General features: G+C 38.4%; 2 protein-coding genes and 1 long non-coding RNA gene across 4 annotated transcripts; 2 read left to right on the top strand and 1 right to left on the bottom strand.

The window, feature by feature from the left end:
* The first annotated feature begins 2,436 nt into the window (after nt 1-2,436).
* Nucleotides 2,437-12,826, top strand: LOC117672338 (uncharacterized). Its single transcript, XR_004593178.3, has 2 exons — nt 2,437-3,000; nt 12,198-12,826. It is a non-coding gene; the product is annotated as an uncharacterized LOC117672338 (long non-coding RNA).
* An 80,111-nt stretch (nt 12,827-92,937) lies between these two features.
* On the top strand, nt 92,938-178,663 carry EXOC2 (exocyst complex component 2). Of its 2 annotated transcripts, none has more exons than XM_034429066.3 (28): nt 92,938-93,069; nt 94,313-94,474; nt 96,907-97,083; nt 98,208-98,334; nt 112,241-112,354; nt 113,526-113,650; nt 116,146-116,226; nt 120,315-120,460; nt 120,547-120,628; nt 121,300-121,402; nt 129,234-129,352; nt 140,394-140,519; nt 140,997-141,121; nt 143,041-143,109; nt 144,185-144,342; nt 150,218-150,339; nt 151,257-151,318; nt 152,030-152,110; nt 152,792-152,851; nt 154,722-154,783; nt 155,410-155,476; nt 157,437-157,553; nt 160,213-160,354; nt 170,176-170,231; nt 170,813-170,935; nt 173,009-173,070; nt 175,240-175,299; nt 177,876-178,663. In XM_034429066.3, exons 2-28 carry the CDS (start codon nt 94,357-94,359, stop codon nt 177,967-177,969), a joined length of 2,778 nt encoding a protein of 925 aa, XP_034284957.1. In that variant the 5' UTR covers nt 92,938-93,069; nt 94,313-94,356; the 3' UTR covers nt 177,970-178,663. The 2 variants fall into 2 exon arrangements, with proteins under 2 accessions (XP_034284957.1, XP_034284958.1); XM_034429067.3 differs by having other exon boundaries at nt 93,068-93,180.
* A 17,661-nt stretch (nt 178,664-196,324) lies between these two features.
* On the bottom strand, nt 196,325-218,221 carry IRF4 (interferon regulatory factor 4). The gene is made up of 8 exons (XM_087890287.1): nt 217,978-218,221; nt 215,241-215,427; nt 212,784-212,872; nt 211,354-211,495; nt 209,661-209,771; nt 206,839-207,192; nt 202,644-202,756; nt 196,325-199,405 (listed from the first exon to the last, which is right to left on the bottom strand). Exons 1-8 carry the CDS (start codon nt 218,203-218,205, stop codon nt 199,262-199,264), a joined length of 1,368 nt encoding a protein of 455 aa, XP_087746413.1. The 5' UTR covers nt 218,206-218,221; the 3' UTR covers nt 196,325-199,261.
* Nucleotides 218,222-248,782: the final 30,561 nt, after the last annotated feature.

Genomic DNA, 248,782 nt, shown 5'->3' on the forward strand with positions numbered 1-248,782 from the left:
CTTAGTTGGGTAACCTTTAGCATGAATTACGGCCTTACAACGTCTTTCCATGAAGTGAACCAGGTCTTTTAGCTCTGCAGCTGTTATAATGTGAAACCAAGATTGAATGATTGCTTCTATTAACTGGGTTATATTGCTGGGTCACTTCTGACTAACAAGTTTCTTTAGTCGGCTCCATAGATTTTCAATTGGGTTAAGATCTGGGCTATTCCCAGGCCATTCCAGCAGTGGAATATGATTATTTTGAAATTCCAAAAAAAAGTGGTGTTATTAGCCATCAAACCTCAAAAATACACTTTTCCCAAAAGTTTTCCACAATTTTGGCTACTACTGTAGACACCTGGAGAGTCATCCTCAGAATAAGGCTTGACGGGCTCCACTTCCCAGAAGAGGGGGAAGCACCTGTAATAATCAACTTAGTGCATCATGAAGAGTAATGCAAGTAGCTAATTTTGGACTCTGAACCTGATTGTTAATGTAAGAATCTTAATGAGTGGCATCTTTAGATCAGTGTTTCTCAACCTTGGCAAGTTTAAGATGCAGGGAATTCTCCATCTTTAGATTGCTTTAGATGATGACTAGACATTACTAGCAAACATCAAATAATTTTGAGAGAGGAGCAGTTTGTATTACACATTTTAAACACAACTGAGAATATATCTTGTTCATTATGCCACACAAGTTTTGTTTTAGGCTCCTGTCCCGGTAGCACCATCGATTATGAATATACCTAAATTCATGATAAAGCACAACACAAGAATTATACTGCCTGAACTTTTAAGATCAGATAAAGAGTATGGAGGAACTTTAAAAGTGTCGTGCTCTTGTGCAATTTAAGAAAATCCCTGATGTAAGCATTTCCCAGCATTTTGGCCCATGAATGATGGTTGCCTCTGTTTAATATGCAATTATGTACATGCTATGTTGAAAAGTCTTCTGGGGATGGCTTTTCTCTTTTAAAATTAAAACCAGACTTCAGAAGATTGGCAGTGTTAGACTTTTACCTAACATGGTTTGTTTATATGTCAGTAGGGATTTCTGGTAGTGTTTCATTAAAGAATGATACTTAAAAAAAAAAAAAAAAGACTGTCCTGATATTCAGAAGCATGTTCCATAATGTACCTCTCCTACAGGTTTCACAACCTGAGGCCTCACCCTTGTCCAAATTGATTCACTCTTGTAGAACTAATAGGTGAGACTTGTTATAAAATATGCTAGATAAGATTACACAGCGCTTTAGCGATGGTGTTACTCTGCTTAATTGAAATGTTGCAAGAAATATTGTAAATGCTTGTGTGGTTTTCTGTTTCACTAGTCTGAACTTTGGAAAGTGATGCCATGGAAGGTATGTATGTACATCGGTGTTCCTGGAAGGCATACATCTGTACATCAGATGAGCATTGGCTCAGGCAAACAAACACATCCGTATGGATGGAAAAATCTTTTCCTTGCAATTAAGCTCAAGGGAAATTATAAATGTGAAAACTTCACTTTTCATGATCGTACTACAGGGAGGAAGAGCAGTGTTGCTCTTATTTTGATTTAAGTGTATCGTAAGACACGAAGAAGAAGGAGGGTTGATGTCATCTCTTTGCAGAATTTTGATTGTCTAGTACAGGTAGTCCTCAACCTACGACCACAGTTGAGCCCAAAATTTATGCTGCTAAATGAGAAATTTGTTAAGTGAGTTGTGCCCCATTTTATGACTTTTCTTGCCACAGTTATTAAGTGAATCACTGCAGTTGTTAAATTAGTAACATGGTTGTTAAGTGAATCTGGCTTCTCCATTAACTTTGCTTCTCAAAAGGTCACGAAAGGGGATCACATGACCCCGGGACATTGCAACCGTCATAAAGGTGAGTCAATTGTCAAGCATCTGAATGTAAATCATATAACCATGGGGATGCTGTGATGCAGGGGTGGGTTCTAAATTTTTTTACTACCGGTTCTGTGGGTGTGGCTTATTTTGTGGGTGTGGCTTGATGGTCATGTGACAATTGTTTAGGATTTAGCAGAGGTACTGGTCTACCAGGCTTTTAACTGCTTGCAGAGCTGTACTGATCTACCCATTTATTTTTTCAGGCACTGATCTACTCATGTATTTTTGCAGGCACTGATCTACCCATTTATTTTTGCAGGCACTGATCTACTCATGTATTTTTGCAGGCACTGGTCTACTCATTTGTTTTCTTTTAACACTGATCAGCTGTAGGGCAGCCCTTTGAAGCCCCACAGCAAGAGTTTAAACAGGTTTTTTCCCCTCTAGCCATCAGCTGGGACTCAGGAAGCAGCAATAGATTGGGGGTGGGACCAAATAAAAGGTAAGAATAACGTGGGGGGTGGGGGGTGGCGGAGGGGCAGAACCGGTTCGGTTCTCATATCGTCACCGCTACCGGCTCGACGGAACCGGACGGAACCAGGAGGAACCCACCACTGCTGTGATGGTCATAAGTATGAAAAATGGTCATAAGTCACTTTTTCAGTCCTGTTGTAACTTCAAATGCTCACTAAGCAAACTGTTGTAAGTCAACGATTACTTGTACTTGGAATGTCAGATTCAAAGTTCTTTCTCCTCATATTGGGACACTTTCAGCTTCTTGTTTAAAACTGTTATGAGGAATATTTTTAAATTCACATACAGTCCTTGATTTATTCATTTAGTGACTGTTCAGAGTTACAACAGCACTGAAAAAAGTGACTTATGAACGATCCTCACACTTAAAACCATCGCACAGTCCCCTCAGTCACAAGATCAAAATTTGGGTGCTTGGCCACCAGCGTGTATTTATGACTTTTGTAATGTCCCGGGATTGTGTCATCACCCTTTGTGACTTTCTCAGCTAGCTTCTGACAAGCAAAGTCAAAACCAAAGGGAAAACCAGATTCACTTAGTGACTGTTGATTCATTTACAGTCGCAGTGATTCTCTTAACAGCTATGGCAATGGGATGGATCTCAGTTAACAACCCTCTTGCTTAGTAACAAAACGTCTGGTCCAGTGGTGAGTTTCGAAATTTTTTACTACCGGTTCTGTGGGTATGGCTTGGTGGGCGTGGCAGGGGAAGGATACTGTAAAATCTCCATTCCTTCCCCACTCCAGGGGAAGGATACTGCAAAATCCCCATTTCCTCCTGATCAGCTGGGACTTGGGAGGCAGAGAATAGATGGGGGTGGGGCCAGTCAGAATTTTTACTACCAGTCTCTGAACTACTCAAAATTTCCACTACCAGTTCTCCAGAACTGGTTAGAACCTGCTGAAACCCACCTCTGGTCTGGTCCCAAGTGGAGAACTACACGTTCGCTATAAAAATAAAACTAAATGTCTATCATAAAGCTGATCAAAACAAAACAAAAAGATTACAAGTATCTTTTATAATGTAACAATAGGCACTTGCGCTCACTTCAGAGAGAGAAGGTTCTAACAGAACCTTAACACTGTAGTATTTAGGGTTAGGGTTAGGGTTAGGGTTAGGATTAGGTAGTGGCAATGTCAAATTTCCTTACAATAGCTTTAATAAGGCCTTATCTCCAAAGTCAGCAGTTGATGGGTCTTCTTACATCTGAAGAGCAAAAAGGCAGATGACCTCTAGATGGTTATCCAGAGTTTCTCTTCTTATGATTGTCCCGAGTCTGGTTCTAGTAGATTTACCTTCCACACACACATACAATACCAATGTTACTTGGCTGGTGATATTAATATGGACTAAATGGTTGATATAAGCTTAGTTGTGATTATCAGAACAATTAATTCTTACAAGTATAGGTTTTTTAAATGTTTTCCTAATATTAGTACTTAGAAACTTATTAATTTCATTGGTGATAAACTGTAGAATGGTTTTGACAACTGGCACTAGAGTTCATTGCAGAAGCAGAGAACAAGAAGTGGTGAAACACCCTTCTCTATTTACTAAGTTCTCTGTATCAAAGTGGCAAGAATACCTATCCATGTACTTTCATATGTTTGAAAAGTAAGCATGTGAACTGTAAAGTGGAGAAAAATATTTACCTTTTTTTGAAAAGTTACACATTTAACTATATTTAAAACTCATTTTAAAAGAATGTTAACTTGTAAACTGTTCTAAACATGTGTATAAATATCTCATACTCAATTAGTAAAATTATTTACAAAGTATTTGTGAACATATGCCCAGAGTATATTAAAGTATATTAGTATATTAAAGTGAAATTTTTTTTAAAAAAAGGCCAGGACAACATTAAGCCCCTCAAAATGTATAAAGAAGTCCATTCTGCTTCAGTTAATAAATTGTGGTAGTTTTAGACCATAAAAAGGCAAAGAGAAATATGCAGCCAGATCTTCCTGTATAAGGAATTTTGATTGTGTTAGAGCTACAATTGAAAAATCCATATACTGTATTTCATAGAAGTTAACTTTCCTGTAGGATAGAAGCTGGATTAGAAGCCTGCCAAGAGAACATTCATTTCAGGACAGCTTTCGTCAACCTGGTGCCCACTAAAAATGGATGAAATTTCCAAGAAGCTCTATATCCAATTTCAATAGTAATCAGAAATGAGCCCAATACATCAAGCTACATATGACGGGGAAAATAAACAAAATATGCCCAACCCAAAAAGAGCTAGTAGACACTGCAGATATTTCTAATACATGTTTCAGTCCATAACTTATCCAGTAGACCAGTGTTTCTCAACCTCAACAACTTTAAGATGTGTGTGTGGACCAACTCTCCAAATTCCCTAGAAAGCATGGTGGCTGGGGAATTCTGGAAACTGAAGTCCACATATCTTAAAGTTGTTGAGGTTGAGAGGCACTGCAATAGTCCGTCTGCAATCCACAGCTGATGGTACAGGAGAGAAGTGACTGTTAAGGCTTTCAGACTAAGCACAGAAGCAGCAACTAATCTGGGAAGATCAATGCAGAGCTCCCCATGCTAAGAACAGGATAATGATGGGGATAATGCAGCTTTGGATCTATCTGTGTTGATATTGATAGTAGCTCAGACAACGTACATATACACACACCAAGGATTATGAGTATGATCTGGCCAACTCACCACAAAAGCTGAACTCTAGAAAAACAGTATGCCAGTCACATAAATCTACACTAGACGCCCCCCCCCCCAAAAAAAATATGTCTGGGTGTAAAAATGCTGAGCAAATATGTGTCCTATAAAATATTTTCCCTTGGAAAACAATCAGCTGTCATGATTACTGTCAATATTTGTGAAATATTTTAGCCAGATCACTTTATTGTTTGCTAAGAGCATGCATAATAAACCAATAATTCTACATCGTAAAATCCAGTGATCTGTGACTATGTCCGCATTTACATTACTTTTTCATATTTCTGTTGTTTTTATTAAGAGATACTGCCAGTTTAAATGCCAGTGAGATAAGAAGCAATATTTGTTATTGCTATATCAAGACTATTGGGAAGGGGGGAGGATGTCACAGCCTATACATTGGACTTCAGAAGGGGAGGGGGACTAAGCAGGAACTCTCCCCACAAGTCATGTGGTACTCAGTCCACTTCAACAAAACAGACACAGACTTCAGAGGATAATTAGAACTGCAGAAAAAACAATTACTACCAACCTGCCTTCCATTGAGGACCTGTATACTGCATGAGTCAAAAAGAGGGCTGTGAAAATATTTACAGACCCCTCACATCCTGGACATAAATTGTTTCAACTCCTGCCCTCAAAACGATGCTATAGAGCACTGCACACCAAAACAACTAGACCCAAGAAGTTTTTCCCCAAACGCCATCACTCTGCTAAACAAATAATTCCCTCAACGCTTTCAAACTATTCACTAAGTCTGCATTACTATTACTATTAATCTTCTCATCGTTCCTATCACCCATCTCCTCCCACTTATGACTGTATGACTGTAACTTGTTGCTGTATCCTTACAAGTTATATTGATTGTTTCCTAGTATGATTCGATTTATTTATTTATTTATTTATTTATTTATTTATTTATTTATTTATTTATTTATTTATCAGATTTTTATACCGCCCTTCTCCCAAAGGGACTCAGGGCGGTGTACAGCCAAGATAAAAATCAGTAATATAAAAGTTAAAAACAATTTAAAATTATTAGATAGTTTGGCCAATCATCTAAAACACAATAACCCATTAAAATAATATTTTAGGCCAGCCCTGCTTGATGGAATAATAGCGTTTTAAGGGTGCGGCGGAAGGTACAGAGGTCGGAAATCCGACGAATCTCCGGGGGCAGCTCGTTCCAGAGGGCAGGTGCTCCCACAGAGAAGGCTCTCCCCCTGGGGGTCACCAGTCGACACTGTCTAACCGACGGCACCCTGAGGAGACCCTCTCTGTGGGAGCGTACTGGTCGGTGGGAGGCTATCGGAGGCAGAAGGCAGTCTCGTATATATCCAGTCCTATGCCATGGAGCGCTTTAAAGGTGGCGACCAACACCTTGAATCACACCCGGAAGACCACTAGGAGCCAGTGCTTATTTGTACCCTATGATTATCATTAAGTGTTGTACCTTATGATTTTTGACAAATGTATCTTTTCTTTACTGTATGTAAAGTATGTACTTCTACACTGAGCATATGCACCAAAGACAAATTCCTTGTGTGTCCAATCCCACTTGGCCAATAAAGAATTCTGTTCTGTTCTGTTCTGTTCTGTTCTGTTCTGTTCTATTCTATTCTATTCTATTCTATTCTATTCTATTCTATTCTATTCTATTCTATTCTATTCTATTCTATTCTATTCCTATCCTATCCTATCCTATCCTATCCTATCCTATCCTATCCTATCCTATTCAATGTTCCACTGTCTGGCTGTGCTGCCAAACTGTACCTGCTCTATCCCTGTTAGAACTGTCAACTAAGCAATCTCCCACCTCCTGTAAGCCCACCATCCCCTGACAATGGAGGAAGGAATAGCCAAGGACAATGGAGTGGTAGTTGCAGCAACTGCCCTCAGCTTTGGCAGCTGTTGCTAAATAAGCAGAGGGGTCATGCTGTGTCTGGTGGAGTGTGTTGAAGTCCTGATTAAGGAAAATCTCTCTCCTAATGTTTTGCGCAGGACGTGTTTTGGAAGCTAGGGCTAACTCTACCTGGGCTGCAGTGGTGGGTTCCTCCCGGTTCGGCCCGGTTCTCCCGAGCCGGTAGCGGTGACGATATGACATCACCGAACCAGTTCTGCCCCCTGCCACCCCCACCCCCTGTGCCCCACCCACCCACCCCCCGCATTATTCTTACCTTTTATTTGGCCCTACCCCCAATCTATTGCTGCCTCCTGAGTTCCAGCTGATGGCTAGAGGGAAAAAAACTGTTTAAACTCTTGCGCGGGGCTTCAAAGGGCCACCCTACAGCTGATCAGTGTTAAAAGAAAACAAATGAGTAGACCAGTGCCTGCAAAAATACATGAGTAGATCAGTGCCTGCAAAAATAAATAGGTAGATCAGTGCCTGCAAAAATACATGAGTAGATCAGTGCCTGCAAAAATAAATGGGCAGACCAGTGCCTGCAAAAAATAAATGGGTAGATCGGTACAGCTCTGCAAGCAGTTAAAAGCCTGGTAGACCAGTACCTGTGCTAAATCCTAAATAATTGTCACATGACCATCAAGCCACGCCCACAAAATAAGCCACGACCATGGAACCGGTAGTAAAAAATTTAGAACCCACCCCTGCTGGGCTGCATTCTGGATTGGCAACAAAAAGATCTAGAAATCTCTCGTCCAGAAGTTGGCAGCCCAGATCTATAGCTGGCCCTTATAAAAATTCCCCAAACTCTAACTATAAAACAGTGGGAGCAAAGAGAGAATTTTGTAGATGTGAGATAATGTGGCTTCTATATGTGTAGCTGGGGCTATATCAGTGGAACCGGGAACAACCAGGTTGCTCCCGGTTTGGTCCGGTTCTATAAGCGCGTGTGCATGTGCGGAAGCACATGCGCGCGCTCCCACTGTGAACCGGTAGTAAAAGTAAGTAGAATGAACCCCTGGGCTATATGTGAAGGTAAAGAAAATAAATACAGAAGCTGTCTAGGATTTCCTTAGAGTTTCCCCCAAATGGTGGGATGGAAAATGCCTTGCTTACTTTTAGTTCTCTAACGATAAGCCCTCACCTTGCTGCATTTATCTAATCCTCAGACCACAGTGGTGGCCTCCTAATTTCATGCTTATTTGATCTGATATTAAAATGTTTCCTGTCTTCTTCTTGCTATGTGTCACAATGTCTGGAGCTTCAGTGATGATGTTGTTGTTGCAGTCAGGATGTTCCCAGCTGCTCTTGGCCTCTGCTGTACAAAGTGGTCCTTTCCCCCTCCTCTCCAGTTACTGAATGCTCTCCTCCATTACCATGTTATTTTGTGCTATTGGACTAACATGATGCTTGGTTTCTGCAAGAGGCCTGGATGATGCTTTCTGGAGCACGAGTCAGATCTTTTATCTCCTTGTGTTTACCCATCTCACTGCCATGCTAGAGCTCTGCATTCAGTGCTTCTGTGACAGGATACTACAAAGAGGGAAATAGAACTGTTGGGGGAGGAAGACTAAGTCTTTGAACTGAGGGTCAGTTCCTAAAGAGAGCCTCATTCTGACTTCTGTATGTTGGTAATTACCATTATAAAGTTTCCACGGCCAACCACTACCTTCTTATCATTACCATCCAAGACCATCCAAGACCAAGTGGCTGTGGTTTCCGACATCCCGATATAGTCAGTTGGTGCCATCACTGACTATTGGGGGCGAGTCGTTGGCCCCCATGGAGTGGGTTCGCAACTTGGGTGTCCTCCTGGACTCACAGCTGTCTTTAGAAGGGCATTTGACGGTTGTAGCCGGGAGGGCATTTTATCAGGTTCGCCTGATTAGCCAGTTGCGTCCCTTTCTGGATCGGGACTCGTTAAATACGGTTACTCATGCCCTCGTCACTTCCCGCCTGGACTACTGCAATGCTCTCTACATGGGGCTCCCCTTGAGGAGCACCCGCAGGCTCCAGCTGGTCCAGAATGCGGCCGCGCGGGTGGTTATGGGAGTGATGTGGCACTCCCATGTGACCCCCCCTCCTGCGCAAGCTGCACTGGCTCCTGGTGGTCTTCCGGGTGCGCTTCAAGGTTTTGGTTACCACCTTTAGAGCGCTCCATGGCCTAGGACCGGGGTATCTACGAGACCGCCTTCTGCCACCAGTAGCCTCTCACTAACCAGTATGCTCCCATAGAGAGGGGCTTCTTAGGGTGCCGTCGATCAAACAGTGTCGACTGGCGGCCCCCAGGGGAAGAGCCTTCTCTGTGGGAGCACCTGCCATCTGGAACAAGCTCCGCCTGGAGATACGGAGGATTACAGACCTGCGCGCTTTCCACCATGCCCTCAAAACATTCCTATTCCAACAGGCCGGCCTGGCCTAACCCCCTTTTTTAAACTGTTTTTAAATTTTTTTAATTTTAAATTTGTCTTATAAATTTGGGGTGTTTTAAATTTTGTTTTCTGGGCCAAATTATTTAATTATATTTTAATTGGTTTTTTAACATTTGTATTATATGTATTTTATCTTTTGGCTGTTCACCGCCCTGAATCCTTCGGGAGTAGGGCGGTATACAAATTTAATTTATTATTATTATTATTATTATTATTATTATTATTATTATTACTGTTTGTATTAACTTTGGGTTGGGGGAAAGGTGCCTCCTTCATTGCAGTGCCTTCTCTTCACTTTCCTTTTTCAATACCCAAACAAGATTGCTAGGAAGGTGCCGTGAAGACCACTCTCCACTGCTGCCCCCATTGCATACAACAGAAAAAATGGTGGACCCTGATTTTCATACAAATCTATCCGTCTCCCAGAATAATGCTAGACCCATATTTAGAATTAGCTCAGGGGACAGCCTGCTGTCACAGAGCACCTCTGCATAGGCAGCCTGTTAACCTGGGCAACTTGAAGAGTAATTCAGAGTATTTATTTTGTTTCCAATATGATTGATAAACTATCAGAATACGAATAATGCCTTCTGGTGAAGAGTACTAGACCTCTGATTTCCCAGGCTGTTATCAACCCTTCACAAGGCAAAAGAGAGTGATTGGAAGTCATTTTTCCCACACGGTGGATGGGAATAGGAACACTGCTGATTGGAAGGGGAAGGTGTCACCAATCACTACAATTAACTTGTTCTCCATTGTTAAACCCGTGGGAGCACCATTCACCAATGTCATTTCTGAAGTGATAGGAAGATCAGGTGCTGGGACAGAACAAATATTGCTGATAAGATAGAATAGAATAGAATAGAATAGAATAGAATAGAATAGAATAGAATAGAATAGAATAGAATAGAATAGAATAGAATAGAATAGAATAGCAGAGTTGGAAGGGACCTTGGAGGTCTTTTAGTTCCTGCTTGGGCAGGAAACCCTATCCCACTTCAGACAAATGGTTATCCAATCTCTTCTTAAAAATTTCCTGTGTTGGAGCATTTACAACTTCTGGGAGCATTTAAAATTTCTGTAATGATGTACTATTGATGCACCAAATGGGCTAGAGGATAACCCTGGCTGTCTAGATGAGCCCTTAAACTGAATATAAATGGAAACTTGCAATGTATTATTTTGGCCAGAGAACCAATTGATAGAAATGGCAATCATAGGGACCTTTTTCACATATAACTTTTCCCAATGGCCTTCCAAGCTGATCAAACCAGCTCTGTTATTGTCAGCATGCTTTTACTATAGCAACCAAAATATAAATGTTGGCGCATTAAGATGTGGGGCCAATCATTTCTTAATGATTAAGAGTAAAGCGTATAAAATATGTAATATAAGCTTTTCTACTCTCACAAAGTCAGATTTCCTGGTCATTAATTAAAACTACATACAGTGAGGGTTGATAAAAAAAGAAACACCTTTTGCATAATGCCTAGTTAAATTATGGCATTCGCTTCCCTCAGCTATGGAAATGGCTACCAATTTAGAAAGTTTTAAGGGAGGACCAAACAAATTCATAGCGGTAGCACTGTCCATCAGTCTTGATGGCTGTATACCCTCTGCAGATACCGTATGTTGCATCTTAAGTTGAAATGCTAGGGAGCAATAATGGAAAAGCATTATCATTTACTAGTCCATGAATGAGATCTTTGTGAATGGATTGAACTGGCTACCCTACCTCATCGTAAGTTGAATTAGAGGACCCACTGACTGATAGACTGAGATCCTACATTGGTCTGAGACAGTGGTGGGTTGCCCCTGGTTCAGACCGGTTTGCAAGAACCGGTAGTAAAACCAGCGGGAGGCTCCGCCCACTGACCTGGATGTCATCATAGGTGATCTGTGCATGCAGTAAAGGTAAGTAGAACCCACCCCTGGTCTGAGAGGAAGGGAGGGAATGGCTTTAATAAAATTTTAAGGACTGACTGTTCTCTCCACTTTCCCCAGAAAGCACCTTGCCTTAAAACACCCCCAGGTTCATTTGCAAGTCTTGCTTTATCACTGTTAATTTGTAATTGCAGGTGTGCCAGAGGCCTTTCACCTATAGATAAAACCATGCAATTTCTCATGCAAACTATGATTACAATACTGTATCGCTTTCATTCTCCAAACACATTCAGTGTGTACCTAGTCTATGCACTGATATTTTATAACTAGCTATACCAAAAAAAAAGGGGGAGGGGCATGGAAGATAGGATAGGAAATACAATGTTACACATTGGCAAAAAGCTGAATCAGTTTCATTTCACTAAATGTCAAACATGATAGGCAATTTATATAATAAAAGCTGATTTAGTAAGGTAAAGGTGATAAAGTAAAGGTGAATAAATGATGGAGAGAAGAATATGACAAATGTGTTAAATATTGTAAATGAAAAATTAGAAATACAGGGACGATAAAGAACATGATAATAAAGGATGGGAAAACTGGGGAATGTATAAAGTAGAAAGTAAGAGGAACGAAACTGATATGTAAAAAGAAACACATATTATGTGTTCGTGTTTTGTATGTTGTGTTGTGTTGTTGTAAAATCAATAAAAAAATTATATTAAAAAGCTGATTCATAATTGACTAATAATCGTATTTGAACAGGGAGTGAATTTTCCCGAGTTTGGGCATAAAGTTTAGTTTCTCTGTACGCAGCCTGGTCTCAAATGCCAGCTCCTCAGTATTATTCACATAAAATAAAATGAATCTACATTCAAATGTTGGTCATTTCAAGTGTGTTGTACATCAAAGAACATCATATTCATATTATCTTTTCCAGGGAATTCAAATGGTTTGAAATAATGAGCATCTACTCCATACTACCACTGATGATGCCACCTACTTTGGTAATGAACAGTGTGCAAGACAACAACTAAGCTTATAGAGTACCAAGGACCACACAGTTCATCCCTGAGTTACGAGTATTCTCTTCTCTCAGCATCTACATTTAATACATACAAACCACATTTCTGCTTCTTATGGATGTTCCATGTAGCCACCTCCCTATTAGGATATAATGGATATGTAAACAGCCACCTACAATTCAAAAGCTGAGGCATTTAAATGAATGTTAAGGCAACACTTGGTGTCACAGTTCTCTCATACAGTTTTTATGAGTGATGTTTCCCTGCCTCCTTTTACAAGCAAGATGCCTATACATAATACAAATTCATTAAAAGTAGGATCTTATGCTACTGCTGTCCTCTTGTGGCTTAAAAGAAGAGTCTTTAAAGAAAAGAAAAACTATAGATTATTTTCAGACAACAAGCAAAATAAATCAAAATCAATTCACTCCTATAACCACTCCATTTTAACTGCAAAGTAGGCCTTTCCATGGCAAATCAAATCAAATCTCTCTTGTAAATTCCCTTGGGTTAATAAAAGAGGATACCTGCCTTATATTTAAACTATATCAATATGTTCTTTTGTGATTAATTGATCTTCCCGGAATATGTTCTTTTGTGATTAACTGATTTTGCCTTATAAATATCAGTGTATGGTGCCTGGAATTGCCTTGATATAAAATCCCATAGCAATTCAGCAAATGTGAAATCAGAATTTGTAAAAACAAATGGATCTTTTGTGAAGGTAAAAGCTCCAAGATTTCTTTTCTCTTGCAGTAGCTTTCTTTACATAACTTTCAGAACTGTGTAAATCTATGTAGAAGGGTAGAGAGCATGACTACACAATCCTGGCTTAAGTCCCAGGTCTGGGGGTGATGTTTATGGTTTGCTTAAGGACCCTGATTTGTTTTGTTGATTTTATTTTTTATCAGATTATTTTAGTCTGGGCTGTCTGTCTGAGTCTATGCTTTTAGCTGCCCAGAGTCCAGTGAGTGGCCAATAAATTTAAATAAACACTGAATAATATTTTATGCATTTTCTAATGTTCTTTGAAAATTTGAACCTTCTCTACATTTTAAACCCGTCAGCTTTCAGCTGTACATAAGAATTAGATTGGTGCAGAGCAACTCTTAGCAAAGAACATGACTTCTGAATTATGCATGTGAGTGGCATCACAAGGAATTAAAGCTAATGACAGAAAGATTAAGAAACAAATAGGACTTCATGAAATTACTAGCACCAGTTGGTGGTGTTCAACTGAAGATGAGGTAGGGCCGTTTAGAGTTGGCTGCTGTCCCTGCTTTCAGTATTAATTGTGGGGAAGGGGGAATTTATCATCTGATAGGAGTTTAGTAAAGCTTCAACTCTTAATATTTCTTGGATTGTTTAATGACACTGAATTCATTTTAGAGAATAATAGCCTTCCACTTTCCCATTTCAACAGACAATATTTCCCTAACTTTGGTGGTGGGGGTGGGTGCCTTCATGTCAGTTTTGATTCCTGGTGATTGCCTGGACAAGTTCTTGCAGTTTTCCTGGCAAGATTTAAGAAGTGGTTTGCCATTCCTACTTCCTAGAGTTGAGAGAAAGGGACCAGCCCAAGGACACCTAGCTGGTTTGGTGCCCAAGGCAGGACTAGAACTCACAATCACCCAGTTTCTAATCTAATGCCTTAATGCCAAACATTCCTAATAATATTTTTAGGCAAATGAAAAACAACTGAAGAGGAAAGAGGCTTTACTTTTTTCCTATGGCTGTTCTTCTACATCCCTGCACCACCACTGATCCCCCCAGCCCTTCCTATACACTCTGCTTTTCCACGTTAAGAAAATATACCTGTGATGGTGAACCTATGAACACACGTGCCAGAGGTGGCACGCAGCACCTCTCTGAGGGCACACAAGCCGTCGCCCCAGTTCAGCTCCACTGCGCATGCTCACCTGCCTCCCGCCAGCCAGCTAGTCTTCGGATCTCTGCCGTGCGTGTGCAGGGGGCGGGGTGTGTGCAGGGGGTATGCAGGGACGCATGAGGGGTGTGTGCGTGTATGCGTGGAGGGCGGGGGGCATGCAGGGGGCCAGACAGCCTTGCATTTTGGAGGTTTGGGGGCATGCGCATTTGCACAAGCGCATTTGTGCACACGTGCATGCTTTGGGCAGTCGGTCCGGAAAAGGTTAGCCATCAATGGAATATACCATGTAATCCTGTAGTTTAAAGCTAGAAGTCAGCACTTTCACCAGCAACACATGGCTACAGGAACAGATGTTGAATTCTTGCCCCTTTTTAGCAGCTGCTAGCAGAACCTCTGGCAGTCACCTACCCCCAGTATGCCTAAAAACAGTAGTGGATTAGTGGGCTTTTTTCATAGCTTAATATATACTGTACATTATAAAATTGTTGAAGGACAAATAATCATGTTGTTAGGGCTGATTCAAAAGCTGGTGGAAAATGAAATGAAAAGCCAATGTAGGAAAAAGCATCAAAATTTCAAAAGCATAATAGCCCAGACACTGAGATCTTCTTTTCTGGATGGTGTAGATTGGTTGGTCTTGACAGTTCCGGAGAAATTCTAATAACAAGAAGCTTTTCCAGAGTAGGAAGAGGTTGTTCAGGGCAAACACATTTATTCCTCAAAGAAAAAAAGCCCTGAATTTAAGGCAGGTCTGCCTCCCTGGGGATAAGCGTGGGGTGGGGGGGAGGGAGTGTTAAAAATTTAAGATGGCAAAAGTATACCCACTCAGTTTACACACACACACACACACACACACACACATTTACACATGCAAAGTGACAACTCATCTGCAGATGAGCTGAATCAAGAACAGGGAAGGTTTTCCTTCTCACAAGAAGTAGAATCCTTCAGAATATATCAGACTAGCAGGACGGGAGATGGTCAGATCAAGGGCCAATGTGAGCAGGTTCATTCTTTACATTCTTGACAAGCCATCTTCCTCCTCATCTCCAAGTTAGATTAAACACCTGTCCAATCTTCATTAAAAAAAAATTTAAATTTAAAAATCCACCTTTGTACTGTGTCTACCTTGACTGTTAGCGTTTAAGTACATATATTACGATGATCTGCTATGGGAGACAAAACAATTTATAAGAATTGTTCTAAAACAAAATTCTCTTAGAAATGGAGAATTATATTGGAAATAATGAAGTGGATCATCACACCTACGGAGTAATACAAAACTATCAACACATAAGCTGGGGGGGGGCCCAAATGAGAAGAGCAACAAAGATGATTAGGGGACTGGAGGCTAAAACATATAAAGAACGATTGATGGAACTGAGTATGTCTAGTCTGTTGAAAAGAAGGACTAGGGTTGACATGATAGCAGTGTTCCAATATTTCAGGGGCTGCCACAAAGAAGTGGGAGTCAAGCTATTCTCCAAAGTACCTAAAGGTAGGACAAGAAGCAATGGGTGGAAACTAATCAAGGAGAGAAGCAACTTAGAACTAAGGAGAAATTTCCTGACAGTTAGAACAATTAATCAGTGGAACATCTTGCCTCCAGAAGTTGTAAATGCTCCAACACTGCAAGTTTTTAAGAAGAGATTGGATAACCATTTGTCTGAAGTAAAGTGGTGTAGGGTTTCCTACCTAAGGAGGGGGTTGGACTAGAAAACCTCCAAGGTCCCTTCCAACTCTGTTATTCTATTCTATTCTATTCTATTCTATTCTATTCTATTCTATTCTATTCTATTCTATTCTATTCTATTCTACTCTATCAATAAAGATTTTAAATAGCCTCTATGGGGCTATGGAGGGTATAATCAATAAAGTACACCCCAGGAGTGGGCAGAGCTTCTATTTTTTTCCCCCATATTTCATTTGGATTTCTTTGACATCATCAATAATCATCTATCAAAGCAATGAATGCACCATATATCTATCTTTGCATCAGTACTCTCTATTCTATCTTATTGTCTTGTGCACATATAAAAATAATATCATGTTACATTTTCCAACATAAAACCTAAAAAGTCCTGTCATCTATTCTAGATTTTTCAACATTCCAAATATATCCGTACTGCCAGAATTGAGGGGATTCTGAACAAGAGGTTTTCTTCCAGATATACATAGATGCACGTAAAACTGGGTATTCCACATTACCCACCCATCCACCCCAACATCTTAAAGTTCCCAAGGCTGAGAAACATTGCTTGAAATTGCATTTGAGTATAGCAAGAAAAGGGATATCATTTTCTATTGTTATTTTCGTTGGTGTATTTGGTGCAATATTTCCTGCTTTCCTCTATTCCTAAAACCAGCATGGAACTTTCCTTCCTTTGTCCTGTGATTAAAGCCATTCTAAAAAGCAGTTATCAGTTTCCAGTTGCTGAAAGTTTTAGTTTCCACCTCTTCCTTCAGCCTTTCTGTGATCAAAAACAGTTACCTTCCTTATACTACAGCACCAACACATAGCTTTTGTAAGCTATATCACAAATGGGAAACGCATATGTTCAGTTTCCAGACACAAACAGTTGTCAGCCATTTTGAAAGTGAGAAAAAGATGCTCGTGCTATGAATGAACCTCCTGATTCTGAGCCTATGATGTAGTTGTAACATGACCAGGTTAATACAATGAACTCCAATATGATGCTGGGATTTTTAAATATTATTTTTTTTAATAGTTGGCTCTGTCCAGTCTCTAGCTCTGCTGGAATTGTGGCATTCCCTTTATCTACTCATCTCCGAAATTTGGCATTTGTGTGCTATTGACATTCAAGACTAAATCAGCTACCATATGTTTTTATTGATCATATTTGCTTGTATGACATCAGTGTACATAAAATACAGACAGCTTCTTGAACAATAACAAAAGAGACAGGTCTTTTGTCCCATGGGTTGTATACTATATTGTGGAAGAGAAAACAAATCCCTGCCCGTCTTAACTTTAAGACCTTAAGCAGATGACTTGCAAAAGGATTATTTATTTATAAATTTATATATTGCTTTGGTCCGCTGACTCTAAGCAGTATATAAAACATTCTTCTTCATTCTTCTTTAGGAACTTAGAACCCACCCCTCTCCTAGAAGAATGATATATTCTAGGAAATATTAAAAAGGCAGAATATTATACCTCCCTGGATGAGAAATGCTCTTGGAAAGCAGCCCCCACCTTTGTTAATAGCCCCAGAAAGACTGGTGCCAACCTATCTACAAGGCAAAAGACTGGGCCATCTTATCTACAAAAGACCTTCAGCTCCAGGGTGATAGGATTAGCCCTCAATCAAGATCCAAACCAGGACAAAGCCATTAAGTCATAATAGGAATTGCCCAAAGCCCCTTCATTACATCACCCAGCAAGATTCAATCAAGCCTGGGACTCAAGACAACCTACAAAGTTACCCCTGCATGGCCCCATGGGAGTCTGACAACCAATCAGAATACATTTCTTACACAGGAAGAGGAAGCTCCAAGGCGGGGCCCAAGGGAGGGTATAAATCTCTCCCTCTCTCTCTCATCCATGTGCTCAATTGCCCAAGACCTCAAACCATGTGGTCCTGTCCACCATTAAACAATTAAACTGTCTCCATGTTTCCAGTGTCTTTCTCTCCACTTGGAACTGAACCCAGATGGACATTTCTTCCAACACTTTGTTAAACCAAAAATATCAGGGCATAAGAAAAGAAAAATGCTATATAGCCACCTTTTGTGATAGTTGACATAATCATGGTGATTCCATCTTGTAGTGTATCACAAGTCAATTTTATTAGTAAAATGCAGGTAATTATTTGTGAATTCCACATCTATTGTGACTCTTTCTTTGCCTCTATGAAAGTTGCATTATCCACTATTTTATCTACTGTCATACCCTTCCCACTTATAATAAACTGTTCAAGAATGGGACATTGGCTAAATTAGGAAAGAATCTTTTACTGGTTTTACTTACTCACGTATCCTAAATCCGTAAATCCTAAAAAACACCAAAGCTTTGTATTCATGACTACTTGAATGTTCTCTGAGCTTGTGTAATGTACCTAGTATAGCAATGATAAATCACAATATGTCATGCTCATTTGTTCAGTTTAAGAAACTCACATTTGCTGAGTCATGTTTAAGGCCACAATCTGCCAATCACAGCAATGTGCATTGAGATGCATTTCACAGATGCAGCTCACCTTTTCTATGATTCCTGACAAAGCATATTGGTCAGTATGTAATAGTGGATTAACTTTAACTTTAAAATTGGCTCAGATTCCGATAATACCATTCTTCTTCTTCTTTTTTTTTTTTTTTTGAAAATTTTTTATTAAACACATATTAAAACATTGGACACAGTGTAACCGTCCTGGCATTATCTTTGCCATACAAACTAAAATAAACAATAAGTATCATATACACCTTACTACTTATATACATTTGGTCTATTCAGTATTTACATATATAAAGACATCATTTTTCTATCTATATTACTTATACATTTGTCTTATCCTCTTTCATTCTATTTTAATTACATACATAACCTTAATTCTCCATTCTATGGATTCTAGTCAGTTCATATTTTTCATCCCTCCTTTCCGTTCCAATCACTGATAAAATTTGTTCCATATCTTATAGTATTCTGACTCACCTTTATTTTTCAATTCCAACGTTAATCTGTATTAATCTGTTAATCTATTTCCGCGCATGTCAAAAAATTTTTGATCACTTCATCTTCTAGGTGTCAGCACTGAATTTATTTGAGATGACACCGAAACCTGGCACTAGGGGGATTTCGTTATTTTTCCAATTTTGGGCAAAGATCATTCTTGCTGCTGTTATAATATGTATTATTAAGTAAATTACCCCTTTACTATATTTCCCATTTATAATTCCCAACCGATAATACCATTCTTCTTAATTACAGTACCCACAAGTGTAAACCATAGCACCCAACACATTTTTTAAAGAATTCCTTCAGTTACTTTCTTTCTTTCTTTCTTTCTTTCTTTCTTTCTTTCTTTCTTTCTTTCTTTCTTTCTTTCTTTCTTTTTGGTAGGTGACTAGGAACTGGTCATGTTTTATGAAACTTGGGTGTGGATTTTACTACGAAACCATTTTACATAATGTGCTTGAATATACTGTATATATGCCATCTTTTAACACAGTGACTATATCTTTTCACCTTACTCTTGATGGTCCTTATGATTAGAAGTATAGCACACAGGCTATTAAAGCAACATCAATGCAGCATCAGCTTCCCCAGCCAACTACAATCACCTGTTTATACAATATATAAATCCAACATTATTTGTTACTCTATATTACTGTTAAATGTCACTAAGAGGAGAATTTTGCTCCAGTGTAATTTTTAAATTGTATTTATGATTATTTTTGTTTAGTATTTCTAAACTAATTAATAGATTATTAATCGGTAGATGATGTTAACCAAAAATTCATAATTTGTACTTTAATATTGTGCTTTCGTGAGGAGCAAACTGAACTGACGAAGTCTGGCTTTAAGATTTAAAAAAAGTTAAACATTTAGGTATCAGTATGACAAATATGAATAATTGTATGTCATTTCAAAATAATTATGTTAAGATATGGAATAAAATGATAAAGGATAGGCTAAGGTGGAAGAAACTACAATTGTTACTGTTGGAGAGAATTTCTGTGATAAAGATGAATGGTCTGATTGGAATGATGGTTTGACAATCAATGTAAACAATAACAAAAAGATGTATATAAGTTGTTTGTACATTGCATGTTGTATGTTTGTTTCTAAAGCCACAAGTGTATTTATAATTGTTGTGAAGAATATCAGAAACAAAAGGAGGGTTGTGGGGGGAGGGAGAGGGAGAGGGAGAGGAGTTGATTAGCTAGATTGCTAGAATGCTAAAGAAAAGACTATTTTATTCCAAAATATATTAATATGTTGTTCACTGATAATGTAATAGGAACTCATGGTGCACTTTCTTTACAGTATACATTGGTTTCTTTTATGTATGATAAAACCATGAAAAACATGTTGCTATTTAATGCTAACACTTTTTTAAATTTACACTGAATTTTAATTAAAAATAACTTTTTATTAAATTGTGTTTTAGTAATAATAATGTAATAAGCACATGCACATTTTTTAACAACAGAAGAGGAAACACTGACCCACCACAATCTCTTTTAACTTCAACATTTGACCTCTGTTTAAGACCTCTTGCTTAGTGAGGCATTATTGAAAGCATGTGAATTCTCTCTTGCTGCTAAATAAGGCATTTTCCTGTCAAATTCCTGCTATACGACTGATAACACGAGATGGATAAAAGATACAATACAAACATTACTAATATTCCCACAGCACAAATCTTTGATTAGAGTTATAGGCTTGGCTACTAACAGTAGCAAACAGTATTTTTTTTTTCCTGCTGAAACTGTTGATCTAAGTGTACAAACTTTACTGCGTATATGTGACTGAAACAAGTCTTTGATTCACCACAGTCTTGCATTATAATTAATCCTATACTAGAATAGGTCTGCAGTTGTTTTCATTGTGAGGCTATAAGGGAAACCAGAATGTAAATAGATGTAAGGAGGAAAAAAAATATTTAAGGTGCTATGTTGTACCCATTTGCCTCACCAAACTTCACAAAAGCTATTTTTGAGAGGAAGGAAATATTGGTAGGTTAGATGCATCTTGGCTTGTTTTGAAGTTGTGTGAAAGTTGAGAATCCGCCCAGGAACCCTGTTTTTCTGTTTGTGTATCTGTGCACTGAAATGTTTGTTTTGAAAGACTAACCTGTGACGAAAATTATAAGAATCTTTTCCACATGGTAGTCAATTGTATCACCCAAATGTAAGTAGCCTTTCTACATCATAACCCAACACATCCACACAACCAGTGGTGGGTTTCAAATTTTTTTACTACCGGTCCTGTGGATGTGGCTTGATGGGTGTGGCATGGCTTGGTGGGAGTGGCTTGGTGGGCATGGCGGGGAAGGATACTGGATTAGGGAGGATTCCCTCCCTAATCCAGGGGAAGGTTACTGCAAAATCCCCATTTCCTCCTGATCAGCTTGGACTTGGGAGGCAGAGAATAGATGAGGGCGGGGCCAGTCAGAATGTTTACTACTGGTTCTCCGAACTACCCAATATTTCCGCTACCGGTTCTCCACAACTGGTCAGAACCTGCTGAAACCCACCTCTGCACACAACCTAACATAACAGACCTTTACCTTCCTCTTCTGCAACTGGCTGATGCTTCTCTCTCCAATTGTCTATGAATAGTACTAAACCAAGTATCAGAAGCCTATCTTTATTATTATTATTATTGTGGTTGTTCTTTCTTCCTTGCTGTTTCTTTTTACAACACAAAGTTGTTAAGGAAGATGAACAGCAAAGCTGTCCCGTGATGCATCTGTGAGAGATCGAAAGGGACAATGGGGCCTTGTCATCTGGCAAAAAGGAACAAAAGCCTAAATTTGGAGTGTAATGTTCCTGCTAATGAGAAACAGTCTGTCCTAAACCCCAGAGGTAACTCTGTTAAACCCTACTGAATGAGAACCAAACAGGATCCAATCTGGGTCAGTCACTGGAACCAGAGGTTTTGTCTTCTGACCTTTCGGACTTGTGCTGGAGCCCATCTTCAGAGAACTTCTCTCTAGCAATCTAGCCATCAAGTGACATTCCCTGAAGATGAGCTCCAACACAAGTCCAAAAGCTCGGAAGGCAAAACCTCTGGTCCAGTGGTGAAATTCAAATTTGTTTTACTACTGGTTCTGTGAGCGTGGCTTGGTAGGCGTGACATGGCATGGCTTGGTGGGCATGACTTGGTGGGTGTGGCAGGGGGAAGGATACTGCAAAATCTCCATTCCCACTTCACTCCAGGGGAAGGATACTGCAAAATTCCCATTCCCTCCCCACTTCTGGGGGAAAGATATTGCAAAATCTCCATTCCCACCCCACTCTGGGGCCAGCCAGAGGTGGTATTTGCCGGTTCTCCGAACTACTCAAAATTTCTGCTACCGGTTCTTCAGAACCTAACAGAACCTGCTGAATTTCACCCCTGCTCTTGTTCCTGTGACCAACCCAGATTGGATATTGCAACATTATCCTGGACACATATATTTGTGAGAGATAAACAGTTAACTCATAGCAATAGACTTAGATTTATATACCACTTCATAGAGGTTTACAGCCCTCTCTAAGCAGTTTACAGAGTCACTATATTGCCCCCCACAATCTGGGTCCTCATTTTACTAACTTTGGAAGGATGGAAGGCTGAGTCAACCTTGAGCCACTCAGAATTGAACTCCCGGAGTGAGCAGTGAGTTAGCCCTGCAGTACTGCATTCTAACCACTGTGCCACCATGGCTCATCTTCCTAAGCTCCAAAGAAAGCTACCCAACTTATAGTAGAGCCATAAGGAAGAGATGCTCCCCCTACACTTATTATTGAGAAGAAATAATTCACTATAGCTTCAGATTTTGTCTTCCACATACGGTTTCAATCATAAGAGCAAGGATTTAGACTGAACATTAGAAAAGATAACAATTGTCAAAAGATAACAATAGAGCAGCTTGTTTTGAAAGTTTAAAGCAAAGTATTAATGCAAGATTCTGAGAAGTGTGCTGGTCTAGATATAAGTATTGTATCAGGATATGTGCTTATGGCTATGTATTATTTTTTTTTCTTTTGTAGAAGGAGAAGGAAATGGAAGAAGGATGCTTCGATTTCTGAACATTGTAAATGTTACAGAAGCATGTTGACCCTTCTAGATGTGAAGTTACCATGGAAACATTTCACAAACTCTTGCTTCCCACTCATCAAGTGAGAGGAAAGTAAGAAAATATATCAAAGAGCAGAAAGTGAAGTTTTTGCAATAAGAATTGTGTTTTGTTTGGTGCCTCTCTCTCTCTCCCACCCCCTTCCACATGGTATGTCCTAAGAATGGCTTCCTAGTGGGCCATTTCCTGTTCTCATTAAGTTCTTTCTCATGAGAATCGTACTTAGCCTATATTCCCTTCGTACTTCCCAACAGATGGTGGCATTCAACAACACTTTGATGACCAGTGAAAGCTGGACTCCAAAAATCAGTTCAAGTGCTGGAATGTTGAAAAGGTCCAGTCACAAAGAACAGATGATGTTCATTTAAAATAACAATAATGAAAACTATCAATAATGATAAAAAAGAGTTAATTCCATCTGTTTGCTATAGGACTTCCCTCCTCCCGGAAAACCCAGTAAATCTGTATGATTTTTTAAAAGACCATTAATATACAGGTAGTCCTCGATTTATAATTTGAGCCCAAAATTTCTGTTGCTAAGCGAGACATTTGTTAAGTGAATTTTGCCCCATTTTAAGACCTTTCTCAGTTGTTAAGTGAATCACTGCAGTTGTTAAGTAATATACTACCTGTATATTAATATACATTAATATACAGGTAGTCCTCGATTTATAATTTGAGCCCAAAATTTCTGTTGCTAAGCGAGACATTTGTTAAGTGAATTTTGCCCCATTTTAAGACCTTTCTCAGTTGTTAAGTGAATCACTGCAGTTGTTAAGTTACTACCATGGTTGTTAAGTGAATCTGGATTCCCCATTGCTTGTCAGAAAGTCGCAAGAGGTGATCACATGAGTTCAGGACACTGCAATCATCATAAATATGAACCAGTTGCCAAACATCCAAATTCTGATCACTTTACCATGGAGATACAGCAATGGTCACAAGTGTGAAAAATGGTCAAGTCACTTTTTTCAATGCCATTGTAACTTTGAATGATCACTAAACAAAATGTTGTAAGTCGAGGACTACCTGTATATATCAATGAAAAGCTATACATTGAAGAGGTCAAACTTTTTCTGGATGTAGAACATTTCAGTGATGGAGTTATAGGAAAAGCAGATGAATGTTTATTTCCAATCTTCAGTAACAGCGTACCAGGGGTAGGTTCCACTTACTTTCGCTACCGGTTCGCAATGGGAGCGCTCACAACGGAAGCTTCTGCGCATGCACAGATCGTCCATGATGACATCCGGGCGGGTGAGCGGAGCCTCCTGCCACCATTACTACTGGTTTGCAAGATCCAGACCAAACTGGTAGCAACCCACCACTGCAGAGTACCTTGGTAAAGCCAATTGTCCTCAACATTGCACAATGTAAAAGGATTGAGTGATGTTGGATAACTTTATTTCAAGACGATGGCATCGAATTTCTATTAAATGCCACAGTGGAAAATCACATTCAGGTACAAATAGTACATCTAAGTCTTTTCAGCGATTAACAAGAACAGTCTTCTGGTGATTTTTGTCAAGATTCAGCATGTTTTCGGCAACTTTATCCCATGTTTAATCTGAATTTCCAGAACTATGCTTTCATCAACAAACTCATACATTCTTATGACATATTTCTTGCAATACTTCAGTTCTTTTACAGACATTATATGTTCTGAAATATCTGCCCACATTTTTTTTTGCAATTTGACTTGGGATTTCATGTGTATGTTGAAAAGAAATTCAAATATTTTCTCTTGTTTTAAGTTATTTTTTTATAATTATCAGGATCAAAACTAGCAAAGAGGCATAGCTGTTATGTCTTGCTGGGATTCCAATTAAAGTCACTTTTTTTTGTATCTGCTGTTTGGATGAGGACCAACATTCTTGTAAGTGCCATTATTGGATCCTTTCCCTCCAAGACAAATACAAACCTCTGAGGAACTAATATGCTTTCTTCTAGATCTCCTCAAGAGACAGACAAATAGCAGTTCTTTGCCCATCTAAAATATCCATGGCAGATAGCCACTAAATAAATTTCTGTGGATATAAATACTGTGCATGTATATTTGATCCTTACAAACGAGCTATGAATAAAGCTTTCTCACACGTTTATTTAAATATGGTAGGCTGACAATGAGTTCGAATTAAGTGGTTTCAAGATTTGACCTGGCCCATGGGCTGCTAATTTGCCGTCTTTATGCAACAACCCATCGTGACGCTTTGCAATTGCACGCTAAAACAGGTTGATTTGAAAAATATTTCTTCTACAAAATACCTCCACTTTTTCAGTTAACACAAGTTGGAAATTAGAAATTCGACTAATTCTATATTCAAAGTGTAAGGGGCATAAGTTATTTGAAAGCATCTTCTTCGAGAAGCTCTGGCTTTCATTCTTTATTTACCCAATTAAATATTTCTCTAAATTCAAAGTTCATGCACATGTCTGTGCCAACATAATATATATATGTCAAGCCCATTAAGCAAATAAAGTCTTAAAATATATCTTAAAATACTTTTCCCCCCCAAAAAAGTCTTTCATCAGTTGATGAAATAAACATGTATGGGACTTTTGTATATATTCTCACTCTAAACTTAAATGGCTCTTGTATGATGGATTTACACAAAGACGGATCATAGCTCAAGGAAGTGTATCTGTATTTACACAGGTACTTACAAACTTCCTTTGCTTTGGTAGGAGTGTCTCCATATCTTAAAGCTATAGTTTGAAGTTCTGTAAATTTTAATTTCCGCTATTTAACACTTCAACTGCTGAGATGGATGGATGGATGAAGAGGCTGTACGATGATCAAGGGCATCTTTCCTTCTCTGGACACAATCAGACTTACCTGTTTGTCTGAAATAGAAGAGAATTTCACAGGAACAACAAAATTAAAACTGTAGCTATATGGAAAAAATGAAAGAGGTAACAGGTAGCTCAAATCCAATCTTGTGTACTCATGACAACAGCTAAGCTGTTTAAAAATGGCAGTCCCTCTCCTATTCCTGGGCTTGCTTCTCACAGAAACAGCTCCCTTTCTGCTCCATGAAGGAAAACAAGAGAAGAGAAGAAATGGGTGGTCAGGGGGAAAAAATGAAATATCTCTTCTACTTTATGGTATGTAGCAGACCCCAATTTACATTTTCTGGAGATGGTATTCCTCCCTTATCCTTAAGTTACATTCTGGTAATTCTACCCTAGCAGGATCTGTTGGCAGATGTCCCATCCATTATGTCATGATTTTCTTGGCATAAGATCACTGCATGTGATTTGGGTGGCTATATACACTTCTTTATAAATAATAAATAAATAAAGTACAAAACCCCCACTTTTGCCTCCAAAGGCATTACTATAGAAAAGCTGCTGATTCAGAAATACAAATTTTCAGATCTTTTGACGCCAGGAATAGTATTTGTATCACTTCTGTGGAATCCACTTCTTCTGATCTTGTTCTTTCTTCCTTCATATTGTTTATATTAAAAAAAAAGGCAATATATTCAGGAACACACAATCATGTATTAATCAGAATTGCTCTTTCCTATTAAAATGTAAAAAAAACATAGAAAGAAATAAAAGTAATATAGAAAAATATAAAATAAATATTTTAGTGTAGCAATAAGATGACTTTGTATAAATATACAAAAGTATGAAGGCTATTGCTTAACGCATTGTAAGCCGCCCTGAGTCCCCGGAGAAGGGCGGCATATAAATCAATTTTTTTAAAAAAATCAAATTAAAAAAAAAAGTGTTCTAGTCATAGTCTAATGAGATTCTGGGACTGAAAATACTCTTACTGGTTTTATTGTTTTATTGTTACTATTAGACAGGGGTGGGCTGCTGGGGGTTTGCAGGGGTTTGGGAGAAAATCTAGCTAAGATTTTGTGTGGTTTGGAGAACCCCCAAATCCCACTCCTGGCTGGCTCGCCCACCCTGCCCTGCCCCTCCCAGGAGTCCCCATGCGGCCCGTTTTGGATGTAGGTAAGTGCAGGGCACGCGCCGAGGCTCGAGGAGGATGAAATAGGGCCTACTGGAAGTTCAGGAAGGCCAGAAATGGGTCCGTTTCCAGCCTCCAGAGGGCTTCTGGAGCCTGGGGAGGCTGTTTTCACCCTCCCGGAGGCTTGAAGAAAGCCTCCGGAGCCCAGGGAGGGCAACCCCCCCCCCAGCGTGGTGCAGGAGGCCACCATGGCCATGCCCACCCAGCAACCGTGCAGAGAACCCCTTGCTAAAATTTTTGAAGCCCACCCCTGCTATTGGGCTCATCAAACAACCATTCAATTAAAGAAATGTTTTTTCCTGCAGAAAAGGAACTCCACTGCACATCACAAGGGAAAAAAGAAAAAATGCTCTCCCTCACACCCGCCCTAATTCTTTTCTTTGCTTTTCACTGCTGAAGAACTTCAAACCCTCTAGGCACATGGAGACCAAATCTGGTCTATGTCAATGTCATATATTTATTTATTTATTGTTCTGTTAAGGTCAAATTTCTGTGAATTAAAAAAAAAGATGCAAGAAAAACTGCATTTCTTTTCCTGTGCTACATTTCCTAATATTTGTTTTTACATGCATGTTGCGTCTGATTTTCCATAATTAATCGTGTCATCCACAGTGTTCTGTTTTAATGTAACTATTCTTAGTATGATTCCCCCCCACCCAATTTTGTACAAAATTGCTTATATTTTCAAATCTAGGCAATTTTGTACAAAATTTTGCAGTCAAAAATGACAGATGCTAGCAAGCTTTATGTATGATGTTTGTATGACAAAACATACCACTATATTAGCGAATAACTCTTTTAGCTCTAAAAGAAGCCTCTGGCAAATATGTTAATTCTTAAGCAGTGAATTATTGTTCTTAAATTGCATGCCATTAGAAATCCTTAATTCCAACTTCCTAATTCCTCAAATAACATGAAGCTGCCTCGTAGTCAAACAAATACTTAGACTTGTTCATGGTATAATTTTGTCACCATTTACATGCTAGCTGAGCTGAGACTGTCTTTTTTTCCAAATAATTGTATTAAAGATTATCATTACAATAGTAAGACCTGAGACAGACTTATACAGATGAATTGAGAAGGAACATATATCTGTTAGCTAAATCATAACAAAAATCCCTCTGAAGTAGGAACAATGACTGCAAGTTTATAGGACAATATTGATTTAAACAATTTCTACCTGTTGCTGATTTTTTTCTGGGGGTTGAATACTAAACAGTGTTGGGTGTGATTAGTACTTGGACAGGGGACGATCCATTATTCCAGGGTCTTAAATTAAACCAGGAAGTCAGAAACATTTTGGAAACCCTTCTGTAATGTTGCCAAGAAACATACCTTATGGTATTCCTGTAGCAGAGACATCAAGCTAAAAAATAAAGTTACCTTTATTGTGATATTTAAACAATCAGGAAACAAAAATAACCTTTTCAAGATTCCATTGGTAAATTCTGGTTGACGAATGGCATCTAACAATACCTCCTGTAGCCACTTTAGGAAATCACTCCATTATACCCTGGACTGTTCTGCCACCATCATTTCCTTCTATCCAAAGAATAAGACAATCAGATTCCTGAGAATCCCCTAGAATGTGGATTGCCAGGAATATGGTTTAAATCAGGTATGTCCAACCTTGGCAACTTTAAGACCTGTAGACTTCAACTCCCAGAATTCCTCAACCAGCTATGCTGGCTGAGGAATTCTGGGAGTTTAAGTCCACAAGTCTTAAAGTTGCCAAGGTTGGACACCCCTGACTTAAATAGAGAAGAAGATATATGGAGTGTTTCCCTGCACAATCTGCTCCCAATGATTCCCTGAACAACTCTCTGACTGATTGTCAGAATATGTCTTAAAAGAGATAGAAGACACAATAGGCTATTTGATCCATTTCAATTAAGTGGGTAGACAAGGAAGCTTCTCAAACTAGCATCTGTGCACATAGAAGTAGACATAAATGTAGGTGCACATTTCTCAATTTGCATGTTTTCTGGGTGTTGCAGGCCATTCCAATTCACTGTCCGTCCATAACGCAGCTCTCAGTGGCAAAAAAGAAGAAGAAAAAAAGAATTGATTCCTGCATTATTGTTAGAAACACAATGTATAAGGACACAAGATGTCATTTTAATCAGTGGTGGATTTCAAAGTTCTGTGGGTATGGCTTGGTGGGCGTGGCAGGGGAAGGATACTGTAAAATCTCCATTCCCACCACACTCCAGAGGAAGGTTACTGTAAAATCCCCATTTCCTCCTGATCAGCTGGGACTTGGGAGGCAGAGAATAGATGGGGGAGGACCAGTCAGAATTTTTACTACCGGTTCTCTGAACTACTCAAAATTTCCACTACTGGTTCTCCAGAACTGGTCAGAACCTGCTGAAACCCACCTCTGCTTTTAATTGACAAAAATGTCCTACAAAGATGTAGGACAAACCTACATCTTACAGCAACACACACTTAGACTTTGTAGATTTGGTTATACTATACCAATGATACAGGCTTCAACATGCATTTGACCGAACATATGTTTACATGTCTATGGAGATTCTCAGTCATCCAGGTCATGGATGTCTCAAAAGTGCTTTTTCAAGAGGCAACTGGGCTTTCTGGTTTTTCTTTGAAGATATTTCGCTTCTCATCCAAGAAGTTTCTTCAGCTCTGAACATATTTTTACCTTGGATTTCTGTTGCTGCATCATTTTAGTTAGGTTGATATTGATACATCACAATTTGAGAAAAAAAGCCCCTCATTTTTTATATGTAACAGGGATGGTATCAATTTGACTGCCTGATGTCTACTCTATGATTTTAACCCTTTTACAGTCTCCTTAGTTTTCAACTCAGATTTGACCCAAACTTGACTAAATCCTTTTCTGGTCTTACCCCCAACCTCCTTTCTTATCCCCTGAAACAGCTACCCTTGGCCCAGAGGTGGTATTCAGCAGGTTCTGACCAGTTCTGGAGAACTGGTAGCAGAAATTCTGAGTAGTTCGGAAAACCGGTAAATACCACCTCTGACTGGCCCCGCCCCCATCTATTCTCTGCCTCCCAAGTCCCAGCTGATCGGGGGTGGGGGATGAGATTTTTGCAGTATCCTTCCCCTGGAGTGGGGTGGGAATGGAGGTTTTACAGTATCCTTCCCCTGCCATGCTCACCAAGCCATGCCACACCCACCAAGCCACACTGACAGAACCAGTAGTACAAAAATTTGAATCCCACCACTGCCTTGGCCCAATACTCTTCAGAGGTATTAGCAACAACTCCTTGAGCTCCAGAGTTATGCTGTCTGAGTTGTGATAAGAGCTAGGATCTAATTCATCAGCATAATATAGCTTAGAAAAAGAAGGCTGCCTAAAGCATGATGTTATAAAACCTTACAAATCTTGTAAAATTGGATTCATACAATTATTGAATATCTGTATTTATATATCATATACAAAGCCAGGGACCAAACTAGAAATGAGGACATTCTAAGTTCTAGTCTTGTCTTAATGATGAAAGCCGGCTGGGTGACTTTGGGCCAATCACTCTTCATGTTAGGCTCAGGAGACAAACAGGAGTCCATCAACTCCTGTTGCAACCAATTGATCAGGCACTTAGTTGACCCAAAACCTGACCCACACTTGCGAAAGAAACATTAGGAAGGTACTCCTACTGAGGACAAAGTGAGATTTCATTAATAAAACTTTTTTAAAATGTGCATATTACTCACAGTAGCAGAAACTCACATGGATTTGTGAAAACCAGCACATGTAATATTCCCAAGAGACTTTAGTAATTTAAGCCATTTATCTATCTTGTCATCAGATTGTACTTTCTTGCTGCTATAGATCCTTGTAGAATGTATTCCTTTCTCTCTCTCTCTCTCTCTCTTTTTTTAAATCTGCAGGGTTCAAAAAAAAAAGCTTTATCTGAAATAACTGTTTATATCATATGGTAGTTTATCATTCTAAACACCTGTGTGGAAACTAGTGGTGATAATACTGTATTCTGAATATATCTCACTTTTTGCCATTAGCAAGGTGTGAGCAAGTGAAGGGGTCCCTATCTCCTCGCTCGTATTTGACAAAGATAAGGAATTTATAAGATGGGGTGTGTTCTACTTAGGCCTAGTATGTAAATCCAACCTGAAAAGATAAGCACTTGGAAACTGTAAATTAAATATCAAAACAATGTTACAAAACATTCAGTCATAGGTTTTATCAGGCTGCAGAGTCATTTCGTGTTCAGCTTCTTTTTCTGAAAACAAAATGTGCTATGGACATCGTGTGTTACGTGACCAGGGGGGAAAAAGCAATTTGCTTTTACTAGACTTCAAATCTAAAAAGTTTGGAGGCTGTTACTTTAGCACAGAACCTAAATTAAGCAACCAACAATGCTATTCCAACATATTTTTCTGCAGAAAGTAGCAATAAGTTTCGTGGAAATTATTCCCAATCTCTAATGAAAGGGTTGGGCTAGTTTTCATTTTATTAATTTACCATGTGGTTCAAAACCATTAGAAATAATCACCTCCGCCTGCTAGAATAAGGACAGGACTCAAAATTCCTCATGGCATTAATGATTGTCCACAGGGTGGCTACTGTAGATTTCTGCAGATTTTGAGAAAGGGAAGAGAAAACTTCAATTTCTAGCCAATCAATGGTCTGTATGAGAAATGGAGATAAATGCTCTAAATACCATGAGCAGTAAAGGGACAGTATAGTAAATGTATCAGTGTTCCAGCAAAGGACTCTGACCAAATACAGGAACTGTAATGGATGCTATTGAATCCTCCCTCCGTCAACACAGAGGGTAGACAATAAATCACACTAGTCAAAGTGCTTTCCTGGGTGTGGCAAAAATAATGCTATGAAGGTATTTAGATTTCTTAAAAGAACTGTAAAGCAAGTTCTATAGAGGGGAACTTGGAGTCTAGAATTATGTTGTATATCCAGACCTAGTATTAGTATTATCTGGAAGCTTCAACTGAAGAACAGTGGGTGGACAATTATGTACGTCCCTACGATGGTGCACATTGCAACTCTGTTCTGTAAGCAACATTGGCTACCACTTTGATTCCAGGTGCCATTCAAGGTGGTGGTAGTGCTCTTTAGAGCCATGCATAGCATGGGACCAGGTTAATTGAGGGACCCCTTTTCCTGGTTACATCTACCTGTCCTATCAGGTCAAGCAGGAGGGGTGCTGCTTCAGGTCCCACCTACTAAGATCTGATGGGACCCAGACAGCATATCCTTTCCACTGTCCACTCTCTGAAACATTATTCTCCCTGAGGTGGGATTGGCCGCATCTATGACTGCCTTTTGGAAAGTCCTCAAAACTTGCATATTTCTGTTAGGGCCAAACAATATTAAAAATAGGGCAGAGGAGCCCCCAATAGAAAGGTTTGGCTCAGCAGTTCTTTTTCTGAAAGAAATGAATTTATCTGTCTCACCCAGCATTTCAGGCAGCAGGCTGAGCTGCAACAAATTCACATTTTAGTTCTACCAAAGGAAACCATTCAGGATAAAGTGAAGACCTGACAATAAGAGTCTAATAAATTTTGATGGAATGGCTTCTGAATGTGATAAATCAGGACTAGAGCAGAACTGAGCAGAAAGCTCAGCATTTTAGCACTAAGGAGTTTAATAGCAGCAGGAGAAGACTGGGGTAAGCATTTGCCACAACATTTCCCATAAAGTTTTGTGCATACATCACTGTGTGTCAAGATGCAGATATTTAGGTGAGTGGACAGGTAGTGTCATTTTTCAGAAGAAAGACCTTAATTATTAAGCACCACCCAGGCACATACACACACACACGCAAATACACACACACATGCAAACACCATTTATGAACTGAAGCTGGGATAACCAAAGTTTTGAATGGAAAGACTGGGAGTCCTATTACCTTTCAATGTTTTAAAACTTCACACCATGATGAACTCTAGTCACACTATGAAGTCTTTTCCAAGGTGGGTGGAATTGCTGAGGATAGGTGAATTGTATTTACTTTATGATTCTTATAAAATATCCAAATGTCATCAGTCCTTATTTTTAGACACATAAATCCATCTTTCCCAAACTACTTGAAGCCCATTTATGTAGAGTTCAACTCCCAGAAATCTACAGATATGGCAACTGGATTATTTTTGTAACTCTACCATACTTGGTTCTAAAGAAATCCAAACCATCTCAAGATAGCGATAAACATTTAGTGCTTGTCCAGTAAATGTTTTGCATGTTTGCAGCTAGATAGGTGGCTCTAATATTTTGGGAGTTGAGGAGGGCTATGTAAATTGGGCAGTTATTTTAGGAAAGGCTCCCTTTTTCATCGGCATTTCTTGGAATCCTCTTGTTACCCTGCAGGATTACATGGGCATTCCAGGAAGCAGTGGTTTCAGAAAAGTAACTTGTATCACTAAATGTCAATTGATGGAAAGAAAACAATTCTATTCCATTTAACTTGGCAGGTAAGGCCAGTTTCACTGTGGCCCAGAATAAACGAAGAAACATATTGATTCATAGATCCGTGTAACAGAGTTTGGAAGGGATCTTCTTGGAAGTCTTCTAATCCAACCCCCAGTCAAGCAGGAAACTCCAGACCTCATATTAATAGTATTAGGTACAGTATATTGACACGAAGCATAGGTTGTTGGGTCAGATGGATTATTTAAGCAATATTAGTAATGGCCCTGGCAAAGAGCACTTTCAAAATGTTATATAATTCTAAAGACCATATCTGTCAGTCAATTGCCAGCTGTAAGAAGGCAGGAAAGCATCATAGCCTTAGAAGATTTTAACTTCCAGGTAAAAGGTAGCTGTTGAATAATTAGGTTATCATGGCACAACACTTAAACAGATAGGAATGGCTTGCTGGAATAAAAAGGTTGGGAGAGGCTTGATACAAAGGTTTCACTGTTGCCTCTGGACATTAGAACTGGATTTTGATATTTACGCATTTGAAGCACAAGGTAAATGTCCTCCCTGCCTCTTATTTTTACTAGGGCTGACCTTTCAACAAAACAGGAAATCCCCTTGTGAGTGAATTCCCATAACCAGTCCCTTTGCTGTTTAGTCTACATCAGATCAAGTGGTGGCTTGCTCAGCTGTTTGATTGGCAACTGAAGTCCTATCAAAACAAATCTACAGAGGGTCTGACTAGAAAAGCCCATCCTCCCCCACTGACGATTTCAGCTTTATTTGGACTGAAACCTGATGATAGCACTGCTAGACAGGAAGCCCTCTTCCCTAACATATCCTTAACAGGATGACACAGTTTCTCACAGAATGAACAGCAGTGGAGAAACTCAAGCCATTGCTTGTCCTGGGATATTTAAAAAAAAATAATGCTAAAGTTGGGGGAGGGGTGAAATTATTTTCTTTCAGGTCATCCTTAATGGTTAGGTAAATAAGAATTATAAAATTTAAACAGCACATGACGTTGGGAAAAGAATAGAAGATCGCTGGATGGTAAGTGCCAGGTAGGGCTGATTTACATTGATTTTCATGGAGGTACCTAGTGAGGGGTGCGGTGGCTCAGTGGCTAAGACACTGAGTTTGTCAATCAGAAGCTTGGCAGTTCAGCAGTTCGAATCCCCAGCACCGCGTAACGGAGTTAGATCCCATTACTTGTCCAGCTTCTGCCAACCTAGCAGTTCAAAAGTGTTATGTATTGATACTTTTGAGCGGGAGTTTCAAACCTGCCTACGTTTCTGATTGGCTGACAGTCCCTCCAGGATTGTATATAAGGAGGGCTGCAGCCTCTGAGTTTTCGCTGAAGTCTCACTGTAAATTAAAGAGCTGTTGTCACTTGCTCGGTTGTGCCTCTCGTTATTCCCGAACCACTTCATTGGCGACGAGGATGGGATTGAGGTCACAACAAGCGAACCAGTGAGACCACGAGCTTCAGCTAGGCGACGAGGCGAACCACAGGAGGCATACCGAACATGTCTGCCTACGTTCCGCCCAAGCCTTTTGATCCGACCCGCGAAAAATGGGTCTCGTACCTGACGAGGTTCGAATGCTCGCTCGAAGCCAGCGACATGCAAGGGCTCTCCGCTAATCGGAAGAGGGCCCTCTTCCTAAGCCACTGCGGACCAGACGTGTTCGAGATGGCAGAGTCACTGTGCGAGCCAACGCCGGTCCAGACCGTTTCCTGGGACACCCTGATGGCCACGCTCCGGGCTCACTACGCTCCCGTGCCCTCCAACTTCGTGCAACGATACCAACTCAGACAGCGCGTACAGCGAGAGGGAGAACCGGTCAGCGCATACATGGCCAGCCTGAGAAAAGCCGCAACCCATTGCGACTATAGAGACTTGGACGATGCGTTGCCTGAGCAACTCATCTGTGGTGTCCGGGACATTAGGCTGCAACGGCGCCTACTCGCCAAGCCTGATTTAACGCTTGTTGGAGCCCTAGACGAGGCCAGGGCTCATGAAGCCTCCACTAAAGCCGCAGAAACGCTGCAGCGTCCGCTGACCAGCAAAGACAACCCCAAGTCTGCCCCGGTGCACAGAGAAGACGCCGGATCCAGCTCGGAGTCCGAGTCGGATGAAGACGTCTTCCGAACGGAGCACCAGAGAAAGGACACAGGCAGCCCCCGGCGAAGCTGTCCCAGCTGCGGAGGGCACCATGACAGACTGTCCTGCAAATATAGGGAGGCTATTTGCAGGCGTTGTGAGAAAAAAGGGCACTTGGCGCGAGTCTGTAGAGCCATTCTGCCCAGAAAACACCAACCACGTGAGCGCCGCAGCCAACCAGAATCAACGCGCCAGAAACAACCAACGAGAGAAGGCGGCGCGAAAAAACGGCGCGAATTTGAACCTCGAGATGGCCGCAGCATTCACATAGACCAGGCCAGCGCGGAAATCGAGGACAAAGTCAGCACGGTGGTTGAAATCAACGGCAAGCCATGCTCAATGGAGATCGACACCGGATCGGATCTCTCCATAATGTCTTGGGCGACCCTAAAGACCCTCCTGCCGTCGTTCCGGAAGGACCAGCTCTCCAAACAGAGACTGCGCATCCTAGACTACCAGGGGAACCGAGTCCCCCTCGAAGGCGTGGGCACGTTCCGAGTCACCTACGGAGACTACGAAAGAGACCTGCCACTGACCATCGTCACGAAGCAGCTTCCCAGTCTTCTCGGCATGGGGTGGTTCCGAGCCCTCGGCATGGGCTTCACCGGCGTCCACCAGATGCTCAAGTCATCGTTAAAAGACAGTCTCCTGACCGAGTTCCAGGACGTTTTCGGGGACACGTTGGGCAAGTATGTGGGGACCCCTATCTCTCTTAATTTAGACCCCAACGTAGCCCAAATAAGACTCAAGGCCAGACGGGTGCCTTTTGCATTGAAACCAAAGATCGATGCGGAACTGGACAAACTGATTAAACAAGGGGTGTTGGTTCCCGTTGACCATGCAAAGTGGGAAACCCCTATAGTGACCCCAGTAAAGTCTGACGGCTCAATTAGAATCTGCGCCGACTACAAGTGCACGATCAACAAGGCTTTGCAGCCGAGCGCCTATCCGGTGCCGATCGTGCATCATCTACTACACTCCCTGGGGCCCGGAAAATTTTTTGCCAAATTAGACCTGGCTCAGGCCTATCAACAATTACCAGTTGATGATGCCACGGCAGAGGCACAAATGATTGTTACTCATAGGGGTGCATTCAAATGCACCAGGCTCCAGTTTGGAGTGAGCGTCGCACCCGGCCTGTTTCAGAGCACCATGGAGCGCCTTCTGCAAGGGCTTCCCGGAGTGGTGCCCTATTTTGATGACATTCTAGTCAGCGCCCAGGACGAACGTCAGTTAGGGGACAGAGTAAGGAACGTCCTTTCTAGATTTAGGGAAGCGGGACTAAGGTTAAAAAAAAATAAATGTATGATCGCTGTCCCCTCCGTTGAATTTTTGGGGTACAGGGTGGACGGCACAGGCATCCACCCTACCGAAAGCAAGGTGAGAGCAATTAAGAGCGCACCTGCCCCCAAGACCAAAGCTGAGCTCCAAGCCTTCCTTGGACTGCTCAATTTTTACTCAATGTTCCTGAAAGACAAAGCTACCGTCGCAGATCCCTTACACAAACTATTGGGAAAGAATGTACCATGGGTCTGGGGGAAACCACAAGCAGCCGCTTTTGAGGCAGTTAAGAGACTTCTATCAGAAGACAGTTTCCTAATCCAATACAATGCAGCGCTACCGCTTGTATTGGTTTGTGACGCCTCCCCCGTAGGAGTTGGTGCCGTCCTGGGCCATAGACTTCCGAACGGCCTAGAGGCGCCCATTGCGTTTTACTCTCGCACCCTGTCAAGCACAGAGCGAAACTATAGCCAATTGGACAGAGAGGCTCTGGCTGCAATTGCGGGGGTTAAAAAGTTCCACGAATATCTCTTTGGCCGGCAATTCGAACTTGTGACTGATCACCGGCCCTTGCTAGGACTTTTGGCAGGCGACAGGCCCACCCCCGCTGCTCTGTCCCCACGTTTGACTAGATGGGCTATTTTTCTCTCGGCCTATTCATATCAACTTGTGCATCGCCCTGGATGGACCCTGGGTCACGCGGATGCCCTCAGCCGCTGTCCCCTACCTGACTTACTGACCAATCCAACACCTGAGGCCTCCATCCTTCTACTGGACACATTAACTTTGGGACCTATTTCCTCTGCCGAAGTGGCTAAAGCCTCGGCCAGGGACCCGATCATTCGTACTGTGATGGGGTGGGTGCTAAAAGGGTGGCCGGTCAAGGTGGACGGGGGGGACTATCAAGGTTTTGTAAACAAACGAAACGAACTGTTTACGCAAGGGGGTTGTTTGTTGTGGGGTGATCGGGTGGTAGTGCCAACAAAACTACGAACAAGGGTTTTAGAATTGCTGCACGAAGGGCATCCGGGCATTGTCCGAATGAAAAGTTTAGCCCGCAGTTACGTTTGGTGGCCCAACATGGACCAAGTTATCTCTGAGTGGGTGGGGAAGTGCAGACCTTGCCAGGAGTCTCGCCCCGATCCCCCGGTAGCGCCCATCCGAGAGTGGGAGAAACCAAAAGGGCCATGGGGGAGGATCCATATTGATTTTGCTGGCCCCTTCCACGGGCAAACGTTTTTAATTGTAGTAGATGCCTTTTCGAAATGGCTCGAAATCATTCTAATGTCCTCTACCACAGCCGAGGCTGTTATTAAGGCCCTTCGCAAGCTGTTCGCCACACATGGCCTACCGGATACCCTAGTATCTGACAACGGCCCTCAGTTCACAGCAACCCTGTTCGAGGGATACTTGGCCGGACTGGGCATCCGCCATGCCCTATCGGCCCCGTTCCACCCGGCTTCTAACGGATTGGCCGAACGTTTTGTAAGGACGGCCAAAGAGGCCCTATCCAGACTAGATAATGGGGACTGGCAGGCCAGGATAGATCAATTCTTAGCTGTCCAGCATGCCACACCATGCACAGCCACAGGGAGAAGCCCAGCAGAGCTCCTCATGGGCAGGAAGCTCCGATGCGTGTTAGATAGGCTTCACCCCAACTATTCGCACGAGAATTTCAAGGGAGAGACCTCCGGACTAAGACAGTTTCAGGTTGGGTCCCCGGTGTTCGCTCGCAACTATGTCAGCGGACCTCTATGGGTTGCAGGAACCATAGTGGGCATAACGGGCCCGAAATCTTATACGGTAGATGTTGGGGTAGACAGACTCTGGAAGCGCCACATAGACCAGCTGAGAAAAAGGGTAGTCGGCGAAGCAAACATAAATTTAGAAATATCCGAGCCTAACTATAACAACTTTCCCAAAACAGCTAACTCAAGCCCGGGTTCGCGAGAATACTTAGCTGACAAGCCCTGGTTCCAGCGCCGCCCCAGCGAGTCGCCACTCCCAACCGGGGATAACCACGCCCCGGACAAAATCCAGGAGGTTCCATTGGCGGAGCCGGGAGAGACAGAAAGTCCCTCCGACCAGCTCGACGCCCCACCAAACACTGAACTGCGCAGGTCAACTAGGACGAGAACTCGCCCTGGGCACCTGCGAGATTTTGTGTGTACTTATGTAAATTTTTGAATGACAGTGCCTTCTGGGAAGGGAGGGGTGTTATGTATTGATACTTTTGAGCGGGAGTTTCAAACCTGCCTACGTTTCTGATTGGCTGACAGTCCCTCCAGGATTGTATATAAGGAGGGCTGCAGCCTCTGAGTTTTCGCTGAAGTCTCACTGTAAATTAAAGAGCTGTTGTCACTTGCTCGGTTGTGCCTCTCGTTATTCCCGAACCACTTCAAAAAGCACATAAAAAATGCAAGTAGAAAAATAGGGACCACTTTGGTGGGAAGGTAACAGCGATCCGTGCGCCTTTGGCATTTAGTCATGCCAGCCACATTACCACAGAAATGTCTTTGGACAGCACTGGCTCCTTAGCTTAGAAACGGAGATGAGCACTGCCCCCTAGAGTCGGGAACAACTAGCATGCATGTGTGGGAGAACCTTTACCTTTACCTTACCTAGTGAGTTTGAACTGAATATGAAAGAAGTTTCAGTAGGGAGTGCTTGGAGAAGACAGTGATTCCATGATTTTTCCCTTCTAGTTTCTTGTGCTTCAGATTCCCAACCATCTGTTCTGGAGATTCTCCATGACATCATGCAATAATGGCTTAAGGTGCTATAAATGGGAAAGGAAATCAATGAAAATCATTTATTCTATATTTACTGATGCTTCTTCTGGGTTGAAGGTTTTCCTGAAACATAGAGAAATCCTTTCTATCTAACACAAAGTGTTTCTAAGGCATTTTATATTTGGACTGAATATGCCTTCCATTTGGAAGGTATTCTTGAGTGATGGCTCAGATTGCGATGGACTGGAAGAAGTCAATTCTGCTGCATCCCCCAAGCTATTAAGTGGCTGAATAATGAAATTATTACAGTTCATGGCAAATATTCATTTGGAAAAGTCTGTCAGTAGGGAAGTCCAATGAGGAAAAAGGCAGACTAAAATAGTGTATCTCAGACAGACAAAATGCTTTATCCCATGTCTGTAATATAGATATGTAATCATTCCTTTAAATATTTAGTGAATTATTTCTCATAGTACACTAGCCTGCTCCAGGATATAATTTAAAAATAATTTCTCTCAATATACCTGGAAGCTGCCTGGGAAAAATTAATGATGTGTCAACTTGACTGTATTCTTTAATTGGGAATCTGGGATTACTTATTCACAAGGGAAGTCTTAATATTGTCTGAGAGACTTGAGGATCAACCGGAAGTCGTTCAGAAATTATATAAAACTGGAATATTGCTTTCATGGCATTCAATTAAAGCATACACACTCCACTCTTCTTCATTAAATTATGCCAATAGATGTAGAATCAAAGGAATATCTCCAGCTTCTTTCTTTCCTCCCTCTGGCCCCTGCACCCAAGGCCCAATGGGTGAGCAGTGATTGGCTGTTTTGGAACAGAAACCAAAACCAGAAATCTCTTAATGGTGGTGAGGGAAGGATGAGGGAGCAACCTGAGTGGTTGGGAGCTTGCCAGTGGTCAGCATGTGAGTACCCTTGGAGAGAGGGGGCCTTTGGGGACACACTGGGATGGGGGGGTGCAGTTCTTCTCATGGTCAGTGGCTCCCTTTGTTCTCCTTCCCCCTAGCAAAGTGTCAGGCAGTTCCACAGGTCAGCCAAGGAGGAGGAGGAGGAGGAGGAGGAGGAGGAGGAGGAGGAGGAGGAGGAGGAGATGTTTCACAGGGGTTCTACTGATGGTTGTGAAGGGAAGGAAACAGCACCAGCCCAGGGGTGAAATCCAGCAGGTTCTGACAGGTTCTGGAGAACCGGTAGCAGAAATTTTGAGTAGTTCAGAGAACCGGCAAATACCACCTCTGGCTGGCCCCAGAGTGGGGTGGGAATGGAGATTTTGCAATATCCTTCCCCCAGGAGTAGGGAGGGAATGGGGATTTTGCAGTATCCTTCTCCTGCCATGCCCACCAAGCCATGCCACGCCCACCAAACCACGCCCACAGAATCAGTAGTGAAAAAATTTGGATTTCATCACTGTACTAGCCTATATTGTACATGGAAAGAAGGATGAACCAATAAGTCATAGGCTGTTTAGTACTCCATAAAGTTCACCAAAAGTATTGGAGACTAAAGCTAACTGACCACTTCTAGCAGATCTAGTATGGCATTTATGGTGAGGTAAAAGAAGTATTTGATCCTCTGCTGATTTTGTACCTTTGCCCACTGACAAAGAAATGATCAGTCTGTAATTTTAATGGTAGGTCCTAAATCAACTTTATGCAGGTAGTCCTCAAGAGCCTTGGTAGTACAGGGGTTTAAGGCACCCTGTTATTAAGCTTATTAAGACCAGCTGCCTGCAATTACTGCAGGGTTCGAATCTCGCCAAGGCTCAAGGTTGACTCAGCCTTCCATCCTTTCTAAGGTAGGTGAAATGAGGACCCAGTTTGTGGGGGCAATAAGCTGACTTTGTATAAATATACAAAAGGATGAAGGCTATTGCTGAGCACATTGTAAGCCGCCCTGAGTCTTCGGAGAAGGGCGGCATATAAATCAAATTAAAAAAAAAAAAAATTTACGGGCATTTTTTCAGTGATCATTCAAAATTATGATGGTGCTAAAACAATGGACTTCCAACTCATGTCCAAAGTTATTGGGCTGCTTGTTGACCTGCTTGCTGCACCACCAGCCCTGTAGGGCAGCCAAAAAGGCACGGATGTAAGGAGATAGCAATAGCAATAGACTTATATATCGCTTCACAGTGCTTTCCAGCCCTTTCTAAGCGGTTTACAGAGTCAGCATATTGCCCACAACAAGCTGGGTCCACATTTTACCGACCTCAGAAGGATGGAAGACTGAGTCAACTCTGAGCCTGGTGAGATTCGAACTGCCAAATTGTAGGCAGCCGGCAGAAGTAGCCTGCAGTACTGCATTCTAACCACTGCGCCACCACAGCTCTAGATAGATGGGTGAGGGAGTTAGAGACAGTCCTTTACCTCATTGAGTCTAGGGTTGGGAGGGACCAAGTCCAGAATGGTTTGGCTTGAGATAGTATTCAGTTAACAATCACAACAGAGAAAGTTTGGATTTCAATCGTAATTTGTTGCAATCATGTGACAGCTCACTTAATGACCATGATTTATGACAGAAATTCGAATTCCCAATTGTAAATTTAGGTAGGTATGAGGAGAAAATATTTGAATGTAGAATATACAAATGCAGTTGAGTGTACAGACTGGCTTAGAGAAGCGTTTAGAATTGTATATTTTAAAATAATTAAACATTATGGCTGATACAAACAATGGACTGATTCCATATTTTGTCATCCCTTGAACAGACCCACTGAAATTAATGTTAGTCGGGAATAATTTAAATCTCTTTGACTTCAACTGCTGTAGTCTAAATATGACTGAACCTGGAACCAATCCTATAATACAAAATTATCAATATAAGACAAGAGTCACCAGTTCAACATGCATATCTAGCTTTTCAGCCCGTTTTCAGAATGTGACAAGATTGTCTTGATCTGATAGTTCGCTAAAATAAATACAATTGGATGATATCATGCCAGATATTTCAATTTCCTCAACCAATCTACACTATGAAAAATTAAATCCCACAGGCCTCAAGTTGGCATCTCATGTTTGAATATACAGTACGATTGGCCTATAAGCACATGTTAACTTCTCTGCCTTTGTAATGTAATATAGTTATCAATGCTGCACTGACTCAGCACTGACTCAACAATTTGCACTCCTAAACTTAAATATTTGCTTATTGGCAATCTCACAATTGGGTTAAAGATATATGACTGAAAATCAATTATTCTTCTTGTTAGACCCAGTTAGGAAAAATGTGATTAACAGAGACTAGAGGGTAAGAAATTCCACTGGGCTTTCTATAATACATTATCCAATCAGTTCCTTTTTAAAGGGGAAAAAAATTACCTTGTTCTCAGTTAATAAGGAGCTTGGCTTTCTTTAAATATCATGAGGGCATCCCTATACTTTTATATATTCTGTTGTAAAGCTATGAGCAATCCAAGTAGAGGAAACATAATTTAATTCTGTACAAAGTGCTGAAATAGGATTGTGTTTATTATTCTTTATTTTCTCTATTTCAACAAGAGCTAAAGGTAAAGCACTTTATAATTCCATTTATTTGTTTATCATATTGGGAATTACATGATAAAATGGGAACAAGTTGCTAGTTCAACAGAATTACTACAGTAGTAATTCTAAGCACAGCAGGTATAAGTGACTGAATCAGGATGTTGCAGTTGAAAAGCTTTCTCTTTCATTAATCCTTTTCTATTCCCTGCTTCAATTTCCCATCCATTGCAATATTCAGAGGTAATAATTTTGATACTTACATGGTTGTTATAACGATTATATTTAAATAATGCAGTGGAGCATCTTGAACTCCTGAATTTGCTAATTATTATGTTGTCAGAATTCATGTCGCACGGCATGAACATAGTTACAGAAAGTTATTCAGTTGTTGGTGGATTTAAAGCATCCACTTATCATAACACTCATACATATTCCATGATGCAGTGAGTTCTGCATATAATATATTTATCAATCTAATGTCACTGGGGGAGTTTTTAGAAGGGATTGAACGTCTTCTGGATGTGACTGTATTGTCTCTGCCACTGCCATGTTTGAAAGCGTTCTGGAACAAAGTGCCCTTCAAGTAAGTCAGGCAGTCCTCAATTTACGACTGCAATTGAGCCCAACATTCCTGTTGCTAGGCACAATATTTGTTAAGTGAATTTTGCCCGGTTCTACTATCTTTCTTGCCACAGTTTGTTAAGTGAATCGCTGCAGTTCTTAAATTAGGAATACAGTTGTTAAGTGAAGCTGGCTTCCCCATTGACTTTGCTTGTCAGAAGGCCGCAAAAGAAGATCACATGATCCTGGGATACTGCAACCGTCATAAATATGAGTCAGTTGCCAACTGTCTGAATTTTGATCATGTTGCCATGGGGATGTTACAACGGTCGTGAGTGTGAAAAATGGTGATAAGCCACTTTTTTCAGTGACATAACTTTGAACAGTCACTAAATGAACTGTTATAAGTTGAAGACTACCTATATTTTGGATGCTCCAGTTCCTTCGCATCGCTATTTGTCACATCTCCAGCCCAAGTGCCCATTAGTTGTTTGACTGAGCACTAGAATGATGCCTCCACCTTATCCGTGATGACCCATGGTGGTGCGGTGGTTAGAATGCAGTATTGCAGGCTGCTTCTGCTGACTGCCGGTTGCCTGCAATTGCCAATTCAAATCTCACCAGGTTGACTCAGCCTTCCATCCTTCCGAGGTGGGTAAAATGAGGGCCCAGATTGTTGGGGTCAATATGCTGACTCTGTAAACCGCTTAGAGAGGGCTGTAAAGCACTATAAAGTGGTATATAAGTCTAAATGTTATTGCTATGCTATTGCTATCCAACCAACCACCCCCATTGCTGTTGAAGATACAGTAATCATTTCATTCATGCTGGACTCATCAAAAAAAATCCCACGTGCTGCTTCACTACCCAAGAGTGAGGCTGTCCCATTGCTATTTTCATCTACATATTTTACACAAAGCATTAATGCGGGTATGCTTTGCCGATCACATAGGACCTCTTGCAAAAAGGTCAGTGAGAATGCAAGCATGACAAAGAAATGTGTGGTGTCTCAGCTTGTTCCTTTTTCTTCAATGCATCCATTTTTTTCAAAGTAAGGTATCTAATTAGCTGAACTTGGGTGGGGTGGGAGGGCAGGAGAATTTGATGAGCACAGACAATTAGCAATAGCAATAGCACTTATATATTGCATCACCGTGTTTTATAGCCCTCCCTAAGCAGTTTACAGAGTTAGCCTATTGCCCACAACAATCTGTCTCCTCGTTTTAGCGACCTCGGAAGGATGGAAGGCTGAGTCAACCTTGAGCCGGTGAGAATCGAACTGCTGGCAGTCGGCAGAATTAGCCTGCAATGCTGCATTCTAACCATTGCGTCACTCACAGCTCTATTGGTTACCATTTTGGTTAGTAAAATACCTTTAATACACTTTGCCCGAGATAATATGACTTGTCACTGTCTCTCTTGACATTTCCAAAGCCTTCAGAGAGCAAAGCATGATGAAGCCAATTCTGCCCTTTTGCAGTCAGCTGGGTTAATCAATTCACGTGGAAAACCTGATGTTAACAGATTGTAGAGTTTGCTGCCTGAAATTGCCTTCCTGCAGAGGAATGCCAGGCTGTTTTACCTTTATTAGTTGAACAGATGAGGGAATTTTGGCAGACCTGAACAATATGTTCTGCAGCAGATGTGCATTACAGTGTCCCAGTGCGGTTGTTAAAAATTATGTGTCCAAACGACAGAAGGGGTTGTTTAACATTCTCTCCCTGAGCTGCTTTTCCACTACAGGAGAAAATAAATAAGCAATTGATCTGGTTTCTAATGTATTCCAAATGTGGCAAAACCTGAAATACATTTTCCAAATGTACTAATTCAACTCTAGGAGAACACGACCTTTTTTTGGTTTTTTTTTAAATCCATGACTTATCCAAGTTCTATGTAGGTACTTAGGTTATGTCAGAAAATTTACATTCCAATTCCACCATTAATTTGGGTTACATATATTTTTTTTTATTTATTTATTTATTTATTTATTTATTTATTTATTTATTTATTTATTTATTTATTTAATTTGTATATCGCCCTTCTCCCAGAAGGGACTCAGGGCGGTGAACAGCCAAAATTAAAAAACATACAAATACAAAAGTTAAGATAATTAAAAAGAATTAAATCATTAGCTTCCCAATTTAAAACCCCCAATCCATAAAATTTAAAATCCCAATTAAAAACCATTTAGGCTAGGCCGGCTTGGTGGAATAGAAACGTCTTCAGGGCTTTACGGAAGGTCCGGAGGTCCGGGATCAATCGTATTCCAGGAGACAGCTCGTTCCACAGGGCGGGTGCCCCCACAGAGAAGGCTCTCCCCCTGGGGGCCGCCAGCCGATATTGCCGATATAAAAAATTTTATAAAAACTTTTGATTTCTAAGTGTCGGCATCTGGATTCCATAGAAGAAGCTGGTTCACACTTGTTAATAACTCTCCTTCTATGATTTATTAAAACAAAATCATTGATGACAATGTATGGATTCACTACATTATTCTTGACCATTAACCATCTTCAATATTCAGCAAAACGAGTAAGCAATTGATTTAAAGGCAGTTCTCGACTTACGACCCACAACTGAGCCCAAAATTTTTGTTGCTAAGTGAGACATTTGTTAAGTGAGTTTTGCTCCATTTTATGAACTTTCTTGCTACAATTATTAAGTGAATCACTGCAGTTGTTAAATTAGCAACATGGTTGTTAAGTGAATTTGGCTTCTCCTTTGACTTTGCTTGTCAGAAAGTCACAAAAGGGGATCACATGACCCCAGGACACTGCAACCATGATAAATATGACTCAGCATCTGAATTTTGATCATGTGACCATGGGAGTGCTGCAAAAGTCGTGAGTGTGAAAAACGGTCATAAGTCACTTTTTTCAATGTCGTCGTAACTTCGAACGGTCACTCAGTGAACTGTTGTAAGATGAGGACTACCTGTATAGATTGAGAGTGATTGAAATTTATGCTGACATTATAAATATGGATTGACATAAGCACTACCACAAATGTGTTGTTGATGCTTATTTTATCCGTTTATTTTAGATCAGTTTTCACAAAAGCTGTGAAATAAAATGGATTACATAGTCTCACATGGAATGAGCCTGCAGGAAATAGGCTGATCAGGCCTTGCTGTTCACAATTCTTCTAAGCATTCACAATTGCTTCTAAGAAAAGAAGATTTAATGTAATTTAGTCTTAGCTTAAACTAAACAATTCTCTCTCTCTCTCTCTCTCTCTCTCTCTCTCTCTCTCTCTCTCTCTCTCTCTCACACACACACACACACACACACACACACACACACACACACACCATGTCTCCATAACTTTCTACTATCAGGAGAAAAGACTGCCATACCTACTGCAGAGACGATAAAATTTTAAAATGTGTAAGTGTATCAAAGGTTAGAATAGAATAGAATAACAGAGTTGGAAGGGACCTTGGAGGTCTTCTAGTCCAACCCCCTGCTTAGGCAGGAAACCCTACACCCGTGATGGCAAACCTATAGCACGCGTTCCACAGGTGGCACACGTAGCCATATCTGTGGCCACACGAGCATTGCCCTAGCTTAGCTTCAGCGCACATGCACATGCTGGCCAGCAGATTTTTGGGCCTTCTGGGCCCACTGGAAGTCGGGAAACGGGATGTTTCCCGCCTCGGGAGGGCCTCCAGGGAGTGGAGAAGGCTGTTTTCAGCCTCCCTAGGCTCCTAGAAAGCCTTTGGAACCTGGGGAGGCCGAAAAACAGGCCTACCAGGCCCACCGGGCCAAAAGCGGGGGAGTGCGGGGGGGGCAGGGCACATTGAATTATGGATGTGGGCACGCACATGCACGACCCCACCACGTTCCCCCTGCTTTTGGCACCCGACGGCAAAAAGGTTAGCCATCACTGCCCTATACCATTTCAGACAAATGGTTATCCAATCTCTTCTTTAAAACTTCCAGTGTTGGAGCATTTACAACTTCTGGAGGCAAGTCGTTCCGAGGTTCTTCTCCTTGGTATTAAAAAAACAAATTTTCCAAAGGATTTTGCCCAATACACATTATATCCTGAAACTGAATTGCTGAAGCGTGACCACAACGGAAATCAGGGGTGAAATCCATCAGGTTCTGACAGGTTCTGGAGAACCGGTAGCAGAAATTTTGAGCAGTTCAGAGAACCGGCAAATACCACCTCTGGCTGGCCCGAGATGGGGTGGGAATGGAGATTTTGCAGTATCCTTCCCCAGGAGTGTGGAGGGAATGGGGATTTTGCAGTATCCTTCCCCTGCTACGCCCACCAAGCCATGCCCACCATGCCACGCCCACCAAGCCACGCCCACACAACTGGTAGTAAAAAAATTTGGATTTCACCACTGATGTACTCCCTTTCCCCATCCATAACAGTATAATCAAAGCATTCTATTTCTAGAAATTAAAGACAAGCAACCTATTTTTGGCAGAGAACTGGCAAATACCACTCTGGCTGGCCCCAGAGTGGGGAGGGAATGGGGATTTTGCAGTATCCTTCCCCTGGAGTGGGTGGGAATGGTGATTTTGCAGTATCCTTCCCCTTCCACGCCCACCAAGCCACACCACGCCCACCAAGCCATGCCCACAGAACTGGTAGTAAAAAAATTTGGATTTCACCACAAATGAATTGGACACCTAGCTTCCAAGCAAGGGTTTTCACAGAGAAATGGAACTTATGGAGACCACTTGTTGATGTATGCTTTGTGGCAAATCAAATGTGTTGCTACCATTTGTGCGGTGTCTCTGACATCCTGGGTATTCTAAAGGAACGAAGCAAGGCTTGGATGTCAATCTAATTACAATCAACTTATACAAGTATATTGTACCTACCATTGATTAACATGTAGCTGGATTCTGCCTGGAAGTTTACTTTGCTGAGAAATTCTAAAGTGTTGCTTAATTGCTTCCCATCCAAATTGCTGTCTGGCAATGTAAAGCAGTTTGTCTGTTCAACAAAACAACTTAAAAAGAAAAAAAAATACACCATTTCCCAATCAGTAGGATCAGTTTCTTAAATTTTGAGCTCCAAAGTAATAATAATTTTAACTGGGACATTTTTTTTGACATCTTTAAAAGAGTCTTATATTCTTTTTTCTCCCTCCTTCAAAATGGTCTGTGTAAGAAATTACTAGGAAATGAAGAGTCGATGAGAGTTTTTTATATATATATAAAATTAGGCGTATGCAGAACTAGTAATAAAAATATAACTTTGGAGCTGAGTGAAATTAGATTGATGAGCAATTCTAGGAGTAAGCTATCCTAGGATACAACTGCTCCACATCCTATCAAGCATTCTGAACCAATTCACCTCATTGTGGAAATAATTTCTTTAAACATAAGGAGTGACATATTAAAAATCAGCTGGAAAATGCATTTAATTACTTGATTATTTGGATTCTCAGGGAGTTTTGTCCTGAAATGTTACAACATTTCTTCTCCAAACAATTTCCATGCCAGAATTCGAAGCATATTTATTCACCCAAACAAACAAAAATGTGTTAGAAAAATAGCAATAGAAACGAGTCTTACAAACCAATTACAACCTCTAGAATATGCTTTCCTCCAGTGAAATGGATCCCTTGCTTTCTAGATTTTCCATCATCTCTTGCTGTTATACACCATTGCATCCAATATTTTTTCCATCACATGCCTAAGAATGAATTTTCATTGAATAAAGCCAATCTTTTTGGATCCTCTGTGGCTAAATATACTCCACCTTCTCCAAAATCTTTACCCCAAAAGAAAGTTTGAAGATAGAGCGGAAGATATCCAAACTGGTTGGATTGAGGGGTAGTTCTTCAGGAGGGGGTACACCACTGTCTCCGTCAGGTAGTAACTCCCTCTCCATCTCTTTCCTAGACATACCTTCTTCAGCTGCTCAAAGGTTCCAAGTGGAGCATGGGTCCAATTCATAGCATCCACTCTTCAGTCACTTGTTCCAAAGAAGTCCGTTTAACCTTCCAAGATATGGCCTGGATCATCTCACCAGACCCTGCCTACTTAGCTTCTAACTCCAAGCAAACACAGGCAATTTTAGCTGTGAAGAATCTCGCAAAGGCCTCTTCCACAACCTTTTCCAAAGGGTGTAACCCTAAACAAGACCACTAGTCCAGCCTCTTCAGACACAGACACAATAATTTTAGAAGAATTAGCCTCTGTTTATTATATCTGCTGCTTTTATTTGGTTTGTTGTAATTGACCGGCTTTTAAATTTGTTTAAAGCCGATGTCTGATTTTATTAAAGTTGCCTTGATTTTGAATTGTTGTGATTAATACTCTATGCTACCCTAGGAAGACTGAAGTTTTAAAAAACAACATTGAAAGAAGGAGGGCTCCCTAACCAGGAAGTTGTGGTTGGGGACAACCTTATGAAGTTTTTAAAACTGGTAACAAAAAACTGGTGGAGATGTGATAGACAATTATATGCAATTTCCGACCTGATTAGAGAGAAGCCGGTATTCTTAGCAAAACACTGGATCAATGTCTGCCTTAGTATGGAAGTGTTCCATTTTCATGCTGGCTCTTATGAAACCATATATGAACATTTTGCAGATTTATCATAAATTAAAATCATTCCTTCCAGATCGGGAATGGCCATATTTCTGAACCATGTGAAAGCCACAATATAATGAGTAACATTTGTATGACAGCAGCATTTTATGAATTTATCTTGTTGCTAATGTAAATCAAGTACATTTGGTCAAATCCTTTATATACTGTATATATTAAAATTGAAATTACTTTTTAATGATGTTTCAGAATATTGCTTTGGAAATAAATCATTCTGAAAGGATCATTGAAGGTTAGTATAAGAATCCAACAGACAAAGTAAGATGTTCTGGGTAGAGACAGACAGATAGACAGATAGACAGATAGATCTTTATCTTTATCTTTATTTAAATTTATATACCGCCCTTCTCCCTGAGGACTCAGGGCGGTGTACAGCCAGAATTAAAAAACATGAAATACAAATATTAAAAACAATTAAAATATATATAAATTTGGCCCAAAATTAAAAATACAAACCAATTAAAACATTTAAAAAGATGATAGATAGATAGAAAGATAGAAAGATAGAAAGATAGATAGATAGATAGATAGATAGATAGATAGATAGATAGATAGACAGACAGAAGATATGTCTACCCAGAATAGCTTACTTTGTCTGTTGGATTTTTATACTAACCTTCAATGATGCTTTCAGAATGATGTATTTCCAAAGCAATATACTGAAACATCATTAAAAAATAATTTCAATTTTCAAATACAGCATAAGTGTTATTTCAACCAGTCCTGTGTGACTGAAACAATCTTTACCTAGTGATGAAAATTTGAGAGTGCTGACATCAGCTTATCTATTGTGTGTGGGAGGGCGATGTTATCCCCTCATATTCATTCCCTTTGCTTAATATGGAAGCAGGCTACAGGATGGATCAGAGGTTCATTTCTAGCCTGCTCAGGTTGATATGGCACAAGACATTATTTCAGGTTTTAGTACACCTTTTATAATGAAGTTCTTCACCATTGTACCTCATTCAGTCAAGAGGTTGACTGACTGAGCACATGCAAAGATTTACTCTACACTCCTTGGCTTTTAACACAGGGACAATAATCAGGTCCAAGTTCATGGGTATTCATGGGGATGGGGGAGCAAAGAGGGTAAGATAAATAGCTTTATTACATGTGTGACTTCATTATGATTTGCATCAGATACTTATATTCCAGCTTTCTTAGAATCCTCCAACAATATATATAGTGCTGGTGACTACTTGGGGAGATAAGGACAAGGAGAATTATTTTGTAATGGTGCTCCCAATTAGTGTAGTGAGATAAGTTTCATAATTGGGGCAGCTATCAAGAATGTTGAGGGACAATTTTTCTGGTAGAGAAGCATTGTCATTCTTCTGAAGGACCTATCTTGCATTCTCTGAATCAGGAGTGAAATGCTCCCAGTTCAGACTGGATTGCCTGATCCGGTAGCAATGGCGATGGGTGGTTCGGAGAACCGGTAGCAAAAATCCCTGCACCACCACCACCCCATGTCCAGCTGAGCCATGCGATCATCAGAGGCTTTTTTTTACTTTTAAAAGCATTTTTTCTACAACCTCTTCAGCAGAAGAGGTTGTTAAAAAAATGCTTTTAAAAGGTTCTGACGATCCCAGCTGAGTTGCCAGATCGTCAGAGGCCTTTTTTTTCTTTTAAAAGCATTTTTTTCTACAACCTCTTCGGCCGAAGAGGTTGTTTAAAAAATACTTTTAAAAAGTAAAAAAAAAGCCTCTGACGATCCCAGCTGAGTTGCCAGATTGTCAGAGGCTTTTTTTTTTTAATTTTTAAAAGCAGCCAGTGAACCGGTAGTAAACAGGTTCAGATTTCACCACTGCTCTGAAAATATTCTTCTCAGAGGGCTTCAAGAATAAAATGATTTTTAAAAGCTCAGTTACTGAAATATGCCGAGCAGTCTTACCTTTCTCAAACATTATACTGCTTCCTCCATCCTTTTCTTGGCTGCTCCTTCATAAAAGCTCAGAAGAACATGTGAAGTACTGCAGTTTGTTTAAGTCTTATGATTAGAGATTTTTGTTGAAATGCTCACAAATGCAAATGGTTCTTGGTGTGAAGGTCATTTAATAAAGCCATTTTCTTTTCACCACTGTGGAAAATTAACTGGTTTTCATTATTAAATGGATGGAATATTTTTTGCAAGATAAAAAGGACTTTAAATTCAATGTCTCAACAGTAAGTAAACTGAATAGTAACTACTGTATAGTAATTTGGCTTTCTTCTGAAAGAAGCATCATGAAAGGAGACCACATTCTGCCCTGTATGGCCCCATATGGCATGGACATTTGCAAGTAAGACCACTACATTAAGGATAGGAAACTTATGGTGCACAGACTGTGGTGAAGGGTTCATAGTTCAACAATGAACTATGGGCATCATAGTTCAGCAATGTCTGAAGATTACATATTCACCATTCCTAGTAGTCTTAGCTTCAGTATGGATCTCTAAAATTGTCTGGTTTGGGTTCCAGCATCTATAAAAGACTTTGTGCATAAAGATGTTTGAGTAGACTGTAAAATCCCTCTTCTCTAATCAGATCTGACTAGATCAGGGGGTCTAATTATCTGACTAGATCAGGGGTGTCAAACTCAAGTCCCGTGGGCCAAATCCGGCCTGTGGAGTTCTTAGGTCTGGCCCGCACGGTCGCCCTGGAAACAGTGAAGGACCAGACTGCGGTGCCTCTGCCAGCAAAAACGGAGCTCAGGAGGCTGCAACAGCCTCCTGCAACCCTCTGCCAGTGAAAACGGAGCTCAGTAGGGCCGCACGCAGTCCTTCTGAGCTCCATTTTCATTGGCAGACGGTTGCAGGAGCCATCGCAGCCTCCGAAGCTCTATTTTCGCTTGCAGAGTACTCTGGCCACCTCAGGTATCCACAACACAAGTGACATCAAGCTGGCCACACCCACCCTGGCCACGCCCACCTGGCTCCCAAAGTCAAACACAACCCTGATGCAGCCCTCAATGAAATCAAGTTTGCCACCCCTGGACTAGATACTGTAAATCTATATTCGTAATTTCATCACTAAAGTCAATACAGCCCTATTAGATAATCCCTTTCAGACATGTAATAATGCATGAAAAAGGCTTATGTCCAAGATTTGACAAGCACTACTGTATAGTGGAGCTCTTATAGCCTAGAAAATATGCATTGGGTTTTGGAGAGGTGAGTGTAAAAAATGATGTTATACACATTTAGGCAAACTAATACAGTGAATAAAAACGCCAACTATTGTTTGTTTTGAGTTTCACACTTTCATTTTACGCAATACATCTTAAGTACATTTTAACTTTTTCATGGATATATCTTAAGTACACTTTAAAGACAAGAGTGAAGAATTGGAAAGTAGCTTTAAAAGAATCCTTGTCTTGCCCTATCTCATCTTCTGGCTTTATAATATACAAAATAGATGAATACTTGATTATGGGGAGTTAATAATCATAAGGTGCAGCTGCCAAACAGGGTGGATTTGACCAGAAATAACATCTGGCAAATTTGGCTAAGCTTTCTGGCTACCTCATCTCACAGCTGTTTATTTCCTGAGGTCATTTCATATTCTTCTAGTGTTTCAGTACTATTTTAGGATAGCATCTTGAGAGCACCATTGTCATTTCACCCACCACATAGTTCTGTGCTGTGCTGATAACTTTTAAACTGCTGGCCTTAAGGAAGAATCCAAAATTTTTACAATACAATAATAATATTTACAGTATGAAATCAGTTAGCCGCCAAAGATGGCAACATTTCGAGAGCAAAATTCCTCTTCATGTGACAATATGATACAAACAGCAAAGGAGGTGAATCAGATGGGCGGAAGGAAGGATTACCTCAGAACCGTAATTTGAAATATAAGAGCATACTGCAGACATTCAAATCAGTACCTAATGCTATGATGTAGTACCAGGAAAAGCCCTTGAACTGATTGCATTGATTTGCTAGAGTGAAGAAACAAATGGCTGAGGCCCATGTTTATTTAAACACATAAACAAGCAAGGTATTAACTGATTCACAAGGAGGAACTCTTTTTTTTTTTTACATGCAACTCATATCTAATTCTATCAAAACTAGTCAGACTCTTACTGGCAATTTCCCATAAAGAAACACCCAATTGAAATGAATGAATCATTAGTGTTCTTAGAAATCAGCCCATTTATATTCTAAAAAATTCAGTCCATTGTAAATGTAGAAATCATTTTTCTTTCAATTACATGTAAATTAAAATATTTATACAATTTACAATTGGTGGTGGTTTATCAAATTCATATTCTTCACAGACACAACTTGATCCTCAAAGAGTGCGATAAAATTGTGGTACATTTGAAAAGAGAATATTTCCTCAATTTTTTTCATGAGATTTCCTCTCAAGAATATATCTGTAGATTCAACAATTTTGGACAATTTTCATCCAGCCTCCAATCTTCCTTTTTTAGGGAAGATTATTGAGAAGATGTTCAGCCTTGGACCTGGAGAATACCTGAAGATTTGCAGTTTGACTTTTTGGCTTTTTGGCTCAGGCACGGTATAGTCAGCCTTTCTCAAATATGGATACAGCCGTTGGTCATACTTGTTGATGTCCTCTGTAAGAGGCAGGACAGATATGGTATAACCATCCTAGTTTTTCTTAATATTTCAGTGCCTTTTGATACACCAAACCTGGTATCCTTCTGGGGAAGCTACAAGGTCTGAGGGAAAGGGGCAAAGTGTTATGGTGGTTCTCCTTTCTCCATGGTTGATTCTATTCAGTGTTAACAGATCAGGAAAGTTCCAGCTTGAAGCCCCTAATATGGGAGGTACCTCAAGGCTTGATACTTTCACCTCAAGTTTAACCATCTGCATGAAAGTGCAGGGTGTGGTCATCTGTTAACATGAGCTGAGGTATCATCAATATGTCAATGATACTTAATTGAACAGTTTTAGAGTGTGTCAGCCCTACAAGATAGACGAGACAAGAAACAAATACTGTATAGTCCTAAAACTACTTTCCTTAGAACTAATGGAATATTGCACAACTAAATGTGCTTCCTCTCCTCCCTCAGTCATTTATCCTCATGTGAAGTGTGGATCGGATTTGCCTTATAAGTATTCATAGAGCTCTCTTTTGGTATGGGCGTAAAATAAATTTGTCTAGTTGTTGAGTTGTTGCCTTGGTAACGGATCTTCCCTCTCTCCCTCAAGCCATCCTCTTTGTTCCCTGCAAGAAGGAACAGGTTCACATTTAACCCTGACAAGACTGAGGGACCTAAACATCATCTACACAGTTCTTCTAATCCTAGTGAGGGTCCATTTTTGATTCTGAATATGTTTGCAGTTCCCTATTCAAAGCTGGGATGCAACCTGAGGCCTTCCGGACTCACAACTCCTGAGTCAATGAGAAGATGGCAGCTTTAGTCAGAAGAGCCTTCACATTTTTATTTTTATTTTTAGTATCCCAACTACACACTTTTCAGCACTAGGAGTCCTTCCTCACAGTTCCATACACATTGGTCGTCTCAACTGCAGTCGGTCTAGTATCTAGTGCAGTACACAGGACTGCCCTTGAAGACTATTCAGAAGCTACAGCTGGCTCACAAGGCAGCAATGTAAGCAGTTATGAGTGGACCTTGATATATTAATACTTCTGCTACATGAATGTCAAACATTACCGATGAACTTCCAGATGCAGTTCAAAATGCTGGTTACCACCTGTAAAACCCTTTATGGCCATTTAGAATATATCTGATAGTTTCTGCCCATCCTGTACAGTTGGATACAGCCAGCACACATTGTGTACCATCCATTGAGAGTCCTCTAATAGGACCTAAGAGATGTGCCTTCCCTGCAAGGATTGCTGGGACCTAACAATCCTTGAACTGCTCCAACTTTGCAAGCTTATTTAGACAATTTGTAAACACTTGACTTTTTCTACAGGTGCTGGGATTGGTCAATAATGTCCATTTGACTGGTATTGTGTGTTTCGGCTGTGCTATATGTTTTCCATGTTACATAATGTCCATTTCCTGTTTATCTTGATTGCTTTAGAAAGACATTGCATCGGTTTCGATTCTATGTTGTGCAGGGCCAGTTTGGATTTGAGGAGGATAGCCTTATAAATCGAACGAATAAATAAATATCCCAAGCAGACAATTCTCCCACTTGATTAAGCCTCACAACTCCCCCTTATGAAATAGACGCTCGGAACTGATGACTGAAACCATGCTAAAGATGGAATTATTTAAGCCAGCCAGCAAAACACGACTGCAAGTACCTAAAAAGTAGTTTGAGGAATAGCTTGGTTTGAAACGGTTGATTGTTCTTTTGTGACCTCTAGTGGCCATTTCTAGTAATGTTTCCTCAAAACGAGATTTTAAAAACTCCTTAAATTTTCAACTTATTAGTACCTTTTCCTCAGTTGAAAAAAAAATGTATAGGTCATCATTTTTGGCAAGTCCCTGCACTGTTCATGTCTTCAATTCCATAGGCTTCTGCATTTTGCAGTATGGGATTTGAACTATCCACAAAAGGTACTGATGGTAAATCTTTCTTCAACTGTCTTGGTCTATTGTCTTAAATAGGGATTACGCCACATTACACATTAATTATATTGCTAAATTAAGCTGATATACCTTCAATTAAGTCAGCAGTTCTACAAATCCTAGACTTATTCATCTCCTTGCAATGCAACTGATTATTGAGATAACATTTAATTAATTTTACATCCTGACACTACATATTTATTATGAAAAGTAACATACATAACATTTCATATAATGGTATTAGTCACACATCTGTGTGATTTCATTGATTTATGTCTCTCTAAGTCGGTCCTTTGCTGAAAATATATGTTGGCTGAAATGCATATAGTCTCTTGCGCAGTTGCAGGATTTGGGGGTCGGAGAACCAAGTGAAACTTGAATGTTATTGGCATATATACATGTGCACACTTGATTTTGGGTAGGCTATGTAATTCCTATATCTACATTGGTGATCAAGGCCCATTTAGGTCTTCATACATTTTAAAAGTCTCTGCTTCAGTACTGAGACTTCCTTATTCTTCAGCAAAGAACTGTGGACAAACAAATGAACTCAAATACCCTCCATCTGTTGTTGCATGCAGGAGGGTTGAGTAACTTTTGTATGGCATCCACAAATAGCTGGACCAAGCTTGTAATCTTTAGAAGAGCTAAAAGTAAATGGAAAAAGAAACAGAAGCACCAAGGCAGTAAGGAGGGGTCATGTTCCTGATTGTTACCATCTGGGGTAAGGTTCCACATAAAACAGGAGTGGGAATTGTGTGTATAAACACAAGTTAATTGGTGAGCAATGCGGAGGAACCTGATCCTGCATTAATGAGGGAGCTGCTGTCAGGCCACCAAGAGACAACTGCTTGGAAGCAGAAGGAAGGGCTAGTCACGCATCTTGTGCAAGTGCCATCACCAGCAAACTGGCCAGGTGTTGCTATACCAAAGCCCTCCCTCCGATGGCTTCTCAGCTTTCCTTGAAAGGAACAACAAATTAACACTGAGCGAAATATCTGACAATTGGCAAGTTGCTAAGGACCTCCATGGGCAATCTCAAAAACACTTGAAAAAATAAAGAACTGTTTCGAATGAAGCGTTGCACATGATCTGGCTGGCATTGAGGTGAATGAAGAATAAATACAAACACTTGATGGGATTTGTTTACCGAGCCAAGAGCATTTCTAGTAAAGAAACTGCTGTATGATTTTTTTTAATGCTAGCTAACTTCCTTGATGCTGTTGCCCTTTGATAAATGGAGAGCTGCATGGGAGAGAAAATAATCCACATCTTTCCACTCCTCCTCCTCCTCCTCCTCCTCCTCCTCCTCCTCCTCCTCCAAAATGAATCTTATCACTAGGATTTTGACAGATGTGGCTTTTTAGCCACCTAACATCAAGAGTGCCTCCATAAAAGTAAAAATTACAGAACATCAAAAAGAATGGAAATACTGACATTCCGGTAGAGTAATTACAAATTAAAGCAAGATCTCTTTGCAAATTGTTACGGGAGATATTGGTCAAGTACAAAAGGTCTCCAGTGACAAAGAAGAGATCCAACATTTTTAGAATTGTGGTAATTTTAAAAGCCCCTTTTTCATCCTGAAAATAGCATATCAGTGAGACAACCCCAGTTTCTCCTCGAATGTACAGTTCATTAACATTCCTGTTAGATGGATGATCAAAGGATTTGAATCGCTTTGATTTTACATTCTTCTTTCAACATACTCCAAGCCTTTCCAAAAGCCAATGTGTTGTTATTTGTCAACAGACCTTCCTGACCATTTCCCACTAAATACTGAGAGTGAAAAAGCAGAATTTCTGCTTTAAAAAAATTAAAAGGCTTTTGGTAACACAGTTCATGGGAGTGGGTGAATGCTCAATGTGACCTAGCAAAATAATAAGCTAGTTACATTCTTCCTCCCAACTTCCCCCAGTCCCAAAAGAGGTCTGAGCCCGAAATCTTCTAGTTGCTATTTGGTAGACATATTTAATTAAATTGTAAGTACATATTATAGGACTGTGTTGTTCAGGATCATGATCTTTTGGCTCCCTATCCATAGCATTTAAGTACTATTCCTGAACTGGGTGATCAGTTTGCACATTGCAATAGATACTCAGAGCTCTGTGAATTAAATCAAAAGTGACAGATTTAGATACTCCGATGTCATAAAGATAGTTAAACCTGCTGGAATGAGGTTGCTTCTTTGTAAGAAAGAGAGGCATGTGTTCTAAACTTGAAGGCAGCCCATTTTTGCTTCAAGAAGGTCTCTGGGAATGACGCACTGCTTCCAGATGTGTTCTATCCTTCTCAGGAATAGCACTGCTAGAAAATTGGCCTTATACTGACTGGTGAACTGGTGAATGCTAAGGGGAAAAAAGGAGATTGCTCTCTGCAATAGCATAGGTGTGGTTCTGAGCTCTTGGAGAAAATATGAAAGATAAGGTGAGTAATCATCTTAATCCTTTTTAATCCATTTAATTGTGATAATACCTGCAGGCACAATAGATTAAACCAAATTATATTTTGTTCCTTGCTCTAAATTATCATGGCTACCTCTAAGGTTTTACAGTGTGGCCCCCAATCTGTCACTCCAAAGAAGAGCCGAGGTGGCGCAGTGGTTAGAGTAACCTGCAGTACTGCAGGTTACTTCAGCTGACTGCTAGCTGCACTTCAGCAGTTCAACTCTCACCAGGCTCAAGGTTGACTCAGCCTTCCATCCTTCCGAGGTGGGTAAAATGAGGACCCAGATTGCTGTGGGCAATATGCTAGCTCTGTAAACCGCTTAGAGAGGGCTGTAAAAGCACTATGAAGCGGTATATGTCTAAGTGCTATTGCTATCTGTGGTACCTCAGCAGACCTCTTTGCTGAGTGTGGTTGGTTCAAGGCATTGTCGAAATTTGAATCTGGGAAATGATGGAATAACTTGTGAGCTCTTTTTTCAGAAAACTGGACAAGGATGTGTGTTTCTCTACAAGGAACCATTTGCCATCTAATTGAGATTTCCAAGCGCAGAAGAGAAAAGATATTTTCCAATGAAAAGAGCAATTAAGTTTCAAGGAAGCAGTAATCAATCACTAAATTTAAAAAAAAAGACACTCTATGAAAGTATTTGGCAACTTTGTATTCAAATTTAAATTTAATTAAATATCAAGCACAATGATATAGAGCCTTAGACTGCAGTCTTTCACCTATATGTACGAGAATGAAGAAACATACTAATAGCCATGGAAATATTTGCATGTACAAAAGTAATAGCTACTAAGGGAAATTTAAAAGGAAACTTTAATAAAATGACTTATTCCCAAATTATTCTCAGTATTCAGGGTTAATCATGTGTATAGAATCCCAATATCAATGGAAGCTAATTTATTTATTCAATTCAACTGAATTGTTGCCCAGAATCAATTGGAATCAGGCAGTGTCTAAATTTAAATCAAGTAATCACTCTGCACTAATATGAGGATTTTGTTTGTTCGGCAGTGAAAAGTGAATTATAGATTTTCTTCATAGGTTTCCTTCATTTTATTAATACAATCAGAGGTATCCCTGGGGCCTAATATTTTCATCTGCAATTTAATTTAATTTAATTTAATTAATCATATTTCTATGCCGCCCAACTCCCTAGGGACTCTGGGCGGCTTACAACAGAAATAATACAAACAGTGAACATAATTTTTAAAAAAAAAAACATTATAAAAACATTTTAAAAACATTAAAAACACATGCACAGCATCTATGGCCAGATCTCGCAAGATTGAACAGCGAGATCAACGGCCCCAGGCCTGCCGGAAAAGCCAGGTCTTCACCGCTTTCCGGAAGGCCAATAGGGTGGGGGTGGTCCAGACCTCAGGAGGTAACTGGTTCCAGAGAACTGGGGCAGCCACAGAGAAGACCCTCCCCTGCGGGCCCGCCAGCCGGCATTGTTTAGCTGACGGGACCCGGAGGAGACCAACTCTGTGGGATCTTACTGGTCGCTGGAAGCTATGTGGTAGAAGGCGGTCTCGAAGATAGCCTGACCCTGAGCCATGTAGGGCTTTAAAGGTAATAACCAACACCTTGAATTGTGCCCAGAGACCAATAGGGAGCCAGTGCAGCTTGCAGAGAATTGGTGTAATGTGGGTGTATCTAGGTGCACCCATGATAGCTCGCACAGCTGCATTCTGGACCAACTGTAGTCTCCAAACACTCTTCAAGGGTAGCCCCATGTACAGCGCGTTGCAATAATCTAACCGTGAGGTGACAAAGGCATAGTGACTATGAGGAGAGCCTCCTGATCCAAGTAGGGTCGCAATTGGTGCACCAGGCGAACCTGTGCAAAAGTCCCCCTAGCCACAGCTGCTAGATGTTGCTCTAATCTTAGCTGTGAGTCTAGGAGGACACCCAAATTGTGAACCCGTTCTGAGGGGGACAATTTCTCCCCCCCCCAGAACCAGGGATGGACAATCGACATAGTTTTTAGGAGGCAATACCCACAGCCACTCGGTCTTGTCTGGGTTAAGTCTGAGCCTGTTGACTCCCATCCAGACCCTCACAGCCTCCAGGCACCGGCACATCACATCCACCGCTTCACTGAACTGACGTGGGGTGGAGATATACAGCTGGGTATCATCAGCATATTGCTGATACCCCACCCCATATCATTGGATGATCTCACCCAGAGGTTTCATGTAGATGTTAAATAGGAGGGGAGAGAGGACCGAGCCCTGAGGCACCCCACAAACGAGGGGCCTAGGGGTCGACCTCTGTCCTCCTGCCAACACCGACTGTGACCGACCAGAGAGATAGGAGGAGAACCACCATAACACGGTGCCTCCCACTCCCAACTCCCTTAGTCGTCCTAGAAGAATACCATGGTTAATGGTATCGAAAGCTGCTGAGAGGTCAAGTAGCACCAAGATAGAGGAATGACCCCCATCTCGGGCTCGCCAGAGATCATCCATCAGCATGACCAAAGCAGTTTCTGTGCTGTAGCCAGGCCTGAAGCCAGACTGAAAAGGGTCTAGATAATCCGTTTCATCCAATGACTGCAGGAGCTGAAGTGCCACCACTTTCTCTACAACCTTTCCCACAAAGGGTAGGTTGGAGACTGGACGAAAGTTCTTTAATTCTGCTGGATCCAGGGAAGGCTTCTTGAGGAGGGGCCTTACAACCGCTTCCTTTAATGGTTGCGGGAAGGACCCTTCCCTCAAGGACACGTTAACTAAAGCCTGGAGCCAGCCTGGTGTCACCTCCCTGCTGGCCAAAACCAGCCAGGAGGGGCACGGGTCCAACAAACAAGTGGAGGAACTCATCGCTCCTACAGCCTTGTCCACTTCCTCAGGAGTCAGAGGCTCAAATTCATCCCACACAATAGGACTAAGACCTGCCCCCATCATCTCGGTCGGAATTGCCCAGTCAGAGTGCAGGTCCATCCGAATGAAATGGAATGGTTCAATAAATGGTAGATTCTTCTCTACGGTAAATAAAAGCAGAATGGCAATCTGCCAGGAGGCTATAGTAATGAATTTTAATAGTGTGCAGACGGTTGCATTAAATGATCTCCAAAATCCCATCCAAGCTCTTCATTCTATGAGTCCTGGCACCTTGGCAGCATACTTCAATCAGTGCCATGCCCCTGGGCTCTCTCATGACAATTGCCCTTATTTGGCTGCTGTCCTGGTTAACTTCCAGCCAAGCTTTGGCTCAGGGATATCATTAAAAAAAAAAATTAGAAGCTGTAAATCTAGACTTTCAAGGTAAAGTAAGGGGTAGCGTGAACTCCTATTTATCTTGGCTACTTACTTCTCCCTGTCTGTTGAAGTTCAGGCGCTACAATTTCACACTCCTGCTTTTTTGTTTGTTTGTTTTTGTTTTTAAAGGGCCAATGGGGTAACTTTTGAGAAACCCACCTTCCAAGCAACTAGTTGAATTATTTTCTTTTTTAAATTGCTGAACTAATCTATAAGAAAGAAACTGAGGACCAGCACAAGGCTGGCTGTTTCTGCACTCCTTAACTGGTTTAGGTCAGAGGTGGGTTTCAGCAGGTTCCGACCAATTCTGGAGAACCGGTAGTGGAAATTTTGAGTAGTTTGGAGAACCGGTAAATACCATCTCTGACTGGCCCCGCCCCCATCTATTCTCTACCTCCTGAGTCCCAGCTGATTGGGAAGAAATGAGGATTTTGCAGTAACCTTCCCCTGGAGTGGGTTGGGAATGGAGATTTTACAGTATCCTTCCCCTGCCAAGTCCGCCAAGCCAAGCCAAGCCAAGCCACGCCCACCAAGCCAAGCCACGCCCACCAAGCCACGCCTACAGAACCGGTAGTAAAAAATTTGGAATCCCACCACTGGTTTAGGTGGAGGGAATTGCTCCCGAGGAGTTCTCAATGTTACAAGGACATAAGGAGAAGACATTTGAGTGGCAGCTTACTTGTTGGAGACAAATTGTCATGGCACGGGACGAAGTCAGCTCCTCTGACGGGATATCAACTCTTGGGCCTAATCTCTTGGGCCCACACAATGTTTACCTCAGTTATGATAAGGCAAATCACGGTGGTCTGCTCAGATGTGAGGCACAGGCTGCCCGAAGAAGGACAGTAACATTAGCATGAAGTCTGTAGCATGGAGGTATCAGTTTTGTCAACGTCTCCTGCTGTGATTAAACAGAGGGCTATTTTTCCTACATTAATGAAGCTGAAAGATATTTGTTTTGATTCCGTCACTCTCACCTCATTAGGCAAGAGGGGAGCTAACTTATACACAGGGTCAGATTCGCCTGAGGTTCTGCTGACTCTTCCTAAATTAACATGTTAATTCGCTGTAATAAAATTCATGATTTACAAAAAAGATATCCAACACCTTGATCCATTCCATCCCATAATGCTATGGCTTCAGGCTCTGCTCTGTTTACAAAGCAGCTGGGCAGAGGACTTAAAGACCTCCACAAGTCGTGTATGATTCCCTTATGGAATACATACCATTTTTAGAAATGGGTTGAAGAGAATCACTGGAAAATTCGTATCTGACCTCTGGCTTCACAGCTATTTCTGCGAAAATGGATTGAAACTGCACAGCTTGTCACCTGCAAATTAAGCAGTTTGGTAGAGTTGGAAGCCAATTTGTAAAGGAAACAGATCTGTCTATCTTTGTTTCAGTTTACTTGCTTCACTTTCTAGTTGTTTGTCAGATTAGCAAAGTCATATGTTTCGTCCATTTATTTCTATAAATTGTTACACTTTAAGGAACTATTAACTACAATTGCCATAATCCCATATAACAGGCCAGATTGGCTTGGGTTGCAGGGGATTTTAGTCCACAAACATCAGGAAGGGTACAATTTTTCCATCCCTATTTTAGGAGAAAAAGATATATTTTATGCTAAACTCCATCCCAGAACTATCAATTCCCAAAGGCCCCTACAAGGGCCCCAAATGTTTCACCCCTTCTTCATTCTACCACACAACTCCAAACTGTAATGTTATGAGTTAGCAACATAGCCCATTAGCCAAATATTAATGAAACAGGATAAAAGAAAGTCCAATAACCTCAAACTGGGGAATATTGAAAATAGTGATTTAAGCCCATACACTATTTTTCAGAAAATTGAGATATAACAAATATATGGCAAGTTTGTATTCAGGTTGCTAGCTAAATAAATAAAATATTTTATATATGCCATATATTTATTATATCTCAATTCTTATTTTCTTCACAACATGGGATACTATATAAAATATAGCGATCATTGTTACATTTCATATATGCTCATGTTATACACATCAAGATGCTGTGGTCCAGGGGCTTAAAAGTAAAGATTTGTACTCCGGTGGTTCCAGTAATACCACCATGTGATGGAGTGAGCACCTGTCACTTCCCTCAGCTCCTGCCCACCCAGCAGTTTGAAAGCATGCAAATGCAAGTAGATTAATAGGTACCACTTCAGTGACAAGGTAACAGCGCTCCATGTTTCATTACACATTCTGCACTGCGGCATGATGTCACATGACTGTAGAAATTTCTTCAGACAGTGCTGGTTCAATGGCTTAGGAACAGAGATGTGCACTGATCCCTAAAGTCAGCTACAACAAGCAGAGTAAAACCAGCAGGAACTCTGTGCCTTTAATGTTATACATAGCAATAGCAATAGCACTTAGACTTATATACTGCTTTACAGTGCTTTACAGCCCTCTCTAAGCAGTTTACAGAGTCAGCATATTGACCCCAATAATTTGGGTCCTCATTTTACCCACTTCAGAAGGAAGGAAGGCTGAGTCAACCTTGATACATACTGATACATATACATATATACGCACTTTTTCTATTGATGTATGTAGCATTGCATTAATGCATTGGCAGATAAAAGGCAATAAACATGAATGAACAAGGATTTTTTGTTAATTTACTACAATATGGCTTCCTCCTGTTCTTTAAATCGTAGGCACTTCTTTAAAAAAGGAAAATATATTTGCAATGGACTTGATTAGATCCATGTAGGAGAACAGAAGGGCGTGGAAGGATTGGCATAAGGGTAAACAACTGGCAAATGGTTCATAATTCAGAATCTGCCCAGTGACTTTTATGTTTTCACTCCAAGCCTTTCAGAAATTAGAAACTGCTTGCCAGATGCTGTAGTTCTTTAATTTTTTTTAATGTAATTTAACTGTTAAAAAGTTCAGGGTTATAATATTTTCCTGATGAAAATGTCTGCGTTTAGTTATATGTTTATTGACTATTATAAAGATGTTAGATTTACTGCTAAATGATATTGACAATTTTGGAATATAAAAGAGGTTGGTTCCTCCTCCTTTTTTAAAGGGGATAAAAAAAAGGGGGGAACATCTGGTAGGAGCCTTATGTGTGGCATTGGCTCACACAATGCCACAGAAAGCACTTTGGCAACATTTCCCTTGAGTGTGTGCTTGTGAAGAAAGGATACAGCTTGTGTAGCCTGTGCGTGATTAAGTACAAGACCATCTTGCTATCGGAGTAATGTTTAAAGACAAGTCACCAATAAATCCTCTGTGAGGTGGTTAGTGAAGCTAGGCTACCTTAGCTATGAAACAGCTGTTTCTGAAGCAATAACCCAGCTGTTTGGCCCATGGAAGAGATCTTGCAAGCGTTATTAATCATGGCATTAAAACCAGAAAGCCAGAGCACTGGAGGAAAGCCTGTGTCAGAGGTTTGAAAGGGCAACAACTCCATCGCCAGAAGGAGTGTGATATTCATCATGAAGGATATTTTGCACTTGTCAGCAGGATTGGGTTTGCAAGTCTTGATTGAAAGGTCTCTTCTGTTTCACATCTTTATTGGAGAAGGCCTGAATCTCCTCTCTTCTCTCCAGGGGATTGAGGAAACTCTTTCATTCTCATAAGATCTTGAAAAACCCTGCCTGTTTATGGCAAGTATCTTCTGGATCTTATGTGACCAAAATTGTTTTCTATCTCCTGGCCTCTTCCCTCATCAACATGAATTCAAATGAGCAGTGGGATAATTGAAGAATTCCATATGTGTGGTACAAATATGGATCTCTCCTGGCTTAAATTGTTGTCCTTATGCAAGTGAAAGACTGGAGGTCTGCTTGTCTCTTCTTTCCATTCAGCATTGTGATTATAGTGTTGGGCTAGTAGTAGGGAAACGCACAGATGCAATTGCTTTTTCTTTGCCTAGCCTTCCTTATTCTGAGGACCATCTATAAGTGCCCTTGAGCTGCTTTAAGAAAAGACAAGAGTTCCAATGTTTGCTTGAAAGTCACTGGCTTAAGCTATGTTATGGTTGATCAACCTTTAGTTCTGTAGGCTACCTTCGATGCAAAAGAATAGATTTGGGGTGCCATATGTGTGTGAAGGGGGGATATGTGTGTGTGTGTTCACACAAGTTTTCTCTTCCAAGGCTGAAAAGGACAACAATTTCTTTATTCCAACCAGTTGAGAGTATGCCTCCCAATCTCACCAAACTGCTAGCAAGAAGGCTCAGATGAATGTGATGGACCTGGGAGGCATCAACTTCTGGCTGGAGGAATTTAAAGCTTCTCTGTTCCAGAAATTTCTGACTGAAATAGTTCTTCCCTACTGTGAACTTGGCTATAGAATACAATTGAGACTACTGGGGAAGAGTTATTAAGCCGCTTTCCTACTGTGAACTTGGCTATAGAATACAACTGAGACTACTAGGGAAGAGTTATTAAGCCGCTTCCACCCCAACTCCACATGGACCAAGATTATTGACCACTGATCTTGAAGAAACATTTGTTTGTTTGTTTGTTTGTTTGTTGTTTATAAGCAGTATCTAACTGGCTTAAGTTGAACTTTAAAAAGCTAAGCAGGATTCAACCTGGTTAGCATATTAATAAGAGACAAACCTCCAGGATATTCCAGAGATTTAGGCTAGGTTGATAATAAAAAAAAATCATCCCAGAAGAAGTCAGTGGCAAACCACTTTTGTACTGTTGCCAAGAGAATTATGTGCCTATATCCTTGTAGTCTTTAGAAGTTCAATTTAAGACTGTTTTTCTCTCTCCCTTTTTTCAATAAGGCATTGGCAACATCCCACCGTAGAAGCAATCTTATCCCAGTTAGAATTCTTGCTTCTCATTTATCTGAACAAACAAAATTCATTTATCTTAAATCAGACTTATCTGGTCCCTATTCCCAAATGTATCAACTTTCAAAGATCTACAGCTTTCCCATCCTGCTATGTGAGGTCAAGCAGTTGTTTGTGTGAGACAGTGTGTCACCAGCATCTAATAAAAAATTCTTTAGCTTGATATGCATTAAAACTGTGCTGTTTGTACTGAGTTCCAGCTCCTTGCACAGAAAACACATCTGAATCCTTCTGTTACAAGACTTTGCCTCTAAAATAAAATGGATGGAACACTGTGTATATGTGCAACAGGAATGGACAAGTTGTGAATCTGAATGGACTTCTCTGAAGGAGTTTGAGTAACCTGACAAAAGTTTATAATTCCCAATTTTGCAACACTCCCACTTTCCAAATTATTCTTCTGAAGTGAAGAAAAGTGTGTGGGATAATAAGGACTAGGAGATGTTAAGTCTGGCGTGGAAGGACAATGAGCTCAGTTCCTATTTGTTTCTCCAAACAAATTCCTGGGGTCAGATGTATTGTGTTCTAAATGTATCTGAAATGTATGCATGTTGTATAAGGTTCTGATTAGTGGATCTCAGAATTCTAGGAAAAGCAAAGTCAATCCTGAAATTCTCAACCTGTGTATCCTTGATGTAGAATTTATCACAAGAGTCTTTTGACTTGTGGCTACAGTAGGTGCCAAAATGACTTCAGGCTAATGTTAACCACAGTGGTATAAGATATCTTGACTGTCCTCAACAATCTTCTCTCAAATTTATCAAACTCCCATTCAAGTTAATAGCCATAATATGTAGCAATGTAGCAATGAATTCCACAAGTTAATTATGATCTATGTTTCATTTTGCCTGTTTTAAGTCACTTTTTAATCAAATTCAGAGGATTGCCCTGCTTTCATGTGTTTTGAGAGGGGGGGAGGGGGGAAACAGTTTCTCCGTGACAATTTCACAATTTAATCATGTCTCCCCATAGTTGTCTTTTTCCAAATTAGAGAACTAATCATTCCAGCTTTTGCAACCGTAAAGGCAAGAGTGGGCTGCTGGGGGTTCGCAAGGGTTTGGGAGAACATCTAGCTAAGATTCTGTGCAGTTCGGAGAACCCCCAAACCCCACTCCTGGCTGGCCCCACCTACCCTACCCCACCCCTCCCAGGAATCCCTACGCAGCCTGTTTTGAATGCAGGTAAGTGCAGGACGCACGTGGAGACTCGGGGAGGGTGAAAAACAGGCCTACCGGAAGTTCGGGAAGGGCCTCCAGAGCCTGGGGAGGGCAAAAATGCCCCCCACCATGGTGTAAGAGGCCGACTATGCCACACCCACCATGGCCATGCCCACCACTCAGCAACCAGAGAAGCCCTTTGCTAAAATTTTTGAAGCCCACCCCTGCGTAAAGGATTTAGTATCGTGTGTAAATTTGGCCAGCTAACAGCTTACAACTTACACTGAAGACAGAAGCACTCATGAACTGCTAAAAACACTGCCCAATAGAGAGCCTTGGGGAATATCTATTTCTTACTTTCCTTGAGAAAATGGCCATTTTTCTTGCTCTTTGCTTTTTGTTTTAACCAGTTAGCAATCCATAGAAGAATCTTCTTATCCCATAGCCACTAAGTTTACTCAAGTGACTTTTATGAATTTTGTCAGTGTCTTTTTAAAAGTTCAGATAGAAACGTTAGTAGTTTCCAATGTTTTCCTAATACCTACTACCTGTTTGCAGTATAAATATACTATCCAAGAGCTATATTTTAACCATTGCTGAAAATTGCAGATCTATTGTGAAGCAAAGAAAAGAGTATTGAACAGAAAACAAATGAACCACACAGATGAACAATAAGGAGAAGCAACTGAGTTCAGGAAGCAAATCAGAACAAACAACTGAAGCAACCGAGAAGAGGAAGAGAAGAAAACCCACTATGATACTTCAGAAAGCAAAGAAAAGTCAGTAAGGAAATGGAACAAATAGTATTTGACTAGTTATTTGACTGGTGCCATATCATGTAATCAATTAGTAATATGAGTTTGCAATTGTTTATTCACTGAGTGATTGCATTGATTTTAACATAAAAGATAAATAAATGACATTTAGACAAGAGTTGCCCCCCCCTACATCTTTGGACTAGCCTAAAGCTGGTTAAGTTGTCTTCTTTTTAATTTCAGTTTTTTTTTTAACTGAGGACACGCTGATAACATTCTTGACACTATCATGGCTTTTAATAAAGTTTGAATCTTCATTTGCTAACATGTGATGTGATATATACTGGATAGATAGATAGATAGATAGATAGATAGATAGATAGATAGATACAAATATAGATATTGATTGATCGAATCCGAGTAAGGGTATGGCTAGCTGATGAGAGCTAAATAGCTTGAAATAGATCTATACTAGTCTCCCTTTATTTCTTTATCAGCAAATATAAATTTGGTATAAAATGGTTTGTCGTGAATGTGAAGGTGAAAGGGAAGCAGTATGCTTCCTCCCACATATTGGGGTAGACCAGGTGCTTCGATAGAAAAAAAAACTTGAGAGATAGGGAGAGAGAGAGAGAGAGAGAGAGAGAGAGAGAGAGAGAGAGAGAGAGGAGAGAGAGAGAGAGAGATGTATATATATATTGAGATATGTGTATGTGTCTGTGTGTGTGTGTGTGTGTGTGTGTGTGTGTGTGTGTCTGTATATGTTATAATGCTCTATTGTGGTCAATCATTTTCATAAATTTTTTCATACTTCCAAGTCTTACACTATTTTGAGTTCACACATGTGAAATAACAAGTAGAGCTTGCCAAAAAATATATTCATCAAATGGGGTACATGCAGTAGCTTAACCTGCACAGTTTTCCTAAATCCCTTGCATAGAATAAATGGCAGCACATGGCCAGAATATGCATATTATATAAACTCATCTCTCCACAATTCTATTAGAAAAAAACTGGTGCATCTGATCTGCTTGTCCAAGAAGGTATAATTTACAAATCAAATGGTAATTATTCATCTTTCATGGAAGAGTTGCGCTAATAAGGCAGTGGTGAAATGTAAAATTTGTTACTACCGGTTCTATGGGCGCGGCTTGGGGGGGTGGGTAATATGACTGAGTGGGCGTGGCCATTTTTTTTTTTTTTACTTTTAAAACCATTTTTTCTACAACCTCTTCGGCTGAAGAGGTTGTAAAAAAAATGCTTTTAAAGCCTCTGACGATTCCAGCTGACTTGCCTGATCAGCAGACGCTTTTTTCCCTTTTAAAAACATTTTTTCTATTATCTCTTCAGCCGAAGAGGTTGCAGAAAAAATGCTTTTAAAAGCCTCTGATGAGCCCAGCTGAGCCGCGCAATCATCAGAGGCATTTTTTTTACTTTTAAAAGCATTTTTTCGGCTAAAGAGGTTGTAGAAAAAATGCTTTTAAAAATTAAAAAAAAGCCTCTGATGATTGCGCGGCTCAGCTGGGCAATGGAGAGGGGGCAGGGATTTTTGCTACCAGTTCTCTGAACCACCCGCCTCCATCGCTACCAGATCGGGTGATCCGGTCCGAACCGGGAGCATTTCACCCCTGTAATAAGGCTTGTTGCCGACTTGAATTTACATCATTGATTGATCTAAATTAGAATGAAGCCTTATGAATTCAGGGGGCTTCACTTATAAAAGAAATTCTTGCTATTTGAATGGGAGAGCAGATCATGTTTTCTAGTAGCTCAGTTCACTGTCACACACACTGATGAAGGAGATCTAGAGTGGAGAACCTGTTCCAACTGGGCAGATCCTGTGCACAGGGTTTAAACCCTGTTTTATGCACTCTCCTTTGAGGGATATAATGCAGTATGATGAGACTGGAATACAACAAGAGAATGTGGAATATAAGCCAGAATACAGCCTAGGTATGTTTAAATTTGATAGTCAACATATACATATAGTTCCTTGATTAAACTCATCAAGAACTCATACCACAATGTTGTGTTGAATAAAATTCTCATGGCAGAAGAAAAAGCAATATTCATGGACCAGGCACCTGGAAATATAGACATCTCTAGTCTTGAAAGTTGCCACTACATCTTTCAAAATAATCTTCTGCTTTGTTATGATACTCAAATAGCCAACCGCTAATAGAATATTCATGCAAATAAAGGCTGATTTGTTGTATGTAAGTAGCACATCCAGACAGCTGGTTTAATGTACTTCCCTTCTGTAGTCCATGGGGCTATGTACAGTAAACCAGCACTGAGAAACTACCCCTATAATCTCTCTTTACTCTGCTTTGTTAGTGAGGTAAGCAAGTTCTGCTTTCCTGATTGTTTAATGCAGGCCAAGCTAAGGTGCAGTGATTGATGGATGCATTTCCTCTCTCACCTGCCAAACTTGGGTGGTGGTGGTGGAAGAGATGAAAGGAAGTGAGGTTTGACAGATGGCTAGGTTCGTGGGTTTTAGGCACCTGTCAGCATCGAATCCACATTTGGATAGGAAATTTCTGCCTCTCCTGCTTTACCAAGAAGTCCCCACTCAACTAGTGAATCAGATGCGGAAGCCCTCACCCCACCCTACCCCATGGAAGATCCTTTGGCGCTCTACTATCTTATGCTCCCTTGTCCTTTCTCTGTCATTCTTTCCTGCTCATTCTTTCTTTCTCCTTCTCTCTTTCATTTTTTCTCACTCACAGATCTGTCTTTTGAGCTAGTGCTTTGAGCTAACCCTAACCCTAGCCCATCTGTCTCTCTCACTATCTTACTTGCCTGCTCTGTCTCGCTGGTCTCTCTCCATCACGGTGTCTTCATGGTCATATGATCAAAATTCAGGCACAAAGACACATGGTTGCAGTGTCCCAGGTTGTAAAATCAGGCATGACTACTCAATGAATGTATCACTTAGCACTAGAGATTCTGATCCCAATTGTGATTCTAAGTCAAGGACTAATTGCATCTAAGGTTTTTCTTTGAAATACTGATTTCTCATTTATGTTGCCCAAAGAATAACTGTCAGGGTTCCAACCAAAGAAAACTCAGAGGTCTGAGTTTCCCCAAAGTTTCATTTTATTAGAGATGTCATATTGGCACATCTGGGAAAACCCGAATCTGAAAGCTTTCAGGTTTTCCCCACCCACTGGGCAGGGACTTGGAAAGTCCAAGTCCCTGCCCAGCACCTGCATGTCCATCACATGGTCCAATCACCACACTGTCCCAACTGGAGATGCCTCCCAGTTCCAGTCCCCCAGGTGCAGGGCAAGATGTCCTTGACTCTCTGAGAAAGGAATGTTGTTATGACTATATATTACCCTGGCTCCATACAATCCCCACTCCCAGTTTCCCACAGTAGTAAATGTGGCAGGCCTGAAGATCCAATGAAAAAGATGGCTTCCAGGCCTGACAATAACTTTGGGAAGAACGCATCTCTCAGAGGCTCATTATCGATAAACATCCTCTTATAAGTATTACTATCTTGTTCGTTTTGGGCCCTGACGTCATGGAAGTCTAATCCTAATCTTAGTTAGGATTTTCTTTCCAAGACAGGGTTTTTCCAGTCATATCACTGAGGGAGTAAATTTGAGAAGAATGGATTTCTAAGAGGATCCATCAACATCTTCTATAATTATGATGGTGTGGTTTGTTTTGAGACCTGATTTCAAGGAAGCCTCACCCTAACTCTAATCCTAGCTGGGTTTTCCTTCCAGATACTGGTTTCCCATTCATAATTCCCAGGATATCAATTTGAAAAGAAATGACTTCTCAGTGGCTCACTATCCATAAACATCCTCTACAAATCTTTCTGTGGTGTTCATTTTGGCCCTGACTTCAAAGAAGCCTAACTCTAACCCTAGCCCTAACCCTAGCTAGGATTTTTCTTCTAGATAAAGGTTTCCTGTTCACATTGCCCAGGATATTAATTTGGAAAGAAGTGACCTCTCAGAGGCTCAGTGTCCATAAAAACCATCCATGAATCTTTCTGCGTTGTTCGTTTTTGGCCCTGACTTCAAGGCAGCTTAACCCTAGCCTTTGATGGAGTTTTCTCTCCAAATGTGATTTTTCCATGTACAGGACCTAAATTTGGGCAGAATGAAAATTAAGAAGCCAACTATCGATAAACACTCGTACCATGAAGTTGATTTTTTGGCCCTGACCCTGAAAAAGCCTAACCCTAGGTAGAGTTTTTCCTCAAAATAGGATTTTCCCATGCATTTTCTCTAAACTTTAAACTTCCAAAGTATTTGTTAGGGTGACTCAAGGTACTCTAGAGTAAACAGCACATCTTGGGCTGTGTAATTATCTGCAAGTGTTAAAACAAAAGCAAAAACAAAGATCCAGGGGTGGGCTTCAGATCCTTTAGCAACGGGTTTGGTACCCTGGTGCTGGGTGGGCGTGGCCATGGTGGGCATGGCCTAGTTGGCCGCCTGCACCATGGTGGGAGGGGGCAGTTTTGTCTTCCCCAGGTTCCAGAGGCCCTCCAGAAACTGGAAACAGACCCATTTCTGGACTTCCGGAACCTCCAGTAGGCCTGTTTTTTGTCCTCCCAGACCGTCCACGCCCTTACCTGGAATGATGAATGGGCCGCATGGAGACTCCTGGGAGTGGCGGGGTGGGAGGGGTGGGGTGGGTGTGGCCAGCCAGGGCTACCATTTGGGGTTCGTTGAACCCCAGCGATCCTTGGCTAGAGGATCCTCTGCCGAACCCTCAGGAGCCCATCCCTGCAAAGATCCCTTGTTACAGTTTTAATGAGGGAAATGTGATGATATGCAAATTGATGTTAAGATTATATTAAGCACTAAATCACCCTTTTTAGGTGTAAATTGTCATTTGATAAGAACTGGAGAATAGCCATACCCCAAAAAATGTCATTGCATAGATGTAAAAAATACAAACAATAATCACAAGACACATCCGGAATTTGATGCATTTGATGTATTTTTGTTGTGCCCTTTTTTTAGTTGTTCCTGCACAGTTTCTGCCATACCTAAACTATATTCTAATACTAGAAATTTTTTAAATCCAACATTTCAAGAGATAATTAAAGATGATACCTTGCACCAGTTTGGGGGGGGGGAGTATGCATTTTTGAAAGATGTCAATTTTACTCCTGCAAAAAAATAAAATAAATAAAAATAAAATAAAATAAAAGCAATTTTTAAAAGACACTATCTAAGTTTTTGAATCAAAATAAGATAATGTCAATACAATTGCACCATTGATCTCCATATTTATTCAGAAGTAAGGATTGCTATGTGAAAGTTAACAGCAAGCCAGGACAACTTTCAATTCTTGGCCTAATTTCCTGTTCTTTTGGTCTAATGTCAAAAGCCTTCTACAAACTGTTTCTCTGTAAAAGCACACACTCTTTTTTCTTCTATAGTTTAAAGCAACCTAAGAAGATATTCCCATATATGTTACTCTTTTGCAGAGTCTGTCAGTTTACAAAGCATTATAAAAATATGGTAAGAATTAAGCTAGTGGTATTCAAAGTATTGTTTTCAAAACAAAGGGCAAAGATAATACACATCATGTTGCTCCATACATCATTTTCAAATCAGTAAAATTGCATGTTTTTCTCTTTTACCTTTTTTTGTATTGCTTTGTAAGCTTTCCCCCCCTGTTCTTAAAATCTCCAGAGGGCTGTGCTACAATAATGTAACATAAACAAAGGTTACTTTTGACATTTGGAGATTCTGTTTGTCTTTTATACTGTTTGTATCCGATAATACTTCAAATACACTATTGCAATTATTTGGCTACATAGGACCCCTGCATGGAAAGGTCCTTTCAAAGACTTTATACATGGCTACAAATAGTGAACCTTGATCCTATATGTAATTTAACAAATATGAAAAAAAAAAATTAAAGTGCATTTGCTATTCTGATTTTCTATGCCCTTCTTGAAATGCCACTTGGCATAACTGAGGGCCAATATGAAATTTTCAGTATACCCCAGTAGTGGGTTTACCCCAGTTCGCACAGGTTCTATAGAACTGGTAGTAAAACCGGTGGGAGGCTCCGCCCACCAACCCCAACATCACTAAAACGCTTCTGCGCATGGGTAGAAGAGCACGCGAGTGAAACCCCACTTTGAACCGGTAGTAAAGGTAAATAGAACCCACCCTGGTATACCCTAACAACACAGATCAAATTTAGATTGGATTAGGCATTATTTTTCAAGTTGATGAAGTAAACATCAAATACAGAGATAATAAGATGCAGTCATCAAATATTCTGGATGCCTGAAGCCCTACTCCTGAGGCAACAAAGCCCAATGGTCATATAAATACATATGCATATGTCTATATATGGTATCAAAAAAACTAATTTTTGTGCATTGAAACTTCCTGCCCCTTACCCAGTAGTACAACATATGCAGCCATCTTTGCATAATTGATATTTTTCACCATTTCAATGGTTCCTCAGATTAATTAATTTGTCATTTTAGGTAATAGTCAATGCCTTTCTAAAAAATCTGGACATACATGTGCAAATATTCTCTGTTCTATAATGGATGTGTAATACTAAGGAGATCTCCTTGAGTTTGCAGTCCTAAACCTAGAAGCCCTTCTACTGAACTTACTTATTTCTACTGAGAGTACAAAAAATGGAGACCTACTTACAGTAAATAAATAACAGAATAACAGAGTTGGAAGGGACCTTGGAGGTCTTCTAGTCCAACCCCCTGTTCAGGCAGGAAACTCTATTCCATTTCAGACAAATGGTTGTCCAATCTTTTCTTAAAATCTTCCAATGTTGGAGCATTCACAACTTCTGGAGGCAAGTTGTTCCACTGATTAATTGTCCTAACTATCAGGAAATTTCTCCTTAGTTCTGGGTTGCTTCTCTCCTCAATTAGTTTTCATCCATTGCTTCTTGTCCTGCCCTCAGGTACTTTGGAGAATAGGATGACACCCCCGTCCTCTTCTTTGTGGCAACCCCTGAGATATTGGAAGACTGCTATCATGTCACACCAGTCCTTCTTTTCATTAAACTAGACATACCCAATTCCAGCAACCATTCTTCATATGTTTTAGCCTCCAGTTCCCTAATCATCTTTGTTGCTTTTCTCTGCAGTCTTTCTAGAGCCTCAACATCTTTTTTACATTGTGGAGATGAAAACTGCATGCAGTATTCCAAGTGTGGTCTTACCAAGGCATTATAAAGTGGTATTAACCGGGGGTGAAATCCAGCAGGTTCTGGAGAACCAGTAACGGACATTTTGAGCAGTTCGGAGAACCGGTAGCGGAAATTTTGAGTAGTTCAGAGAACCGGCAAATACCACCTCTGGTTGGTTCCAGAGTGGGGTGGGAATGGAGATTTTGCATATCCTTCCCCCAGGAGTGGGGAGGGAATGGAGATTTTGCAGTATCCTTCCCCTGCCACGCCTACCAAGCCACGCCCACCGAACCGGTAGTAAAAAAGTTTGGATTTCACCACTGGTATTAACACTTTGTATGGTCTTGAATCTATCCCTGTAATAATGCAGCCTAGGACTGCGCATAAATAACCTAAGAATGACCTAAATGTTAAAAAATTGGATCATTTATTTCCTTATCTTTTTCTGCATATTATTATGCTTGCAGGGGAGGGCAAAGAACTCAGTGAAATACATTTGGAGATTATATGAATCAACTGGAAAAAAAATCCATTCAGACCTCTCATGGCTGGAATTTTGCACTAAGAACATACAATTTAATGTTGGCATGGAGGAATAAATACAGGAAAATATGCAGTACTCTGCACTCCACAAAAATAGCGCTGTCCCTTGTGAGTTTCTATGTTGTGTGTAGAATAGCCTAAAATGACTTTCCCCCCCCGAAAGACTGAAGTACGTGACACCAAGGAGGTCTCCAATCAATCCTGAAACGTTATATTGTCCTTTCTTGTTCACAACCTTGTCCAATTATTGCTGTTTCAGGTGGCCAAAAATATGTTCCTGGTCTTTAACTTTGGAAAGTTTAGGAAGCTTAAAGCTGTACAACCTACAATGCAGTTTGAACTCTTCTGTGTTATTCTATCAGCAGAAAGGCACAGTCTTTGAGGCTTGGCCTTTTCAGAAAGTAAATTCCAGCTTGTAATACCCAGGCTGTATGTTTCAGGAAATCAGCATTAACCTATTAGTATGCCGTTTTCCTTGGAGACGGGCCATCTTCACACTGAGCCTCTATTCCTTGCTGCAAGCTTTCCTGTCACTGTTCCGTGTCCTCGACCCAGCCTGAGGCAGCCTTTGACGGCTCTTGAGCCACTTCCTGCATTCTGTTCAAGCACTAATTGAAAATTTGGGTGGCCTTGCTTATTTATTTTCATGGAATGTAGTAGGTTATATTTTCATGGCACTTTCTCAGCAGTGCAACGTTTCAATTTCAAAATCACTGCAGCATGAGGGAAAGCATACACTGATGGGCCTATACTCTCACACACACACATCTTCTCTCTCATACACACAAAAAGAGACAGCGTATCTCTGATTAGGTTTTGCAAATCTTTTTTCATCAGTTGAGGTGGTTTTTAGAGGCCAAGTTGTTTCAATGGACATTAGTGTGAACATTAATCTGAATTTTAGTTTTAAAAAAGCAGATGCCTAGAACATAGTTAAGATTGGATCCAGATGATCGATTTTTACGTTTTTGGAGCACATAAAGTTTTTGGTCAATATATTTTTTCCATCTTGGTGAAAACAAACAAACAAACAAATGTAAGTGAAAAAAATATTAGTGGTAGATTAGGAATAGTCAAAAACCTTTGTTAAATTCCATGATTTTATAATTTTTACTGAACAAAATACTTTTATTATTATCGTTTTTCATCAATTCAATGCCAACAATAATTTTAGAAGTGGACTATGCACCCTACTCATTTTCTAAAAATTGATATCACTAAATGTTTGTGTTACTCCATGTGAGGTAACTGAATTTGAAATCGGGATTTCCAGAATAATGCAAAAATGTTTTTCTTTTGTAGAAATCACATTACTTCCTTTCATTTTAACTAATTCTGCCATTTTATATTGAAATGTGTGGTAATTCTGTATTATCGAGAGTTAAATCCAATGAAGCATCATTATTAGTTAATTATGTTTTGTGTTCCATTATTTCTTAAAAGCAACTCTTCTTTCTTTTGACCATAATAATTTACAATTAAAGCAGCTTCACTGTCCCTTTAGTATTGGACATTGTGGGTTAAAAACAAAACAAGTCTCGAAAGATACCCTGAATCTTCAAATGTATCAGCACATTTTGGAGAGTGCCAGTGTTTCCAGAAGCACCACAGCTTTAAAGAACAGAATACATTTAAGGTGGAAAAACCATCCATTCCAAACTGTTTCAGAAAAGGTGAAGTTGGTCAGCAGCAGCAGAATAGTAATTGTTGATGGAAGCAAAATGAAATGAAATCCCTTAGAAGAGGGCTGGAAACTTTGCAGCAGATTCTAGTGATGCAATGATTGTTTTAATTATAATATATCATGTTTTATGTGTGATCTGTAGACCAAAGGCAGATTTTATACTGTTCAGTGTATGGACACCAATTTAACAAGTCATCAGCCAATTAGGCGTTAGGTTTCCACAGCCTTCAAAGAATACCACAGTACATTTCTATAATTGGATCCACAGAATACTTGAGGCTGTAGTTTATTTAACTTTTTTTTTTTGAATGAGTTGCAATTAGTTTTATTTACACAATACATTAAGCCACAAATCCTAGTTTATATCCAGAATGGTTATGAAGCCCAAGCTTCAAAATTACATTTTGTTTACTCCTAAGCATGTACCCATGAACTATCATGTGGCTGTGCACATGAAAGCAATATTAACTTACATCTGTTTATTACTTGGAAGCTCTCCAGAGTAAGTAAAGGCCCTGATAATAAATTAATTGTAAAGAACAGTAAAAAAAAGAAAAGAAAAGAATCCGTTAAGAGACATGTTTTCTTCAAACAACCCTGAAATTAGAACATGCAAAATAATTATCAACAGGATTTTCAAGCCAGGTTTCTAGCTGCTTAGCACAGATATTATACCCATTAATTTATTCTTTCTTCTAGATACATTTCAGTTACATTCACATTACCTTGGTTTGTTTGATTTATATGCACAGAGCCAATTATGATTTATTCAGTGTCATAAAATGGGGCAAAATTCACTTAACAATTGTCTCACTTAGCAACAGAAATTTTAGGCTTAATTGTGGTTGTAAGTCAAGGACTACCTACTGTATATACAGTATTATTATTACCTTTACATAGTAAAGCATAGTATATGGTGCTCTATTGCTTTAAGTCAGGGGTGTCAAACGCGGCCGGTGGGCCAGATGCATGACGCGCTGGCCACACCCACCTACCCGGTTTAGTGATGGAGAAAAAAGTCGTGATACGTCATGTGATAACAACATGACGCTGCAAGTTTGACACCCCTGCTTTAAGTTATGCAGTAAAAAATTCTCCAAATAAAAGTTGACTTGTTCTAATGCAGTAATTGTAATACTATAAACCCCACAGCTCTAAGGCAGAGGATAGAAACAGTAAACAGTAAAAACAAAATTTACTTGGCAACTTTCTCCTTTGAAAGTTAAGCTAAACAGATTTAAAAGTTAAAACTAAAAAAAAAAAAAGGAATTGGGAATATCATTGAGGCACTCCACTCACAGAACCCTGTAAAAATTGCAGTCCGGAAGAGAATCCTAGATATATTAATTTTTCAGGAGACTGTCTAGGTTCTTAATCTCATTTGTGTGTGCCAAACTAGCCACTGTGGGAATACGATAGAAGCCATTTTTGCATGTGTAGGTCTAACTCCTCTGGGTCTGAATTAGACCACTGTGTTCTAAACAGAACTTTCAATGGGGAATCAGCTGCCCCCAGAGATAAGGAGAATCCAAGACCTCGGTGCCTTCCGCCGTGCCCTTAAAACCTTCTTTTTCCAGCAAGCCGGGCTGGCCTAACACTTTTTAAAATGTTTTTAATTGTTTTGTTTATCGTTTTTAATTAATGGGGCCAAATTTATATATGTCTTTTTAATTGTATTTTAATATTTGTACTTGATGTTTTTACTTGGCTGTTCACCACCCTGAGTCCTCAGGGAGAAGGGCAGTATGCAAATTCAAAATAAAATAAAAATAAAATAAATAAATAAATAAATAAATGGTTGTTTTTTTCTGAAAAGAGTTGATAAAATTTCTAGAAGACCCAAAGGTCCAAAAAGCACACTGATTTTCAATGCAATGTGTAAAGTGAGGTAACATTTCCATTAGGGTTAGAAATATATGTTATTTTCAACTCTACAGTATATAACAAGCATTTTTTCCAAAGTAGTTTAAATTGACCCAGAAGAATTGCAGGATACAGACAAACAACATTCTTACCTAATCTCTACAATACAGTATTTAGTATTGGTATTTTTAGCGGTACAGAATAATATGAATAATTTTGAGAGATTTGTTTGGCTTCCAAAAACAATGCCTCTAGGTCAGGAGTGCAGGTTTTCCACATAAGCCTTTCAAGAGGGAAAAGAGAACTGCTCCACAGCTGACAGATAAAACAGTTGACTAGTGGATGCTCTTTTCTGGTGTTGTAGATAAATTGACTGTGCGTTCTTATTGATTTGTGGGTTTCTTTTTTTCTCTCTCTTCTAATGATGTGCCAAAAATAGGTTGCTTCTCTTTAATTTCTAGAAATAGAACGCTTTGATTATACTGTTATGGATGGGGAAAGGGAGTACATCAGTGGTGAAATCCAAATTTTTTTACTACTGGTTCTGTGGGCGTGGCTTGGTGGGTGTGGCTTGGTGGGCGTGGCTTGGTGGGCGTGGCAGGGGAAGGATACTGCAAAATCCCCATTCCCACCCCACTCTGGGGCCAGCCAGAGATGGTATTTGCCGGTTCTCCGAACTACTCAAAATTTCTGCTACCGGTTCTCCAGAACCTGTCAGAACCTGCTGGATTTAACCCCTGGAGTACATGATGTTTCAGTAATCTTTCATTTCTGTGTTTCTTCAAATTCTAGGCTAGGGATCTGGCCAGTAGATTGCAAATGGCTCTGGATCTAATGTCAGCAGATGCGGCAGGGAGGAAGGTGGCAGGGATTGTGTTTATTACACAATCCTCAAATGTCACAAAATCTACCCACTTTGGGCTCTGGTTCACCCACCAGCAACTGTAGCTTAATTCCCTTTTCCTGTGGTTTAATGGTCTGTCATTGGAAAAATGTTCCCCTAACCTGCTGTAATCCTTTAAAATGTTTTCTCAAGTGGTTTTGATGGTTAGAATGTATTTAATGAACAATCATTAATTATCCATGATACTATCCACCACACACACTAATAGTGCAATTCTATAAATATTTATCTGGAAGGTAGTCTGACTCCATAGAATGGGGCACTTAATATATTTACAATTATGCTCTAAAACCGCTATGCCACATATGCTAATTCAATCCAAGGCCTAGGATCAAGCCAAATGTTATTCAATATAAATAAGTAATTCAATATGGAAGGGAAAAAATCCTAATTTAAAACAATTTCACATGCATGCTGGTGGGGTTTGAGTTGATGGAGTTTGATGAAAGAGATCTTGGCATCTGTGGAGTACATATCAACCAGGGTAAAACATCTGATAACCCTGAGATCTAGTGACGCTAAAGTACCTAGGGATGTCCTACTTCCTCCACAGGGCTGCTCGGTGAGGACAGTGGAAAGTTCCCAGGATTGTATCATTGACTCTGGAAGATGAAGAAGTAGTTTCTCAGAAATACAGTATGTCCAGCTGGGTTTCAGATGTGGCATGAGCCAAGATTCCCTGGAGTGGAGGTATGGCAAATGTCATTTGGAATTGTCTTATGATTTTCAGGAGTATTGCACCACAGATCACCAGATTGGCTTGCCCCTGGCAGCTAATGAACCTGGATGGGTTTCAGAGAGAGTTGAGAACCATTTCTGCTGGTCGGCTGCACGGTTCATCTGAAGGCTTGGTTGCCACTTGGTGGCTGAGGTGTTGGATCTGATCACGCCCTCGCAATCTCTCCCTTTTATAGGATCCCATCACTCCAGTGGTGGGTTGCCCTCGGTTTGGACCGATTCATAAGAACCGCTAGTAAAACTGACGGGAGGCCCCGCCCACTACCCCAGATGTCATCATCAGTGATCTGCGCATGCACAGAAGCAAGGTGCATGAGTGAAGCAATTGTGCGCGCACGATCCCATTGCAAACTGGTAGTAAAGGTAAATAGAACCCATCCCTGCATCACTCCCTGGTTCATGGAGGAGTTGAAGAAGAAGATGATATGTGAAAAGAGAGCTCTAGGGTGTTGCTGGAATTCAACAAGGGACGAATGCGACTAAACACAGGTTAAGAGTCACTATTAAGGTCTACTTTGTCTCCCAAAAGACTGATGAAATTTTAAGATGGCTCCATTACTGTGATTAATATTCACTCTTGTGCCTTGTGGTTTTACATTTTAATGATGATCATTTTATATATTTTTCAATAACAATAAATAAAAAGTATAAAAACAATAATAATTATAAATAATTATATTTTAAGAATTGTTGTATGCCACCCAGAGTCACTTTATGTGAGATGGGTGGCCATATGTACTAAACAAACAAACAAATGAATAAATAAATAACTTTATTTAGATGTATCACAACCAGTAGTGGGTTTCAATTTCACTACTGGTTTGCTCTTGGGCACGCACAGACAATGCTTCTGCGCATGCGCAGAGACGTCCAGGCAGGTGGGTGGAGCCTCCCGCCAGTGCCACTGGTTCACCCGACTCGGGGCGAACCGGTAGCAACCCACCACTGCACAAAACCATAACTGGAATATTATATACAATCTTAGTCACTGCACTGAAAAACCAATATTGAATGACTGGAAAAGAAAAAGGAAAGGGAAGGACTATTTATTAGGGAACTTAAACAGTTCCTGTACCAAGATAATATTATGTTTTGGAAAAAGTTACATATAAGGGCAGGAGCTTCAACATGTGGCAGCATCTGGCTTGATCTTATCTGGACTAAGGAGGTTAGGACCGTTTAGTACTCAGATGGGGGATTCCCAGGGAATACTAGGGCTAAAAACTAGAGGAAGAAATTTTTAAAAATCCAAAAAGTGGTAATGGTTTCCACACTGTTGGCATACAAAACTTCAAGGACACTTCATGAAATCACTAGCAATTGAGCTTGATTTGAAGGAAACTATATACATTTTTATTTTCCCTTAAAATATAAAAACTAATAGAATAAAACATCTCTTGCCAACAAAAGGTTGCTGAATCTGGAATTGGAGATGCTTTAGTATGAATTCCTATACAAATGTTTCCTCAAAAGACAAATCTTGAAAAAATAGACCTGATTGGTTGCAAATCAATTATCATGCAAAAGTCATGATAGTCAAGAAAAGAAAATGGAAAATGCTGCTAGAACCTTTTTGGATGGAAAGATGAGTTTCTGGATCATAATCACGTGTGGCAATGTAATAAAATAGACTTCCTGTGACAGACCATTCCTTTCATCACAGCATAACCACAAATTGGTTTACCCATCTGGGTTTAAGCAGGAGAATATAAAAAGTGTTGATTGGTTTTATTCCTCATTTTAGCTTAAGTTTGTTTAAAGCTTTTTGCATTTTGTACAGCATTTAAATCATTCACTGTTAGACATCTTTAGCATTCCCTTGAGTTGAAAGGCGGGATATAAATCACCTAAATAACAATAATAAGCTTAATTTGTCTTTCTGGTTTCTGTCATGTTCCATTAATGAGAACAATGATATGGACATAATTTTTAACAGAATTGGTTCCACAGTCATTGGAAATAAACAGGGTAGGTTTTAAAAAGCCCCTTTGCACTGAACAAATAATATTGTTGAGATCCTATTAAAAACAATGATTTTGTTGTGACATCATCACCTTAGTCTAATCTGTGAATGGATCTTGTGGGGGCTTCTAGGAAAAAGTTGGAGATAGCATATTTATTCATTCTTTACTAAAACACACAGCCAAGATATTTTATTGTATGAAATCCACCCGTTAGACTTGGTACTTTTTAAACAACTCCATGGATTTAATTGTTTTTTGTTCTGATTAGTTTATTTTGAAGTATCCAATTCTAATCATCCTGATTTTTGCAGTTCTGTGAAAAATTATTTATATTTTTACCAAGATATATCCTTAATATTGTATTTAATATATTTCCCTTTATATGTAATATGATGGCTCCCTTACCAAAAAGTAATTAAAACTTATTTTAATCACAATAAAAATAATTGGGTTAAAATAGTTTAAAAAGTAAATAAAATATTGTGACAAATTGTCTTATATAGCTTAAGGCTATTTTGCTTTCATTTTTCTTTATCTTTTCTTCTTTCTTTTCTTTTTTCTTTATCTTTTCATCAAAACATTCTAAGTAAACAAACACAGGTCTGTAAGCAAAACAAGTCATGTTATATTTATACAGTATATTGAAGTGTAATTACTTGCTGTCCAATGCATATCTATGTTCCATAGGTATGTTACTTCTACATACATGCAGAGAATTCAAGTGCACAAATCATTATATGAACCCGCAAACGTCTATAAAACTATACATTCAATTTATTACTGCTTAAGTACTAATCAATACTGATGAAAAAAGTAGTAAGAGTAAAAGGCTATATGCTATAGTATGCATATTCACAACAAAGAGGATGTCTGCTAAGTGGAATAAATCTTACATTTTAAAAAATCATTCATACATTATGGCAAAGGCTTAGCAGGCTTTTTAATAACAACCACAGCTAGACAAATAACTGGGAAAGGACTCAATTCTACACAAGCTACCCCATGGCTCAAGTACCATCTATGAATTTAATATGAGGACCTGGTTTGTGGGGGCAATAAGCTGACTTTGTATAAAAAAGAACACCACTTAGGGGGCCCCCGAAAGCCCTACTAAGCAGGTATATACAAAAGTATGAAGGCTATTGCTTAATGCATTGTAAGCCGCCCTGAGTCTCCGGAAAAAGGTGGCATATAAATCGAACCAATAAATAAATAAATAAATAAATAAATAAATAAATAAATAAATAAATAAATAAATAAGTGTAGGAAAGATCTTCATGGACATCTTGATGCAAGGATATGACTTGTTTGGAGGCCCTGTTTGTATACGTAAAGGAAGCACAAGTAGTATTTTTCACTCATATAAAATACACAGATAATAGGACCAAGAGACATTGCTGTGGAGGCACCTCAGTGTACAATGATTTTTGACTGAATGCCTCTACAGGTAGTCCTTGACTTACAACCATTTATTTAGCAGCTGTATGAAGTTACAATAACACTGAAAAAAGTGACTGATGACCAGTCGTTGCACCTACAACAGTTGTAGCATTGATCCAAATCTGGGCGCTTGGCAACTGGAATGTATTTATGACGGTTGCAGTGCCTTGGGTTCATGTGACCAGCATCTGTGATGTCCCCAGCCAGCTTCTGACAAGCAAAGTCAATGGGGAGTCACTTAACAACCACAGGATTCACTCAACAACTGCAGTGATTGAGGGACCATGGCATCCATGGCAAAGAAAGGTTGTAAAATCAAGTGTAATTCACTTAACAACTGCCTGGCTTGGCAACAGAAATTATACTCCCAATTGTGATCATAAATCGAGTACTTATTGATTTCGTCACAAATCCGGAGTCTGAAAATGTTTCCTTTTTGTTAAATATATGCAAACACACATGCATACTGCTTGTATGGGATTATTCCAACATGCATCATAGGGTCAGAAAAGGTTAACTTAGTTCACCTTTCTGAATTTCACTGGCTATGAATCTCATCACTTCTTCACTGTCATCACTCTGATCTCACCACCTCCATTTCTCACACCTCAAGTCTCAAGGGCAGTTTGAAGCAAGTTTCTATTTGTCTTCACAACTCCTGCTCTTGAATCATCAAGGAAATAATGAACCAGCCAGTCCTCTATCCAATCTACATTTATTTATAGGTTCTGTACATTTCATTGATGATTTCCAAAAATTGAACAGTTGTTATTGGGGCAGGTAGAGTGGATGCAAAGAGAGCAAGGCATTCTTCTGCTGTACTTTAAACTCCTAGGAAATCCTGGTACAGATAGTCCTCGATTTATAACCACAACTAAGGCCAAAATTTCTATAGTTAAGTGAAACATTTGTTAAGTGAATTTTACCCTATATGACCATCCTTGCTACAGTTGTTAAATGACTCACTGAAGTTGTTTCGTTAATAACATGGTTATTAAGTGAAATTGATTTCCCCCATTGACTTTGTTTGTCAGAAGGTCACAAAAGGTGATCACACAACCCTGGGACACTGCAACCCTCATAAATATGAACCAGTTGCCAAGTACCTGAATTTTGATCGCGTGACCGTGGGAATGCTGCCATGGTCATAAGTGTGAAAAACAGCCATAAGTCACTTTTTTCAATGCCATTGTAACTTCAAACAGTCACTAAATGAACAGTTGTAAGTTGAGGACTACCTGTATCTTGGCAAGATATTATAATAGTTGAACCTTTGTAAGGGAATGAGTTTCAGCAAAGTGAAATTCTTCAGATATGGCTGGAGATGCACCATGCCTGAATTAAAATAAATGGACTCAGTTAAGAAAGAGAGACAACAACATGAGATCAATATGTGCAGGTTAAATTTAGGAGCAGTAGAAAGCCCACACATGAGGCTGGAACCCAGTGACTGTGAGGTTTTTTTTAATGTATTGGCAAGTATTGTTTTAAAGTGTTACGGACTGAGGATTGGATGTTATTTTTTATTGTTTTCATGTTATGACTGTTGCTGTGAACCGCCCAGAGTTAAAGCACATAAAGCACATAACATGGGTTAAGAGATACACATCTCTTAAATAAATAAGCATAAATAAGGAGGTCTGTCTTTAAAGTATTTATTTCATAGTTAACACCAGCATAATTCTGGTTTGTACTCAAAGGATTCTGCCCGAACTAATCACTGTTCAGGGTGGGGTGGGAATGGGGGTTTACAGGTAATCCTGATCAAATTTTCCAACGGCTTGTCTGTGTTCTCAGCAAGGACCAGAGGACCCCCAGTTTCTTCTGCAAGCCACACAGAACTCCAGCCAGCTGCAAAGATTGGAGGGGGAAGGCGACAAGCAGCTTTCTTAAATACACACACACTTTCCCACCCCCCATCATCCCAATAACTCAGCTGAGTGACAGCAGCTCCATGTTGCGTGCGACTGAGTTCAGCTGGCGCTGTGTGGTCTGGGTGTGTGGTCTCCAGCTTGGCCGAGAGGCTGCTAACAGGGTGGATGAGAGAGACCAACATTGTTTACTTTAATTTATTTCGGATGCCGGAACTGTGCCCAGGGTTTCTCCTGAGCTTGATTCCACAGTTAGTGGCAGCAATCCCTCACAGCTGCAGCAGAGTCAAAAAATATGCCCTGAACTTCTCGATCAAGTGCTTTTATAGCATCTGCTTCAAGTCCAGACTGCTAATCCCCTGTGACTCAAAAATCTTAATGGCGCTGCTGAGTGCTGCGATTATTTTGGTTTTCCTATGTCAAAATAGGCTCTCTCTATATCCTGGATGCTGAACTTGGGGGCAGGGGATTATTTAAAAGGGAAATTAAGACATTCGCTTTATGGGAATTATACAAATTGGTTACAGCGTTTAAGATTTTAAATATCTGCTTCGGAGCCAAAGACATTTCAATTTAGATGCTATCACTCTTTGGTTCACATAATGGAACAAGGGCCATATTAGAGCACAGTATTAAATTGGGTGACCTCAAATTCTTATTCTTTTTAAACAATTTTTCCAGTTTTTGAGGTCATGTATTCAACTTCCATAAATTGGTTCGTGAGATCTTGATTGTCTCATTGAGCTCAAATGTTAGAATAAAAATGCAGTAATATACAATTTTATTATATTTTTATAATGTACCTGGGGAATATATTATATTATTTTTTTTATAATAGACTTGAGTTCTGATTAGAAATTAGAAGGATTACAGTTAAAAAAAGGTACTGAAATCAACACGTCAGTCATTTGCAACTATTACCTTGACACAAATGTAGCTTAAAAGAAGAGAAATTAATTCCAGTTATTTCTTTTCTTGTACTATAATTACCTATTTTATTTTTTCATTTCAAGTAGCTTAGAGCTATATATATTCTTAATGAACGTATCTTTTCTTTTATGTACACTGAGAGCATATGCACCAAGACAAATTTCTTGTGTCCAATCACACTTGGCCAATAAAAAAAAATTATATTCTATTCTATTCTATTCTATAGAGGGTTTAAGTGAAATTTAAGATTCATCACCAATTCTGGTTCAAAATGACAACTTCCCTTACTTTTTAAACAAACATGCAACCCTCATAAAATAACTTGGAAATTCATCACTGTTTAGCTTATTCATTCCAAGCTTCTGCTGGACAACTTGTAGAAATAAATTTATTATGCAACAACAAGATTTATAATATACATAACAGCAGGGAAAGCTGTCATGAATCTGGCTCTACAATTCTTTAGAGGGATTAAAATTAATTTTTTCAGATAACTAGAATTGCAGACTACCTTGATTTATAACCATTTGTTTAATGCCCAAAGTTACTACAGCACTAAAAATATGACTTACAACCAGTAAGCATTCCCACAGTCACATGATCAAAAATTGGATGCTTGGCAACTCATATGTATTTGTGATGGCTACAGTTTCCTGGAATCATATGACCATCATTTTCAACCTTCCCAGCCAGCTACTGACAAACAAAATCAATGGGAGAGACTGGATTTATTTAATAACCATAGTTTCACTTTAACAACTGCAGGATTAGAATGTTCTCCCTTTTAGGGAATTTAATGCATGTATTTTTAAATTCATTTTCTTTTGAAATTCACAGAAAACTATATCATGTTCTTTGATGGTTTGCATCTGAATTTTGGTAGCATGTTCTTGGAGGCCTGGGAACTCTCAATAGAAAATTGCCTGTAGTTATTGCATTTCCAGTGCCTGGAATACAAAGATTTAGATTACTATGTCCCGTTTTTGTTCCCCTAACAGGAGGCTATTAATACCTATTAAAGCTGGGCATTAATTATCAATTAGATGAGTTAAGGAAATTCCTTAATGTATTTTATATTAATTAATTTCACACAATAGCATCTTCTCTTACCCCATTTTCTTCATCTCAATAAAATATTTTTAATCTAGCTTTTTGAAATTCAATTACTAAGCAAACCTATGTAGGAAAGAAAGCTGCAACCTGGGTGGCACAGCTAGGAATTTCTGCTGGAAATATCCAAGTTCCTGTTACAAGTCTCTGCTTCCTGCATGGTTAAGGACAGGGTACATTGATGACAGAAGCAGCAAAAAGAAACTTTGTGAACAGGGGAGAGGACAAGAGAATCAAAATGAGTAGACATAATCAACAGGTATAGGAAATTCACTGCAGCCGAACAGCTTTTGGCAGCTTTTGACACCACAAATAATTATAGAAATAAAATCAAAATCCATATGAATACTTTTGCAGACAAAGGTTGTTCAAATGTTTCATATTTATTTTTTAAAAAATATCAATCCTGTTAGCTTATCAGTTTCAAAGAGTGGTCAAAAACCGTAATGCTTTAAGTCTGCTTCATGCTCATCATTCCAGTGAGGATTTTTTTCAAGTGTCCTACAATAAGCATGAAAACAGTTGATTAGAAATAGACTTTAAGAAGCTCAACATTTTTATTACATGTATCCATATCATAATGGAAAGACATACAGTCTGCCAATTTTTAAAATCCTCTAAAGTGTACTGCTATTAGCTCTAATATTATTGTGTAGTTCCATTTAATTCCACTGGTTATCTGTCCTAAATACCTTGCCAGCACAGATTAGAGGAGCATGAAAAAAGAATGGAGTGAATAACACACGCACTACATACTTATGTATTTCCTTGTTGTTATTTATTTTTTAATCTACCAGATTTGTAGTACTATAATTTCATTCCAAATATTCCAATAATCTTCAATTGGGCACCTGTTTTGATGTAATTAATGTCTCCAGTGTATTGTGTTGCTGTATTTTATTATTCTCAGTAACATTTCTTGCTTTATAGATGTCAGAAATATATAGAGAATTTCTTGTAATATAGTTCCATTCTTTTCTTATACATTTTCTTATACATTTTAAACACAAATTTTGTTGAAGCATTTTTCAATCAGCAGATGCTTGAAAAATGTACCACTTTCCTACCCAAAATATCAATTCAATGTCAAATATCTGAATAATTTAATTTTAGTTGAATTCTATTTTACTATGTTGATTATTTCCTTTATTATTCTGCACAGCTATTTTCATAATGCCACTATTTTTCAGAAGCATTAAAATGTTTGCCAAGCAGTCCAAATGGGGATGGCTTGCGTGAGATTTTTGAACTTTTCTTGAACTTTTCTTCTAAATCGGAAAAAGCAGCCAAAGGAATGAACAGCACTTCACCATCACTACCATTAAGTAACAATCTAAAAGGTCATCTATTGCTAAATATTGTTTACAGGCCACTCTTCTGGTAATTCAGTACTAACTGCTTTCATCAGCGTGCAAAATGATGACAAACAAATTATCCTCCAGAGATCCAAATTCCAATTTATCCTAAGTCATGGAAGTATACTGGGTGACCGTGACTTTGAACAAGTCATCCTCTGTCAGCCAAATGTACCTCATAGCATTGTATTGGACATACAGCACAGCTACAAAGAGAAATATTATGTATGTAGCCTCAAACACTTTTGACTAGGACATAAATTTAAGCACTACGTTTAAAAAAAACACCATGTGCCAAAATGAATGTGTACTCCCCCCCCCCGGCATTTTTTCCAGACTGTTTTTCGGAAGCATAGATCAACGGTTACAGGAACTGGGCATGGCTAGTCTCGTGAAGAGAAGGACCAGGGGAGACATGATAGCAGTGTTCCAATATTTGAGGGGCTGCCACAGAGAGGAGGGGGTCAAGCTATTTTCCAAAGCACCCGAAGACCAAGCAAGGAATAATGGATGGAAACCATTCAAGGAGAGATTCAACCTAGAAATAAGAAGAAATTTTCTGACAGTGAGAACAATCAACCAATGGAACAGCTTGCCTTCAGAAGTTGTGGGAGCTTCATCATCGGACTCTTTCAAGAAGAGACTGGACTGCCATCAGTTACGGTCTCCTGCTTGGGCGGGGGTTGGACTAGATGACCTACAAGGTCACTTCTGTTAAAACTGTAATCCCGGACCTGCGCACTTTCCGCCGTGCCATCAAAACATTTCTTTTCCAGCAGGCCGGCCTGGCCTAACCTCTCTTTTAAACTGTTTTTTAAAATTTTTAAAATTTTTAAATTTTAAATTTGTCTTATGAATTTGGGGTGTTTTAAATTTCGTTTTCTGGGACAATTATTTAATTGTATTTTAATGGTTTTTTTTAACATTTGTATTATATGTATTTTATTTGGCTGTTCACTGCCCTGAGTCCTTCGGGAGTAGGGCGGTATACAAATTCAATAAATCATCATCATCATCATCATCATCATAATCATGTGTGGTTTTTTTTAAAAAAACAACAACCTGGAAAATTTCTACAGAGATTCTCAGTCATCCAGGTCATGGTTGTCCCAAAGGTGTTTTTTTTTCAAGAGGCAACTGGACTTTCTGGTTTTTCTTTGAAGACGTTTCGCTTCTCATCCAAGAAGCTTCTTCAGCTCTGATTGGATGGTAGGAGATGGAAGGATTTATAGCTGTCTGCAAGGAGTATAAATCCTTCCATTCCCCACCATCCAGTCAGAGCTCAAGAAGCTTCTTGGATGAGAAGCGAAACATCTTCAAAGAAAAACCAGAAAGTCCAGTTGCCTCTTGAAAAAAAAGCATCTTTGGGACTCATCCAAGAAGCTTCTTCAGCTCTGAGCTGAAGAAGCTTCTTGGATAAGAAGTTTCTGAATTGAAGAAATTGGGTGGAAACTAATGAGAGAGAAGCAATTTAGAACTAAGGAGAAATTTCCTGACAGTTAGAACAATTAATCAGTGGAACAACTTGCCTCCAGAAGTTGTGAATGCTCCTATATTGGAAGTTTTTAAGAAAAGATTAGATAACCATTTGTCTGAAGTGATGTAGGGTTTCCTGCCTAAGCAGGGGGTTGGACTAGAAGATCTCTAAGGTCCCTTCCAACTCTGTTATTCTATTCTATACTGAAGAAGCTTCTTGGATGAGAAGGGTAAGGTCTTCAAAGAAAAACAAGAAAATCCAGTTGCCTCTTGAGACAACCATGACCTCAATGACTTGAGAATTTCTTTACGCCTTTGGCTGTGCAGAACTGAAGAAGCTTCTTGGATGAGAAGTGAAACGTCTTCAAAGAAAAACAAGGAAGTCCAGTTGCCACTTGAAAAAGCACCTTTGGGACACGGAAAATTCTTTTTTATTTTATGTTTTTGAATGGTAATAAAGAAAAAAAATAGCACCCATGTTGGCCCTCTGGATTATGATTAACGAACTGACAGCTTTCTGAAATAAAATACTACGATATCACCCGCCCCGCCTCAAAAAAGCAATTCCTGCCTTTTCTCCCCCCCTGCCCCCGCCCTCTTCCTTTCGCTCTACCGCCCACTCGGTCCCCAGCTAGAGAAATGAGAACGTCCGCTCACCTTCCCGCCCCCCTTTTGCCAAGCCACTGGCTGGAAGTCGCTGAGTGACAGCTCGGCTTCAGCCAACCACAGCACTTTCCCTTGAGTCTCATCACGTGCGCATTCGTGCGGAGGCTTCGCCGTCTTTGGCTACTTCCTGTCACGTGCCCTTCCTGCTCCGCTCGGGGGATTGGGCCAATCTGAAGTCTCCGCCCCTTCCGAACGCTGGGGGCGGGGTGGAGCCAGGCTGCCTCCTTCGCTAACCGGTAGGTCGGCTTAGGTGGGAATGCGGAGCGGGGGGGGGGGGGGGAGGCGGGTGGCGTGAAGGGAGAGGCTGTGATGGTGTTGTGTGGCGTTGCCGTTGTCTTTTTTTAATGGTGAGCCTTTTGTCAGCGAGGCGAGAGTGGCCGTCGACTGAGCCTTATTTTGCCTTAAACGACTCTGAGAGTGCCTTATTTTGCTTTAAAAGGAGGCAGGGGACGCTTTTGTATGTACCGTAGTAAACGAATAGCTGGCTCGGCGCCTCCAAAGTCAATTGCCAGCTCTTGGACCCAGAGTCATCTTAGCAGCAGGAATCGCCTTCATAAATCCTGTTTTAAATCTCACGGAATCAAGTTAAACCTGTCAACAAGCACTCGGGCAGCATCCCTGCTCTCCACCCTTTGATTTGATGATCTTGAGGTTGGAGAGGGTTTGACATAAAACAATCTTCTCTGAAAGCAGCTGAACGGGCTTTAAATATTATACCTGATCTCTATCCATTTATTATTTTATTTCTGGTACCAGGCAATTTTGCAGATAATCTTTATGGTTTAAGGTCAGAAGATCATTTGGTCCTAGTTTTATGTTTAAATGAAGTTACCAGCAGTCTGAATAGTCTATATAGGAGTGCTGGAGAATTTGTGAATTTTTGGATTTTGTTTGGACTACAACTCCGGTCATCCTCAAATAGTAATTTGGTCTCATGGGAGTTGGAAGCCAACATCTGGAAGTCACAGGTTATTGTTCTGAAAGCACAATTTCTCCAGTTGGAAGTGAACAGACCATAGAATAACGGTTTTTTTTAAAAAAATCTAAATTCATATAATGATGGTGGCTAAAAAAAATGTCCCCTTGATATTATAGGAATCAGTGCATCCATATCAAGTTAACTTTCATGAAAAAAACCCAATTCATAGAGAACTGGTACCATCTTTATCATCAAATACAATCTGGAATAAAAATATTATGTTTTGGCTTTTGTTAAAAATTGCATTTATGTTTATAATATCATCAAAATTTTATTAATCTTATAATACCTGTGGGTTTTCTGGTTTAGTGATTGAACTGAATGTACCATAATATTTTAATTTCCTTTTACTATCTGATCCATCAAGGGTTATCGGATTGTACCAAGGTAGAAATGCAACAAATAATTGCAATTTAACAAACTATATCAATTGAGTGTTTTATGTTTATTATAAAGATGGTTTATAAATAGCTTATGTATTGTATGTTTTTGCTAAATAGTGTGTGGAGTATTTTCATCTTTTGATCAAAGAAGAAAGACAACTATGTCTCATACACGTAAACCCCCTCTTGTGACGGGTGTTTCTCCTAATGAAGGCATTGCATGGACTAAGGTCACAATTCGAGGAGAAAACCTGGGAACGGGACCAACAGATCTGATAGGTAAGTTTTTTCTTTTGTGGAAATTCATTTTGTGTACCAGGAGGGCACAACTGCTCATCTTGTCTTTGGATTATCACAGTGTGCCCATATGGAGATGGCTTTGAAAACCACTACAAAGTTATGACTGATCCAGAATACAATAAGAGTCAGTAGTTATGGGCATGTCTCAATATCACATACTGGTACCCTGTTTCCCCCAAAATAAGACATCCCCTGATAATAAGCCCAATTGGGCTTTTGAATGCATGGCAATAAGGCCAACCACTTATTTCAGGGTTCAAAAAAATATAAGACAGAGTCTTATTTTCGGGGAAACACGATATTACACTTCTTCATGAAATACTCCAGTGAGCTTCAAGGTGCAATACAAGGTGCTGGTAGTCATCTATAAAGCTGTATATAACAACTGTGGATGAAGGCCTGGATATTTGCAGAACCAGTCTTCTCTGATTATTTCTGTTCATCATGTAAGATTGGATATTGTCAACGTAATCTGGATCCCATCAATAAAAATATATTATCTTTAGCTACCTTTGGAGCACCATCCCTTCCTCAGATCTATGTCCCTGGCCTTAAGAAAGCATAAAAACACAGTTCTTTCCACAGGCATCAGCCTAGTGTGATGGATGTTGCATATGTCATTTTTTCCTGGCAGAGCAGTTTTTATTGTTGTGATATTATTATTTTTAACTTTCTGTAAACCACTTAGAGTTGCCAGGTAAGACGGCAGCTTGAAGTTGAAATAATAAGTAAAAGTAGTAGAATTCATTCCACACTGCTTCATCAGCGAGCATCAATTACCATTTTTAATAATTATGTGTTAAGAATTTAATTAATTTAATTTAATTTAATTAATCATATTTCTATGCCGCCCCTTTGAAGAAGTGTTGCCATTGATGGCAACTAAGCTAATCATAATAGATAAATAAGCAGCCATAGTCTTTGGTTTATGACATTAATGGTAGCAAAATTGCCCTTGCCTAGTAATGTGCTCTTAAAGTTTGATGTCACATGCTTGCACGGCTTTGCAGTGGTAGTTCTGATAGTCTATCTATATATATGCACAATTCCTTTTAAACAAAAGGAAAAAAGGTTTAAAAATCCTCAAAATATAGAAAACACAACTGAGTAAGTAACTTGAGAATGCTGATTTTGAGTTTCAAGTATTCCAAACATACAGAAGTCAGCACACTTTTTCTTCCTTAGGTAACAAAGGGATCTCAAAACCTGTTCTTTGTTTCATTCCCCCCCTCTTCTTTTTCACCAAACAGCTGGAAAGGTAGATGGAAGTGGAAATTCATGCTTACTGCTACATACTGCCCAATGCAGAGAAAGTTTAAGAAAACATTTTCTCTTTTTTTCAAATTTCCCAGATCAAACAGGGCAGCAGTTAAGCTTCCTATTGCTGCCTGATTTGCTTCAACAAACAGAATGGAGCCCAGCAGAGAAAGAAAGCAAAGGATTCACTTTAAAAGTGTTGCCCATGAAGGGATTCTTCCTCACCCTTTCTCCAATCTTCTTCTTCCAGCCATTTACACAAAGATGGAATCTGTTCTTTCAAATTTATTTACATGTTGTATATCCAACATCAGATATCTGATAGCATCCCGGCTTGGAATCTGTTAATCCAAAAACAAAATCTCTGAATTCTAATGAGTAAGGTTAAGAAGGGAGTTAACATAAAAAATCCAGCAGATACTTTTAAACTCTGGAACCTTTTATATATAGGCAAGTTAGGGAGGGAAAGTTCTTGGGTGCTCTCCATGTGAAGGGAGGGAATGGTTTTTAATTTTTTTGTGAAGGAGAAACAGCCCGATCTGTTGATTGTTTTGGAATTAGACTTTGCACAGATCAAGGCACCTGCCATTACAGGTAGTCCTCTACTTACAACTATTCATTTAGTGACCGTTCAAAGTTACAATGATACTGGAAAAAATGACTTATTACCTTTTTTCTCAACCATTACAGCATCCTGGTCATGTGATCAAAATTCAGGTGCTTCGCAACTGGAATGTATAATAGGTGCACTGTCCCAGGGTCATGTGATCATCATTTGTAACCTCGGTTGGCTTCCAACAAGCAGAGTCAATGCAGATTTGCCAGATTTGCTTAACAACTACATGTTTTACTTAGCAATTGCAGTGATTCGCTTCACAGTTATGGCAAAAAGGCACTTTTGACTTTTTAAGTGTTTATATTGTGTCTTTAATTTCATTTTCAGGCGGTGGATAAAGCTGAGCATATCTAGTTTTTATATGTAAAACATCCCTTAAGATTCATTTAAATTATATGTTAAAAGTGTATCTGTAAACATAATATGAGTCTCATTTGTAAATAAAAAGCATTTCAGATATATTGGAGATAATGACATTTTTAAAATTTTCATAAACAAAATTTGCTTTTCTGTTTTCTCTGAATCTTCATTAACCAAGGCTTGACAATCTGTGGACGCAATTGCCTTCTCACTGCTGAATGGATGTCTGCCAGCAAAATTGTGTGTCGAGTAGGTCAAGCTAAGAATGACAAAGGGGACATTATTGTAACTACAAAGTCAGGAGGGAAAGGGACTTCTACCGTTTCTTTTAAACTTCTGAAGCCTGAAAAAATAGGTGTGTATATACATATATATCTCCATACCTGTATATAATTTTTCTAACACTTAATATGTTAAGCTTTTAAAAATTAACTATTGATGAGATCTGGATGTGTGGTTAATTCAATAAACTTTGAATAGAATAGAATAGAATTATTTATTGGCCAAGTGCGATTGGACATGCAAGGAATTTGTCTTCGGTGCATAGGCTCTCAGTGTACATAAAAGCTGTAGGTGATAAATCATAGTCATAAAAATATATTTATCATAAGTCATAAGATACAACACTTAGCGATAGTCATAGGATATTAAATAAGCAATTTAGCCTTTGCAGGTTTCTTGTTTGAAGTTCCCTGAATGAATATATTGGAATTAAACCCAAGATTGTGTAAAGTATTACTTTACCACATAGTTTGAACCCTTCTCTGAGAAAAAGGCTTATATTCAATATAAAGTTTTTCTTAGTTATTGATCATGATTTAATTAAGATATTTTTGAGAGGCCAGGAGATTGGCGCCTGCCTGTTCTCAGGCTAATATCATAATCCCCAGATTTATGAACAATCAGTTTTGGTAAATTCAGATGAGTGTTCCAAATAATAATGCTATGATGACACAACTTACTTGTATGTTTGTTCCTATATCCTATTTGTTATCTTATCTTGCACTATTTGTTTCAATTTGTGATATTGAACAGTGGAAAAGGGAGAAAACAGGCAGCTTTTTTAGTTGTGAGTTAACTTTTTTCTTTTTACATTTGCATTATAGTGGCAAAAAAAAAACCCAAATTAAATATCTGTGGAAATTCTCAGTCATCCAGGTCATGGTGGTCCCAAAAGTGTTTTTCCAAAAGACAACTGGACTTGGCAAAAGTCCAGTTGCCTTTTGAAAAAGCACCTTTGGAGCAAAAATAAAAAAGTACAATGCATGTGAAAGAACTATTTTTTTAAAATAAAATCCATTAACAACTGTTTGTAAGATTGCATCCAGATTAGGTTCTTCCTGTTTTTCCCAAGCTATTATATATATAGACATATATTTTAGATTCAAGTCATTTTTTAAAAATTCATTTCAGCAATTCAGAACCTCATGAGACTGGGCAGAGTTTATTGTTATAACAGTGTGTGTTTGTTTTATCTAGGTATCCTAGATCAGTCTGCTGTCTGGGTGGATGAAATCAACTACTATGACATGCGCACAGACAGAAACAAAGGGGTGCCCCCTTTGTCTTTACGGCCTGCTAATCCTCTTGGTATTGAGATAAACAAGTGAGTCCTCAACACTTATGCATATTCCTAGGAATTTTACCTGCATGAATTCCATAGGTTTTAGAAACTGGGATTTGAGGAAAGTAATATAGTTAGGGAAATTGGTTTAATCATGAAAAACATTTCAGTTTCCCACTTGGTAAAAGATGAAGATGGCAAACTATTTGGAAATACATATTCAAGTAAATTTATTTGACATCTAGTTGCAAGTCTAATTCAGTGGAGAGTGAATGATCTTAGGCTGTAATTTATTGGCAGCATGTCCCAGGCCATAACCAGATTTTGGTTTTATATCCTGGTTTATAAAGTGTAGACCATCTTTTAATTTTTGCGTTTTTCAAGTTTGGAGGTGATTAAAATATATGATTATAGACACCACGATACCAGCATTGATTCTGAGTATATTGAGTTAGAATTGAAGAAAAGCATTGCATTTTTAAAGCTTAATTCCAGGTCACTTTATTGATTTAAGATTATAACATTTGAATTTGGCTTCAGTATCAGATCTTGGTTTGTTTTGCACAATCTGGAGAATGGACCCAAAATAAGTTACTAAAATACCATAAAAATTGGAATATGGGTAGGAGTTTCACCTTAGTACAACAGCTCTGTAAGTGACAACCTTGCCTAACAGCTAATACTCCAATTTTTGCCTTATATTTTTAATAATTTTTATTGTATAGCAGAATATATTAGATAATTTATATTTTAGCTTTACATTTTAATCAGTATGCATTTCTAGCAATGAGACATATTTCTAGCCATTATGTATTTTAGTTTCATTGAAATCTTAATGGTTTTCCTAACCATAAACGCTACTGTTCTTGGTAGTGGTCATGTTAAATTCCTATAAACATTACGACAAAGTTTCAATAGTGACATTTTGATAAATTAGTACTGATTTGTTTTTTTGTTAAGACCTGCTTTCATAGTATAGATAGGAATAATAAACCACTGAGGCTTGTGAGCTAGCCAAAGTATAACAAGTCTTGTCATATTACAAGGTAATACTCAGAGAATACACTATTAAAATATTCTTAAAAGAGAACTAAATTATGATATAAATGCTGCATATTTTCTGGCACTATTGTTCCTTATAAAATAAAATGAAATCCTATCTCCAATAATATTGACTTAGTAGCATTTTTACTGTCCGTTGGAATAAATATTAAGCATATATGTAAATTCCAACTATAGCAACTTTCACTATTTCCAGTATGTGGCTCACCTGTGTTTTTATAAGTTCCTTTAATTATGATTGATGCTTTAGAATTGCTTTCCCATTAAAAAAGATTATTGTTAAACCTTTGATACTTTAACACTTTCCTACTAATCTCAGTGGATTATAGATTATTTAGGATTCAACTAAAAATTTTTTTGCATAGCACTGCAACCCAAACATCCTTGGCTATTTTACAGTTTATTCTGGAAAATAATTTTATATCTAGCATAGATAAAGAACATAATTAATTTTAAATGAAGACTATGTTTTCTTACTGTTGTGTTTGTTAGCATAATAATGGGATTGTTACCTTGTCTATGAGGTTACAATTATAATAGGAGGAAATGAAAAGATCTGCATCCACAGTAAAAATTAGTCTGTTTTAATATAAAGTTAGAAGGTATAACCTCATTGGCTTTTAATTTTTGTTTATATTCTGGAATATACAAACTTTTCTGTATTCTGAATGTTTTTCATAAAGGATTATGATCCTCTCTAACCTATTTTGCTGGGGGAGCTCTTTACTTTAGCCCTTCAGTAGCAAAAATTATTTTATGGCCTTAAGAAACCAAAAATATGATGATCTTATTTTTATGAGAGTATTTCATTCTTGGTTGGTTTATGCAGTAAATATTTTTGAAGCAAAAGCTTAATTTGAATATTTGGGCTAAGTTGAATATTTTGTAGCCGAAAATATATATTCAGTGGTCATTTATTTAGTGGAAAACCTTTAAAGATGCGAGAGGGCAGACAAAATAAACAGTTGCTTTTGAATGGTCAATTGCGATTTTTATTTATTTATTTATTTATTTGTATATTTAAAGTACTGAATGAAATCTGAATATATGGAATGGACCTTTACAGTCCATTTGAATGTTGCTTGCCAGGCTCTGTTGCTTGTCAGGAATTCTTACTGTAACCTACTCAAATAAAAAGATTGTAGATGTAGCTGAGATTTATAATCAGACCCAGGTGATATGTCTGCTGCTCTGTATAGCTTCACATTGCAACTGAAGGATCAAATGCTCGGCCCCTTACATAAACTTCTTTTCCTCATATTGCCATAGATATGTATAACTACATTCATTAATATTTTGGGAAGAGGATTCTGATCTTTAGTTATTTCAATGTATTTATGAAAATTGGTGCATATTTTACAAAAAAAAAGATTATGTGAGTGAAATCTATGAATGTATGTATTTGAAATCTTAACTCATTCAAAGGTAATACATAAATTTTTTTTCAGAGGCATATGAAAAATTATATTAAAGGACAGAATATAAAGATAGGCATTAGCTTCATCTTGTAATCATTCACAGTGGAAAATAAGAACACCCTACAAACAAGTGAAAACAAAAATAAATCTTGAAAGATATATAAAATATGTTTGCACAGTACTTACAGAAAAATAATATCTTGATAGTCTATATCAAGATATTATTGAAATATCTTGATATAGAAGGGAAGGGAAAAGTAAACTTTCTGAATAATTAAATACAGGTATTTAGAGTTGTTTTAACTTGTTTATTAAATACATATGTTGCCTGACTCCCAGCAATTCTGAGAAGTTTATAAAATATTAAAAAATTAAAAGGTAACATAAAAAAGAAGAAAGGTGGCAGAGAGAACAAATCCAGATAGGCAGAGAGGAGGAGGAGGAAAGGAAGAGGAGGAGGCGGCTTCAATCCTGCTCACAAAAGACTAGAGTGAACATCAAAACAGTAGGATATGGGCTATTGGATTCTTAGAAGGAACTTCATTTGAGACCGCAGTTGCTACAGGGAAGGGGAAGGGGAAGGGGAAGGGGAAATACCCAAAATTAAGTTTTAATTCTAAGATAAATAAAAAAATAATTGAAGGCAAGTTTATCTATTCTTCAGCAACCTCCCACAAAGCTTGTTCCTAAGGAAAAAATTGACTTAGATTTTATACTTGGTAAGGTAAGAATCAGTCTTTAAAAAATCTGATCATGATTAAAACTAATATGCTTTAGCTATATCTGCAAAGGTTCTTTACTACAGTAATAAAATTACTATATAGCCTCAGAGCCACAAAAGAAAAGACTATTTCTGCAAGCAGAAGCATCTTCAAAAAGGCCTCTCCTGCTAATCTGCAATCTCAGTTTCATCCCTACCAACAATGCCTCTACCTTGTCCGGATCTTACTTCAGATGTTTTCTCTCATCCAGTCCATTATCAAAATTCAGTAATGTTCAAGAATGCTAACTGCTTCAAGCAGAAGAGAGAAGGAGTAAAGCTAGATCTCATCAGTAAATTGGTGTCATCCCATTTCAAAGTGTCAAAGGATCCCCCTCCCCCTGCCCCTAGCAAATTTGTGCCTGTTAAATGTTTTTTAAAAAAATAATCAAAATATTTTGTAACACCACAGGCAGGCTGGATTTGATTTAAATCGAGTTGATTTAAATCATGATTTAAATCACTAGTAAAAAGGCTTGATTTAAATCAACTTAATTTAAATCATAATTTTTAAAGAGCAACTGTCATCTCTGCTACTCCTTTGACCCACTGTTGACTCACCGATAGTCCCAGTGTTGCAGAATATACAGCCTTATGCTACATAACTAAGCTCCATTTCATGCTGAATAAACTAAATTATTTATGTATCTTAAATAGAAAACTATCTTACGATAAATTTTTATCCCAAAAGTTTTTTATTAAAATAAATTTGATAAAAATCAAAAAAATCCGATTTAAACCAAAAAAATCTGATTTTTTTGATTTTTTTAAAAAAATCATTGATTTTTATCCACCCTGACCACAGGTCAATGACCAAATACTCAAACAATAATTCTGCAACACTACTTTCTGAGCATATTTGATAGGAAAAAATAGGACCTGTCACAACAGTGCCACCAAGGCTAGGTTTGCAGGTCAGCCTACACACTATGGTTTATGGTTATAGTAGCCCCCCCCCCTGCAAGATAGGTGGCAAACAAATTTAACAAATAAATAAATATGAAAGGTCATTGATAAGAGATTCAAAAGAGCTAGCAGGGCTGTACTCCTCTTACCTAGTTTCCAATGTAGATTGTTTACCAAGCCATCAAGAAAATCCTATCCTCAACTAAACCACGATTGAAATGGTTCCATCAAAAACATTTTACTCTAATGCGCCACAGGCTATAATGTTAAAGTTTTCTCATCACCTTGTTGAAGAATGGAATATTTGAGATTGCCCTATAGTTAGAAAAAATGTCTGGGTAAAGAGAAAGTTTTGTCAGTAAAGATTTTAAAATACAAAAACACGTTTCACTTTCAAGGAATGGTTAATTGCTTCCCTTAATTATCAACAGTGCCAAGAAATCAGGCTCTGCCGAGTAACCAAAGCTCCAGACTTTTAAAATATGCATCTCATACACTTAAGAGTAGACCTCAGTTGCCTAATTTTGCCTGCCATTTTGACCTAAGTGGCATACAGCTCTTGCAGACATCCCTGAGTCAGTCCTAACCTGTCCAGTTTAATAAGATAGGAAAGGCAAGCATTGAACAAGCTAGTCATCATGCAAAATCATGTCAAAAAAGTCAAAATCCTCAAAATCTGAAGGTGAGCAATAGCCACATGACTTTAACAAGCAGTTGCTGAGGTTACCTAAGCTATGGAACTCCAAAGAAAGCAAAACTGATGCAGGTTATCTGCAAAAAACCAACGAATGTTTCTCACATTGCACCAATTGTTCTGGCTCCATTGCTGCAATTTATGAATGGAGATGATGTACAGAATAAATAAGCATAATTGACCTTATTTATACAGATAAAATGGAGTAACCCCTCCTTGCTGCACCGTCATAGAGAAGGATTTTGCATGAGCCTGAAAGAGGGTCCTATTCCATTGTGCCTTTGATTTGTCATGAAATTTCCTCCATGTGTGCTCCAATCGTTTATCTGGATTTTTTATTGGTCTCAGTTCCTTGGTAAACCAAGGAGTCAGGTGACTTGTGCCAGAGGGAAGAGGTGCCTAGAAAGAACATGCTCTGTCTGCATTCCACAGGTCAGCCATGGGCTTCAATAGTTTCCTGACACATGAAGTGGAAAATTCCCCAAGTGCTTTCAGCCATTCCATCAGGACTCTGACTGGATCATTTTAACTAGTCTTCAACTCCTGGAAATACCATAGTAACTGCTACTGTAAAAATTACCAGAGAGTGATTTGTTCACAACAGCGTCATTTGCGGAAAACTTAAGATCACCAGCATCTCGCCAAAAAGTCCAGCATTTGCCCTGCTGCTTGCATAGGGGCGCCTACCGATTGAACATGCCCATAGCTATTATGGCAGCCATAAACATCTGAGCTAATGGGCAACCTCAGCAGAAACATCAAACTCTCTGAAGATAAAACTCTTTCACCCAGAATTAAATCTTCAGTAAAATACATTTCTCTAGGAATGTGTTTAATTTTAAAAAGCAGGACCTTTAATTTGGAGGATTCACCTTTGCAGTCTAAAAGAAAGGCTAGATACCAGCCTACTCTCTTTTTCTGTCACATTGAGATTGTATCCTCTCACTCTGTTTCCTCATGTCAGAGACTACTGTAATATTCATTTCAGGCCAAACACACACAGACATATACTATCTTCCTCCCCCCACCCTCCCCAACACACAAATAAGTCAAGGTTATGAACATATCCAACACATTCTTTCTCCTATTTTCCCCACAACAACCCTATGAGGTGAGTTGAGCTGAGAGAGTGACTGGCCCAAAGTCACCCATCTGGCTTTCATGCCTAAGGTGGAACAAGAACTCACGGTCTCCCACTTTCCAGCCTGGTACCTTAATCACTAGACCCAACTGGATCTCTCCCACAATTTCCCTAACACATTCCATAAAGCCAGCAATTAAAACACCATTGGGTTTTAATTCCTTAAAACCCAGGAGTAAGGAACAATCATAAATATGCTTCATCTGGCTAGAAATAGCTAGTGAATTCTTTGGGATTATGTTACTTTCATAGCAATAACTATGAGAGAAATGTAATTACAGTGGAAGTTTGTATTTTATGGTTAGCTTAGTTTCTCCAAGGCCTAATTTACTGATCATGCACTGCCACCTAATGGAATAGTAGAATCCTTTTTGTAATGACATAAAAGTTTACTATTAGGTAGAGATAAAACTTTTTAAACTTTTTTTTACTTATGCATGCATGCGCACATACACACAGGTTATTCTTGCAAGTTCAGCTGAGTTGGTGCAAATTTCAGTTGATTATTACAGATTTAGAATTAAAATACAGTCACAAATATTTGCTTATATAAAACCAAATATCATTATTGTTTAATAATATTGATTTCAATAGAAGAAGTTCCAATGAAATTAAAAGCATAGGGATTTTCCCGGTTTATAAACAGTGCAAATATTTATTAACTATTTAAGATACCCAGTCACTTTTCTGTAATTTCCTGCTGACTGCAGTTTTATTTGGATGTGTTGAAGTGATGTGTCGTATCAGTGTTTTACTTAAGCTTGGTCCAGATTTGCTATTAGCTACTCTTTAGGCTATTTCCAGAGAACATCCTTGTCTTCTGTCCTAGAACTGGAGAAAGTCCCTGTTAACACCTATGGGTTTGTCCTGTTTAGTCTGCCCTAGCATCCTTTCTGTTGGTCTCCTGCATGCTTGACTAACAGAATACAGCTGGTACAACTTTTGCTCCATGGAGTCTGGCTGATACCAGACAGGGGGAATGTGTATGGTAACTTGGTTTGTTTATGGTGGTTGCCATTCAGACTTTATTTACTTAAAATGGCTCTTCTTGACCTATGAAATCCTCTAGAATCTAGTTCATGGTAGTTTTTGCTAACAGTATCTAGTAGAACTGCTTAATTTGAATTTTAAATAAAGTTTACAGAATCATGTACACAAGAATCACTACCTTTACTTGATTAATAATTACTTAAAAGCTATATTTATGAACTTTATATTTATATTTCATTTTAAATGAAAGCATATAAAGGTATCAAAAACTACTTTATAAGTAATTTCCAAAGGAAGCTCATACCAGTATCCAATATCTTTTAAAATGTTTTCTTATGTTGAATATTTTCTTATAAAATGTCAAATAATGTTACCGTAACATATTATTTGTATAGGATCTGGTTTAGACTGCTTTGGCTGGTATTGTAGATGGATAAACCTTCTGGACCTGATATGAAATTGGTTTAACTAGTGCTATCCAACATAGGCTTAACTTGGGTTATGTCTGAATTTGCTCATTTTTTAAAGGCACTGAGCTAGAAACTGAGACAACAGAGTTCATATCCTACTTTGGGCACAAAACCAGCTGGGTGACTTTGGCCAGTCATACTCTGTCTCAGCCCTAGAAAGCAGGTAATGGCAAATCATTCCAAAATCTTGCCAAGAAAATTGTCCCTTTATTATGAATTAGACAGCCTGTGCCCCATTGGGTCATTTCAGAAATATTTCCTTACCTAAGCAGAGAAACAGAATAACCAAAGTTAGGCAAAAAAAAAAAAAAAAAAAAGCAATGGGAGCAAGAGAGGCTTCTAACTTCCTGCTGATTTCGCCACGGAGTTTCCTTGTGGGAATCTGGCAGGGAGCAGAAAACTTCCTTTTCCTTCTCACAGGTAAGTGGCTCCTGCTGGGTGGGGGAGGGAGAGAGAGAGATGGCTGAGAAATAGTAATGGAATGTTGAAAATGAAGCAAGGCATCAATTTCCCAAATTTCGTTCTCTCAGGAATCATGGGTCACGAATTTTGAATGCATTCTGTAAATAAGCCCATTTGAGGTAACTTGATTCAAAAATTGTTGCCCTGTGGATACACCATTTCACTCAGTTAACGATCATGACAGCAAGAGTTATGGTAGTATATAGATGAAGTAGTAGTAATCACATAGAGCAGGATGTGACTAAGGACATGTAGGACCCAAGCTGCTCTTTTTTTCTTCAAGAAACAGGTTACAAACTAGTAAACATAGTTGTTACTTGAATATACAGGGGGAGTGAAGGGTCCAAGACCAGAGGATGTGGTGGCACAGTGGTTTAATGATGCTGGAACTGCTGGCCAGAAATGGTCTATACTCTGGTGGTTTGAGCCTGGCTCCACGACACAGAATGAGCTCCCGTTGCTTGTTCCCTGACTCCTGCACACCCAACATTTTAAAAGCATATTGCGAGTAGATAAATGGGTACCATTGGGTGAGAAAAATCTAGGTGTGTTTGTGTTTGCAAGAGAGGGGAAGCCAGCACTGGACCTGGCTGATGCAAGGCAACGTGACATGACGCGAGGTGAACCAGACAGAGGAGCCCAGAAGAGCCAGCAACCCAAGTGCCACTAATTAGCTGGTGTAAAGCTAGTTTTCCCCCCTCGATGCACCAAGGTTAGGTATGCAAGTGGCAAAAAGAATGAACTAGCAATCTATGCTGCCAGGACTACATTCTGTCTAGCATTTGTAGATTTTCTTGACATTGTATGCGGTACGCTAAATAAAAATAAGGATCTAGGACCATCCACAAACCTAGCTGCTTCCAAGTAATCTTATTCTAGCAAAATACACATTTGATTAATATCACCAATTATATAAGTCAATATTGAATTTGTCCCATTGCTTGGATTACCTAGGTCCTAGGCAATATGATTATGGAAGGTGTAGTCATGCATAAATGTTTCTTAACAATATTTATTAAATTAAGAATGTAATATATGACATAATCCTTAAAACTAATTGTTTATATATCCCAGTGTTACCTGAAATATAATATTTTCATTTTTATTATATTTTAGAATGTTTTAAGTTGAGAACTTGTATAATGATAGCAAGTTATATTTAGCTAGTTAATTTGTGAAAATCATTACTTGATGGCAACTGTAAAATCATTGCTTGATGGCAGATGTTTCTGTGGATGAACTGTGAAAAAGCAAAATTGTCACAGATACAATTAATTCTTCTGCAGTGTTTTTTCATTGAAGGCAGTCCAGACAGTCTGATATAAAATGTTGAGAAATCATGTGATGATAAATGTAGTGATTTGTATGAATATGTATGAATATGGGAGCAAGCTCTTTACAAAGTATTTTATGTGTCAATTTACCAAAATTGTAAATGATTTTGATTTTTCATATATTTTCAGTGGAGCCAGCAAAACACACACACACACACACACACACACACACACACACACACAAAATTTAGGATTACATTTTTCTTTCTATGACATTTTTATTTTGCTTTAGAATGACATTTATTAACATAGTTTCCTTTTGGTTACCACCTTATGTTTATCACCCAGTATTTCTTCTTACCACTGAAGTAAGATTACATCTTACTTACCCTAGACTTGCTATTCTCCTGGTATAGTGCTTGAGTCAGTAAGTAGGTATGTGGAAATTGATGTGGCAATGAGATTTAATGAAAACATAAGACACTGCTGAATAGAGTTTATAATCATATTGCCATCCGATCTATATGGAGGCTAAATTTTTGATTATCAAGCTAGTTACTAGATTGTACTTCTGGTTATATTGTGGAACTTCTTTTTATAGTTTTTATTCTCTTCAAGATGATACTTTTTTTATCATTATTAATTTCCAAATGCACAGATATGGTGCATTATGACATTGACTTCAACGTTTGTTAAGTGAGGTTTCATTTTTAAAAATATTGTCCTTGAAACAGTATACAAGTTCACAATACTGGGCTGAGTAATTTTCCTTACTTATACTTTCCTCCTTAAAGGTTTTTTTAAAATATAATTTTAAGATACATCCTTCTTAACTTAAATTATCCTATGAAGTTAAATTTATTTCACATTCTACAGCTCACACTAAAGATACAGTACCATTTGGCACAGAGTCAATATTATTAGCATTATAGTTTGCATATCTAAAAGGTTTACTTTTAATGCCTTTGAGAAAGATTTGATTTCATGTTTTGTATTTTATCTCAGTTTTTTAAAACTTTTAAACCAAACATTATTGCTTTTAAAGTATTTTTGAATAATTTTGTAACTGTTGGAGGCAGCATTAGGTAGAATGCTTAGCATATATATCTTGTTCATGAAAAACAAAATAACCTTTGCATATTTCCTAAACAGTTACTTCTCACATGCATTATTCACTTCACTGTTCTATAATAGTTTTATCAGTAATGTTCTTCATTATTTGTGCCGAGTGAAATGGTGGAATAAAAATGAATATTATCCATCTTCATATTGCGGGTATGTATGTTTCATACTTCTCTATCAGTAGAAGCATTGATCTTGTTTCAATACCTAAAGGTAAAGGTTCCCCTCGCACATATGTGGTAGTCGTTCCCGATTCTAGGGGGTGGTGCTCATCTCCATTTCAAAGCCAAAGAGCCAGCTCTGTTTGAAGACATCTTCGTGGTCATGTGGCTGGCATGACTAAATGCCAAAGGCACACGGAATACTGTTACCTTCCCACCATAGGTAGTCCCTATTTTTCTACTTGCATTTTTTACGTACTTTCGAACTGCTAGGTTGGCAGAAGTTGGGACAGGTAACAGGAGCTCATCCCGTTATGCAGCACTAGGGATTCGAACCGCTGAACTGCCGACCTTTCGATCGACAAGCTCAGCGTCTTAGCCACTCAACCACCATGTCCCTTCAATACCTAGAAAGATGTAAATATTATCTGTTACCTGAAGAACCACATGAGAGGGGTGCAACCTAAATATTAAGCAAATATGTGTAGCATTGTCACTTAATGGAGAAGGATTACCTTTTTTTCTTATGTTATTCTATTTTGCATCTCTTCTTGCTGGAAATTGTGGGTTAAATACAATGTGCCATATACCGTACTCATTCCACTGAGATCAATTTTTTTGCCCATTAAAATGAGCTGTCATGTCCTTGATAAGAGGAAAGGAGTTGGGCATCTTCCATACTTTTTCCTCCCTAGGCTTATTTCTTAGAATAAAAGTAGTCCTCTACTTATCACCACCATCAGCCAAAAATGTCTGTCACAAAGCAAGTTGTTAAATTGAGTTTTGCCCCGTTTTACGACCTTCCTTGCCACAGTTGCTAAGTGCTGTAAATCACTGTAGTTGTCAAGTTCATATAACATCGTTGTTAAGTGAATCTATCTTCCCCATTGACTTTGCTTGTCAGAAGGTTGCAAAAGGTGATTTCATGACCCTGGGACACTGCTGCTTTCATAAGTATGGGTCAGTTGCCAAGCATCTGAATTTTGATCATGTGTCCATGGGGATGCTGCAACAGTCATAAATCTGAAAAATGGTTATAAGTCACTTTTTTCAGTGCCATTGTAACTTTGAATGGTCACTAAACAAACTGCTGTAAATCGAGGATTACCTGTAACTCAAATATTACTTCCAGCTATGTAATGTTTCTTCTTATCTTTCTTGTAAAGAGCTTCTGAGCTATATTCATTTACATTTGTAATATTAACCTCAGTATTATCTGGGGTGTCGCTTACAAGTTTGGTTCACCTGATGGGTAAAACAGTAACAAAGTTACATGTACTGTAATTGGATGTGGGAATGGCCTTGGAAGACAAGAGGAAGAACCTCAGACTGGATAATCATTGTCTAAAAGTTATTTCAGGGAAGGAGAAGATGGGGAGCATTTCAGAAGGGACCCTCCCTAGTTTTCTGAAGAGTAAAAGGACAGGATGGGAGAAATACTTTCAGCTTATATGATTCTGTTAATGTAGCCATACAATAAATACACAGTAGAGTTAGTACACATAGTTGTGTTTCTTGCCTGGACTACCTCAAAGAATAACATTTGTTATGATGCTTCCCTTGCCTCCTGTTAGTATGGATTCTGGATCTAGTATTTCACAGTTTTAATTTAATAAGATTTTCCTTGACCAATTTTCTCCCTAAAATGCCTATGCTTTATTCCCAGTTTGGAGGAATATACAATAGATCAGAAATGCGTGTATTGCATCTTAGGCAGTGGTGGGATTCAAATAATTTAACAATCGGTTCCCTGCTCTAATGACCGGCTAGGTGGGTGTGGCCATGTTGGTTGTGGCCAGGGGGTGTGACAGGCAGCACTCAGCCTCCTGCACCTCCTGGGACCAAAAACAAGCTGGAGAGGCGCCACATACCCACCCCCCATTTTGGGCCTAGTAGGCCTCCCTACACTTACCTGGTTGCCAAAACGGGGCACGTGGGGACTTCTGGAAGGGGAGGGGAGGGGCCAGCCAGCAATTTAACAACCTGTTGAATCCCACCATTGATCTTAGGTCTATATTCCATAACAATGACAAGCAAATGTGACTGACATAATTATCAATGTAGATATTTGAAAGTCAGTGTGAAATAAAGTTGTTGTAAAACAAGTTCTCCCTTCCATTTTTTCCATTGCTATAATGCAGTAGAATGTAAGAGAGAAATTAAATCCATATTTCATAAACAAAGATTAGGAGAGCTATAGTTCAGAAATGTCTCACTTCTTTACTTCATTCCCTTTCACAAGGCCATTATTATTTTTAATGAAAAAAGAATACATACACAGATTTACACACACATACACACAGTAAAACAAAGTGATGTAGTTCCTTTAGAGCACACTGATCTATTCCACATGATCTATCATCACTCACCCTGATAGTATTTAAATGCAAAGCCTAGGAAGGGCAGGTGATTAGAATACTTTCCATTCCTCAACAACACTTTAAGGAACATTTATAAAAACTGGATGGAAAGAGAATTATTCATTTATTATTCAGTAAGCTCTTTTTTTACGCAAATATGTCATATATAATAGTGCAGCCTTTCTAATGATAAATATCCCTCAGTGTTAGAAAGGCACTGTTGTATGAATAGATTGTTGCTGAATTTTCTAAATCTAGAGTTAAAAATAGGTATATAAGTAATAAGTAAAGTAGGAAATCTGTACTATATATATATGTATGTGTATGTATATATATATATGAGCAATTACTTGGGAAGGAGCTGTGAAGCTTTCTGACTGACATGCAGTTTGGATTATAACAGTGCTTTATAAGTGAGACTGCTTTGCAATACACTGAAAATTTTCATTTGGTCCAAAATTCATTTGCTAAATTCTTAAGTGATATTTATTACACAGACTACATATTACCACTTCTTAATGGTTCATTTTAACCATTAAACTATATCTGAACGTCTACCTTCTGCATAAACACACAAAATCATTTCTCTGTAATCACAAAAATTCCTTTTTGGTTTCGGCATCTCTTCCTGCCAGGCAGGAACTTTTTTTATTTATTTTTTGCACTTTAAAATAAACATAAAAATAATTCATTACTATGTTAGTTTATGACACAAATGGCCAATCCAAGGGCCTTAGATAGAGCCAGCCCTTCTGTTCATAGCCCTCAAACCTTTCCAAGTGGGACTTTTTGTTTTTGTTTTTGTTTGCTTGTCTGTCAAATGGGCGCCTTAAATTTACAGAGGTGTATACCATACATTATGTCCCTTTAATGCCCTTTAAAAATTCAATTCCCCCCAAATCAGCTCTGTTTTTCCAATTTTTATGTAAGGTGTACTTAAATCCAGTGATATTTGTGTATATTGATCTGTGTATGAGAGTGCAGCCTTAATGTTCTGATATTTTAATTTTAAGAAATATATATATATATATATATATATATATATATATATATATATATATATATATATATATATGTATATATCTTCAGATCCATCATCTAGTCTTTGTTTCTTATTGACTTGTCTAGAGGAAAGATTCCACAGAAAGAATTGGAGACACTGTTTCCTGGAAAGAGTGCTGATTTTACAAGTGAAAACTTTTCTGCTGCTTGGTATTTAATAGAGAACCATTCAACAGCAAGGTTAGTGTGAATTTTGTGTTAATATTTCTTTTTCGTGTTTAAGGAATGTCAGCAATATGTTTTGGCAAAGAATTGTGGGTGATGTAGCTCTGAAATGATCTGGATGAACTTGGTTGAACTACTTTAAGTGGAAACTACATTCTTCTAATTTAATCTGGGTTCATGTCTCTGCTCATAATTGTTTTTCAGTGTGGATTTATTATAAAACGCAAAATAAAGAATGCAGGTTTTTAGAAATAGACATTTTTACAATAGGCAATGCCTTGATATTAGCACGCTTTTAAATAGCCCTTCAATGTTTTACTGCTTATTTAGGTGAAAAATTGTGTTTCCTATTTCACAATTCCATTGTGACATCCATTGTTCCATAACTTTCCATATTTGAAACAAAAAGCTTTTTTTCTCCTGGAATTCAGTCATCTAGACAGTAGCCATAATTCATAGTCTGAGTTCATTGTTATATATTTACTCATTTAAATTGAATATCCCTTCTCTTGGCATGTTTGCTGAACTAAATACATTTGTCATTATGACATGAATAAACAAAAGTACAAGGATAGAAAAGCGAAAAATTAAAAGGCAAAGATCCAATTATTGTTTTAAACCAGTAACAGCAACAAGGAGATGACAGATTTGTATGAATGACATTTCAGTCTGCTATATCGTTCAGCTGTAGGCAATTTTGTTAATTTGTCTATTTGTCATCTTCATATTTTAGGGAGAGGGATTCTCCATTTCTCTCTCTTACTTTCTCTCTCTCACACACATACGCCACACACAGTCTCGCTCACTCTCTCAGGCAGAAACACATAGAATAAAAAAACATATTAATGACCAATACAATAACTCTTGTTTCATGCTCATTTAGTGGATACTATACAAAGCTTTTGTTGGCATGGAAACCAACAATATTCTGCTTTTTCTACCTTTCCTGAATTATTTCCATGTATTCCTTATCTTCCTGAAGGTGGAATTTTCATGAGTTACCAAACATTGAGATATTCTTTCAATTTGTATAAAAAGAACATACTGGGATTAACTTTCCTCCACTGGATTGGTGGGTTACAGCAAGTCACCCTATATTTTCTCTAAATAGAAAACTGTTGGTCTTGACCTGTCATTTCATCTTTATTGTCTGAATGCCGTCTGTCTTTTTCTCTTTTGGTTTTAGTTTTGATCAGCTTAAAATGGCAGTGATAAACCTGAGGAAACAAGCCAATAAGAAAAACGAGGGCAATCTGCAATATGTCAAAGGAGGTCTCAGCACTTTTTTTGAAGCACAGGATGCCTTGTCAGGTAAGTCTCAGGACTACAAAAGGAATCTATGTACTCTAATGGACTGAAGGAATCATAAGGGTTTAAGTGACCTAAGCCACTAACAGCAGTGAAAATATCTGATATCATCTATACAACCATACATCAATTGGGAGAAAAAAATCTATGATGTTTCATAAAGTACCTGTAATTTACCATTAGTAAGGATGCAGCTGATTATATTTCTGTATCGGTTGATTCTACTGTGGTGATTAAGTCTTCTGCAATATTGAAGTATGAATCAGATGTGTATTTTATGTGATTAAATACATAAGTAATCCCAACTGTTCTACTAAATTTTACCACAGTTATATCACATTTCCTAAGCAAAAGATCTTTAGATTCAACTATCTTAGTATTCAATCTGAAAGATACAAGAACAGCATAGCATTCCACAGTTTTACATCTGGCAGTGCATAGAATTAGGAAGACAAATGTAAGACAATAAAGCAAGAAGTTTGAAAATGAACCAATACTTTATTTATGTTACATATACTGAAATGTGAAAATGATTCCTTCGCTCATTGGGTGAGAACTACATTTCACAAAGGAAAGTTTATTCTTTTCAACATTTCCTTTTTAGATGTAGTATTGTTTTATTAGATATCACTACTGTCAGTTATACATAATTTTGTCTTTCGCTTTTCATTACATTGCATTTCTTTGCTTGCCAAGAGTGCTCTGTAAGTCATATGATCCATGCCTTTTTTCTAATATCTATTTGGAATTTCATAGGAATACATTTCTAATTTTAACCAGTGTATAAAATGGGCAAATAATGAACAATTTAAATCATTGCAGCTAAAATATTAAAATTGAGGAAACTTACATTCAGATTTTTCAAGATAAAATAGAATGTTCATAGTTAAATTTCCATCTTTGCTTGAAATTTTGTTTCTAATTCTTTGCCTTTGATAATGTAAAGATGTTACTGTTACATGATACCAATTTTACAATGTAACTGAAGAATTTGTGAAATTATTGAAGATTTCACAAATGTTCAGTTACATTGTGAAGTTGGCATCATCTAATAGCAATATCTTTAGAAAATGCTTATCAAGTCTTGGATTGCTCTGTCATTAATGCAGCAATTTCTCAGTTTGCAGAAGCTCATTTTCCATTTGAGATTTAAAACAGTGTTTTTGAAGATATTTTACATTATAAATTGCTACAGTAGTTTTAAAATAGGAAATCAGAAATGAGATGTGAAATGCAGTAAAAGAAAACACAACTTTTGTGCATATTTTTGTTTTATATAATAATTTTTTATTCCTAATATTCTTTGGGAATAAGGTTGAAAATGAGACCTGAAAAACAAAGCTCCCATTTCCCTGTAACAGAAATTAATGAAGACTTTAACCTGTCTTTGGTGGGAATGACTTCCATGAATATTCTTGCAGTTCATTGTAATTGAGTACAATAGTGCAAGTGACTAAACCAGAAGTCAGGCAAGACTTCCATTGATTAAACTAGATTGTTACAATGTTATTTCAGTATCTATCTCAAAGACATAGCTACCTATGGAAATTCATGAACAGAATTCCATTCTTCATATTATTTCAAATTTCCCTATCCACTCCTGCCCCTAAATTGTATTACAGAATAGCCAAGGGAAATACTTTTAGTAAGAACCTGAGGAGAAAGGAAGCAAATAATAAAAGTTGGAAATATTTTCATATGGAAGTTACAGTGCAAACGATTCCTTCCAGGTTTTTTTGTTTGTTTGTTTGTACATGTATCCTGAGGTAATGTAGGAAGGCCCACAGAACATCCAAGCCTTCAAGAAGACATGGCACCTTGATGTTTCAAGCGCTTCCAACATTTCCTAATCCCCACCACCAGATGGTTCACAGACCTTAGGAGCTACCTTTGAAAATTTATCATACAATAAAAACAAATAAGTAAATACAGTTAAGAAATGGAAAATTGCTAGAGTTAAGACAATGTTTCCAACTACTGTTCATGTAGACCAGTGGTTGAAAAAAGAATGGAAGGGGAAATTATACAATAGTGAAATAATAGTTGTTTGATTTGTCATATCCCAAGATGTCATATTGGTATTTCTGACTCTTTCAAATTAGGCATATATGATCATGGCTTTGCCTGCATAATCTAGCATAAAAGGCATTTGCTTCTTCAAAGTCAAGTAACCAACAAGAGCTTTTAGCCAGTGTAAAACTAGAGCTACTTTAAGCTCCACACAAGAAAGTGAAATATATAGCAGAACTGCCATGGTAATTAGAAGACTAAATAAGAGAACATACTCATGCCCAGATGATTAACTTTACTGCCAAAAATCATAGCATAAGCTTAGCGGCATAGTGAAGTTTAGAAGTCTGGAGGATCTGGCTCTTATCATAATGCCTGTGTCACTAGATCACAAATTATCTTGTAACAAACATATGCTGTTTAAATCTATGACTATAGCTCGTTCATCCATTAAAATAGTTGAAATTTAACAAGTTGTTTTATTTCAGCTATCCATCAAAAACTAGAAGCGGATGGAACAGAAAAAGTAGAAGGATCCATGACACAAAAACTAGAGAACGTTCTCAACAGTAAGTTTTGTACAACTATATATATACTTCAAGGCTACTTCTTTTATTTTAAAAATAATAAAAATGAAAATTTCCCCAGCATTTGTTTCTAAATTTTAAGACTATATAAAACTTGATGTTTTACTACTTGAATTCTGACGGCAATGCAGAGACTGATGCTTGAAATTTTTAAAAAAGCAAAAAATGTTCTGATGCCCTGTAGTATTCTGTAAGCCTTTAATAACAAAGGGATAACGTGAGTCTATTTGTTTAAATCCTATCATTTAAATTGAGGAAATGGATTTAAATAAATGGTGAGTTGAATCTATGTGACTGGTTTTTAAAGTGAAGTTTCCATAGAAAAGGGTCATGTTTCAAGCAAGATATGATCAAATGCAAATTTATAGTTTACTTTTAGGGCAAATGGAAGTCTAGAAGATGAATTCAAAGTCATCAACCATTTTATTTCTTTAGCCTCATCTATATCTGACTAGTTATTTAATACATTTAATTCAGTTATTCTTGTAGAACTTAAGATTTTCATATAGTGTTGTTGGTTTTTGTTTTGTTTTGTTTTTTGTTTTTTTTTTTAGAATAAGCAACTCTTCCATAAATGAAAATAAGAAATGTATATTTTTAGAATGGCATTTTGCAGATAAATATTTTTGACAGAGTTTAAAACATTTTTTCAAATTAGTATTTTTTAAAAAAGTTTTTGGAGAGTTAATCAAATAACCTCAAAATGACACATCTGAAAAATATAAGAAAATAGCAATAAAGTCTTAGATGTACCAGAAAATACGTTTTCTCTAATTCACTGTTTTTCTTTGCATAGCTTTGAATATATTAGCTTTCTGTTCAGATTGAATAAAAGCAGCATGCCTCACACCCAGAAAGGGAAGTGGCTCATTAATTTTGCCTATATCTTTAATAATTCCATATTGCCTCTAATACTGATGCTTTGGACCCCATTAATGGATTGGCTAAATTCAGGGAAGTAAATGCATGAAAAATGTGGATAAAAATACTCTTCATAGTAGTAATTTGAGTTCCAGTCTAATGAAATGCAGAAATTAGCAGAGTTGTGCTCATGTGCAAGGAAGTTGTTTTGGATCTAATCTTCATTCTTGTTCCTTTTCTTTGTATCCCTCTGTGTCATGTAATACTGTGCAAAAGGACTTGAGGATCCTCTAAGGAGCATGCAAAGTCCTGAAGGGCTGCAGGATGAATGAATGAATTGGCACCAGTCCCTGCCTGCCCTGTCCTTTCAGCAGAGAGCATGCCCCAGATCACTTTTGGCTCTGTGAATAGCCATTAACTTTCAATTGACGCATTTCTTTCAGTTTCTGGCAAGGAAGAAAAGTTATCTGGAAAAGAATTTTATTTTCCGTGGGTCTTGGACTGACTTGATCTTTTTTAGGAAATCAGGTTAACGCTATAGAGAAAATGTATACAATACATGGATAATAGATTCCATCTAAATTAAGCGATTGAATTATTTAAAGTAGCAGCTGTATGTAATGTTGGATTTCACTTTGCCATTTTATTCAAGAGACATAATGCATCTAAAAGAAACAGAATGTGAAGGGAACTGCACTTGTTTAATTTCAAGAGCGTCTCTCTCTCTCTCCCTCCCACCCTCCATCTCTCTCTCCATATACAATATATATACATATACACATAAACTCACACTTTTTTTACAAAAAGAAATTTCAGTGCAAGAAAATGCACATTGTGTGCATATTCAGATTATTTTGTTAACTTTTTGTGGAGAGAAAATCCTAGAGAAGCTATTTTCCTTTGTTCTGTTTGTATCCTGATCTCAGGATTTTTTCCCTTAAAGTGTTATTCACAATTTTAGAATATGAACATAGTCTGTGAAAGGGAGATAGCAAGAGAGAGAGGTCGAAATATTTTTTATCCATAATCCTACTTTTTGTGTCATTATATGTATTATTTGCAGCTTATAAATATAATCACTTCATCTCAGTCATACAAAATGTATGTGTGTTTGTATATTCCGAACTAATTTATCTCAATATTTAGGTGCTTGGGTGGGAAGAGAACATACTTTTTAATAACAACAATAATATGCATTTTAAAATTTTTTATAGAAGAATAAAAGTAATGATTTTGAGAATTCTATAAAGATGAGGTGAAATTGCTAGTATAAAATTAACTGAACTGATATACCAGTCCTTTTGAAAAAAGTATGTATGTGTGTGTGTGTGCGTGTATGTGTGTGTGTGTATTTATATATGTGTGTGTGTGTGTATATATATATGTGTGTGTATGTGTATATATGTGTGTGTATGTGTATATATGTTAATAAAAATTAGAAGAAGCTTTATATTATCTGAAAGCAACAGTAATTTTTACCCAAAGCATTTTGAAAAAGAGACTTCAGTTAAATACACTGGGAATATGGTGCCTTAGGAAAGTGAATTTTTATAGACTATTTTTTCTTTGTGAACCTCATTTTTATTTTCAGTAAATCTGATAGAATATTTTTTTTCCTTATACCTGGTCCTTTTTACTGGAATGGGTACTTTATACTATTATTAGAAGGGTTTTTGCAGATGTTCTTTTTAAAAGCAAGTTCTACGTAGCTTTTAGCCTTTGAAACAGTTGGGGGGAAAATAAAAATTATCCTAATGCTCTTGAAGTTTCCCAAGTATGATCATTCATGGTTTAAAATTTTTAAAATTAAATAACCAAAATATATCAAGTTTGAAACAGTAGACAAATAATGCCATGAAATTACTGTTTTTTGTTAAATATCTTTTTAAAAGCATTTCTTGAGCATTTCAATTATTTTACTATTTCCTAATTGGAGTGTTATTTTCTTTCAACTATTCATGTTTGCTAATCTTTTTAAATCATAAGACATTAAAAATAAAATGATTAGCAATATCATGTTTGAATATCAGGTAATTTTGTCTCCCTCTCCCTACCAAATAAAATGTAGTAGGACCAATTCTCTTGACAAAACAAAGTTTCTTGCATTAGGGTCTTGAAACATCAACAGTGTTTAAACGCTATTTAGATATAACAATTATTTTACAAAGGCTACTTTTAACATGAGCCGGCCACCCACAGTGTTGACGAGAGAAAATGGCATGCAAGCCACCCAGTGAGACTGATGTAATTTTTTCATCTTTGCTTAAATTATAGTCACTAGACCAGATAATGTAGAAAGTTTTACAGGCAGCCATCAAAAGGGATAGAAACATTCACTTTTTTTCTGGTAAATTAAAGATAAGTCACGAGTTGGGGGAAAATTAACATATTTGACACATCTTTATTATGAGAAGGAAAAGCAAGGACTTTGTTTGATAGGGTTTAACTCTGAAACATGCCCATCCAATTTTAAAGACTAAATGCTCTTAAATGTATCAAGTAAATGTTTGAATATTTTATTATTTGAATAGCTTAATGCAGAATTTCTCAGTCCTTGGAATCATTCTCACATTCCTCCTTGAAACCATACAATGTTGCTCAAAATCATGGAATTTGATACAGAATAGTGTCAGAATTTGTGATGTGACTAATGGTTTAAATCGTTATTTTAACGAAACGTCCTAATGGAGTTCTTCAGTGAAAAGAAATAAAAAGTCTCTTTCAGACATATTTTGCTCAAAAGTCACAATATTGGTACTTTTAAGTACTCAGTGAATTCTAAGTTACACTGTTTGTATCAATAAAATTAAATTCATGCTTATTTCATTGTGTTCTGTTACAAAAGGAGAATATTAGTAATGATCAAAAAAAGGAGAATATTAGTAATGATCAAATTGACTACAAGACATAGCTGGAACCATATAATTCAGTTCTGTAACCAAAGGAAACTCTAAAGTTACACAATGAATTTCAAGCATTTGCTGCAGGAATGGAAGTTGTTTTAAATGCACTTTGGTTTCTACCGCGCAAAAAATCTAAGCAACGAGTAGTAAATATTGTTTCAGAATATTTATAAGCCAAAACATTTCTAATATAAACACTTACCACTGTTGATGTATGTTTAATTTGTATTAAAAGCTTGACAAATTTTTGATTAAATTTAGCAAGAGCTGCAGTTTATCTACTTCTTTGTCTCCTTTTCTTAAAAGGGGCGAGTAATACCGCAGATACATTGTTCCAAGAAGTTTTGGGCCGCAAAGACAAGGCTGATTCAACAAGAAATGCCTTAAATGTTTTACAGCGCTTCAAATTTCTTTTCAATCTTCCATTAAATATTGAAAGAAACATTCAAAAGGTACTAACATACAAAATGCAAGTTAAAGTGTTTTGCCCCAAATTTCCAGTACAAATTTCTTAAAACCTGTTTTTTATGTTTTTAAGGGAGATTATGATGTTGTCATTAATGACTATGAAAAAGCAAAGTCACTATTTGGAAAGACTGAAGTTCAAGTCTTCAAAAAATGTGAGTTTGGCATTTTGTTAAACTTGATTTTAATTTTAGTAGGGAAGATTAATAATATAAGAGCAAACTCAGAATTCCTATCTTTGCTGAGTAGTTTTATCTTCTGTTTATATAATTGTAGCAGAAAGTATTTGAAATACTTTCTTAAACTATGTATGGCAATGCTTCTGCCTTGGAAATATTTTGTACTGTGCATAATAAGACTTGAAGCTGGTAATTTTCAGGTTATGTTTCATAAAGTAGATTGATTTTGTGGATGTATTTTTAATGAGTTCAAAAATTGCAGTTTGCAGTTTATAAAATAGTTTAATGCATATTTGCTTGGGATAAAGTTAAAACTGAAATTTCTTAGTCTCAAAACAGACAAAGGGCTCTTGTTATTCTGAAAGTACAGTATGTATTTCCAGATTGATCAATTAATAGTTACATGGACATTGAAATGAATTGAATTATACTATAAATTAAAATTTTCTGATTAAAAGATCAGAGAAATTTAGGAAGACTTGAGAGCTAACAAATTCAAATACAAGACAATGATATAATAGTGATACTGGAGTAATTTTTTATAGTTTGTTCATTTGAATTATAAAGGTTATAAAAATAATTTTATACTTTGGTAATTAATGGCATTTATTCTAGGGTTGATTATGGTGCTGTGTTTTAAATTGTAGATTATGCTGAAGTTGAAACACGAGTTGAAGCATTAAGAAAACTTCTTCTGGATAAATTACTTGAGACACCATCAACATTACATGACCAAAAACGCTACATAAGGTTACCTTTTTTATTTTAAAAAAATATATGTTCTTTATATAGGCATTATATAAATATTTCCTTGGTATTATATGAGAAAACATCCTACTAAAGAACAATTAGATTTATTGTATATTTTGTATCCAGAATACTTTTCTGCAAACCGAAAGGTTCTTTTTATTAATATTGTAAAGAGAACCAACAACAGTACAAGCCTTCCATTTCAAAGAAGCAGTTGAGCTGGCAATTTTAGCTTTTCTTTCTTATTCTCAGACTATAAACTACCTCATACATTGCTTTCAACACTATAAGCAGTTTTTATTTTATTCATTTCAGCAGATTTTGACAGTTTCTAGAGGCTGTACTACATTACACTGTAGAATTTCATTTTCTGTGCATGTAGGATATGGTTCACTGCTCCATTGTCCTATATAAAATAGAAATAACATTTTTATGTTTAAACAGTTTAAAAGAATTTGGAGAAAATCAATTTTTGAAAATGTGCTAAATTTTGAAAGGTTTGAGAACTTGTCTCACTGATATAATGCATTCCTTTAATATGAGCCAGACTGGAGTCATTGTTTGTTCTATGAAAGTATAGAGCATTTGAATGATATTCTCTACTTCAGTCAGTTATTCAGTTCATCTCCTGGTATGGGAAAAGAAAGGGACATTCTGGTTTTTATTCCCTACTCTTCTGGTCTTTATCCTATTATTAAAAAGAACAATGAAGTATGGATTACTGCATTAATCAATGTCTCATTGCCATTTAACCTGTATACTACTTCATGCTGGGCAATCCTAATTCTAAGAAAGCATGTAAAAGCCAATAATAGGTTTGCCAGAGGAGATAATATTTAAAACCATTGCAGCAGAAGTGGGAATTTGTATAAAGTTTGAACTATAAGACCTTCTGAAGCACTTTTGTGTATAACTCATCCCATATATCCTGAAACCTCTTTTTATTTTATATAGCTGACAGCTCAGAATATACACTTTCATGCTGTCCTTCTCAAAATACATACTGTAAGGAATATTGTAGAAGCCAGTGCTGATTTATTTGAAATTCATCGCCTATATACATTACAAAATCTGCAGAACACCAGCTAATCTTTTTTATAGTCAAAATCTTCCTCTAAAGAAAGTTGTTTCTTCACTTTTCAAAGCTATAAGGACTAATATTATAATATAAAGTCCAAATTGAGCATTGTTCTCTTTTAAAAATCTAAATCACAAAAGTGATTTTGTGATTTATTTCACAAAATAATTATTTATTTCACAAAATAATTATTTTGACTTAATAGTCTATTTATGGATCTTTCCTTCAATTATAAACATGTAGGACAGATTCCCTATGCCTGACTTGATTTCAAAAAAGGGGAGCTTTGCTTAGTAGTATACAGGTAGTTCTCGACTTAATAACCACAATTGAACCCAAAATTTCCATGGGTAAGCAAGGCAGTTAAGTGAGCTTTGTCCTGTTTTATGACTTTTTTCGTTATTAAGAAAATCATTACAGTTGTTAAGTGAATCATGCAGTCGTTAAGTGAATCTGGCTTCCCCCATTGACTTTGCTTGTCGGAAGCCAGCTAGGAAGGTTACGAATGATGATACATGACTACGGGATAATGCAACTGTCATAAATACATGCCAGTTGCTAAGTGCCCGAATTTTGATCATGTGACCATAGGGATGCTGCAACAATCCTAAGTGGGAAAACTGCTCATAAGTTGCGCTGTTGAAACTTCTAACAAATAGCTGCAAGTTGAGGACTTGTTTTGAATCTCAGTTTCAGGCATCTCCAGTAGAGGAGTAAAAGAATTACTGTATGTTAGAATAAGTACCGAGTAGATGATCAAAAAGTTTGATCTAGTATAAAGTATATTCTATTGTTGCTCTTTTAGGTAAAGTATCTGAAGAATGAAATCAAATAAAAACAACAAGACTAAAAATAAACAAATGAGTAGATCTATGCAACATTTCCCTGAAAGTTCTCAAACAGGTCAAATATAAATTTGATTTTTGAATAAAAATTTGGCCCTAAGATATTTTTATTTTTATTTTTTTGTATTGGGACAGTGGAAAATAGACAGTTAACATCTTTAGAAAGGAGGTGGAACATCCAGGAAATTGCAAACAATTTAATCTATTGTCTCTTTCAATTGTGGAAAGGATTATTGAAAACAATAAAAGCATTTAGGAGTGCTACTGAGGTGCTGAACTAAAATGCAACCTTCAATGGTAATTCTTGTCTCACTATGCCTTTAGACTAGAGTGTCAACAGGTAAATGAAAGCAAACAATTATTTAATTCTAGGACTCTTAAAAAAGCTCTTGAAAAAAGTGTGTTACTAAGCTCAGTAATCATGAAGTATTTGATTGAAATTGACTGAAACAAAAAGTTCGAATAAAGTTCTTAGTTGAGACAGATCAGACGTTTGGTTCCTCCCAAATTGGAACAAGTGCTTCCTTGGCTAGTTTATAAATTATCTGGAATTAGGATGAATTGTGGGTTTGCTGAGAGTAATTTAGAGTGATGAAGTACAAAGCAGCTGCAAAAAAGATATCGTGAATGAATATACAACATTATAGCAGATGGAGTTCACTCAGAATTCCAAAGCAATCCTTATTGGCACAAATACAGTGTTTTTATCTTCATATTAATTCATATATCTGAAGAAAGAAATTTGATAGCAAGTTTTGAAAACATTTGGTATAGAGAAATTTCAAAGAGAAAAAAATAGTAACTGTTTTTGTATACAATTCTGTATAAATCAAAGCCAAAAACTGCCGACAATTGCAGTTGAAAACTGTATTTGGAATTGTGAGGAGGCTGAAGCAGTTTGCCTCTGAAAAAAAGAGTAATCTTTTTTTTCCATTGCAAAAATGGTAGCTCTGATAAATGCCAAGAGCTGACAAGTAAGACTTGCACATTCCAGAAATTGGTGCCATAGTAGACATGCCTAGACATAAAGTATGCCAGAAATCAAACTGGATTGTGGTTGCTTCCCTACAACCAATTTAATATTGGGGGCATAACAGCTATTTCATTTATTTCCAGAAGTATTTCAGGTTACTTCTAGGCAGATGGTCACATTTTCAAGTTAAGGAAATTTAGCCCTCCATAATATTTCTTTTATAAGACTATCTTGGGGCCCCATGCATATGTGCCCACATGCAGCCTTATAAAATGTTATAAATATTTTGTACCCATCCTTGGGAATAATAATTATATGGGCATCTGAGTCTTTGCAGTCTTTCAGTTTTCCATTTATTTACTCATTTTTAATTTCAAAAATCTAAAAAATCCTTATGAAAGTGTTGGTTCCAAAATTGTGATTGCATATGTGAAGTTGAATTATTAAGAAGAGGACAATGGGGAAGACATGGATTAACAGGGTCAAAGAAATGTTTGGAATATTCTAGAAAGAGCTATGGGCTATTGCTAAAACTAGTCAAAATAGTAAGCCTTTGCCTATGAAGCCAGTAAGCAATGGGATGGACTCGATGACACCTAACTTAAGAGATAGTGGTAGAAAGAAATTTGCTTACTTTTTTTTTTTTTTTTTTTTTTTTTACAATCTTGAATGAACTAGAGAAAAGAATTGACAGAAATTCATGCAACCAGTGAAACAGTTGCATGTTTTATTTCTCTAACATCAGTCATGGTTACTAGTTTACATAATAGAAAAGGGGGAGGGAGTGGTTAGTTCTGATGTCGGAGTACACCTCCAATATAGGCAAGAGATGCCTTCATGATTTATGGGTAATTTCCCAATAGCATTTGCTTAAAGTTTTTGTTTTTGTGTTCTAAAGTTTGTTTACAGCCTCATTTAGATGTTATGCATTGCTTAGAAAAATACTAACTTACTAAGAATGCAAAATCAGCATCAGTCTAAACTGACAATTTGCTTCCCTAAGAGGTACAATTTAACACTGGGAGAGATTATAGTTCAATTACATCAGAATTTGAAGGACCTTTGAATAACGAATAATAAAAAGGCGAGAGGGTAATGGCATAGGTATAATTTATTGCTAATACAATCATGTGGAACTGCAAATGCTTCTTTATTAAGGATCACAGGATCACTTGAAGATTCATATATTGGCCTCTCATTGTCTGTGACTGTATATAAAGCAGTGAGGATGAGACAAACAGTGCCATCTCTTGTAACTCGTAACTAGTTTGAGGAATTTACTTGCTTCAGACCCAATAGTAATTGATGAGCAGCAGCACTCATAGATTCTATCACCACATTTAGTGCTCTCATATATGACTGTGTGCAAAATTGTCTGGATTAAACAGTTCTTAGTGAAAGATCACTTATTTGGCCTTTCTAACATTCAGATTTGGAGATGTATGCTTGTTTTTCCAACAAAGAATACAGTTTGCTCAGGTAACCAACTTAATGAGGGTGCTACGTATAATTTTTTCTCCCATGTCATCTTTCAAAAATGGATAATGAATAAATCTTCTGTTGATAAACACTTTCTAACATCTGAATGAACTGGAGTTGCTCCAAGAGTTTGAAAGTGAGTTGGGGCCCTCTCCATTTTTATAAAATATAGAAATAAAGTGGTGCTAAGGCAGAGCAGACAGTAGCTTCAACTGCTACTCTGTGCTATTTAACAGCATAGGTTATAACTATGCCTCTATTTCTATCTTTAAAGGGTTAAATACATCAGTTTGTATTGACTTTTTAGCTTTCTATTGCAAAGACAAAATCTTGAATATGTGCCAATCTTGAATGAACATGGTCTGGCATTAAATAATGCCAAAGCCTTCAAACCACATAGAATGAGGGGACTTAATGAGGCTTAAATGATTAATATTGCCTTGATATGTTACGAGGATATGTCACATATGCCCCTCTTATGCTAAAACATTACTATGCATTGGTAATATGGGTTGTCATTAGTTTAGGTCCCACTGGCTGCTCTGATGAACATCGTAAACATGGCATGCAATATTAAGAGACCCATAATAAACACAGCAGGTCTGGGTCTGATTAGCGCCTAGGTGGAAGCATAAGCCAGAACTCCATCTGCATCAGCTTCCATTCCATGGAAGAAAGGCAGGATATAAATCTAATAAACAACTGCACTAGGATAAGGATGTGAAAACTACTTTACTATTGGAAAACAGCATACTGGTACACTTGCCAGTTGAACTGTTGAAACAGTTTCCATGTCACAAAGAAAAGATATATCTAATTTAACTTTAAAAAAACAAGTTCATGAAATGATGGGCTTGTTTTCATAGCTATAAAAGGCGCTGCCTGCTTTTTGGGTGCTATTTTTTAAATGTGACCCTGACAAACACTGGATAATGAAGGTCACACAACTCGCATTTCAACTATGTTTCCCTAACTACAGTATGTGCAGCTCTAAATGTGGAAACTTATTTCTGAATGCAAAAATTAGATAAAATACTCAGACATTAAAAATTAATCACACTTTGTGAAGAAACAATTTCAGATTTTTGGCTGTCTTTCTAAAGGAGTATCAGAAGTGAAAGGAGGAAAGAAAAACAAAGTTCCTAATAATTAGGGAGTAATCTCAGTAAAACCTAATCATAAGTCTTGTCCGTTAAAAAAATCTGTTTCCACTTTTTATCCACCCTTACCCCCAATATATCAAAATAATGAACTGGAAATGGCAGATTAAATAGGCTTATGCAAGTTCATATTAAGAAGCCACAATGAGTTTAAAACAGTGCAATTTAGCAAAAGACAGAAGCATATTTGTAGTACAAGATACATAAGAAATTTAAAATGTTTGAATTTTTAAATCCAGGTTATTTGGGTAGCAAATTATGAAAACACCTGCCAAGTATTCTGATCAGTTCCAACTGCCTATATACAAGCAGTTCTTGATTTACAACCATTCGTTTAGTGACCATTCGAAGTTATAACAGCACTTGAAAAAGCGACTTATGACTGTTTTTCACACTTACAACCATTACAGCATCCCCATGATCACGTGATCAAAATTTGGACGCTTGGCAGCTGGCATGTATTTTTGATGATTACAGTGTCCTGGGATCATGTGATCACTTTGTGCGACCTTCTACCTAGCAAAAGCCAAGGAGGAAGCCAGATTCACTCATCCATCATGTTATTAACTTCACAACTGCAGCGATCCACTTAAAGTTCGCAAAATGGGGCAAAACCCATTTAACAACTGTCTTGCTTAGCAATGGAAATTTTGGGCTCAATTGTGCTCATAAGTTGAGGACTACTTGTACCTTATTTTTGATATAGAGGAGCTAAATAGAACAGTTTCCAAAATGACTCATGGACTCCAAATGGGACCGAGCTGTGAATAAATATTCATAGATTTTCACTGTTGTTATGCATCAGCTTATGTATAATTAGAAGATGACACCCCAGATTAATTGCTGGAAGCATATTTAAATAAGAAGTGCTCATATTAGTAATTTCCAAATAATAGTCACTTTAATCTGTTGCAGCAAAAGCTGTAAAGGGCCTTGTAGTCGTTTAAAAGTCAGCAAATTTATTCAGGCTTAAGGTTTTATGGGCTAGAAGCTCAGTTCATTAACGGTTGACCTAAACTACATGTAGATAGATTGCATGGTATTTTGCAATGGTGAAGTTGAGGGCAATTCAGCACAGAAACTGCAAACAACGTTCACACAAAATAATTGTTTATGTTGCATACACATTTTGGAATTGATAGCAACAAATTTAAAATGACTCAATATCTCTGGTAGTTATCATAGTGAAAATTAACTTTTTACTATTAGGCACTATTTTTGGAATGATTACTATTAATTATATAATGTTTATACTTTCTATTATTCACTTATCCTTGTTCCCAACTTCTGTTGTCTCTGACCATATTTTTTACATACATAAATATATTTCCTGTGAATAGCATTTTGGGAATCTGCTATGGGATTCTTTGATTAAGAAACAATTTTCAGCTAGCAAATTTTATGAGAAAACATGCTACCAGATTTTTTATTTTTGGTTATAATAAACTAATACAACACTCTTTCTACAATATAACTTTAGGTATCCCTCAAACTAGTCTTGGATTCTGGTGACTTCATGGAAGTCCATGCAGTTTCATTCAGTGGTTTTCAATTATTCTTTTCAAGTCTTTTCTTTCAACTTTCTAGTCCAGGGATGGCTAACCTTTTCCGGACCGAGTGCCCAAAGCACGCACGTGTGCAAATGTGCGTGTGTGCGCCCAAACCACCCAAATACAATGCACGTGTGGGCCCTGTGCATGCGCACATGCTTCCGCACACACCCCACACCCCATGCATGCGCCCCACCCCGTGCGCATGTGTGCCCCCGCCCCCACACATGCGCACGTGACCCCCTCGCATGAGCCCCACCCCCTGCACATGCACAACAGAGATCTGAAGACCAGCTGGCTGGTGGGAGGCACGCACACATGCGCGGCATAGCTAAACTGGGGAGATGGCCCCATCTCATGTGCCATCAGAGACGGTGCTGCGTGCCACCTTTGCCATGCGTGCCATAGGTTCGTCATCACTGTCCTAGTCTAATCTATAACTTTGGAATTTCCTGTGCTCTCCCAAGTACTGGAAAATTCTGACCCCGAGTACCTTTTTTTATCCCTGCTTATTTAGATTAACCAGGGGCTTCTATTTAATGGGGATTAACATAAAATAGTGTTAATAAATAATAAATGAAATCTTATCCCATACTTAATCTTTAGGGTAGTGTTTCTAAAAACAATTTTATACTGATTTTCCGAGAAGCTCAATTGAATTTAGCAGGAGCTAGGAAACACATAGAGGAAAGGCCTGCCATATGTTGCATTCCAAACCTCCTTTCTTCAAAATTACAATGTTACAGATACCTTTCGGACCTCCATGCAGAGGGAGACCCAGCTTGGCAATGCATTGGTGCCCAACATAAATGGATTCTGCAGCTTATGCACAACTGTAAAGAGAGCTACATTAAAGAACAAAAAGGTAATAATATTTCTGTTTAGGAAAGTATCTGATCTTATGGTGCAACATTTCTCTTCATTCATTCATTCATTCATTCATAACATTTTAATCATGGTTTGCATTTGAACTGAACTTTACAATGTTTTTATGTTTCCTTTCAAACCGGTACGTCTTGCAACCTTAATTATTTTTATAATTAAGATCATTCAAAATAAGGTTTATCACTAGAAGAAAGGAATTGGATCTCTCTGTATGAGAAGCAGCCTGAGACATTTTCCACTGCTGTTTCTCTTACCTTCTCTTCCTTCTGCTGAAAAAGACGAGCAGTGGTAAAGAGATTGTGTGTATCAGTTTCTTCTTTTATGCTCATCCTCAGGCTTCAGTTCCTAAATACTGTTGCTAGAAAGTGAATTTGACTTATTGCAGTGTACGTGAAGTTTATCATCTTGCTAATAGAGTTAATTAATGAAAAAATATCTTCATTGAAATAGGCTTTATCTAAGTGTCTAAAATGAAACTGAACAATTGTGTAATAATGAAAACTGAATCTGTTTTAATTTCGTATCTTGATAAGTCAGCATGTTTTATTTGCATCTCCTGCCCCCCTTCCCCCCCCCCCCCCATATGCAGGAAAGAGGGTTTTTTTTTTTCATTGTTTTCAAGCTAAGGAACAAAACCCACCCCCCATTTGAACCCCTGGTTTCAGTGTTCAGAAATCTATGAAATGCATTTCTTTTGCAAGATTTTTAATAGATTATAAAAAAATTATGGCTCAATTTATTGTTAGTTTTTACTAGATTCTTTTATTTATGGTTATTATGTTTGCTTTTTTTTTCCTAGCCTCCTAAATATTTATCAGAGTGGAATAATGAGGTATTAAATAAGTTGACAACCTGCAGCTTTTGCGACTTACACCAGAACTCTAAAATACAAAGGGAGGGGACAGGATTGAGTACACAGGTACATGAGGGTTTTTTTGTGGGTGAAAACAACAAGTGTGAAAACAACATATCAACAATTATACTAACTAGGAAAGGCTTTACACTACATTAAGCCATCATGTGACTTGATTCCAGCATAATGGATTTATAAAACCATCAACTAGTGTTGTACATAATTTTTTTCTTGGAATGAATCTACATATTATGTTAAGTCTAAAACAAACTGAATTACAATAACCATAAGGTACTCAGTCAGAATTCCCCATGCTGACTAATGTGATAAAACTACTTCCAGTTTGGGAAGAATTATAATATGATATGGCTGCGTGCTCTGTAATTTTTGTTGTTTTCATTTTTCTGCTGGTAATAGAATAAATAAAAAGGTCTTCAGGTTAGCTCCTCCTGATTTGTATATTATTATAAACATGCGGCTAGAAGGGCTGTACAATTTAGATAAATAGTTGGTGAGATTATTTGTCAAGAAAATTTGAGTTAATCCTATTATTAATTATGAAGTAAAATCATAATTCCTTTACAGTGTATTCCATACTTTTGTATCGCATACTTCTTTTTTAAAAGGTAGGCAAATTTTTCAGTCCTTCTAGTTAAAAAAAGCTTTATATGAAATTACTAATAGTTATACCTAAGGACTAGATAATCAGAATACAATATGACCTTTTTTTATTTTATGCGACATTTATATTCACCTTGCAATGTATGGTATATTTTTATTTGATCAGATAGACCAACATGGTCTGGGTTAAAAAAAAGCTTTTAAAATTTGTTATCCTAGCAGCTGGTTCTGTTGTCTTTGTATAGTGTGCATATGGAGGAAGCACTTTTACAGCTGGTATTTTATGTCTAACCCCTATCCCCCACTCCTAATAATAAGAATATAAGAATATTTTTGTAATACCTTATGATAAGAAAAGCTTTGGCATGGTATCAAAAAATAACATGTTAATTATTGAAATGATTGGCAAAGCTGGTAAGTCTTCATCAATTTAGCATAATTTTAAGGATTCTTGAGATGATAATTTCTTTCTTTTGATTTCATTTTAAAAACAATATGAACCTAACCATGACTGCATCAGTATAAATCTGTGCACTATGAATGTTAAATGCATAATAAAGGGAAAGCTAGGGAAACTCCTGTACATCTTAACTAGGAATTTTGTCTTGAATTCTGTGAAGAAATACCTCCCTAAATCCTGTTTAAATTAATCCGGTTCCAACTACTATGTAGATCATGCAAATATTAAGACAAGCATTCAGAAGCAGATGTAGTATAACTTCACATGTTAAATGTGATAAATGATTCCATTTCAAAACTGGTAAAATTTGCTTCTCCACTGGCATCAAATAAACATGAAATCATACACTCACTACAACGTTTGTAAATGCTCTTAGCAGTAATTGCAGTTGGATTCAGAATATTTTCTCATCTCTTACAGATTGGAAAAGGAGGAAAAAATGTGCTGAGCAACTAGATCTTATTTTCTAATCAAACGATATCATTTGATCCTAACACATTTGGAGGGGGCCAGGCTAGGGAAGAATATTGTGGTTCCTATCTTCTACCCCATCTTTGAGAAGCAAAGCCAAAGAATTGGCTTCTTTCACATCAAAAATGTCATTTTCCCAGTGCAATTTAAAGATTCCCAATCAGATCTGAATGAATAAATAGGAAGGCTTGTTTGGCACTATATTATTCACTTAAAGCATTAAGAGAAGCAATTGAGAAGCAACATAAATATTAAGAATAGGCTTTATTTCCTCCTTTCATAAAAAAATCTCATGATTTTTTAAAAATTCCTTTATTACTACAGATTCTTTTAAGCCATTGGATTGATACAAATTTATAATTAACACAGAATGACTTAAATTTAGGTTCATTTAATTCTTGGGTGGAAGGATTTCCAGTGATGTAACTTAATCTGAATCAATACAGTTTGTTCAATATAAAAATGAAATTTATATTTTAAATATATGTTAAAAGTTTTTTTTTAATGGAAATAATCCTTAATAATAGCAGCAAACAGCATAGTAAGACTAAGTAGCCCTTTTAGTGTGCATTTTTAATATCTATCAATGTTCTCCTTTAGGTTTTAAACAATACAGGGTTATAAGGATATTTTAAATGATATATATGTGTGTGTGTGTGTCTATATATATATGTGTGTATATATATATATATATATATATATATATATATATATATATATATATATATATATATATAAATAATGAGACAGGGTAGGGAACAAAACAGCATTTTAAAATGTATTATTGCTTCAGATTAATTTTAACGGAACCTCCTTAATTTCTTGCTTCTGAAAATTGAAAGTCTTCCATTTGAAAGGAATCCTATCCTACTATTGTTGATGTAGACTTTAGGCAACTGCCTGTTTGGTCAACAAGCAACAGTGGGTGGTCAGGCTGCAGCATGGGACAAGGGCCTGCTGTGCTCAAGAAAAAAATGTTCAGAGGTGTTTAAAGGCAGTAAGGAAGTCTGCCACCCTTTAGAGAATCCAGCAGCTACAGATCAGGTTTTCTTCTTTGTATTGTACTCTTTGTGAATGCTCAGGATATGGTGCACAAAGAGTAAATATTGTGATTTATTCCTATCATTTTAATAGATAATTTAATTTTATTTTATTGGAATGGAAAATTATTCTTCATTTATTTAATGGAAAATAAATTTTCCATAAAAATCATAGAGCTCCATTACATAACAATACATTATCTAATTCTGCGATGGTATTTTCTTTTTATCTGATGGGTTTTTCCTCATTTAAATGAAGATATTCAAACCAGACTATCACATAATGGAAACAAAATGTAATAACTACTTTTAATGAATGGCAGATAGTATCTCTTAATATTAAATCTTATTCATCAGCTCTCTTCAACCACTTTCAACTGTCTCATTTCAATACATGATAAGACTGCTTCATTTTAATGAAAAATAAATGCAAGCTAAAAAGTTCTGGAGGGAAATGATTGTGCAATCCTTCTTTTAACGCTAGAAGCACATGGTAAAACTACTTTTAATAAACATATTAGTAAATACAGTCAAACTTCTTTTAGAGATAGTGGCAATGTTAATCACAATTTTTAAATTTGTCCCTATTAAAATCACCTATTAAGTCAATCTGCATGTTACATTCAGAGATGTTATCATGTGTTTATTTTTCCAACTCAGCTATGACTTTGCATAGCTAATAGCTCTACATTGGTTGTAAATTGCAATCTCAATAAATGTCATTGTAAGTAATATAACAAAGTGTTAAAAGAAATTATATCAAGGTTTCTATTCACATTTCTTAAAATCGTCTTGATTAGAGCATTGTTTGTAGACATACATTCTTCTTAATTTTACATCTGTGCTCGATTACATTAAGGTATCGTGAATACATTTTTATATAAACATAGCAAGGTAGGAATATTCCACCCAGAGTGAATATCATACATTTTTGCATATATTATAATTGCCAAGGTTTTCCTTTTGTTTATGTCTAGAACATCTTGTATGGTTCATCCCAATAATCTCTTACAAATTGGGGGGTGGGGGGGAACCAATGTTTCATCTATATTCAGTGCTTTAAAAAATACTCCACTTTTACTTGTTTTGAGAGGGAGTGGGAGAGAGAGGGAGAGAGAGAGAGAGAGCACTGTTTTAGGACCAATTTGTGCAGCAACTCTTTCTTTCCACATTTGCTATATACAAATATATATATATATATAGTCCTGAAGCGCTATCTTCTGGACAACTTGGGGGGGAAAAATCAGCTTTGCTAATGCACTCCAGATGTTCATTAGTCCTGAGGGTATATGTGCTTGTTGTACTTCCCTGCTTCTGTGTTGTACTTTCTTGTAATGCTAGACAACCAATTAAGAAATTAGTTTCATGTTAAACTTTCTTTTCCTGATACCACAGCGAGCTGATGATGTGGTTTCTAGTGGAACAAGGGAGTATTCTTTGCCCTGTTTTTTGTTACTAATGAATAAACAAACCATTGGGGGGTTTTGTTTTGGGTTTTTACTGCCAGCATAACCATTGACTGGATTCATACTCTCCTCCTGTTAGTATGGCATCAGACACATTATTTCAAATGACTCTGAAGAAACAGTCACATTTTGAACTGGGTTTTTTTCCCCCCTAAAATTATTACATCTCTATATTAAACTTATTTATTTTTGAACTCTTAATCATAAGAAATAAACATAAGAAATAGGTTCATGTAATATACAAATAAAGTTTTATGAGGTGCACTAAACAACACATCCATTTTAAAATTAGTAGCGTGCAGACTTGTTCTCTCATCTAAACTACTTAACTTCTTAGAAGGTTAATGGAAAAAAAACCTTTTTGAAAGCTTCTATTGAATTGGGTGCTTTATTTTTAATGAGAATATGCAAAGGGCATGTATGTGTAATGTATGAAATAGTGTGTTTCAATTGGAAAAACCCTTGCCAACTGAATAATTTTGTTTTGTCTTGTTAGCTTTTTTCAACAATTTCAGGAAATTTACAGATTATTTGGCTAAGCTTTTGCATACTGAGCCAAACCATATATATGTAAAGTGAGTGATTCAAAGCATTTAGAATTTCAGTGAGGTTTCTAGAATACCCATGTGAATTCTGGGTTGAAGGGAAAAACTATAATTAGTATGCTTTCCTTTTTTGTTTGTTTGAGTTGGTTTTCCTGTTTAAGAGAGGTTAGGTTAACGCTAATTTAATTAGTTTAAAAATCATTCTGCAAATATTGGTTGGCTGGCCAAACTCTCAATAAATACATCTGCAGGGGTAGATGTATTTTCCAAATTATTTTCCAGATTATTCTCTTTTATTTTTTTCCTTTACATATTTGGGGCTGTTTTCTCTTGACTTTTCCTTTATTCAGTGTTACTATTAACCATAAAATCCAACTGTTCTAAAATGTGTATGTAGTATTACATGCATATTAGTAATATTTGAATAAATTAAAGGGGCACTTTGATTAAATACTTATACTTTGAATATTATAAATACACTCAGTCAACCCCAATGAAAAATGAAATTTTCTCCTCTGAATGACTAGACTAGAGCATATTCAAAAATCTGTTAGTGTTTTAAATTTTCCCTCAAAGCTAAGGCTTCATATGCCTGATAGAGGGACTCATAGAGTTTCTGCACAAGTTTACTTGTTGGCAGAAAATGTACATCCAGCCAAGGAATCTTCTAGATGTGATATGGTACATATGTATTTCATTCATGTCTTTATAAATATATAAAGCAAGGATGGGTTGTTTTTTTTACTTCATTAAATAGAGTATGAAGTCCTGAACCATCTTTTACTTTATCTTGCTACAAATACTAGTTTTCTAGGTTTGGCTGTGATACCAAAGCAGGATAGGAAGAAAATGATATAAAGTGGTACAGAGTAGTATGAGTAGGTGATGAAAAGTGGTGTTTCACTCTATTTAATACGTACAAAAGATGAAAAGACTGTCCTAGACATATGAATAAATGTTCATGCAATTCCATCACTTCCAGTTCCAGATGTTTCTGCATATACATGTATAATGTCTTGTTACAGAACAAAAGGACAGGAACATCTGTGTTGAGGTAAAAGTTTTTTAAATTATTTCTAATACATTTCAAAATATACTGTCCTACAAATTATTAACAAAGGAAATTAAAATATAAATAATTCCGACATTCTTCAGTATCAAGTGTACATGAGCACATGTGTAACTGCATGCCAATCTAAAGCAATTTAAAATATTTGAATAATCCAAAGAGCCCACATTGCTGATATTTAAGGCTTTATGGAACTCAAATCTTTCATGTTCTCTTCAAACCAGACCTATCAAAACTTTAGAGATGGTTCTTCCAACATTTAGTTCTCTTTTGCCAAAACAAATTTACAAAGGAACTTGAAACACTTCATATTGAAGTCTTCAAATTTTCATTACCACTGTACTCAGTTTACCTTTTGATGGACAGGGGAAAATCCAACCTGTTAAAGAAAACAGTATTGTTTCAGTGTATTAAAGCAGAAGCTGCTTTAATTTGATGAGATTGGTAAATAGACTTTCAATTTCCAAATCTTGATTCTCACTTTCTTAGAAATATTAATCCCCATGGTTTCATTGATACTTCTGTATTTATAGCCAAAATTTACATATTCAACAGATACTTTTTTTGATTCATAAAGAACACTCCTAAATTGCAAAGCTGTTCTTTCAAATGGCTACAAATTTATTGGGACCCAGGCTCAAAGACTGGTTTCATGTTGCTCAATGTGTTGAATTTCAGCTGCTTCTCTTTCATATCTTTATTGAATAAGATGTGGTTTGGCTTTGAATAACTATGCTACTAGTTTTGGAAAACCTTTTTTTACAATCTGCACTTATCTTCATTTTTTGTTTTGTTTTGTTTTGTGCTCAATGTAGCATAGAATCTTTAGTAAAGTAATATTCTATTTTGTGTGTACCTAATCTCCCGGATATTTATTTATTTATTTATTTATTTATTTATTTATTTGATTTGATTTGATTTGATTTATATGCCGCCCTTCTCTGGAGACTCAGGGCGGCTTACAATGCATTAAGCAATAGCCTTCATACTTTTGTATATTTATACAAAGTCAGCTTATTGCCCCCACAATCTGGGTCCTCATTTTACCTACCTTAGAAAGGATGGAAGGCTGAGTCAACCTTGAGCCTGGTGAGATTTGAACTTGCAGTAATTGCAGGCAGCTGATGTTAATAACAGTGCTTTAGTCTGCTGCGCCACCAGGGCTCCTTATTATTCTAGGATATATGGAGTTCCCTCCCAGAGTTGGTGGAGCTAAAATTGTTGGACACATTTTGAGAGAATTGTGAATATAACAGACAAAAGGGGTCTTAAGCTTTACAGAGACCTGATGTCAGATTGTATTCTGAGATGCACAGTACACATTTCTGGAATGAAAGATGGTCCTTGGCCAAGTTATAGAGACAGATTACCCTAGCCTCTCCTCTTCTAAAATTTGGAAAGATTTGGTCATGGTACAAAGGATAGAACTCAGCAGAAATCCAAGGGGGACAGTTTTGGTAAAAAGCAGGATTTTCTGTCATCCCAGGAGCCTGCAATTAACACATTGAAATCTCCAAGAAACTGGAAAATGTAGATAATTGAAGCAAAAAAACATTGGCTTCAGGAAGCTTCTGTTTATTTGAAAATAGATAAATGCGTACCGGTAGTCAGGAATTTGTTCAGTTTTTGATGTTACTTTGGTGTGTTGAACTCAATCTAATGTCTTTTATTTCTCTGTACAAGTTATGGGATTGGGTACTTAATGTCCATCTACAGTCAAATCTCAGACTGTATTTATGAAGGTAGAAATTTTATTTAGAAACTTCTTGTAATCTGTAGTAATAATTTAATAATAATAACCTGCTTAGTATCCCTGTTCAGAGATTTGGCAGAGAATGCATCATTTGTAGCACATTGGTGCCACCTTGTGGATTTTTTTACATTTTTCTTTTTTAACAAAATTTTTAGCTGGTGTTTTGACTACAGCCTAGTCCTAGGTAGATATGTGCGGAGAACTAATGTTTTAACTAAGGCAATTTCCTCCATGATTCATTGGAATTTAAGAAGAAGTAGAGGAAATGCCCAGTGAGGCTTGAAAGAGGCTACTCTTTTAGGTAGATCAGATCAGGAAACAGACTCCATGGGAAAAACGATGGATGGATGGATGATTGAACTGAACTGAACTGAACTGAACTGAACTGAACTGAACTGAATTTCAGGACCCTGTCAAGAGTCTCTTCTGAACATTATCTTGCTTTCCAGAATTTAAGAATTTTTTTCCGTTCTCTTTGCTTATATAACAGCTTGCTTATTTCCTTCAAGACTGATTCTCCCTGGTTCTCTACAATCTGCAATTCATCTTTTTCCAAATTGGATGCTTTACATGTTGATCTTTGCAGTTAGAAAATTACCTTTCATATTTTTTTAAAATAAAGGTTGATTTTGTTTGTCAGATACTGCTTTATCTTCCAAAGTGGTAGAAGGAAGCACTCCACTCACTATGTTCTGGCACTGTTGAAATTAGTTTACTTTTTTTTTTTTTTGGTCTTCTAATGGTCAGAAGGGTTGTACAGTTTGAAAGCCTTAACTCTCATACACTTGAGAGTTACAGATAGTAAGTAAGATGGTGCCTAGAAAATAATTGATAGCAGCAGAAACTACCAAGCTACTGCCTCAAAGCAATAGGTAGAGGCACCAAACAGGCTTTGGGGAGAGAAGATTTGAGATTTCCAGCTACCTACTATTTGGGCCTCAGCAATTGATTACAGGTAGTCCTTGACTTGCAACCACAATTCAGCCCAACGTTTCTGTTGCTAAGTGAAACATTTGTTAAGTGAATTTTGCCTCTTTATGACCTTTCATGCCACAGTTGTTAAGTGAATCACTGCACATATTAAATTAGTAACACCGTTGTTAAATGAATCTGGCTTCCCCATTGCCTTTGCTTGCCAGAAGATCACAAAAGGGGGATCACATGACCCCGGGTCATAAATATGAGTCAGTTGCCAAGCGTCTTGAATTATGATCACGTGGCCTTGGGGATGCTACAATGGTCATAAGTGTGAAAAATGATCATAACTCACATTTTTCAGTGCCGTTGTCACTTCAAATAGTCACTAAATGAACTGTTGTAAATTGAGGACTACCTGTACAGCACTCTGTAAAAAATCCAGTCCTCCACAGTTGAATTGATTTTTCTAGTTGGGAGTGGGGAGGAGAAAAGATCAAAATAGCCTCTACTTAAACATGCCCACAACATCCCTTCAAACTCTAAAAAATATTTTCAAAAAAAAAAACCAGGGGGTGGAGGATTTGATATGATCCTATTTTCCATAATGATGTCACATTATTACCACCATACTCTTTTGTGGTCCTTGGGAAAGTCAAAAGCTCTTATTGTGGCCCCCAAAGAGACAAAAATGGCTCATTAAGTAATTCGCTTTAACCTTGCTTTAAACTACATTGATTGATATTTCAAGGAGTTCCTTGGCATCCATATCACTTACTTACATTATGGGGCTTTTTAAAGTACCACGTGCAAGAACACTTGTATTAGATTGGATCACCTAATTCAACTTCCAGTTTCCATTAAACCAGGCAAATGCTCATTAGAAATGGACAAGCAAGACTATGAAGACTTGACCTTCTGACGTAGAGAACAGTAAAGATTAAAGGGTTTAATGTTTGTTTTGTTTATTTTATATCACCATGTGAAATTAAATTATGGAACTTTCATGCACAAGTATGTATGTTATACGGAGATATTATAGGATTACATCTTGAACATTTTAGTTATAATTTTTCCCCAATTCTTCCTGGCTATAAGAAAAGCACTCAAATATCAGCATATTAGAATATATTGGAGTTCCTGATTTGGGATAAGTATGTAGGGATATGTAAAGTCAATCCTGTTCGTTGTAATCAGTGGCAGAGGTACTACTCTTATCTTAATCTGTGGGGTTTTTTTTCATTTGGCAGATAATCTAACTCAAAAACATGTGAACAATAAGGCTCTCACACTATGTGCAGCTCTTCTGACAATTAGAAATTGAAAAATTGAAGCAATTTCAACAGTACCAGAAGCATAGATTATTGAATTATTTCTTGTGCATTTTAGCAACAGACTTTTTTCTTTATTTACCTCAATTCTTGCTGACTATAAGAAATTGAATCAAGTAGCATATTAAGATACATTAGAGTTCCTGAACTGAGATATATTTGTGTGTGTGTGTGTGTGTGTGTATGTATGTATGTATGTATGTATGATTAAACAAAACCAATCCTGTTTGTTGTAATCAGCTGCAAGAATTACCGTGTTTCCCCAAAAATAAGACCCTGTCTTATTTTATTTTTTTGAACCCTGAAATAAGTGTTTGGCCTTATTGCCATGTGCTCAAAAGCCCGATTGGGCTTATTATCAGGAGATGTCTTATTTTGGGGGAAACAGGGTATATACTTTTATCTGCAAGTTTTTTTGTTTAGTGGATAAGAGCAAATTATAAAAGCTAATACTGTGTATTAACTAACACCAGTAATTAATATATTCTCCCATTTAGTCAATCCATTGATACATAGTCCACTGCTTGATCTGGATGGTGAAGTTCGCCCATCTTCACTTGGCCATCTTAGTCGGAGTGCCTCGCTGAAAAGAGGCAGTAGCACTCAGTCCAGTCGTGATGAAAGTAAGTCCAGTCGTGATCACATTACAGTTTTGTGTGTTGGATTTCCTTTCCTTTCCATTCTGCAAACCATGGAAGAATATTTGCCTTGCTGGTATAATGTATTGGGTAAAACTTTGAATTACTAATTAGGAGGTCGCCAGTTAAATGTCTGTTCTCATTATCTCATTATGTAGTCTTAATTTGGCTGTATTTAAGTATATTGACATATATACTTTTTAGATTTTTAAAGAGCAGCTAATTGGATTAATTTATTTTGAATCACAAATGTCAGTCAATTAAACTCTTACTATGAGCGCTTCCATGATACTTAAATTTGCTAAGTGAAGCAGTATGGTACCAAGTCTTATTTAACACTATTTAGCATATTTATTTCTGTAGCACTTATGAATTAACCACTCTTGATGTCAATCACAAATACAATTCCTCTTTAACAATTTTCTAGTAATGAATTTGTATCCTGTATTGTACCTTTTTCAGATTGGCGATTTAAAACTCCTCAGCAAGTAGCATTTGTCGAAAAGTTAACTAAGCTTGTAGTAAGCCAGCTTCCCAACTTCTGGAAACTTTGGATTTCTTATGTGAATGGAAGCTTATTTAGTGAGGTAAGAGTATTTGCATTTGGTATTTAGACAATATGCAGTTTATGGGGAATATAAAATAATGTTTGGCTTATTCAAATACTTGTTTGCTTAAATATCAAGTGTGATTTAATCTCTTGTCATAATTTTTTGCTAACAAACCAGGTGTTTAATTTTTTGAAAACCTAAGGAAGAACCAACTGGTCAGAGAAATTGGGGGGAGGAAATTGCCTTCTTGTGAACCTGTTTGATGCAGTAGCTGAAATTTAGAGTAAGAAGGTGGGGGGGGAGGGTGTCTCAGATTCAAACTTCTATAATCTTCACTAGGTGTCCATAATCCAATCAGCATCTCTTCACCTGTAATTGAATTGGAAATTGCAGGCAGATTGAGATATGAGAAGGAAAGTAGAATATAAATATATTATTGTTCCTTTATAGATTGCTTTTGCAATTCCTTCTGCATCAAGAATGCAGCTTCCAGGGTTTATCATTCTTAAGCTGTTAAGAGATAGTACTAACTACTACTATTGCTTGCCTTCTCACCCTGTGTAATATTGATAAAACAGGACCCTCCCTTATTACCAATCTGCCAGCATTTATACAATCGCCTAAAGAATGACAACTGCTCTCCCCAGCCATTTCTATCAAGTGTTGAGAGTTGAATGATACTTGCACAGCAGCAAATTCAAATTAACTGATTTTTCTACTATGCTTCTGTCGGGCAAATGAAGAAGCTAAATAAGGTGCATGCCTCTTTGGTGGACACCTGGGGTTAAGGAAATTGGAAGATTACTGCTTTTTATCTCCAATTCTTTGATACCCAGGCTTAAATTCAATATTCAAGCTATTAAGATTGTTTTAAAATGTTTCCATGCTTGAAAATAGTGCAAAAATATATAACTGTTGCATTCCATTTTGGCCAGCTGTTTCTCATGTTTGTGTTACTTTAAAAGTAAGAAGCCAGTTGAACACAGACATAATGGTTCTCATAAAAGTTGTGTTCAAAACCCACATAGGATATAATTTAGTCATGAAAGTAATGAGCAATCATGGAAAAAACCAGTAATAAAGAAGCTGAATGACTTAGCCCCACTACTCGTAAAGATGACCTGCATATTTTAAAAAATCAGTTAAGGGTTGCCATGGTTTTACTAGGTTTAGAAAGTTAGTAACTGAAGTGAAGAGACTTGTTTATACATGTGGTGAATGTGCAAGTTGTAACCGTTGGGCTTACCTCAGAAATTTCTACAGGAAGGAGTTAACCTATTCAACAAAATCGAAAAAAGTGGGAAGAGGGGAAATAGTTTGGTGAATGTATTTATAGTGTTCATAGATTCTGTAGATCTAAAAGAAAACAGAGATCATCTAATCTAATCCCATATTTAAAAAAAATAAGCACTTCAATTAACCAGTCCCATTCTCCTTTGATTTCCCCTAATTAATGACCCTGGGGTCTAGGTTTTGTAACACAATCAGGAATTCACCAAAATAGAGAATTGTTGTATATTCAAAATGTATATTCCTTTGCACAGCTAAACATTTCTAAATGGAAGAGGATATGTTTTGGTTCATTCTTAGTAGGCAGACTGCATTTAGTTCTTTGGAAAGCTGAAAGGATGGTTGTACTGTATACTAAATCAATATTTTTAATATACTTTGAATTTATTGAGTATACGTGAATATAGCACGTGAGTATAGCAAACTCATTTTTCGGAGTATATAGTGGGAAAACTGTTTTGATATGAAAAAGGTTAAAATATCAATTAAAATATTTTTATTTCTGCTAATGTTCTCTGTTAATTTAAAGACTCTTTTTAACTTGCTGCGAATTCCTTACAGTAATTAGACTCTTCTGTCTGTACTAAAATTGAATACATAGAATAATTCATGTGTTCCTGATAATACTAATGTGGTAAGATTGGCATCTCTTTTTCTTTTATAAGACTGCTGAAAAATCTGGCCAAATGGAAAGATCAAAGAAGAATGCCAGGCAGAGGCAAAATGATTTCAAGGTAAGGGAGCAGGCATCCATTTATTAGATGGTTTTGGAAATCAGAAGTGAGTTTAAATATTTTTAAACCAGGAGTGAGCCTTGTGCGTTAATATTTTAACTGCATTTGAATGCAGTGGCCCTGTAGGGCTTAATCTCAAAGGATGTGGAAAAGCCTGGGGTGTGTGGGGGAATTGATGAAGCCAGGATCCAGGACCCAGCAGAACAAGTGAAGAAAAACTTCCCTTTGCTGTTTGGATACTTGCAATCCAGATTCCAATCAGGACGTCCCCAAAAGCCTTCTATATTCACTGAGTGATGACAGCAGGTACAGATGTAGTATGCTAAAAGGTGCAGAAACATCAAGAGTATAGAGCATGGCTGTCAAACTCCCGGCCCATGGGCCGGATGCAACGCACACTGGCCACACCCATGCCTGGTTTAGCGAAGGGGGGGAAAGTCCCGATACATCACGTGACGCCACCGTGACAACATGATTTTGACACTCCTGGTTTAGAGTGAAGGCTGTTTGTAGTGCTAATCTACTGAGCAAACCCTGTTGTTCCCAGATACACAGGGAATCTGTATTGAGCTTTATGGCATAGGCTTAAAACCTGCAATACCATACTGGTTAATTGGACATAACACAATGCTGGATGTGTCTTTGTGTAATGTGCTCCTGTGTCCGGCTGTTAGAGCCCTAGTCTTGTTCCCTAGACCTAATTTGTACCTTAACCTCATTGGTTCCTGGAATCCTATTATGTGTGAGCATTTTTTGGTTAACCTTTGCTAATATGAATCCTATCTCTGTTTCACTTCTTGGCTGCTGGCAGTTGTCTGATTATAGAATGAAAACTTAGCAAGACTAATCTCCCAGCCAAAAACTCTTCTGTGGTAACATGACATTTAATCAGATTGACTAATATTAGATTGGCTAATAAAAAAACCTACCTTCCACACATTCAGTTATCTTCTCCCCAGTCCTGACAGAACTTAATGAACTGTTTTTTCAAAGAGAATGTTCCTTTGTATCCATATACAATGGTTTATGTACAACTATCATTGCTCAACAAGATGTCTTTCCTTTTCTGTCCTAGATGATGATTCAGCAAGTGATGCAATCACAGGTGAAACTGATACGTGGTGCTCTGCTTCCATTCAGCCTTGAAGAAAATGAACTAAAAGAATATGGTGGCTGGGACATGAAACCTGAGCTTTCTAGTCAGTGGTTACCGCATGTCATTCAAACTGTTAGGTTAGTTTTATCTTAAATCAATATCAGTTTTGGTTTCTTTCAGCAAGTCTCATCTCTTCTGAACCAGTTTTGAATATTCTGTATGACCCAAATAATTTCGAGTTTATGAAACTACAGATCTGATTGAGACTAAGTACCTACAAAAATAGGATGCTAGAATTGGAAAAAGACTTTTAGGCAATTGTGTCCAAGCTCCTGCTCAATGTTGGAATCAAAATTAAATCTTCTGACAAACCTCCTCTTGAATGCATCCATTGAAGATGATCTTGCTATCTCTCTTGATAATTCATTTCACTATCAAACTGCTCTTACTATTAGATAGGTTTCCTAATGTTCAGTCAAAATATTATTCCTTTTAACCTCAAACCATTACTTCATGTTCTACATTCTGAGATAATTAAAACTGGTCTTTATTTTCTGTGTGCTATCACTTCAGATACTTAACAAGTGCTGTTGTATCTCATCCTTCTCTTGTCAAGGTTAAACATAACTAATCCTGTCAGTCTTCTCTCATGTGATTTAATTTTCTTTTTTTTTTAATTGAAAAGTTTTGTAAGAAATACAAACAGTTTTCTCCCCCCCACCCTTTCCCCCTCCCCAATAATAGAAAATATACATTTTCTTATACATAATAAATCCTACATATACATGTTTCCCTTAAAGAAAGCATTGAAATAAAACATTTTAATTACATTCGGAGTTGCTCTTCTTCTCTTTCTTCCCTCATTCCACAACAAACCTTCTTCTTTTCTTCCTTTCTTTCCCTTCCCTCCCTCCTCTTCTCTTCTACTTTCTCCTACCTCCTCTCCTACCTCATACTACTTCCTTTTCCTTTCCCCCACTTCTCTCTTCTTTTCCTCCTTCTCACCTTCACTCCTACTCCTGTCCCCTTCCCTTCCTCCTCCTATCTTCCATTCCTCTCCCTCCCTCTCCTCTTCCTACCCTCTCCTCCTCTCTCCTTTCTAACTTCTTTGCTGTGAAATGTTCTCCTCCTTTAGTATCTGAGCAACTCCTGTATTCTAATTGTAGATACTTTCTTCTGTTAAAACATTTCTCTATTCACCACTTTTTTCCCACCCCAACCCTTATCCCACCCTCCCCACTCACCCCCGACTTCCCAGAGCAAAAACAGGGTATAGCATCTAACAAACATATGCTAAAATAAACTAACTAATTATAAAGTTCAAAACTCCCACACGTTCTTTAACTCCCCTTGCTCCAATTCATCAATCTCCCTTTTATAAATTCTCACAACCAATTAAGTTAAATTCATTCTTCCTAATTATAAAAAAAACTTTTTCTTGATGTATAATCCAATACTTTAACAGTATTACAAACAGTAAAAATCATGAATAAATTCCATTTCCATACCCTCAAACATCATTCTTTTGAACATTACTCCCTAATGAAATTCTGAATTTAACATTAATCCTCTTTCCTTCAGAAAAATTGGGCATCTTGAAATCTTACACATTTTATCTCATATATCTTTTAAAATAATATAATCTTATGTTAAACATTCTAAAAGTCTCTTAATACCATTAAAACACTTATTTACCAAATATGAATTTCAAAATCTGCAGGAGGATATCTTTCAGATTTTCAATTAACCATTTTAATACCTCTAACTTTTTAAAAAGCAGCCCTTTTACTTATCCAAAATTAATTATCATTTTATAATAGGATTCTGAATTTAACATTAATCCTCTTTGCTTCAAAAAGTTGGGCATCCTGAAAGCTTGCACAATTTATCTCATATATCTTTTAAAATAATATAATCTTATGTTAAACATTTTAAAAATCTCTTAATACCATTAAAACACATATTTGCCAAATGCAAATTTCAAAATCTACAGGAAGATATCTTTCTTAATCTTCTGTTCTTCTCTTCTTTCTATATTTTTTCCAATCCTTTTTTTAAATAAATTCTTTCAACAGCCCCCCCAATTTTATTTTTGAAAATTTTAAAATATTGATTTGAGGTTGATGTTTCTGAAATACTCGCTCTCTTCTTGAGTTCACGTTTTCTAATTTGAAATCCCCATTTCGACTCTTCTTGCTTGTATAATCATTCAGTCCATTCCTTTGTCCATATAGCCAAAATTTGTTGCCATAAAGGTTGTCAGCTTGCAATAAAGAGTCTGTTTGTTGCTTTTCTATCAATTGAATGGAAACGTCCGCCAAAACCATTGTTTCGACTGTGCCAGCCTGCCTTTCAATCCTGACAGCCTCTTGCTTTTCCAAAAACAAACTCCTCTGAGTAATTTCCTGCTGGCCATCCAACAACTGCTTATGTTTTCCCAAGCTGTTTTTTGAAAAAGCTCTTTCAGTTGTATCCAGAAGAGCAGAATTAAAAAAGTCTAGAGATTCTTGAAAAACCTGAACAGTCACAGCTTGAGAATTTGCTGATCTCTCCAACAACTGCTTATGATTTTCCAAGCTGTTTTTTGAAAAAGCTCTTTCAATTGTATCCAAAAGAGCAGAATTAAAGGAGTCTTAGAGTTCTTGAAAAACCTGAACAGTCACAGCTTGAGAATTTGCTGATTCACCAGCCCTGATGTCAGCCATATTTCAGCCACTTTGTATTCATCCAGCTATCAGGACGACAATTCCAACTATTTTCCACACAGTATAAAAGCAAGCTTTTAATTAAAGTCAGTACTAAATTCTTTTCCTCGATACCAAATTCTTTTCCTGGACGCTTCCACTTTAAAACTTTCTCTTAAGGTGTAATCCAGTAGCTGTATTACTGTTGCAAACGTTAACAAGCATTAACAAGCACTTTCCCTAGTAGCTTCCTCCTCCCGCTCTCAAACGCCATTTTCTGCATTTTAAAACGGAGTTAAAGTATTACTTGCAATTTTTTCCTTTTTTCTCCTGATTTGCTCTATCTGCAATCAAAGTAAAGATGTTAAAATCCCCCCAGTTGTTTTCAGCAGATTTTGGTCGCAGCTTCTAGCTCCGCTTTAGCGGAGTCGTCCCTGGTCCGGAGCAGCTTGACAGGCTTCAATAGGGAGCCCACATCCTTCGCACCCCAGGATTTCTCCTAGTGCACTTGGGGGGCTCTACCTCCGCCTGTCGGTTCTTCTCTCTCCCCTTTGCCCGGGGAGAGGGTTTTTTGCCGCCAGACAGCTGTTTTTCGGCTGTTCTGGCGGCATTTACGGTGCCGGGGATCGGGCGCTCATGAAGGAGCGTCAGCAAAGCTCGCGGAGCCAACAGGAAGTCCGTGTGATTTAATTTTCAAACCACTGATCAAATGCATCTGTTACGGTTCCTCTGAATCTTTCATTCATGTAGTGCTGAGAACTAAATGCAGTACTCCAAGTTGGAGCTGACCATTATATAATATATGGAACTATATTGTTTAGGCAGAGCAAGAACAAGTTCTGATAGTGATCTAGTCATAAGGGTTACACTGATGCAACAAAAGATATTCTAGGCTTTGCTTGGATAAGTTGGTTTCTCCAAATAGAGTGCAAGTCACTTCTCAGAGTGACCCTCAAACATTTCCAAAATTTTAACTCCCCTCAAATGTGCTCATTATCATCCTGAAAAGTCAACATCCTTAGGAATCCCTGTTCAGGAATATTAGCTAGGCCAACAAGTTTGCAAATAAGCATTTACCTCCATAATTACATTCAAGTCATGAATGAAATATTTACCTGGTGGTGTAGGGCTTCCTACCTAAGCAGGGGGTTGGATTAGAAGACTTCCAAGGTCCCTTCGAACTCTGTTATTCTATTCTACCTCATAGCAGTTTGGTGAAGTATTGACAATGTCCCTTGAGTTTAGCTTTCAAACCATCTGTGAGTCCATAGTTAACTAATTTGCTAATCAGAATATGTTTTACCACTTAATTCCCACAGTCTACTAAAATCTGTATTAAAATCTGTATTTTAAGAAATTAAAATAGAGACAAATCAGAACTGGCTGCATTGTTTTTATGAATTTATATAGATTAATCACTTGATGATGTGCCCTAGCATCTTCCCGTGATTCCATATCACATTGTCTTATTTTGGCTTCCAGGTTCTCCTTCTTCTCTGTTTTGCAAGTAAATGCCAGTCAGAGTTATAGATGCAGGGAGTAAGGAATCTCATGACTCAAATTCTGTCACATCTGCTGCGATTTTGCATGTTCCAAAGAAGTTGAGTTTTTGTCATAATATCATGATGCTCATTTTATTATTCTAACAAAACTATCAAATTCTGCAGATGCCTTTGGTACCAATCATCCAGTACAGGTAGTCCTTGACTTACAACCACAATTGAGCCCAGAATTTATGTTGCTAAGTGAGAAATTTGTTAAGTGAATTTTACAATTTTCCTTGCCACATTTGTTAAGTGAATCACTGCTGTTGCTAAGTGAATCTGGCTTCCCCCGTTGATTTTGTTGTCAGAAGGTCACAAGAGATCATTATATGACCCCGGGACACTGCAACAGTCATAAATGTGAACCAGTTGTCAAGCATCTGAATGTAAATCACATGACCATGGGGATGCTGCAATGGTCATAAGTGTGAAAAATGGTCATAAATCACTTTTTTCAGTGCGGTTGTAACATCAAACGGTCACTAAATGATGATTATTATTCAGATTATTCACATATTTCCTAAGTACTGCAGGGCTCAATTTATATTTCCTAAGGACAACACTCATCCCAAATCAAATGGTATTCCCCAGCTATGTTTCTATCAAGATCAGTTCTTCATTCAGCTCTTCACAAGGCTCATCCTCAAAAAATAAGCCAAAATTGGAGTTGAGTAGTTCTGCCTTTTCAATGTTATCTATTACCTGATTTCCATATTTGCTTTGTAGCTGATGTGCTATTTCTTTTTCTTTCTTCCTTTTATTTGAACATAAGATTCCTACCATTCAAATTATAGTCTGTATGTATGTACTCCTCCCCCCCCAATTATATGTTCTTTTCATATTTCCATAACATTTTAGTGCATTCTGTTGACTGCTTCTGCTTGCTTTAAATTTCTCATTGGAATTACTATACTTTTAATGCATCTAAAATTCCTTTTTCCATTAGCTTTTATTGCTATGTAATCTTACTTAGTATTAATTTATTTTTGTTAAAATATTCTTTGTTGAGTTCAGACTATACATTGACTACTGTCAACTTTAAATTCCCATACCGTCAAGTATTCCAGCATTTCCTCCCAAAATTCCTCTATTATTCCTCACACTTGAGACAAGGAAGTACTAAAAGACAGAGTTTAAGAATTGCAGCCTGTCAACATCTACTCAAGACTATATGATAAAGGTGGCCAATCCAAAAATATGATAAACATTATGAGAACTTGGGAACTACTCGAAAGACAGTCCATCCTGCTCTCAGCAAAAGTTGGCTTTTAGTCCTGTCATGCAAGCTATGGCAGAAAGCAAAAGTTTGTGCACTCAAAACATTAGGGTTTTCACTACTAAATTACTTGAAACTAAATCATAATATGCACTCATAGGAGGAAAAGGTATGAATATCTCCAGAGTCTGAGGGTGAAATTACTGGCACCATCTTAGCCTGCTGACAAGATAATGATACTATACTCTTTATCTATACATGGGGAGAGCTGTGTCATAAAGAAAGTGGCCATTTTCAGACCTAGATTTCACTTAATGCTACTGCTGTGCTTTTACTTGTATCCTATTTTTTTGAGTTACAATTATATGAAATATCATTGGGACTTTTCCTAGGCGTATGACATTGCTGAAAGAAAGGGCTCCACTGGAGGAAGTACTAAGATAATTTTTTTTTTTCCTATTCACACACATATTACACATCCCGTCTGAGGATATTTTGACATTAGAATCACATACGTAATAAACAAGTGGGTTCATTATAAATTACTTTCTTTTCTTTGGCTTTCCAGACTTAGCTATGAATCTCTTACTGCACTTGAAATACCAAACGATATGCTTCAAATCATCCAGGATCTCATTTTTGACCTCAGAGTCCGTTGTATAATGATTACATTGCAACATACAGCTGAAGGTAGTTATTGGTTTTTTTGAAAATTTCTTATCAGTGATGAGCTCTTATTCTTTTGTTTTGTTTTTTAATTCTCACCTGTGATTTTATTTTCATATACAGATCGTCCTTGCTTACTGATTGCGTTTAGGACCATCCTCTCCATTACGAAGTGTAAAGTGGGTTGTACAATGAAACATTGTGTGACTGCCCAGCTTACAATGTCAGTTCCAGTTGCAGTTCTTAAGTGAATCACTACGGTTGTTAAGTGCAGTGTCATGTGACTGCAGCTTGCAACTTCCTGCCAACTTCCCTGTTGACTTTGCTTGTCGGAAGCCAGCTGTGATAGTTGAAATGGGTGATTCTTGGACACTGCAACTCTTATAATGGCATATCTATTGCCAGGCACATGAATCGGGATCATATTACTGTGGGGACACTGCAGCTGCTCCCAAGTTTGAGGACTGGTTTTAATTCTCATTTGGCACCATTGTAACTGAAAAGTCACTGGATGAATAGTCAGTAAGCAAGAGCTATCTGTACCTCTGAATTTACCTTACTGATAGTTTTGTTCTATAGTTTTTCATTAAAGAGTATGTAGAATATGGAAATCGTTCATTTCAATAATTGTTTTGCCTCTTAAAACATTTTCAAGTATAATGAACAAGGTACATTATTATTATTTCATTTTTATTCTGCCTTTTTATATATAACTCAAAGTGGTGAACATAACTAAGATATTATAACAATTAATGCACAATCTTTCCAATACAGGTTGAGTTTTCTTGTTTTGCTTGCAGTAAACTTAATGTATAAAAGCTGTTGCCATTATTTTTTAATATAACATTGACAACATTCTTAAATGACAAATCATTTCAGTTTGTAGTGTAGTTTTATGCTATGCTGAAGATAACAGTTTTGACATCGTTGCTTTTTTACAGATGTGAAAAAATTGGCTGAGAAGGAAGATTGGATTGTTGATAATGAAAGCTTAACCAGTTTGGTGGGTAAATTACCATTTGTTTTTCAAATATTGGTATTATATGGTGTGATGTTAAATTTGGGTTAGTATGTCTGGAAATTGAATACAAAAAAAAAATCAAGTTCCATCTATTTAAGAAGACCAAACTAATGGTACTAGAAGCTTTAGCCTCAGAGGAACCACATCTGAAAGAACTGGGGGACTTCACAGAGTGAAGAGCTAGAATATCATACTGAAAATCTGGAGTCAAATTAGGGGTGAAATCCAGCAGCTGCTGACAGGTTCTGGAGAACTGGTAGCAGAAATTTTGAGCAGTTCGGAGAACCAGCAGTGGAAATTTTAAGTAGTTCAGAGAACCGGCAAATACCACCTCTGGCTGACCCCAGAATAGGGTGGGAATAGAGATTTTGCAGTATCGTTCCCCTGGAGTGGGGTGGGAATCGAGATTTTGCAGTATCCTTCCCCTGCCACACCCACTAAGCCACACCACACCCGCCACACCATGCCCACAGAACCGGTAGTAAAAAAATTAGGATTTCACCACTGAGTCAAATCCTCATTCACCTTTACAGGCTGTTTTTTTCTCATGGTTAACCATAATTTTAAATCTAAATCACATAATTGTTAAGGGAATAGAAAAGTGTGTGTTCTCATTGAATTTGTAGAATATATTTTAAAATTTTAAGTAATTGATTTTATAAGTAATCTACAGTTTCCTCTTTCTCCTTTTAGCCATCACAGTTTGAACAGTGTGTTATACATTCTATCCAGTCACTTAAAGGAGTTTTGGACTGTAAACCTGGGGAGACTAGCGTAAGTAATGTTTAAGACATCTCTTTTGTTCCATTTAATATAAATAATATAAAGCAGAATTTAAAGGTATACTTTGCAGGTGAAACTTGGTGCAGTCTACTCATATCGTGTCAAATAATTAAACATTTAGTAAACATTTACCTTTTTTGCAAATTAGAATTATAAAGCTGATAACTTGTTCTTCAAAATCAGTATTTGATTCCAAGACTATTTCAAAATGAGAAATCACTAAACAAAATCTAGGTAACTTGCAGAAAATAGATCAAGTCACAGTAGTAATTACAGTATACAATCAAAGCACTAAGATTCACATATGTTCCCTTTTACTACAACTTGAAGAGAAAACTAGTTTTTGGCATCCTTAGTTGACTTATTGTGGAAGAGAATTAACATGCATATATTTACTGATTATCTGCAGTTCTGTGCACTTGGCATTCAATAATCAATGCCTTGTAAAGCATTCATAAAATCAAACTCCTTCTGGATCTGTGTAGCAGAATACACAGATGTCGTAAGAAATTAAATCTAGCTTCTGGTTATTGCTTTTTTTAGTCCCTATTTAGAGAGTGCATTGTGTAGCTACAGTTTGTTAGTTAAGACCGAGACAAATGCACAGGAAATGCTTGGCTTTTTCATGTGAAGCCATTTCACTCAGTTGTTCCAATAATTGTTTTACTTTAGGTTTTTCAGCAGACAAAAATACAGGAAGATGTGTGCCATCTGAGCATTAATATCATGCAGGTAATGTATGGCTTAAGAGAAGGATCTAAATTAACAGGGTCTTCCATCCTTCCGAGGTGGGTAAAATGAGGACCCAGATTGTTGGGGGCAATATGCTGACTCTGTAAACCACTTAGAGAGAGCTGTAAAGCACTGTGAAGCGGTATATAAGTCTAAGTGTTATTTCTATTGCTATTGCTACAGTAATAGGTTTGGTCAGTTACATGTGCTTAAGAAGTTACTCTGTATAAATATCATCTGTTTCTTGTGCCACTGGTACTCAACTTTAGTATTAATAAATTAGTACTGAACAGAATAACTGAGCAGTTATTTTGCGGTAACTCAAAATATCGACCCTCCCCTTTCATTTAAAAGAAGCTCCAAATCAATTTTTTCTCAGCTCTTTTTCAACATGCACTCTGCTGTTTCTGTACTTTTTCCATAGACTGTGGGACCTGAATGAAACTTTTAGTTGTAGATAACAATACAGTTATCTAGAACTGTAGATAACAATACAGTTATCTAGAGCTATAGAGAACAATACAGTTATCTAGAACCGACTACTAAAACAAGGAAAGATAGCTAAGAGCATTTGGGTTTTTTTAAAAAAATGCATGAAGTTGCTAGACAGCTGAGAACAGATCCAAGGTGATGATTTATTTTTTTGTTCGCTGTGTAAACAGCATCTAGCTGATCTTGGCATGCCTAGACAAAAGAAAACAATAGCAAAGTAATTCTGTTTTTTACCAAGCAGAGTACATGGATGAGTCAGCAAAAAAGAACGGAGAGTGATAGCACCTTTCCCAACTAAAAACGTTTTCTTAAAAGGCATAAGATTTAATTAGCTACTGCTCACTGTATCAGATGCAGAGTGGCTAGACTAATGTAGGATTTAAATCAGCATGGGGGGGAAGATGGATGAGAATGGAAGGAGAAATTAGTTTAGTTATGCAGATGCGGGCTACACATAAGGCTGATTACAAGTACCTTATCAATTAATAGTTGTAGTGTTCTTTAAAAAATCATTCGGTTTGTGGAAACCTGAACGTTAGATCTATGCAGTACTTAAAATCCATAGCCAAAAAATTTCCTCATAGCATGTCTCTGCACCTTTCTGCAATTCCAAGGAAAGAAGCAGATGTTTTAAGGAGCTGCAGACAGCTGCTACACGAGGAACCCCTCGTACACCAAAGCATCTCTCTGCCTTCAAATCCAAAATATTGCATATTTCTGTTCAGCGTTTTTTTTTTTTCATTTTTTAAGGCAAAAAAACCAAAGTAGAGAGAAGCAAATTCTGTATTTACAGAAATTGTGAAGGCTAACATTTGTATTTGAGATTTAGAGACATACAAAAGAAATATTGGGGGGGAGGGATAAGAAAGAGGAAGTGATATGACATTTCCTGCTAATTATGAACTGCCATTTTTCTATTTCCCATGCCTGTTTCTGGTTTGAGGGCAGGGTTAGATGAAATCCATTTAAATATAGGTGGGGAATATTATATAATTTGCCTTAGAAAGAAAAAATAAATTAGGGAATACATGTTTCCATCATATATTCCCATTTCTTTTGGGACACATACATACACATTTGTATAGGAAAGCAATGAAAATCATCACATTGTTTCGAGGTGTAGTGACAATAAAATCTCTTGTGGATTGATCTTTAAAGCCATAATTGTTTATTTTATTCAGTTTACCAAGAATAAGAGGTTGAATTAAAAACAAATATAAAAAAATAAAGTTCAGCTAAAATTAAACTGTTTGAATGAAATAGAAAATACTCTGTAGAGATAAAAAGGTTGGAAAATACTACTTAAATTCCTTATCTTGGTTAGCACTACTTGTAATAAATGATGGTATCAGATATATTGATTTTATTTCTTTTGCAGGTATTCATTGATTGCCTGGAGCAACTAAGTACGAAGCCTGACAGTGATATAGATACTACCCAGTAAGCGAAATAATTTGGTGATGAGTTTTTTGACAGTAATTAATTCTAGAATCTGGCAAACTTTTCAGTCACATTTCACCTTGAAATGATTATTAGAAACACTTTATTCATATATCACTAATTTTAGAGATTCTACAAACAATTTGTGTCATTTATTTGACATAGCTAAATAATTTAACAACTTTCACATTGAATCAAACTGACCAAAACATGTTTAGTATAGTATGATGCAAACAGTCTATGTTGTTAGCTTATGGTTCTTGTTTCTAAAAATTTGGAAAATTAATTCTTTAAATAAGGCTTTACAAATCATAAATTGTAATTTCTATTTTTATTATATAACTATATATTTAAATTCGCTGCCCAACTCTAGTGAATTCATGTTCTTTGATACGGGTTCTGTGCAAAAGAAAAATGACCCTACATTAACTTCAGGCTTCTTTTTTAAAAAAATTAAAATCTTTCAGCATGGAAGATAAGAGCTTCCATCTATATTTTTAATTGTTGTTGGTTTTTTTAAAGAATCCATGTCAGTTAAACTCATTTAGGGTTATTAGGAATTTATAAGGCAGGTTTATCCTAATATCAAGATGGGTTAATCACTGACTACTTGCAAAATCCCTTAGTCTTCCAGGTGACATCTCATCTTCAGATTTATTTGGAAGCATCCATGAAGATTTCAGTTTATCTGTAGTAAGTATTATTGCTGTTCATTAAACCCAAAATTAAGAAAAATGATCTCAGCAATATGTTATAATTCATTTAGAAGTATATTCTATTGTATATTGTGCTAATTTTATTTCTTTACAATATGGAAATATTACTAGCAGAGCATGTTTTGGAAACTGTAATATAATAGAAATTTGTGGTTGGCTAGCCAAGAATATAGATGTCTGCTTTAGTTAAAAGCTTGCACAAACACTTAAATTGGCTCATAACTCCAGATCAGTTGATTTATTTGCATACACAGTTGTACACAAAAGTTTAGGCATCTCTGCTTAGGTTGTCTGTTTCATCAATCCCTAAATGAAGAGAAGCTGATACAACTTCTTCGTGGTAGAAAGTTAAATGACATCTTCCTGCACATTTGAATCCATATTGACTATTTATATCCTATCATTTGTTGTATGGAAAAAAATAAATTCGGCAGATGCAGAAATTTGGTCCCGTTTGCAGTTAATTAATTCTGCTATTTTCAAAAGTTGGTAGAAGATGGTAAAAAATAATTGATTCATTAAGATTAGCTAGCAAGATAAAAGATACTTTGCCAGGTGAACAAATACTGCTACCTTCTTTCCCTCTCCGATTGTGGCTGTTCTTCTGTCTACTTTGCTTTTTCTAAGCAACGTATTTGAAAATCACACTTAAAAGTAGGAAAAAGCTGCAAAAAATCAAAACGCCTTCTGCAATGGAAAATCTGGAATACCAAGAAAAATCTCTGCTAAAACTGTCACACAACCAGTCAGATCTGCAAAACAGAAGCCATGAATCACTGGAAACAATCTGCTGAAATGTTTAGCTGACACTAGAGTAATTATCTCTAGGTCCATAGTAAAACATTACATATACAACCATGATCTAACCTTTTCTCTGAAACCATCACAAAATAAATTATCTAAACTATGCCTTCCCCCTCAGAAAAAGCCATTAAGCCTGAAACATTTAGGAATATAGTTCTTTGGACTAATGAAACAAAAAAATTGAACTGTTCAACCATGGCCACAGCCACGCAAAAATTTGAGGGTGGAGGGGAATGTGAAGCATTTGAAGAAAAGACTTCAGTAGAATAGCATTAGAATAGTCCTGTCTTTTGGAGTTTTTCAATGTCCAGGAACACAAGAAATATTTGTGAGGCTGGAAAGAGGAATAGACTGTAAACATCAACTTGTATATGATAATATTCAGTACTCGATGAAGAAACCGAAGTTGAAAGGTTAGCTATTTCAGTCAGACAATAATCCAAAGCATACTTTAAAATTAATCATGAAGTATTTATAGGAAAGAAAGATGATTGTTTTTAAATGGCTTTCAAAATATTGAATGTTGCTGAAAATCTGTGGGAATATATAAAGTATGCAGTGCATACAAAAAGAGTCAAGTATATTTTTGAGCTAGAAGAGGTACGCAAGGAAGTGAGGGGGGGGATTCCAAAATAAAAAAACAACAGCAACCCACTCTTAACTGGAAACAGGAAACATTAGGAAGCTATCACTTCCTTAAAAAGATGTTATAAAGTACTGACTGGAAGATGTCCAGATTGCATTGCTCACTGCTTTCTTTTTTTGATCGGTAAGAAGGTGTGCATTCAAATGTGATGTTTCAAATCTCAAAACACATTTGATAAATGATTCCTGTTAAGTTTCTGTATAAGAAGAATGATGCACCTTAAGTAACTGATGCCTTTTGGAAGAATAGTTTTTTACATAAATTCAGTTATGTTGTATACTCTGTTGTGAATATTTCATGTGACAAAGGTTCTGGTTTTTCTGGACATATAATAAAATTAATAAAGATGTTAAAGGCCCTATTTAAGAACTATTTAAACTTTTAACTGGTTAGCATTTACCTTTTCTTGTACCATTACGGCAAACTCTTTTGTATGTGCATTTTCTTCTTAAAGAACTTCCCTTCATTGGATCCTTTTTTGATTTAGGAACGAAGGCTTTTAATTGTCCTCAGTAATTGCTGCTATTTGGAACGTCACACATTCCTTAATCTAGCTGAACACTTTGAGAAGCATGGTTTCCAAGGAGTGGAAAAAATTATTCAAGTAAGTATTTTCTGACTGCAGATGAGCAGCATGATGGCCTAGAGGTGAAGGCGCTCACCTCCCACTCAGAAGGTTGAGAGTTCAATCCTAGGCAGCAGCAGATGTTTCTCTATCAGGGCGCAAAGAAAAAATATCTGCTGTGAACTCCACGTAGGCGTCAGGAAGGGCATGTGGCCAATAAACGCTCAGTTCGACTCAGTCGCCCCGACTCTACCCTAAAATAAATGGATTAGAGGATTCTGACTACAGATATTCAGATGAAGTAAATTCATAAGATTAGAAAAATTTACAAAAAATGAAGCCATTTTAGAACATTCTCACTTTTAAAATTGTTGTACAGGTTGTCCTCAATTTATGACCAGAGTTGAGACCAAAATTTCTGTTGCTAAGCAAGGCAATTGTTAAGTGAGTCACGCTTGATTTTACAATCTTTTTTGCCATTGTTGTTAAGTGAATCACACAGTTGTTAAGCAAATCTGACATCCTCCATTGATTTTGTTATCAGAAGCTACTGGAAAGGTTGCGGATGGCAGTCACATGACTCTTGAGACACTGAAACCATAGCAAATACATGCTGATTGCCAGGCAAATGAAATTTGAACATGTGATTATGGAGATGCCAGGATTAGTCATAAGTCACTTTTTTTCAGTGCCGCTGTAACTGAACAAATGGTTGTAAGTTGAGGACTACCTGTAATGACTTTTTAAAACTTTAATTATACATTTGTAATTTATGTATTTTCACAGAAAAGCAGGATTTACACATTGTAAAATGAATCAAGAAATAAATTGATCCCAACTGCTGAAACTTATCATCCACCTATTTTCAAAATACATTTGTTAAGAACAGAAAATCAACAATTATGAAGTACAATATATTCACAGTTTGATATCCTCCACACTAATCACATTTAAGTCTGACGTTTAACCTAGCCTGCGTATAAAGTCTGCAGTACACAGAACCTCAAGCAAGACTGTATTATGACATTTTTTGTCTTTGAATAGCAATAGCACTTAGACTTACATACCGCTTCACAGTACTTTACAGCCCTCTCTAAGCGGTTTACAGAGTCAGCATATTGCCCCCAACTATTTGGATGCTCATTTTACCGAGTTCGGAAGGATGGAAAGCTGAGTCAACATTGAGCCAGTTAGACTCGAACTGCAGGCAGCCGGCGGTCAGCAGAAGTAGCCTGTAGTACTGCCTGCATAGCCCTATTTTATCCACTGTATATCAGTGTCAGGGCTGTGAATGCTTCAAAAATGATTTGGAAAAAAAACTCAATCAAACACAGCATCTGTTCACTAGGCAGCCACATTTTTTTTCAGGCTTTCTCACAAATCTGAGAAATGTTTACAGTGGTACCTTGATACAGGATTATTTCAAAACCTGTCATTCTTGACGCATTTTGATATGAGGATGATGTCCCAGTAATCAGCCTTTGTTTAGTATTTGAAGTCCTGCTATAGGAAGAGGGGGATGGTTGTGGGGAATGGACAGGATGTCAGCCATACTGGGAAGGTCGCTACAAAAGGAGGGGGATGGCCACAGAGGGTGAATAGGAAGTCAGGCTTGCTGGGAAAGTCACTGAAATAGGAACAGGGTCAGACAGACATTTCTTCCCAAAATTTGTTTGGGACTCATCCTTTCTAATACCTTTTGCAACTCCCAGAACACCAAGTACCAAGATACCACTGTACTTTCAGAGTTGAATTAATGCTGCTGCTGCTTTAATATTTTGATTCATTGAAAAAAGCTACACCATTTTGTTTAAGAATAGATCAGCTCGTGAACATTTCCTTTACTGGATGCCTCCACCTGTCAAACTGGAATTTAATGTTTCCCATTGTGAAGGAAAGTGAACCTGACTTTGCCAGTGAGGAAGGAATGAGTGAGTGTTAAGGGAGTGACTAAAAAATTAGTTTTGAGAAAGAAGAAAGCAAGAGAAATTTGAATTAATTTTGTTTGGCATTAGATGGGAAAAACAGAAACTTTGAGAAGCTTTCAAGATTCCTTTTATTATATCCTATAATAATCAAATACCATTTCTAGAATGTCTACAATTCCTGTTCTACCTACCTTGCCAACTTTGAAGGAATGACAGCCATAAACGTTTTTCCAGTGTCATATGGTTCAAATCATACTAATAAAATAGACGTAGAGCATTATTTCAAATGCTTTATGTCACTTTAGTCAATCAAATTCAAGCAGTGTAAGGCTATGAAATACCAATTGCTGCACCATGCACCTTGTTTTATGGTCTGCTGGGTAGTCTTGCATTGGAAAACATTATTTTATCTCTTCCCTGTGGAAAGTTTAAAAAATAGTTTTTCTTGGGTATCATTTTGTAGATGGGAATCACAAATCCAAAACAACAGTAACAATAAAGAAACAGACGAAATCTTTGTCGTGTTACTTGCTTTTCCTGTATACTAATATAATATAATTGCCTTTTTCTCATTGAACCAGGTGAGAGTTTGGGAAAATTGTCCAATATTTTGTAACAAGTAACTTTGGTTTATATACAGTCAATATGTTTTATATTGATTACCAAAAAAATGCAATTAACCTAACTAGTACACTTGCAAGTTTAAAAGATGTGACATGTAAATTCTTTGTGGTAATATTATTAATGTCACGGTTATGTCTCTATTTTAGGTTAGTATGGATTCATTAAAAGAATTAGATCAACGGCTATTTGAAATATACATTGAGCTAAAGGCTGATCCCATAGTAGGTTCATTGGAACCTGGAATTTATGCTGGTTACTTTGATTGGAAAGATTGTCTTCCTCCAACAGGTAAGTATTAGTAGAATTTTTGGAATAAATAATATGGGTAAATATGGTTTAACAGTTTCAAATATTCTGCATCCCTGAAATCTCTGTACAGATTTATGTACAGTTTGTATATATGCATTTTTATTACAGTACTCCTTACTTGAGACCTCATAGCTCAATGTCTGGACTGGTTCAGGGTTCATAGCTTAGTGTCTGGACTGACTCATAAGAATCCTGTGCTGATTCATTTTTACATACAAGGATTCACAATACTACTGTTGGCTGAGTGAAATAGACATGTAACTGTTTCTGCACACATAAACTGCTTCAGTCAGTTCTGCAACTCTTAAGTGTAGAAAGTTATTTAAGATAGAAGGAGGCAGAAATGAACTAAGGAACTTGAGATCAATAGATTTCCTGATGATTTAAAGTAAATTAGCAAGAATCTCCCAACTTCCAGCTGTTTAAAAACAGCAAAATTAGATCACATCCCATGTAGATGCTCAACTTCTCCAGGCTATGATAAAAATAATGGGCCAGTCGGCTAATGGAGTGACTTTTCTGTTTTGAGTGGTAGTTCTGAGGGACATTTGCAGACTTAATCTGGATATGAGTAGACATCTTGCATGATCAGGAATCCTAAAAATTGGTAGTCCTTGACTTATGATTATAATAGAGCTGACCCATTACAATCATAACTTGTGATGGTTATAAAGCAAGTCATCATGTAACCCACCTGATTTTACAACCTTTTTTGCAATAATCATTAAGCAAATCACCATGGTCATTAAGCTGCCATTGTTAAATGAACCCTTTTTCTGCTGTGGCACATTTTTACTGAAAACCAAAAGTAAATGCCACCATTCAACAAAAACAATGAAAATCACAGTCATGTGCATGCGACATTACAAATGGCATAAATGCAGATCAGTTGCCAAAATGTACCACATGACCACGGAGTGGGGTGGGAGGGCATGCAACCATTGGAACTTTGGAACTTTTGTAGGGTCCTTGTAACTTCAAACAGTCACTAAGCAATCAGCCGTAAGTGGAGGACTCTGTGGAGCTAGCTTGTATGTTGCATAGTATTTTCTACTAATTTTTAAATAAACATGAGTTTAAATCTTCCTTCAGGTCCCAGGTTCCAACCATGGTTTTGATATCTAGCCTGTACTCTTCCCAAATTTCAGGATTTTTATTTTCACAGTGAATATATTGATATATCTTGTTATAATTTCTAGGCTGTAGTTGCTCACATTGGAGATTTGAATTTGTATACACAAGCTGGCTCAATGTATGAATAATGGAATTCAGGAGAAAATTAGTTCTGTCACATAAGGTGTCCCCATATTATATCTCTTTTCACTTTATGGATCTTTAGTTTTAAAAAGTAGAATACTTTCTTTTAGAAGGCAAACCAGAACTCTGCTTTCCCATGTTACACCTAAAGCAAGACTATTTTAACTTTGATAAAATAAGGCAAAACAGGTTGTGTACAGGTCGGGTATGCAATGTTTGTTTCCGAAGCAAAGCACAACAGGATGATTTGGCTGTGTGTACAGTATTACAGTACATTCCTAATGCAAAGATTATGGCAAGAAGCACTTCAAAATGTGATTATTTGGCTGAGATTAGAGCTTTGCATTGAAATTATTCAAAATGTTCTCCAAAATGTTCAAATCACTGTTAACAGGTAAAAAATTCTTCTGTTTTCCAATTCTCTACTTCATTTATAAGATTATTAGATAAGTATGTTAATTTTTAGCTATAGTTAGCTTATACCAAAAAAAAAAATACAGAAAATATTTTATGTTGCTTTTTTAATATTCAAGCTGATGAATTCATTTGGGTGATAGTTCTTTAAGAGGAATGGAGGAATTTATGAATGACCAGGAACACTCATAATAATGTCCAAGAGACAACACGAATAAAATATTTTGTGTTTACAACAGTAAGATAAAGTTAAAAACTCCTACAGGATGGCCTCAGTTCATCATGGCTACATTAACATGTCCATGTTGATTTTCCTGCAACAATATGGAAATGATTTGCCATTATCTTTTTCTGGGTGTTTTTAACTTCCTAGTCTAGCCTTCGTTTCTGGGATTTCCTGATGGCCTTCCAGCCAAAATGTGATCCTAATCTTTTTTTCAAGATTGGTTAATATCAGCTAAAAACTGCCTCTCAATTCAGATACAAATTTATCCATTGTTCCTGGCATTTAACTCATTGTTTATTTCTCTTGGACTTGCTGCAAATGTACTCATCTAAACTGAAAACTTTTCTTTCCAAAAAAATATAATCTTTGACCACCACTCTTGAATAAGTTTTAATTGACCTTCATAGAAGTATGCATATTTTCCTGCATTTTATATAATCTAGAAAATAGATAGAGGATATTATTATTACTTGATTGCAAACAGTAAATTATTTTACAATTAAAATAAAATGGCAGATTCTCACATTTATTACTTTGTTCCTCATTTAGCAATTGCCTAAGTACCCATTCACAAACACGACAGTAATCAATGGTAATAAGAAACATTTTCTGGAGATCACCGGAAGCGTCATGGCGAGACAGTCGGGGAATTAGCAGGCTCCGATGAGCTCCGCGAAAACCCGGACTGACAAACCGCTGTTGAGCGATCTTTGGACTAGAACCGTCCTGTAGGGACGGGGAAGAAGGAGAGGCACCTCGGAGATCGAGAGGAACATGCAAGTTCCTCGGAGATCAGAGGAATTTCTCTCTAAATCAGCAATGGGGGCGGCAGCCATTGCAGCTGTCACGAGCTCGGGCAACCAGGCCAAACAACGAGCAGGAGCAGTGAAAGGAATGGAGTTTTGATGCTTGGTGAGTGACAGCCAACCCAGATGAAATAACAGCACTAAAAAGCTTTTAAATTTGGAAAAACCCCAGCGAGAAATTGGCAGCTAAAGGGCACGGGGAAAAAAGAGGAGGTCAGAAGCAGAATTTAAAGGGATAAAAACCCGAAAAGAAAATTGACTTTTGGAAGGAAATTATTTGGAGAACATCAAAGATTAGAAGAAATAACCCTAAATATGGAAAAAGAATTGGAAAACATAAGCAGATCCTTTTCCCCTCTTTTTTGAAGGTTAAGATAAACAAAAGAGAACTGAAATAAGCCCCTGTAACAGAAGTGTTTTTATAAATTGAACAAATATAAAGAAAAAGAGAGAGAGAAGAAAGTATTGCTTAATTGGGACTGGACTAGATTGAGTGGATATTTTTAAAGTGAAAGAGAAGAAAAGAAACTAGTAAAATTGTTAACTGAAACAAAATGGATACCATGTTAAATTACCTATAAGAATTGTGGATTGTAGAGAGACATCTTCAGGAGGAAAAGAATAGTGCAACTTGTAACTTTTGTTTTGGAAAATTCTGAACTCTGAGATAATAGTGGTGAGAACTTTGGGGGAGGATTTCTCTGTTTGCAAACAGCTTGACTTTAGAGGGAAGAAAGAAAAGAAAAAGAGATCTTTAATGTGACTTTTAAAATTGGAATAAGACTAATTTGGAAAGAGTAAAATGGAGCAAGAAAACAGAGAGATGATTATAATGATGTATTCGACTGTGAAAACGGAAATAAGGAAAATGAAGACTGTTGCATGGAAAATCGAAATCTGAGGACTTAATAACTGAGATAGAACACGTTCAGTCTGACAAGGATTTAAAGACAGAGATACAAGATGCAGAGATTGAAAACAAAGAAGAAGATAAAGACAATGCAATTAATTATGTAAAATTAATTGAACATGAGGACAGTAACAAAGGAAAATTAAGTCCTGAGTATTAATTGGCTCCAGTTTCCAAGATACAGCTTCAGATCAAAATTGCATTAAAATAATTCAAAATTATGAGGGGATGTGTGATTATGCTCCATAACTTTTCTGCAAAATGTGATATAGCAATGAGAATGGTGCCATACCGATCATAATAAATGTATCTTTTTATTGATGTCAATAACATAACTTTCCATTCATTTATTGGTTTTTCATGTAACATTTTCATGCTTTTTGCATGAAAAACTGACAAGCTCTAGCATCAGATTAAACAACAAAGTTCCACCTTTATTTGGTATCTAAACTGCGCTTTTTGGCTTTTCTCTTGTGAACAGCAATAGGATCATTCCTGGGGAGATTCCAGCAGTAATCAGCAAGTATGGACAGACTCCATTTCCCTTGGTATCTTTTCTCCATACCTGCGATATCCTGGTGGAATCTCTCTACATGCTCATCATTCGTTGCCCACAGTTCAAAGGGGAATAGTCTAAATGTGAGTGTAAGAAGTGAATTTTCAGTGACATGTTTGCACCAAGTGCCTTATAGGACCTAAGCATATTTTCCACATGTTTTTCATAGTCATCTGCCTTGCTGTTTTCAAAGTGAAAATAAATATATACACTTCCATGTGGTACCATTTTCATTGTTCTATCATACTTTGTGGAGAAGTTACGAGGTAACTTCTCATGATCATTTAGATACCTCCCTCCCTTGTAGGCAAATACACTTGCCTGTGTATAAATCTTTATTGTGAAATAGCTTGAAAACTTTAGCCAACCAGCACTTTTATCACCTGTTTTGTAATTCATCAAATCAAAATATGTAAAATTAACACATTTTATCTTGGAGGTTGGTAATTTCCCAAAATTTGTAGACCAGTGTTGTTCAAGCAACTCTCTGGCCTATAAGTGGGCAAAAAAGGGGAGAAAATGAGGCACAGGTACAGCAGAGCTTTATCTGATGAGATTACATGTTCACTTAGTGACCATTTTGCTTAACAACTGAGTTGTTGTAACCAATTGCAGTCACTTAACAAGGACTACCTGCATGGACAGTGCTTAAAAACATCTTTGTCATCTAATTTGACTAAGTATCATTAAAAAAAAATCCCATGATTACAAATCGAAGCACTGATCCACTCTAATCAAGTGGTTCAATTTTTTCCCTGTTGTTTTGGGGTTTATTACAGGTTGCACTGTACTATGTTGCACTGTAGAGAAAGATGAAAGCACTGAATGGCCTGATTGGCTCTCTGACTAGTATTTATTTATCGGGGGGGGGGGAGTATATATTTGGTTTTAGTTTTTATGATCTCATTCATTAAATGAAGATTAGCACTCCTTTAACTGTTACTTAATAAGCAGACAGTCATCTGACTATCTTGTTTATGATTAGTTTGAAGGATAAAGCAAATACCGTGTTTCCCCAAAAATAAGACCCTGTCTTATATTTTTTTGAACCCTGAAATAAGCCCTTGGCCTTATTGCCATGCGCTCAAAAGCCCGATTGGGCTTATTATCAGGGGATGTCTTATTTGGGGGGAAACAGGGTAATATTATACAGAGAGAGAAGATTAGTTAGCAAATGATCCAGGTATTTATGATTGGTTATACAATATGCTGTTTATACTTTTGTCAAATAATTTGGCATTTTATGGGAAAATTAGAATATATTTTTAAGATAATTGGGCTTCTGCTATCTCCGTGGCATTCCAGGTATTTTTGTCAATGTAAGCCTTTCTCAAATCAGTGGATTCCCTTTTGCATTTTCCTTAAAAGCTCCAGGATAATATTCATAAACTTTGAGTGACAAACTAAATAAATTCATAAATCCTACGTATCTTCAAGTCCATTTTTCATTTCAAAATAGCTGTCATTTCATCTCGCAAAGACAACGACAGGCCATTATTAGGGCAATCATAGGTTTATGGACATATATCATATTTAAACTATTTGGTATATTGAAGAAATTGGTATAATAATAATAAATCACATTTATGCAAAGCAAAAGTAAAAATTAAAATTATTCTGTATTTCTCAGACTTTTTCTTAGACATCTGGAATAACTGAGGAACTGCCTACAACTATATTGAGATTATCTGTACCAACAAGTACAGTTTAGTCATCTGATGAAAGCTCCTTCTTTATAGCCATTACTGGTCCCACAGTGGGCTTGCAATTTAATTGAGAAAATTGGTCTCATTGTTAGCATTAACATTTTTCTCAAGCAAAAATTAATATTTGAATTAATTTTGATTTTATATTTGATTTGTAAGCTACATCTGATATTCCAGTAGTCAGCCCTCTAGATATGTAATTATATAGAAAATAGTATGCCTTTCTAACCATTTTATTTTTAACGTATAAAGGGGCGGAAAACCCTAAGATATAAATAACCCGTTTTCTGAAATTTATTTTTGTCAGGCAGGTAGAGCTCGTGCTGAGTTAAGGGGTTAAAAACAGGAAATGTTATTATAGGTGGGTTGTCCTTATGAAGACTTTCCAGAACTTGCCTACACAGTTCACAACAATATCGAAGCAAAATTGAACTATCACATCTTCAGATCCTTCTTTGATTAGTGGTGGAAGGTTTCCAATAAAAGCAGGAAATTACTCACACTGAAGAGAAAGAAACGAGCTTCTTACATGCAGATGATCATCACTTCCAGCAATTGTTTTTTTCTCTGCTTTAAGTAAGCCGTATTTTCTTCATACAAACTAACGCATGTTTGAAGTTTTAAATTTTAAATTATAAATCAAGATTTCCTATACAAATTAGTTTGGATTGTGCAGGCTAATGAATTTTTGTCTCTTTGACAGTATTCTTTAAAGACTAAAATCACTACCTTAAGGAGTTGCTTCTTATATTGTAGTCAAGGACTTTAAGCACAAATGTATCAAGCACTCTATAAATGAATCTGCCTGATAACTGATAAATGTTGGTTATTACAAATAACTGCTCTATTTTATTATATTAAAAAAAACTTATTTGGAGCTTTTCATAATCAAAAAGCTTTGAAGAAGGTGTTGAACGGGGCAATGTAAATGAGATTAGCAGTGCTGTCTTAGATTTGATAAAGGACTTCCTCTTTCACTTCCCATTGAAACAGCATCCAATTGTAGGGCATTTCACAGAGGTAAATTTGATTTCAGTGGAAATAAACATGGCTTTAATTTCTGCTCTCTCTGACACATGTACTCCACATATTAGCTGCTTAGGTTCTATAAGTATCAAAAGTCCCTTCAATCTTTCAATATGGTTCGGAAAGTGCATATTTACTAATCCTGGTTCGTAGATTCCTAATTCCTCAGATTTGATTTAACAAGTTTTGGCTAAAATCGTCTGTGTTCATGAGGGAGTTCAGCACAGTATAAGTCATTTTATGCCAGTAGACCACTTGCATATTTTTCAGTTGTTAATCTTACACTCTTTTTTGCAATTGCTTATAAAGGGGGAAAAGGGGTCTTTGTTCCTGACTAGACAAGACTTGAAGAGTTTGCTTACTTTTAAATTACATTTTTGAAGACATGAATGCACCCTGATTTTACCATCCAAATGTGATTTGAGGGGAGGAAAAGGGCTTAAGAAAGAGCGCAGTGGAACGTTTTAGAACATTGCGAAGAGACTCTTCCCAGTTCTTCTAATGGCAGCATGGAAAAAAACTGCCCAGATAGAAAGATTATTATTATTATTATTAGAAATATTTCTGTTTCATATACACTTATATCCAAATGCAGGACTCTGCTTTTTATTTCATTTGTTTTCCTGTTTTCAGCATGAATAGATTTATGCTTAAACCACATTATTTGAAAGAGACCTTTTTCTAGGCAAATACTGACTAGTCACCATTTTTATGTGTTCCTGGGCTTCAAATGTTCAAGACAGACTTTTTCTGTCATGTTCCTCTCCACCCATTCAGCAACCTGCCAGGACCTAAGCACAGTTCCTATAAAGTAGCCTGCAGGGCCATGCATATCTTTTCAGTAGCCTTTTTAGCGACCGTGATTTGATACAAGTACTTTCATTGTGCCATCCCTTTTCTACTGCATTAACTTTGCTGTACTAGACAAAAATGGCCTCTTTGCACAAGCATTGCAGCAAACACTTTTCCATCAAAATGAAGCAGCTGACTGTGGCAGATCCATTCCGCTTCAGTGCTTGTGTGAGATTGAATGCTCTTGCCTCCAAGAGGCATTTTGTCTTCTTGTGATGGAGCAGCGCTTCAAGGGAGATTAAATCCTAGATGACCAGGTGGCCACCTTATCCCTCCTTAAAAGCATCTGGTCAAAGGGAACGTTTGATTCCGAGATTTCAGTTTCCAGAAATTATTTCAAGATGGTCCCTTCTCCAGATCCCCAACCCACTGGGGTGATTTGACTTTCCTTTTCTCTGGTCACAGTTCTCAATGGCCTCACCATTTGCTACACAAATGCAACTGTGGATGGACACTTTGGTGGCATATCTTTTTAAAAACAAGACCATGAGCAGATATTTATCTCGTGCTGTTACGATTTCATGAATGCATTTATTTTAACCAGTAAACTTGTCTCCGTGGTTTTCCAAGGATATCAAGATGGCTGTTAGAAAAAGAAGAGGGGGGGGCCGTTCTTAATCTCCCTAAGCAAAGCAATTGCCATATCCTGCTAGACTTCATAATTCCTTCCTTTTATCCAGTTGCTTAGTGAGGTAATCATGTCTGCTTAATGCCAGACAGCATATTCTGTGCGTCCCTGGGGAATTTCCAAGATAGAGTTCTGCCTTTTTTACTAAGTGAGTCAGGAGGTACGTGGGTGGGGACAGTTCTGTTGAATGCCATGACATCATGTGGTGTCTATGACTGTCTTAGAGGTTTATGGTTTTTTATAAACCATCACTGACCTGTAGAATAATGGCAAAATAATGAATAAATAGAATCCATAGAAGCATGCATTCAGATTTAGTAAGAATATTTCTGTATATCACTGGCCTTAAACTGGAAGTTCGCACTCCTGTTTAAAATGCATAGGTGTAACTTCTGTATCTGTGTAGCTCTGTGTATCTTTTTTGAAGGGGCAGAGACAAGGCAAATGTCTACAAATGAATGTGATGATTTTATTTTTCTTGAACTGCTTTAGCTGGTCTTTCCCAACGGCAACTCGGTCCCATTTCTCATACCTATCAAATATGATAGAGCTTCAACTAATAATAAATAGTCAAATGAAAATTGTCACGTACAGTTTACCTTCTACAACAATTCACTTTGGACAGATGTTTACACATAATATATTTCTCGGTGTAACTTGGTGTAGCAGATTATTTTAAGAATTCCGGGCTTCATTTAGTTAAATGTTCTTGTGCTGTAGTAGGTTGATCATGCAGGACCTGATCACTGATTTAAAAGAACAGTGTTATACATGCTGGTTTTCTTAAAAGTTGAGTTATATTAGAGGTAACAGCACTTGGGATCTTTGTAGTAGCTGTCAAACAGAGGAATTGTCTCAAATAATATATTGGACCGTTCTTTGAATGCAGTCCAAAATTAACTGTACTGCAAGTTTCTAGTTATTTCAAACGGAAATATTTTAAAATAATGTTCCCATTCATTCTCAGTATAGATATTTTAATTGCACAAACTATTTAAATACTACCAAGAGTTCCATCCTATTGAAATCTGTGTGTCTCTTTTATTGGCAGAAATTAATCTCATAAAATAAAGTCACAACCAGTTGTAGCTGCCTTGTGGTTGTGTATTCCATAATTGTGATGATGAAGTCATTAGAATCAAAGCTCTCTATTATTGAATATTCATACACACAAACATACACAAAGTGTTTTAAAGAAGGAAGGGAAAATAATGCCAGACGAGACTAGTAAACTTTGCAATAAGGAAATGTGCCTTTCCCCATTTTGTTTTCAAAAAGGAAATAAATGTGGCTGTGTGGTTGGAAGAAGCTTTCACTTTCTGTATGTTGATACTAATTTTGCATTTTAATAAAAGAAGACAGCATGGTACAACTAAATTGAACAACTTTTTATGTATTTATGTCCTTTTTTATTTACAGGTGTCAGAAACTATTTAAAGGAAGCTTTAGTACACATAATTGCTGTACATGCTGAGGTAAGACTAATCCAATTTATCGACAATGATTGCCAAAAAAGTATAAATGACCTTTGTTTTCCAGTGCCAAAAAATAGATTTAAAAATGTTATATAAAAGGTAACTGATTGGTCTTCAGTTGGTAGTTATGACGCCTTGTTTCATCTTCACCAACACTGCAGCTATTTTTTAGAACATTTTTTCTCAACCTCAGCAACCTTAAGATATGTGGACTTCAACTCCCAGCATTTCCCAGCCAATGGAAATTCTGAGAGTTAAATATAGTCGAATATAGTAGAGATAAATGAGAGACAAATCTTTTTTGTTGCACATGTTTAATTGATTTTTCAATTCTGTGCCAGCTTTATCCTTTTATAGAGAAAATAAGTAAGAGAGAAAACAATGGTGTCTGATTTTGTCCATGGGAAACCAATTTTAAAATCCACAGCAGAATAGTGCCTTTAGAAAAACCAATTGAAGGCATATAAGTATGTGCAAAGCCTACCTTTTTAAAGCTGTTGTCCTGATAGCAACTATAGGAAAATACAGAGAGAGAAAAATAAATGCAGAATTTAACATTGTGTTTCATTTGAAATCTGCAGGTATTCACTATCTCAAAGGAGCTTGTACCCCGAGTTCTGTCAAGGATTGTTGAAGCAGTTGCCGAAGAACTCAGCAGACTAATGCAGTGTGTTTCATCTTTTAGCAGAAATGGTGCTCTACAGGTAGTCAAATTATGGGTTGTTATTGTTAATAAATGTGTATTTCTGCTACAACCTTGGGCACTTCCAGACAGACAATTCTTTTTGATGCAGTTTTCCTAAAATCCCATGGGTGTAGCTGGTTGAATTCACAATAAGTGAGAAAAAATATCTTTGAGTTAACCCAAAAGTGCTTTTTCAAGAGGCAACTGGACTTTCTGGTTTTTCTTTGAAGACATTTAGCTTCTCATCCAAGAAGCTTTTTCAGCTCCGACTGAATGGTGGGGAATGGAGGGATTTATACTACTTGCAGACAGCTGGTCATTTGCATTCTTTTAGCAAGTTGTTAAGGTCACCTGGAGATTTATCTGTGTCATCAGGTCACCTGAGTGGTGCAAATGGGTGTGGAGCCTTCTTGGAACTTTTTCGGACTGTTGTAGATTGGAAATAGATAATGTCGTATCCCTCCCCCTCTGTTGAATTTGTTCAGTTTTGACATAGATGGCCTCTTTGACCCCTCTTTCAAACCAGTGGTCTTCTCTGTCCAAAATGTGACTTTGCTGTCTTCACCCATGGCCTGGATGACTGAGAATCTCCATAGACAACTTTTGAGTTAAGATCTTTATCAGATAACTAAAAGAAGCAAGCAAGCTACTGTAATTGTGCAGGAACAAATTCTTTTTGTTCCACATTGTTCTACAAACATTAATATGATATCAATCAAATGTAGCCAAAGAATAATTACCTTAGCACTTTTAAGACTACATGAATTTTCTGAAGCTGTTCCATAAATATATAAATACTGATACCATATATTTGGTTGTAATTCTTCCTTTGAAATCTATTAACAGGGATCTGTAATAATTAAAAACTCTCCTTAATCCAAGGAACGACACTTATGCAGTGGTGAAATCTAAAATTTGTTACTACCGGTTCTGTGGGCGTGGCTTGGTGGGGGAGAGTAATGTGACTGGGTGGGCGTGGCCATTTTTTTTTTAAACTTTTGAAACCATTTTTTCTACAACCTCTTCGGCGAAGAGGTTCTTAAAAAATGCTTTCAAAAGGCTCTGACGATCCCAGCTGAGTTGCCTGATCGGCAGAGGCTTTTTTTCTTTTAAATGCCTCTGACGATCAGGCAACTCAGCTTGGATTGTCAGAGGCTTTTTTTTTTACTTTTAAAAGCAATTTTTCATCCGAAAAGGTTGTAGAAAAAATGCTTTTAAAAGTAAAAAAAAAAAAAAGCCTCTGATGATTGTGCAGCTCAGCTGGGGGGGGGGCAGGGATTTTTGCTACCAGTTCTCCAAACCATCCGCCTCCATCGCTGCCGGATCGGGTGATCCGGTCCGAACCGGGAGCATTTCACCCCTGCTCTTATAGTAGTTTATTCCATCCACAAGTCCAAAACCTAAGACGACTTTTTTCCAAAGAGCACATCCTTTGAAATTGGATGGTTAAACTTTTGGATTTGAATTTACTTTCAAAACCCATTATACCACAGTAATATGAAATGGGTAATCTATATATGGTAGATGCATCTTAAAATCACTCACCTGAAAAGTGGGAAATGTTAGTTTTTCCCCACTCCCATTTTCCCTGGCCTAATTAATAGCCTCTGGGCATTTTAGTCTCAACATAAAGCTTGGGAAGGCTACTGTAATAGGGGGGAAAGCAAATCTTCCTGCTTCTCTTTAGGTTTCATTCATGCATAATTATATACAAACGCAGGTTCCCCTCCCTCCCCACGAAAACAAAATGCAGATTTTACTCTCCTGAACTTCCTTCCTCTTTGGGTAAATGATATATTAAGAACCCATATCATTTCTGGGTAAAAAAAATATTAAGTACAAATGTAATCTAAATATGGAAACTTTATATCATATTCAGATTGACTTTAATTGATATCTGAATGTCCAAATCTATAATTATCTTTACATTTGTTAAATGAGATAATATAGCAGCAAAAAACTTTTTTTTTAGAAATTAAGGCCTCTTATTTGTGCTTGCTGCTATAAAACTCCCTAAAATTTGTTTAGCAGATCCTAAATATTGTAAAATCAGATGCTGAAGATGTAATACTGGAATATTTTTGTCCTTCAGGCTCGACTTGAAATTTGTGCCTTGAGAGATTCCGTGTCTGTATTCCTCACCTCTGAAAGCAAGTAAGTAAGAAAAAAAAGTGACAGCATCAGTTAACACCTTTTTTTTAATAAAAATAGTAAGATATGCTCCAAAGAAAAAGCCCTTCATAAAATGTCTTAATGTAAACATGGGTTAATTGAGATTCCCAATACCATGTTTGTGATCTCTGGAACTACTTCTAATCAGATACAAAAAATTAGTAGAGGCTTCCTGTTGATTTTGAGGAAGAAAATACCCCCATACACACACACACAGACACACATAGAGTGTGTAAGCCTTAATGGAGCCTCACTATAATTGGTAAAACTTTTAAAAAAAAACTTCGACATCACCACCACCACCATTCAAAATGGAAGAAAAAAAAATAAAATCTTGATTTGTACTTATTTTGCTGCAATACCCTGATCCATTACATTCATGGTCACCACAAAACATTAAGTTGAGCCCTTGTAATCAAATGAATTTATTTATATATTTCCATTTCAGCTTAAAATTGCATATGACTCCGTAATTTTCTTGGTATTTATTTGATAGCTTTATTTGTTTAGTAAAAAAAAAAGGGGGTGGGGTGGCGTTAAGGGTGAACCATGTGTTTGGTATGGGATTAGACTACATCCCTTCCTTAAAATGTCTGTAGGTATTCTATATTTTCCAATCATTCCATTTCCAGTCTTAAAATCAATCTTCCCAGCCTGTTGGGTATTAGAAGTGAAGTGCCAATATGTATAATCTGTTTGTGTTATGTGTGTGTGTAGTTGTTTGTTCAAAACTTCTTCATGGGATCTTTTGTTTTAATTTCCCACAAATATTTTCCTCCCCCAAAAACATCCTATTAGCTTCTCATTGTTAGCTTTTCATACAAGAATCTCTTCTCCCCTCGCCGCCGCCCCTCCCCCCCCGACAATTTCATCAGGTCTCCCCTAGCATAAAATAGATTTTCCTAGGCAAATTCAAGCAGCTCCCTAGCTTTCAGAACATTTTTTTCAGTACAATATGGGTTGGATTGTTTTGCCTGGAAATAACTCAAGGCCAACACTTTTAGTATTGTAATAATAATAATAATGTCACCTAATCATCCTGCTTTCTATTTTCCCTGCAACAACAATCCTATGAGGTGGGTTGGGCTGAAGAGAGAGTGACTGGCCAAAAGTCATTCAGCCTTCCTCAGAAGGAAGGCCCAAATCTCAGTCTTCTGGTTTCTAGCCCAAAACCTTCACCACTACATCAAACTGGCTCTCATGAATGATATCATGACCACTGACTAACAACCAACAATTCATTTGCTTTCTGTTTTCAGGAGTGTGTTTTCCTGACTATTGTGAAGCCTTATGGTATATGGAAAATCAGTTGAGCCAAATTTCATGTCTACCTATTACTAGTGGGGAAAAAATAGTGTTTGTTATAAATGGATATTTCCTAAGAGGTTTTTATTTTTTTAATTATTTCCCTCAGTGAAAATTCATTAATGTCACAGGTCCGTCTGGATTTGTCAGGAAAAATCCTTGAGCAGGGATTTAGCCACCATTTAGGCAACTACAGATCTTCCTGACTAAATGGCATTCTAAAAAGGAATATTCTTCCTATTCTAACCAATTGCTGTTATACTGGAATAGTCCTTAAATTATTGGCTAAGGGTTAAGTTTCATCAGTGTGCATGAGGCTTCCTAGATGAGTTTGAAAGCATATCACAGATGTTTAGCACAGATTAAACACATTTCAATAGAAGCAATCCATTCATTTTCTGTCACCAACAGTGAGGAGAGACCAGTAAGTCACATGAAAGCAACACCTCTATAATACAACATCCATTTTCATATAAAAAAGACTGTCTTTTTTATTAAAGGATAAGGTTTAGAAATATCCACATAAGGAAGATAGTTTTAGAAGGCAAGATAAAATTGCAAAGTCAAAATGAAACTGAGAACTGAATGATGAAAGCTTTAAATTCTGTGGAATAAAATGACGACATTGCATGTATATGTGCAAATATGTATGTGTAATCCAGAAATCATTCCTGTAAGTGGCTCTTAATTTGTATTAATTTTAATGGTAAATATTTAGTAAGAATTTGGAGGTTGCATGTCTAGCTTCAAATGCAAACACATATAAGGCACACAAATAACACAGAGAGATTGGAAATTAATAATTTTGGTCAACTTGTGTAAGGGAAATATCTGTTTAATTTACAGCTCAAGCTTTAAGCAAGCTCTGGAAGCCTTGCCTCAGCTGTCAAGTGGTGCAGATAAAAAGTAAGTTGGTATCCTTTTATAATTTAGAAGGTGCATTTTGCAAATATTACAGCGGTTGAAGCATTCATTCCTTGAGGAGAAACCTATTTTTGATCCAAGGCATGGCAAATACAGTGATAGTGGTGGTGTTTCCATTACACCATTTTCCACGCACACAGTACATATGGACTTTAATGTGATTTATCATTATAACAATTCTGCAAAGATTACAAATGACTGACTTTTTGAAACATCAGCAAGACACTGGAGAGCAGGAAGAAATTTATTCTTGGATTATCAATGTCCAAAATAGAACTCTTTATTTAATTCATTATAGTGTCCTTGAAATATTCCCTTATTTGTTCATTTTCCCTAAACTGAACCAAACAACAAAATTTTCATGTCAGTATTGGAAGAAGCTGGAATCCGAATTGCTTCCAACTCCTCAAAATTATTGATACATTAAATAATAGTTTTCCCCCAGAATGCAATTTATCTGCTAAAACACAAATATGTTCTTGTTACTTCTGCAAGATTAACACTGATCACACAGCAGCATTTCTAATAATGAATTCAAAGGATTTAGACCTGTTGATAGTAATAAAATAGACTTAAGACTGACTTATGAAATATCAACTATATGTAGATGCTGTATTTGTACTCATTCCTGCAAGATGGTGTTGAGGTGTTGAAGTAAAAGCTCACATGCTCATATCCTTTTAGTTACTGGATCTAGTACAGATTATATAGCTGTGGAATTTACTGCAACTGTTAAATACTCTTTTTTTTAATTTTCAAAAAGGAAATCAATGACTGCCTAAATATCATTTAACATTTTAATGTAAGCTTAAATTGCCTTCCTTTTTTTTTAGTTCGTGTATTTTTGTCAGGGGCACTAAATTTTTTGATCGTGATTTATGATTTTCAGAATATTTCCTGAATGCTGGATTTAACCAGTGAAGTAAACAAACAATAAAAGGAAAGCAAGACACTAAAGTAAAGGGCCGACAAAACAGTTCAGTTTTGATTGTGCCACACAGTTCGTATATAAAGCAACATTAACTAAGATTCTGAATTTAGGTTACATGACCTATCTAAATTTTCTTAAGTTATTCCTGCTCTTTAAACAACGTTAACCTCTCAATGTCATATATCACGGTGTTAAACACGTGGCATCACATTGCCATGACATGACATTTCGTGACGTTTTTCCCATTCGCAGAGCTGGGGTGGGGTGGGCGTGGCCTGTCCGTTACACATCCAGTCTGCAAGCCGCCAGTTTTACACCCGTCATATATGCTTAATGTGGATAAATTCTGCAGCGTTCAACAAGACTCATTTCTTAGGAAGCATCAAGAGTTCCACTTAAAAGCTAAGAGCAATTATCTCTCCGTATATCAATCTACATAAAATTATTCTTAAGAATATCAATATCTTTGATTATTAGGAAAGAAAAATATTTGTATACAAATGATTATGTTTTGTATTTACAGTTTATTTTGAACACATAAAAGGCTGTTGAAGTTGTGAATCTTATTCCACCAGGACTTAATCTGTATAAATGCACTTGTATTCCTCAGGAAACAAAATAAAAAGGCATACCTATAAATAGTGCATCTGCCTATATGTAGTCTTATTGATAACAATTTCTCACATCTTGGAAAGACAAGCTAAATATTTTGGTAGAAATGTTTGTAGATTACTCTGAATTACTGAGATTGCCTGATAGAGAACAGGTTTGTTAGGAAACAGGTTGCATGGAAACCAAATTTAAAAACTAAAGACCACACAAGGATATTATTAACAGTAAGACAGATCCATTTTACAAATAGTCTAAACTCAGCATATCATTTCATGTATCTGATAAAATGCTCTGTAGTTCTCAGGAATCTATTTCCCCTCCTACTACACCCATTCCTGCCTCCACTTTGTGTGGTGGAATCAATGGCAGACAGGAAGGAAGCCCCGTAGAGGAAGTTAAAAGTTTAGTTTAGTTTAGTTTATTTGATTTGTATACCGCCCTACTCCCGAAGGACTCAGGGCGGTGAACAGCCAAGCAATAAAATACATAAATACACAAAATTTAAAACCAGATAAAATCAAATTAAATCATTTTGGCCCAAACAGATTAAAACACCCCAATAATTTAAAAACAGATTAAAATTTACATATTAAAAGAGGGAGGAGATTAGGCCAAGCCCGCTTGATGGAATAAAAAAGTCTTCACAGCGCGGCGGAAGGTGCGCAGATCCGGAATCCTCCGTATCTCTGGGGGGAGCTCATTCCAGACGGTAGGTGCCCCCACAGAGAAGGCTCTCCCCCTAGGGGTCGCCAGCCGACACTAAAAGATATTCCAGCATGGACTCCATAGGTGGGAGGAAGCATATGAGATCAAATAGGTCTATATCAGGCTTTCCCAGGAAAAGAGGCAGTCTGGTGAGATTGTTGTGAAGTGGGGAATCAACAACAAGGAAGCCTCTTGACCTAACCTGAGAGTAGTTCTTGTTGCTTATGCCTGACAAACTAGCTCTTCATTGTTCTTGAATTGCACCTAAACTCTTCAAGTCAGTCAATATCTTAATTTTTTTTTTTTACAGATTGCTGGAAGAACTACTGAACATATTCAAGAGCAGCATGCAGTTTCAGCTCACCTGCTTTCAAGCTTCTTCTTCCACAATGGTGAAGACCTAATTCTGAAACTGAATTCTTTCCATGAAAAGGGAACCATAAATGCCATCAGTTTTGTTCTCAAGTAACTGTACTCCTCTTTGCTGTGACCTCATTTTCTTGAATCAAAATTCAGAGTAAAATTATTAATAGATCTATTGCTTCTAGAAATAGCAAACAGTCCCATTTTGTTTTGATGAGAATTTACTCTGAAACATTTTAAACAGCAATATATCACAGTATGCTTAATAGCTTGGCAAGCTGGTTGTATTTATTATCCTAATAAATGTTGACAAGTAATGTCACCAGATTCCTTAAATTTCTCAGCATATTTAACAAAATGTTCTAAAATTCTCCATATCAGTAGAGATGTTTGGTTCATTAAATGATGGCATGTGTACTTGTATCATCATCTATCATTACACATAGACCTGAATATCCATTGTTTGCCTGCTGGCCTCTATGGAATGAATTCTTTCAATCAGATGTATACAATGGTATGTGGGAAAGACCTTGGGTGAGTACGCCAAGAGACACTGCCAAGGGAATGATCAGATAAGAGACAGTATAGCCCACAACTAGATAATGGGCAGGACAAGAAACTCAGACGAGACCCTCCCTACTTTCTCAAGATGTAAGGGAGATTGAGGGGAGGGTTAAACTTTGAAGCTTGCAGGATTCTGTTAATGTAGCTTTATAATAAAGTTGAATTAGCTTATTTACTTGTGATTTGTATCTAATTTGCCCATCAAGGCCAACAACATACTGCATTGCAATAGAACTCTTCTCAGTGAATTGATTATGTCCATCAAGCCACGATTGATTCTTAGCAACCATGTATAGATAGATCTCCAGGTTGATCCAATGGTGAAATTGAGTTCATCCACTTTTCTGCTGGTCATCCTCCTCTTCTCTTTCTTTCCATATTTTGCAGCACTTGCAGACTTCTTAGATCACTGGGTTTTCACATGTGTCCAAAATATCATAATTTGAGCCTTAAGTGAGAACTCTGGATTGACTTGTTCTATGATTCATTCATTTGTTTTTTTGGCTGGCCATAATATTGTCAGGGTTTGTCTCCAGCACCAGCATTCAAACGTGTCAATCGTCTTTATATCCTGCTTCAAGTTCAGTTTTTGTTTGCATAGCATCACAAGCTAAACCACTGAGTAAACAATTCATCAGTAAATTACCATTGAGATGATGCACAAGTTGCTTCTGTATATATCCTTAAATACTTCGTTCCAGAATATTTTTGGATGTATGTTTGCTATTTCAATCTGGAAGACAGAGTATATATATAAAGAAGTTATCTCTGTGTGAGAGTTTGTGAATCTAGGAAAGATAAGCCAAGCAAACTAAATACATAATTGTTTTTCTACGTTCACATAATTGTAGTTATATGCATATTTACAACTATTAAAACCTCTTTTACAAGAAAAGATTATAAGATTTGTAGATAAACACACGATGTATTCTAAAGAACCTGAAAAAGTAAAAATGATTCCATTTTTACTCAGCTTTTCAAATGTTATGAATCACAGTACTAAGAAAAAACAATCCAGTCATCAAGGCCATTTCTACCTGTCAAATGGATTAATGTGCATCAAAAACTTATTTCAAGCCAGGCTGCTTATTATTACCTTTACAAAGTAATCATTCAGGTTTTGAAGTTGCTACCTCAAATTCAGACTTGTAAGCCCCAAATGTGTATTCATAAATATCTGCTTCAGTATTTGCTTTTCAATTATCTTGTGGTCTTAACAAAGTGAAGTCAGTTATCTTGATAACAGCATTGAAAGTAATATAGGTATTTTCATTTGTGAAGTATTTAGTGACAAGTTCAGAACTTGAAGCAATGTGTCTTTCTCATCAAGCTTTCCTTTTTCTCCCATTTCCCAAGTGAAGCCATTATACAATAATTGCTGAGCAAGGATGATTCAGTAATTGTTATTACATACATCATGTTTTCGCACCTTTTATCAATCCCTGTCATTGTCTCCTCACACATCACTTGATATTTATTTATCAATTGATACAACTGCTGAACTCAAATTTTGTGTCCCTGGACAGTGTACAAAACAACAACAACCAAAAAAAAACGCCGCTAATACAAACTAAGATAGCTCATTAAAATATACAATAAAATGACAAACAGAACTGAAATCTTCTGCAAACCCACATTGGAAATCCAGCTCAACCTGGCCCTAAAGTCAGGTCTTCACCAACCTTCCTGCAGGCTTGTAGAATTGTGGCCAACTGTTTATATCTAGGGGAGGATAGGGATTGCCCCAGAGAAGACAGGCATCCTGGGTCCCATAAAATACTGTTTTAATGAAGCGATCCAGAGTGTTTACCCTCATTGGAAATTGTTGGACGGGCCTATATCCTTACAAGTGAACAATCCTATAGAAAAACTGGTCCTATGTTATGTAAGGCTTTTGACGGTGAAATTCCAACTAATTTCTTCAATCCAACAGGGATGGTCTATAAAACGTTCTGGAAAAACTATAATAATAATGATGACATTCTTTGAAAGGAATAATACATGTAAACATCTCAGTTTGCTGCACTTATCATCTGACCTGAATCTCCTTTTCTTCCTTATAAAGACAAGTGGGCCTCAAGGACCACAATCAGGATGAGCAACTCTGTCACTAAATGCCAGGGTATTAAACAAGGTCTCACATGACTGCAATTTTACTGCTGGCTTTTCCATTGACTCTGCTTCCTGTGGAAGCCAGTTATGAAATGCACAAATGGCAATCATTGGACAGTAGGACGCTCCAACAGTTGAAAATGCCCATTGCTTGAAAAGTTCTTGAACCTTGGTCACAGGACCATTGGGAACTAATCATAAAGTTCCATTTTTAGCACTGTCTTAATTTTGAATGGTCGCTAAACAGGGCAAAGTTTACCTGACTACAAGTCAGAGACCTAAAGGGAAAAGAAAGCAAACCAAGATCTGTCATCTCCACTTTCTGGGACTGTGGCTACTGTTACTAAATACTAAATACTATGAGATTAATAATTGACGTCCACTCCAGTGGTGGGTTGCCCCCGGTTCGCACCGGTTCCATAGAAGCGGTAATAAAACCAGCAGGAGGCCATGTCCACTGACCCCAACATCACCAAAACGCTTCTGCGCAGAAGAGCGTGCGCATGCACAGAAGAGCGTGCGCATGAGGAAAGCGAGCAGTAGTACAAAGCGGTAGTAAAGGTAAGTCCACTCTGGTCCACTCTGATGGACATGTGACTAAGCAAAGAAATATTGGAGTAGGATTCACATCTTAATATGGAAGATTCTCAAAGTGAATATAAAAATAAAACCAGAAACTTTTCTTTTGAGTTTAATGGAAAAAGACTTGGGAAAAAAATTGGGAACTTTGATGTTGTAAATGTTGACGGCAGCAAGATTATTTTATGCACAAAAATGGAAGGATATTTTGGATGAATGGCTGCAGAAGTTGATGGAGTTAGCAGAGATGGTTAAACTGACACCTCTTATTAAAAGACAAAAACACAACTACTTTTGTTTCTACTTGGAAGCCGCTACAGGACTCGAGGTGTAAAAAAAATGAAACTTTGGTTTTGGGTTTTACCGATTAGATAGGTTTGTTGTTATAGAAATGGCTAGTTTATACTATTATGTAAAAGTAAAAAAATTGAGGTTTGATGCAGGGCTGGGTTCTACTTACCTTTACTCCTGGTTCACAACAGGAGCGTGTGTGCGTGCTCCTGCGCATGCACAGAAGCTTCTACATATGCACAGATCATCAATGATGACGTCTGGGTGGAGCCTCCTGCCAAACCGGGAGCAACCCACCCCTGGTTTGATCTTATTATTCTATTGCACCAAAGGGAGTCGGAAGTCAATGCTTTTTCTTTCCTTTTCCCCTTTTTCCTACACTTTTCCCTTCCCTTTTCCCTCTCCTATCTTTCCTACTATTTTCTTTTGTATTTATGTATCTTATAGTATTAATACATGAATAAACTATTAAAAAATTAAAATAAATAATTGACACGTCACACTATGTATAATAGCATTCCCGATGTATTTTTTTTTTCACCTTATTTCTCCTTCAGAGAATCCTGGAAAATATAATTGCCTGATTTGTTTCTTCACCAAGGTTGCCACAATTGAGCTAGCATTTGTTTCTAGATAATATCTTAGTAAAAAGGTTAAGAAAATCACTTGCCATTTTCCTGACCTTCAAAAGTAAGTGACAGTTTTTGAAGGGGGCTTTTCATGCATTTTTGAGAAGAAAAGCTAGTTCTTTTTGATCCCCACTTGTGAGGGGAAAAAAATCCTGGTTGGGGCCCTTAATGATAAGGGGGAAAACCTAAGGGAAGCTGAATATAAATGGCTGGAGATCTGAGCTCTAGATTTGTAGGCTATCTTTTTAATCAGAGTCTTTCTCTTCAGTAGAGTTTATATCATATTGTTAAGGAAAACCACAGGGGACTATTTAAGGGGCAAGCCACAAACTGAGTACCTCAGTACCAAGTGCATGTATAGTAAGAAATACAGGAGGAAATGTATCAAGCCTAATTGGAGTAGTATAGGTGCAAATTGTAATTGGGTGGCCATGTGACCTGCATCACGGATAACAGCCCTGCCTTTGAAAATGTTTCAGCTGAAAGTAGCACCAAGCTTACTATTAATTGAGATGCAGTCATTAGGATGCTGATACAATAAAATAAGATTAAATTCCTAATCTAGTAAACTTCTGAACATGCAATAAAGAGACATGCCATATTATCCCACCGTTTCGGAAAAGCAATTGGCCCTGAGCTACTTCTACAGGACTATCTCTTGTCTGAAGACCTGAGCTGTTCACATTTGATTTGGAACAGAGAATTCTGGAAGATTCCATTAGCCCTTTCTATGACTTTGATTTAGTTGTTTTGACAGTGGCCTGATATTTTTTCTAGGAGTTACTCCTCAACTGTAAATTAAATGCAATCACCCATATACAGGATTCTGGACAAAATAGAAGCAGACCATATCCAGAATACCACAATCCAGATTTACTTTAGGAAACCATAAACTTGCCACTGAAAGTTGAGAGAGAGGAAGGAAGGAAGGAAGGAAGGAAGGAAGGAAGGAAGGAAGGAAGGAAGGAAGGAAGGAAGGACCCTGCCATGAGGATGGCCATATTTAGCCTCCAAGCAGAAATTCAGAAATTGGGATAGGATGAGTGTTAGAATGGTTGGAATTAGGTCTGTCTAGTCTAATGAAGAGAAAGACTAAGGGTGACATGATAGCAATCTTCCAACATTTGAGGGGTAGTCACGGAGAAGAAGGGGTTGACTTATTCTCCAAAGTACCTGGGGGCAAGACAAGAAGTAATGAGAGGGATCCTGTTGTAACCTTGCTGGATGCTACCGTTTAGAATATACAATCTATTGTAGAAAAGCCTAGTTAATTAAAAAAAGGAAGACATTGTACAGGAAATTTTCTATGCTTTTGCTGAGCCAAGGAGAGAACACTCCAATATTGGAAATGTATTTTGACATAAATATTGAGCAATTAAATTAGCTCTTGGACTTCTAAATAAAGATTGAAATCCAATCAATTATGATCTCTCAGATAAGATTTTCATTTATTCAATAGTTGTGCCATCATATAGTTAAAAAAAGAACAGCAGTGGATAAAAAGAAGAAAAAATAAAAATGTGTCTCTGTGTGTATAAACAAATACATGCACACTTACATGGGAAAGTCAATTTTACTATATTAACTAGTATGTCAAAAACTGTTCTTGACAGTGCTACCACCCTCGGCCGAAGAGGTTGTAGGGAAAAAAAATGCCTTTAAAAGCCTCTGACGATCCCAGCTGAGTTGCCTGATCGTCAGAAGCTTCTAAAAGCATTTTTTTCTGCAACCTCTTAAGGTTGTAGAAAAAATGCTTTTAAAAGAAAAAAAAAACCCACCCAGTCACATTACCCACCATCACCACCAAGCCACACCCACAGAACCAGTAGTAACAAATTTTAGATTTCACCCCTGATTCAAAACCCTTCTTGAAAAGCAGAGTAAATGGATTCAAATTTCTATCTTCTGCTATAGTTCAGACTGCCGACTGCTGAAACATTGCCTCAAGAGTTCCCAAGATAGAATAAGGAAGATCTGAGTTTTAAAATTGCTCATCGGTGGTTTTGTGTCTTCTCATTCCCACTCAAAGGCATCACCTTAGCCTTTCAGGATGTGTCTTCTTAATTCTTTGAAGCTGGAAAAATTCCCTTGTCTCTTAAGGTCTGAAATGAGAGCCAATACCACAACATCAACTCTGCAACATCAACCTTACCAGAGTGAAAGGGTTTCTAAAACCTTTTGCAGAATTCTTCAGGGAAACGAAGATTCATTCCTTCTGAATAGCAAGTCTGGAAGTTGCTGCTAAAATCTTGACAATTTTGGACATTTATTCTTATGACTGTGAACAGCCTCAGGAGTAACTGAACTCAGGGCTAAGAAAAAAACAACAACCTGTTTTGTCTTCCATGGTTAAAAGAAAAACCTGTCAGAGTCAAACAAAGACCACAAAATTCAAATGAACTAGTCTAATCGTTCAAAAGAAATGATGTAATGCAACCCATCAGTTAAACCAGCCTTATTGGTCATTGCCTTGTGGGCTACCGAATGATGTTTCAGTTCCATTATCTTAACACTCCGGCACCAGGATACTCTGTGTTGTTTTTGTTGTTGTTTTATTAGAGATTCTGGGCTTACTTCTCTTTCAGGCTTCGACTGAACTAGAAGCTGAGTGCATTTATTTAACTTTGAAGAAAAATTCCCCCCCAAGACTCTTAAGAAGGCAATTATCTCCCAACTTTTGTTTAAACTATGCAGTGATCTGAAGTAGAGTACCTTCATCTCAGTAAAAACATCACAGTTGAAATGTCACATCTTTCTCTGTTTTGCTGCCTCCTGATAACAGCAAGAGTTGAAATGACCCTCCAGTACTTACTCAACTTCAGCAAAAGGCCAGCATTAACCACAAGAAACCACAGCCTGAAAACAAGCTAAGTCTTCGGGTACAGCAAATGCCAGTCAAGAGAGCAAGTTCAAAGGAAATAACTGAAGCCAAAGAGTTGGTTTGCAGAAAGAAGGCACAGCTCCTCTCTTGACACAAGGATACTCTTCTCCAAAAATGCCTTCTGTAGGTTGATTTCCCAAAGCCCCAGGCTGTAAGAGGCAATGGAATAGCCGTTAATACCAAAGAGTCTAAGAGTTATCACTATTACTGTATGGGAGCTGATATGTAAACAAATATCTGCTCCCATACAGTAATAGTGATAGCTCTTAGACTTATATACTGCTTCACAGTGCTTTACAGCCCTCTCTAAGCAGTTTACGGAGTCAGCATATTGCCCCCAACAATCTGGATCCTCATTTTACCCACCTCGGAAGGATGGAAGGCTGAGTCAACCTTGAGTGACCCTGCCAAATTGCAGGCAGCCGGTAGTCAGCAGAAGTAGCCTACAGTACTGCATTCTCACCACTGTGCCACTGCGGCTCATGCTTTAAGGCAGTGTTTTTCAAACTTGGCAACTTTGAAGCAAGGTAAAGCATGCTAACTGTGGAATTCTGGGAGTTGAAGTCCATCCATCTTAAAGTTGCAAGTTTGGAAAACACTGTTCTAAGGTCTCCACCAATCTTTCATTCTTTTGATTATTCACCAAAAGACCAGTAATCTAAACACAACTTGCAAAAAAAAAAAAATTAGCTGCATTCTAAACCTTCACCAACAAGGCAGAACCAGGAGATGATAAGGCTTCCTTCCTCGGGTTGAACGTGAGGTCCTCCAGCTGAGGTGAACTTACAGTCTGGATCTTCACTAACCTTTGGCCAGTCTGCCTGGACTGATGGAAGGCAGTTCAAATCTTTGCAGAGCACCAGATTATAAAAGGCAGTGATAAAAGAGATGGAAACAGGGCCTACAAGATCCATGGAAAGAATCTCTAAATCTCAAGACTGTAAGAAAGGACAGATTTCTTGAAGGCCCCCAAGATGATGAAAATCATAACAGGTGTGACTTTCATAGTTTGAGGTCCAGCACAGAAAATGAGCCTGTGGAGGTTACAAAAGGCAAAGGTCTCAGGAACAGGCAAATTTATCAGAAGACTACACAGGGGGAAAAAAATAGCATGTATGATTTCATCTCTTGAAGGACATGCTCAAATGGATGTATTTCTCCTTTTCTTCTGTTTACTTCTTTTTCCATGGTGCAAATTTGTCCAGAAATCAAGCTAGAACCTGTGTCCAGTCCTGGCACTGATGCCTCTGAAATTATCACAGTTTTCAGTCACTTCCCTAATGAACATGCAATAGTTTTTTTTTTCTTGTTTAACACAATCAGCCTGTAAACTGCCTCATTGGCGATGTCTAGATGAGGTGAGCAGCTTGTAATATAAACCCAACAATTAAGAAAGAGAGAAGAAACACACCAGTGAAGTGGGGGGAGGGGAACCTTTAATACCCAAAGGAAAAACAGCCCAATCTAGCACTCTGACTCAACCTTTCCCAGACTGGAAGCAACAGCAGCTGTCGAAATGTGATGCACAAGCATAGAGAGCCATTTTAAAGTTCTACAGGAAGCTTAAAAGAAAGGAGACGCAGAGTTTAAACATTCTCACATCCAAACGGATGAGTGTCATCTATTCAGCAGCATGTATAGTAATGTTAGTACATAACTGGGATATGTGACAGGAACATGACACATAAAACTAGGATTATAAATAACCCTAGTTTTTCAATTGTTCAATATGCCAGAATGATGCAGAAAGGACATGTGCATGCTACTATTGTGATGCTTGACATCTGATGCAAGCATGTATAACATGCTATTTGTGTGATGGTGTTTCATCATTTGCCCCTTGTGGACATACATGGACACCAGAAATAGGAACCTGTCCCTCTGTGAGCAGTTGATTCTTCAAACTGGGATATGTTTTGACAAAGGAAGCTCTTGTTATGAGGTATGGTAGCATTTAATAGAGGCTTGCTTGCCATAAACTCCATTCCAATTATTCTTCAATCAGCTCAAGCCTACAATATGCTTTAGAGACAAGTTTGCTTCAATTACATTTTATTGCCAGGATTTTGTCATCACTCACATGGTTTGTTTGCTTTTATTTCTTGAGTAGCCATGAAAATTTGCTGGAGGGGGTGAAACTGCTGGATTTAAAAGAAACTATTTGAGAATGAGAAAAACATTTCTAGTGAAAAACCTACTCTGCATTTAATAGTGGATTGCTGATGGTTTTAAATGCTCTCCTCAATCTTCTCTTGCAAGTTGTTTTAAATAACAAGATTTTTGAGAGTTTCCTATGAAAAGAAAAAGAAAGCCACTACAAATATATCTTATTACAAATATGTTAAATGGGATTTCCTTTTCTCACCTAGGACTATTTTCAAAATCCCCAAAACATTTCAACCAGTACATGTTAAATTAAGCAAATATAAATCAGAGAGCATAAAGGATTGTCATACTGAACTGAAACATCATAATTTCCTTCAGGTTTAGCAATATAACCTAACTCTGGGTATACTACACATAATCTCTCAAACATCTACACAGTACTATTCCTTTCACTTGTGAATGGGAATGTATGTGAATACAAGACTATGTTATAAGCATGACTGCAGCACAGTACTATTCCTTTCAATTATACCCAGGTATGTGAATACAAGACTATGTAATAAGCATGATCGCAGCACAGTCATGTATGTTTTTATTTATTTATTACATTTATATGGCTGCTGATCTCACACTTCTGATGCTGGGTGCCACACACAGTGAGAATAACAAACAAAAAACCCTTACAATGCAACAATTTAAAAAAAATTTTAAAAAACAAGACAGTTAAAAACTGCCATAAGAAAAATTTTTCCAATCCCATTAGTCTCTAGGTAGATAAGTTTAAACTCATGTATAGTCTCCAGTGGAACTTATTTATTCAAAGTATGTCCCGCACATTTTAAGCGCTTAAAGCATTCTGCACTTCAGATAAGATATTGTAATAACCGGGAAGAAAACTCCAAAACAAAATACAACCTTTATTGAGTGACAAAAGTTGTCTAATTCTAAAGATCAGAGAAACCAAAACAGTGTTTCTTTTTGCCCCAAATATATCCTAAAAAGGTCCAATGATCAGATAGAAACTTGTTCCAGTTAATTCAGTGTATGTTATTATTTTTATTTGCTCTTATTTGTGAGTCACTCAGAAACTTGATGTTGGACAGATCGAAATAGGATAGATAGATGATGGCAGGTAGATAGATGATAGATAGATAAATAGACGAGAGAGAGAGTTAGGATGGAGATAAATGGTAGGATGGATAGATAGATAGATAGATAGATAGATAGATAGATAGATAGATAGATAGATAGATAATAGGAGAAGAGGAGGAGTGCCAGATATGGTACGTTAGTTCAAAAATGAACTTTATTTCTCATTCGGTTCCAGTTCTGGGAAGCAGACTTATGGAATTGGAAAAATATACTGCTCAAAAAAATAAAGGGAACACAAGCAGAAGACATCCGAGATCTGAATGAATGAAATAGCCTTGTTAAATACTTTGTTCTTTACATACAGTAGTTTATACACTGCTCAAACAACTAAAGGGAACACAAAACTACTGTATGTAACGAACAAAGTATTTAATAAGGCTATTTCATTCATTCAGATCTCGGATGTCTTCTGCTTGTGTTCCCTTTGTTTTTTTGAGCAGTGTATATTATCTTTCCACCTGCCTTCTGTTGAACCTCCTTACACTATTTTAAAAAATCCTTGTTCAGTCTAATCTAATCTTTAATATGGTCGTAGACCAGCATAAGGAGGATGTGGTACAAGTCAATTAAAAACCATAGAAGATACTGGGCTTCTGAAGAAGAAAGACCAAAGACAGATCCAAAAAACAGGGCTGACAATCAAGGTGGAATGGAGAGCCAACAAGTTGTCTGGCTCTTTGATGACTCCTCTCCAGACAAGGACACTACAAGACAGTGAGCATCAGTGGGTTTACGGCTCTGAGAGATGAGAGAATAGCCAACTTGCTGGAAGACCACTGGGTTTGTATACTTCCTTTTCTAATCACTTTTAGAAAGTGTTCATTAACTGCTTTTCAGCTACTAGGAACCTTTGGGTTGACAAGTTTGATGGGTGAGTTTCCTTCAAATCTTAGCAAAATAACATTTTAAGTTTAAAAACATTAAAAAATGAGAATAAACAGCAAAGGCAAGATTAAAACATTGCTTTTAGAAAGCTGTAAAAAGTCTGAGGTCAAATAAGAATTAACTGGTGAAATAAGATTTAACTCCAAAGAATCTTTCCCGTGGGAAAATGCTTTTGTTTTGATTTTAAAAAAAAAATATGAAATTTCAAAAATTGGATGCTGGTTGGAACTAGAAGGAACTGAAGATTACAATTACAATTAAATTCAACTTACAATTAGATTTATAAGCAAAATGTTTTAACAGAACGGAGTGGAGAGGGATGGGATGGGATGGGATGGGATGGAATGGAATAGAATAGAATAGAATAGAATAGAATAGAATAGAATAGAATAGAATAGAATAGAATAGAATAGAATAGAATTTCAGTAGAGAGAAATTCCCTGAGGATGGGCTTCAGCACGACTCTGAAAGCAAGGAAGACTAAACCTCTCACCCAATGGCCGGCCCATATTGGATCCTAGAATAGAATTCTTTATTGGCCAAGTGTGATTGGACACACAAGGAATTTGTCTCCAGTGCATAAACACTCAATGTACATAGTAACAATGAAGTAACATATTCATAAGTTACTAATAGGAGAAGGTAGTAGAAAAGATGAAAAGAATAATAGTAATACAGCTATATTACATTATTTTATTTTCTTATTTTACAGTATTTCATTCTCCTTATGTACACTGAGATGCGTACACCAAAGACAAATTCCTTGTGTGTCCAATCACACTTGGCCAATAAAGAATTCTATTCTATTCTATTAAACATCCTTAGAAATAAGACAGTAATGTGGTAATCAGATGTTCAGCAGAATAATGGCACCAGGGGAAAAACCTGTCCTTGTGTCTAGAAGTTGAAACAGTTTAGGAGTTGAAACATTGGACATATAAAAAGTTAATTTTGAACAATGGTCCCAGAAGTTAATTTTAATAGCATTTACCTCTATAGATAGTGTCTAAAAAATGTTATGGAACAAGTTCTACCTGACAAGATCAAGACTGATATACAAGGGATATAGAAACAAGAGCCTCGGTGGTGCAGCGGACAAAGTGCTGTTAAGTGCTAGCACTTAGCTGCCAGCTGCCCGCAATTAGTGCGAGTTCAAATCTCACCAGGCTCAAGGTTGACTCAGCCTTCCATCCTTTCGAGGTAGGTAAATTGAGGACCCGGATTGTGGGGACAATAAGCCAGCTTTGTATAGAACAACACCGCTTGGGGGGGGGGCGAAAGCCCTAATAAGCAGGTATAGACATAAAAGTATGCAGGCTGTTGCTATAATGCATTGTAAGCCGCCCTGAGTCTATGGAGAAGGGCAGCATATAAATTGGACTAATAAATAATAAATAAATTAACAAACCAAGAAACAACAAACCTGGATAATTTTCTTATATTGGATTTGGGGAGGGGGGGACTTTTTAAAGTTTTGAAGAAATTTGTGAGATGGGACAGAAAAAAAATAAAATCATTATGGCATTATTTGAAAAACTAAAAGTTAAGATTGTTTGAAGTAAACAAAGGACTATAAAGTTGTTGTTTTTTTTATCACAGCTAAAATGGGTATATTGTTATCTCTGGTAACCTTTAAAGGACTTTTGCTGACATCAGGATGAACATGGTAGTGGTTTATATAGTGATTTGTTTATAGACAAGAGATAGGGTATGAGAAGAGATCAAATGTTATATTTTAAGAAGAAAATTATAAGTTACTAAAATTGTTTATGTAGGTAGTCCTCAACTTGCAACAACAATTGAGCCCAAAATTTCCATTTTCCGCTAAGTGAGGCAGTTAAATGCCTCCTTGCCTTTCTGTGCATTGTTAAACCTTTATTCTCATTCTTGTATAATACTTTTTACTTGTAAATCTGTGTGCATCCTCCTCTCTCGGTGTTTTTTAAGTTTAATTTTTTAAAAAGTATATTTCGGGCCTGAAAAGGGGAAATATAAATCGAGAGAATAAAGTAGCTCTGACTTTGTGCTGTTTTGAAAGTAATACATCTGAAAACATTTTATGAACGTAAGGAAAAACAGCATCATCCACAAAATGATTGACATTTTAATTTCTGTTTTCTAAGATGAACTAAAGAGCTAAAGAAGCCATAAGGAAAATTGTGTGAGTCCACTGCAGCAAAAACAAACATATTGTGGGGTAGCCTTAAAAAAAAGATCACAGCAAACACTTGAATGAACTTTATCTGTGACTCTTGCGCTTTGTATCTCTTCCATCTCAATACTGACACATTCTTTTGATTTATAGCCCTCTATTTGAGCGCTCAATGGGGCATACGTAGCATTCTCCTGGTTTTTTCTTGCAACAACAGCCCTGTGAGATAGATTGGGCTGAGTGTGACTAACCCAAAGTCAACCAGTGAGCTTCTGTGGCTAAAACTTAACTTGAACCCGGGTTTCACTACTCCAGAGTTGAATTTTTCTTTTTTTTTCTTTTTTCTTTTTTTAATTTTTATTGAAAATTATTAAAAATTACAGGAAAAAAATATAGCAATATGGATAGAATTGCAGAGAATGATATAATACATATAGAGTTTTAAAGCATCAATTTTCGCCTAGAAATAGTACAAACCTCCATTGAACCAAATCATCAAAAAAAGAAAAGATTATCCAGAAGAAAGAATTCTCAGCTGCCATGCAATATTCCTATAAATATTTACCGACAGTCACACTAAGATTATTATTTTACATTCTTCTTAAGATTTCTTTTTTGCAGCCAAGCATACCACCGGTCCCAACTCATATATAGCCCCAATTCTCGTCTATCTCGCAAAAATCCGGTAAACTTGTCTGCCTCTGCACAGTCCATGATCTTTGCGGTTAACATAGCCTCCGATGGGATATTTTTGGATTTCCATTCTTGTGCAAACGAGATCCTGGCTGCAATGATGATGTGGAGAGCGAGATACCAATTAGATTTGTTTAAGTTCTCTGGTTTCATGCCTAATAAAAACGTTTCTGGGTTCAATTTTATCCTACATCCTATGATTTCTAAAATCCATTTTTGAATTCTGGTCCAATATTCTCTCAGAGTTGAATTTTTCTATTCATAAGATAGGAGTTTGTTGTTTATTCAAAATGCAGCATGAAAAAAAAATGGTGTATTGCTGCTTAAAAACAAAATAGGGGACATATCCGAAACACATGGGGTGGTCAATCTGCGTTTTGAAGCTGAACTTCAAAGATTATGATCTGTGAAGAGAATGGGATTTATTCCTAAAGAAAGAGCCTTAATTTGGGTCTTTGTGAATATTAAGAAAAAAATAATATTAGAAAAAGAGGAAGTGGCTTTTCCTGTGAATTCATGGAAAGAAGCGGAACAGTAAATGAAAACATTTCTTCTAACAGGACTATAAAGTAAGCTGATTTGTCTTTCATTTAAAGGAATTCACATTTACAATGTCATTCTAATTTATACTCTGTAGGCAGTGGTTTTTTCTTCTTCTTCTTCCCTGAAAGCTGTTTGACGAGCCCTGATGGTGTTTCCCCCACCTCCGGAGTGGTGACAACTGCTGATGTAAATAGCATACCCATTTGAAAGATCAAAGGAAACTTGTACTCTTGCTACAATTCTCTTATTTGAGGTTAATACTTGGGAAATCTATTGCTCATAAAGAGTGCACATGGCCATGTTAACATCATATCTGCCTTATTACATATTTAATTGCATACATAGGCACTTACTTTTCACCAAAAGAAAGAGTAAGCGTGTCTGGATACCAACCATGATTGTCAGCAATAGGTTTGTCATACAACCACATATATTTATACAACTTACAGTATTGGTGTCTTGTGAGAAATTGTAGTAAAATGTTTGATCTGGGCAAAGTTGTTGACTTCAACCAGATAATGTGTACAGGAAAAAAATCTGCTTAATTTTCATTACACAATGCAATAATACTATGCAGCTGCAGGAAGAAAGTAAACTTCAGAAGCCATATCAAAATTTAAAATAGAAGGGAAAGTTATTCATGAGCTATTTGAAAATAAGATTGGAAAAACTGGATTAAAAACATCATTTTATTTATCAAACATAAATCTAAATTTAAAAAGTATGTACAGCATAATTATAGTGCTTATATTTGATAACAATCATTTCCAGCTTTATTTTATTTTATTTTGCATTTTCATAGTCTACCAAAAGACTGCTTCTATTACTTGGTGTACTCAATGCCATACAAATTAAGTTTTATCATTGTAGTTGTAGGAATGTTTAATGTATTGCGAATTTTCTAAAGAGAAAGGTACAACACAACTAGTCCTCTACTTACAGCCATTCGTTTAGCAACTATTTGAAGTTATCACAGTGCTGAAAAAGTGAGCTATGACTGATCCTTACACGTATGACCATCACAGCATCCCCATAGTCACACGATCAAAATCTGGATGCTTGGCAACTGGCCTGTATTTATAATGGTTGAGGCCTCTCCGGGGATTCTCTCCGGGGTTACATGATCAAGATTTGGGTTCTCCTGAAACTGGCATGTATTTAAAATGGTTGCATTTAAAATGGTTGTCTGGGCTCATGTGATTCTCATCTATGACTTTCCAAAAGAGCTTGGCACCTTGAATTACTTATAACAGTGATGGCTAACCTTTTTGTCCTTGAGTGCCGAAAGCGCGCATGCGTGCCCACACCCATAATACAATGCGTGCACAACACCCCTCCCTGCACATGCATGCACCAATCCGACCCCCGCATGCGTGTGCGCTCTCCCATGCCCGTTTTGCACTACTCAGAGTCTAATGGGTATTTGGTGAACCCACATATTTCATTTCAACTCCAGCCTTGCACATTTCAATAACGCCTACGTCACAGAATCACCCGAGAGTCATGATTAAGATGTTGTTTTCTTCCAACTTTCTGGTTAGAATGGGAAAAACGACGTACGTTTTTAATTGTTCAACTTCACTTTTCTAGACTTAAATCACTAACAATGAAAAGCACTCTTAACCATTTCTCATCCAATTAATTCAGCAATACAGTTGAGATGTATAATGCAGATCAGCCTTGTACAACTTGTCAGTCAAAGCAGGCCATATTCAGCATGTTTAATTGAATGGCATTGCTAACATGAACTCACTCGTTACAGTTAGACTTTCTCAAAGATTGGGAATGAGGCTGTAGGGCATTTATATAGTACATAAATGACTGCATTGTCCCTAGTATACTAACACAGCATTGTTTATCTTCCTGAGAGCTGTCCCAAAGGTGCTTTTTCAAGAGGCAACTGGACTTTTCTGGTTTTTCTTTGAAGATGTTTTGCTTCTCATCCAAGAGAATGGAGAGCTGAAGAAACTTCTTGGATGAGAAGCAAAACATCTTCAAAGAAAAACTAGAAAAGTCCAGTTGCCTCTTGAAAAAGCACCTTTGGGACAACCATGACCTGGATGACTGAGAATCTCCATAGACATTTCTGAGAGCTGCTTCTGCATAAGATGACTGAAGGGAGAGAGAACCCTGGTAAAAGATGGCATACAGCATTATTACTGTATGCTTAGAGAAAAATCCATGATCACATGCCTAAAGCAATCTGTACTTAAATCAAGGAATTCTCACAGATATTCACATCCACTATTAGAGATTGCATGTTATCATACAGCTTAAAATAAATTCCTCATGAGATCAAAACTTGATGCATTTTTCTTCCAAAATCCATTTTCTCCAACAACTTTTTTCTTGAAAGATTCTAGGTATGAGTTTATTCTCACTCAAGCAGAAAGTTTTATTGTGGGGGTGGGGGAGGCGAACCAGCATAAATTGGTTAGCAGGAGAAAAAATAGCTAGCACTGGGGGTGGGGATCACACTTTCAAGGCTCTTGCATTTAAAAAAATCAAGAAATATGTATATGTAGTTTTCACTTTGAATTTGGAAATAGCTAATAAGATAAGGAAAGCAACCATATGAACGGTTATTATGAAAAGAGTTGGTAACTGTTACCAACTCTATTTATAAGGCTGCTTTTCTTGCCCAGTAGTGCTAAAAATGCATTTTTAAAATTTTATTAAAAATAGAAGAGCAATTCCAAGTATTTTGATAATCCTAAAAAAATTTTTAAACATTTTTGAAAGACTACAGATAGTCCTTGACTTATGACCACAATTGAGCCCAAAATTGATGTTGCTAAGTGAGACATTTGTTAAGTAAATTTTGCACCATTTTATGATGTTTCTTGCCACCATTAAGTGAATCACTGCAGTTATTGAGTTAGTAACACAGTTGTTAGGTGAATCTGGCTTCCCCATTGACTTTGCTTGTCAGAAGGTTGCAAAAGGGGATCACATGACTCCGGGACACTGCAACTGCCATAAATATGAACCAGTTGCCAAGCATCCGAATTTTGATCATGTGACCATGGGGATGCTGCAGTGGTCATAAGTGTGAAAAATGGTCATAAATCACTTTTTTCAGTGCTGTTGTAAGTTCGAACAGTCATAAATGAACGGTTGTAATTTGAGGACTACCTGTATTTCTTTATTTGTAGAAACAATCAGACTTTAAAAGCTTCTTCCTCATTTACATCCCTTGGAAATGCAACTTAATAATTAAAATTAAAAATCTCAATAATTAAAAACTGAACATTGCTGCATGAAATAACAGTTCGTGTTATTTCTGTGTATGTTTATTTGGGCATACTGAAAAATGGCTTGAAAAAATGCTACAGACCCCACATGAATACATCATTTCTGTTCATCAAAGCACATACCACATTATTTCAGGTTTCTGGACATACCTGGAAAAAAATGTCACTACTCTTAAGACTCGTATTAAAGACACAATGCTTTAACAATTTGATTCATTAAAGCAACATTTGATTTCACATTTATGTGAGATTTCCTCATCTATGGCTGCTGGTTCTGGGCTGAAAAAATCTGGATAATGATTACAAAGCAGCACAGAGCTAGAGTTTTCTTTATTTCTTTGTGGCCATCTAGATTGGATTTTTCCAGCCCATGAATGGTAGCTCTACAATATCAGAAAAATCTTGTGTATTTTAATACACAGAGCCGTCCTGTCCTTATGTGAAGTACTTCCTCCAATGGTATTCAAGTCTACAGTATGAAGCCGATATATACCCATCAACAATCTTCTCAAGAAAGTGTGACTCAGTAATAGGTTGCATTGAAATCAATAGAAAAACTTCCAAATTTTTTATTTTAGGTCAACATTTGTTCTAGTCACATAAATCTCTCTTACATATAATACAAAGTGTTCCCCTGAAACTATAAACAGTCTGAGCTTCATCTTGGCATAACAGATATAATTCTGATATATAATTACATGAAGCAGCCAATAGGAGAAACTAAATGCTAAGAGCACAAGAAATACCGTATGTATTTAGGCGTATAGGAATAAGGCTTGTAGCCTAAATGGATTAAAAATGTATACTGACATATCAAAGAAACCATCAAACAAACAAACATGAAAAGATTCAAAGAGCTATGTGGAGTTATCGTTATCATTTTCCAAGCTTAAAGAGATTTAATAGTGCAACCTATCCATGTTTATTGAGATATAACTTCCATTGAATTCAATTTGTTTACTCCCAATATGTGCTAAGGACTGTAACTAACTATATCCAGGAAAAATGTGTCAGATAATAAGGAATTTTCTGGGAGAAGAAAGAAATGGATATTATATCCCAAGGCATCATGCATCTTTAAGATGTATAAATTCAGGAATCTAGTGCCAACTGACTAACTATACAATACATTCCTGATTAAATATTCAAGTTCAGTATATTTTTAATTACAAAGTAGAAATCTTTCAGTAGTAGATACTGAAATACCTGCCGCTATTTTTAAGAGAATGAGATCATATTGAGTGTTCTTCCTTGATCCAAAAGTTCTCTTTGCTATTTCAAACATGACTCCGGGACACTGCAACTGCCATAAATATGAACCAGTTGCCAAGCATCCGAATTTTGATCATGTGACCATGGGGATGCTGCAGTGGTCATAAGTGTGAAAAATGGTCAGTTTTCCCTGGCCAGGGGCGATAAGAACTCTAGTCTAAATCAACTGAGCCCAACCGATTAAAGAAGACTGCTGAATATGTACCTCAAAAATATGTACCTTTATTTTTAAGTAGAAAACAAGTTTCATCTATTCTTCTATACACTATTTAGAACAGTACACAAGTGGTCCACAATTACTCTTTACATCTCTCCACATTAACCCTCCGAAATAAAGTCAACTATGTCCAAGCACTGTTTGACTATTCAGATAAAGTCCCCTATATATTGAAATTAGTTCATCAAACTTGTTCAGACAATATCCTAAGTCATCATGGGGTTTGTTGTGGTTTGGCATACAGCAGGAAACCATTATAGTCATGAAGCATAGTTGATGAAAAATGTGGTTTTCTCAATAAACTACAGTTAAGGAAAACATACCACAATGTGCAATCCTAGTCTGAATTTAACTTTTTTTTAATTTTATGTATTTTTATCCTGCCATTATTATTTTTATACATAAGTTAAGGTGGCGAACATATCGAATACTCCTTCCTCCTCCTATTTTCCCCACAACAACAACCCTGTGAGGTGGGGTTGGGCTGAGAGAGAGTGACTGGCCCAAAGTCACCCAACCGGTTTTCATGCCTAAGGTGGAATCAGAACTCATGGTTTCCCAGTTTCTAGCTTGGTGCCTTAACCACTAGACCCGTGATGGTGAACCTATGGCACCCGTGCCACAGGTGGCATGTGGAGCCATATCTGAAGGCACGCGAACCATTGCCCTAGCTCAGCTCCAGTGCGCATGTGCACGCTGGCTCCTCCCACACCACCCCTCCCCTCCCAGGAGTCTCCACATGGCCGTTTTGGATACCAGGTAAGTACAGGGCTTGTGCAGAGGTTCTGGGAGGGTGTTTCCGCCTCTGGAGGGTCTCTGGGGGGAGGAGAGAGGCCATTTTTTTCCTCCCCAGGCTCCAGGAAAGCCTGGGGATGGCGAAAAATGGGTCTACTGGGCCTACCGGAAGTCTGGAAACGGGCCGTTTCTGGCCTCCGGAGGATTCAGGTAGGCCTGCTAGGCCCAAAACAGGGTGCGGGGGGGGGGGGCGTGTGTGGATGCGCCCAGGCGGGGCATAGTGGGGCATTGAAATATGGGTGCGGGCACGCTCGTGCATGACACAGCCCCGCGCTTCCCCTGCTTTTAGCACACGACGGCAAAAAGGTTAGCCATCACTGCACTAGACCAAATTGGCTCTCAGTTTTTACACATTCACTCTTGTGCAATCTTAAATATTCAAATATAAGCATCAATGCACTAAATAGGTCAAGTTCTCTAATACGTTCATTTCCTCAGCCTGAAGATTGCTAGATGGATAATAATGTCAGTTCCATACAGTTCCATACAGCATTATAGGAGGGAAAGTTAAGTCCATCTGAAAATTACTCTCTGGTCTATATAGGAATGAAACCTCAGCGCTAATAGTTGCTATGAATAAATTTAGCCTATTGAATTTAATACAAATTAAATGATATAATGATATAAATATTGGACAATGATATAATGCGTTGTCCTGGGAAGATTTCTGATAGATTCCACAGAATTTAGTATCCATGCGCGTTTTGGAAACAGCAGCAACAGAACAGCTTTTTTAACATTTATGAGGAAAAAAACCTTGAAATTAAATTTTCTACATACACAGCATTCAACATTTCGATTGTTTGAAGCTTTTAAAAAAATAATATACTTATCCCATTTTTATGAATAGCATGCATTTTTATGGCCTTATACCATAGTAAACTGTTACTTAGGTTTAGAATTTCCTGCCCTGAGATTTCAAATCAAATAAATAACAAGAGGCTTGAAATAATTTCAGGTTGTCTCTAAGACGCTGTCCTTATTTAAGAACATGTAAACATATCAGCCATTTTGTCATTAATCCCACAAGCAGAGGACAGCTTTCCGAAAGCATGGCAGAACTCTCATTCGGGATTCTAGATTCTTACGTTGACTGTATCCATTCCATGTACATTTCCAGTTGGTGATGATTTCTCGGGGAAATTTGAAGCACTGATTTGCATCCTTTTGCCTCTCAAAATGTAATTCAAACTTCAGTGTTCCTGTGTTTATTCCTGAACAGAGGAATGGTGGATGGATCTATGATAATCTTCTGAAGTGGTTATTTGTTCTGATATATCGTAGCCTCTCAAAATAGGTCCGGTGTTTTGCTGTGCAAAATAGTACAGCTGCCTAGCAAACACTGGTTCAACCTTAACAACAAATCAGAAAATTAATGAGTTTAAACAGTGACTACTGGAATAATAATGTTCTTTAATAATAGTGTTCTGAAATTTTATTTTATCAATTTTATAGCAAACGGCAGTTCATAAAAATCTCACCATAAGTATGCAAACAAATAACTTGCCAAAACAAAGAGAACGTAAAGTTCTGGCAAATTTCAATATAGAAGACAAAATATATAGGGTTAAGAAAGCAATGTGGTACATTTTTTTCTCTTGAATATTCCTAATTGAATATAAATGAATGAAAACAATAGCAAATGATTATCTGAGATAAATGCTTATAGTTAGAGTGTATTTATTTTTCAAGGGTATGACCCAAGGAGGAGGAGAATTTGCAATGCAGAGCCATTGCCATCCTCTGAAGTGGGGTGAAATACAGTTTGTGACATCTTGAGGGGGGGCGGGAATCCCTGTAATTTATTTACTTGCAACTGACATTGGTGTGCAAGAAAAGGCTGGAATTTGCGGGTACATGGTAGCACTATTTCCTCATTGTACTTTGTTCTGGGTACCTATGACCAAATTCTTCCACAACAATGTATCTGCTGTTCCACTTTGTTTTTTCCCCTAGTTTCCTGGGATAGAGACTGGGGAGTAGTTTACAGTGACATTTCTGGAGTGAAATTTCTGGAGGGAAGGATTAGCTTCCTTGCAGCCACATACACACGGTAGCCACATACACAGCTCAAGTAGACACATTTCAAAACTTGTGGGGGGGGAGATTTGATTTTGCCATTTTGTTTTTAATGGAAGTGCTCAACTGTGTGAAGAATGCTGGAATATTACCAAAGAGGATGAAAATAGCTAAACTATGACTGTCATTAATCTACTGTGTCAGGGGTTCATTTGCTGAATGACAGCCTTAACAATGACTGTTGTTAAAAGATGCTCAGTTTGCTACACAAACATAATCATGCACCCTTAACATATTGTTTGAACTCACGATTTGTAAAATAGAATTTATGTCTTAGCATTTTACAGGAATGCAGCTCATAATTAAATAGAGAATTCACTTTTTAATGGCTCATCGCACAATCACACAGATGTTCAGACCAGGGGTTAAATCTAATTTTTTTTGCTACCGGTTCTGTGGGTGTGGCTTAATTAGTGGGTGGGGCTTGGTGGTAAGGTGACTGGGAGGGCATGGCTTGTTGGTCAGGTGGGCGTGGCCAAGTCAATGTCACTTCTTTGCCCTTTTTTAACCTACAAAACACAACACAACAGGCTCACCCACAATATAAAAGCAGCTGCGCTAGACCCAAAATGGCCCCTGCAACAAGCAGGAACCTCACACAGCCACAAAAAGCCCCAAAAAACAACTTTTACACTTTACACACACACAACACAACACAACACAACTGGCTCACCCACAATGTAAAAGCAGCTGTGCTAGACCCAAAATGGCCCCTGCAACAAGCAGGAACCTCACACAGCCACAAAAAGCCCAAAAAACCAACTTTTACACTTTACACACACAAAATTCCATACAGCTTTGTGAGATTTTGTGTGTTTCTGTAGTTAGAGTGAAACACTACAGAAACACACTAAATCTCAGAAAGCTGCACAAATATTATTTTATTTTATTTTATTTTTATTTTTATATAAAAGCAGCTAAATTTAAAACTTCCTAAACTTTAAATGGCTAGGTCTAAAAAAAGAACAACTAAAAAAACCCCAATTAACTATTTTTTTAAAGCTCCCAAAGGGAAAAAAAACTTACCCAATAGAACAGGGGTCTCCAACCTTGGCAACTTTAAGACTTGTAGACTTCAACTCCCAGAATTCCTCAGCCAGCTTTCCTTTGCTGGTTGAGGAATTCTGGGAGTTGAAGTCCACAACTCCCTACCTGCTTGATTGCAAGCAGGGAGATTCAGTTGCTTGCTGATGCAATGGATTGCAGGGATTACAGCAAGGTGTTGCGACCAGCAGGTAAGGTAAGCAAGCTGAGGGGGGGAGGGGGAGGGATTTTTGCTACCAATTAGCAGATCGTCAGAGCCATTTAAAAGGAAAAAAGTTTTTTTCTTTTACATGGCTCTGGCGATCCAAGCTGAGTTGCCTGATTAGCAGGCAACTCAGCTGGGATCATCAGAGCTTGGTTCCTCAGAGCCATTTTAAAGAAAAAAAAAGGCTCTGATGATCGCGCGGCTCAGCTGGGCATGGGGGGGGGCGGGGGCAGGGATTTTTGCTACCGGTTCTCCGAACTGCCCGCCACCATCGCTAGTACTCGCCCGAGCCGGTCCAAACCGGGAGCATTTCACCCCTGGTTCAGACTGAATTTGGCATTTTTATCCACTTATCAAGTCCTTCCCAAGGACTTGGGATAAGCAAATGTTGATGTTTTATGATGTTAGAAGTATCGTTGCAGGATGTAAGCTGTTCCAAGTAAAGCTGCCTTTTGCAATTGACTGGTGGTGAATTTGTCAAGGCCAATGATATTCAACTGATACTTCAGTTGCTTGGGGATTGCACCGAAAGCACCGTTTTATTATTTTTATTATTACTATCATATTAGGGGGCACATCTAAGCTATCACCTGGATTACAGTGAAATTGTTTAACCTGGTTGCAAATTGAAAATTCCCCCCCACCCACCCACACACCAAGGGTCAAGTGATTGGCTTGGTATTGTAACCTTATATAGTCTTTATTAAGCTATTCATTATTATTAATTTATTAAGCTATTCAAAATTCTTTTTAGGGAAAATGTTAAAAATAAACCAATCTCAATTTGGTGATTTCCAGTAGTGCAGTTTGAATCTGTAAGTAAATTAGCTGCAAGCTCAGGAATATATGATAAATTCCATTTAAGGAGGTTGCATTTTTGCTGCCGATTTATTAACTGAAATTTCAAATTGTTTCTAAACATATGTTTAGCATTCACTAAAAGTGAAGATACAATTGTCAATTATATAGGAATTAATATTATATATTGCGTGGCAGTATAATTAGAGAAATTGTTGATTATATTGTCAAGAAATCTTAGTTATTTATATCTGTAGCTTTGGTTTCAGGTTGATCTGATGGTTTAAGAAGAGCTGAAAGTTTCTGAAACTGAAAATCATTTGTATTCTATATATTGATTGATCAAGCTTTTGAATATCATAAATCAATTTCATAAAGCATTTATCTCAGTCCTCTATTTTCTTATTAGCCATGGCTTTAGCATTTATATACTGTATTACATAAATCATTCAGCATATACTTACATGGGCTGTAATTTGTTTTCTCTGTCTTTGTGGATCAGGAAATTCTTCTCCAAAACATAACACAATCTGGAATCTAGGTAATGGACGTCCGTGGTGGGCAAATATTTGTAATTCTAGAAAACAAACAGAAATATTATACTTCGGAGGCTAAATTTAGGACAGTGGTGCAATAATGCATGAAAAATCATCTTACATAGATTCATCAGATTAAAGTTTTTTTTTAAAAAAAGAACCCTATTATCTACCTGGGTTTGAAACAAATAGATAAACCCATTTCAGTTTGCTTTTCCTTCTATCTTTAAAAAAATATTACAATTCCCTTCGTTTAGTATGATTCCAGGGCAATACACAATAATATAAAGCATACTTTTTGTTTTATACTGTACTTCCTCCCTTTAAAAAAAAGCAGAATAGCTTATAAAAAGAATAAAACAACCTAAAGTGCTTACAGATAGATAAGACAAAATTAATAAAAATTTTAGAGAATGCAACAATTAAAACAATTTCATTCTTTAAATTCACATTCTTCAAAATCGCTACATTAGCCAGTTAATGCATAAAGTTCTAGGCTAATGGCAAGCCAGAATCAGTAACACTATTTAAAATATTACATAACATCAGGGGTGGGTTCTAATTTTTTTTACTACCGGTTCTGTGGGCGTGGCTTATTTTGTGGGTGTGGCTTGGAAGTCATGTGACTAGGTGGGCGTGGCTAGCTGGTCAGAGTCATTTCTGGAAGGTCCTCGCACTTACGACCCAACTCATTTGTTTGCTTTTAACACTGATCAGCTGTAGGACGGCCCTTTGAAGCCCCGCGGCAAGAGTTTAAACAGTTTTTTTCCCTCTAGTGATCAGCTGGGGCTCAGGAGGCAGCAACAGATTGGGGGTGGGACCAAATAAAAGGTAAGAATAACATGGGGGGGTGGGGGGGAGGGCAGGGGGGAGAACTGGTTTGGTGACGTCATATCGTCACCGCTACCGGCTCGGTGGGACCGAAACGGGAGGAACCCACCACTGCATAACATCCAACAATCACACTAATGGCCTTTTTTTAATAAGGCAGTTGGGGGGATTATATATGTAAGAACAGAGCTCAAAGTAGGTTATGAAGTAGGTGCCAGGCATATATTTTCAGCAAGGTATCCCAATTCTTTGTGACTTTGATAGCAAAGACACCAAGAATTCAGTAATTTTAATAATAGACTTTATACAGGAAGAGAAAACCTTGTAAATATGTACACTTTTAAGAGACTGAGATCCTTGAATTTAGTCAAGAATTAATAGGTAATCCTGAGTAATTGGTTTAGAATTATGTACTGTAGTTACATTTTTGGCTGCCAAACTGTGTACTTAGGTGAAGTTTATGAAAAATGTTCACAGACATTAACACATCACAATAAACTTCAAATTAACAGATCATGAATAATCAAGACAAGATTTTAACTCTAAAGACAGCAGTAGCTAGCAATCCATCATTGAATTTAACTGGACTTCTAGTAGCAAAAATTGGATTTAGGAATGTGCCTAAAATATGACTTCCTCTCTCAAGAGAAGTGTAACTATATCTTAAAATAGTGGAACTCAGATGCTACAAATAAAAAACTCTCTCTTTGAAGTTATATTGATATCTCATCAGTATTCAGCTTAGAGGCATCTGCAAGTGATAGAGGACAAGTGGAGTGAATGACAAAATTATTAACACACTATTATGACCAAAATATTTCCCCTTTATTTCATAAATTCTGATGTCACATATATGTGTGAAAGGGACAGAGCTTGTATCCTGATGGCATCATGCTGCTATTGTAATTTTGATTAAAGCTTTCAACACTGTGGACTCTTTAATTTAGCTGTATTGTTTTGGCAGTCATAAGGTTCAGTACTCAATATGGGCACTAGTCCACCTCCTCCTTTTCTTTTTAATAAATTTTATATCAAAGCTTTATTTAGAGCTCCAAAAGGTAGGCCACACAATGGTGGAATTCAAACTTTTTTACTACTGGTTCTGTGGGCATGGCTTGGTGGGCGTGGTGTGGCTTGGTGGGTGTGGCAGGATACTGCAAAATCTCCATTCCCACCCCACTCCTGGGGGAAGGATATTGCAAAATCTCCATTCTGACCCCACTCTGGGGCCAGCCAGAAGTGGTATTTGCCGGTTCTCCAAACTACTCAAAATGTCTGCTACCGATTCTCCAGAACCTGTAAGAACCCTGAGGCCACAGCAGAAAATCAGTTTCAAAGAAGGCTAAGACTACTTTTATTGAGATTGGTTATAACAGAATCTTGAAAGAGGTGCTACACCTCTTTTTAAAATTCAGTGAATTATAGAGCTGCCTGCCTGAGATAGTTCCAGATATTATCTCATAGATCTGGACTTTAAAATGGTTCAGACACTCCTGCCTAGATAACACTTTTTGTTCATCTCCATTAAGGTCATCCTCCTTGTTCTCTACATTTATGCATTAATCTTGGCAAAAATAACAAATAATGTGAATTATAGTGAGAAAATGCAGAACACTATAGGAGAAATGGGAGATTGGCTGTATTAAACTTCACAGAAAAGGAAGAAAATGAGGCCCACCACAATTATTTTTCTGCGGTAGCTATGTAATAAAGTTTTAGCTAAATCAAAAAGACTATGCTCAAAGAACATGTCTAATATAATATTTATCAGATTTTTAAAAATGAAAGTGACAACATATTTTAAAAGTTCTTGTGTAAAGGTAAAGGTTCCCTTCACACATATGTGCTAGTCGTTCCCGACTCTAGGGGGCAGTGCTCATCTCCGTTTCAAAGCTGAAGAGCCAGCACTGTCCGAAGACGTCTCCGTGGTCATGTGGCCGGCATGACTAAAAGCCAAAGGCGCATGGAATGCTGTTATCTTCCCACCAAGGTGGTCCCTATTTTTCAGGGGTGAAATCTAAAATTTGTTACTACCGGTTCTGTGGGCGTGGCTTGGTGGGGGGGTGGTAATGTGACTGGGTGGGCAGGGCCAACTTTTTTTTTTTACTTTTAAAAGCATTTTTTCTACAACCTCTTCAGCTGAAGAGGTTGCAGAAAAAATTGCTTTTAAAAGCCTCTGACGATCAGGCAACTCAGCTGGGATCGCCAGAGGCTTTTAAAAGCATTTTTAAAAGCAGAAAAAAATGCTTTTAGAAACCTCTGATGATCCCAGCTGAGCCGCGCGATCATCAGAGGCTTTTTTTTTTACTTTTAAAAGCATTTTTTCGGCCGAAGAGGTTATAAAAAAAATACTTTTAAAAGTAAAAAAAAAAACAGCCTCTGATGATCTTGCGGCTCAGCTGGGCATGGGGGGGGGCGTGCAGGGATTTTTGCTACCAGTTCTCCAAACCACCCGCCGCCATCGCTATCAGATCGGGCGATCCTGTCCGAACCGGGAGCATTTCACCCCTGCTATTTTTTTACTTGCATTTTTTATGTGCTTTCAAACTGCTAGGTTGGCAGAAGCTGGGACAAGTAATGGGAGCTCACCCCGTTACGTGGCATTAGGGATTCGGATCGCTGAACTGCCGACCTTTCGATCGACGAGCTCAGCGTCTTAGCCACTGACCCACCGCGTCCCTGCTTGTTCTTGTTCTGTTCTGTTGTTGCTGTTCTTGTGTACAATGCAATATATTAGAAAAAGGATTACATTCTGTCAATTCTAGAATCATCTATTACTGGGGCATAATAAATCTTAATCGGAGTAAGAGGTTCGTCATATCCCCAACAGAGCTGAGTTTTCAAAACAAACCTCCAAATTCTAACTATATTGCACAAATGAAAATCAACAAATATTTAAAACCCTGATGCATTTTGAATGTATGTATGCAAATGGGTTTATCTACTACCAATGCAGAAAAGCTGGGGAAAGGGTAAAGAGAGGCTGGATTTCGGATACTGTGGAAGCCCAGAGGCTGGAGTTCAAAATTGATAGGATAGAGCATAGTGGTGGGTTGCTACCAGTTCGCCCTGGTTCTGGTGAACTGGTAGTAGCGGCGGCGGGAGGCTCCTCCCACCCACCCAGACACATCAAATACACTCTGCGCATGCGAAGGTAAGTGAAACCCACCACTGATAGAGCAGCTGCAAATTCTATGTGTGGTTAGAGGAAGGCAATGTTTGAAACAACAAAAGAACCAATTTTAAGGTCAAAGTCTTAATTGCATTGGTAACTTATATTTAAAAAAATTACCTGATAAAAATTTCTGAGTATCAAAAAGCTTGCACGTCTGCTCTCTTTCCAGTTTGTTAGGCCGGTCACTGCAGAATGCCAAAGGCCCATCCCAATATATCCTGCTTTGACAAAGTCTCTTAGCATAGAGGCCATCGTGGGTCATCCAGAGTATTACTCCTCTTTCCAGGTGAGAAAGCAATTTTTCAGTCGTTTTTCTCTGGTTATGATCTTCTGGATAAGGGAACATAACTTGGTCCATGCCACTGACCTCATAGCTATGACCGTGAGATATCCTACAGCCCTCAGGACTTGAAGTTGTGACTTCTTTTACAAGAGTTTCATGATAATACAAACAGATGTGCAATCGACAATCTGAAAACATATTGATGCAAAGTTATTTTTAACATTTGGTATTGGGCAGCTTTACTTCCTATAGTTTAGCAGTATAATGGGCTTGAGAGATAAGTTTTCATCCATTCCTTATTTACTGAATAAACATTATAGCAAAACCTGTCAGAAACAAGTTCCACTCTGTTCAATGGAACTCTGTGAAAATAAAAGGCATAAGGCCATATTCTGAATCTCAGGTTAACATTTACTGTGGAAATTATAATTATTGCTCCTTCAAAGATGCTGTGATAGAGATGATATCAGATAAAGAATAACTGAATTCAAATATTGCATAAAGTAATATTTAGTTTTGGCATAATGCATTGTGAACCAGTGGTGGGTTGCCCCCGGTTCGGACTGGTTCTATAGAACCGGTAGTAAAACCGGTGGGAGGCTCCACCCACTGACCCGGATGTCATCAGAAGCAATCTGCGCATGCTTCTGCACATGCGCAGGAGAGAGCACGCGGGCACGATCCAAACCAGTAGTAAAGATAAGTAGAACCCACTCCTGGTGTGAACTCAAAATACTGTAGCTTACTCAACAAATCATTGTTAAGCATATTTTACCTTAGCATGAATCCAATGAATATATGTGCATGTGTGTGTATATAACTACATGTTAAAATAGCTAAACTATTCCATACAATATTTAATAAAGCTAACCTCTGCTACATTCAGTAATGCCAATAGGCTGTATTGTGTGATATTGGAGTATGATTTCTTGGTTTATTAAGAACCACGCTATGGGCTCATTTATAGCACAGATGAAAAACTACTTAGCACTATCATAGCTTGAAGAAATATAGCCAAAGAAAATATGTGTAATGTGAGAATAATCATAGCTTTAAATACTGCTACAAAGTAAAGGACCTAAAATCTCTGAAAAATGATTTCCTGCTCATTCACCAACTGAAGTATTCAGTAAATATCAATTCTCCCTGTTAGGCAATAGTGTAAACAGCTATGAACCATATTCTGGGGAATAAGAAAAGATCTGTTTGTAAATTAAATTAGGAAGTGGCCAAGCAAAAGGAGTTTTATATTAACTGAATTGCTTCAAAAAACTATGGTAATCTCAGAGTTCTGGACAAAATTGCATACCTAAATAGAATCTTCACTTTCTGGTAGACTACAGAACAGCATTTGTATTTAATGAGATAATCAAAACATTATTTCTAATATTATACACTTTAATCAATTTAATATGCATGCTGTGTAAATAATATTTTTTAATATAATTTTTTTCATATTTTACAATCCATTTGCTCCTAGTAAAATCAGCTTGTAGCAATTAACAGTATAAGACAGCATCAGCAGTAAACTCTAACAATTACAAAGTAATAATTACATTCATAAAATGCAACATAAAATGCACCAATAATATCAAATAATAGATTTTTTTTAAAAAAAACTACAAGCACAATCCAACAACCATCCATAAAACCATAATCCTAAATGGAGGTATACAATAGATTTTTAGGCTCTTCTTGAAGGGAAGTAGGACAGATAGGAAATGATCATTACAAGCAGAAGGGAATTCCACAAAGAAGGTGCCACTACGAAAAAGGCATTTAGCCCTGTATATTCTAACCATTCTTTGAAGTATTATTTCTGGCCATCAACCACAAGAAGCCTTTTGAAGATTCCTGGCACTTCTCATTTGTAATATAACATAGTGTAATAAAATTCTCAAATAAATAAATTTTTTATTTATTAATAAAGATTAATAAATATAGATTAATAAATTAATCTATAATTAGAATTTTTACTCCCCTCCCCCAAAAGATTTGTTGATTTGTATCCTACCTTTATTATTTTTATAAATAATTCAAGGCAACAAACATATCCAGCACCCCTTCCTCTTCCTATTTTCTCCTTAACAACAACCCTGTAAGGTGGATTGCGATGAAAGAGAGTGACCACCCCAAAATTCATCCAGCTAGTTTTCATGGCTAAGGCAGGATTTGAACTCCCAGTCTCCTGGTTTCTAACCTGGTGCCTTAACCACCAGACCAAATTTACTATGCATTCTTTTCTAAATTCTATCTGACATACAGAATGACTTTAAGGCAGTTTTGACAATTTTTAGAGTCAATTTGTGACTCTAACAACTGCCTGGACTAGTCTCTGCAGTTTTCTTGGCAAGATTTTGGAAGTAGTTCGCTATACCTAACTTCTTAGGGATGAGAAACTGTGACTGGCCGAAGGTCACTTAGCATACCTCCTGCCTAAGGTGAGACTAGAACTCATGATCCCAGCTTCTAGCCTGATGCCTTAACCACTACACCCTATTGGCTTTCTTTCAATTAAATGTGCATGTATTTATATACAGAACAAATGGAGATGAATATTCACTTTTTATCCTTCTGGGTTCATATGGGGATATTTATGAACATTTTTTCAATCAGAAGTTCGCTGTGATTTATTAGATTGTGATGGTATACATACCTGACAAGGGAAGAGCTTCACTAGTTCTGATGTTTCCCTCTATTGGGATTCCAGAAGTCTGCGTCTCAGGTGGTGCACAAGCATAAAAAGTTCCAGTTACTTGACAACCTACTTTCATAGCAAAAAAAAAAAAAAATGTTTTCACAAAGCAAAATGAACATGACTGAACAGCCAATAACATTCAAAACTTTCATCTGCTAGAATGGAAACAATTATCAATATGTAATACTCTCACTCCTGTAAATATTGTTGATTGTTCATTCTTAAAATTGATACATTTTCCTTATTAAATCATGGCTCCTTTGGTGAATCATCTGAAGACCTTCCCACTAACTGACTGTGTGTAACCTCTATAAATCATAATGCTTTTATCCCATCTGCACAATACTATGAACACAGGAACTGAGGAGCTGGATGATGGGAAGAATAACTAAATAGGGGTGCTTTGTCCAGTTTAATTCATATTAGTATTACAGTCATAACAAGATTGGATAACTCTTCTCATTCTCTACTTTATCACAAGTAATGGTTTTTGGACTGACTTAGACACACAAGGAATTTGTTTCCGGTGCGTAAACTGTCAAAATCTCCATATTTGGGAAGTTAGAATGATATTAATAGGTGACAGTTCCATTAATGACAGGAGATGATTTGTCTTATACAAAAACATTATGCTTTGATGCTCTGGGTGATAAATTCAGACTGCAAGTATCCATTTTCTCCCACAATAAAAACAGATCGTAGCATCATTTCCTTCCAGAATCCAGGAAATCTGCATCTTATCCAATCCCTTATCAATCCCTTATCACAAAATTTGCACAAGTAGACTGCAACCATGGCGAAGTGCATAAGTATACACCATTCAACAAGTATTATAACATTTTGTTAATATCAGTCAAAAAATTGACAAGTAACTTATCAATCACTAAAATCCATGCAGTTCAGAACTGCTTAATTTTTGTTGCACTGTGCCTAATGCTAGTTTATTTGTACTGCATTAAAATTGATCAGATCTGTTGATAAATAAGCATATAGAGAACAGACAAAGAAAGAAACAAAGCATTATCTTTTGTCTATTTAGTTTTGTGCAACTTTTTAAGTTTATGAAGGTAAAGAATAAACTGTTCTCATGGTAACTAAAAACCTTGAATACATTAGTAATCAGAAGTTGGCTGTTCTTCCTTATCTGCTTTGTTTTATCTTTTATTTTAGATTTGCACAGTAAAGCACTCCAATTTTCACTGAGAATATAAAATTTGTTTTATGCATTTAGTTACCTGCATAATGTAAAACACACTTAACTGTTTTTAATAGATTCAGGAGTGCTAAACTATTCAAGTCACTTTCCTTTCCCTGAAATTTGATATAAAAGCACTTTCCTTAGGCTGTATCATAATGTTCCTCTTTATATTGTGCCAACTTCTTGCAAATATAGGAACTGTGAGATACATAGAAAGTTCTGCCCTTGCCAGAATTACCTCACTCATTTTAGTAGAGATGAAAACTACATGGAAGGCAAAGTATGCATGGATTTCTACCCTCTGCTGAAGTAAACAAATCCAGTTTTTTTAACATTTTCCTTTTCTTGGCTTGGATGCAGATGGAATCCTAAATCAGGAAACATCCGCTATTTATTTCATAATGTAAATAAAAATACCCTGAAACTCTATTGAACACAATAAAAATTTCTTACCATTCTGACATGATGGACTTTGCCAGTGATGATTACGAGGTGGAAAAGAGACACTTGTACACTGGTATGAAAGATCAGGATGGGACTGCTCTGGTACGTATTCCCTCCAGTTACGCTCATGAGGTACCATGTAGTTTGGAACCTGTATATTTTATTAAAATATAACATATCTTATTTGCAGCCATTTACTAAATTAATCAGTGATAAGTCATTTTCAGCTTTCTAATTATATACCCTCTTCGGTTTATCTGTAAAATGAAAACTCAAGACAAGCACAATATTGAGCTTGCTTATAGGTAATAAAGAGTTTCTGGAGAGACACAGCTATATCTCATTAATATACAAGCTTATGGGTGTCTCTTCCCACTGAATTCAGGCACCTCTCTTCCTGGTAAATAAAATAGGATTAGAACTCAATTATTATCCTTTTACTTCCATCAGGCTTAAACACACACAAACACACATACCCCATTGAAACTGAATCCAGTTAATATCTAATATATCCAAAGCAGTGAAGACTCAATAATTCCTAAAATTCATTATATGATTGGAGAGAATAAACCTTTATTTTCCAGATGACAATGCTTCATGTCCTTCTCAAATGTTTATTCTTCCTGTGAAGGCCCCGTTTACTGTAGGTATATTTGTAATGTACAGGTAGTCCTTGACTTGCAACCACAATTGTGTCCAAAGTTGCTAAGTGAGACATTTGTTAAGTGAATTTTGCCCCATTTTATGACCTTTCTTGCTACATTTGTTAAGTGAATCATGGCTGTTGTTAAATTAGGAGCATGGTTGTTAGGTGAATCTGGCTTCCTCATTGACTTCGCTTGTCAGAAGGTTGCAAAAGGTGATCACACTGAAACCGTCATAAATATGAACTAGTTGCCAAGCCGCTGAATTTTGATCACGTGACTATGGGGGTGCTGCAATGGTCTTAAAAATGGTCATAAGTCACTTTTTTCAGTGCTGTTGTAACTTTGAACAGTCATTAAACAAACGGTTGTAAGTTGAGGACTACCTTTATGTGCAATGTTTCATGGAAATACAAGGGACTCGGAGGGGACTTTAAACTTATAATGTATTGAATATCTAAAGTGACAGCTACTGACAGTAAAGAATGTATTGAAGCAGTTGAACAATTTATGCCATGAATACAACTGCACAAATTTGGTGCTATTATTGAAAAGCAAAAATAAAATACTTCTAACAGGAGAAATGAAATGAAATATGGTAAGAGTTATAATACTGATCAAAATCTATCACAAGAACACCTATAAAATCCTTTGAAAATATTAGGTTATATTGGATAGCTTTGGTGGCCATTTGTTTTCATTCTTATCCTCATAGTACAAGGGAAAAAACAAACATGTCATCTCTACATTTTCATTCTCCAAGATACAAAACTAAAACAAATTCAAGGGTCATACCTGAGGCTGTAGTGCAGAATATGATGAATTCAGAGTGAAAGCGTTGTTCATAATCATCTGTGGATCTTCCATGCTAAGTTGTTTTGATCCTGTAAATTATTTGTAGACAGAAACAGGGTGATTTATGTAACTTTGTAAAAAATAGTATCTTGGGAGTATTTAAAAATGAAATCCCTACTGTTAATTTATAGCAGAAATAATAGTTCAGGCCACTTTGTAGATACAAAGTTCATTTGTATTGTTACAAAAAAGACAGAAATCTAAAATGTGCAATGAAAAAACCTATATATATATATCAGTGGTGGGTTTCAACCGGTGTTACCACCGGTTTGCGTCACACATACCGCTTTGCGTGCACTTTGCACATGCATGCTCGCTTCTCTCATACTCACGCAGAACTTGCGCTGTGCGCAAGCGCATTGAATTTCAGAACAGCTGAAGCATGGCAACCCACTCTGCTGCACCTATCAGCTGGGCTAAAAAATGAACAGATATAGGTAGGTATAGCGCAGGGGCAGGCGGGAGGGCCCAACTGATAGTCGGAGAGCGAACCAGTTCGCTCTCACCTCACCATCTCCGCTACCAGCTTTGCCCGATCTGGGGAGAACTGATAGCAACCCACCACTGATATACATGCACATAGACATACATATATACAATTACCTTCATCACATTTGACAAAAAAATCTGGTTGAGTATTCTTAGGTTTTGAATCCTGAATTTTTTAAAACTCTGTTCACTCTTTTTTTCCCCTATATCCCTTCTCACATGCAAGGAACCAGTAATCATATATGTCCCCATAATGTCTTAGGGCATCCAATCATCTTGGAAAGCTAAGTTAATTAACTAGCAGAGTTAATTGGCTGACCTCCTGTTCCACTGCAATATTCTACAGTGCTTTCTGTGATCTATGAATTGGGTAACTTTCTTCTCTTGGCAAATCCTGCTTCCAGAATTCTTTCTCCTCTCCCTCTTCCAGAAACTGGAGATTCTCCCCACTCTCTCTGATCCAAAAAAACCAAACTTGTTGCGATGAAAAGCAAGGATGTGGGCAATGTGTTGGTTGACTTTTGGTGGGGTTTTTTTTTTTTTTGGGACTATTGGATATCTGGCTGGCCCAAGGAAATGAAATGCAGGGGTGGGGAAAACAGTGGTACAGCACAGAAATTATTGTTATGGTGAGAGAGGTAAAGCTGGTGCCCATATGGAAGAGAAATAAGACTCCAAGTGTCTATGGAGATTCTCAGTCATTCAGGTCATGGTTGTCCCAAAGGTGCTTTTTCAAGAGGCAACTGGACTTTCTGGTTTTTCTTTGAAGACGTTTCACTTCTCATCCAAGAAGCTTCAGAGCTGAAGAAGCTTCTTGGATGAGAAATCAAACATCTTCAAAGAAAAACCAGAAAGTCCAGTTGCCTCTTGAAAAAGTACCTTTGGAATAAGACTCCAAGTTTGAAAGGGGAAAAGCAGGTATTAATGTAATAGTATAACAGAGCTGGAAGGGATTTTGGAGATCTTCTCGTCCAAACCCTCTCCCTCCGATCAAGCTGGAGACCCTGTACCATTCCAGATAAATGGTTGTCCAATCTCTTCTTTAAAACCTCTAGTGTTGGAGCACCTAGAATGTCTGGAGGCAACCCATTCCATTGATTAATTGTTCCCATTGTCAGGAAATTTCTCCTTGGTTCCAGGCTGGATCTCTATTTAATAAGTTTCCATATGTTACTTTTTTGCCCTGCACATAGGGGATGGAGAGTAGGTCAACCCCTTCTCCTTTGACAGCCCCTCAAATGTTGGAAAATTGCTGTCAAGGCCTTCTCTTCTTCAAACTACAGTTCCTGCAACCGTTCATTGTATGTTTTATCCACCAATCCCCTACATCAATGATGGCTAACCTTTTTGCCGTCGCGTGCCAAAAGTGGGTGTCGTGCTGGGAGGTTGTGTGGGCGTGTGCCCAAACCCATAATTCAATGCCCCCTGTTCCCACACACACACACACCCACATGCATGCGATGGCAAAAAGGTTAGCGGTGGGCCCGGTAAGCCTGTTTGTCACCCTCCCCATGCTCCAGAGGCTTTCTTGGAGCCTGAGGAGGGCAAAAACGGCCTTCCCCACACCTCAGAGGCCCTCCAGAGGCCAGAAACAGCCCATTTCCCAATTTCTGGTGGGCCTGGAAGGCCTGAAAAATCAGCTGGCTGGTGCACACATGTGTGCTGGAAGTGACCTAGGGCAACACTCATGTGCCCACAGATATGGCTCTGCGTGCCACCTGTGGCACATGTGCCATAGGTTCGCCATCATGGCCCTAAATCATCTTTATTGCTCTTCTCTACACCCTTTCTAGATTATCAACATCTTTTTTGTAGCTCTAGGCTATTAACTAGTGAGGAGTATCATACTCAAATCCCCAATGAAGGATAAACACTGATTGTCAGATCACTTTTAAGATGCTGTCCTACCTTTTTTTGCTCCTTCTGGTACTATTCTATATACTTTATATGGATCTGATATGTCCAGTTGGCTTCTTTCAACCAGTTCTTCAAAATCATTGCTTTTGTTCAGAGCACAACGGAGTCTCGTCTTCCAAGTGGGAGGATCTGGTTTATCAATACCTTCTCTGAACTTCCCTTTAAACAGAGCCCAGGCCTGAAAATATTTGCAGAAATTGATTTAAAAAATGAAATCCTCCAGAACCGCTTGTGGCATTAACAACAATGATATTAATATCACAATAATAAATATATTCCATATAAAAAAATTCCTAGACCTATCATGGGTCATGTTATGCGATTTGTACTTTCCTTCTGGTAGTTGTGTCTAGAATCTAATTGTCAGTGTAGGACAACCCTTGAGGAAATCCAGCAGTAATTAGACACAGTTTCAAGATTCATTATATCTCTTTCACTTCTATAAGAACTAGGTGGTGTGACTTTTTCAAAAACTTAATATTTGTGATACATCCTTAACCACTTCAAGTTTTCCTTGCAGGGATATGGCAACCAAAGTAGGTGCAGAAAACTTACAGCATCTTCTATAAGTTGTGTAACATCTAAACCAACCTTGAACCCAGATGGCAGAAAGTAAAAACTATAATAGAGAGAAAGCAATGTGTACTCAATAAACAAGTGTACTAATGTTAAATGTGATGGTTGAATAACTAAGGAGAAAGATTGTGCCATATGAATTCTACCAGTAGGGTATAGAGTCGCTTTAAAAAAAATACTTACTATTAAAAGTAATTAGCTGAACTCATTTTAGCAGAAATTTAACAGCATTGCTTCAGGTAATACTCCTCAATAACAATATAAACAAGGGAGTTTTAGAAATAAATTCTTACTAAACAGTTATGGCGCTTGCTGAAGTTAATGAAAAAGTCTGCAATCCTATTCAAAATTATACACAAGTCCAATTGATATCTATGGGATTAAAGTATATGCAACTGTGATGAGGCTTGCAGACCTAATGAATTAAGCCTTGGGGCAATTAATCAAATGAGAAAAAAAGAAATTATACAGCGTGGTAGGAATCTGCCAAGTGTGACAGAAAAGCATTTTAGTTCAGCAACATCTTGGATGTAAGTTGAAGAAAGAAAATAGGATAGTATTGTCAGTAATTTAAGTTAAGGGTGAGATCTCCCAACTGGAACTATATGCAAAATAGCAGCTCAGAAATAAGGGTGGATGCCCAGAGGATTAAGGAGCAAGGCAGTTCTAAGTGCATTGCAAGCCAGGAATTTGTTTTTAGCAGCAAAACTGAGCTCATGCCACATTCATACAAAACCCATATCTAGTCCCCTTCCCTCAAGCTTTACTCATTAAAACACCCTGATGTTGAGGGTGATGGAAGTGCTATAAAGCCACCTGAAACTCAAAAAGCCCCTTTTGATCTACTGCAAAACTTAATCTATCTTTTTCCTGTAATTTCCATGACCTTTTGCTTGCAAGAATTGCCCTAATTTTATTTTAAAAAAAGGTGCTTAATTCTAGTATTTGATGATATTTTTTTTTCTTGTTTTAGTGTGTACTCCTGGACAGGTTGTAAATACAATTTGTGACAATTCCCATTTTAAGCCTACAGCTTCAGAGAAGGTTTTGTTATATTGGGAACTTAATCACACGACTTTAGTGGATGGCATCTGTAATTCAATTTGAGAAACCTGGATTCAAATTCCAGATAAGTCATTTAATTTGTTGGGTATCCTTTCTTAGTGAGCCTCGCAGGTCTTCTATCTTGTTGTGGACACAAAAACTGGATTCATTCTTTGGGCACACTGAATTCACAATATGCAGGTTGAAATGAATCCTAGGTTTCAAGAATTAACTCTGATGATCTCACCATTATTACCAAGCTCCATCTTACCACTACTGCCAAGTAGATAAAAGCTGCAAGTCCCATAATCTCATAGGTGGTTTTTTTTCTCTCCCCTAGAGTTAATACTAAGTAAAGCAATCATAAAACTGACTGGCCTTGTCGACTCCAACTAATATCAGAATACCTCGCCTTTCTCTACAACATTCATTTTTGGGTGCGGGATGCACAAGATCCACTTTGTGACGGGAAAATAAAAGTATCTGATTTTCCAAAATCTGTTGAAGGAAGACCATTCATCTACATGGAAATTGTTCCCAACTGAACACACCACCTTCTTAACGCCTCCCATTGCCCGCAATCAGAACGAAGGTGAGGCTACTACAGTGAGGAGTAGTACTCACTACTATTTCTTTGGGGGTTGGGGGGGAGTGGGAAGGGAAAACCTGCAAAAAGGGAGAAATCTGAAGCAAGTTCATCAAGAAAGGGAAAATGATAAAGAAAGGAAAAATCAAGACCAAAACCCAGAACATAAATAATTAAATTAATCTCAAGGGCAGCTTTTTGGGTTTTTTTTTTTAAAAAAACCTCTGTGCTTCATAATAAAGAGCACAATGTCACTATAAAGGTAGCAGTAGAGAAGAAAGCTTAGAGAAGAAAACTGGGGCCATTCTCCACAGAGAGAGAGAGAGATAAGAGAGACATCTTTCTGAGGGACGTTGCCTCCAACTCCTACAAGCAGGTGCCACCCGGCTCCTTCAACCGGCTTCCCGCAATCCTACGAACTCAGGTCGGGTGGCTTGGGCGAGCGATTTGATTGACGGCTCCGCGCGCCCCCTTCCAACTTACCTCGCGCCACCACCACCCCGCCCCTCCTCTCCGGCGTACCTTGAAGAGAGCGGCGTCTTCCTCGCGGTTGTAGTCCTGTTTGCCCGCGTGCTTCCAAGGGATGCGAAAGATGCTCTTCTCCTCGTTCTCCCATATCAAGCCCGGGTATTTAGAGCTGTCAATCTGCTCGATCAGCCACTGGCGGAGTTTCCCGTTGCCGCAGCTCACCGAGCTCATGCCGCCGCCTTCGATGCTGCTGCCGCTGTTGCCGCTGCCTTCTAAGTTCATACCAGGCGCGCCGCCAGCCTCGGCTCCTCCTGCTCCTCCCCTGACGAAGGAAGGAAGGAAGAGGTTGGGGGGGGGGAAGAGGAGGAGGAGGAGGAGAGTGAGCGGCCCCGCTCTGTCACGTGCCGGGCCTCAGCCCGGGCGCGCACGTCAGTTCCAGACAAAAGTCCGCCGCGCTTTCCCGCTCGCCGAGCCGCCGCGCTTTTCTCCACACGGAGGAGGCGGGTGAACCTGCCGCCGCCTCGAGCGCGAGGGAAAGCCTCGGCGCCCCCCCCCCCCGAGTTACCGTTTCCAGGAAAAGCTCCCCGCGCTCTCTCAAGTTTCCTCCCTTCCCCTGTTATTTGCTGGGCCGCCTCTTCTCTGCAAACGCGGTTTCAGTTAAAAAAAACACACAAAACCTCGTCACACCAAAACCTTGGTTAGCTCGGCTGCCGGGCTGAGAGCACTTATTTAATGGGCCCTGCGGTTGTGTGTCTGTGTGTATTTGAACTTTGGGGTTCGAGCCCAACAGGCTTCCTCTACCTATAATAGCCTTTGAGCCGCTCGGGTTGGTGTTTAGGGGACAAGCAGTTGGAAACGCCCGTCGGAATCCGTGCGCCTTAACAATTCAGTGACTGCGGCTTTTCGGGGCTTCCAAGCCAGTCTTGGTGGAGCTGTTTTAAGCACCAAGCTACGTAGAACCTCGGGAGGCCGCGAGTTCTAGTCCCGCTTTAAAGCGCCAAGCTAACTGGATGCCAACTTGGGCCAGCCGCTCTCTCCTCTCTCTCTTTCTCTCAGCCTTAAGGAAGAAGGCAATAATGGCAAACCACTTCGGAAAATCTTGCCAAGGAAAACCGGAGGGAAGGATCCAGGCGGTCACCAGGAATAAATAATTTTTTAAAAACCCTGATTTAGGCACCTCCTCTCCCCCAAAAGCCAATCTGGAGAAGGCCAGCCTTTGAATCTTCTACGTGTAGCTACCCTCGCTAAATCATTCACTATAGATCGCCTGCTATACAATCCTATGTAGGCGCGTGTGCACCCACAAACACACAACAGAAGTCTTCGGATTAGTTGGTGGTTGGTGTGTTTTTCTTTTCGCTATCCCTCTACACTATAGCAAAGCCTCCTGCCCCAATCAACCAATCAATCAATGATTCCACCAGCATCAACCGCCCTCCTCATATTAAGTTTCAACGACTAGATCTACAGCTGTTTCTCTCCTCTAGGTCCCTTCTTCCAGAGGCTGCAGGGCGACGGCCTTCCTTCAACCACCGGTTCCATCCCTACCTTCTCGCTCTGTAGGACTAACTCGCCGTTTCCCGAATCTTCACTTTCTTCTCCGCATTTGCTTTCCCTTCCCCTCCCTCCTCTCTTTCTCTTCCTTCCACTACGAGAAGCAAAAAAACCTTATAGTTGCAAAGGTGGTGCCCTAAACAAAAAAAGCAGGCTCTGCCTTTCCGGGCACTTTCTGCTGAAATCCAGTTGTTTTTTTTTGCTCGCAAACCTGCACCGACGAGGCTTCGGCGTACTCCTCGTCTGTTAGCATTTTTTTTCCATAGGGAGAAGCACTGCGCACACAGTTCCCTTCTCTCCTACACATACATACAACTTCCTCTCGACATACCTTGTTTGACGCTCATTCTCTCCAGAGACCTGCGGTTGTTCCTTTTTACCCCCAGGAGCAAAACACCGCCCCTCTCTTTCTAACCCACCCATCTGGCCGTGTTTCAGTTTCTTGCCTCCCACTCTTCGCCATTCCTCAGACAGAACCCAGTTTCTCTCTCTCTCTCTCTTTCTCTCTCTCTCTCTCTCTCTCGCTCCCTCCTTACCCGCTCTCCTTCTCCCCTCCCCCTCTTTCCCTCTCTTTTTCTCCCTCTCATTTTCTCTCATTCTCTCTCTTCCTCTCTTCCTCTCCTTCTCTTTCTCTCTCTCCCTCTCATTCTCTCTCCCCCTCTTTCTCTCATCCCCTCTCTCCCTCCCTTTCTCTCCCTCTCCCCTCCCCCTTTCCTTCTCTTCCTCTCCTTCTCTCTTCCTCTCCTTCTCTTTCTCTCTCTCCCTCCCCTCTCTCCCTCCCTCCCCTCTCTTTCTCCCTCTCCTTCTCCCCTGCCCCTCTCTCCTTTTTTCTCTTTCTCTCTCTCCCTCTCATTGTCTTATTCTCTCTCTCCCCCTAATTCTCTCCCCCCTCTTTCTCTCATTCTCTTTCTCTCTCCCCTCTCTCCCTCCCTCTCTTTCTCCCTCTCACTCTCTCCTGCCGCCCTCTTTCTCTACCTCTCATTCTCTCCCTCTCGTTCTCTTATTCTCTCTCTCTCTCTCTCATTCTCCCTCTCTTTCTCTCTCTTTCGCTCTCCCTTCCTAGATTTGCAGGTCGCCCTTCTCTCTTTTTCACCAACCCCAGCCGCCGAGTCTCGCTACCTCTCCCTTCCCACGTACTGGCACCCTGGCCTTTCTGCGGGGAAACTCCTCACATTTACCCGCCACAACGCCGACCGTCAATGCCTTCCCCCACTCTCGTGGTTAGGAAAGAGGGGACGGTGGCGGCATTTCTGCCCTTTTTTACATTGCACACCTCCCAAAAGTGCCTCCGCGAGTTTCTTCCCCCTTCAGGACTCATTTCCTCGCAAGAGCCCGAGACTTCGGGGGATTCTCCGCTGCGGCTTTAGCGCCTCTGCACCAGCAAGGTTGCCTTGGGGCATTTCGGTCCCCTTCGGCCGAATTCGGCAGGATGAGTGTCAGGACTCGCTCCGCTGCAGGAAAAAGTAATCAGGCGCCCACCATCCGGAGCGCATCTTTACTGAGAATGTGTCAACGGGGCAGTCCAGAAAGGACCACAGCCCCCACCCTTCCCACCCGTAGACTCCAAGCACGAGGTTAGGGGGCGCGCCAGCCTTCGCCAACCTGCTCCTATAACAAACAGGGTCAAAATCTTGGCGCGACGGCTGAAAGAGAAGTGAATTTGCTGCCTCTTCGAGATATTTATAAAAGTCCGCATGGCTACGACTGCAGTTTATAAAGCAACAAAACCAGGAAAGGGGGTTGGATTTCAAAGGAAAGCCCATTTCAATGGCCAGCTAGATACTTCGAAAACCTCGGTCTCTCTCCCCCATCCCACGCCCGACTCCTTGGGTGGCTATTAAAAGGAAATTTCTATCCGTGAACGTGGGAGGCTGCTCCGATCAAAGTCATAAGACTTTGGCCATCTGAGTTGCCTGTGCGCTTTGATAGAGCCGCCTAACCTGAGCAGACGCCTCGCGCCATCAGGAAACGAAGGCTATAGAGGAGGAGGAGGAGGGTTCAATTTTACAGCGAAGGTCTTTATACAGTATTAAGGGAAGCCGTTCTGGAAATGGGAAAAACCAGGTAAGAAGAGGCTGCCATCCTGCCATTTTCTTCCTTTTTATCCTAAACTCTCTGGGCAAAATGTGGAGAGGGGAAAGCAGAAAGGAAAGTATGGGTCAAGCTTCTTACACGGAGTTGGCAAAGGCATCTCTAATGGTGCTGGTTTGGGGGTATTTCAAAGCCTTTTAGGTCGCTCACTGCCTTCCCCACCTTGGGGGCTGCAGGTTGTGGATTTCATCTTCACTAATCCCAGGCCTGACCCCTGGTGAATTGGGGGCCGGTTTATTCATTCGTTGGTAAGGAATTCAAATGGTTGTGAATTCCATGTAGGATCATGGTCTATGAGGCGCTTTAGTGTGGATTTGGTTCCAAACTCCTTCAACCCAGAGTTTTCATTCTTTCCTTCTGAAAGTTTTAAGTTCGCCCTGTTCCTACAGAGAAGGAAGAAAAGTTTCTGCGGCAATCCAACAGAGCTCTTTGAGATAGAATCAAACCTTATTCGGTCCAACTTCGAGTTAATTTACTTCTGAGGTTCTGTTTCATGCATAGCACCTTACCTTCTGAAATAACTTGCTCCTCCCAGTATCTCATATCTCCCATATGGAGAGTGCTGGGTTGGGGAACATAGTTCCAGCGCATTTTTGGAAGACTTGGAGATAGCAACACAGCTCTCGGGATTTTCTTCCAGTTCAAAACCTTTCTCCAAAGGAGCTCAAATTGGGCTTACAAGAACTCCACCTCTCATTTTATGCTTTGGTGAATAAGAGTGACTCCCCAAAGTTATCCAGTGAGCTCCATGGTCCGGTAGGAATTTGAACCTGACTATTCTGGACCCCAGTGGCACCGAAGCAAGAAAGTAGTATGGGTTTGTTCTGATTCTCTACCAGACTTCCTACATCTAGTATTTCTTTCTGCCAGACATTACCACACCATCCCAGGTGTTTCCTGGAAACCTATAAGCAGGGTTGGAAACCATTTGTTCTCTCCCACTGTTTCAAGTGACCAATGAAGCCCAACGTTGGACGAAATCAGGCATATATTCCATGAATTCATAGAACTCCGTTGCAAAGCCAGCGCTAGCCCTTGATCAGACTGATGCAGCTACTGGCAGAAACTGCCTCAAAAAACTGCCCAGACCTTACTTCTTGGGGGAAGAGAATAATCTGTTTATTGATATTTCTGCTGCAAATCTCCCAAAGATTTTTTTTTTAAAAAAGCTATCTCAACCAGGACCAACGCCTTTAAAAAGCAACTGGATTCCCAAAGCTATTGGAGAGACGAAGCTATTTCATCACTTTCACCAGGCTTAATTATTGAGGAGTGTTTCAATTTATTTTCAGAAAAAAAAAGTTGGGAGATTCGAGCTCTCTCATCAATATTCCTGAGTGTTGTCTCCCGCCTCTTTCCCTGCTCGAGGAAAAGTGGTGGCTCCTCTCTTGGCTTCTTCCATGAAGAATGGCTAGTCCCTGGCTTTGTAACGGAGTTCGGTAAATTCATGGAATGTATGCCTAACGAATGGACCGTCCAACTTTGAGACAATTGGCTTATAGAAAACATCTGGGGTAAATTAATGGGTGGCCGTCTGGCAGAAAAAGATACTAGATGCAGGAAGTCTGGTAGAGAGTCAGGTACAAATCCATACTACTTTCCGTGCTTCGGTAGACGAAACCAAGCGAGATGTAAACCCAGCTAGTGACACAACAGAATTCCAGATTGGGATTCACTCTTTCCTCCAATAAGCCTTACGGGCAAACCTGGGAAGGTGGAGAGCGAAAGTAGAAGAGAAGAGTGGGAAGCGCAGAATCAATTAACAGAGGCTCTTCTTTCAATGAAATTTAGTCCTCAGTAGGACGAACATATTAAGGGGGGCTATTTAAATATTGCTTATTAAGTTTTAAATTGTTGTCGATAGGTCAACACCCCCCCCCCTTCGCTGTGCAGATTACATCAGCGAAAGCTAATGACTCAGAAGCAGTAAAACCCTTCAAGATCCAGTTTCCCAGAAAGCGGAGATGGAGTGGGTTACAAGGCAATACTAGATCCCTCTTTGGGGCAGCCGGGTTACGTTTCAGCCTAACGCAAGAAAATTTGGAGCAACCCGAGTGCCTCTTTCAACGGGCAGGAGGGCCTTTTGCGTATGCAGCGAACTATTCAAACCTGGGATTCTTTCGCGGGATCCTGCCATTGTGGCTCAGAAAACCGCAAGGATCCCGAAAGGATCCCGAAAGTCAGTTCGCCAACACAGGAATTTTAAACCAGTTGTATAGATCTGGCCATAAATGAACATGTGTGCCGGTGTGTGTTCCCCTCAACTAAACACGGGGGGCGGTGGGGGGGCTTAGTCTGCACAATACCATATACCGTAGATTGTGCCGCGCCGACCTAGTTTAGTGAAAGGTTGTTTCTTTGCAAACTAGCAAGAATGTATCTGCCCTCAATGTGGAAGGGGTTGCCACTCTCGAATTGGCCTTTTTAGTCACACTAGATGTTGTTTTAGGACCTCTTTCCAGAGCACCATACCATAGTCTCTTGAGACTGAAGGATGCCAATGCGAGCAAGTTTCGGAGTAACCTAGAATAAAATGTAGCCCAATTTTTTATTTTTATCCAAGGAGTTTTAGAATCACCCTACTTGCGTTTGAGAGAAAAAAATAAGCAAATCTTGCCCTGATTAAAACTCCATCCCCCCCGCAACCGTATACGTGTAAAGAAATAAGTCCCGTTATTTTATGGGACTAAGTTTATGGGCTAACTCGACTGAAATAGGCGTGCAGAGTCTGAGAGGATATTTTGCAGGCACATTGCTGCAACCTTCCTGATTCTGCTTGGTTTCAATTTCCATAATTCCTAACCAGCAAAGTTGGCTAGAAACGACAAGATCTGAATTCTAAAATAATCCTGAATGGGACAAATTAGCAAAATTATCTTAAAAGAAAAGGGGGACCCAAACTACTGCTATCATGAACAAGGTTTCCCTTCTGCGAGCTGAAAATTAGATTTAAAGCTGAGCAGAAATCCACCTCCAGGGGCGCAGATCAATCCTCATAATGGACCAAAGGAGGGCTTCATTTCGCCCCCGGCTCTTCCCGCCGGCGCCCCTTCCCCTCTTTTTACATAACTCCCACCACCAGGTAAGTCAGTCTTGAGGTCCCTAACTCCAGCAAGCTGGAGCGCCGTCTTTCCACGCCACGCGGATTCCTCAGAGTATCTACTACTCGGTTTCATTCATAAAATGTGACGCTTGCTGCCAAGGATGGGGAAGTGAGAGAAGCAGTAAAGAAAGGTGTTGAACAATCTCGAAGGGGTCGCACGAAAGAAGCCGACGCTATTTTAGAAGTTGGGATCTGGAGCCAAACGTGGCGAGAGAATAATTTCACAACCGCAGTACAAAATTAAACGACTGATATATGCAGGTTTATAAGTATGAATCTGTACACCGCCGAACAATGCTCTGTTTTTGACCCAGATGGGCGGCGGTAGAAATTGAACAAATAAATAAAATGTTCTGCATACCAACTTCTCTGTGTCTCATTTAAATGCTTATATTATTATTTTTTCCCCACCGCGTGAAGGGGAAAGAATGGAGAAACTCGAACGTTTGCAACTATTTTGGAAATCTTCGGCTGACCCCCCCACCAGTAAGGATTTTGAATCGGGCCAAACTTTTCCTTTCTTTGAAGGGGAATTATGAGTCAATGCCTTTTGCTCGAAGAAATGGAGCAGGACCTTTCTTCCCTTTTATGACCATTACCTGAAGTTAGGAGAGTACTATTAAAAGGAATTCCCACCGTCCCCGGGGGCACTTTCCCAAATTCAAGACAGAAGAGTTAGGTTAACCTCACCAGGTGTTGTTTTTTTTTTTTTTGCCTGGTAACAGGTGAACCCTCTAGTTCAATTCTGGGAAGGGGATGGGGGTGTTGGGGAAGAGATCCAGCAAAGAGATCGACAGTTACGGTATATTCTTTCTGGATCTGATAAGAGCTTTTGGCTCACGGTTGGTTATTCTCTCTTCAGCCGCCCGTTCGTCCCTTTTGCACTTTTTCCCAGTGCTGGGATAAAAACTCGCTCCTGAGAAAAGGCACCGAGGTTTCCCCCAAACCCCTTAGCATCTCACAAGGAATAACTCTTCGCTCCGTCCGTCCGTCCGCCCACCTCCCTGCCCCTCTATATATCAACCCAAGTCCTCATTTTGGCTGCTCCCATCTCCGGCTCTTCTCAAGAGACGATTTTTTTTTTCACCCCCGGTTCCCCCTTTCCCGATCCGAAATAGCGACAGAAAGTGAAGTCCCTTACCTCCGTCCCTTTCGCTCTCACTCTCTCTCTCTCTCTCTTTCTTTCTTTCTCTCTTCTTTCTCACTTCCTTTCCAAATTCCGGGAGGATCCTGCAGCCGTAGCGCCGCTTTCTTCAAACGATTTAAGAATGGGGGGCAGAGAGGATGATGGGATCGGGTTTCAAACGAGAAAATGAGTTGACGAAGCCCAAGAGGATCTTTAAAGTCTGAAGCGACAACGTCGAGAGGAGGGACTTGGAGAGGGGGCGGGGTCTGGAGGGGGGCGGGGCTTGCACCAGCGGGGGGCTAAGGAAGCGCCGGAAGGGTGAGGCGGGGAGGGGGCGTCGGTCTTCTGATGGGATTGGGACTGAGGTGGGATGCGCTGGCCAGATCCTGAAGGGTGGGCAAGAGTTTGGGGGAAGGAAAGCGCAACGCTCTTTAGTTAGGCGAGAGGTTTGAAACGGAACGGCGCGCATACCGACCGAAGGTTTTCCTTCACGCAGTTGTCCAACGCGCTCTTTCCCTCAGCCTAACAAATAAGTCAGATTTGAAGAATAATGGCAAACGGGGTTAATACTCTGTAGAACGCACGTTAGAGGGCGTACCAACATCATTGGATGCCCAGGAAAGGCAAGGAGCTCATCCAACCCCCCGGTCAAAATGCCAGAGATCGTGAATGTTTTCTGTCTTCTCTTTGGATTCACAGGGGTCTCCAATCTTGGCAACTTTAAGCTTGGAGGACTTCAACTCCCAGAATTCCCCAGCCAGGTCTCCAATCTTGGCAACTTTAAGCTTGGAGGACTTCAGCTGGCTGGGGAATTCTGGGAGTTGAAGTCCTCCAAGCTTAAAGTTGCCAAGATTGGAGACCCCTGCTCTGGAAGATATCCCATTTAAATCCCCCCCGCCCAAAGATGGGTTCCCATGTGCATACTAGTGTTTTGATGATAGTGCTATACTAGTGTCTTGAGGCGATCAACTGCTCTGGAGCATCTCAGAAAAAAATATATATATTTAACTTCGGGCAGCCCTATTGACAGCAGAATTTAGTCCTCACTTTCAGTCGACTGAGTAGAGTAAAAATCTAGCGTGAATACCCGGAGATGTCAATCTGCTCTCCGAATTAACGTGAAAACTGGTGGTGGTGGTGGGGGGAAATCTCCAACTGTCTTTTAGAGTCCAATCGTGTTGCTGGTAAATTTTTAAGGGTTTTAAATTGGTCACATTTATTCTGAAGAAGAAGAAGAAGAAGAAAAAAAAATCCTCAAAGCACCTGAACTGGAACGGCCACTTTGCAGGAAAAAAACCCCCTCACACTCTGTATTTAAGTCAGGTGGAAAATTGAGGGCAATGGAGTTTTTTTTTTTTTTTTAAATCATACACATCTTCTACATTGTGCGGTAATGAGCCCCTCAGTTCTGCACAATTTTTTCTAACTTCCCCGGAAAGAAAACAAGGAATATTAAAGTTATAATCTGTCTTCATCAGTAAGAGAAATATTCTGGGAAGGTATCAAATTCTGGTTCCAACTTGTCCATCTGAATCTATCAATAAGGACGTTTCTTTTGATTTTGACATGCCTCTTCCACATAAGGTTTCTTGGTCCAACTCATGTCATTCCTAGCCAAGATTGCCCTGCTGAAGTTGAAGTCTGGAATATTATGGGGGCACAGAATTCGATGGGGGGGTGGGACAGATTTTAATGCCACGCAAGGGAGAAGGTAAATTGCTACAGCTCAGAGATGGGGAGGAAGCTTTTGGCACTTCAGATGAACAAGAGCCCCATTCTTAGTATTTGGTCAGTTAAAAAGAGAACTGGAATGGAATCAAATGCTTCCGTGGAGGTAATAGAGAGGGTCTACTGTATTTACTCTGAAATGTAAAATAGAATCAATTGTGCATAACTTGAATCAATTAGTTTGACTCTAAATTAAAACGGTTTTATTAACATAATATTTCTTCCATGCATTCATTGCACATGATTTCATAGCCCCGAGTCCCATGACCTGCATAGGATGGTGTCACCTATACATCTACATATATGCAAACCGAGCCATTCAGCTGACTTGGCTGCTTTCTGAACCAGCCAATTCAGGTTTTCCAAGCCATTGCGGGACGGGGGGGGGGGGGTATATGCAAAGACAGAAGGTGAAGGTCATGGAAGGTTACAAGATAGTTCCTCCTTAATGATCTCACACCCATTTGTGTTCAGAATCAGAATGACTCGAGAGTGGACTGAGGAACTGCAGAATAAACCACACATGTTGCAGCACACACACACACACGTTAGTTACCAAACTAACTCCAGATGGGTTTGGGCTTTAACACCAATCACTGGGAGTCCAGCACATCTAGAGGGCACCGTCTGGGGAAGGCTGGCCTAGCCTCATCAAAGAGGAGCACATGTTTTCAAAGCAAAGGCCATTCCTATACATAGCAGGGGTGAAATCCAGCAGGTTCTAACAGGTTCTGGAGAACCGGTAGCGGAAATTTTGAGTAGTTCGGAGAACCGGCAAATACCACCTCTGGCTGGCCCCAGAGTGGGGTGGGAATGGAGATTTTGCAATATCCTTCCCCCAGGAGGAGAGGGAATGGAGATTTTGCAATACCACGCCCACCAAGCCACGCCCACAGAACCGGTAGGGAAAAATTTTGGATGTCACCCCTGATACATAGAGTCTGGAGTTGTCACTGCTGACAAATGTCCTGACCTCAGTGCTGAGTTGCTGGAATCAATGATGGACTCAGGAAGTGGATTCAGAGAAACAAAAATGTGAATCTTCCACTCAAACGATGCATTTAACTGTTCATTATCTGGAATCTACTAGATTCGGCATAAGCGTCTGCCGTCTACTGTACATCTATGTCTCTCTTTATATATTTATATCCATCTTGCCTTCATCAGCTGAAGATGGCTTATATGTGGATCCGCCTCTATTTTAGCTACCCTGTTTTATGGCCCAGTCTGGACACAAAGATGAGTCTTGGGAGTTCTCGTTCCCTATTTTTATCTCTATACCAAACTGGCTTTCTTAAGCCCTTCATCCTTTATCAGTTCCCCAATTTCCTGAGTCTGAATGTGGGTTCTTGGAAAGGCTCCGCCTGTCCTTTTTTTGCTGGCCCATCAGTTTAGAATTATTTCATTGCTTTAAAAATCACAGAGGCAACTGCCTTGTATTAAATCCAGTTATCCTTCCATCTAACCTAGGAGTGACAGCACAGGCAACCAATCCACAGGCAAGAAATCTTCTATTTCTATCTAGAGATGAAACGAATTGATCTGAGGACTTCAGGGAAAGCCTGTACCCTACCTTTGAAGACTACTCAAAAGCTGCAGCATGATTATAACGCAGAAGCACAAAGAATGATGGGTTATTTTAATCAACCCATGTAATTCTTCTGCTATGTAGTCTGCGCTAGTTCCCACTGGGCTTCTAGGCACAATTCAATGCACCATTCATTATAAAGTCCTTTGTGGATTAGGACCTGGATATTTCTCCAATTGTCTCTGCCTGCCACATAAGATTAGACATTGGCAGCCATCTCTATCAGTGGTGGGTTTCAGATTTTTTTACTGCCGGTTCTGTGGGTGTGGCTTGGTGGGCATGACATGGCTTGGTGGGCGTGGCTTGGTGGGCGTGGCAGGGGAAGGATACTGCAAAATCCCCATTTCTTCCCTATCAGCTGGGACTCAGGAGGCAGAGAATAGATGGGGGCGGGACCAGACAGAATTTTTACTACCGGTTCTCCGAACTACTCAAAATTTCCGCTACTGGTTCTCCAGAACTGGTCAGAACCTGCTGAAACCCATCTCTGATCTCTATCCATTTCATCTTATGGGACTCAGGAAATGTGTCTTCCCTATTGCTCTGCTTGTCTGATGATGCAGCATTTTCCACATGGAGGTCTGCATGACCCTGACTCTATGTCTTCAAAAGAGCCTTAATGACTTGACTCTTCTCACAGGCACATGGCAAGAGGACATTGTGTGAACCCACCACTGAGATTCTTTGTTCTTTTTAATTTTTTTTAGGGTTTCCCCAGTGGTGGTATTCATCCGGTTCTATCCAGTTTGGGCGAACTGGTAGCGGCGGCTGTGGGAGGCTCTGCCCACCCGCCCGGATGTCATCACATCCCGTTTTTGATGCTCTGCATATGCGCAGAAGGTCCTGCGCATGCGCGGAGGTGTCGCGCATGAACGCTCACATTTGCGAACCGGTAGCGAAGTGAATACCACCACTGGGTTCCCCCCCTCCCCCCAGCAGGGTCATTTTTATTATTGTTTATTAACTGAACATATTGCTCAGGTGGCTTTAACATGTGTGACAAGTCCTATAGATGTGGGTGGTTGTAAAGTTAACTTTGTAACTAAATATTCTGGATTGAGTGCATCATGGAATCATGCTTGCAGATGTCGCATTGTTTTCTGCTAAATGGCAGTATCTAACCCCTTTGGCTGAGGTAAGCAGAGTTGGCCTTGGGAGATCACCAGAAGAAAAGTTGAGAAAACATCCCGGGGAAAAAAGCAATAGCAAACAATTCCCAGCTATCCTGTTTCCCTGAAAATAAGACATTCCCTAATAATAAGCCCAATCGAGTTTTTGAGCGCATGCGCTAAAATAAGCCTCCCCCCAGAAATAAGCCCTCCTCTAAAATATTTAAAAGCAGAGCAGAGGAAATCAGGTAAGACGGCAAGAGAAGCCCCATCTTGCTCCACACGCCCCAAAATAATAAGACCTCCCTGAAAATGAGACCAAGCGCTTATTTCAGGGTTCAAAAAATATAAAACAGGATCTTATTTTGGGGGAAACATGGCATTTTCGAGAAAAGTACATACACCTGTTGTTGTAGTCACCAAAGTTAAGCTTGCTGAAATGATGCTTTTTACCTTTAGCACTTGCCCCTTCTAACACAAAGTCAAAATACTAGACTTTCCAATAGAAGAGGATTTGTCATACCTTTGGAGGAAAACAACCACCAGTTAAAAAGTCAAGGGAAGGGGGATCAAGCAACACACACACACACACACACACACACACACACACACCATTTTATGTAACTAACTTAGGGTATCGAATATGGGTGGCATTTCCAATCTCTTTGGTCTCTTTGCATTGAGCCCATTCTCTATTTCTTAGGTTTGGAATATTAGAAACATTTAAATATATTGTTATATGGCAATCTCCCTGCTGCCTCCAGGACTCTAGTTTTGGTTGTACTAAATAATAATTTTGATCATTGCCATTTCCAGGAATTGGTTGCAGTTTTCTTTTAGTACAATCAAATTTTCCAGTGCAGTGACACTGTAGGGCAGGCTTATTCTAAAGCAAGATGGGAAACGAAATTATTAAAGAGCCCATCTCTTGAATTGGTATAAGGGAGAAAATAGGTCTGGTTAGGGTAAATTGTTTATATGTACAAGTGGCTGAATGAGAGATTTGTGTAGGAAAATCCACTGTGTGGTTTTCTTATAATCAGACTGCTAACTACTAATACGCTTGCCAGAAAACAGTTAATGTTTCTATTGCTCTCGTGTTTTCAGAATGCAGCATAATGAGTTAGCAAGCGAGGGAGAGTAAACTTTGACTGGATTCTATGAAGCAAACCACAGGCAAGAATTCAGCAGGTGTCACTTTCCCTGCCCCACCAAGTGGGAAGCTGCACCTCTTGATTTTGTGTTTCTTTCAGTTTTTAAAGCCAGAAGAGCCCATCCCAGAATTAAAGAGCATAATATCTTGTTTCAGCCTATTGGATTTTTACTATCGTTTTAAAATTTAAACAGAACCAGAAGAAGAAGCCATCCTTTCCTCTTTTCTTTCCAAATTGTTAGTTACTTTTTAGATTCATTTTGGGGGGAGCCACGAAGCCTGGATATCTGTGCTTTTAGAAACTTTATTTTCCTGTTATTTACTGCAGCTATAAGACTGCTATTTGACATGAACTATCAGAGCAACAAAGGGATGCAGTGGCTCAGTGGCTAAGACTCTGAGCTTGTCGATCGAAAGGTGGGCAGTTCAGCGGTTTGAATCCTAGTGCCACACAATGGGGTGAGCTCCAATTACTTGTCCCAGCTTCTGCCAAACTAGCAGTTCAAAAGCACATAAAAATGCAAGTAGAAAAATAGGGACCACGTCCCTGAAAACAACATAGGTCAGCACAAAATACAGTTGTGTCCTTTTGCAGAACCAGATTAAGCTGCCCCCCCCCCAAGATCACCAATATATGTCTATGGATATTAATGGGCCCAGAGCATTTCTTTCAGTTGGCTTCCCATTTCTAACTCTTTAGTTAGTGACTGGTCATTCCAGGAGAACTTCGGAAACCACAATGTTCTCAGCCATTCAAATTGCTATAGGTCCTAACGGTTGGGGTAGGATATATATCCTTCTGGGATGAAGGCGCCTGGAAAACACATAAAGGGCTGTATGGTAAAGAATGTGACATTCTTTTCTTTAGTGTGCTTCAGCAAAAATTAATTGAACTATCTGTTCACTAATCAAAGGCCTTTTGGCAACAAAGGAATTAATTATACCTATGAATGGTTGATTATTAGGCATGATGTAAACAGCTATTCCAATGGACTATCGTCATCATTTTCTAATGTGTCTAATATTTTATCTTTGATAAAGATTTGAACTGCCAAACCGCAGCTAGCAGTTGGCTGAAGTAGTCTGCAGTACTGCACTCTAACCACTCCACCACCTCGGCTCTTTGATGATGATAATGATGATGATGATGATGATGATATCCATTCAGTCATATACAACTCTGGGCCAGGTCTCTCCACATCTTCCAATCTTGCACTACTTCTTTGAGTTTTTGTCAGCTTTGATGGTGTCCAGCTACCATTTTCTGTCGCTGCCTGGTTTCTTTCACTGTTAATTTGCAAAAGCTTTTCTAAAAAGCTTTTAGGGATTCATCAGTGTGAAGCTGGCAGCATTTGAAATGGTTTTACGAGGTATATAATTTATTTTGTTCTGTAATCTGTATTACTATGTTTCATTAATTTTGGATGTTGGACATCATGCTACTAGCTGGAGACCCGGTCAACCGAGGCAATAAATATAGTTCATAAATACACATATACATACATTTGTCTTCATTCACAGTATTCTTTGTGAAGACTAGGACTTATTCCCCAAGTCAAATTCAGAGAGAGATAGACAGCAGCACCCTTGGTTTAATGAACTTCCTGATTCTGTCACCTGTCTAGGACTATTAAAAAAAACAGGAAGTTTGCAAAAGCACCTGCCAACCTGGCCATGTGTAGCTGGAAGAATCCGGTTGGTTGGCAGATCCCCCCCATTGCACAGATCTGGCAAACAGGCGTGAAAGAGAATTTCCCCAGGAGTTTTATACTTTTCCCCATGATGTAGACATGACTTTCCTTAGAAATTTGGGTGGTTTCAGGAAATTTCACCTATTCCTCTTTCACATATTTGAAATGATTGGGTTTTTTTAAAAAAAACTATTTGCACACATTAAACTCCTACAGTTTTGTTAGATAAAATAGAATTTCTGCTTATCCATCATATTCATGACAAATATGCTTTTGGAGGAAATGGAAATAGTAAAAACTCTGCTGAATTTGATAAATATCTATTTAGTACACCCTCCCTTCAGCAGTTGACAACAAGATGCAAGGGGTTTGCTTCCTTGCTTTGCCTAATAGTTAGGGCTAGCCTCAAAATCCATCCCAATGTTCTTTCCATATGATTGTCTTCTACAAAAGCCAATTTGGTCTAGTGGTTATGACATCAGGCTGGAAAGCAGCAGATTGTGAGTTCAGGTCCTGCTTTAGCCATGAAATCCAGTTGGATGACTTTGGGCCAATCACTTTCTCTCATCCCAACCTACCTCACAGGGTTGTTGCTAGTGGGAAAATAGGAGGTTTGTGGGATATGTTTGCTGCTTTGAGCTATTTGTAAAAAATAATAAAGGCAGCACAAAAATAAACACTTTGCATCAAAATACAAATATCTGCCTAACAGTGGCTCTCCAGAAATTTGACTCACCACCTTCATAACTGGTCTGAAGAGATAAACTAGAGAAATCACGGACTGAATTTGGGATTGTCTATATCAGGGGTGCCAAACTCAAGGCCCGCAGGCCGGATGTGACCCGCGATGTGGTCAGATTTGGCCTGCGGGGCCATCCTGGAAAATGTAAGGGGCCAGCCCACGTCTACCCACATCACTTCAGCTCAGTCTACCCTCATTGCTTCGGCCCGGTCTACCCAATGCAAAGTGGAAATATGCCAGCAGTTTGGGGAGTGGTGTCAAGCTGGCCACGCCCACCCAGCTGGTCACATCCCCAGTCGGCCATGCCCAGCAAGTAGTGTCAAACTGGCTATGCGCACCCAGTTGGCCATGCCTGCCTGACCCCCCCGAGGTCAACCACAGCCCCAATGTGGCCCTACAATGAAACTGAGTTTTGACACCCCTGGTCTACAGTACATGCTCAGCAAATGGTTTAGTGTTCAGCCATGCACTCCTTTCACCTTTCATATTTTTTACAACTTTTTTTCGGGGAACTCAACCTTTTCTTGATACCCTTCTAGCATCTCCATTTCATCATAAATAGGCTAAGTCATGAGATAGTGTCTAGCAGTCCAAAGAAAGCCACTCAGTTTCGTGTTAAAGGATCAGAATCTAAATTTCCACCCACCTCATCAGATCTAGTGCAAGATTGCTGGGTATTTAAATATTTTGTACTATTTCTGTAACACCTTGCCTTGTCATTACTGTAACTGAATTTTTCAAAGGGTTTTTTTTTGTTTGTTTGCTTGTTTTGCTTTTTTTTTTTTTTTTAAAAAAAGAACATCTTCACATTTGGGTTAATATAGATTTAAAGGAGGAATCATGCAGCATTATCGATTCAGTAATAGCATTATGCTTTTGAAATTGCTGCTCTTTATGAATAGAGTTGCATTTTTAAAATCCCAGATAAACAAGACATATACATACCACACCTGAAGCATCTCAATGAAGTCATCTGCTTGCACAGAGTCAGGTATCACCAGAAACGCCAGTATGGAAATCCCAAAGGTGCTTTTTCAAGAGGCAACTGGACTTTCTTGTTTTTCTTTGAAGACGTTTCGCTTCTCATCCAAGAAGCTTCTTCAGCTCTGACTGGATGGTGGGGAATGGAAGGATTTATATTCCTTGCAGACAGCTGGTCATTTTCATTCTTTTAGAGAGTCCTTGAGGCCAATTGGAAGTTTATCTGTGTCCTCAGGGTCGCCTGGGTAGTGCAAACAGGTGTGGAGCCTTCTAGTTGCCTCCTGAAAAAGCACCGTTGGGACAACCATGAGCTGGATGAATGAGAATCTCCATAGACATTTGTGGAAAGGAAGGATTTTGCATGGCGTCTCAATTATGACCTTATTTGGATTGGGATAATCTGTTTACTTTCACTTACATCTTGATCACCCCTTGTTTGGGATACTGTAAATTGGGACTACCCTTGAGTACTACTCAGGAGCTTCAGCTAGTCCAGACTGCAGTGGTTGAGGTGATTATGGGTGCCAGTTTGTTTAATCAAGTGGGGTCATGGGGTACAGGTGGGCTTGCTTATCACATACCTGGCTCCCTGCCACGTGGCAGCGGCCCTGCCCAAACTGCTCAACATTATAGCCGGGGTGGCGGTTGATACCCCGAGACTTATGGTCATGGGGGATTTTAACCTGCCATCCATCGGTGAAGCGTCTGAGGCAGCACGGGAGTTCATGGCTTCCATGACGGCTATGGATCTGACCCAGCTAATGCATGGCCCTACTCACACGGGGGGAAACACTCTGGACTTGGTTTTTGTCTCTGGCCAGTGGTTGAATGATCTCGATATTGGGAATATAGTGACTGAACCCTTGTCATGGTCGGATCATTCCCTCCTTCGCCTTGACCTTCGAACCGCTACACCCCACCACAGGGAGGGGGAACTGATGAGGTGGTTCCGCCCCAGGCGCCTGATGGACCCGGATCGGTTCCAGATGGAGCTTGGGCCATTTCCTGAGGCTCTGGCTCACAGCTCGACTGAAGACCTGGTGGCCGCCTGGGATAGGGCGGCCGCTGGAGCTTTGGATTGGGTCGTGCCTTTGCGGCCTCTGACTCGGTGCCGATCTCGCTTGGCTCCTTGGTTTACCTAGGAACTGAGGGACATGAAGCACCGGAAAAGATGCCTAGAGAGCGATTGGAGGGCCAGACGGTCTGAATCTGACCAAACACTGGTAAGGTCTCATATTAAGACTTACCTTGTGGTGATAAAAGCGGCAAAATGTAACTATTTTTCCGCTCTTATTGCGTCATCAGATAACCGCCCGGCTGCCCTGTTTAGGGTGACCCGCTCCCTGCTCCTTCAGGAAGCGCAGGAGGACCCCTTGGAGGGTAGAGCTGAGGACTTTGTACAGTATATGTATGATAAAATTGCTCAGATTCAGGAACATCTGGACTCTGATGGGGTAGATTCAGGGGGGAGGATGGAGGCAGGTCTTGAGAATATTATCTGGGAAGAGTTTGATTCTGTGACCCCGAAGACGTGGACAGGATACTGAGTAGACTGAATGCTGCCACATGTTTATTGGACCCGTGTCCCTCCTGGTTGGTGCTGGCCTCTCGGGAGGTTACACGAGGCTGGCTCCAGGGGATTATAAATGCTTCTTTGAGTGAGGGTGTCTTTCCCGCTGCCTTGAAAGAGGCGGTGGTGAGACCTCTCCTCAAGAAGCCTTCCCTGGACCCGGCAGTATTGGCTAATTATCATCCAGTCTCCAACCTTCGCTTTGTTGCGAAGGTTGTTGAGAGTGTGGTAGCACGACAGCTCCCTCAGTACCTGGATGAATCGGCTTATCTGGATCCATTCCAGTTGGGCTTCAGGCCTGGGTACAGCACGGAAATGGCATTGGTCGCATTGGTTGATGATCTCTGGAGGGTTTGGGACAGGGGTTGTTCCTCTGTCCTGGCCCTATTAGACCTCTCAGCAGCTTTTGATACCATCGGCCATGGTATCATGCTGCACCGGCTGGAAGAGTTAGGGGTGGGAGGCACCATGCTGCAGTGGTTCTCCTCCTTCCTCTCCGACCGGTCGCAGTCAGTGTTGGCAGGGGGGCAGAGGTCGACCCCGAGGCCCCTTGTATGTGGGGTGCCACAAGGATCGGTCCTCTCGCCCTTTCTGTTCAACATTTATGTGAAGCCGCTGAATGAGATCATCCATGGTTTTGGGGTGAAGTACCACCAGTATGCTGATGACACCCAGCTGTACATCTCCACCCCGGACCACCCCAATTATGCCCTTGAAGTGATGTCCCAGTGCCTGGAGGCTGTATGGATCTGGATGGGGAGGAACAGACTCAGGCTCAACCCATTCAAGACTGAGTGGCTGTGGTTTCCGACATCCCGATATAGTCAGTTGGTGCCATCACTGACTATTGGGGGTGAGTCGTTGGCCCCCATGGAGAGGGCTCGCAACTTGGGGGTCCTCCTGGACTCACAGCTGTCTTTAGAAGAGCACTTGACGGCTGTGGTCAGGAGGGCATTTTATCAGGTTCGCCTGATTCGCCAGTTGCGTCCCTTTCTGGATCGAGACTCATTAAATACGGTCACTCATGCCCTCGTCACTTCCCGCCTGGACTACTGCAATGCTCTCTACATGGGGCTCCCCTTGAGGAGCACCCGGAGGCTCCAGCTGGTCCAGAATGCGGCAGCGCGGGTGGTTATGGGAGCGACGTGGCGCTCCCATGTGACCCCCGTCCTGCACGAGCTGCACTGACTCCCATTGATCTTCCGGGTGCACTTCAAGGTTCTGGTTTCCACCTTTAGAGCGCTCCATGGCTTAGGACCGGGGTATTTACGAGACCACCTTCTGCCACCAGTAGCCTCTCACCGACCAGTACGCTCCCATAGAGAGGGGCTCCTCAGGGTGCCGTCGGCCAAACAGTGTCGACTGGCAGCCCCCAGGGGGAGAGCCTTCTCTGTGGGGGCACCCGTCATCTGGAACGAGCTCCCCCCGGAGATACAGAGGATCCCGGACCTACGCACTTTCCGCCGTGCCATCAAAACATTTCTATTTCAGCAGGCCGGCTTGGCCTAACCTCTCTTTTAAATTTTTTTTTAAAAAATTTAAAATTTTTTAAATTTTAAACTTGTCTTATGAATTTGGGATGTTTTAAATTTCATTTTCCAGGCCAATTATTTAATTGTATTTTAATGGTTTTTTAACATTTATATTATATGTATTTTATTCGGCTGTTCACCACCCTGAGTCCTTCGGGAGTAGGGCGTAATACAAATTCAATAAATAATAATAATAAATAATAATAATCATATAACATAATTGCTTTGAGGGCTTACTGGTTTGTTCCGAATGCAATTTAAGGAGCTGGTAATCATCTTTAATCTTTGGGACCACCTACTACTTCTGATGCTTTCTGCCCATTTATTAAGATCCAGGAAAGGAAGAGTCAACCAGGGCCCTACCTCTAAAGAGTGTCATCTGGAGTGTCATAGGAAGTGCCTTCTCAGCTGCTGCCTCTTTCTCTGAAAAACCCAATTTCCTACAAAACCCAAAGAAATCTTCTCCTGGAGATGGTATCAGTTTCAACACTCTTGAATTTTCAAAAAGCATCAAGGCCTGTTTTTTTCACAGAATATTTGATGGCTGGTGTATTTGTTTTGAGCCATCTAGAGAGGAAAAGGAAGAAATTGTTGTAGAGCTGTGCCTTGGACAGCTTGTTATACATTTCTGTATATTAATCTTAACCTTCTTCCTGAAATTGGGTATGTGCACTAAGAGTTGGTTATAATCGAAACTATAAATAACTCTCATGAATACCAGACCATACTAGTTAATAAGGAGCTGGAAATTAACCGAAAAGTTAGATTTAACAGAACTATTAATTTTGGTAGGTGCACTTAAAATGTTACGTATTTTAGATGAGAGTTTAGATGAGATCAGTAATCCTTCAGTGGTTGCTAAACATTGCAAATAACACAAGATGCTAGTGATGACATATCATTAGCAATAGTTGGACAACCCTACATTATCCATCACTGGCTTAAATCCTTACATATTTTTTTACTATGATTATTCTTGTTTCTATATCGCTTTACAATTTGGATCCTCATTAAACTCTGTTGGCAGGAGCATTCAGTCAATGGATAAGTCAAAGGAAGAGTGGGGCCACAAAGATTAACATTAATAGTGGAAAAAGCCACCCTTGTCTTTGCAAGGGAGACTTTATTGTGAGTAAGGGAAATTAAGTGTTGATCAAGAAAATATTTTTAAAATACATTTTCTTTATTTTTTGGATTTGATTTTTATCCCACCGTTATTTAGTCCTTCCACTGCCTGTTAACACAATATCCACTCAAAATTATACTCTAACCCCCCTCCCAGTTTGCTGCCACTGATATGTTGGTCTTTAGTTTCTATGATTTCCAATTAGTACAGTCGACATCTAAATTTGGAAGCATCAGTTAAAGAAGAGGATTTCAGCTCCAACAGGCTAAGGAGACATCTTTACTTTCATATTACAATTTATATGATTGGGCCTTCACATTTTTGGAGCCAGTGATCCATCTGCAATTTTGTGATTATACATTGAGTACTCATATATACAGGTAGTCCTCGACTTACAACCACAATTTACCCAACATTTATGTTGCTAAGTGAAAAATTTGTTAAGTGAGATTCTCCCATTTTATGACTTTTCGTGCCACGTTTGTTAAGTGAACCACTGCAGTTGTTGAATTAGTAACACTGTTGTTAAGTGAATCTGACTTTCCCATTGACTTTGCTTGACTTACTGTTGTAAGTCAATAACTACCTGTAATGGTTGCTACAGTAGATGTGGCCTATCATAAAACACCCATCGATCAGATGACAGACAAAGCCCTTGGGGCAATGACACTATTTTCTAAGAAAGCCTCTGGGATCCATGCATACAGTTCATGCCTGAAGCTGCTGCTTTTCTTTCTGCCATGCTAAACGAAGATGGTTGGGGACTGGAGGTTAAAGTATATGAAGAACGGTTGCAGGAATTGTCTATGTCTGGTTGAATGAAAAGAAGGACTAGGGGTGACATGATCGTGTTCCAATTTTTAAGCGTCTGCCACAAAGCTGAGGAGGTCAACCTATTTTCCAAAGCACCTGAAGGCAGTAGAAGGAGTAATGGATGGAAACTAATCAAGGAGAGATCCAATCTAGAATTTAAGGAGAAATTTCCTGACAGAATAATTAAACAGCTTGCCTCCAGAAGCTGTGGATGCTCCAACATTGGAGATTTTTAAGGAGAGGTTGGACAACCATTTGTCTGAAATGGTGTAGAGTTTCCTGCTTGAGCAGGGATTTGGACTAGAAGGCCTCCAAGGTCCCTTCCAAATCTGTTATATTGATATTCATCTCCTTAAAATTAAATATCCAGAAACATGTTGATAGATCCATAGTTCTCCTCAGGCTACGGGTTGTGAACTCAAGCTCTACAACTTGGCTTAACGGCTGAAAAATTCAGTAATTTGAACTGAGGACTTTTTTTCACCAGTCACAGCAGTGTATAATAACAGGATTAGACATATTGTTTCTTTAATCTTAATTCAGGGGCTTCCCCACCTCAGCTTCAACTACCTATAAAACCCCCAGGGAATTGAGGGAAGTTCTCAGCTTATATGAGAAGAAACCCATATACAGATCTTTCTATTCGTCTTTGCATTAAAGCGCTTTCATTATTGGTTTTATTTGCTTAATTTAATGCTACTATTTATGCTTTTTTAAATTCCTATATACCCTGCTTCTTCAGCAAATTTTTCTATTGCTCCTTAAGATTACAATATTATTGTATTAATATTCCGAAGCAATTATGTTTTACTCTTCATGTTTTCCTTTTTTTAAATTTTTCTATTGCTCCTTAAGATTACAATATTATGGTATTAATATTCCGAAGTAGTTATGTCTTCAAGTTTTCCTTTTTCTATCATTTCATTCCTTTTTATTTTTTTAGTGTTCTCTCAATAACCACAAACTACACCTTGTTTTTACTTCTTCCCGATTTTTCCATTAAATCTAAATCTTTGAGCTATTTTGGACAGTAAACAGAAGATGGGATAAAAATTTCCTCAAAAATTTCCTTTAATCAAGAAGTAAAGTTAAATGGTATAGACTAGAACAGTGATGGCTAACCTTTTTGCCATCGCATGCCAAAAGCAGGGGGAGCGCAGGGGGTCGTGCGCATGTGTGCCCACACCCATAATTCAATGCACTCCATCCCCCTGAACTCCCCCCGCTTTTGACACACGATGGCACAGTGGGCCCGGTAGGCCCATTTTTCGCTCTCCCCAGGCTCTAGAGCCTTTCTAGGAGCCTGGGGAGGGCGAAAACGGCCCTCCCCAGGCCCTCCAGTGGCCAGAAACAGTCTGTTTCCCAATTTCCGGTGGGCTTGGAAGGCCTGAAAATCAGCTGGCCAGTGTGCGCATGCGTGCCGGACCTGAGCTAGGGCAACGCTCGCGTGCCCACCAATATGGCTCTGCGTGCCACCTGTGGCACGCGTGCCATAGGTTTGACATCACTGGACTAGAACAACCACTAATGTCCTGGATTCATCTGAGTCAAAATCTGATCTTGCATTAATTATGTCAAAGAAAAATAATAATATAATAATATAATATAATATAATATAATATAATATAATATAATATAATATAATATAATATAATATAATATAATGCAATGCAATGCAATGCAATGCAATGCAATGCAATGCAATGCAATGCAATATAATAAGCATTAATAATATAATATATATACTAATAGATGCAATGCTGTGTGTATGGCTGCATTAATACATTTTTCTTCCTTTTTCTTGTTCTGATTGTTGGATTGTATTATATTGTCAGTTTGTTTATTCAGTACTTGTGTTTTTCACGTAATTTGCCAGAGAATATTTGGGAAGATCTAAACATAAATACAGCCAATTTTGGACTATGGGTCCAAACACTGACAGTTACATGCAAACATTTTGTTTTGGCCCAATTGTATAGTTTGATGAATCTCTAAGTGAATGAAGCTGACACGATCTCTATGAGGAATAATGGTAAACATTTTATCTTTATGCAGGCTTGAATGCATGCTTACTATTCATGTACGGTACAGCTGTTTACAAATTCAAACTAAGGTACCAAAGCAGACAAAGGCGCTATAAATGTAAAACAGATAGCCTTAAAGGGATTTGATCACCTCCATCTCTTTAAATCATCTTATCAATATATGAATATTCATTATAATGTTCATCCCAGTCAGTATATAATATTAGCTGGGATACATTCTATCAGTTCCAAGCCAACTTCCTTTTGTAAATCAGTTAGAAATTGGATTTTTGCCACCATATGCAAGTTTTATAAAAGACACCAGGCAACTCCAGAAGGATATATGGGCAACTGGGAACAGATTGCAGTAGAATATGAGACCTAATACAATGAAAGGCATTGGGTAAAGAATTACGGTATATATGGCATGTTAGGGGAAAAAATGAGGTAAATTTCCTTATGTAGAAAAGCTTCTAACCAGCATCTTTTAAATATATTGGACCACATACCCCATTATCCTCTAGCCTATATCAGTGATTGGTGAGTTTATTGATTTATTTGAATTTATTAACTACCCAACTCCAATGGACTCTAGTTGGAGAAGACTAAAATATTTAGTTTGTAGCAAATTGGAGAAAGCTCCCGTAAAATACATTTTCTGAAGAGAATAGAAGCTGTAGTAGTCCAACGTAACATTTGTGAAGACTGTCCCAGGATCCTCCAGTCTTTCTGTGAGGAAGCAAATTCATGAAAAATCACAAATGCTATTAAACAGCAGATCATCATTTTAAGAGCAGAAAAGTGTGTGAGGTAGGTAGTGCCAGTACTGTTTCCACTCAGATATTTTGACCCATTTTCTCCAGCCACAAGCCATTATTTATTTATTTATTTTTTTAAATCATCCTCTAGCAGTGGTGGATCATCTTGGCCCTGATCTACGCTCCCTCTCTGATCTAACCTTCTGCCTTTTTCTCAGTAAAGCCTATTACTGGAAGGAAGACATCCCTATAACTTAGAGAAATGAACCTACTTCACTGGAGAGTGGGTGGTGTTAGCATGCATAAAAACCAAACTGTAGAACTATGCAAAAAGAGAACTCAAGGCCATCAGCGACCATTTCATGTGTCCAACGCCTTCCAGAAAATGATGAGTCACTGTTTTCAACAACTTTGGGGGAAATGGCATGTTTACACCAAAAAAAAAAAAAAAAAAAAGCTGCAAACTGAGAGGGGGCTAATTGTGCCCTATGTGTCATAATGGATGTCAGGGACTTTTATCGTTGTTGGTCTATAGGCTGAGGCGAGTCAGAGATACAGCATCAGTTGGAGTTAACTTTCTTAGGGGAAAATGGGCTTCCCATTTTAAAGAACGGACTTTGCTTTTTTTTAAGGGTTTCACCAACCTGGTGGGGAAGCTGGCAATTAATTCACAAAAATGGTCCTTTAAAAGAATTTTATAAAAAAAGATTCCAATTATTTTCCAAAACACTGAAATAGAGTAGGCTTATAAGTAATGATTCATTCAAAATTTATGTGTATCTGGATTGAGTATATACGTACTTTCTGAACCTAAATGGGTGACAATCATATGTATTCTTATAGACTCCTGGAAGTATCCCCATGAAATTCATTTCTTCCTCGGGTTTATAAGATTACAGATTGAATTTGCAACACGTGTCTTACACTTAAGCAAGAAAAACCAAAAATACACATATAGCCTGGGTGAAACCAGGTTTAATAGCAGTAACTTTGAGAGGGATCTTGGAGTCTTAGTGGACAATCAGTTAAATATGAGACAGCAGTGTGCGGTGGCAGCCAAAAAAGCTAATGCAATCCAAATTGCATTAACAGAGGGATACAATCAAGATCAAGTGAGGTACTAATACCACTCTATAAAGCCTTAGTAAGACCACACCTAGAATACTGCAGTTTTTGTCACCACACTATAAAAAAGATGTTGAGACTCTAGAAAAAGTGCAGAGCAACCAGGATGATTAGGGGACTGGAGGCTAAAACATATAATGAAGGGTTGCAGGAACTGGGCATGGCTAGTCTAGTGAAGAGAAGGACCAGGGGAGACATGATAGCAGTGTGCCTATTTGAAGAGGCACATATCTGAAGACTTGCCACAGAGAGGAGGGGTTCAACCTGTTTTCCAAAGCATCTGAAGGCCAGAGAAGAAATAATGGATGGAAACTGATCAACCTAGAAGTGAGAAATTTTCTGACAGTGAGGACAATCAACCAATGGAACAGGTTGCCTTCAGAAATTGTGGAAGCTTCATCACTGGAGGCTTTCAAGAAGTAATTGGACTGCCATTTGTCAGGAATGGTGTAGGGGTGTCTCCTGTTTGGGTGAGGGGTTGGACTAGAACTAGATGACCTACAAGGTCCCTTCCAACTCTTAATCTAATCTAATCTAATCTAATCTAATCTAATCTAATCTAATCTAATCTAATCTAATCTAATCTAACCTAACCTAACCTAACCTAACCTAACCTAACCTAACCTAACCTAATGTATATGTTTCAATAAACAACTGCAATGCTTGCTGTTCATCTGAAGCTTCAGAATCAGTCTCCTTCAGTGTGGTAGTGATAAGAATGCTACTCAGTAGACAGGGAAATGCAGAATCAGATTTGTTTTTTATTGCCTGGTAAAAAGCCTATTGAAGCCAAGCTATAATTATCAGTGACTAAATCAGAACACACCCTGCCATCTCCAAAATGTTATTATGATAGTTATCCTGCTCAATACAAGAGAGACTGCTGGAAAGTTTTGACAATTTGTCCCATGAAGATTTCTCAAGATTTTCTGTTGAGTCTTTTCTCTCAGCATACATCCAAACCTTCCTTTGTAATCTTCTTCAGCCTGGATCAGGGGGCATGTTCACAACTCAACAACAACAACAACAACAACAACAAAAACCCCACACAAGACTGCTACCCCAAACAGAGCCACGGTGGTGAAGTGGTTAGAGTGCTACTTCTGCTGACTGCCAGCTGACTGCAATTTGGCAGTTCAATTCTCACCAGGCTCAAGGTTGACTCAGCCTTCCATCCTTCTGAGGTGGGTAAAATGAGGACCCAGATTGTTGGGGAAAATATGCTGACTCTGTAAACCAGTTAGAGAGGGCTGTAGAGCACTATGAAGTCTAAATGCTATTGCTATTGCTTGTGTTGGACTTCCCCTTCCTTACTGAATGGGGTCGGGAGAGTTGTGACTTTCCACATGTTCTGGATTCCAATTCCCATCAGCACCAATCAAGCTGGCTGATAGACTAAATACCCTCCTCCCCTACAGGGCCACAGATTCCCATCACTGCATTACTAAACCTTCTGGGAGTCCCAAGTCCATAAGTGGTAGCCAGTTTTGTAAAACAAGGACTTGAAAATATTTCATTTCATATTTTTGTAGCATAAATCATATTTTGAGGGGAGAAAGGAGATAAGAACTGAACCAGTTATGAACCAGTTGTCCAGCATCCGAATGTAAGTCACATGACCATGGGGATGCTGCAATGGTCGTATGTATGAAAAATGGTCATAAGTCACTTTTTTCAGTGCCGTTGTAACTTCAAACGGTCTCTAAAGGAACTGTTGTAAATCGAGGATCACATTTTTAGTATTTTTAGACTTTTATTTGTTTCAGATTTAAGTGTCAGAGAAGAATTTTAAAATTAACAATATAAATTTGAACAATTTTTTTAAAGTTTCCTTTTTAGTATGATTAAATATTGTCTTATTACAAAAATAGATATTTAAAAAGGGGGGAAAATCAGTGTGCTTGTTTGTTTCAACGGTGGCTGTTAGAAGCAAGTTAAGAAATGAGCAGAAAAAGTGTGGTTAATATTTGAGTAAGAGATTGAAGCCTTATGTGGTTACTTATACTTATTATCTCTTTAATGGCAGAAGTTCTTCAAAATCTTTTTCTTTTTTTGGTCTGGTCTGTTTCCACATTAAAATCAGCAGATTTTTGCAATTGTAAACAAACATGGCTGTGGTTTCCAGATGTTTCTGGTCCTTAGTCTGCAGATATGAAGCAGAAGATTATTTTTCCATTCACTCTAGTATAATATAATGGGCAAGTAAAGATTTGCTTTTCTTAAGCATCAGTTCACAAAATTTTAATGATAAAATATAGAAACATAGACTTCATTGTAGCTGCAATGACTAGGAAGTTGTGAAAGCAACTATTATTTTATTATTTTCAGATGTAATAGAAAGGAAGCTTCATCAGCAATAAATTGCAAGAGAAAAAGAGAAATTAGGCTCATATTTTAAGCTATATTACTTACTTATGCTTTATTGAATAATTCACAATCACTGAATTCACCAGCTTGGGTAAATGTGCTGTTTCCTAGTTATCTAGAAATGATGCTATCTTGACTGGGGTTTGTCATCCCAGTATATCTGAGAATGTTTTGCTATTAAATAAGAACACATTTTTATGGATGTTATTTGGACGAGTAGTGGATTCCACTTACCTTCGCTACCGGTTCAGACGTCATCATGGACATTCTGCGCGCACGCTTGCTTTGCTCACATGTGGCGCTTCTGCGCATGCTCAGAACCTTCTGAGCATGCGCAGTGTGTCCGTGATGACATCTGGGTGGGTGGGCGGAGCCTCCCGCCACCGCCACTACCGGTTTGCCTGAACTGGGGTGAACCGGTAGAAACCCACCACTGATTTGGACTATAAAAGCTGAATGCATATGTTCAATGAATGTGAATTAGAAAACATTTCATCAGCTGCTGGCCGTCATTTAGACCTGATAAGAATAATAAGCTAATATGTCTGAAGAGAATCATCCTGAGTATATTAGAATAACACAGTATTTTCTCCATTCAACTGTCTATGTCTCAAACCAACCTGTAATCCAAAGATTTGCAATGGTTGCACTCTCAGAAAAGAGACGTCCTTAAATGATATGTGGATCAACCAGGGGTGGGTTCTACTTACCTTTACTACCGGTTTGCAACGGGGCCGCGTGCGTGCTCTTCTGCACATGCGCAGAAGCGTTCTGATGATGTCGGGGTCGGTGGGCGGAGCCTCCCGCCGGTTTTACTACCGATTGTATAGAACCGGTGCGAACCGGGGGCAACCCACCACTGGGATCAATCCTACAAATCTGAAGGCATGATAGGTTGGTTATAGCAGGTAACTTGATTTACTGTCAGGGACCCAAGAAACAAAATGCATTCCACAAAAAGGCACAATTTGAAAAGTAAACAGTCCAAAGAATTTTTTTAAAATTTAAAAATCTCCAAGAATGGGGAAATCATTTAATCTTATCAAGGTTGATTTGGAAGAGTAAAGAGAAGTGAATATTTCATGATGAGAAAGGTTCAGTTGTCAGTTCCAGTAGTGATCATGGAGAATTTAGCTACTTTTCTAGAATTTTTGTAGACGCATCAGCCAGTAAGAGATCAACTTTCACCTGATCAGGCCTTCTCGAGCAATTCTTCAGCAGAGGAACTATTGGCTATACATGCCAGGCTATATAAAAAAGGGGAAATGCATATGATCCAATCACCCTGAAGACTGATACCAAGCACACTTGAGCTTTCTCTACATCCTCAGTGATGTACATTCCTTGCATGGGAGGAAAAAAAATACAATGCTTTAGAAATCAGTGACGTTCGCAGCTTTCTTCTTGCTGTGTTTCTGAAATAAGGTTCTCATCAGTGGTGGGATTCAAAATGTTTTACTAGCGGTTCTGTGGGTGTGGCTTGGTGGGCATGGCTTGATGGGCGTGGCAGGGGAAGAGTACTGTAAAATCTCCATTCCCACCCCACTCCAGGGGAAGGTTACCTCAAAATCCCATTTCCTCCCGATCAACTGGGACTCAGGAGGCAGAGAACAGATGGGGGCGGGGCCAGTCAGAGGTGGTATTTATCAGTTCTCTGAACTACTCAAAATTTTCACTACCACTTCTCCAGAACTGGTCAGGACCTGCTGAATACCACATCTAGGTTCTCTGAGGCTGCTATAGGGGAAGTATGCCAGTCAGGGCAAGTGCAGTGAAGAGAACAGAAAGGAGCCCACTCTAGATTTTTTTTCCTATCTAGCAAGCTTCATGGGGGGAAGATGTGGAGATCTGGTGAAATGCAGCAACAGAGGTTAGTTATAGGGAAGGGTACTATTCTGGCAGAATAGTGTCCACAAGGTAAATATTCCAACCAAGGGAGGAGAAAAAGAAGAAGGAGAAATGGGGAAGGAAAAGGAAGAGAGGGAGGGGGAGAGGAAAAAGAGGAGAGGGAGGGGAGGAAGAGGAAGAGAAAAAAAGGAAGGAAGGAAGGAAGGAAGGAGGGAGGGAGGGAGGGAGGGAGGGAAGGAAGGAAGGAAGGAAGGAAGGAAGGAAAGAAAGAAAGAAATAAAGAAAGAAATGTTGATTGCTGCTAGGAAGGTTTTGTGCTTTTGGCAACCAAGGCAAAAGTGGTCATAGAGAAGTGTGTTCCTGCATCAGACTAGTTGAAGCCCCCCCTCCGTCTCTTCCTCCAGGTGAATCAAAATATTTACAAAGGAAGACTGTTTTGCACTTTCAAATGGAAAACAACATTGGATCAGATTGACATGATCTCCACAACTTGTTAGCAGGCCATCTTGGCACAAGAGCAGGGAGGATGAAGCGGATGAGGCTTTGTTTCAGTTTCATGTTGGCACCATTAATCCTGGGTAAAAATAAACACTAGATTGAAATGCCAAAGTATCTAACTTCTAATTCAATACGTTTTTTTCCTAAGAAGATTCAAAACTACTCCAAAAGGCTTCGGAAGCCACACATCTCTCATTAAATATCAATATTGACCAGAATCATAACTGACCGAGCCTTATATGAATGTATAAAGAAGCTAGTCAGATTTCAAACATAACCTGGGACTAGATACATTCCAAGGAACTCAAAATCTTGATCTTAAGATTCTGGAT

The sequence above is a fragment of the Pantherophis guttatus genome, chromosome 3 (assembly GCF_059756535.1).
Source record: "Pantherophis guttatus breed Tessera chromosome 3, ASM5975653v1, whole genome shotgun sequence".
In the NCBI taxonomy this organism is placed as follows: domain Eukaryota; kingdom Metazoa; phylum Chordata; class Lepidosauria; order Squamata; family Colubridae; genus Pantherophis; species Pantherophis guttatus.

Excerpts from the sequence above, each read along its gene's own strand:
- EXOC2 (XM_034429066.3), top strand. The coding sequence starts at position 94,357 with ATGTCTCATACACGTAAACCCCCTCTTGTGACGGGTGTTTCTCCTAAT. Across the intron at positions 113,651-116,145 it reads AGCACAGGATGCCTTGTCAG|CTATCCATCAAAAACTAGAA; the intron begins GTAAGTCTCAGG and ends GTTTTATTTCAG. Across the intron at positions 150,340-151,256 it reads ATTGCAACATACAGCTGAAG|ATGTGAAAAAATTGGCTGAG; the intron begins GTAGTTATTGGT and ends GCTTTTTTACAG.
- IRF4 (XM_087890287.1), bottom strand. The coding sequence starts at position 218,205 with ATGAACTTAGAAGGCAGCGGCAACAGCGGCAGCAGCATCGAAGGCGGC. Across the intron at positions 207,193-209,660 it reads TGAAGCTCTTCCCTTGTCAG|ATTGTCGATTGCACATCTGT; the intron begins GTATGTATACCA and ends ATATGTTTTCAG. Across the intron at positions 199,406-202,643 it reads GAAAACAAATTACAGCCCAT|GTTGAACCAGTGTTTGCTAG; the intron begins GTAAGTATATGC and ends TTTGTTGTTAAG.